Source organism: Molossus molossus, unplaced genomic scaffold, assembly GCF_014108415.1.
Source record: "Molossus molossus isolate mMolMol1 unplaced genomic scaffold, mMolMol1.p scaffold_m16_p_11, whole genome shotgun sequence".
NCBI classification, from domain to species: Eukaryota; Metazoa; Chordata; class Mammalia; order Chiroptera; family Molossidae; genus Molossus; species Molossus molossus.
The window spans coordinates 99,923,445-100,161,404 of record NW_023425346.1 but is presented as its reverse complement, the minus strand read 5'-3'; the positions used below and the strand labels follow the sequence as shown (position 1 = coordinate 100,161,404).

The 237,960-nt window shown below is 42.1% G+C and overlaps 4 protein-coding genes and 1 pseudogene across 10 annotated transcripts; 1 reads left to right on the top strand and 4 right to left on the bottom strand.

Annotated features, from left to right (window-relative positions):
- Positions 1 to 25,337: 25,337 nt before the first annotated feature.
- On the bottom strand, positions 25,338 to 85,589 carry LOC118625329 (nuclear body protein SP140-like protein). Its single transcript, XM_036254212.1, has 17 exons — positions 85,404 to 85,589; positions 67,992 to 68,139; positions 66,773 to 66,941; positions 58,082 to 58,156; positions 56,790 to 56,852; positions 56,408 to 56,548; positions 55,783 to 55,845; positions 54,465 to 54,527; positions 52,213 to 52,266; positions 35,717 to 35,821; positions 33,739 to 33,881; positions 32,561 to 32,608; positions 28,065 to 28,177; positions 27,268 to 27,376; positions 26,889 to 26,966; positions 26,540 to 26,671; positions 25,338 to 25,765 (listed from the first exon to the last, which is right to left on the bottom strand). Exons 2-17 carry the CDS (start codon positions 68,136 to 68,138, stop codon positions 25,670 to 25,672), a joined length of 1,599 nt encoding a protein of 532 aa, XP_036110105.1. The 5' UTR covers position 68,139; positions 85,404 to 85,589; the 3' UTR covers positions 25,338 to 25,669.
- Positions 85,590 to 113,839: 28,250 nt separating this feature from the next.
- Positions 113,840 to 124,773, bottom strand: LOC118625331 (nuclear body protein SP140-like protein). Its single transcript, XM_036254214.1, has 9 exons — positions 124,625 to 124,773; positions 122,649 to 122,791; positions 121,496 to 121,543; positions 119,011 to 119,055; positions 116,586 to 116,701; positions 115,522 to 115,630; positions 115,173 to 115,250; positions 114,821 to 114,964; positions 113,840 to 114,067 (listed from the first exon to the last, which is right to left on the bottom strand). The coding sequence occupies exons 1-9, from the start codon at positions 124,749 to 124,751 to the stop codon at positions 113,852 to 113,854; spliced, it is 1,026 nt and encodes a 341-aa protein (XP_036110107.1). The 5' UTR covers positions 124,752 to 124,773; the 3' UTR covers positions 113,840 to 113,851.
- Positions 124,774 to 137,745: 12,972 nt separating this feature from the next.
- On the bottom strand, positions 137,746 to 162,344 carry LOC118625062 (annotated as a pseudogene).
- A 3,170-nt stretch (positions 162,345 to 165,514) lies between these two features.
- LOC118625332 (nuclear autoantigen Sp-100-like) lies at positions 165,515 to 184,102 on the bottom strand. Its single transcript, XM_036254215.1, has 6 exons — positions 183,917 to 184,102; positions 176,003 to 176,180; positions 174,907 to 175,075; positions 169,145 to 169,228; positions 166,370 to 166,519; positions 165,515 to 165,843 (listed from the first exon to the last, which is right to left on the bottom strand). Exons 1-6 carry the CDS (start codon positions 184,063 to 184,065, stop codon positions 165,740 to 165,742), a joined length of 834 nt encoding a protein of 277 aa, XP_036110108.1. The 5' UTR covers positions 184,066 to 184,102; the 3' UTR covers positions 165,515 to 165,739.
- Positions 184,103 to 188,410: 4,308 nt separating this feature from the next.
- Positions 188,411 to 233,976, top strand: SP110 (SP110 nuclear body protein). Of its 7 annotated transcripts, none has more exons than XM_036254205.1 (21): positions 188,411 to 188,550; positions 191,147 to 191,297; positions 199,348 to 199,516; positions 201,895 to 202,161; positions 203,410 to 203,493; positions 205,247 to 205,324; positions 207,795 to 207,863; positions 212,631 to 212,753; positions 214,308 to 214,388; positions 215,322 to 215,375; positions 217,529 to 217,594; positions 219,071 to 219,220; positions 221,143 to 221,211; positions 225,536 to 225,634; positions 226,045 to 226,187; positions 227,224 to 227,268; positions 230,290 to 230,405; positions 231,043 to 231,151; positions 231,416 to 231,487; positions 232,031 to 232,171; positions 233,144 to 233,975. In XM_036254205.1, the coding sequence occupies exons 2-21, from the start codon at positions 191,148 to 191,150 to the stop codon at positions 233,255 to 233,257; spliced, it is 2,199 nt and encodes a 732-aa protein (XP_036110098.1). In that variant the 5' UTR covers positions 188,411 to 188,550; position 191,147; the 3' UTR covers positions 233,258 to 233,975. The 7 variants fall into 7 exon arrangements, 6 of the variants coding, with proteins under 6 accessions (XP_036110098.1, XP_036110097.1, XP_036110099.1 ...); XM_036254204.1 differs by having other exon boundaries at positions 214,308 to 214,436; XM_036254206.1 differs by lacking the exon at positions 212,631 to 212,753 and having other exon boundaries at positions 214,308 to 214,436; positions 233,144 to 233,976.
- The last annotated feature ends 3,984 nt before the right edge of the window (positions 233,977 to 237,960 follow it).

Here is a 237,960-nt window from a genome sequence, read left to right as displayed (position 1 = left end):
CAATTGTAGATAGCACTGCTATGAACATAGAGGTACATATATTCTTTCTGATTGGTGTTTCAGGCTTCTTAGGGTATATTCCTAGAAGTGGGATCACTGGATCAAGTGGCAGTTCAATTTTTAACTTTTTGAAGTAACATGATAGTGTTTTCCATAGTGGCTGCACCAGTCTGCATTCCCACCAGCAGTGTCCTAGAGTCCCCTTTTCTCCACACCCTGGCCAGCACTTGTTGTTTGATGATTTGTTGATGGCAGCCATTCTGACAGGTGTGAGGTGATATCTCAAAGTCGTTTTAATTTTTATCTCTCTGATGATTAGTGACGTTGAGCATTTTTTCATATTTCTCTTGGCCATTTGTAAGTCCTGTTTGGAGAAGTGTCTCCTTAGTTCCTCTGCTCATTTTTAATTTGAGTTCGTCTTCCTTTTGTTGAGTTGTATGAGTACTCTATATATTTCGAAAATTAACTCCTTATCTGATGTATTATTGACAATTATGGTCTCCCATATAAAGGCTTCTCTTTCCATTTTGATGGTTGTTTCTTCTGCTGTGCAGAAGCCTTTTCGTTTGATGTAGTCCATGTGTTCATTTTTTTTTCCCTTGGTTTCTCTTGCCTTAAGTGTTGTATCAATGAAAATTCTGCTGTGTGTGATGTCTGAAATTTTGTTGCTTACATTTTCTTCTAGGATATTTATGGATTCTCTAGTCACATTTAAGTCTTTTATCCATTTTGAGTTTATTCTTGTGTGTGGTGTAAGTTGGTGATCTAGCTTCATTTAAAAAAAAATTTTTGTTTTCCTTTATTGATTTTAGAGGGAGGAAGGGAGAGGGAGTGATAGAAACATCGATGAGAGAGAACATCAATTGGCAACCTCCTGCATGTCCCCCACTGGAGATTAGGCTCACTACCTGGGCATGTGTCCTGACTAGGAATCAAAGCAGTAACCTCTTGTTGCATGGGTCAACACTCAACCACTGAGCCATACTGGCTGGACTAGCTGCATTTTTTTTGCATGTAACTGTCCAATTTTCCCAACACCATTTATTGAAGAGTCTGTCTTGACTCCACTGTATGCTCTTGCCACCTTTGTCAAATATTAATTGAGCATATTGTCTTGGGCCAATTTCTGGGTTCTCTGTTCTGTTCCCTTGATCTATGTGCCTATTCTTGTGCCAGTACCAGGCTGTTTTGATTACAGTGGCTTTGTAGTATACCCTGATATCTGGTATTGTGATCCCTCCTACTTTGTTCTTTTTTGTCAAGATTGCTGTGACTATTTAGGGTCTTTTTTGGTTCCATATAAACTTTTGGAGTATTATACTTCTGTGAAGTATATCGTTCGTATTTTGATGGTGATTGCATTGAATCTTTAGATTGCTTAGGGTAGTATGGACATTTTAATGATGTTAATTCTTCCAATCCATGAACATGGTATATGCTTCCACTTTTTTTATATCTTCCTTTAATTCTTTTTCAATGACCTGCAGTTTCCTGTGAAGAGGTCTTTTACTTCTTTGGTTAAGCTTATTCCTAGGTATCTTAATATTTTTTCCATGATGGTAAATGGGAATGTTTTTTTACTTTCTTTTTCTGTGAGTTCATCATTAGTGTATAAGAACACTGTCGATTTCTTGACTTTAAATTTGTATCCTGCTACTTTGCCAAATTCATTTATTAAGTGTAGTAGGTTTTTGATGGAGTCTTCAGGGTTTTCTATGTACAATATTATGTCATCTGCAAATAATGACAGTTTCACTTCTTTCTTTCCAATTTGGATCACTTTTGTTTTTTCTTCAGGTCTAATTGCTGTGGCTAAGACTTCCAGTACTATGTTAAATAAGAGTGGCGAAAGTGGGCATCCCTGTCTTATTCCTATTTTAAGGGAAATGCTTTCAATTTTTGCCCATTGAGTATGATGTTGGCTATAGGTTTTTCATATATGACCTTTATTATGTTGATTTCTCTATTCCCAGATTGCTGAGCATTTTTATCAGATATGGGTGCTGGATTTTGTTGAATGCTTTTTCACCATCTATTGATATTATCATATGCTTTTTATCTTTCATTTTATTTATGTGGTGTACCACATTTATTGATTTGCAAATATTGTACCAGCCTTGCATCTCTTGGATGAATCTCACTTGGTCATAAGGAATAATTTTTTTAATGTATTGCTGGATCTGATTTGCTAGTATTTTGTTCAGGATTTTGGCATCTATATTCATCAGAAATGTTGGGCTGTAGTTTTCTTTTTTGTAGTGTCTTTATGTGGTTTTGGAATTAGAGTTATGCTGTCCTCATAAAATGAGTTTTGTAGTCTTTCTTCTTCTTGATTTTTTTGGAATAGTTTGAGGAGAATGGGTATTAGTTCTTCTTTGAGTGTTCGATTAAACTCCATCATGAAGCTGTCCAGGCCTGGGCTTTTGTTTGCTGGAAGAGTCTTCATTACATCTTCAATTTCCTTTCTTGTTACTGGTCTGTTCAAGTTTTCTATCTTTTCCTGATTCAGTTTTAGGAGACCATGTGTTTCGATAAATTTGTCCATTTCTTTTAGATTGTCCAGTTTGTTGGCGTATAATTGTTCATCGTATGTTTCGATGATCCTTTGTATTTCTGTAGTGTCAGTTGTTACTTCTCCTTTTTTGTTTCTGATTTTGTTTATTTGGGTTCTCTCATTTTGTTTCTTGGTGAGTCTCGCTAAAGGTTCATCAATTTTGTTTATTTTTTTTTAAAGAATCAGCTTTTTGTTTTATTTATCTTTGTATTTTTTTTTAGTCTTTATGTTATTTATTTCTTCTTTGACCTTTACTATTTCTTTCCTTCTACTTGCTCTGGGATTTTCTTTTTGTTTACTTTTTAGTTCTTTACATTGTAGGGTTAGAAAGTCAATTAGGAATTTTTCTTGTTTCTTGAGGTAGGCTTGTAGTACTATTAACTTCCCTCTCAGGACTGTTTTCACTGCGTCCCATACATTTGTGTTGTTGTATGTTTGTTCTCATTTGTTTCCAGGAAGTTTTAAATTTTTTCCTTGATATCATTGCTAATCCATTCATTGTTTAATAACATGTTATTTAGCCTCCAAGTGTTTGAATGTTTTTGTGTGTTTTTATTGTAATTGAGTTCTAGTTTCATGCCATTATGATCTGAGAGGATGCTTGAAATGATTTTAATCTTCTCAAATTCATAGAGACTTACTGCCCCATGTGCACTTGAGAAGAATGTATATTCTGCAGCTTTGGGGTGAAATGTTCTGTAAATATCAACTAAGTTCAACTGATTTAGTTTGTCATTTAAAGACTCTGTGTCCTTGTTTATTTTTTGTCTAGAAAATCTATCCAGTGTGGTCTGTGAGGTGTTAAAGTCACCTACTATGATAGTATTGCTATTGATCTCTCCCTTGAAGTCCTCCAGGAGTTTTTTTTTTTTTTTTTTTAAATGATACGTGCCCCAGCAGGAACTGAACCCTGGACTCTCTGGTCCACAGGCCAATACTCCAATCACTGAGCCAAACTGACCAGGGCTCTCTAAAATTTTTTTAAAATATATTTTGGTGCTCTTGTGTTTGGTGCATATATGTTTAACAGGGTTATATCCTTTTGTTGGATTGATCCATTTAATATTATGTATTGACCTTCTTTGCCTTTTATTATGGCCCTTATTTTGAAGTCTATCTTATCAGATACGAGTATTGCTGCACCAGCTTTTTTTTTTTTTTTTTTCATTTCCATTTGCTTGGAAAAAATTTTTCCATCCTTCGCTTTCATCCTGTTTGAGTCTTTTGTTGTGAGGTGCATCTTTTGTAGACAGCATATACATAGGTCGTGTTTTCTTATCCAATCAGTTACCCTATGTCTTTTGATTGGAGCATTTAAGCGATTTACATTTAAGGTTAATATTGATAGACAGTTGTTAATTGTCATTTTTATTTTGTGCCTGTGTTCCTCTCTTTCTCTCTCTGTCTGTTTCTTCTTCTTTTTACAACAGTCCCTTCAGCATTTCTTGCAGTACTGATTCGGTGGTGGTAAATTCCTTTAGCTTTTAAAAAAAAAATCTGCGAAGCTCTTTATTTCTCTTTCAATTTTGAATGATAGCCTTGCTGGGTAAAGTAGTCTTGAATTCAGACCCTTGCCTTGCATTACTCTGTATGCTTCATGCCACTCCCTTCTTTCCTGCAGTGTTTTTATTGAGAAATCAGCTCTCAGTCTAATGGGAGCTCCCTTTTAGGTAACTTTCCATCTCTTTCTTGCTTCCTTTAAGATTCTTTCTTTATCTTTGATGTTTGTCATTTTATTTTTTATCCTCACCTGAGGACATTTTTCCATTTTTTGTTCAGACAGAGTGGGAGGGAGAGAGAGGAGAGAGAGAGAGAGAGAGAGCGAGAGAGAGAAACAGAGAGAGAGAGAAACATCGACATGAAAAGGACACATCAAGTGGCTGCCACCCACACAACCAATGAGGGCCAGGGACAAACTGTAACCGAGGTATGTGCCCTTAGTGGGAACTGAACCCGGGTCTCTCTGGACCTCAGGCCAACACTTCAACAGCTGAGTCAAAATGGCCAGGGCTGATGTTTGCCATTTTTACTATGATATGTCTAGTGTGAGTCTTTTGGGCTTCATCTTGCTTGGGACTCTCTGTGTTTCATGGACTTGGGGGACTTTTTCCTTCACCAGTTTAGTGAAGTTTTCTGTCATTATTTCTTTCTTTCTTTCTTTCTTTCTTTCTTTAATTAATTTATTTTTGTTACAGATGTTTCCCCTTTTTCTCCCACTGATTCCCCCTCACCCTTCCTCCCCACCCTGTCCCCAGGCTTGTTGTCCATGTCCATTGTTCATGCATACATGTATATAAATTCTGTGGTTTATCTCTCCCCCAATATCCCCTCTTCTGGGGATTGTTAGTCTGTACCCCACTTCCACGACTCTGAAACTGCCACATTCCTCAGACTGTTATGTTCATTATATTCCATAAATAAGTGAGGTCATATGATATTTGTCTTTCTCTGTTTGACTTGTTTTGCTTAGAATAATACTTTTCAAGTCCCTCCATGTCGTCTCAAAGGATAAGAGATCTTTCGTTCTTACAGTTACATAGTACTCCATTGTGTATATGTACCACTGCTTTTTTATCCATTCATCTACTGATGAACATTTGGGCTGTTTCCAGATCTTAGCTATTGTAAACAGTGCTGCTATAAACATGGGGGTACATATATTCTTCCTGATTGGTGTTTCAGGCTTCTTAGGGTATATTCCTAGAAGTGGGATCACTGGGTCAAATGGAAGTTCAATTTTTAATTTTTTGAGGTAACACCATATTATTTTCCATAGTGGCTACACCAGTCTGCATTCCCACCAGCAGTGTACCAGAGTCCCCTTTTCTCCACACCCTCACCAACACTTGTTGTTTGATGATTTGTTGATGGCGGCCATTCTGACAGGTGTCAGGTGATACCTCATTGTTGTTTTAATGTGCATCTCTCTGATGATTAGATATGAACATTTGTTCATATGTGTCTTGGCCATTTGTATGTTTTCTTTGGAGAGGTGCCTATTCAGCTCTTCTGACCATTTTTTAATTGGGTTCTTTGTCTTCCCTATGTTGAGTTGTATGAGCACTCTATATATACTGGAAATTAACCCCTTATCTAACATATCATTGGCAACTATCCTGTCCCATACAGTGCATTGCCTTTCCATTTTGATTATTGTATTTTTTGCTGTACAGAAGCTTTTTAGTTTGATGTAGCTCCATGTGTTTATTTTCTCCTGTGTTTCTGTTGCCTTAGGTGATGTATCAGTAAAAATTCTGCTGCATATGATGTCTGAAATTTGTTGCCTACATTTTCTTCTAGGATTTTGATGGATTAATGAGTCACATTTAAGTCTTTTATCCATTTTGAGTTTATTCTTGGGTATGGTGTAAGTTGAGGGTCTAGTTTCATTTTTTTGCATGTAATTATCCAATTTTTCCAATACCATTTATTAAAGAGGTTGTCTTTACTCCACTGTATGCTCTAGCCACCTTTGCCAAATATTAATTGAGTTTATTGTCTTCGGTCCATTTCTGGGTTCTCTATTCTGTTCCATTAATCTATCTACCTGTTCTTGAGCCAGTACCAGGCTGTTTTGATTACAGTGGCTTTGTAGTATAACATGAAATTCGGTATTGTGATCCCTCCTACTTTGGCCTTCTTTTTCAAAATTGCTGTGGCTATTGTGGTCTTTTTTGGTTCCATATGAACTTTTGAAGTATTTGTTCTAGTTCTGTGAAGTATATCATTGGTATTTTGATGTGGATTGCACTGAATCTATATATTGCTTTTGGTAGTATGGAAATTTCAATCATGTTGATTCTTCCAATCCATGAACAAGGAATGTGCTTCCACTTTTTTTATATCTCCCTCGATTTCTTTTTTCAATGACCTGTAGTTTTCTGCAAATAGGTCCTTTATTTCTTTGGTTAAGTTTATTTTTAGGTATCTTAATTTTTTTGCCGGGATGGTAAATGGGATTGTTTTTTTAGTTTCTCTTTCTGTGAGTTCATCATTGGTGTATAAGAATGCCATAATGATAAACATATATGCACCCAATATAGGAGCACCAAAATATATTAAAAATCTTCTGGAGGACTTCCAAGGAGAAATTAACAGCAATACAATTGTAGCAGGAGACTTCAACAACCCTTTTACACCACTGGATAGATCCTCTAGACAAAAAAAAATTAACAAGGAAACACAGACTCTAAATGAAGCACTAGACTAAATGAATTTAATGAATATCTACAAAGAATTACACCACAAAACTAAAGAATTCACATTTTTCTCAAGTGCACATGGGACATTCTCAAAGATAGACCACATGATAGGACACAAATTAAATCTCTACAAGTTCAAGAAGATTGAAATCATATCAAGCATCTTCTCAGATCACAATAGCATAAAACTAGAAATCAATTGCAAAAAGAACATGCAAAGACATTTGAACACATGAAGGCTAAATAGCATGTTATTAAATAATGAATGGGTTACTGAGGAAACCAAGGAAGAAATTAAAAAATTCCTGGAAACCAATGAAAATGAACACACAACAACACAAAATCTATGGGATGGAGAAAAGGCAGTTCTGAGAGGGAACTTCATAGCACTACAGGCCTACCTCAAGAAACAAGAAAAATTTCTAATTGAGTGTCTAACCTCACAAATTAAAAAATTAGAAAGCAAAGAAAAAGAAAACCCCAGAGCAAGTAGAAGGAAAAAATAGTAAAGATAAGAGCAGAAATGACATAGAGACCAAAAAAAAAACAACAACAACAACAACAAAAATTCAAAGGATCAATGAAACAAAGAACTGGTTTTTCGAAAAGATAAACAAAATTGATGGACCCTTAGCTAGACTCACCAAGAATCAAAGAGAGAGAACCCAAATACACAAAATCAGAAATGCAAGAGGAGAACTAACAACCGACACCACACAAATGCGAAAAATCGTTAACAGCTACTATGAACAACTATATGGCAATAAATTTGACAATCTAAGCAAAATGGACAAATTTCTAGAAACACACAGTCTCCCAAAACTGGACTAGAAAGAGATAAAAAACTTGAACAGACCAATAACAACTAAGGAAATTGAAGAGGTAATCAAGACTCTCCCAGCAAACAAAAGCCCAGGCCCAGATGGCTTCACGGGGGAGTTTTACCGAACATTCAAAAAAGAACTAACACCCATTCTCCTCAAACTATTTCAAAAAACTCAAGAAGAAGGAAGACTTCCAAACGTATCCTATGAGGCCAGCATAATTCTAATTCCAAAACCAGAAAAAGACACTACAAAGAAAGAAAACTACAGGCCAAATCCCTGATGAACATAGACACCAAAATCCTGAACAAAATACTAGCAAATCGGATCCAGCAATACAAAAAAATAATAATAATCACCATGACCAAGTGAGGTTCATTCCAGGGATGCAAGGCTGGTACAATATACCCAAATCAATAAATGTGATACACCACATAAATAAAATGAAGAATAAAAACCATATTATCATATCAATAGATGCTAAAAAAGCATTTGACAAAATCCAGCATCCATTTCTGATAAAAATGCTCAGCAATCTGGGAATAGAGGGATCATATCTCGACATAATGAAGGCCATATATGAAAGACCTACAGCCAACATCATACTCAAGGGGCAGAAACTAAAAACATTTCCCTTAAGAACAGGAACAAGTCAGGGATGTCCACTTTCATCACTCTTATTTAACATAGTACTGGTAGTCTTAGCCACAGCAATCAGACAGGAAGAAAAAATAAAAGGGATCCAAATTGGAAAGGAGGAAGTGAAACTGTCATTATTTGCAGATGACATGATATTATACATAGAAAATCCTAAAGACTCCATCAAAAATTTACTAGACTTAATAAATGAATTAGGCAAAGTAGCAGGATACAAAATTAATGTCAAGAAATCAATGGCATTCGTATACACCAAAGATGAACTCACAGAAAGAGAAACTGAAAAAACAATCTCATTTACCATCGCGGAAAAAAAATTAAGATACCTAGAAATAAACTTAACCAAAGAAGTAAAGGACCTATTTGCAGAAAACTACAGGACATTGAAAAAAGAAATTAAGGAAGATATAAAAAAGTGGAAGCACATTCCTTGTTCATGGATTGGAAGAATTAACATCATTAAAATGTCCATACTACCCAAAGCAATCTATAGATTCAATGAAATCCACATCAAAATACCAACGACATATTTCACAGAACTAGAACAAATACTTCAAAAGTTCATATGGAACCAAAAAAGTCCCTGAATAGCCACAGCAATCTTGCAAAAGGAGGACAAAGTAGGTGGGATCACAATACCAGATATCAGGTTATACTACAAAGCCACTGTAATCAAAACAGCCTGGTACTGGCACAAGAACAGGATATAGACCAGTGGAACAGAATAGAGAACCCAGAAATAGACCCAAGACAATATGCTCAATTAATACTTGACAAAGGTGGCAAGACCATACAGTGGAGTAAAGACAGCCTCTTTAATAAATGGTGTTGGGAAAATTGGACAGCTACATGCAAAAAATGAAACTAGACCATCAACTTACACCATACACAAGAATAAACTCAAAATGGATAAAAGACTTAAATATGACCCGTGAATCCATAAAAATTCTAGAAAAAATGTAGGCATCAAAATTTTGGATATCATACGCAGCAGAATTTTCACTGACACATCACCTAAGGCAACAGAAACAAAGGAAAAAATGAACACATGGGACTACATCAAACTAAAAAGCTTCTTCACAGCAAAAGAAATAATTATCAAAATGGAAAGACAACCCACTGTATGTGAGAACATCATTGCCAATGATACATCAGATACGGGGTTATTTCCAGTATATATAGAGTACTCATACAACTCAACAAAGGGAAGACAATGAACCCAATTAAAAAATGGGTAGAGGAGCTAAATAGACACCACTCCAAAGAAAACATACAAATGGCCAAGACACATATGAAGAAATGCTCAACATCACTAATCATCATTAAAACAACAATGAGGTATCACCTGACACCTGTCAGAATGGCCGCCATCAACAAATCATCAAACAACAAGTGTTGGTGAGGGTGTGGAGAAAAGGGGACTCTGGTACACTGCTGGTGGGAATGCAGACTGGTGTAGCCACTATGGAAAACAATATGGTGTTACCTCAAAAAATTAAAAATTGAACTTCCATTTGACCCAGTGATCCCACTTCTAGGAATATACCCTAAGAAGCCTGAAACACCAATCAGGAAGAATATATGTACCCCCATGTTCATAGCAGCACTGTTTACAATAGCTAAGATCTGGAAACAGCCTACGTGTCCATCAGTAGACAAATGGATAAAAAAGCAGTGGTACATATACACAATGGAGTACTATGCAGCTGTAAGAACGAAAGATCTCTTATCCTTTGAGACGACATGGAGGGACCTGGAAAGTATCATCCTAAGTGAAACAAGCCAAGCAGAAAAAGACAAATACCACATGATCTCGCTTACATACGGAATATAATGAACATAACAGTCTGAGGAATACGGGAGACCCAGAAACATGAAAGTAGGGTACAGACTGACAACCCTCAGAAGAGGGGGTGGTGGGGGTGGGAAGAGATAAACCACAGAACTTATATGCGTGTATGCATAACCAATGGACATGGACAACAAAGCCGGGGACAGGGCAGGGGAGATGGGGAGGGGGGTGCCAATGGGGTAAAAAAGGAGAAACATCTGTAACAAGATAAAATAAAAGAATGCCATAAATTTCTTGATGTTAATTTTTTATCCTGCTACTTTGCCAAATTCATTTAAGTCTAGTAAATTTTTGATGAAGTCTTTGGGGTTTTCTACATATAGTATCATGTCATCTGCGAATAATGACAGTTTCACTTCTTCCTTTCCAATTTTGATCCCTTTTATTTTTTCTTCCTGTATGATTGCTGTGGCTAAGACTTCCAGTACTATATTAAATAAGAGTGGCAAAAATGGGCATCCTAGCCTTGTTCCTTTAAGGGAAATGCTTTTAGTTTTTGCCCATTGAGTATGATGTTGGCTGTAAGTCTTTCATATATGGCCTTTATTATTTCGAGATATGACCCCTCTATTCCCAGATTGCTGAGCGTTTTTATCAGAAATGGATGCTGGATTTTGTCGAATCCTTTTTCAGCATCTATTGATATGATCATATGCTTTTTATCTTTCATTTTACTTATGTAGTGTATCATATTTATTGATTTGCAAATATTGTACCAGCCTTGCATCCCTGGAATGAATCCCTCTTGGTCATGGTGAATACTTTTTTTGATGTATTACTGGATTCAATTTGCTAGTATTTTGTTCAGGATTTTGGCATCTATGTTTATCAGGGACATTGGCCTGTAGTTTTCTTTCTTTGTAGTGTCTTTTTCTGGTTTTGGAATTAGAATTATGCTGGCCTCATAAAACATGTTTGGAAATCTTAAATTTTTTGAAATAGTTTGAGGAGAATGGGTATTAGTTCTTCTTTGAATGTTCAGTAAAATTTCCCCATGAAGCCGTCTGGGCCTGCGTTTTTGTTTGCTGGGATAGTCTTGATTACCTCTTCAATTTCTTTTGTTGTTATTGATCTGTTCAATTTTTCTATCTCTTCCCAGTCCAGTTTTGGGAGACAATGTGTTTCTAGAAATTTGTCAATCTCGCTTATATTGTCAAATGTTTTGCTGTATAATTGTTCATATTATTTGTTAACAATCCTTTGCATTTCTGTGGTGTCAGTTATTATTTCTTTGCTTTAATTTCTGATTTTGTGTATTTGGGTTCTCTCTTTTTGTTTCTTGGTAAATCTAGCTAAGTGTCCATCAATCTTGTTTATCTTTTCAAAGAACCAGTTCGTTGTTTCATTGATCCTTCGAATTCCCCCCCACCCCCTTGGTTTCCATGTCATTTATTTTTGCTCTGATCTCTACTATTTCCTTCCTTCTACTTGCTCTGGGTTTTCTTTTTGTTGCTTTCTAGTTTTTTAGGTTGTGAGGTTAGATAGTCTATTAGAAATTTTTTTTGTTTCTTGAGGTAGGCCTGTAGTGCTATGAAGTTCCCTCTCAGAACTGCTTTCGCTGCATCCCATAGACTTTGTGGTGTTGTGTGTTCATTTTCATTGGTTTCCAGGAAGTTTCCAATTTCTTCCTTGATCTCCATGGTAACCCACTCATTGTTCAATAACATGCTATTTAGCCTCCATGTTTTCAAATGTCTTTGCATATTCTTGTTGCAATTGATTTCTAGTTTCATGCCATTGTGATCTGAGAAGATACTTGATATGATTTCAGTCTTCTTTTGTAAGGACTTACTTTGTGTCATAACATGTGGTCTATCTTTGATAATGTTTCATGAGCACTGGAGAAGAATGTGAATTTTGCGATTTTGGGGTGTAATTCTCTTTAGATATTTATGAAATCCATTTGATCTAGTGCTTCATTTAGAATCTGTGTTTTGTTATTTTTTGTCTAGAGGATCTATCCAGTGGTGTCAATGGGGTGTTGAAGTCCCCTGATTTTATTGCTGTCGATTTCTCCTTGGAAGTCCTCCAGAAGATTTTTAATATATGTCGATGCTCCTAAATTGGGTGCAAATATGTTTACCAAGGTTATATGTTCCTGTTGTATAGATCCTTTCAATATTATATATATAGTGGCCTTCTTTGTCTCTAGTTATGGTCGTTATTTTGCAATCTAATTAATCAGATATGCGTACTGTTACTTCACCTTTTTTTTTTTTTCTTTCCATTTGCTTGGAAGATTTTTTTCCATCCCTTCACTTTCAAACTATGTGTGTCTTTTGTTGTGAGATGGGTCTCTTGTAAACAACATATATGTGAATCATGCTTTCTTATCCAGTCAGCTACTCTGTGTCTTTTTATCAGAGTAGTCAAACCATTCACATTTAAGGTGATAATTAATATGTACTTACTTATTGCCATTAGGTTTAGTGTGGTTATATTTTTCTTCCTATTTCTTCTACTAATTACAGCAATCCTTTTAGTATATCTTGCAGTGTTGGTTTGGTGCTAATGTATTTCCTTAGTCTTTTTGTCTGGGAAGATCTTCATTTGACCTTTTATTTTGAATGATAACCTTGCTGGATAGAGTCATCTTGAATTCAGATCCTTGTTTTACATGACCTTGATTACTCCATGCCACTTCTTTCTGGCTTGTAGTGTTTCTGTTGAGACGTCAGCTGAGAGTCTTATGGGGGTTCCTTTGTAGGTAACCTGTTGCTTATCTCTTGCTGCTTTTAGGATTCTCTCTTTTCTTTAATTTTTGGCATTTTAATTACTATGTGTCTTGATGTGGGCCTGTTTGGGTTCTTCTTACTTGGGGCTCTCTGTGCTTCTTGAATGTGAATGCCTTCTTTCCTCACCAAGTTAGGAAAGTTTTCTGTCACTATTTCTTCAAATATATTCTCTAACCCTTGCCCATTTTCTTCCTCTCCAGGGACTCCTATGATGCAAATGTTATTACATTTTTAGTTGTCCCACAGTTCTCTTAAGCTATCTTCTCATTTTTTAATTTTTTTTTTCCTTTTGATTTTCTGATTGGTTGATTTTTTCTTCCCTGTCTTCTAATTCACTGATCCCGTCCTCAGCTTCCTATACTCTGCTGGTTAGTCCTTCCAATGTGTTCTTTTTTTTTTTTTTTCCTCACCCGAGGATATTTTTTCATTTTTTGTACAGATAGAGCGGGAGGGAGAGAGAGGAACAGAGAGAGAGAGAAACATCGATGTGAAGGGACACATCGAGTGGCTGCCACCCGCACGACCAACCAGGGCCGGGGACAAACTGCAACCGAAGTACGTGCCCTTAGCGGGAACCGAACCCGGGTCTCTCCGGACCGCAGGCCGACGCTCTAACCGCTGAGCCAAACCGGCCAGGGCCTTCCAATGTGTTCTTTATTTCTACTATGTAATTCTTCATTTCCACTTGGTTGGTTTTCAGTGTTTCTATATCTTTACTCATGGTAATGATGTCCTTACTCATGCTGTTGACTTTCCTCAAGATCATGGCTCTGAAGTCTACCTCTGATAATTTGCTTAGCTGCATTTTATTGATCTCATCTTTGATAGAATTCTCTTGTTTTTTCATTTGGGATTTGTCTCTTTGTTTCACCATTTTAGCTATCTCAGTGGGCTTTCGAGCCTGCCAAATTTTTCTGTGGGTGTTGGTGTTCTGCTGTTGGTGGCTCCCTCCACTGGGTTTGGATGAGCCTGGGTGGGCTCACGTTAAACACCACTGTCAAGTCTTACTTTTCTGAGTAGGTTTACAAGCCCAGGAAAGGTTAAGTTTTCCTCTAGTTTTTTCCTGGAGGCTAGTATTCTCAGTTACTCATTGCCTTGGAATGTAGCCCTGGTGTTCTGCATAAGAGGATTTCCAGAGGGTGGAATAGATACTGGCTTTAATGATCGTCTATTTGTGTTTCTTTGCCTCACCTGGAAAAGGCTGAATCTTTGAGGGGCGGGGGGCTGCTGCTTTTCCACACAGCTATGGAAAGGAGCACACTGACCACCATCCTCTGTGGCTGCAACTCAGCAAAAACTCTGAGTGCCCTCCAAATCCTGGGTGTCCCTACAGAGTTCTAGCCCAGTCTACCCTCCATCTGCCAGAGCCCCCAGGTGAGTGGTTATGGCTGTTTTAGCGCTCTGTCCTGGCTCTCTGCACTATGGAGTGGGCTTGGTCTTTATTTCTCAAGGGCATTGCTCACAGCTAAGACTGCTGCTGTCAGTGGCTTCCAGCCCACCACCCTCTCACGCCTCCGCAGATCCTACCAGTGTCCCTGGTTATATGGTCCTGTCTTGATGCTTTACTGTTGATTTTTCATGAGGATTTGTCTTTATTTTAGTTGTAATTCCCATTTGGTCCTGGGAAATTGTCTGTGTAGCTTCCATTCACTCCGCCTTCATTTTCACGTCCTCTACGCCTATCTTGTGTTCAGCTGGGTCACACAGGCCTCCCTGGTTCCCCTGCACCCTGTAGGTCCTACAGGTAACTGGATTACACAGTCCCTTTGGGGACCTGGCTCTATGCCTATGTTATGGGCTGCTGGGTCACACAGGCTTCTCTGGTGCCCCTGCACCCCGCAGGACACACGGGCAGCTGGATCGCACCAGTCCCTCTCGGGCTCTGGCTTCCCACTGCTCTTGTGAGCTGCTGGACTGCACAGGCCTCTGTGGAGCCTCAGGTCCCGCCGCTGGTGGCTGGGGAGTGCTGCTGCCCCGTGGGGCTCAACTCCTGCTCAGCTTTTGCTGTAGTTTTTGGGGATGGGTCTCAGCTGCTGATCTGTGCTTCTGTTGCCTGGGGATGTATGTCTGCTCCCCAGCCTCTGTTGCTAGGGGTATATCTCGACTCTGATCAGGCTGCTACTATGGGGGATGGTGCTGGGCTTTGGGGTTTCCGCAGTTTCCATGACCGGCACCTTGGGAGGTTTGCTACTGTGCACTGGTCTGTGTTGAGAGTGTCCACTGGTCCCATGGTGCCAGGTGCACCGGTGGGCACAGGTTGCTGGGCCCTAGCCGCTCCCACTGCCTCCTCCCAGGGAAGACCCGGGATCTTCCAAAATGGTGGGACCTCCCCATGGCGCAGGGAGAAGTTCCCTGAAGAGCCACTTACTGTGGTAGCCGGCTGCTCCCGTCCACAGCACAGGAACCTTCTGTTTTGCTTCTCTGCACTGCAGGAGTTTGGTCGTCCACCTTCATGTCCACTCACACTGTCTCACGCACTAGCTAACACACGCACCCTCCCTCCGGTCCTGCCCGTTGCCATTATTCTCAGGCTGTCCCTTTCTCATTATTTCTTTAAACGGGTTCTCTATTCCTTTCTCTGATTCTTCTCCTTCTGGTATCCCTATAATGCGAATGTTATGTTTTGTATTGTCCCATAGCTCCCTTAAACTCTCCTGCTTTTTAAATTTTTTTTCTCATTTGCTGCCCTATTTGGGTGTTTTTTCTACCTTGTCTTTTAAGTCACTGATTTGATCTTCAGCTTCTTCTAATGAACACTTCTAAGGTATTTTTTTGTAACAACTATGTCATTCTTTATTTCCTCTTGATTTTTATGCATAGCTTCTACCTCGTTTTTTAAGCTGAAGTAGTTCCCACTGAGCTCTTCATAATTCTTATTAAGTTACTTGTAGTTCCCATTAAATTGTTTAAGCACCCTTAAAATCCTTGCTTTGAATTATTTATCTGACAAATTGCTCTCTTTCATTTTGTGTAATTCCTTTTCTGGTGATTCCTCTTTTACTTTCATTTGGGTGTTGTCTCTTTGTCTCACTATTTTAGCAATCTGGTAGTTCTAGGCCTGGTAAGAAATGTTGGCGTGTGTAGGCAGGTTGGTGTGTATCAAATAAGGCTGCTGTGCTTCCCAGACTGTTTTGGTGGATGGCGCCTCTCGCCCGCTCTGTATCCTGGAAGATTGACAACTGGCAGCTGGTATTGGTCTGTCATGCAGGTCTTGACTCCCTGAGTCTTGCTGCTGCTTGGACTGGGGCACCACTCCTGATCAGCCTCTGCTGATGCTGCTGGAGATGGGTCTCAGCTGCCAATGTATGCTGCTGCTGCCTGGGGTGCATGGGTCCCGCTGGTGTCCTGCTGGGTGCGTGGGTCCCACTGGTATGCTGCTGGGGTGTGTGGGGGTCCCACTGGTAGGCTTCTGGGGTGCATGGGTTCCACTGGTGCACTTCTGGGGTTGTGGGTCCTGCTGGTGTACTGCTGGGGTACACTGTTGCCTGGTGGGGCTCAGCTCCTGATCAGTCACTGGTGGGGGTGAGTGTCAGGTCCCAGTTCACACTGCTACTGCTGCTGCTGTTGCCAGGGGGTGCTCTCAGGTTCCAATACTTTGCTGCTGTTGGAGGCTGAGGATGCTCCATTCTTGAGACTTTGCTGCTTTCAGGGGGAGGGGCTCCACTCCAAATCCACTGCTGCAGTTGTCAGGGGCAGGTGTTGGCTGCCCGAGCCCTGGTGCTTGGGCTGGGGAACTGCTCCTGATCAGCCTCTGCTGATGCCACTGGGAGTGGGTCTCAGCTGCTGATCTGAGCTGCTATTGCCTGTTGGGGATCCACTCCTCCCCAGTCACTGCTGCTGTAGGGGATGGTGCTGGGCTCTGATCAGGCTTCTGCTATAGGGGATGGTGCTCGACTCTTGGCTGGTTTTCGGCTACTGCCGGCACCTTGAGAGCACTGCTACCATGTGCTGGTCCACTGGAACAATGGTGCAAGGCACTCTAGTGGATTCAGGTTGCCTGGCCCTAGCCACTCACTGCTTCCTCATCCCAGGGAAGACCAGAAATCTTCCAAAATGACAGGGCCTCTGGCCACACAGGGAGAAGCTTGATGATGCACTTCTTACCACGGTAGCTGGTAGCCGGTTGCTTTCGGTCCCCAGCACAGGAACCTTCTGCCCCAAGTCTCTGCACTGCTCGAGGTTGGTCATCCACACTTGTATTGACTCACACTCTCTCTCACACTCACTCACTCTCTCACACACTCGCCCTTGCTCCAGTCCTGCCCGCTGTCATCTTTCGAGGTTTGTTCTGGATATTTTTAATATATTGTTTTTTAACTTTTAAATTGTAGTAGTAATAGAATATGTAGCACCATTATAATATTGTAGAATCTTACTTCAACTGTATATTTACAATAACAGGGAGTTTTATTCATTCATATATTTTTATGATGCTAATTAACAACTTCCTTTTTAGCTTGAAGAAGGCCCTTTAATATTTCTTATAAGGCAGGTCTACTGGTGATGAACTCGCTAAGCTTTTGTTTGTTTGAGAAAGTCTATTTCGCCTTCATTTCCAAAGGACAGCTTTACTGGATCCTAATCTTGGTTGAGTTTTTTAAAAAATATATTTTGAATATATCATCCTTCTTTTTCCTACCTGAAAATTTCTGTTGAGAAATCCACTGATAGTCTAATGGGGACTTTCTTGCATGTGATAAGTCACCTTTTTCTTGCTGCTTTAAAAATCCTCTCTTTGTCTTTGACTTGTGAGAGTTTAATTATAAAATTTGTCTGTGTAGCCCTTTTCAGTTTCTATCAGTTGGGTCCATTGGGCTTTGTGAAGCCGAAACACTATTTTGCTTCCCAAACATGGGAAGTTTTAAACCATTGTTGTTTTAAATAGATGTTCTGTCCATTTCTTTTACTTTTCTCTTTGTGGAAATCCCATTATGCATATGTGATTTTCTTAATGTCTCACAAATACCGTAGACATTCTTCACTCTTGTTTGGCTCCTCTGACTAAATAATTTTAAATAACCTATCTTCTAGTTCACTGATTTTTTTCTTCCACTTGACTGGGTCTGCTGTTAAAGCTCTCTATTAAATTCTTCAGTTCAGTTATGGTATTCTCAGGTCTAAGTTTTTTTTTTTTTATAGTTTGTTTTTTGGTGAACTGCTCAGTTTGTTATTTTTTTCTTTCCATTTTATTTACTTGTCTGTCCAGGGGTTCTTGTGGTTCACTGAACTTTTTTAGGAGATTTATTCTACATTCTTTGCCAGACAATTTATAGATCCCCATTTCTTTAGGGGTAGTTCTTAGAGTTTATTAGGTTTTTGTTTTTGTTATTGTAGTGCAATGTTTACCTGAACCTTCATGATCTTTGATTTCTTGTGTTGAAATCAGTGCATATAAATAAGCAGTTTCTTTTCCCAGAATTTACAGGTTCACTGCATCAGGAAAATGCCTTCATCAGTCAGCTTATGTTGGAATACAGACAGAAGATCTGGTACCATCCATGGGAAGGCGGGACATGTTATCAGGGTCTCAACTGCAAAGGACACTGCTTGTGCTCTTAGGTTGGTGGTTGGATGCTGGCTGAGCTCTGTGGTTTGGTGGGCTTACTGGCTGGGTTCCCTGATCAGACAGGGCTGATGGCTGTGCTCTGGGGCTTGATGGGTCCACCTGCTGAGCTCTGCAATCACCTCTTGTTGGGTGAAATTTCAGGCTGTGTCTCATGATATGGTGGTGCCACTGGTTGGATTCTGCAACAGGTCAGTATTACAGGCTGGGCTCTGCAATACCTCCTGGTTGAGTGTAGATTCAGATAATGTTCTCTAGCCTGATGATATCTCTGGCTGGATTTCATGTTCAGTTGGGGCTACTGGAAGGTGTTCACAGTCAGACTGGGACTTAGATTGTGATCTGAGTTCCAGTAAGTCCACTGGTCGTTCCCTGAAGTTGGCAGGGCTACTATGAGGTGGGCTTCATAATAAGTTAAATTGTGCTCTGCTGTTGGACATTGTTATTGGCCAGATTCTCTGATTGGGATGATCTGTCCAGTTGCATACTGCAATTGGGTGGGGATAGAAATTATTCCACAGGTAGGGTCACTGTCCCAACTCCCTTATTGGGTGGGGATACAGGCTATGCTTTATGTTTGTGTGGGATCACTGGTTAGGCTCCCTAAATGGGTGAGGTCACAGACTGTGTAAGTCAATTTGACAGGACCATAGGCTGGGCTGTACTCTTAGACAGAATTATACACTGGATCCTTGGATTAGCTGAACAGTAGGCTTGTCACCATGGCTGCCTGAGTTATCTGGCCAAAACTTCTAAATGGCCAGGACTGGAGCTACACTCATCAGTTTCTTCTCTGACTATGCAGGGTAGTAGAACAGGCTCCTTGGTTGGTGTAGTCTGACTGGAAATCCAAATCAGGTAAAACTGCCAACTGAGCTCTCTAGGCAGATGGAACCTCTGGCTTGGTCCTCAGAAGACCAGACCTACTAGTTGGGATCTCTACTTAGGGACTGCTACAAGCAAGAATGCAGTCTACCAAGGTCTGAGTGTTGGAGGGTATAAGTGTTACCTTTGCTCAAGTTTCTAGTAGTCATCCAGTAGGCAGACATCACCTAAATTTTGCCTAAGCCAGGCTGTTGAATCATTTGGAGATGTAAAGGAGATTATAAGCCTTGCATCCTTACAACTTTGCAGGTGGCAACAACCTCTGTCATTCCCTCCTTCCCCAGAAACACAATATTGCTTTTAACTTATTGATTTCACCATGGAAAACTTCAATTTTAGAGCCTTCCATTTGACCTTTCCTAGGACAGTCATTGTTATTTTAAAGGTTAAGGAATTACAGGTCAAAAAATTAGTTTGGCCCTGGCCGGTTTGGCTCAGCGGTTCGAGCGTTGGCCTGTGGTCCAGAGAGACCCGGGTTCAGTTCCCACTAAGGGCATGTATCTCGGTTGCAATTTGTCCCCGGCCCTGGTTGGGTTGTGAGGGTGGCAACCACTCGATGTGTCCCTTTTACGTCAATGTCTCTCTCTCTCTCTCCCACTCTATCTGAACAAAATATATATATATATAAAAAATTAGTTTGACCCACTGTTATGTGTGTCCTGATTATACATTTAGGAACTTGGGAAATGACTGGCTGGTGGCTCCATGGATTGAATGGACTCATCTTTAGATGGATGTCAACTCACCTCCATACAGTCTATTTCAACAGGGGCCATTATGGTGATATTGGTACCCAGGTGTCAACTCAGATTCTGTATCACTAACCCTTAAAATTTCCGTGTATTTTTCTTTGTCTTATCTGAATTTCAAAATGGCAACAGAGTGAATGATAGCTACACAAACCATCTCCCAGGACCAAACTGGAATTATAACTAAAATAAAAATAAATTGTCGGGGAAAAGAAACAAAAGCAGCTTGTGAGGAACATATAACCAGGGACACTGACTCAGTCCTGGTAGGATTTCAGAGGCACGAGAGGGGGCCTGGGAGCCCAAGGACAGCAGTGGTCTTAGCTGTGAGCAGTGCCCTTGGGCTTAAACTCCCAAGACCACTCCACAGCGCAGAGAGCCAGGACAGAGTGCTAAAATAGACACAGTCACTCAACTTGGGCTCCAGCACCGAGAGGGCAGTTTGAACTGGAACTGTGTGGGAACCCTCTGGATTTGGAGGGCTCTCAGAGCTTTTGATGAGTTGCGGCCACGCAGGTCAGTGGCCAACTTACTCTTTCCCAGGGCTCTGGGGAGAGGTGGTGCCCCTCCCTCAGAGATTCAGCCCCACCCAGGTGGGCCATTTAAATGCAAATTGAGGCTCCTTAACAACCTGCATCTGCCACATCCTCGGGAAATCCCCTTACCCTGAACACCTCAGGTAGTTTTTCATTCAACTGAAACTCAAGCTCTTCAAGTAACTATGACTAATAGCCTCCAGGCAAAAAGCTGGAGAATAACTGAACCATTCCTGGGCTTGCAACGCTATCCAAGAAATTAAGACTTGACAGTGGTGTTTAACATGAGTCCTCACATGCTCATTCAAACCCAGTAGAGGGAGCCAAAACAGCAGAACACCAACACCCACAGGGAAAATTTGGCAGGCTCCAAAGCCCATTGAGATAGCCAAACCGATGAAACAAAGAAACAAATGCCAAATGAAAGAACAAGAGACCTCTACCGAAGATGAGATAAATGAGGTGCAGTTAAGCAAGTTAACAGAGCTAGAATTCAGAGCCATGATCTTGAGGAAGCTCAACAGCATGAGTAAGGACATCAACACCATGAGTAAAGACATAGAAACATTGAAGATGAAAAACTACCAAGAAGAAATGAAGAATGACATAGCAGAAGTAAAGAACACATTGGAAGGTCTAAGCATCAGAGTAGAGGAAGCTGAAGATCGGATCAGTGAATTAGAAGACAGGGTAGAAAAAATCAACCAATCAGAAAATCAAAAGGAAAAAACAATAAAAAAACCAGGAAGATAACATAAGAGAACTGTGGGACAACTGGAACTGTAATAATATTCACATCATAAGAGTCCCCGAAGAAGAAAAAAATGAGCAAGGGTTAGAGAATATATTTGAAGAAATAGTGACAGAAAACTTCCCTAATTTGGTGAAGGAAGAAGGCATTCAAGTTCAAGAAGCACAGAGAGCCCCAAGTAAGAAGAACCCAAACAGGCCCACACCAAGACACATAGTAATTAAAATGCCAAAAATTAAAGAGAAAGAGAAAATCCCAAAGGCAGCAAGAGATAAGCAACAGGTTACCTACAAAGGAACCCCCATAAGACTCTCAGCTGATGTCTCAACAGAAACACTACAGGCCAGAAGGGAATGGCATGAAGTAATCAAGGTCATGAAAAACAAGGATCTGAATTCAAGACTACTCTATCCAGAAAGACTATCATTCAAAATAAAAGGTCAAATAAAGATCTTCCCAGAGAAAAAAAAGGTTAAGGGAATATATTAGCACCAAACCAGCACTGCAAGAAATGTTAAAAGGACTGCTCTAATTAGTAGAAGAAATAGGAAGAAAAATATAACCACACTAAACCAAAATGGCAATAAATAAGTACATATCAATTATCATTTGAAATGTAAATGAATTGAATGCTCCAATAAAAAGACACAGAGTAGCTGATTGGATAAGAAATCATGACTCATATATATGTTGTTTACAAGCGACCCACCTCACAACAAAAGACACACATAGGTTGAAAGTGAAGGGATGGAAAACAATCTTCCAAGCAAACAGAAAGGAAAAAAAGCTTGAGTAGCAATACTCATATCTGATCAAGTAGATTTCAAAATGAAGGCCATAACTAGAGACAAAGAGGGCCATTACATAATGTTGAAAGGATCTATTCAACAGGAAGATTTAACCTTGATAAACATATATGCACCCAATATAGTAGCACCAAAATATATTTTAAATCTTCTGGAGGACTTCAAAGGAGAAATCGACAGCAATACAATCATAGCAGGGGACCTCAACACCCGCTGACATCACTGGATAGATCCTCTAGACCAAAAATTAGCAAGGAAACAGAGACTCTAAATGAAGCACTAGACCAAATGGATTTAATAGATATTTTTCTTTGTCTTGCATGTGGTTACTTGAATAAACGGTCATAGGTCCGTTTGGTGAAGAACTCAGGGAATTACTTCCGTGTACTTTTGAACAGTCCGTTCTTATAAGAACCACCCACTTTTCCATCAACAACTTCTGGGTCAAGAGTTGGCAGAGTTCTTAAAAGTGGGCAAGGAACGTTGAGTGTTCATTGAAGTAGCACTTCAATCATCTGATCATGTATTAGTAATCTTTTTTGATGACATATATGAAGCAATATCCTTGTTAGCTGTTTGTTGTCTGTCTGTAAGAACACCATCTTCTGATAGCTATTTTCTTAGACATATGTGGGCCAGGGTCCCTGGTTGTCATTCTAAGCTTGCTGCTCATTATAAAAATGATTCATCTTGCTGTGATAGTTAATGCTGCCCTTTAGCTTCAATTATTCTGGAGTCCTATCATTTCATTTGCTGCTAGGGAATCCAGCTCTGCAAATCATACCTGTATTACTCCAACCTACAGAGGACAGTCTCACTGAGCATCTCAAGGGAGCAGCTGTCCTCTTAACAGTGCATTTCTTATTGTCTTGTTAAGGTGGTGTCTCTGAGGCCTCCTGAAGACACAGTCACCTGATGGGTGGGTTTTCCAGTTGTAGAGAGTAGAGCCATGCCATCTTCCTTAGGCTTTTAGATCCCTCCCAACCTTTTCTTATTGTCAGCCCTGACAAGTCTGGTATTTCTTTTTTTTCCTTTTATTTATTAATTTGTTTTTGTTACAGATGTTTCTCATTTTTCCCCTATTGACACTCTCTTTCTTTTCCCCTTCCCCTATGCCTCATCCCCAGCTTTATTGTCTATGTTCATTGGTCATGCATACATGCATGTAAGTTCTGTGGTTTGTCTCTTTCCTCACAAAGCCCCCTCCTCTGAAGCTTGTCAGTCTGTACCCCACCTCTATGTCTCTGGGTTTATTTTGTTCAGCAGTTTGGTTAGTTCATTATATTCCACAAATGAGTGAGATCATGTGTTATTTGTCTTTCTCTGCTTGGCTTGTTTCACTTAGGATAATACTCTCCAGGTCTTTCCATGCCGTCTCAAAAGATAAGAGATCTTCCTTTCTTACAGCTGCATAGTATTCCATTGTGTACATGCACCACAGCTTTTTAATCCACTTATCTACTGATGGACACTTGGGCTTTTTCCAGATCTAAGCTATTGTAAGTAGTACTGCTATGAACATAGGGATACATATATTCTTTCTGATTGGTGTTTCAGGTTTCTTAGGGTATATTCCTAGAAGTGGGATTACTGGGTTAAATGGCAGTTCAATTTTTAACTTTGTGAGGTAACACCATAGCATTTTCCACAGTAGCTGCACCAGTCTGCATTTCCACCAGCAGTGTACTAGAGTCCCCTTTTCTCCACACCCTCGCCAACACTTGTTGTTTGATGATTTGTTGATGGCGGCCATTCTGACAGGTGTGAGGTAATACCTCATAGTTGTTTTAATTTGCATCTCTCTGATTATTAGCGATGTTGAACATTTCTTCATATGTCTCTTGGCCATTTGTATATCCTTTTTGGAAAGGTGTCTATTTAGTTCCTCTGCCCATTTTTTATTTATTTATTTATTTTTTTAATCCTCACCCGAGGACATTTTTCCATTTTTTGTTCAGATAGAGCAGGAGGGAGAGAGAGGAAGAGAGAGAGAGAGAAACATCAATGTGAAGGGACACATCGAGTGGCTGCCACCCGCACGACCAACCAGGGCCGGGGACAAACTGCAACCGAAGTACGTGCCCTTAGCGGGAACCGAACCCGGGTCTCTCAGGACCGCAGGCCGACGCTCCAATCGCTGAGCCAAACCGGCCAGGGCACTCTGCCCATTTTTTAATTGGGTTCTTTGTTTTTCTTGTGTTGAGTTGCATGAGCACTCTATACATTTCGGAAATTAACCCTTTATCTGATGCATCATTGGAAGTCTGGTATTTCTTCTTCTACTTCATCTAGTGTGCACTGTACTTTATATAGTAGGCCTCTAAGAGCCGCCCAGGAGCATATTAGAATCACTGCCTTTGGACCTTGCCAGGCTGATTCAACCCTGTGGCCCAGGAGGGTGTGCCTGTATCAGCATCCCCACCCCCAAGTTTTGCATTCTAACCTTGTTTTTCCAGGATCCACTCCCACACACAATCTCGTAGCACCTGCTGGTATATGTTGTTCAGTCCTGCACCTCTACTGGGGTAAACCATCTCTTCTCGTTCATCTAGCACATTTCTAGTTTGGTTGTGCTGAGAGAACTCTGCATAATCTTAATTCAGGCAAGCTGGGGTGTAGGGCAGGGGTCTGTCTACCAACAGGGCAGGGATTTGCAGGCCAATGGGTTCAGGAGAATCTAGGTTCAGAGTTCTCGGTGCATCTACTTAGAAATCCCCATTCTGAGTTTCAGGGCTTCATGCTTTCTTTATCAGGCCCTTGACTTTGAAATCAGAGGCTTCCCTCAGCTTAGAATTCAGTCTTCCCTGAAATTCTGTCATTCTTAAAATTAGGGCCTGTGCCAGGCCTTTCTTATTGTCTACCTTCCAGCTGCAGTTGATAATTAATTAAGGTATTTAAGCCTGCCATGTACTCCTTTGACCATTGGTGGAGTGGAGAAATAGCTACCTAATTAGAGAATTCTTAGTTACTATTTTTTTCTTTGTAAATGCTAGACAATTGCATCAAGAGAGTCTACCTCCTCCCCCATATGTCATTCAGTTTCCTTCAGGTGAATGTTTTTGCAACTGCACTGTTTCAGTACCCCAGGAACTATCAATATGCTGCTTGCAACCATCTGGCTAGACAGTGATCCAACTCAGAAGTCCATGCTTAGGACTGGCTTGCTAAGACCATTATATTAAGTTGGGTTCCCTAAAAGCAAAGTCTGAGATAAAGTCTCTTAAGTAAGTGATTTATTGTGAGAATTCTCTCAGGAGGAGGAGGAATAAGGGAAGCAGGGATGCATGGTGGGAAAAGCCAAGCAAGGGTGTGGTTATAGCTGCAGACTAGCTCTGGCCTGATTCCTTGGGGAGCACAGGAACGTGAATCACTCCGCATGGTTGGTTCAACCTTGGTGCTGGGAACCAACACTCAAGCCGAAGAGATGTAACTTCCGGTGAGTCAGGCTCTATTATGTTCAAAGCAATACACTGGGGAGAGGTGGCAGCGGCAACTGAGCTGCGGGATGAGAAATCGGCCTGAAAGCGGGATTTTCTGGGGTCCCAACAGCGTCCACTACAGCAGTGAACTGTTCAGCTTTGGTTTCTGAATAGCGAAGACTGCTTTAAAATGCTCCTTAAATTCCACCTCGGATAGGTCTGAGTCATTGCACTGGAAAAGAGAAACAGGCGAAAATAATGACACTCATCTGTGGCATTAGACTACGTGCAATTGAAAATGATCAGGACTTTTGTTTTAAACACCTACGTTACATTAACCAGGTTAAGTTTAAAAACTCATGCAGTTGAGAGTAACTTTTGCTTCCTAAGAGCTCGATTACATCTTGTTGTCTAGTCAGAAGTGGGAAATCATTACTACACTGAGGACTCTTCATTCGCTTTGTGTTGTTTCTTTTAGTGACAATTAGGAAGTAATATAAAGTCTTAGTAACAGTCAGATATTACAGACGTCTAAATCCAACCAGTGATCTTCCTTTCACATTGTTTCTCCTATTTTCCTCTGGTGACATATTCTGTGGTTCATTTACATGCAAATGAATCTGCACTTGGGGACTTCTGAGAGGTCTGATCGAATATATTTGGAGACAGATAAGAGGAACAACATGGCTTGGGACGGAATCTTCTCCTAAGGTTTGGAGCAGGGAGGACACAACTGTTCTCCACCGGCACCTGTCGCCTTTGAAGGGAGGAAGGAGCTCTCAGGGGCCTGGCGTCTGGTTGCAGGGACACCTCCTGACTCACTCTTACTCTGTCTGGTGAACTTAAATCCTCAACTTAATAACCCACTTACACGAACCCTTCCTGAACCCTTGCTTACACAGGCTTGTCATCGGATGAGGGAAACTACAATTTCGCAGGAGCAGGAAATGAGGGTAGAGTGACTCAATGGACAGAGAAGGAAATGGCAGCAGGGAGAGCCACTTACCCTGGGGTCCTGAAAAATGTGGTTCATGTCCCGCACAAACGCCTCCACTTGGTGGTACTGTCCCTCAATGAGATTCTTCTTGATCTCGTCCAACTTCCTAAGTTTCTTTAGGCATCGAGAAGCCTGTTCAACCTGGTGAAAAATACGTCAATAGAGCATTACTGACTCTATTGACACATCAATGTCTGCCGCCCGTGGATTCCCATGGAACCCAGGGAAGCAGAGGGCGCATATAATGCAGCTCGGGCTCTGCCTCCCATGGGCTCCAGCTCCCAGGTCCCACAAGAGCCCGTGTCAGGTCAGGTAACATCATGGTGGCCTGTAATCATGGTTTGTTGTCATTACTTACATAATTTTCATGAGGAATATTCGGAAAAACATTGCTCTCTAAATGGTGATAGACCTTTAAGAGGACGAAGTCACATTTCTGCAAAAGAAGGAGGCTGTGAATAAAAACAGCTTGAAGAGAATGGGCCCATATGCATGTGCGGACATGACCACACCAGTCTTCTGGAAGTTTCCCCAAACAGGTATTGCTCTTGGACACTAACATGTAATAACAGTTTTCTTCTGCAAACACATTCTGGTGTTTTCAGTGTGGTTGAGGCATGGTCAGAAGAGCAGGCACCATTGGACAGCCCCCACCCCACACACCCCATGATTGTTTGACTTCCCACACATGAGCAGAAACACAAAGGAGAGAGGTCTTGGGCTCAAATCCAACTCACCAACATCTCCTCACTCCCCATCGGCCTCCCAAGGATCTCAGATTCCTTGCAACACTTCTGACTTTTTGGACCCATTTGTATTGTGCAGAAGGTACATCTCCAAGGGTTCCTGAGATGTCAGATGTAAGTGAGCAAAGCAAAGCCCCAGAAAAGCCACCATTCCTATGGCTGCCACTGTTTTCCTTTCAGGAATGGCCGATGGGCACAGCTGGAGTTGAAGAGGACACCCCACAGATTCTCTAGGACTCTCATGTGATCACCCTCCTCCCACCAATGGTAGCAGCAGGGGTTCTGTGGGTGGAAGGTGGTGTCAGCGTGAGTGGTGGGCTCTTCTTTCCCCACCTGAGCTGCTGGGAGCACAAGGGGCCCTGCCCTCCGGGATAGAGTGTCGGAGACTGGGCCTTAACTCCTGGGGACCTCGGGCCTCCATTAGTCTGTTGAGAACATGGTAAAATGAGGGAACCTGTCCATGTTTCCTGCCTTTTCTGAATAAGCATAGAACACAAACATCTGGCATGTCCATTCCTGTGAACAGGAGTCTACGGGTAAGTCCTGGAAAGGACAGTAGCGGTATGTAGGCGAAGGACCCAGCCACCAGCCTCAGCCTCCCAGAGGAGAGAGCAGAACATTGCCCTCCAGCTGACAGTGTCTTTAAACAGCTCCCGGGATCAGACTACTGGACCCCATACCGCCAACCCTGCTCTTTCCCCATCAGGACATGAGGAGGGTTCTGCAGGGGGAGTGTGCAGGGCAGGAGAGGGTCCCTAGAAGGAGAGAAAGGACGGCATCCCACAAACCTCTCCGACTCCACAGGCGGAAGGTGACAGTTCCCATGAAAGAAGCCCAAACAATTGACGCAGCAGTAGAGCTTCCCTTCATCCTGGCAGATCCGGCATTTTTCTGAGATTTCCTGCCAGAAGGTAAAACAATGTCTGTATCCCCGGTGAGACCCTGAAGATCAGCGTGGTGGGAATCTAGAACTCCTTGCCTTTGTGCGAACCTGTAAGGACACTCGGTGCCCCACCCTGAGCTATGGACAAAGGCATGGAGTGGAGGTTTCGGATAAAGAATTCTTGGTTTGCAGTCAAGTTCAAGAGGAGTGGCCTGTGTGACCAGAAAGGATTTCCCTATGAAACCCGAGATTCTATGGCTGACAGGGAACTAAACCCGACATTCAAGGGTGGGCTGGGTTACACATGGTCCCCTGACAAGGAGCATTGTTCAGCTGTGGGACCTTATCCAGGGGAGCTTGCTACGTAACCCTGCCCATTCTGGAATATCAGGTTAAGGTTAGTTAAACAAGCCAGCCACAACCTCCCACAGAATCCAAGGGGCCATCTCACCCTCCACAGCCCTGGTTGTTCTCTCTGTTCCTGGCAACCTTGGTGAGGCCTGCACGGCTAGCACTGCCCTCCTTCCTTGGTCTGGGAGTATATGTGACTAATAACCACCTGTCCATCCATCTGCCCCGTGACAGGAGCCATTATTTGGCATCTCCCAAACTGTCCAGAGGACATCTTCCCTCATCAGTGGGGTGAAGAGGAGGTGATTAAAACAGAAAACTGGGTGGCCAGTGTGGCTCAGTGGATTGAGCACTGTCCTATGGATTGAGAGGTCCTGGTTCAATTCCCTATCAGGGCACATGCCCAAGTCGTGGGCTCAATCTCCATAGGGGGCATGCTGGAGGCAGCTGATCAGTGTTTTTCTTTCTTTTTTTTTTTTTTTTTAATAATTTTTTCTTCATTGATTTTAGAGAGAGAGGAAGGGGAGGGAGAGATAGATAGAATCATCAGTGAGAGAGAACATCAACTGGCCACCTCCTACATGCCCCCTACTGGGGATTTAGTCCAAAACCTGGGCATGTGCCTTGACCAGGAATTGAACCAGCGACCCTTTGTTGCATCGGTCAATGCTCAAGCACTGAGCCACACTGGCTAGGCCAATGTTTCTCGCTCAAAATGATGTTTCTATCTCTCTCTTTCTAAAAAATTAATAAAAACATACTTAAACAAAACAAAATAAAAGACACAGAAAACCACTTTTTTTTTTTTAAATGAAAATCAGCATCTACCTATGAATCAGAAATATATTTGCCTCTGGTTCTGTCTTCTTGGAGAATTGAGACAGTTTGAGAACACCATGGGGGTCGTTCTATCCCAGATAGAAACATGCAGTCTATCCCATAGTCTACTGAAGAAAACTCTACCGCCTTGTGACCATCTGAAGTGACACAAATGAGATTGACTTGGGGACTGGCCCACCCATTGATGAGTACTGGGTGGAGGGAAAGTGGTCCACTGAGGAGCAGGAGGAGGCAGGGATGACAACGTCCACCTTTCTCTGCCATGACCATTTCTGCTCTCTCCAAACATGTGAGGTCTGCACCATCCTCTCCTGGGTTTACTCCATCAGCCTCACTGCTGTGTCTCTTTCCTTTGTCCTCCTTCTCTTCCTCTAACGTTCAGACAGACTCTCTCATGGTTCCATTAAATCATTCTCAAAGCTGCAGTTACATCACTATGTCCCAGCTCCCAGATGTCCAGCCTGTCCTGTGCATTCATGCACACCCTACGCTCACCCAGCATCTCCCCCTGGGCCTTTAAAGCACACCCCAGCCCTGGCCGGTTTGGCTCAGCGGTTAGAGCGTCGGCCTGCGGTCCTGAGAGACCCGGGTTCGGTTCCCGCTAAGGGCGCGTACCTTGGTTGCAGTTTGTCCCCGGCCCTGGTTGGTTGTGCGGGTGGCAGCCACTTGATGTGTTCCTTTCACATCGATGTTTCTCTCTCTCTCTCTGTTCCTCTCTCTCTCTCTGTTCCTCTCTCCCCCTCCCACTCTACCTGAACAAAAAATGAAAAAATGTCCTCGGGTGAGGATAAAAAAAATAAATAAATAAAAATAAAAAAAAAATAAAGCACACCCCAAACTCATCCGGTCAAAACGTAGCATGTTCTCCTGTCCTCACACCCACTACATGTTTGTTCTTGGTGCTTCCATTTCATTAAACGTACACCGTTGAACACAAACCTGAGAATTCATCCTGGTTCTATACTCTCCCTCGTATCCCCGATCCTATCTATCTCCACTCCTTCTCACAGTAATTTTTAAACTTCTTGTGTTAGTTCCATTGTTCCTGCAGGGTCCACTGTGCACAGGGTTGCTAAGACCCTAACGAATGGTTCCACCCTAATACATAGAGAAAAGTTCTCTGTTTCTCAAAGTCTGTATTATATCTCGGCTAACAACACACAAAGGTTAGAAATGTCCTTCCTGAAGCCATTGGGCAGAGTGATTTGAAACATAGTTATGTTATATCTTTTCATATAGAAAGTAATAAAAGATGAAAAGTTAGCAATTAACAATTATTTTCAATCTTACTCTGGACTTTTAGGTAAAAATTCTTGTGTGGGGCTAATTTAGGTTCTGGTCATTTCTTTTGCTTTTAAAAATGGTCATATGTGAGAAAGATCAAAACTGAGAAACTTCTTGCCAAAAGCTTCCACTCAGTGTTCTGGAAGAATCCTGAATCCCATCCCCAATGTGGACTGAGACTGCACTAACTTGGAGGTCTAAGGCCATTTTCCTTCTTCTCACTGTAGGGACCCACACATTCCCTTAATTGTTCTTCAGAAATTGGTGACCCACTTCTCAGAAGAACAAGGAAATAACATATGTAACCAATACGAAATAATTTTGCGGCCCTAATCATTTAATCAAGACTAGGTTCTTATGTCTTTGTTTCTTCGCCAGCTGCACATTTGAATTGTCCGAGAAAGTGTATAAAATTATAATGTCCTGGTCCCAATGTCAGAGATTCCGAATCAATTTGTCTGGGTAGGGCATGGGTATTGGTATGCTCCTTAAGTCATAGAATGAGTAAGTTAGTGTAAAAATAATTTGGTGACATTTTAACAATTCTAATGTCCAAGTCATCTCAGAATAATTTAATCAACATTTTGTCTAGGATGGGTTTTAGACTATGTTATTTTTCAAAGGTCTTCTGGTGATTACAGTGTACAGCCTGAGTTGAGATTTAGCCTGAACAAGTGTGGTTATTAATGCATGAGGATATTGTAAGTCAAGGATGAATTGGCTTGTAATATCTATCCTATGAAAGATTACTATCAGGAGTGAGGACACCCTTGCTGGGACAGTTGTCTTCTCCTCTCCATGGACTCTTGATCATGAGTAGTATGACATGACCCTCTCGGTCTCCTCTATTATTCAGAGTCCTGGGAACCATACAGTATCCCAGAGATAACTCTACCACCTCCTATAGCTCTTCTGGGGCACCACCCCAAAGTTGAAACAAATCTAAGGTCCTTAGGCCTACAGTTCTTTTTCCAGAGATGGCATCTAGCTGACTTTTCACAGGAAACTGTAAGATACATCCATCGCCCAAGAGCCCCCTCCCCAACAGCACCATCCTCATGAAGAATAGGCCAATTGTTTCTGCTTGAGAAAGCATTTTGCACGTCTGTGTGTATGTTTTATTAAAGAGGATGTGAAAATCAGAAAAAATATGCTTTTACTGTCTTATGACAAAGTATATGGTTTGTTATATGTTTCAAGATAGACTTTGTACTAGACCTGGTTCATCTGGATGATGGTGAGCAAATTTTTGCTCCATCAGATTTCATTAAAGTTAGAAAATAGTAACCTTTTTGAAAAAAAAAAATCTGGGATTGAGTTGAAGGTAACTCTGTGACCTTATTAAGAAATGCTTTTATGGCCCTGGCTGGTTTGGCTCAGCGGTTAGAGCGTCAGCCTGCGGTCCAGAGAGACCCGGGTTCAGTTCCCGCTAAGGGCATGTTCCTCGGTTGCAGTTTGTCCCCGGCCCTGGTTGGTCGTGCGGTGGCAGCCACTCGATGTGTCCCTTTCACATCGATGTTCCTCTCTCTCTCTCTCCCTCCTGCTCTACCTGAACAAAGAATGAAAAAGTGTCCTCGGGTGAGGATAAAAAAAAAAGAAGAAATGCTTTTATGTACTCTGTAATTATGTTTGCTCTTACAACTTGGACATCTGCATCTATAACGAAAACTCAGGTATGGGATTACTTTTGATGGCTCCTTATTATCTTCATCTCAAATGATTTACCACTCAAAGATGACCTTGCATGCAACCTAATGTTCAATGGAGAAAATCTGAAGGCACATGCAAAATATATTAATTAATTAAATAGTATGAAGGCAGTGGAGAGGAGAACAAATAATGTTAATTATACTGAGAATACATAAAAGACATGCTGTACATATAAAACCAGTTATGTAATCAGAACTTGTATAAAGTAATAATCACCAGTCTTCTTCTACCATAGACTCTTGGAGGTGTAGGTAGTATTCCTTCCTGAAAAATAAAAAGATCCAAGTGTATGGTTGGTTGACCTGATTTCATGTTTTGTGAGTCTGGCATTTCTAACCTCCTCATAAATATTTCTTCTTGGATGTCCCACTATCAACTCAAACCAAACTGAGGTCTCCCTCTTCTCACCTGTACTTATTTGAGAATTCATCACTACTACCCAGAAAACCACCTTTAGAACACGTTTCCTTGCTCTTCTGCTTTTCCCCTATGTTTTAAGAGGTTTTCCTTCACAATCTCTTTGACACCTCTCACCTCCTTTCTATTCCCACAAGTGCCACTCAAGGTTATGTCCTCACGCTAGGGCAATTCAACCAACACTTGTATCCCACACCGACAGGGTGTCAGACACTCTGGACAGTGTTGGGCACACACACATGTGCAAACTCTAGAGGCAGAAAAAGAACAAGAAATTGTGTGAAGGGATAAGTATAAACCAGTGTGAGAAGGGACTTAATAGTGGGGCCCAGGGAAGGGATGACGGGGCAGGTCAGTCAGGGAATATTCAGAGAGGGTGACATTGGAGCTGAACATGGGGTTTGACTAAAGGCTTCTTGGGCAGAAAGACAGTGAAGTCATTTCCAGGCCTCATGCCTGAGATGCTGTTTTAAGTATGTCATTTCACACCTCAGGAGACTCCCTGGTTCTGCTTTATCTATGCTATGAGTTTGAACTCATTAGCCTGGCATTAAATCCTTTCACAAACAACCTCAAGTGATGGATTATGCCATCCTATCAGATGCAATCCATCTACTTTAACCCATGGAGCCACGTTAGTCGTGGTTCACACTATTCTTTCTCGGGAGTGCCTTCAGCCCACATGTGTGACTGTAGACCATCTTCTCTCTTTTAGTGCACAAAGTTGTCCGCAAGCACCTGAGTCAGCATGACCCTTCCCTCATCCAAGCTCCTGCATCTCCCTGGAAGGAGCCTCTTTGAGAAATTGTTGATCTGCTTTGTACTGAGACAGAAGGGATGGGCAACTCTGCCTTAGAAAAGGATAAGTTCAAGGACCTCAGGGCTCTAGCTATAACTTAACGTATATTTGGTGATAAAATAGCAATATTTGACTACAACAACAAAAAGGCCTCTCCCCTGTCCCAACACTGGAATACCATTATCAGCTTTCGGAGCGATTTCCCACCGCAGCGCAGACTGTTCTTCCAATTACTTGCACTTTCGTAGCCTCCTCTGATTTCCAGTTCCCTGAGGCTGAACCAGTTTCCATCATCGCTTCTTATGCACTTCATTGTGACTCCTGTAAGACGGGGTAAGTTGATACTGAGACCTCTTTGTCCTCAGAGCTCAGACGTTGACCTCCTACCACATCGTGCCTGAAGCCACCCAATTTGGGTTCAAGATCAATAGCAGGAAAGTCTGGCCTAGTCTTTATACTTGAGAATCCTCAAACCCAACATGTAAGTCCCCTCCAAGGAGATTTCTTGCTTTGCATTGAAATCTCAAGTGGGGACCGTGTTGCTCACAATGGCACCAAAGCCACATCCTATGCCCTGTATCACAACAATTTTCTTGCATTTCAGTGGCATTATTAAGCAGACATTTTTCTGTCCCTGAAATCATGGAGAGCTGGCTTTAAAGTCATTGTGAAATAGGTTTCAGTGGAAAGTGTAACTTAAACATAAAAGATAGTTATGTACTTAACAACATTAGTCATTAGAGAAAAGGAAATCAAAACTTTGTTGAGATAACTCATCTTGCCCAGTAAGATGGCTGTAATGAAAAAGACATAATAGCAAGTGATGGTGAGAATGCAGAGAAGTTGGACACCTCAGAATTCCTGGTGGGGATGTAACCTGGAGAAATACTTTGGAAAATAGTTTGTTTTTTCCTCAATAAATTAAAAGTAGGATTACCATATAATCCTGCAATTCCACTGCAGAGTATGTAGCAAAAAGAATAAAAAAAAAAAAAGAACCAGAAAACTACACAAAATAGCATTATCCATAATAGCTAAAGAGTGAGAAAACCTAAACTTATAAATGCAATATTGTATATCCATACCATGGACTATTATATTATTTGACAATAAAAAAGAATAATGTATAATACATGGTGCTATATATGTGAACCTTGAAAATATCATGCTGAGCAAAAGAATCAGTCACAGAAAGGCACATGTTATATCAGTCAATTGATATGAAATGCTTACAATAGGCCAGTTTATAGATCACAACATTGATTAGTGGTTGCTTAGGGCTGGGTGGTGGGTGGGCACTGACTGCTGAAAAACCTAGGGTTTCCATAGTGGGGGACAAAAGTGTTCTAAAATTAGATTGTGATGAATGTTTTATAATTTTGTGAATAAACAAAATAAACAAACAATAAAACTCAACAGTGAATTCTACTCTCTAAGCAGTAAATTGTATGATATGAGAGTTATAACTCAGTAAAGTGGTTTAAAAACAGTTATGATCCAAACATTTATTTATATTAATTGGTGTCCACAGAGGCATATTATAAACAACCTGATATGAAGTTCATCATAATAGACAATTATTGGAAAGCTTTATGATGTTAAAATCACAAAATATTCTATGTTCATTGTGTAAATTAACTCTCAAAGTACACCACAAAGCAGGTTTTTAATTATTATCCATTTCTTAGATGAGAAGTTTCAGGCCCAGAAAGGTCCCGTTCTGTGCTTGGTCACTCTTGGCAGAGCTCAGGCTGGGACTCGGGTTTTCTGATTCAAAATTCTCTGATCTTCTCGCTACATCAAACACCCTGTCCTGGCGATGACTTTCAGCAGGGGTATAGAATATGAGGTGAACTCTGAAGGCTTCTTCCCTGTTATATCTGATTCGTAGTAAAATATGCCATCTTTTTCACCCATACACTGACATTCTCTGTGGTTCCTTGGGCATCCTCATGGACACTTCCATGTGGGAGGAGCACTTACTATGCACCATTTCTTAATATATAAAAACATCATCTTTAGGGATCCCTACCTCCTCTCAAGCCAATCTGGGGCCACAATTTCTTGAATGATGGGTAATTCACATGGGTAATACCAATCACATGGGTGATTTCTTCATATAACTATTGCAAATTAAAGTAGACCTTGGAACCTACCTCGTTCCAATTTTCTCTTAATTAACATCCCTGATGATTCCCCACAGGTCACAGGAAGTAATTCATCATGAAAATTCACACTCATATTGGTGCGATGTATTGTCCCTGAAAGAGAAGATTCTTCATTCTATCTCATTTTACAGTTGTCCATGTACATCTTCCTCCCATGTTGAGGTAGTTTCTATAAAGACATAGGGGTACTTAGGAAACTTTATTCCACATATCTCCAGAGTGCCAAAGTCTTTTTTCAGTGGCATTGTTGATGCATAACCAAAGTGTCTACCTTGATTTTACCTCTCAAATCTCACAGCAAACAGAATGCTTTACCAGAGACACCAGGCATCAATAAAATTGTCTTAACTCCCAGTCCAGTCACCCCCTCCCCCAGATTCTTACATGACAAGGAAACACAGGGCTGCTGTCATGTGCTGCAGGAAGCTCCCCAGCTCTGCTATTTCCCTGCAGTCAGGTAGCTGGAGACAAAGTCGGAGACTGTGCCTGTGGCTCCCTGTTTGAGCTCCGACGCAGTGAGCAAGAGGATAATGGTGGGGTAACCTAACGAAGATGGTGTCTGCCTGCTACTTGTGTTCTCTGCTTTGCTCCATTTCCCCCCACATCAGCTCTCTCCAGAGATGAAAGAGGAGCTCAGGAAACTCTAGAACCATCTGCAAATTGCATGGCTGGCTGGACCATCTGAGTCTGACAATGGTGTGTCCTTTATTAAAAGCTATTTCCAATACACTGATCATCTAACTCTATGACCTCATCTCCTCTGTCCACACTCTTTTCTGTTATAGCACTTCGGTCACTAAAGTTAGCTGTGCCCAGTAAAGGTAGAAAGGGATCATGCGATAAGGGATCCTTATTGCATTGTGATCAGGACAGAAAAAGTGATGGGGGATTAATGGTGTTATATAGACCAATTCTGAAAATCTGGATTCTGTTCTGACCATTGCTGATAACAATGCCTTGTTCTGTCCCACTCTTTGGAGTGCCTAGAATTTTCAGTTTAATTTTGGTTATGTTTTTGGAAATGCCTTTGCCCTGCTTGTGTCTGACCCTTCTGGATGAGATGTCTGAGTGACAATAGGAGATTATTGGAAAGACAGATGAAGTGACAGCCAGCGGAATGTACACGCAGATTTTTGTGAAGGCAGTGAAGGAAGAGCAGAGATCCAGACACCTGAGGAGGAAACACCTAGGAGGCATGAAAATGGAGAGGCATTAATGATTTCTATCTTTCAGAACTGCCCCGAGTCCTCCTTCCAGAAGGACACCGCCTTGGTCCAGCTCCTCCACCACATAGATGCTGAGTGTGTTGCTCTGCATCAGATACAAGGACATAGGGGCTCGTGTCAGCGTCTGCTCATCATGTGCAGAGTGTCTCTGGACATTGTCCCCACACTAATCCTTAGTTATTGGTGGAGGATTGTGGGAGGACAAATATCATCTGGTTGGTGTCATGGACACAGAGGGCAGATTGGATGGACTGGCCCCAGGCTGTGTCCCTCTCCTATCCTGCCCCATGAAGGACTAGACACAAAGAACAGAACCAAAACTCTGAGGTTTAGAGGTGGTCAGTGGCCCACCTTACCCACAGCTGATATATTCTTCTTAGGAAACTCAACAACTCAAATGCCTGTTTCTGGGTCACCACGTGTGTCCTTGGATTATGCCTCTTGTGTGAAGGCCAGGCATCCATTGGCCTCTCATGTAGACATGATGACTTGCCCCATAGGAGTGATCACCGGAGACATAAAAACGTTACTGTGTAGGAAGTTTGTTAAATGAAGAAGGAAAGAATTGGAATGAATTTGTTCCTAGCTTCCAGGAGTCAGATTAATCATCGAGGCTGGTGGAGTGGTGTCCTCGTGGGGAGACTTCCAGAATATGCTGTGAGGTGGATCTGTTGGGAGGCGATTCTCCATGGATCCACATGCCTCAGAGCATCTTTTCAAGGATGTGTAAATAGCAAACATTTTTCAAAGCTAAAGTTAATGTAGCCTTCCAGATCAGAGGGCATATTTGTTTCCTGACCACATCTCCCTCCTTAGAAATATCCCAGGATAGTAAAGTCTCCCTCCTCGTCCCAGGGGAGACCTGCTTAGGTTCCAGGGTGACAGTTATGTTCTGTCTTTTGATAAAGATCTGGATTTCACAGGAAAATATTTTACCCAGAACTCATAGAATGATATATTTAATATCTGTATATTTCATTGTAAATATTATCTCAGAGCAAAAAGAAACGAAATAAAAATATTGAAGTCTAGTTAATAATATGCATGCTAAAGTGTTTGGAGGGTGGTGTACTGATTTGTGCAACTTTCAACTGTTTCAAAGTTGAGGATGGTTAGTGGATGGATAGGAAGATGGATCGATGGAGAGAAATGAGATAAAGCAAGAACAGGACATGTTAGTTGTGAATCTAAGTTTACTGTAAAATTTTCCAAGTTTTCTGTATCTGTAAAGTTTTTATAATTCAATGGTGGGAAACAGAGATTTGAGGGAGCAAGTAAAGCTTATTAACAGCAACAACAACAAAAAATTACAGTTACAATAAAGGAAGAATTTCCATTAACGATACAAGAGATCCTAGGAGACAATGCAATGATCAATATATTATATTGAGGAGACATAAATGTTCACTTAGAATTTTTAAACGTTCTAAAAAAATTATATCAAAATAGAGACAAATTTGCACATGTATATTTTTATATAATTACTGCTTTTTTACACTCTCACTAAAAGAACCCAAGGCTTTATTCAGGCAGATCAAAGGTGAAACCAAAGAAAGAAACAATGATGAGAAGTGATGAAAAAAATTGTTTAAGTAAATAAATTTTAGAAATGCTTGTGACTACAAAATAATAATAGTTTCAAAATTTATAATTAAAATTTTAAAAACTAATGAAAAAATGTTAATCACAATAACTTAATGATGGAGATGAGATGTTCAATTTGTGGGAATCCATGCTAAGGTTCTTGTCATCTGTTGAGATTAGGGCATGATTAAAGAGATTACGAAAGTTTATCTCCAATTTCCAAACCAGCAGTGAAAAAAGGTGGAATGTAGAATTTTCTCCCAATCAGAAAGTAGGGAAGAGACACAAAACACACAATACTATAGGATAGAAATACTATAGAATATATAAGCCCTCATATAGCAGGAATCATAAAAGTAACAAATAAAACTTAATTATTTCTAAATTGATTTTTTTTTTATTAGAGAGAGATAGAAACATCTATGTGAGAGAGAAACATCAACCAGCTGTTTCTTGCACACACCCCACTAGGGATCGAGCCCACAACCTGGGCATGTGTCCTGACTGGTATTCGAACCCAGACCTCTCAATCCATGGGATGACACTCAATCCACTGAGCCACACTGGCCAGGCAAAACTTAATTATTAAAAATTAGGATTATCAGAGAAGATCACAAGAAGCTAAGTATCGTTACAAGAGACAAAACAAAGGTGCATAGGAGGGCTTATGAAAAGGGGTGAAAAACATAAAACATAAAAGTTAATGTAACAGTATCAGCACCCTGAAAGTGAGATTTAAAGGCAAAAAATATTCATAAAGATATATATAGAAAAAATAAAAGATATAGAGGAACACTCTATAACTAAAAGGAAACTAAGTTATAACAATGAATAGTGTCAATGTTTTTAAAATAAAACAACAGAACATGGAGGATTTGGCAAATATTCAATCATTTGGGAAATTTAACACATCTCTATACAAACCTGGTAGAACAAATACAACTTAATTTACCATGGATCCAGCAGATTTAAACAGCTGTGCTTGATAAAGAGGATGTATATGGGGAAAAGCCAGAGCCCAACAAATAGTTCAAATGTACATATTTTAAAGTGACATGGAACATTTACAAATATTGATCACATACTAGGTTCTAAAGAGACTTTCAACACATTTTTAAAGAATTGATACTGTGCTCTAGACATCCATTTTCCATTCCTAATTTACTAACAGAATATCTGCATTTGTGGAGATGTCATAGTCCAGACAAAATACCATAGGTCATAACTTCCTTAATAGCTTCTAGGACCACAAATTTAAGATTTGATGAGTAAGATGAGAGCAGAATATTGTTGTGGGAGCAGGAGAACTCTAAGAAAGCTTCACACAAAAGGGGAAGATATATTTTGCTCTTCTCCATTTCTCTTTTGGATAACCTAGAACATGGCCACATGGTTGGAGCTCAGCAGGCACCTGGGAAAGTGACATGATCTTAAAAGTAGTTAAACTGAAAGATAGAAGCATCTTCAAAATGCACATAGCCTAACATAGCTAAAACCATTTTGAAAAGGAAAAAAAAATTGTCTTTCTACCTGAAAGTTAGTAATTTCAGGAGTAATTATAATGCTATAATAATCAAGATTGTGTGGTGTTGACACAAGGGTAGACACATAGATAAAGAGAACAGAAAAAAATTCCAGAAATACACTCAAACTTCAATGACCAATTGACTTTGAAAAAGGATGAGAAAGCAGTTAATTCAATGTAGAAAGGATAGTCTTTTCAACAAATGGTGCAGGGACAATTAGATAATACTATGCTAAAAAAGGAAATTCTTACCTAACATTGTATACAAAAATTAACTGAAACTGGATCACAGATCTAAATGTAAGCTCTAAACTATAAAACTCCTTGAAGGAAACCTAGGATCTTGAGTTAAGCAAATATTTCTTAAGTGGAACATATAAATAACTCTTTCGCCTAAAAAAATAGATACCCAAATTAAATAAGGGTAACAGGTCTTAATAGACACTTCACCAAATGAGATCTGTGGATGATGGCAAGAAAATGATGCTCAGCATCGTTTAAGAAAATGCAAATTAAAACTACAAGAAAAACCATTACATATACCTGAAGAATGGCTAAAATGAAAGACTAACAATACCAAGTACTAATGAGTATGTGGAGCAATGGAACTTTCATACATTGTTAGTAAGAATGTAAAATGGTACAACCGCTTTGAAAAACTTTGGCAGATGCAGTGTCAAACACGCACTTATTTTCATATCACCCAGTAGCACTGCTCCTAGGTATTTATCCAAGAAAAATAGAAAACATGTCCACCTAAATATTTGTATGAACATGTGCTTAGTAGTATTTTTGTAACAGCTTCAAACTGAAAGTAGCTCAATACCTATGAACAGGTGAATAGATAAATAATATTCCTGTATATTTATATAATAGAATTCTTCTCAACAATAGAAATGGAGTAGTTACTGATACACACAGCAATATGGATGTGTCTCAAAAGCATTATAGAAAATGAAATAAAACAGACATAAAGAAATTATAGGGAGGAAAAAAATGGCAGCAGAGTGAATGGAAGCTAACAAACCATCTCCCAGGACCAAACTGAATTACAACTAAAATAAAGACAAATCATTGGGGAAAACCAAATGAAAAGCAGCTAGAGAGAAACCTTATAACCAGAGACAAAAAGAGGACACCAAATCAAGCCTGGTAGGAACTGTGGAGGCACAAGAGGGTGGGCTGAGAGCCCACAGACAGCAGCTCAGGGTTGTTTTAGCTGTGAGCAGTTCCCTCTGAGAAGCTGGGGGTTAAAATCTCAAGCTGGGCCCCCAGCACAGAGTGGTGGGACAGGGAAAGGAGCCTGCATAACACCTGGTTGAGATGACCAGAGCTGAGGCTTTGTCTAGCAGGGAAAGGCACAGGAAAAAAATGGCACTTCCCTGAAGGGTCAAAGCATTAAATCAGCTACAGCCACCACTCAACTTCGGCTCTGGCAGAGGGAGGGTAGACTGGGCTGAAATTGTGTGAAGAGAGTTGGTGGTTCATGGCTCAGAAGAGAGAGCTGGGAAGAAAGACACCAAGAGTTTTATGCTGAATCACTCTCTAATAGGATAGTAGCCTTCTTACTCAAAAAGCCCCTTCCCAAAGCCTCAGGCAGAAGCAATGGCCCGTCACTCAAGAATTAAACACCACCAGACTGAGCCAGAAAAATGCAACTTAAGGCTCATTAACAGCTAGAGACTACCATCAAGCAAGGAGAGGGGGAAAAATACCATTGCCCACCAGCTGGAAATCCTCTTTGCCTATAAACCTGGGGGAATATTTATTGAGCAGAGGGCTACAACCCAAGGTTCATGAAGTAACTGAGACTAATAGCCTACAGGAAAAAGCTAGAGGATAACTGAACCCTTGCTTGGCCTGCAAATCTACCCAGGAAATAAGACTTGACGGTGATGTTTAAGGTGGGTCCTCCCACACTCATCCAAATCCAGTAGAAGAAGCCACAATCAGCAGAACACCATCAACCACAGGGAAAATTTGGCATGTTCCAAAACCGACAGCCAAAATGGTGAAACAAACAAATCCCAAATAAAAGAACAAGAGAATTCTACAAAAGAAGAGATAAATGAAATGGAATTAAGTAAGATATCAGAGGCAGAAGTCAGAGTAATAATTATGAGGAAGCTCAACAGCATGAGAAAGAAGCTCAACACCATGAGTAAAGATATAAAAACATTAAAAATCAACCAATTAGAGCCCTGGCCAGATTTGTTCAGTGGTTAGAGCATCGGCCTGTGGTCCAGAGAGACCTGGGTTCAGTTCCCACTAAGGGCGCTTGCCTCAGTTGCCGTTTGTCCCTGGCCCTGGTTGGGTTGTGTGGGTGGCAGCCACTCGAAGTGTCCCTTTCACGTCAATATTTCTCTCTCTCTCTCTCTCTCTCTCTCTCTCTCTCTCTCTCCTTTCCACTCTATCTAAACAAAAAATGGAAAAATGTACTCGAGTGAGGATTAAAAAAAAAAAAATCAACCAATTAGAAATGAAAAACCACCAAGCAGAAACGAGGAATGACTTAGCACAAATAAAGAACACATTGGAAGAAATAACCAGCAGAGAGGATCAGTGAATAAGAAGACAGGGTAGAAAAAAATAACCCAAAGAGAGAACCAAAAAGAAAAGAAAAACAATTAAAAAATAGGAAGACAGCTTAAGAGAACTGTGGGACAACATACAACGTAACAACATCCACATCATAGGAGTTCCAGAAAAAGAAGAAAAGGAGCAAGGGTTAGAGAATATATTTGAAGAAATAGTGACATAAAATGTCCCTAACTTGGTAAAGGAAACAGGCTTACAAGTACAAGAAGCACAGAGAGCTCCAAGTAAGAACCCCAAAAGGCCCACACAAAGACACATAATAATTAAATTGCCAAAAATTAAAGACTAAGAGAGAATCCTAAAGGCAGGAGGAGATAAGCAACAGGTTACCCACAAAGAAACCTCTATAAGGCTATCAGCTAACTTCTCAACAGAAACACTACAGGCCAGAAGGAAATGGTGTGAAGTAATCAAGGTCATGAAAAACAAGGATCTGAATCCAAGACTACTCTATCTGGCAAGGCTATCATTCAAAATAGAAGGCCAAATAAAGAACTTCCCAGACAAAAAAAGGCTGAGGAAATATATTAGCACAAAATCAGTACTGAAAGAAATGTTAATAGGACTGATGTAATTGGTGGAAGAAATGAGAAGAAAAATATAATTACAATAAACAAAAATGGCAATAAATAAGTGCATATCAATAATAACCTTAAATGTAAATGGATTAAACACTCAGATCAAAAGGCAGAGTAGCTGATTGGATAAGAAAGCACTACTCATATATATGTTGTTTACAGAAGACCCACCTCACAACAAAAGACATACATAGGTTGAAAGCAATGCGATAGAAAAAAGTCTTCCAAGCAAACGGGAAGGAAAAAAGAGCTGGGGTAGCAATACTGATGGATCCTTAAGAACTGAAGGACAATCAAGGATGAGTTTCTTGTGTGATCTTGCAAGTGACACATGCAGATTAAGGAACTGCAAGCAGTTCCTGAAACAAATTCTTGAAACTGTCTCAAAGGTTCATGAGGCCCACTGTGTTTACACTATAGAGTAAACAAACCATTAAACTTAAAAGTTAAATAATAACAGCATTGGAACTAGTCACTGCTTGATTAGCATTATTTGTGCACATAGAGTTAAAGGTTAGATATTAACATAAAGATAATTTCTGTTTGTTATGCATTGTTTGTGCTAATGTAGTTACTCACATACTTTGCAAATGTAATTGTTAAACATTATAATAAAATCCAGGGTGAGCTTGAGGTCAATGCTACATGCCTGAGTGAGCTGTAGCCCTTCGTTCATCTTGAATACATCTTGCCTGCTGATGCTTTCTTCATGTCTCTGATCGTTTTGAATGCAACATCTGGTGCCCAACGTGGGGCTCGAAAGTAAGCACTGAGAACAGGTAAGACCAAAAGGGTTTTTGGTTGCGTGGCAGTATGCAAAACTTTTGGGATATTTTGATCGGAGTCATGGGGAATTCTCCGTCATTAATGGATGAATATGTGACAGTGCTTAGATCTATATTAAAAAGTACTGGATTGTCAGTTAAGGAGCTGGTACTCTGTCCTCTCTTCACCTTAATAATGAAACCCTGTTATTGGTTTTCACCAGATAAAAGAACTTAATTAAACCTGAAGGTTTGAAAACAAGTGGGAAAAGCTTTAAGAAGGTTTCACCAAAATGGGGAGCTGATTAATGCTGAACTATGGTCTGCTTTTAACTCAGTCACTTTAGCTTTACAGCCTGTTCAGTCAGATTCAGAAAAAATGTCTGATAAAGAAATCAAGGAACCTTCTCGTGTCTATGACACTCCAGAAGGCATTCCCAAGGTGGTAAATAAAGATACAGTTCAAAAGGAGTGTGGTAGTGACTCTTAATCGTCTAGCCCAGCCAGTGAGGAGGATGAATTTCCCAAACTACTATATCCAGATCTGGGCAAATACAGAAAAGAGAAGAAAAGGGATGGTAAGAAGGTCGAGCGGTCTACTTTGCTCTCTTGATTCCCTCACCTTAGTATACAAGGCACAAAAGGGGCTGAGAGGGCTTATCCAATAATTAACCGGCCTACTGACCCACCAGAAGAACCTCGATATGCTATTGCTAATAGAGGAAAAGGACATATGTTTCAATTCCCATACGCATCTGAAGTTGGGAAAACACTTTTAGAGGAACATGATAGTGCGATGCAACCTAGTGTTTATATTGGGGATGATTCTTATGATTTATTTCCAGTAATCAGATGGCAAATGCCTGCTAATGCTCAATACCCACAGGGTTATATTCAAGGTAATTATAATGCAGTTGAGTTTCAATATCTTAAACTACTTAGGAATGCTACTAGTACATATGGTCCAAATTCTCCATATGTTCAAGGAATTGTGGGAGCCTAAGCAAATAATTTACTTATACCTTTAGACTGGGAAGCTATTACTAAAACTACTTTAGAACCAGGACAATACTTACAATTTAAGTCATGGTAGAGGGAAGAAGCGGAACAGGTAGCCAGGTTCAATGCCCAACAGAATCCTCCGGGAGCTAATTTTGAGCAATTAACCAGTACAGGACAATGAGTTCACTACTAAACCAGTGCCGGCTTTCTGATGCAGCACTAGCTCGACTAAAGAATGTATGTTTAACAACGTGGCAGAAAATAGAGTCTATAGAAAAAGTAGGGAAATCATTTGTAAAAGTATTGCAAGGCCCTACTGAACCATATTCTGAATTTTTATCTAGATTACATGAGGCTATAAAACGCTCTGTTACAGGAGAAGCAAAGTATTCTTTTGCATACTTTAGGATTTGAAAATGCCAATGCTGATTGTAAGAAGGCCTTGATTTCCGTAAAACGACAAGGAGACACTATTGAGGGCTATATAAAGGCTTGCCGAGATGGGGAGTCTGGCACTTTTACAGCTAATTTATTAGCCGCTGCATTAAAAGGGGGACTGGCTCAGAATAAAAAGTGTTCTCTGGGGCCACGGCATGAGCCCCTGAAAAGGCAGGTACTGTCATAACTCATTTATTAGAGGCATCTTCTGTATTAGGGAAACCAAAAACAATAAAAACAGACAACGGTCCTGCATATTTATCTAAAAAATGTCAGGCTTTTTTTTGTTACTTACAATATTCATCATATTACAGGAATACCTTATAACAGCACAGGCCAAGCCATAATAGAAAGAAAAAAAATCAAACTTTAAAAAACATGCTTTTAAAACAAAAAGGGGGAGATTATATGGATACCCCAAGGAAAAGATTGATGAATGCTCTGTTCACTTTAAATTTTCTGACAACCCAAGAGGAGGAGTTACCTGCAGCACAAAAACACTGGAAAACGGAACCGAAACCACCATTAATGCAACCAGCTTTATATCTAGATGTCCTCACTAACTCTTGGCTCCCAGAGGAAGTAATTTGTTGGGGTCAAGGATATGATTATATTTCCACAGGTGGTTAGAAGTTATGGGTTCCTGATACCCATATTAAAAAATTGAGGAAACAAGAGATGGAAAAAATGAAGATTACTGACAGGGGCACTGCTTCTCGTTTTCCTCCACCAGCCAACGTCAGAGCGAATCCGCCAACATGGGCTCAACTTAAGAAGCTGACTCAAGAGGGAGAAAAACTGGTAAAGCGTCAAGGAGCTCCGCTTACCCCATCCTCATTATTCTTGCCTAGGCTTGCAATTGTGTCGAGGCAGGTAAGCTCTAGTAAAGGAGAAAATTTTACCTATTGGTCATATATCTCGAACCCACCTTTAATGCGAGGCATATCTTGGTTTGATACTACCATAACTGTATATACTAATGAAACTTCATGAATGCCAGGACCTTTTGATGTCCGAGGACCTTTAAAACCAGAAGAGGAAGGATGATTATGCCTAACTATACTACAGGAGTCACAGGTCCGCCTATATGTATAGGGAAGGACAGCCATTGTTTAACTCCTCGTTTACAAGCATGGCTGTCAATTCAAAGAAACTCTACAAAAAGAGAATCAGTAGAAAATTGTTCTTATTAGCAGTGCAAAGTTTTAATGGCACCAAAACTCTAGGGGACCTCCAGATCTACTTCCATGTAATACTCCTGCCTTTTCTCTAATGTCTGAATGGGTACATTGGACATTGTATAGAGGAGAATTTAGGCAAGTTTTAGTTAATACTTCCTATGGAAGTGTCATTGATTGGAGTCCTATTGGCTCCACTTGCTCTAAAGGCTCAGGAGATCTGAGGTGGCATAGAAATCTATTGCTGCATGAGATTTTTACTTTAGTGAATAGTCCCATTCATTGGCATGGAGGAGGATTTCCTAGTGCTAGTCCTCACATTAGTGGGTTTGCTACTCAACACCATATATGGAAAATTAGTGCTGCTCTGCATTCTTTAATGGACAGGAATGATGTCTAACATAACTGACCATAACTATACTCTGACTTTTACCAGGAATCTGACGCATTATATTCAAGCTTGCATCAAAATACCCTATCTGAGTCTTAAAGGAAAGATTATCCGGAACCAAAGTACTGGAGAAATAAGTTGTTGTCGGAACCAAAGTACTGGAGAAATAAGTTGTTATAATTGTTCCTTGTATTCATGTATTAACTCTACCGTACAGTTACAGGCGAATGAAAGTTTTTACTTCCTAAGAGCATGGACAGGGTTGTGGATTCCTGTCTCCCTTGATAGACGGTGGCAAGATAGCCCCACGACGGGAAAGCTTTGGCATGTTGCCAGGAGACTCTTGAGAAGAAGTAGATTTGTTGGACTTCTGACTGCTGCCATACTAGGACGTATAGCCATCACAGCTACCACAGCAATGGCATGGATTGCATTACATAATAAAATTCAGACGGCTGACTATGTGCGAGAATGGCATAACTCTTCAGAACAACTTTGGGTGACTCAAAAACAAATTGATACTGAAATGCAATCTGAAATAGCTGACTTAAATCAAGCTGTAATTTTGCTAGGTGATCAACTACAGAGTTTTAAAAAATCATGTAACTTTAAAATGTGATTGGAGTCAATCTTCTTTTTGTATTACTTCTGTACCTTATAATGCAACTGAGTTTCCATGGGAATGTGTTAAAAAACATTTGTTAAATCATGATAATTTAACTAAACACATAATGGCCTTACAAACCAAAATTCATAGCACTTTTAAAAAACAGAAACTTATCATAATGAAGATGTGTTGCAGGGTATAATGGAAGGTTTATTAAATTTAAATCCTGTTGGACATATTAAGGGATTATTTGGATCAATACTTGGGATGTTTTTATTAATCATTATTATATGTTTTGTTTTGTACTTAGTCTGCCAAAGGCACCAGCAACAACAACAAGTAATGTTGGCCAAGAGAGAGAACCCAAATAAACAAAATCAGAACTGAAAGAGGAGAAATAACAACTGACACCAAAGAAATATAACGGATTGTCAACAAATACTATGAACAATTATACTCCAACAAATTGGATAATTTAAGTAAAATGGACAAATTTCTAGCAACACATAGTCTCTCAAAACTGAACCAGGAAGAGATAGAAAACTTGAACAGACCAATAACAACTATGAAAATTAAAGATGTAATCAAGAATCTCCCAGCAAACAAGAGCCCAGGTCCAGAAGCCTTCATGGAAGAGTTTTACCAAACATTCAAAAAAGAATTAACATCATTCTTGTCAAACTATTCCAAAAAAATTCAAGAAGAAAGACTTCCAAACTCGTTTTATGAGGCCAGCATAATTTGAATTCCAAAACCAGATAAAGACATTACAAAGAAAGAAAACTACAGGCCAATATTTGTGATGAACATAGATGCCAAAATCCTTAACAAAATATTAGCAAATTGGATCCAACAATACATTAAAAAAATTATTCATCATGACAAAGTAGGATTCAACCCAGGGATGCAAGGCTGGTACAATATTTTCAAATCAATAAAGTGATACACCACATAAACAAAATGAAAGATAAAAACCACATGATCATATCAATAGATGTTGACAAAGCAATTCGACAAAATCTAGCACCCATTTCTGATAAAAATGCTCAGTAATGTAACAATAGAGGGATCATATCTCAACATAATAAAGGCCATATATGAAAGACCTACAGCCAACATCATACTCAATGAGCAAAAAATAAAAGCATTTCTCTTAAGAACAGGAACAAGACAGGGATGCCCACTTTCACCACTCTTATTTAAAATAATACAGAAAGTCTTAGCCACAGCAATCAGACATTAAGAAAAAATAAAAGGGATCCATATCAGAAAGGAGGAAGTAAAACTGTCATTATTTGCAGATGACATGATATTATACATAGAAAACCCTAAAGACTCCATCAAAAATCTACTAGATTTAATAAACAAATTTGGCAAAGTAGCAGGATACAAAATTAATGTCAAAAAATTGATGACATTCTTATACACCAATAATGAGCTCACAGAAAAAGAGAAACTAAAAAAAAAAATCCCATTTACCATTACAGCAAAAAAACTATCAAGATACCTAGAAATAAACTTAACCAAAGAAGTAAAGGACCTATTTGCAGAAAACTACAGGACACTGAAAGAAGAAATAAAAGAAGATATAAAAAAGTAGAGGCATATACCTTGTTCAGGGATTGGAAGAATTAACATAATTAAAATGTCCATACTACCCAAAGCAATCTATAGATTCAATGCAATATTAAAATATCAACAACATATTTCACAGAACAAGAACAAGTACTCCAAAAGTGTATATGGAACCAAAAACGACCCCAAATAGCCACAGCAAACTTGAAAAAGAACAAAGTAGGAGGGATCACAATACCAGATATCATTATACTACAAAGCCATTGTAATCAAACAGCTGGTGCTGGTACAAGAACTGGCATATAGATCAATGGAACAAAACAAAGAACCTGAAAATTGACCCAAGACAATATACTCAATTAATATTTGAAAAGGTGACAATAGCATACAATGGAGTAAAGACAACCTCTTTAATAAATGGTGTCAAAAAAATTGGACAGTTACATGCAGAAAATTGAAGCTAGACCACCAACTTATACCATATACAAGTATAAACTCAAAATGGATAAAAGACTTCAATGTTTTGATTACAGTGGCTTTGTAGTATAACTTGATATCTGGTAATGTGATCCCTCCTACTTTGTTCTTCTTTTTCAAGATTGCTGTGGCTATTGGGGTCTTTTTTGGTTCCATATAAACTTATAGGGGTTTCTTTGTAGGTAACCGGTTGCTTATCGCTTCCTGCCTTTAGGATTCTCTCTTTAATTTTTGGCATTTTAATTACTGTGTGTCTTGGTGTGGGCCTGTTTGGGTTCTTCTTACTTGAGGCTCTCTGTGCTTCTTGAACTTAAATGCCTTCTTCCTTTACCAACTTATGGAAGTTTTCTGTCACTATTTCTTCAAATATATTCTCTAACTCTTGCTCTTTCCTTCTTCTTCTGGAACTCCTATGATGCAAATGTTGTTATGTTTCCAATTGTCCCATACTTCTCTTTAGTTGTCTTCCTGTTTTTTAATTGTTTTTTTCTTTTGGTTTTCTGATTAGTTTTCTTTTTGGTTTCCTGTCTTCTAATTCACTGATCCGGTCCTCAGCTTCCTCTACTCTGCTGGTTAGTCCTTCCAATGTGTTCTTAATTTCTGCTATGTCGTTCTTCATTTCCACTTGATTGGTTTTCAATGTTTCTATATCTTTTTTTTAATCCTCACCCAAGTACATGTTTCCATTTTTTGTTCAGACAGAGTGGGAGGGAGAGAGAAGAAGAAAGAGAGAGAAACATCGATGTGAAAGGGACACATCGAGTGGCTGCCACCTGCATGACCCAACCAGTGCCAGGGACAAACTGCAACCGAAGTATGTGCCCTTAGCGGGAACCAAATCCAGATCTCTCTGGACTGCAGGCCGATGCTCTAACTGCTGAGAGAGCATAGATATAGTTCTATATCTTTACTCATGGTGTTGATGTTTTTACTCATGCTGTTTAGCTTCCTCAGGATCATGGCTCTGAACTCTACCTCTAATACATTGCTTAACTGAAATTTAGTTATCTCGTATTTGGTAGAGTTCTCATGTTCTTTTATTTGGAATTTGTTTCTTCGTTTCACCATTTTGGCTATCTCAGTGGGTTTTGGAGTCTTCTGAATTTTCCCTGTGGGTGTTGGTGTTCTGCTGTTTGTGGCTCCCTCTGCTGGGTTTGGATGAGTGTGGGAGGACCCATGCTAAACACCACTGTCAAGTCATACTTTTCTGGGTAGATTTGCAAGCCCAGGAAAGGTTCAGTTATCCTTTAGCTTTTTGCCTGGAGGCTATTAGTATTAGTTACTTCATGAGCCTTGGGTTGCAGCCCTCAGTTGAATCAAAAACTCCCTCAGGTGTTCAGTGTAAGAGGATTTCCAGAGAGTGGGGCAGATGCTGGTTGTTAATGAGCCTCAATTTGCATTTCTCTGGCTCAGCTGGGTAGGGTTAAATCTCTGTGGAAGGGGCTGCTGCTTCTCCCCAGAGCTCCAGGAAGAAGCAAGATGGGCACCGTTCTGTGTGGCCCTTACTCATCAAAAACTCTCCAAATCCTGAGTGTCCCCACAGAGTTCAAGTCCAGTGTGCCCTCCCTCTGCTGGAGCCCAAGGTGAGTGGTTGTAGCTAATTTAGTGCTCTCCCATCCCTCTGCACTCTGAAGCTGGCTTGGGATTTTAACCTTGAAGGAGCTGCTCACAGCTAAAACAGCTGTTGTCCGTGGGCTCCCAGCCCACCCTCTCACACCTCAGCAGACCTACCAGGCTCGATTCAGTGTCCTCTTTTCCTGTCCATGGTTATATGGGTCTTCTCCAGCTGCTTTTCTGTTGATTTTCCTGATGATTTGTATTTATTTTAGTTGTAATTCCAGTTTGGTCCTGGGAGATGGTCTGTGTAGCTTCCATTCACTCTGCCACCATTTTGGAATCCTCAAATTAATCTTAAATTCATTGTATATTTAAATTCCCAAAGGAAGAGGGGATGTTTTAGGAGAAAATCTTGATTAGATTCTAAACCTATATAAGTTCAGCATTACTGAATTTCTGAAATCTTTGTCTTTGTTTCTCCTCAATGTATTTTTTCTTGTTTTGCAACAGAAAATATGGGTCAGAAATGAAAATTTTACTTCAAACTTTTGTAATCTCATATCATACTCAAAGAGGTGACTGCTGTGTGAATTAGAGATTCTTAAGGTCACTCATGTTCCCTGCTCCCTTCCTCCACCTTCACAATCAACACTGTTGCTTCTCTCTGACCATTCTTCCATAGTCACTGCTCCCTCTCTTCACAGCCAAGAGAGGCTCTGCACTGTTCAAGGGCTATGGGAGTATATTGGGTCACCCAGGCAATCCAGGATAATCTCCCCCATTTTAAGGTTCCTAGTTGAATTAAATCTGAAAAATGCACTTGCCGTGTAAAATAGCAGATTATAGGTTCCAGGGATTAGGACACAAACTTTTTTGAGAAATGATCCAAATTATAAATGATATTATCAATAATAATGATGAAACTCTGGCATTTAAAAACTCATTTCTCACATCAAAAGCAAGTAAAATCTTATTCACTCTTACTTCTTTTTCTCTTGATCTTTGCTAAAGTAAAACTGTTTCCAAGATCCACAGTACCTAGAAAACAAAAAACAAAAAACAGGTGGTGATAAGAAAACAGAAATGAATAAATAAAAGTTGCATATCTTAGGATGATTTATATTGCAGAAGGCTCACTTTATAAGGGTGTTAGATTTATTGTTTCTTCTAAAGCGGCGGTTCTCAACCTGTGGGTCGTTACCCCTTTGGGGGTCGAACAACCCTTTCACAGGGGTCACAGGATTCATAACAGTAGCAAAATCACAGTTATGAAGTACCAACGAAAGTAATTTTATGGTTGGGGGTCACCACAACATAAGGAACTGTATTAAAGGGTTGCGGCATTAGAATCTAAAGGAACTGAAAACTCTACTAAATTGAGAAGGAGGACTTCATTATTGGCCCTGGGTCTTCCTTTACTTCATAACAGCACTTTAAAAAATACTCTCAAATACCTTTGTCCTCAGAGGTAGGAATAGGTATCAGATCTTACAATTTTTATGAGGAAGTTTATATAAAAGTTTTATGACACCACATCGACCTGTGACATGCTGGAGGACAGACATCCGTCAACAGTTTGTGTCAGGTTAAGAATAGCCGACTTGCCATTTTCCTCCTATCAGTTTAGTGGCAGAATCAGTTGTCTTTTGAAGCCTCGCTAAGATTGTGACAAAAGGACACTATTACCTAGGAGCAAATGAACCCTTGGCTCTCGTGGGTTCCACAGAACATGGCAGTGATAGAGATGGAAATGGCTGTATAAAAACAAGGCTTTATTAAATGTTTCTATTACAGTGGCTATTATTAATGATTCATTCAATGATGTAGTAAGCTAGATACTTCCAGTTTAGGAGTGTATTTCTACTACATTTTCCATGATAAACAACAGGGCTCATTCTGTGAAGTACAACTTTATAATAATCTCTTGCCTCCCTGCTGTTCCCCAAAGAGTCAGACCAAACAAAGAGAATGGGACCTGCCATGAACTGGACCCAATTTTGGTCAAAATGTGATCAGAGTCAAGTGCAGCAGAAAACAGGAACTCTTCTCTCTCTTCCTCCTCCTACCCCTTCTATTGTCACTTCACACTTCCTCCATGTGCCATTCCTCCTGTCTGAAGGCTGAGAAATGATCTCGTGTCTGAGCCAGAGACCTATTTCAAGACCGTTGGTTAGAGCCCTTTGCCTACACTGAGACACAAGTCAGAATGTGCACTCTCTAAACACTGGAGCAAACTTACATTTTACATGGATAGATGTAGTGAGGCATTACAACAAATACGTTTTTACAATACTATACTTTTTTAACGTCAAGATGAAGTAACATTTTCACTTGTTTGTAGGTCTTTTCTTAGTGTACTTTCCCAAATAGGCATGTTTCCAATAGCCTCTGAGAAAGTAGGCAGGGAAAACCCATCGGCACTCTGTACACTAAAGAGCTGCAGAGCTTAGGACCACTCATGCTGCCCAGGGGACCGAGGAAACAACATTCTGATAACCATTTTGAGCTCTTGTTTTACAAAGGAAATAACCCAGAATCCAGGAAGCTAGTCTTGTCTTTCCCTTTGTCTCCGTGAGACTTTGTGGAAGACCTTGAAATGTTTATGTGATTGTGTTTTCTCATCCAGAAACAAGGACAACAATATCCATCCTGCGTACTCCTCAGGGTTGTTGTAAAGGAAAAAGTAAGACATTAATTTGCAAAGGTCCCTTGAAAAGTCACTCTGTATGTCATGACTTGCTGGAGAACTCTGTCAAAAACAACACACTGGGTTTCAGAAACCTATTCTACGGCTTTATTTCTGCTAACACTAGAGAGTTGGATGAATTGTCTTCAGACGTGATTCAAAGTCTATAATCAGATGACAATATGACCTTCCAATAAACATTAGGTTTCTATTCTTTAAATAAATTACTGTATAAATCCAATACTTCATAGTCAAGCATTGATTTTAAAACAAATTCATTACTTTGCTAGTGTATTTCTACCATATAATCACTAGATGGGTGCAAGGGTTGATTAATAGGACCTATGAATTAATAGGTCCTCTTCAAAAAATATAATGATTTCTAATTTCCTTGCACATCTCAGAAAATCAAATAAAATAAATGCAGAGAACAGGATTCCAGGGTAAACTGGATCCATGGTACAGAACAAACTCAGAATTGATGACTCAGGAGGCAGTACCTCTTAATTCAGCTCTCTGCAGCCCAAGCCCTGTGCCCCCACCTCCTTACCAGGATTCATTCTTTGTTCCCCAGTGGAAGCTTTGGCAGGCTCATCTTCATCACTGCTGATCACTGCAGAGAAGCCAAAAACCACTTAGTGTCTCAGGGTGGGCCCAAGGACCCCATGGATAGCTAACCCCATAATAAGAGCACTTGGAAGACCTAGAAACTAAGTTAACTCAGTCCCCCTGGTCTGTGCCTGATGTGTGTGACCTGCAGGTTGCTCCAGGTCCTACCCAGAGGTGGTGGATTTCATGCACAGCGGGCAGCTTGCCCATCCTGCAGCACCCTTCTTACCCACACGCACCCCACCTCCTACCTCCATCCTCGGTCCGCCTCCGATCCCCACCCTCGTTCTACCTCTTCTTTCATTCTCATTTTACTTCCTCCCTTTTCTATTGGCTTGAGGAATTTTCACTAATATGCCTGGTGATGGTATCACTTTGTAAGTCTCCTTGTCTGTATTGTTATTTTGCTCTCTTCTAATGAATATCTGGGCTCTTCATTCTTCTTCTCATTCTTTAACTCCTACGCCTGTCTCTTCCCTCTCTTGCATAGAAATAGTCTCACTGACATCGATACTTCAACCAACCATTTCTGCTTTTGTGTATTTTTCCAATTACTGGAAACAGTTTGCTGCTGAACTCTCTGCATAAGGTGCTGGTTCCGACCCTTCCTACCTCTAATCAAGGCCACCAGGACTGTGCCCATGGGCCCTAATGGTATGGCCCAGACCCTAGCCTGGGTCCAGGATTCATATCACACATTCTCTCAGTCAGCTTGCCTATTGTGGCAGATGCCTGGTCACCATCAGTCTTTGCGTGGGCCTGCTATTCAGCCCCTGAACTTGAAGGTGGCTTTTTTTTCTTTAGATCCACCCGCTGTACAGAGCAAGAATTGATTTGGTTTTCATGGTGGAGTAGTTCTGCTCCTGGACAAAACTGTAATGAATGAAGTATTTCATTTGTCTCCCCTAAGGGAGTGAGCACCCCCACTACAATCAATAAGCCATTCTCCCTGTAATTCCACTGTGGGGGAAGCTCCCCTACCCCTACCCTTCCCTGCTTTCAACCCTGTCCTTCCTTCACGCCTCCCTTAACTCTAGCTTTTGGTTTTACTTTCCTGAGGAGAGGCCTGTTTTCATTTTGTGGACACCTTACCTGCTCAACGGTATTAGGAACCCCCCTTTATGCCTTCTTTGTAGTGACTGCCTCCGCCAATCAGACAATCAGACCATGATCTGTCTTCTCTCTCTCTACCTGTTCACTCTCTACCAGTTCTTCATTCAGGTCCCTGCAGCCCAAGCCTTGTGCTCCCACCTCCTTACCAGGATTACTTCTTTGTTCCCCGGTGGAAGATTCGGTGAGCTCATCTTCATCAATGCTGAGCACTGCAGAGAAGAAAAAACTCCTTACTGTTCACTCTCTACCAGCTCTTCATTCATTGTCCTTGACTCATTCTCAACATAGTTCTCCTTGTGTCTCCCCCCACTGTTTCTATTAATTGGTATTCATTTCCCTCTGCATTTATCTCTTTTCATACTTGTTTTCTCTACATTTTCTTTTATCAGTGTTTTCAGGGCCCAGCATGGTGTAGGGTGAAGCAAAGTAGGCGCCCAGGACACAAGAAGGCACCGAGAGGGAGCTCCTCCTTGCATGTGTCCCAGGGTCTCCCTGCCTCCCCATGGACCTGGCCCTGCAGCCTCTCCTGATTTTTCAGTTTATCCATTCTCTGTTATGGTACCTACTTTATTTTATTCTCTTTCTGTTTCTTAATTATTTTTGTGACCTGTGAATGCCTCTCCGATATCAGTCTTGTTTTTCTTTATATTTTCTTCATTGTTATCATTCCAGTCTTCACCACAGTCTGCCCTGCGACTCCACCCACAACACTGAGCACCTCCGCCTGCCAGTTCCCCTTCACACTCATCAAGCCCAGGCACTCAGTCTTACCTGCGGGCTTAGACTCTTGGAAAAATTGTTCATTTGCTTGTTGGGTTTTTAGTGCACTGGTTGTAGGTAGTGTTTCATTCTCATGTTTCAGTTGTGTTTCACGGAGAGGTTCGGCAAGTTCATTTTCAGGTGGGGCTGTACCTAAATCACATTTTGATTCATAGATATTTTATCTGCCCCCTGCATCCATCAGGGTCCAACAGTAAAATTCAAAGCTCTCTAAGCTTTGGGAGCAGAGGGAATTTAACTCAGGGGATTAGTTACATAGAGAACCGACAATTCTGGGCAGTCCGTACTGAAGGGAAGCAGCCCGCCCACCACAGCACATGACAGAATGGGATGCAAATAACAAACAATCACAGAACAGTCAACAGCAACACACCGTTGTAATCTGAGGGATCTTGGTAGAGCCAGGTCAGGCTTGACAACGGTTTTTTAACTGTTCCTGGGGGAAGAAATCAGAACTTTATTTCAGATATTGTAGTATAGGGTGTGACATTCTCCCCAATCCTTTTTTAATCATTATAATGTAGGACTTGAGGACACCCTCCCCCCAGGTATCAACACAGAGCTGCACTCCTGGCTTGAGTCAGGCCCTCTCGCTGAGATCATTCATGAGCCACTTGGAACCGACAACGGCTTTCCTTGTCACCACAGCCATCAGGAACCTGTGTTTGTCCCCAGTGCTACCCTTGACTGTTACCTGGCTTCTCCCCTCCCTGCACCACACCTCCCTCTGCAGGTCTGTTTCTCTGCCTCGCTGGCCTTTTCATCAGGATTCCGTTTCTGATCCTCCTGCACTTCCTCCAGCTCTTGGTAATCCTCTTTCTGGGATCTTTCTCTGCATATGTTTCCCTACATTTGTCTCAAGTTTCTGTCTTTTCCATGAGATCATCTGGGCATGTAGAGGGTTAAGAACACAGGCTTTGGGTTCAGAATGCCAAGGTTCATCCTGCTTATATGTCCCCAGTCTCTGTTGCCTTCAGTCTCCTGTTCTGCAAATGGGTAGATAGTGATACTTGCCGCCAAGGACAGCTGTGAGCCCTGAGCCCACACCTGCCAGAGTAAATGTCAAGTAAGTGAGCTCTTAATAATATGGCTGTTGTTCTTGTGTCCTTTACCCCTTTCTGGCGTCTTTCATTTCCCTCCTTCTTCCTCTCTCTCTCAAAATACCCACGTCCCATCCACACATCTTACCACTTCCTCTCTTCTCTCCCCATGTGACCTACATGACTGCCGTCTCCCTGAATACTCCTGCTCTTGAACAGCACCCCCACACTTAAATCAGTCCTTCTACCGTTATCATCCAGGATCTCCTCTGTGATGTTGACCTTGAGCCCTTAGTTCCCAGCTCTGCACAGCTTCACGCTGATCTTCTCCTACAGGGTCTCTCCAAACCACAATGACCTCAGGTCAGCATTCTGCTTAAATCTGGTTTCAGACACATTGGGTTCCTGTTCCTCTGTCTTGGTTATCGGGCCAAGGGTTTCTTGTCACAGCTCCTCCTCCAGTACCAGTCCCTGGTCAGACATCACACACACCCCTCCCTGGCTCCTCCATGCTCCTCAACAGTTCTTCCCTGATTCCCAAACTCCACTCGGGACTCGGGGCCCCACCTCCCTTTCTCCCTTCCTCTTAGCGGATGAGAATCTGTTTTTATCTGGTCACAATCACCTTGTTCAAGGCTCAGTTGGACATCAGGCCTCCGCTCCATTTCACATTCTGGGGATAATTCTAGGTCTGGTATCGCTGAAGAAAAAAGAAGACAACTAGAGACCTCCACTGAGAATAACAACATCATCTCAAGTTACATGTTTAGGAATCTCCATCCCTGGGGCCACTCATTGCGCAGTGGGTCCCAGTCCTGATGGGCAAGTTCTCCCTTCATTCCTGGGACAGAAAAGAGGATGCCCAACAATGGAGCCCGTGTGCTTCCCCCATAGGAATCCCCTCGAATGTCAGGATTAAGGGGTTGTGGCAACATAATGTTACTCATGTAAAAAATTCAGCTGGCAAGGGAAGCAATTATCAACATAAATAATGTATTATTTATTTTGGAATGTGTTTGCTGAAATGTTCAAACTATAAGGAAAAACAGATGGATTTTCTTGGAAGAAAAACAGAGATCCAATAGAAGTTTCCATGCAATAAGAGGAAGACATCTCAAAGCTCTAAACTTGTGGTTGGACAAGAGAAGGTATTTGCCTACTTGTGGCCAGGGGGATGTGTGCTTCCCAAAGAGACAAACCAGAGGACATGGGAGCAACTACACAGATGTCCCAGGGGGATCCAGATCCCAGGAGAGAGGAAGGACACTCCCTGTAGCTGCAAGCAGGGAGTGAACGTCCTGGCACTGGAGGACATCCCAAGAGGCCTGGACCAGGGCCCTGGGAGGCTCCAAAGAGAGAATATGGCACCAGCCCAAAGACCCTGCATGTGGTAACCCAGTAAACATATGGAGTATGGAGGAAGGAAATAAACCGAAATCCTTGGGGTAGGTCTCTTCAGGGAGTCTAGGGAGGAGAGGGAGGAGAGCAGTGAGCCCTTATACCTCAGGGCTGATGGCAGGGTACTTCCTGGGGCAATAAACCTGTACTTATAAACCTCATAGACCTATACTATCTTCTTACTGTGTGGTAAATAATATCAAATCTTTAGCTTCAGAAGCCAGACCTTCCAAAAAAATTTTTTTTCCATATGTATCCCTTTTGAATCAAATCTGCATGGTCTGCTTCTCACTGTGAGATTAATCTAATTTGTCCTTATTGTACAGACACACAAACTCTTTAATGGTCTATGCTTGTTCCTCTATAATCTGCCATCCTCAGTTCATATAGTCGTTTTCCTTGTGAATTCTCTGTTACTTGGAGATCTTTTTGAGACCAAAAGTATATAGAATACAACATTTTCTAGGCAAGTCAAACAAAAATTATTGGAGGACATCTTCTTTACTGAGAATCAATAAAAAGGTGTAAAATTGCCCTGCTGTTGAGACTCAGTGGTTGAGCATCAACCCATGCACCAAGAGGGTGCCAGTTCAATTCCCATTTAGGGTACATGCCCAGCTTATGGGCCCAATCCCTAGTGGGGGGCATGCAGGAAGTGGCTAATTGATGTTTCCTCTCATTGATGTTTCTCTCTATCTCTTTCCATTTTTCTTCCTCTCTCTCTAAAATCAACAAAGAAGATTCCAAAATGGTTTTGGAGTGAATGGAAGCTACACAGACCATCTCACAGGACCAAACTGAAATTACAACTAAAATAAAGATAAATCATCAGGAAAAAGCAACAGAAAAGCAGCTTGCGAGTACCATATAACCAGGGACACTGAATTGATCCTGGTAGGATTGTGGATGTGTGAGAGGGGGACTGGGATCCCATGGACAGCAGCGGTCTTAACTCTGAGTAGCGTCCTCAGGGTTGAAATCCCAAGCTTGCTACACAGCAGAGAGGGCCGGGACAGATTGCTAAAATAGCCACAGCCATTCACCTTGGCCCTGTCAGAAGGAGGGTGGACAGGACTGGAACTGTGTGTGGACACTCAGAATTTGGAGGCGCTCAGAGCTTTTGCTGAGTTGCGGCCACACAGGAAGATGGCCATCTTACTCTTTCCCAGGGTTCTGGGGAGAGGCAGCAACCCCTCCCTCGGATATTCAACCCCACACAGGTGGGCCATTGAAATGAAAATTGAAGTTCATTAACAACCAGCGTCTGCCCCACCCTCTGGAAATCCTCATACACAGAACACCTGAGGGAATTTTTGATTCAGCTATGTGCTACAACCCAAGGCTCATGAAGTAACTGATACTAATAGCCTCCAGGCAAAAAGCTAGAGGATAACTGAACCTTTCCTGGGCTTGCAAGTCTACCCAGGAAGGTAAGACTTGACAATCGTGTTTAACGTAGATTCTCCCATGCTCATTCAAACCCAGTAGAGGGAGCCACAAACAGCAGAAAACCAACACCCACAGGGAGAATTCAAAAAGCTCCAAAATCCACTGAGAACCAAAATGGTGAAGCAAAAAAATATATCCCAAATGAAAGAACAGGAGACCTCTACCAAAGATGAGATAAACGAAATGCAGTTAAGCAAGTTATCTAAGTTAGAGTTCAGAGCCATAATCTTGAGGAAGCAAAACAGCATGAGCAAGAACATCAACACCATGAATAAAGATATAGAAACACTGAAAACCAACCAACTGGAAATTAAAAACCACCAAGAAGAAATAAAAAATGACATAGCAGAAATAAAGAACACATTGGAAGGACTAAACAGCAGAGTAGAGGAAGCTGAGGACTGAATCAGTGAATTAGAAGACAGGGTAGAAAAAAATCAACCAAAAGGAAAAAGCAATTAAAAAAAAAACAAAAAAAAAAAACACAGAGAAACAGCTGAAGAGAACCGTGGGACAACTGAAAATTAACAATATTCGCATCATAGAAGTCTCCAAAGAAGAAGAAAATGAGCAAGGGTTAGAGAATATATTTGAAGAAATAGTGACAGAAAATTCCCTAATATGGTGAAGAAAGAAGGCATTCAAATTCAAGAAGCACAGAGAGCCACAAGTAAGAAGAACCCAAACAGGTCGACACCAAGACATATAGTAATTAAAATGCCAAAAATTAAAGACAAAGAGAGAATCCTAAAGGCAGCAAGAGATAAGCAACAGGTTACCTACCAAGGAACCCCCATAAGGCTCTCAGCTGACTTCTCAACAAAAACACTACAGGCCAGAAGAAAATGGCATGAAATAATCAAGGTCATGAAAACAAGAATCTGAATTCAAGACTGCTCTATCCAGCAAGGCTATCATTCAAAATAAAAGGTCAAGTAAAGAGCTTCCCAGACAAAAACATATGAGGGAATACATTAGCACCAAACCAGCACTGCAAGAAATGTTAAAAAGTCTGCTATAGTTAGTAGAAGAAATAGGAAGAAAAATGTAACCACACTAACAAAAATGGCAATAAATAAGTGCATATCAATAATCACCGTATATGTAAACAGATTGAATGCTCTTATAAAAAGACACAGAGGCCCTGGCCAGTTTCACTCAGTGGTTAAAGCGTTGGCCTGTGGTCCAGAGAGACTTGGATTTGCTTCCTGCTAAGGGCACGTACCTCGGTTGCAGTTTGTCCCCAGCACTGGTTGGGTTGTGCGGGTGACAACCAGTCAATGTGTGTCTCTTGCATAGATGTTTCTCTCTCTCTCTCTTCCTCCCTCTCTCCTTCCTGCTCTATCTGAAATGCAAAAATATCCTCGGGCGAGGATTAAAAATAAATAAATAAATAAATAAATAAATAAATAAATAAATAAATAGATAGATAGATAGATAGATACGGAGTAGCTGATTGGATAAGAAAGCATGACTCATATATATGTTGTTTACCAGAGACCCACCTCACAACAAAAGAGGCACATAGGTTGAAAGTGAAGGGATGGAAAAAAAATCTTCTAAGCAAATAGAAAGAAAAAATAAGCTGGGGCAGTAATACTCATATGTGATAAAAATAGATTTCAAAATGAAGGCCAAAACTAGAGACAAAGAAGGCCACTACATAATATTGAAATTTTTCAACAGGAAGATATAACCTTGGTAAACATATATGCACCCAATATAGGAGCACCAAAATATATTAAAAATCTTCTGTAGGACTTCAAAGAAGAAATTGACAGCAATACAATCATAGCAGGGGACTTCAACCCCATGCTGACATCATGGGATAGATCCTCTAGACAAAGAATTAACCAGGAAACAGAGACTCTAAATGAAGCACTAGCCCTGGCTGGTTTGGCTCAGCAGTTGGAGCATTGGCCTGCAGACCAGAGATTCCTGGGTTCAGTTCCTGCTAGGGACACTTACATAAATAAATAAATAAATAAATAAATAAATAAATAAATAAAGCACTAGACCAAATGGACTTAATAGATATCTACAAAAAATTACACCCCAAATTACAGGATTCACATTCTTCTCAAGTGCACATGGGACATTCTCAAAGATAGACCACATGTTAGGGTATAAACTAAGTATCTACAAGTTCAAAAAGATTGAAATCATATCAAGCATCTTCTCAAATCACAATAGAATGAAACTAGAAATCAATTGCAACAAGAACATGCAAAGACATTTGAACACATGAAGGCTAAATAGCATGTTATTAAACAATAAATGGGTTAATGAGGAGATCAAGGAAGAGATTAAGAAATTCTTGGAAACCAATAAAAATGAACACAAAACAACACAAAATCTGTGGGATGCCGCAAAAGCAGTTCTGAGAGGGAAGTTTATAGCACTATAGGCCTACCTCAAGGAACAAGAAAAATTTCTAATAGACTATCTAACCTCACAACTTAAAGACTACAAAGCAAACAAAAAGAAAACCCCAGAGCAATTAGAAGAAAGAAAAGAGTAAAGATAAGAGCATAAAAAAATGACATGAAATAAAAAAAAACAATTCAAAGGATCAATGAAACAAAGAGCTGGTTTTTTGAAAAGATAAACAGGATTGATGAACCCTTAGCTAGACTCACCAAGAAAAAGAGAGAGAGAACCCAAATACACAAAATCAGATATGAAAGAGGAGAAGTAACAACTGACACCACAGAAATACAAAGGATCATTAACAAATACAAAAACAATTATATGGCAACAAATTCGACAATCTACGTGAAATGAACAAATTACTACAAACACATAGTCGCCCAAAACTGAACCGAAGAGAGATAGAAAACTTGAACAGACCAATAATAACTAAGGAAATTGAAGAGCTAATCAAGACTCTCCCAGCAAACAAAAGCCCAGGCCCAGACGGCTTCATGAGGGAGTTTTACCAAACATTCAAAGAAGAACTAACACCCATTCTCCTCAAGGCATTCCAAAGAATTCAAGAAGAAAGACTTCCAGCCCTGGCCAGTTTGGCTCAACGGTTAGAGCGTCGGCCTGCGGTACAGAGAAAGAAGAAAGACTTTCAAACATGTTTCATGAGGCCAGCATAGATCTAATTCCAAAACCAGAAAAAAAAATAAATAAATAAAACTATAGGTCAATATCCCCGATGAGCATAGATGCCAAAATCCTTAACAAAATACTAGCAAATAAGATCCAGCAATACATCAAAAAAATTATTCCCCATGACCAAGTGGAATTCATCCCAGGGTTGCAAGGATGGTAAAATATTTGCAAATCAATAAATGTGATACACCACATAAACTAAAGATAAAACCACATGATCATATCAATAGACACTGAAAAAGCATTTGACAAAATCCATCACCCATTTCTGATAAAGACCCTCAGCAATCTGGGAATAAAGGAATCATATCTCAACATAATAAAGGCCATATATGAAAGACCTACAGCCAGCATCATATTCAATGGGCAAAAACTAAAAGGATTTCCCTTGAAAACAGAAACAAGTCAGGGGTGCCCACTTTCACAACTCTTATTTAATATAGTACTGGAATTCTTAGCCACACCAATCAGACATGAAGAAAAAATAAAAGGAATCCAAATTGGAAAGGAGGAAGTGAAACTGTCATTATTCGCAGATGACATGATGTAATTCATAGAAACCCCAAAAGACTCCATCATAATCTACTAGACATAAGCGAATTAGGCAAAGTAGCAGGATACAAAATTAATGTCAAAAATAGATGGCATTCTTTAACACCAACAATGAACTCACAGAAACAGAAAGTAAAAATAAAATCCCATTTACCATCTTGGCAAAAAAATTAAGATACCTAGGAATAAACTTAACCAAAGAAGTAAAGGACCTATTTGCAGAAAACTACAGGACATTGAATAAAGAAATAGAGGAAGATGTAAAAAAGTGGAAGCACATACCTTGTTTATGGATTTGAAAAATTAACATCATTAAAATGTCCATATTAACCAAAGCAATCTATAGATTCAATGCAATCCACATCAAAATACCAACAACATACTTCACAGAACTAGAACAAATAATTCAAAAGTTCATATGGAACCAAAAAGACCCTGAATAGCCACAGCAATCTTGAAAAAGAAGGACAAAATAGGTGGGATCACAATACCAGATAATAGAGTTATACTACAAAGCTACTATAATCCAAACCGCCTGGTACTAGCACAAGAACAGGCATACAGTCCAGTGGAACAGAACAGAGAACCCAGAAATTGACCAAAGACATTATGCTCAATTAATATTTGACAAAGGTGGCAAGAGCATACAATGACGTCAAGACATCCTCTTTAATAAATGGTGTTGGGAAAATTGAACAGCTACATGCAAAAAAAAAAATGAAACTAGACCATCAACTAACACCATACATAAGAATGAACTCAAAATGGATAAAAGGTTTAAATGTGACTCATGAATCCATAAAAATCCTTGAAGAAAATGGAGGCAACAAAATTTCAGACATCATACACAGCAGAATTTTTACTGATACATCACCTAAGGTAACAGAAACATAGGAGAAAATGAATACATGAGACTATATCAAACTAAAAAGCTTCTGCACAGCAAAAGAAACAACCATCAAAATGGGAACCCACTGTATGGGACAGCATAATTGCCAATGATACATCAGATAAAGGGTTAATTTCCAAAATATATAGAGTGCTCATACAACTCAACAAAAGGAAGACAAACAACCCAATTAAAAAATGGGCAGAGGAACTAAATAGACACCTCTCCAAACAGGACATACAAATGGCTAAGAGACATATGAAGAAATTCTCAGCATCACTAATCATCAGAGAGATGCAAATTAAAACAGCAATGAGGTATCACCTCACACCTGTCAGAATGGCTGCCATCAACAAATCATCAAACAACAAGTACTGGTGAGGGTGTGGAGAAAAGGGGACTCTAGTACACTGCTCTGGGAATGCAGAGTGGTGCAGCCACAATGGAAAACAATATGGTGTTACCTCAAAAAATTAAAAATTGATCTGCCATTTGACCCAGTGATCCCACTTCTAGGAATATACCCTAAGAAGCCTGAAACACCAATCAGAAAGAATATATGTACCCCCATGTTTGTAGCAGCACTATTTACAATAGCTAAGATCTGGAAACAGCCCAAGTGTCCATCAGTAGACAAATGGATAAGAAAGCTGTGGTACATGTACACAATGGAGTACTATGCAGCTATAAGAAAGAAAGATCTCTTATCCTTTCATACAACATGGAGGGACCTTGAGAGTATTATCCTAAGCGAAACAAGCCAAGCAGAGAAAGAGAAATATTATATAATCTCACTTATTTGTGGAATACAATGAACATAATAGTCTGAGGAACAGAGTAAACCCAGAGACATGGAAGTAGAGTACAGACTGACAACCCTCCGAAGGAAGGGGGCGAGAGAAGAGATAAACCACAAATATTATATGCATGTACCCATAACTGGACATGGACAACAAAGCTGGGAACGGGGTGGGGAGGATGAGGAGGAAGGAGTCAATGGGAAAAAAAGGGGAAACATCTGTAACAAAAATAAGTTAAGAAAAATTATAATAATAATATAATAAAATCAATAAAGAAAAAAGGGACCAAAATCATGCTTTCTCAGAAAATTAAACAATCAAACCTGTAGTTCTGTAAAGTATCAACAATCATCTCTGGTAGAACAATTGGTTTGGTGAGTATGTGATTGTCGATCACACCTGTTGTGGAGAATCAGTTAAAACTATTTCTCCTTCAAGAGCAAATTTGACCTTGACTTATATATTTTGCTTATTACTCTGGAAACCTGGTGAAGGTGGCCTCTCTTCTGTGTTAGTAGGCGGACACTGAAATCAGAGTTAAAAATCACCAGTGACTGTAGGTGGTAAATTGCGTGTGGCCTGGGAGAAACAACAAGCTGTTTTTGTTTCCTCCAAGGTGGTGACTCTTGTCACTCAGGGGGTCCCTGAAACTGATGACTTCTGAGTTATTACATGATATATTGACTCCCCTAGGCATTGTGTGGCTAAATCAGGGTGCATCCTGCACCCACAGCTAAGCTGTCACTTGAGGCACATAGTAGTCAACTTGGTGGCCTGCTGTGAAGACCCCTGCAAAGGGTCCCACAGAAAAGGAGCACCTAACACTGCCCTGTTGGAATGCTGTTTGCTGTCATTTGTCCTTCTGAGTAAAGCTCATGCCACTGTGGCTCTGTTCGTCCTGTGACTCTAAATGCCCAGATAAGCAAACCTACATGTGGGAGTGGTATTGCCATTATGTCATAAGCTTTGGGAGACTCGCGATATCTGATTTGTTAACTGCTACATCCCCACTGCCCAGCATGGTGTGTAAACATGGGAGGAACTCAGTGTATACCTGTGGGAAAAAACCGGCCCCAGACATCAAAAAGTAGCCAATAAATCCAATTACCTGTTTTGAAGATTTTATAAATGTTATATAAATCTGGGTATTTCTTCATGATGACCTTGCTGAACAATGCTTCCAGGATGGATAGGTCAAATGTCTTCTCCAGTTCAGTGAGAACATCATATATGACTTCTTGTACACCATGGCGTTTCGTAAGAGACTGATGAGAGTGCTGAAAAATAGTGAATAGGGAAAATATAAGTAAAGACTTTCAAGTTACAAAAGAGACACAGAAAGTGATTTTATTGTTAATGTAGTATGATTTCCTGACATTGGTACATTCTCATGTAAAGTTTTAGAGTTTCTCTATATTTGTATGGCTACCAAGTGGAACAACTAATACCCACTAGTGAATCTGATCTCCTCACCCTTGTTTACATGAATGGAAGAGGGAGCAATTATGAAGAACAAAAATGAGTCCAAGTTAAGTGATGTAGTCCATTCAGAGCCTGGCCAAATGTTTCAGGAATAGACTTTGTGGGTGATGAGCAGCTGTTCTATTCACTAGACAACCCTTGGCCCTTCCCCAGGACAGGCTTGGCCTGGCATTTTCTGTGAACTTTGCCATAAAGAAGCCTGGGCACAGGGAAAGAGACAACCTGCATCTCTGTATCTCCACCTATATCTTTTGTTAAAATTAACCTAAATCCCCAAACTCCAGAAATACCAAAAGAAAAGGAAACTGAAAACTGTTGGAGAAAGAATAGCAAGCATCTACTTTCAAATTTGTCCTAACAAGACATTAATTTTCTGTGGATTTTAATGTTCTCAGATCTAAGTATTTAAATTGATGTTCATTGGTATCAAATGTTGTGTCAATTGTTATTTCATTAAACAATATCATTAAAATTATTCATATATTCATTAAAATTACTTTTAACACCTGGTTTATGCTATATTGAACATGTAATTTCCACCAGGCATGTTCTATGTAGCACACCCACTTCAGATTCAGCCTATCTCCAGGGCTATTCACCTGACTCCAGGGGACACCCCACAGTACTGTTCCTGCAGTTAGGATCTGGACTATGTCCAGTAATGCCTGCTTCTCCTTTCCCTTCGGACCTCATAAGAACATTTAACAGCAGTACTTGAGAGGGTCCCCACCCGTAGGAGACTCTCAGTTGCCTAGTTGTGCTCTGATGTTTGGTTCCAGGATATCAGAGCATAACTTAGTTGGGGGGCTTCTTTACCAGACTGAGACATAGTAAACCTCACTTACTTTGTACATTTCACTGGTGATGAATTCATGATCACGGAGATATTCAAGGAAAGGAAATGTTGTGTTTATAGCATCGGAAATTTCCACCTTATATTTTTTGAAGAGGCTGAGTGCAATGTCACAGATTCTCTTGTTTTCTGTAGACATCCTAGGGAGAAAGGACACCGTGATAAAATGGTCATCAAGATTTTGATATGCTGTAACATTTTATATATGAAGGATAGGCTGTGAAGGACCAACACATATAAAATAAGTGGTCCTGAGTAGAGATTACAGCACAGCATTGAAGCAATAGACAATAAAACAAAACATGGCAGATTAGAAAGACGTACCTAATATTGAAAAATTCCAGTCTGTCACGATCAAAGCCACTGTAAAGTTATTTTGTCTCAAACATAGCTGGAATTTCTTATGCAAAAATTTTAATTTGTATAAAAGTGAGTTGGAGCAAACAGGTCATCCAGAGATGAATAAGAAACAATGGACTAACAAAGACTCTAAGCTTAAAAATGCATCTTAATTAACAATTAAGAGAAAATAAATCTCAAAAAGAAAAATATGAGGTATTTCCTCTTTGATCTACAGCAGTTAAGAGAAATACCATACTGAATTATAAACCTAGTTCAGAAATGATAAGATGCGGTTTAATAATGCTATGATGAAGCACAAACTGAAATTTAAAAGAATATCAATAATTGTTCTTAGGATTTCTGCTTTGTGTTAATATATATCTGTCTGTGCTATTGTTGTATTTAATGAATGATTTTAGGCATCAGAATTTCAGATGGCTGGCATTTCCTGTGAAAGCAGTTGTAGACTTGAGTCTGTAATTCTGCTCTTAGTGGATTATTCTATTGTTCTGATAATAATGTTTTAATAGATATTTTGCATTCCTAGAAGGCATGAAGACTCATAAGCTTCCTTTTTGAAATGCTCTCAGCAGTCAGGAAAGCAACCACTGTGCCCCGTGGAATCTTGAAGGCAGTGAAGATCTAAAGGAAGACATGGTGCTGAAAACAAACATGTTATTTGAAAAACAAAGAGCAGGACAATGTACCCTTTACCCCTCGACTTGCATCCTGGCCATCTGGAGCCAGACAACCTCTCTGTGGCAAACATTGATGTCCTTCCTATCACCATATGTTACTGTAGCCAGTTACTGGGTTTCATCTATGGAATGATTCATCATCTGTGCTTATGTGTCTGACTTCTTTTGCTCATCCATATTGTTGGGTGATTAGAAGATTGTTCCTCTTATTGTTCAGTGGAATTCCATTATGTGTGTCTACTACCATTTTCCCAATGATGGACATTTGCGTGGATTTCAGTTCAGAACTAATGTGAAAAAAGTTGCTGTTCTTGCATCTATCTTTTTGTAGTGTGTTTTTGTTTCTCTTGGGTGAATAACTAGGAGTGAAATTGCTGGGTCATTGTACAGGGGTATGTTTAACTGTTTTTGAAACTGCTAACCTGTTTTTCAAAGTCTAGAAATAACCTTTCTAACTTAGTCATTCCAGTGTGTGATGTGGTATCTCATATAGATTTAATTTGTATGTATTTAATGACTAATGATGTTGGGCACAATTTCATATGCTTATTGAAAACTTACATTTTTTCTTTTATGAAATGTTTGTTCAGGTCCATGGCCTATTTATTTTATTGTATTGACTTTTACTTATAGATGTGTAGGAGTTGTTTCATATTATAGTTATAAGATTTTTTAAAAAATAAGCGTGGTGAAGATTTTTTTCCTCATCTGTGGTTTGTATTTCATTTTTGTAACTCTGTCTTTTGATGAGGAGAAATTTTAATTTTATGAAGTCCGATATATTCATTCTTTATTTTTTGTGATTTTAGTATGCTATCTAAGAAATCTTTGCCTAATTTGTAAATCCCAGTTTGTAAAAACAAAGTTTGTAAAAATATTTCAAATCCAACATATTTAAATTTGGATTTTCCCTTCTGTGCCATTAAGATTGCCTTGACTTTTCTAGATCTTTTGGTTTTCCACACATCTTTAGAAGCAATTTGTCCATTTATACAAGAAAAGTCTTCTGGATATTAATTGTGTTTGCATCGAGTTTATAGATAAGTTTGCTGAGAATTTATATCATAACATTATTGAGCTCCAATCTGTTAACATTGTATGATTCAACATTTATGTGGTTTAAAAAAATTTAGCTGAGAGGGATTATAGTTTTCAGTCTAGATGTCATGCATGTCTTTTCTTAGACTTATTCTTTTTGATGCTACTTTAAATAACATTTTTAATTGCTTGTTACTATTGTGTAGAGAGAGCATTGATTTAAAAAATGTTAACCATGTTTGTATTCAAAAACAACAACAAACAACCTATTGACTTTTTGCTTTCCAACACTTATTTCTTTTTCATGTCTTATTGCAGAGGTTAGGAGTTTAATGTCCATAGCGGCTGCACCAGTCTGCATTCCCACCAGCAGTGTATTAGAGTCCCCTTTTCTCCACACCCTCGCCAACACTTGTTGTTTGATGATTTGTTGATGGCGGCCATTCTGACAGGTGTGAGGTGATACCTCATTGTTGTTTTAATTTGCATCTCTCTGATGATTAGTGATGTTGAGCATTTCTTCATATGTCTTTTGGCCATTTGAATGTCCTGTTTGGAGAGGTGTCTATTCAGCTCCTCTGCCCTTTTTTTAATTGGGTTCTTTGTCTTCCTTTTGTGGAGTTGTATGAGCACTCTATATATATTGGAAATTAACCCCTTATCTGATACATCATTGGCAATGATGTTCTCCCATACAGTGGGTTGCCTTTCCATTTTGATGATTGTTTCCTTTGCTGTGCAGAAGCTTTTTAGTTTGTAGTCCCATGTGTTCATTTTCTCCTTTATTTCTGTTGCCTTAGGTGATGTATCAGAAAATTCTGCTCCGTATGATGTCCGAAATTTTGTTGCCTACATTTTCTTCTAGAATTTTTATGGATTCACGGGTCACATTTAAGTCTTTTATCCATTTCGAGTTTATTTTTGTGTATGGTGTAAGTTGATGGTCTAGTTTCATTTTTTTGCATGTAGCTGTCCAATTTTAGGAGTTTAATGTCAATGTTGAAAAGAAGTAGTGAAAGTTGACTTCTTTGCCTTGTTTCCAGTCTTAGAGATAAAGCATTCATTATCACCATCAGGTATAAGTTTTGTTCTACATTTGTGTGTGTGTGTGTGTGTGTGTGTGTGTGTGTGTGTAACTGAGGAAGTTTCTGGCTATTGCTAGTTTGTTATAACTTTTAGCACAAATAGATATGGAATTTTATAAAATGTATCCACTGAGCTGTTAATATAATTTCATTCTTTATTCTTTAATAGTGACTCTCATTGATTGATTTCTGCAGCCTATTAATTTTAAACAAGAACCTATAACCATAAGTTCACATTTGAGGAAATTCTCCAATATTGAAATGAAAGAAAAGAAAGTAATTTTTTTTTAATTTACCTTGTGAAAAAACAGAGGTGATGTAGAAAACAGTAGAAGACTTTCCCAAAGTAATACTTTTAGAGAGATTTGAGAATCCATATTGCACTCCATGATGTTAAGAAAATAGAACTACCATAGAAAGAGATAGTGGTCGTAGATATTTTTTAATGATTTCAGAAATAAAAAAAATTATTTAAATAGTTGTAAAATAAAACTGAAAAAAATATCTCACAAAATTAGATAAAGAAATTAAAATGAAAAAAAAAATAGTCAACTTGAGAGAAAATTGGCTAAGCCATAATATAGATAATCTAATAGCCATATAATTGGAGTCAAGATAGCTGGATAGGGAAAACAGAGAGGAGAAACATATCAAGGAAATTATTTAAGGAGATACCATAGAGTAAAAGGACATGATTTTTTTGAAAAGGCACAGTTGGATATTTTACACAAATGAATTTTAAAAGAACCTCCAAGGCAAATCATTATGAAATAGCAACTCCTGAAACCAAAGAGAACAGCTTAAAGCATCCAGGGAGAATTAAGAAACAAGACACCCATGGAGGAATGATGGTCTCAAAACTCAGAGTAAATCAGGTCAACTTCAAAAATGAAGGACTAAGAAATTCTACGTTATGAAAAACCATTTTTTTATGTTTTTCCTAAATTGTTATTATTTCCTAGATAGATAGATAGATAGATAGATAGATAGATAGATAGATGATAGATAGATGATAGGCAGAGTTTTAAAATTAAAATTTACAAATACTCTTACATTTTTATGCAATCACTATTTTACTGTTCTGGCTTGTTTTCTACCTAGCACATTTCACCCTCCTTTACACCCATATCACTGTCCCCACCCCTGACACATAATCCATTTACGTTATTTTGCATGTATTCTTCCCTAAATTCTTCATAAGCATGTCATTTTATCCACCTATATCTATATTCTACCCATATCTTCTAGAATGTTTTGTCATCATACAATGATATTATATGATTTCTTTTTTCTGCATCATTTATTTTCCTGCATTATATACCCTTTGCTGAATCACATTTGTTTTATACATTAATTTTCTAAGTCATCTAGTATGGTTTTAGTTTTGTTTGTTTGTTTGTTTGTTTGTTTAATGAATGTGTAATATCCAGCAGAAACCTTATAATCTTATGAAAATTCATTAGGATGAATTCCAGATAAACAGAAAAGTAAACCAGTATTGAGGAAGATATAAAAATCAAAATCCAGTGTATCTAACCCAGAAGATAGTAAAAAGAAGTAAGGATAGTAGCCTTGCAGTAGACCAAACAGCTCAGATTGGAGCAAGTAATCATTACAGGATACAGTAAGAGCAATGAATAACAGCAATGTCATAAGAGACGAGAGGGAGGAATTGGGAATACTCTGTTAAAGGTACCTGTGCTATACGTAAAGTGGTATAAAATGCATATTGCAATATCTAGGCAAACACTAAAAACATTTAAAAGAAGTAAAATTGATATGTTAATAAAAAAAATAAGATGAAGTCATATAACATGCTAAATTAAAACCAGAGAAGGCAACAGAAAAACAGCTGGAGAGGACCCATACAATCATGGTCAGAAAGAGGACATAAAATTGAGCCTGGTGGGAACTGAGGAGGTGTGAGAGGTGGGAGGGCAGGCTGGGAGCCCATGGACAGCAGCTATTTTAGCTGTGAGCAGCTCCCTCAGGGTAAAAATCCCAAGCCAGCTCCACAGTGCAGAGGGCTGGCACAGAGCACTAAATTAGCTAGAGCCACTCACCTTGGGCCTGGCAGAGGGAGGAAAGATTGGTTTGGAACTGTGTGGAGAGACTTGGGAGCTTGGAGAGCTGGGAGAGCTGGGGAATCAGTGGGAGGTTTTTTTTGCTGAATCACTCCCTCATGGAACAGTAGCTATCTTGCTCAAAGAGCCCCTTCGAGAGCCCTGGGAAGAAACAACAGCCCCTACCTCAGGAATTTAACACCACCCAGCCAGGCAAAAGAAATGCAAATTGAGGCTCATTAGTAGACAGGAAACACTTTCCCACACTCTGGAAAGCCTCTTACCCTGAACACCTGAGGGATTTGTTTTCATTCAGCTGAGGGCTACAACCCAAGGTTCATCAAGTAACTGAGACTAACAGTATCTACCAATCCTGGGTTTGCAAATCTACTCAGAAAAGTAAGATTTGACAGTGGTGTTTAACATGCATCCTGCCACACTCATCCAAACCCAGTAGAGGGAATCACAACCAGTGGAACACCAACACCCCCAGAGAAAATTCAGAAGGCTCCAAAGCCCACTGAGACAACCCAAATGGTGAAACAAAAAAATCCCAAATAAGAAAACAAGATAATTGGACAGAAGATGAAGTGAATGAAAGGGAATTGAGCAAGATATCAGAGGGTGAGTTCAGAGTATTAATCATGAGGAAGTTCAACAGCATGAGTAAAGATATAAAAGCATTGAAAACTAGCCAATTGGAAATGAAAAATGATATAGCAGAAATAAAGAACACACTGGAAGGAATAACCAGCAGAGTAGAGGAGGCCAAGGATTGGATCAGAGAATTAGAAGAAAGAGTAGAAAAAATGACCCAATCAGAGAATCAAAAAGAAAAAAAAACAATTAAAAACGGGAAGACATCCCAAATGAACTCTTGGACAATATGAAACGTTACAACATCCACGTTATAAGATTTCCAGAAGAAGAAGAAAATGAGCAAGGGTTAGAGAATATATTTGAAGAAATGGTGACAAAAAAATGTCCCTAACTTGGGGAAGAAAAAAGGCATATAAGTACAAGAAGCACAGAGAGTTCCAAGTAAGAAGAATCCAAAGAGCCCCACACCAAGGCACATGATAATTAAAATGCCAAATATTGAAGACAAAAAGAGAATCCTAAAGGCAGCAAGAGATAGACAACAGGTTATCTACAAAGGAATCCCCATAAGGTTATCAGCTGACTTCTCAACAGAAACACTACAGGCCAAAAGAGAATGGCATGAAGTAATCAAGGTAATGAAAAACAAGGATCTGAAATCATGACTACACTATCTGGCAAGGCTATCATTCAAAATAGAAGGTCAAATAAAGATCTTCCCAGACCAAAAAAAAAGGCTGAGAGAATATATTAGCATCAAACTGGCACAGAAAAAAAAATATTAAAAGGACTACCGTAATTAGTAAAAGAAATAGGAAGAAAAATATAACCACAATAAAAAAATGGCAATACATAAGTACATATCAATAATAATCTTAAATGTAAATGGATTGAATATTCCAAAAAAAAGACAGAGTATCTGATTGGATAAAAGAGCATGACTCATATATATGTTGTTTACAAGAGACCCAAGTCACAACAAAAGACTCATGTAGATTGAAAGTGAAGGGGTGGAAAAAAATTTTCCAAGAAAATGAAAAAGAAAAAAGAGGTGGGGTAGTAATACTCATATCCGATAAAACAGACTTCAAAATGAAGACCACAACTAGAGACAAACAAGGCTACTACATAATATTGAAAGGATCTATCCAACAGGAAACTATAACCTTGGTAAACATATATGTACCCAACATAGCAGCACCAAAATATATTAAAGACTTCTGGAGGACTTCAAAGGAGAAATTGACAGCAATACAATCATAGCAGGGGATTTTAACACCCCACTGACATTACTGGATAGATCTTCTAGACAAAAATTAACAAGGATACAGAGACTCTAACTAATGCATTAGATCAAATGGACGTAATAGATATCTACAGAGAATTATATCCCAAGACTACAGAATTCACACTCTTCTCAAGTGCACAGAGAACATTTTCAAAGCTAGACCACATGTTGGGACTCAAACTAAGTCTCCACAAGTTCAAGAAGATTGAAATCATATCAAGCATTGTCTCAGATCACAGTGGCAAGAAACTAGAAATCAATTATAACAAAAACATGCAAAAATATTTAAACACATGGAGGCTAAATAACATGTTATTAAACAATGAATGGGTTAACATGGAGATCAAGGAAGAAATTAAAAACTTACTGGAAACCAATGAAAATGAACCCAAAACAACACGAAATCTATGGGTCGCAGCAAAAGCCATCCTGAGGGGGAAGCTCATAGCACTAGTGGCCTACTTTAGGAAACAGGAAAAATTTCTGGTAGACTATCTAACCTCACAACTTAAAAAACTAGAAAGCAAATAAAAAGAAAACCCAGAGCAAATAGAAAGAAAGAAATAGTAAAGATCAGAGCAGAAATAAACAACATAGAGACTAAAAAACAATTCAAAAGATCAATGAAACAAAGAGCTGGTTTTTTGAAAAGATAAACAAGATTGATGGACCCTCAGCTAGACTCACCAAGAAACAAAGAGAAAGAACCCAAATACACATTATTAGAAATAAAAGAGGAGAAGTAACAACTGACACCACAGAAACACAAAGGATTGTTAACAAATACAATGAACAATTGTATGCAACAAATTGGACCATCTATGCGAAATGGGGAAATTTCTAGAAACACTTTGTTTCCCAAAACTGAACCAGGAAGAGATAGAAAACTTGAACAGACCAATAACAACTAAGAAAATTGAAGATGTAATCAGGACACTTCCAGTAAACAAAAGCCCAGGCCTGGATGGCTTCATGGGGGAGTTTTACCCAACATTCAAAGAAGAACTAACACCAATTCTCCTCAAAGCATTCCAAGGAATTCAAGAAGAAGAAAGACTTCTAAACTCATTTTATCAGGCCAGCATAATTTTAATTTCAAAACCAGATAAAGACACTACAAAGAAAGAAAACTATAGGCCAATATCCCTGATGAACACAGATGCCAAAATCCTTAACAAAATATTGGCAAATCGAATCCAGCAATACATTAAAAAAATTATTCACCATGACCAAGTGTGATTCAACCCAGGGATGCAAGGTTGGTACAATATTTGCAAATCAATAAATATGACAAACCACACAAACAAAATAAAATATAAAAATTATACAGTTATGTTAATAAATGCTGAAAAAGCATTCTACAAAATCTAGCACCCATTTCTGATAAAAACGCTCAGCAATATGGGACTAGAGGGATCGTATCTCGACACAATAAAGGCCATATGTGAAAAACCTACAGTCAACATCATACTCAATGGGCAAAAACTAAAAGCGTTTTTCTTAAGAACAGACACAAGACAGGGATGCCCACTTTTGCCACTCTTATTTAACATAGTTCTGGAAGTGTTAGCCACAGCAATTAGACATGAAAAAATAAATAAATAGAAGGGATCCAAAATAGAAAAGAGGAAGTGAAACTGCCATTATTTACAGATGACATGATATTATACATAGAAAACCCTAAAGACTCTATTAAAAATCTACTAGATTTAATAAACAAATTTGGCAAGGTAGCAGGATACAAAATTAACATCAAGAAATTGACAGCAGCCCTGGCTGGTTTGGCTCAGTGGTTGGAGTGTTGGCCTGCAGACCAGGGAGTCCTGGGTTTGGTTCCTGCTTGGGGCACGTACCAAAAGAAGAAGAAGAAGAAGAAGAAGAAGAAGAAGAAGAAGAAGAAGAAGAAGAAGAAGAAGAAGAAGGAGGAGGAGGAGGAGGAGGAGGAGGAGGAGGAGGAGGAGGAGGAGAGGAAGAAGAAGGAGGAGAAGGAGGAGAAGGAGGAGAAGGAGGAGAAGAAGTCAACAGCATTCTTATACACCAATAATGAACTCACAGAAAGAGAAACTAAAAATACAATCCAATTTACCATTGTAGCAAAATATTAAGATACCTAGGCATAAACTTAACCAAAGAAATCAAGGACATATTTGCAGAAAAGCACAGGACATTGAAAAAAGAAATAAAGGAAGATATAAAAAAGTGGAAGCATATACCTTGTTCATGGATTAGAAGAATTAATATCATTTAAATGTCCACATTACCAAAAGCAATCTATATATTCAGTGCAATCCCCATCAAAATACCAATGACACATTTCACAGAACTAGAACAAATACTTCAAAAGTTCATATGGAACCAAAAAAGACCTTGAATAGCCATAGCAATCTTGAAAAAGAACAAAGTAGGAAGAATCACAATACCAAATAACAGGTCAAAACAGTCTGGTACCAGCACAAGAACAAGCATATAGATTATTGGAACAGAGTAGAGAATCTGGAAATAAACCCAAGATATTAAGCTCCATTAACATATGACAAAGGTGGCAAGAAAATACAGTGGAATAAAGACAGCCTCTTTAATAAATGGTGTTGGGAAAATTGGACAGCTACATGCAAAAAAATAAAACTAGACCATCAACTTACATCACACACAAGAATAAACTAAAAATGGATAAAAGACTTAAATGTGACTCATCAATCCATAAAAATCCTAGAAAAAACTGTAGGCAACAAAATTTCAGACATCACATGCAGCAGAATTTTCACTGATACATCACCGAAGGCAACAGAAACAAAGGAGAAAATGAACACATGGGACTACATCAAACTCAAAAGCTTCTGCACAAAAAAAGATGCAATCATCAAAATGGAAAGGCAACCCACTGTATGGGAGAGCATAATTGCCAATGATACACCAGATAAGGGTTTAATTTCCAATGTATATAGAGTGCTCATACAACTCAACAAAAGGAAGACAAACAACCCAATTAAAAAATGGGCAGAGGAACTAAATAGACACCTCTCCAAACAGGACATACAAATGGCTAAGAGACATATGAAGAAATGCTCAACATCACTAATCATCAGAGATGCAAATTAAAACAACAATGAGATATCACCTCACACCTGTCAGAATGGCTGCCAACAATAAATCATCAAACAACAAGTACTGGTGAGGGTGTGGAAAAAAGGGGACTCTAGGACACTGCTGGTGGAAATGCAGAGTAGTGCAGCCACTATGGAAAACAGTATGATGTCATGTCTAAAAGTTAAAAATTGAACTGCAACTTGATCCAGTGATCCCACTTCTAGGAATATACCCTAAGAAGCCTGAAACACCAATCAGAAAGAATCTATGTACCTTCATGTTCATAGCAGCACTATTTACAATAGCTAAGATCTGGAAACAGCCCAAGTGTCCATCAGTAGACGAATGGATAAAAAAGCTGTGGTACATATACACAACGAAATACTATGCAGCTGTAAGAAAGAAAGATCTTTTATCCTTTGTGACAATGTGGTGGGTCCTTGAGAGTATTATGCTAAGCGAAATAAGCCAATCAGAGAAAGACAAATATCACACGATCTCACTTATTTGTGGAATATAATGAACAAAACAAAGTGATGAACACAATAGACACACAGACATAGAAGTAGGGTATAGACTGACAAATCTCAGAAGAGGGCGTGTGGGTGGGGAAAGGAAGAGATAAACCAAAGAACTTATATGCATGTATGGGTAACAAATGGACATAGACAGCAACGCTGCAGACGGGGCAGGTGTGGGGGGATCAGGAGGAGGGTGTCAATGGGGGAGAAAGGAAAAACATCTATAACAAAAATAAATTAATAAAAATAATTTTTAAAAGTATATGCTGGAATTGTTGGTAAAGAATAATAAATATGTACTCATATTTTTTACTTAAAAAAAAAAAAGAATCAAAAACTGTACCAAGTTTATTGGAATTCTGATGAGAACTGCAATTTCTTCCTTCGAGAGCTAACATGGTACTATCTAGAAACATTCACTTAAAAATTTACTTCATGCAGGTTAATAATTCGGAAAGTGCTGTGTGTGTGCTGGTATTGAACAAATAAGTAAAAGGAAGGCAGATGGTGAGAACCAGGTTTCTCTCTATTGGAAGGGTAATTAGGGATAATTAAAGGAGAAGGGTGTATGAAAGGCAGACACATCAGTATGAACTCATGTGTAGATTCATGTACAGACGGGTAGATAAACAATTATAAATGTTTGTATACATGGGTTAGTGTACATACTGTCAAATTCAGAAGTAGCAAAATGTAAATCACCAAATCAATAAAGTAGTATTTAGTAAGAGTTATTATATATGTGAGAAAAGTTCGTAACCAGGAGTTCTCAAACCAACAGTAAAATTATGCTGAGTGATATTGTTATAAGACGACTTATATGAGAATGCAGCGGTTGCTTATTCTTTGCAGTGATTGGTTATAACATTTGTTTACCTAATGATAAGGAACTGGTTAATAGTGGTTACCTCATGCCAATATTGGGAGACAGTTGAAGCTTCATTTCTGATTCTCAGAGCCATTTATAAGAAGTGGCTCAAATTAAGTTTTGTCTGTTTTGCAGAATAAACTAAATTAAGTTAAAAAAATCATACTACATGTAAATGAAGCGATGGCGATATTGGAAGACACAGGATCACCAATGAAATTCAAAGGAGACACGAGAAGACAAAGTGCCACAAAAGTGGTTAAAATAAAAAATAGGTAAGTTATGGTAAACAACGTCAGCAACAACAAAAATGATGCTCATACCCATGTAATAGAAAATTTCAAAAATAAGATAATGGAACAAATATTTTATGGATATTGAAAAACATCCCCCTCTAGTGTTTAACTTTTCATTTAAGCAAAACTTATCATACAGACTCTGGAAAAATTAGTAAGAAAGCCATATAACTTAATTTTACTTCCTTAAAACAGGGAACACACAATTTTTTCCAGTACTTTCCAAATGTATATCAATGCATCATAATATTGGTCACAAAAAAAATCTCAGAAAGTGATCATTGGTAGAAGGTAAACAGGATGCACGTGAAAAAACAACAGAAAAACAAAAAACGCCCAAGTATTTTATGAAACAAAACAGAAAGCACTCTGTTGGGTAAAAGAAATAGCCCTTGCCGTTAGGGGCTGTTTTGTAAAAGTGGAAGAATAGAAGGAAAATAGTGCAATGGGGCTGAGTAACGATGGTCAAACACTAGGAAACCTCTTCCTGAAATTTATTGAAACAATAAATAAAAACAGTAAAAGGATTTAATTATATCCATAAATTAATTTAAAAAGAACTTTGGGTACACCTAGCAGCTATTTTTAGAAGAACTATATAAAATAAATGGAAGCTGGCACAATATAAAGTCTCCCCAAATAGCAAATACTACAGTAAACATTGAAATGACGAAGCCTTTCAAAGAATACAACAGTGATGCCTACCGTTACCATGAGAACATGCATTCATTGGTGTAAATACTAAAATTAGATGCATTATATGATATATGATTGTATATGGAGAAACGATAGAGACCTAAATAAACTCCCTAAGTACTAGAGAAATAATTTGCTAATGAGCATAAATAAAAAAAGGTACATAAAACTAACAGATTTTATTGCAATAACATATATTGAAAAGAAATACAATACTTCAAACACAATAAGTAAATATATAAACATCTAAAAGTTATGAACCTATATGAAAGACACTAGAATGTCTTATTGAAGAAAATTAAACAAGAACTAAATAAACGGAGATATAGAAGGTGACTCCAATTAGGAAAACAGCAATTTTTAAATGTCAATCGTTCTGAAGTTGTTGTGAAAGTGTGGCACTTACAGTTTGTAATCCCACAGAAACTGGATAAGGCAATTTATAAATTTATATGACAGAACAAATGTCTGAATCAAGAAAATAAAAATATTTTAAAAAGTAAGTAGAGGAAGCCTGGCCCATGTGGCTCAGTGGACTGAGCATCGTCCCATAGACTGAGAGGTCCCAGTTCAATTTCTAGTCAGGGCACATGCCCGGGTTTTGGGTTTGGTCCTCGGTGGGGGCGTGCAATAGGCAGCTGATTTATGTATCTCTCTCACATCAATGTTTCTATCTCTCTCTCCCTTCCTTTCTCTCAAAAAATCAATAAAAACATATTTTTAAAAAGTAAATGGAGGAAAACTTAATAGGTTTAAATGTTAAAATTCAGTAAGATTAAAAGAATGTAGAAAAATATTTTCAGCACACATGTCTAAGGGTTAATGTATCTAATATACAAAGACAGCCTATTTACAAAGTATGACATATAATTCCAAAGAAAGGGGACCTGAGCAGTGACTTAGAGAAGAGAAAATTAAAATGTCTAATAAGCATATGAATATACAAACAAAAACATCAATGAGAAACCATTTCTCACCCATTAGATTGGCAAAAATGATTTCATAAGTGACAATGCAGTGAGGGGGAAGATTCAGAGAAGCAGACATTCATTGCCGGTGTGAGCAAGAATTGCAATTGCTGGTCCGATGTAAAAGTGAAAATAACATTAAAATATATATCTATCCTAAGAAGTCTGAAACACCAATCGGAAAGAATTTATGCACCCCTATGTTCATAGGAGCTAAGATCTGGAAACAGCCCAAGTGTCCATCAGTAGATGAATGAATAAAAAAGATGCGGTACATTTATACAATGGAGTACTATGCAGCTGTAAGAAAGAAAGACTGCTTACCTTACATTTTGAGGGGACATGGAAGGACCTGGAGAATATTATCCTAAGCAAAATAAGCCAGTCAGAGAAAGACAAGTACTACATAATCTCACTTATTTGTGGAATATAATGAACAAAATAAACTAACGAACAAAATAGATCCAGAGACACGGAAGTAGGGAACAGACTGAACCTCGGAGCGAAGAGGGATTGGGGGGGCTAACATGTATTTATGCATAAACAATGGACACCGACGATAGTGTGGGGAAGGCAGGAGGAAGGTAGGACCTGAGTGGAGGGGTCAATGGGGTCAAACAGGGGAACATCTGTAATACTTTCAACAATAAAGATAAATATATACATATTTATATATATCTTTGTGAAAATATATATATATATATATCTTTAAGAAAATAATTGTGACTTTGGATTAGACAAAAGGTACTATACCACTGAAAGTTTGATCCATAAAAGAGAGCGAAAGAGAAAAAAACCCAGATATATTAGAACAAAGAATATTTAATCTTTTGTGCTTCAAAAGACACCATGAAGAAAATGAAAAAAACGAGTCACGGAGTACAGAATGAGAATCTGGCCTTGGTCAAGGACAAGTTTTGTTTTGTTTTGTTTTTGGTACATGCCCCTTCTGGGAACCGAACCCGGGACTCTGGTCCACAGGCCGACACTCCAACTGCTGAGCCAAACCAGCCAGGGCAAGGACAAGGAGTTCTGCGGGGAGCAAGGAAGATAGATAAACTTGTGAGGGTCATGCAGGGCTGGAGCGAGGCACCTCAACACAGTCAGTTGCCCCTCAGGATCCACAGTCAAGTTTTCAGGCCTAGAAGCTAAAGAAACTATGTCAAAAGCGTCTGAAAAGCAGAGTAGAATGAAGGTCACCGTTCAGAAATGGCAGTGACAGCTGCGGTGAGGTAGAGAGAAGAGAGAGTTGAAAGCGGTGAAGTCAGTCACACGTGCTGTGAAAGCAGGTGTCAGTTCCAGACACAGCCAGAGACTGGTGACCCGGACGTGATACAGGCAGAGGGTTTTGTCTGGGGATGAAGAAACTAACAGAATCAACATTAAAAAAAATAAGTGATAACAAGAAACCGTAAGAACTAATAAAAATTAAATCATTGTCTAGAAGAAAGGTTTGAGACAGCCCTTATGAGAGGAAAGGGAAAAGCTGAAGAGATGGTTTATTAGGGACGGATAAAGCTGTGAAGGCTAAAGGTGCACCTGTGGAAGAATAGTTTTGTTCCACAATTAAAGAAGAACACGTTTGACAGCAGAGGAGAAAGTTTCCCTGAAGCCCAGGGAGAAGGAATCCGCCACCTGAGGAACATGGGAACTGTGGTTAAAGACGGTGCAGGTGGAGTTCCCGAGCAGCTTCTGCATCACTTATGTATTTGGAATAACAAGGGTGCGTTTATCTTATCAAATCAATACGATAAGTTTTTACTCTACGTGTGAAAGCTTCAATACGATGGAAGTCACCATAAAACAGTAAAAAGACAAGGAAGTACATTTATGAAGTTCAGACTAGGTAGCAAACTCTCATTTATCATTAAAGAAAGGACAATCACCTCAATTGATTACATTGGCCAAAATAAACCAGCATTCAACAGATGAGGCCATTTAAATGGCCAATAAACACAAAAACCCATTCAACCTCCCATGCTATCAGAGAAAGAAAATGAACAGGATGTATCCCTCCACCCCGCACCCTGGTGAAGTCCAGGTGTGGAGAGTGGTCGGAGAAGACAGTGGTTCAGCAGTAGGAAGGCAATCTGGTAGGCTATATAAAAAATTAAATGTTAGTACCCTTTGCCTCAATAATTTCACCTCTTGATTTTTGACACAAGAGACATACTTGTATATGTGAAAAACATAAATAAAATATAACCGTTATTATGGCAGTTTGTTGGTAACAGTGAACAACTGAAACAACACGAATGTTTTATATGGAACATAATTTAAAAATTTTGGCCTATCAATTCCATGGAGTAATAAGAATGAGGTGGATCTATATGTTTATTTACGTGAAAAGACCTCTAATAATTCACACATTCCGTTTTTTTTTCAATGTAAAAACCAAAATAGCATATACAATATAATCTCACTCATTAAAAAACAAGACATAAAGTACTATTCAGGAAAATAAGTTATATGTGTAAATGCAGAGAAAGAGACATAAAACACTATGCCCACAACACTCAACCAGGACTGGGACTGGAAGCTGCCAAGGGTGGGTGGGTGGGGAATAAGACTTCTTCTTCTACATACATCTATGTCATTGGAAATTTTATGGTCAAGAATGTCTAATGTATTTTTTTTTTTTTTGTATTAAAAACAAAAAAACATGGGGGGATGGGTGAAAAAATGAAGGAATTAAGAAGTACAAATTGGTTGTTAGACTGATGAACCTCAAAGGGAAGGGGGGAGGGAGGGCGGGATGATTCAAACCAAAGACCTTCTATGCATTTGTGCATAACCAATGGACACAGACAGTAGTGTGGGGAAGGCAGGAGGGGGTGGGATTGGGAAGAAGGGGGTCCATGGGAAAAAAAGAGGGAACATCTGTAATATATTCAACAATAAACATGAGTTGAAAAAAAAAATTTTTTTTTAAAGTCTAACAACCATACTAAGTAATGTTATTTCTGACCCATTACTAGAGAGAAAGGTAGGATTTTTGGCCTTTTCCTCATCAGAGGTATAACCCCCTACAGAGCAGAAAATCAGTACAGATGAAAACACTCAGCCTGCACTAGCCTTTGTGTTTTTATTTTGTTTTGTTTTGTTTTTAATTATTTTTATTACTTTATTTTTGTTACAGATGTTTCTCCTTTTTTCCCCCATTGACAAGTTCCTCCCAATTCCCCCTACCTCGGCCCCATCCCCAGCTTTGTTGTCTAAGTCCATTGTTGTCTGTGGTTTATCTCCCCCACTTCTGAGGTTTGTCAGTCTGTGCCCTACTTCTATGTCTCTGGGGGCACTAGCCTTTGGCATCTCGGTCCTTCCTCTTCCTTTCACTCCCTTAGGTCCCAGATCCCTGGAGAAAGACCCCAGACCCTCAGCCACAGATGGAAATAAGCCCAGTGCTGACCCATCCCCAGGTCAGCTGTGAGACCAAGGCACCCAGATTTGAAAGTCAGATGTTCACCCTAAATTGTATATTTTCTAAAGTACCCTCTTTGAAACCATCCAGGTGAAGGTAGAGGGTTCTGAGGGAAAGAGAGGGTTCAGAGGTCATGAGAAAACAACAGATCGCTGTCTCGGAGCGTCAGGAAGGACAGCCCAGCCAGACGGGCTGCCAGAGGAGCAGTGGCTGTCAGTCCTGGGCTGTGGCAGCTGCACTCACACCAGCACCTGCCCCCCTGCAGTTTAAAGGTCCGGTTTCCTCACTGTGCATTCCTGCATTTCCTTATGGTGCCCGAGAGAGTTCTTACAGAGCAGGACGAAGGTCAAGGTTGAGAGAGCTGTGTAATGACAGACCCTGGAGCAGCAGCTCATCCAGAGAGGAAGTTAAAGGAGGGGAGACAGAAACTGACCTGGTGCTGAGGTCGCTGCCCCCAGCGGCTATCGTCCTGTCCTGGGCACTGCCTGGACTTCTGATCCCTCCAGTGTGTGTCCGCAGCCTGGGACCAGTGTGGCTGCCCAGTGCTGAGCAGGAAGTCTGTGAATCCACTCGGCCCGGGAGGCTCCACCCAAATGGAGAAACAGAAGTGAAAGTACCTTCTCCAGTGTTGTCAGACACTGTCTCCCTCCTCCCCAGGCTGTGTCCTCTCCTGTCCTGCCCATGAAGGACTAGACACGATGAACAGAACAGAAACGCTAAGGTTTAGAGGTGGTCGGGGCACCTTACGCACGGCTGGTATACTCCCCTTAGGAATCTCAGCCACTGTAAATGCCTCACTTTCTTCTTTTTATTTATTTTTTATTTTTAACTTTTTGATTACTTTATTTTTGTTACAGATGTTTCTCCTTTTTCCCCCCTGACACCCTCCTCCTGATCTACTCTGTCCCAGCCTGTCCCCAGCTTTGTTGTCTATATCCATGGTTACCGTATATGCATATAAATTCTGTGGTTTATCTCTTCCCTCCCCCCGGATCCCCCTCTTCTGAGATTTGTCAGTCTGTACCCGACTTCTATGACTCTGAGTCTATTTTATTCATCAGCTTGTTTTGTTCATTATATTCCACAAATAAGTGAGATCATGTGAAATTTGTCTTTCTCTGATGGGCTTGTTTCGCTTAGGATAATATTCTCCAGGTCCCTCCATGCCATCTCAAAGGATAAGAGATCTTTTTTTCTTACAGCTGCATAATGTTCCATTGTGTATATGTTCCACAGCTTTTTTATCCAATCATCTAGTGATGGACATTTGGGCTGTTTCCAGATCTTAGCTATTGTAAATAGTGCTGCTATGAACATGAAGGTACATATATTCTTTCTGATTGGTGTTTCAGGCTTCTTAGGGTATATTCCTAAAAGTGGAATCACTGAGTCAAATGGGAGTTCAATTTTTAATTTTTTTGGGTAATACCGTAATGTTTCCCATAGTGGCTGCACCAGTCTGCATTCCCACCAGCAGTGTGCTAGAGTCCCCCTTTTCTCCACACCCTCGCCAGCACTTGTTGTTTGATGATTTGTTGATGGCGGCCATTCTGACAGGTGTGAGGTGATACCTCATAGTTGTTTTATTTGCATCTCTCTGATGATTAGTGATGTTGAGCATTTTTTTCATATATCTCTCAGCCATTTGTAGGTCCTGTTTAGAGAGGTGTCTCTTTAAGTCCTCTGCCCATTCTTTAATTGGATTCCTTGCCTTACTTTTGTTGAGTTGTATGAGTCCTCCATATATTTTGGAAATTAACCCCTTATCTGATGTATTGTTGGCAATTATGCTCTCCCATACAATGGGTTCCCTTTCCATTTTAATAGTTGTTTCTTTTGCTGTGCAGTCTTTTTTGTTTAATGTAGTCCCATCTGTTTATTTTTTCCTTTATTTTTCTTGCCTTAGGTGTTGCTATCAATGAAATTTGTGGTGCACGTGATGTCTGAAATTTTGTTGCCTACATTTTCTTCTAAAATTTTTATGGATTGATGAGTCACATTGAAGTTTTTTGTCCATTTTGAGTTTATTCTTGTGTATGGTGTAAGTTGGTGGTCTAGCTTCATTTTTTTTTTTTTTTTGCATGTAGGTGTCCAATTTTCCCAGCACCATTTATTGAAAAGGTTGTCCTTACTCCACTGTATGCTCTTGCCACCTTTAATAGACATCACTAGTGAGCTAACTCTCCAGCCTGGGGGACAGAGGTTTGTCGCTGAGACAGGCAGAGTCCCAGAGCTGAGCATTCACGGCAGGAGGAAGCAGCGGCAGCAGCAGCCACTGGGCCAGAGGATGAAGACCCGGCACCTCTGTGGCTGCAGAAACGGACAGGGGGCACCTGGGAACTAGGTGGGAACACTCAGGCCCCACGCCAATGCCCCCTTCTAGGAGGTGGCCCATCAGTCAGCAGGACTCTGGTCCCCCTGCCCTCCCTTCTCCCTGGAGAGACTCACTCAGGCTGTGAGTTCTGTGAAAGGTGAGTCTGCTCCCTGGTGGGTCTCCCTGGGCTCACCCTGCTGGAGAGCCAGGGCTCTGTGCTCCTGGGAGCTCAAGTGCACAGGGACAGCGGCCTGGGGCGTGTGGGCTGGGGTTGGCTGGAACAGCCTGGGGCCTTGAGGCCAAGTCCAATTCCAGGATTTAGATTTAAAAATCCTTTTTGGCACACATCTAAGCCACATGCCCTGATCCAGCTCTTTTCATGAAGGAAGATGGTATTTTCATCCCCATCTCCATTTTATCTTTTTGCCTATCTGTTCATTTGGAACTCAGGTCGGGAGACTTGGGGAGAGTTTAGACACAAAATTTCAGGTTCCTTACTATGTCCTTCTCCTTTTTAGGATTTTCTCTTGCTTTCCCAGAAAGCCTTGTTCCTCTCTCTGCTGAGCAGGGAGAACGTGGGCTTTCTATCAGAGTTTTGACCACCCTACAAGCCAGTGGCAGCTCTCAGAGCTAGGTGTTTGGCAACTGGAAACATTTTGTGTTGGCTGCTTCTGAGATTTGACTTTCCTGCAAAGATTGTCTTGTCTTTGTTCACTTTCCAGACTCTCAAGCATTGTTCTCTGAATATTGTCCTGAGTTACTAGCTGTTTTGTTTTTTTTTTTCAAGAGGATGGCTTCTTAGGAACTCACTCTTGCAGATAAGAAGGAGAACTCTCCATCTTCACTTGTAAGGATTAGACCAGCCCGCCCTCTCCCAGGACCAGCCCTGCCTCTGGCTTCTCAGACCCCAGTGATTCCAGTGCCCCTGAGCTCCTGCCCACCAAGGAAGAGACACTGTGTGTCAGAGACACCTCGTTGTTAGGAGATACACAAACCAGACTGTCACAAACACACACTTACTTAGAGAGGGCTAATTAATAAACAAAATATCACAGCAAATAATATGCCTGGAGAAAAGACATGGATTAATGGATAACTATAGAATTTCAGTTGGAATTAATACTTAAAAAACATCCACAATGATGAGATAGATATAAGTTGTTGCCAAAAAGCTTAATTTTTTTTCTAAAGGAGAAGATTGAATTATGGTTGTTGAATCTGGTTTTTGTTTCAAGGACTTATTTATGGAGCATCTCTTTGCAAGGGCTTTGGGCCATGGCCTCCCCCTGCCTCCTTCCTGCTCTAAATTCCCTGTGCCTGTAGCCAAGGAAGAAAGAGCACCCAACTGTATTTAGCTGAGAGTTCAGGCCATGTTTTTACAATGTCACTTACATTTATTTTAGCTTGAAGAATGCACTTTAGCAATTTAAATAACACAGTTTTAATGGTGATGAACTCCCTCAGCTTTTGTTTGTTTGGGAAAGTCTATTTTTCCTCTATTTCTGAAAGACTACTTTGCTGGATACTATTCTTTCTTTTAAAATCCTCACCCGAGGATATGGTTTTTATTGATTATTTTTTAGAGAGAGAGAGAATGTGAGAAACATCCATTGGTTGCTTTCTGTATGTGTCCCAACCAGGGATTAAACTTGAAATCTAGGCATGTGCCCTGATCAGGAATCAAACCCGCAACCTTTCTGTTTACAGAATGAAACTCCAACCACCTGAGCAACCTGGCTAGGGTCCAAATATTATTCTTGGTTAAGAGTTCTTTTATTTCAATATTTTGAATATATAAACCCATTTTTTCTTGACCTTTAAAGTGTCTGTTGAGAAATTCACTGATAGTCTTATGGGGGCTCGAGTATATGTAACAAGTCATTTTTCCCTTGCTGCTTTCAAAATTGTCTCTTTATTTTTGGTTTTTGATAATTTAGTTATAATATATGTCAATGTAGCTCTATTCAAGTTTAACCAATTGGGTCTTTTGGGCTTTACAAATATGGGTGTTCATTTCTCTCCCCAAATTTGAAAATTTTCAATCATTATTGCTTTAAATAGACTTTCTGTCCCTTTCTTTTTCTTTTCCTTCCTAGGAATTCCATATTGTATTTATTTTTTCCTTGATGATATCTCTGAAGTATTGTAGGCATTTTTTACTCTCTCGTTTTCCTTTTAATTCTCACCTGAGGACATTTTCCCATTGATTTTTTAGATGGAGTTGGCTGCCTCTTGCATGACCCCAACCAGGGCTGGGGCTCAAACTTGCAACCAAGGTACATGCCCTTGACTGGGAATTGAACCCATGACTCTTCAATCTGTGGGCCAACACTCTAACCACTGAGCCAAACTGGCCAGGGCAATTCTTCACTGTTTTTAGTTCTTCCTTTACTCCTCTGATAAATTCAAATAACCTATCTTCTAGTTCACTGATTCCTTCTTCTACTTGATCTGTTATGGAAGCTTTCTATTGAATTATTCAGTGTAGTCATTGTCCTCTTAGCTCTAGAATGTCTGTTTGACTTTTTGATAGTTACTTTTACTTTGTTGAACTTCTAATTTTGTTCCTGTAAGATTTTCCTTATTTATTTGTCTGTGTGTGTTTTCTTATAGTTCACTTAAATTCTCTAAGAGGATAATCCTGAATTTTTTCTTAGACAGTTTAGAGATCTAAATATCTTTAGGGGCAGTTATTAGCATTTATTCATTTCCTTAGGTGGTTTCATGTTTACCTGAATTGTAATGATTCTTGATTTCATGTATTGGTATCAGCACATATGAGTAAGCAATCTCCTCTTCCAGAATTTACAGGTTCACTTTAGCAGTCAGCTCAGGTTGGGGTACCTGATGGAATAGCTGGTGGCATTTATGAGCAGGTGGAGCATCTTATGAGGGTCTCAGTTGGGCAAGCCACCTTCCATGATCTGAGGTTGAGGGGTTGATGCTGGCTGAGATTGGTGGTTGGTTGGACCCTCTGATTGTGTAGGGCTGTTCACTGCATTCAGAGGGGCTCACTTGCTTGGCTCTACAATCACTTCTGGACTGGTAAGGCTGCTAGGGTGGTGCTACTGGTTGGACTTTGTAATTGGACAATGTTACAGGGTGGACCCTGCCATAGCTTCTTTTTTGGTGAAGTTTCAGGTTATGCTTCCCAGCCTGGTTGTAACATAGGCTGGACTCCATGTTTAGGAGGGTCCACAGGCAGAACTTCACTGTCAGATCTTACCTTGTGTTGTCATCTGTTATTAGGCAGAGCAGAAGCCTATTTCCCGAATTAGGTAGGGCCACAGGTTGGCTTCACAATCAGGCCACTGGCTATGCTCTGCTGTTCAGCATGTTTCTTGGCCACACTCTTGTTGGGATGGGTCTCCAGCTATATCCTGCAATTGGTGGGGCTAGAGACTGCTCCAGTGTTGGGCAAGATTATCATCTAGGCTCCCTCATTAGGTGGAGATTAAGCTAGGCTTTGTGATTGGGTGAGCTCACTGGCTAGGCTACTGCATAGATGAGGCCACAGGCTGTGTTTTGGCAATTGGACAGGGATATAGGCTGGTCTCTGCTGTTGAGCAAGAATGTAGACTTGGCTACGTGGCTCATCGGTACCGTAGACTTGTCCCTGGGGCTTCCGTGTTCCCTGGTGAGACTTTCTGAAAGCCCAGGACTGGGATCTACTTTCAGTACTTGGGCAGAGTTGCAAAGTTGCTTTACCACCTGGACAGGGTAGTAGAATGGGCTCCATAGCTTGTGTAACCTGACTAGGGACCCAAATCAAGTAGAAATGTCAACCAAGCTTTCCAGCCATATGGGCACTAGCTTGGCGTTGCAGAAAGACAAGCCACTAGCTGGGATCTCTCTGTAGGCACCGCTACAAGCAAGAATGTGGTGCACAAGGTCTGAGTGCTAGTTGCTGTATGCCCCGCCCTTGCTTAAGTTTCTAGTAGTCATCTAATAGCCATGAATTACCTCGCTTTTCCAGGAGCCAGACTGATGAATCAAATGGAAGTGTAATGGGGATTACTACCCCTACAAATTTAAATATTTTCAGAAGGCACCAATCTCTGTCATTCCCTCCTTCACCAAGAATATGATATTGCTTTCAAATTACTATTTTTACTATAGAAAATTTCATTTTCAGGACCTCTGCCTGGCCTTTCCTAAAATAGGCATTTCTATTTCATAGGTTAAGAAATTATAGATTAAAGAACCAGTTTGGTCATCTACAATGTGTCCTGATTACACATTTAAGATTTTGGAAAGTGACTGTTGAGTGGCTCTACAGATTGAGTAGATTCACTGTTAGATTAATATTACCTTACCTCCATACACTCTACTCTAACAGGGGTCATGATGGTGCTTTGGGTCTATAAGTATTAGCATCAGCTTAGATGCTGTATCAACAGATCTTAATAGTTGGGAGTATTCTTTTTTTTTTTCTGTCTAGGTTACCTGCATAAAAGTCCATAGGTCTTGTCAGTGAAGAACTCAGGAAATCACTACTATGTACATTTGCAAGGTTTCTTATGAGACTTGCACTCACTTCTGTCATCAGGTTCTAGGTCAAAAAATTTGCTCAGGTCTGGAAACTGAGCATAGGATCTTGACTTTTTATTAGTATAGCTGACCTCAGCCAGCTGATCATTTATTTTTAATTAATGTTGAGGATAAATATATATCATCTATGGGTTGGGCCTCCTGACTGTCATTCTACCCTTGCTGCGCATTACAGAAACATTTGTCTGCTTTCACAGTAAATGCTGCCACTTGCTTTTGTTATTCTAGAATCCTATCATCTCATTTGTTACTAGGGAATCCCATTCTGTAAAACATTCCTACATTATTCACACCCACAGAGAACAGCTCCTGCTGAGAATCTCAGTGATGCTGGTGCCCCTCAGCAGTGTGTTCTTCATCACTGTGTTGAGTTAGTGTTCTGAGGCCTCCCGAGGAACAAAGTCACCTGAAGGGTGGGTTTTCCAGTTGTTGAGAGTAGACCCATGCCGTCTTCTCTGGGACTTTGAATCCCCCTTTTCTGTGGACTGCCTTGGCAAGTCTGTATCTCTATTTTCACTTTATCTGGTGTGTACCTTGCTTTGTAGCAAGGCTCTGAGGAGCCACCCAGGAGCATAATAGAATCATCACCTGGGTCCTTTCGGTGCTAATTAAACTCTGTGGAACAGGAGAGTGCCCCTGTATCAGCAATGTTTCCTTTTCAGTTCCACATTTCCCTTTCTTCTCACAGAATCCGCTCCCACATTCAATCTTCTGGAGCCTGCTGGTAAATGTTGGTCAGCCTGGAGTCCTATTGAAATAGAAACCATCTCCTCACCTGCTTGCCCCACCCAGGACTTGCCTATTAGGTCATGCTGAGGGGACTTTGCATATTTTTTATTCAAGCAGGAAGCGAGGCTGCATGGGGGCCTGTCTTCCAACAAGGGACAGGGGACTCTTCTGTAGGCCAGTGGGTGTTGGGGACCTGGAAGAAAAAGTTCTAATGCACATCTACCTAGAAAATCCCATTCTGAGCTTCAGGGTTTTAATCCTTCTATATCTTTGGCATAAGAGGCCCAACTGAGCTTAGAAGTCAGTCTTCTCTGAAATTCTAACATTCTTAAAATTAGGACCTGAACCAGGCCTTTCTACTATTGCCTTCCAGATGCAGGTATGAGAGTATCTTTACTTTAGGTGGTAACTAATAGATTTAAGCCTATCATATACTCTTTTCAACACATCAGTAGAGCTTAGAAATAGACACCAAAATCACAGTTCTTATAGTTGCTGTTTCTCCCTTTGTAAATGCCAGAGAATTATACCAGCTTCTATGCCTCTTCCCCTCTCTCATCCAGTTTCCTACTGGTGAATTTTTGTCAATGGCACTGTTACAGCACCCCAGGGACTACCAGTATTCCACCTGTGTCCACTGGCTAGACAGTGACCAACATCCAGAACCCCGTCCTTAGGGCCAGCTTACTAGGACCATTATCTTAAGTTGAGTTGCCTAGCAATAGAGCCTGAGACGAAGTCTCCTTAGTAAGTGATTCACCGTGAGAGTCCCACTAAGAGAACTGGGGAGAGGGAAGCAGAATAGCATGGTGGGAAAGCTGAGCAAGAATGTGGTCACAGTTAGAGATTAGCTCCAGCCTGATCCCCTGAGGAGCTCAAAAGCGTGAATCACTCCACACATTGCTTCCAGCTCCCAACTGTAAACTCCAGGTGAAGCTAACTTTATTTGGCCAAAGTCCAAACTTTGGGGAGTGTGGCATTAGCAGCCAACTCTCACAGCAGCTGTGAGATGAGACGTCTGCCCCCCAAGGGGATTTTTCGGGTTACCAGTAGCATCCACTACACCAATAAACTGTTGTTGTTGTTTTTCTTTGTTTGTTTGTTTGGTTGGTTGTCTCCTGAACAGCAAACATTTTCTTGAAATTCTTCTCTAATTCAGCCTCTGTTAGGGCAAAGTCACTGCACGGGGGTGGGGGGGGGAGGCAAAAATAATGACACACATTATTATTGTCTAGACACACTGCAATTGAGAATGATCAGAGAATTATTGTCTTAAACACCCTAATTAGATCAAACCAGATTACACCTGAAGACTCACATGGCTAAGAGTAACGTCTCTTTTTTAAGTGCACAGTTATTTCTTAAAAACTAGACAGAAATGGGAAATCATTACCACACATGGGGACACTTACTCATTTAGTTTGGGTTGTTTAGTGAGAGTCAGAAAAGTAACCAATGTTCTTAGTAACAATAAAATATTACAGGTGTCTAAGTACCACCAGCGGTCTTCCTTTCACATGATTACTTCTATTCCCCTCTGGTGACCCCTGTTAACTATATGTCCCATTCACATGTAAAGGATGCTGGGGTTTGGGATTCCTGAGAAGTCTGATTGAGTATATTCTGGGAGAGAAAAGAAACACAATATGACTGTAGGATGCAATTCTCTTCTCCTTTTGTTTGGAGGAAGAAAGACATGACTGTTCTCCGTGGGCACCTGTCGCCTTTTCTGAGGGAAATGAGCTCTCAGGGGCCTGGGGTTCTGGTTGCAGTGACACCTTTTGACTCACTGTTATTCTCCCTGGTGAGCTTAAATCCTGAATTTTAAAGTCACTCATTCCTGAACCTTGCTTGTATAGACTCATCATAAAAGGTGAAGGAAACTCAAAAATTTCCCAACACCAGGAAATGAGGGCAAAGTGACTCAATGGAAAGAAAAGGAAATGAGAGCAGGGAGATCTCTTACCTTGTAAGATGCCCTGTGGTTCTGCAAGATGAGGTCCATGTCCCACACACACCCTTCCCCTTGGGTGTAGCCCTGCTTATTTAACCTCTTATTGGTTTTTTCAACTATATCGGCTCCCTGCCTTACACATCTCTATCTCCAATGCATTAATTTCTTGATTTCTGTCTCATATGTTGCTTTCTCTCTTTTCATCATTGATGCTCTTGATAATCATTCCTCTTTATTTATCTGTTTCTATTCTTTCAGGTATTGTGTGTACCACAGAGCTGGCTCCATTCTACCCTTTGTCATTTTTAATTTTGTATATTCATCAGCATATATACTTATACTAGAGTGTGTATACACACATATGGTTGTTTTCAAATAAGTTTTCTTGCATTAAGAACTGATGTACAGAGAAAACATGGCAGCAGAGTGAACAGTAGCTATGCAGGCAATTTCCCAGAACCAAACGGGAATTACAACTGAAATAAAGACAAATCCTTGGAAAAAAGCAACAGAAAAGCAGCAGGACAGGACCATATAACCAGGGACACTGGTAGCATCTGAGAAGGTGCGAGAAGTGGAGGGCTGGGAGCCCACACACAGCAGTGGTCTTAGCTGTGAGCAGTGCCCTCGGGGATAAAATACTAAGCTTGCTCCATAGCGCAGAGGGCTGGAACAGAGCACTGGTTTGGCTACAGCCACCCACCTGGGGCTCCAACAGAGGGAGGGCAGACTGGATTAGAACTCTGTGGGGACACCCGGGATTTGGAGCACACTCAGAGTTTTTGCTGAGTTGCGGCCACAAAAGATGGTGGCCAGTATGCTCCATCCCAGAGCTGTGGGGAAAAGCAGCACCCTCTCCCTTGGAGATTCAGCCTTTTCCAGGTAAGGCAAAGAAATGCAAATTGAGGCTCATTGACAACCAGCATCTGTCCCATCCTCTGGAAATCCTCTTACTTATAACACCAGGGCTACAAACAAGGCCCTGAGTAACTGAGAATACTAGCCTCAAGGCAAAAAGCTAGAGGATAACTGAACCATTCCTGCGCTTGCAAATCTACCCAGGAAAGTAGGGCTTGACAGTGGTGTTTAACGTGGGCCCACCCAGACTCCTTCAAACCCAGTAGAGGGAGCCACAAACAGCAGGACATCAACACCCAGAGGGAAAATTTGGCAGGCTCCAAAACCCACTGAGATAGCCAAAATGGTGAAACAAAGAGACAAATCCCAAATGAAAGAACAAGAGAACTCTATCAACAATGAGATAAATGAAATGCAGTTAAGCAAATTATCGGAGGTAGAGTTCAGAGCCATGATCTTGAGGAAGCTCAACAGCATGAGTAAGGACATCGGCACCATAAGTAAAGATATAAAAACATTGAAAACCAACCAAGTGGAAATGAAGAATGACATAGCAGAAATTAAAAACACATTGGAAGGACTAACCAGCAGAGTAGAAGAAGCTGAGGACCAGAAGAGTGAATTAGAAGACAGGGTAGAAAAAAAATCAACCAATCAGAAAATTAAAAGGAAAAAACAATTAAAAAACAGGAAGACAGCTTAAGAGATCTGTGGGACAACTGGAAACAAAATAACACTTGCATTATAGGAGTCCCCGAAAAAGAAGAAAATGAGCAAGGGTTAGAGTATATTTGAAAAATTAGAAACAGAAAACTTTCCTAACTTGGTGAAGAGAGAAGGCATTCAAGTTTGAGAAGCACAGAGAGCCCCAAGTAAGAAGAACCCAAACAGGTCCACAACAAGACACATAATAATTAAAATGACAAAAATTAAAGACAAAGGAGAATCCTAAATGCAGCAAGAGATAAGCAACAGGTTACCTACAAAGGAACCCCATAAGGCTCTCAGCTGACTTCTCAACAGAAACACTACAGGCCAGAAGAAAATGGCATGAAGTAATCAAGGTCATAAAAAACAAGGATCTGAATCCAAGACTACTCTATCCAGCAAGGCAATCATTCAAAATAGAAGGTCAAAAAAAGAGCTTCCCAGACAATATATATATATATTAACACCAAACCAGCACTGAAAGAAACGTTAGAAGAACTGTAATTAGTAGAAGAAACAGGAAGAAAAATATAACCACACTAAAAAAATAGCAATATATAAGTACATATCAATAATCATCTTAAATGTAAGTGATTTGAATGCTCTTATAAAAAGACACAGAGTAGCTGATTGGATAAGAAAGCATGACTCACATATATGTTGTTTACCAGAGACCCACCTCACAACAAAAAACACATATAGGTTGAAAATAAAGGGATGGAAAAAATCTTCTAAGCAAACAGAAAGGAAAAAAAAAAAAGCTGGGGTAGCAATACTCATAGCTGATAAATTAGATTTGAAAATGAAGGCCATAACTAAAGATAAAGAAGACTACTACATAATATTGAAAGGATCTATCCAACAGGAAGACATAACCTTGGTAAACATATATGCACCAAATATAGGAGCACCAAAATACATTAAAAATCTTCTGGAGGACTTCAAAGGAGAAATCGACAGCAATACAATCATAGCAGGGGACTTCAACACCTCGCTCACATCACTGGATAGATCATCCAGACAAATAATTAACAAGGAAACACGGACTCTAAATGAAGTGCTAGATCAAATGGATTTAATAGATATCTACAGAGAATTACACCCCAAAACTGCATAATTCACATTCTTCTCAAGTACACATAGGACATTCTCAAAGATAGACCACATGTTAGGGCACAAAGTAAGTCTCTACAAGTTCAAGAAGACTGAAATCATATCAAGCATCTTCTCAGATCACAATGGCATGTAACTAGAAATCAATTGCAACAAGAACATGCAAAGACATTTGAAAACATGAAGGCTAAATAGCATGTTATTGAACAATAAATGGGTTACCGAGGAGATCAAGGAAGAAATTAGAAACTTCCTGGTCACCAATGAAAATGAACACACAACAACACAAAATCTATGGGATGCAGCGAAAGCAGTTCTGAGAGGGAAGTTCATAGCACTACAGGCCAACCTCCAGAAACAAGAAAATTTTCTAATAGACTACCTAACCTCACAACTTAAAGAACTAGAAAGCAAACAAACAAAGAAACAAAAAACCCCAGACCAAGTAGAAGGAAGAAAATAGTAAAGATCAGAGCAGAAATAAATGACATGGAGAACCTCCCCCCCCCAAAAAAAAAACAATTCAAAGGATCAATAAAACAAAAACAAAGAGCTGGTTATTTGAAAAGATAAACAAGATTGATGGCCCTTTAGCTAGACACACCAAGAACGAAAGAAAGAGAACCCAAATACACAAATTCAGAAATAAAAGAGGAGAAATAATAACTGACACCAGAGAAATACAAAGGATCGTTAACAAATATTATGAATAATTATAACTGAGCAACAAATTGGACAATCTAAGCAAAATAGACAAATTCCTACAAACACATAGTCTTCCAAAACTGAACCAAAAAGAGATAGAAAACTTGAACAGACCAATAACAACGAAGGAAATTGAGGATGTAATCACGTCTCTCCCAGCAAACCCGGATATCTTCACGGGGGAGTTTTACCGAGCATTCAAAGAAGAACTAGCACCCATTCTCCTCAAACTATTGCAAAAAATTTAAGAAGAAAGACTTTCACACTCATTTTATGAAGCCAGGATAATTCTAATTCCAAAACCAGATAAAGACACTACAAAGAAAGAAACCTACAGGCAGATATCCCTGATGAACATAGATGCCAAAATCCTGAACAAAATACTAGCAAATCAGATCCAGCAATACATCAAAAAAATTATTCCCCATGACCAAGTGGAATTCATCCCAGGGATGCAAGGCTGGTACAATATTTGCAGATCAATAAATGTGTACACCACATCAACAAAATGAAAGATAAAAATCATATAATCATATAAATAGATGCTGAAAAAGCATTCGACGAAATCCAGCACCCATTTCTGATAAAAACGCTCAGCATTTTGAGAATAGAGGGATCATATTTTAACATAATAATGGCCATATGTGAAGGACCTACAGCCAAAATCATACTCAATGGGCAAAAACTAAAAGCATTGCCCTTAAGAACAGGAACAAGTCAGGGATGCCCACTTTCACCACTCTTATTTAACATAGTACTGGAAGTCTTAGCCTAAGCAGTCAGACAGGAAGAAAAATTAAAAGGCATCCAAATTGGAAAGGAGGAAGTGAAACTGTCATTATTCGCAGATGACATATTATACATAGCAAACCCTAAAGACTCCGTTAAAAATCTACTAGACTTAATAAATGAATTTGGCAAAGTAGCAGGATACAAAATTAATGTCAAGAAATTGACGGCATTCTTATACACTAATGATGAACTCACAGAAAGAGGATCTAAAAAAACAATCCCATTTACCATCGCAGCAAAAAATTGAGATACCTAGGAATAAACTTAACTAAAGAAGTAAAGGACCTATTCACAGAAACTACAGGAGATTGAAAAAAAATAGAGGAAGATATGAAAAAGTGGAAGCACATACCTTGTTCATGGATTTGAAGAATTAACATCATTAAAATGTCCATACTACCCAAAGCAATCTATAGATTCAATGCAATCCCCATCAAAATACCAACAACATACTTCACGGAATTAGAACAAATGACTCAAAAGTTCATGTGGAACCAAAAAGACGCTGAATAGCCACAGCAATCTTGAAAAGAAGAACAAAGTAGGCAGAATCACAATACTGGATATCAGGTTATATTAAAAAGCTACTGTAATCAAAACAGCCTGGTACTGGCACAAGAACAGGCACATAGATCAATGGAATAGAACAGAGAACCCAGAAATAAACCCAAAACATTATGCTCAATTAATATTCGACAAAGGTGGCAAGAGCATACAATGAAGTCAAGACAGCCTTTTTAATAAATGGTGTTGGGAAAATTGGACAGCTACATGCAAAAAAATAAAACTAGATCATTAACTTACACCACACACAATAAAAAATAAAAATGGATAAAAGACTTAAATGTGACTCATGAATCCATAAAAGTTTTACAAGAAACTGTAGTCAACAAAATTTCAGACATCATACGCAGCAGAATTTTCACTGATACATCACCTAAGGCAACAGAAACAAAGGAGAAAATGAACACATAGGACTACATCAAACTCAAAAGCTTCTGCACAACAAAAGTAACAACCACTAAAATGGAAATGCAACCCACTATATGGGAGAGCATAATTGCCAATGATACATCAGATAAGGGTTAGTTTCCAATATATATAACGTGCTCATACAATTCAACAAAAGGAAGACAAAGAATCCTAGTTAAAAAAAAAATGGGCAGAGGAGCTGAATAGACACCTCTCCAAACAAGACATACATATGGCTAAGAGACATATGAAGAAATGCTCAACATCACTAATCATCAGAGATGCAAATTAAAACAATAATGAGGTATCACCTGACACCTGTCAGAATGGCTGCCACCAACAAATCATCAAACTACAAGTGCTGGCGAGGGTGTGGAGAAAAGGGGACTCTACTACACTGCTGGTGGGAATGCAGACTGGTGCAGCCACTATGGAAAACAGTATGGTGTTACCACAAAAAATTAAATGAATTGCCATTTGACCCAGAAGGTATTTAAAAAGATATTAACATTTTACTATTTATTTCTTCTAAAACAGCAGTGTATAATTATACACATTTAGTCAATAGGATTCATCCTATTAAACATGAGTTTATAATACTTTCCTTCCTCCTCCCATTTTCTAAAATGCTGAAAGGAGTTACCAGGAGTAACTGGGTGTAAGGTCGTCAAGGTGCTCAGAATAAAATGCATCTGGAAACAGTAGCTTTCAATTCAGATTCCTGACATTCGCAGGCCAAGGCTTGGCATCTTAATCTTCTTTACCTGACCCATTTCTTAGGGCTGAACTCAATGTTTCCTGAGGCTCTTCTCCGTTACTCAGTTCTTAAGAGTCACCACTTTAGCTCCCTGCAGAAAGACAAAATTCCATAACCGTCTCAGTCTGCATCCTAGGAACCAATCCATCATGAAATCATCAATGGAAAGTTGGAAAAGGGAAGTTCGTGTAGTAGGGGTAGGAGCATTCCTACTGCCTGGCCACCCAGTGTCTCCATCTGACCTGTTGGTAATGGTGGCTCCAGGAACCATCCCCAAGGACAGAGACAACTTTGACAACCATGGAAGCCACTCCCTTTTGTCACCATTTCTTATGCTTCTTAACCTTCTCACTTGTCTCTGTTTCTTAGTCAGGGGAACTGTGGAAGCAACATTTTCAAGATGTCAGAGCCCTCATCAGCTAAGTCCTCAATGGTCCTGGGGAACAGAGCGCTTCCTCCACCCTGGAATTACTTCATCCTTTTGGGAGTGAAGAACAAACTCGTATTGCTTTTGCGTTATTGAACTTTTTTATACCAATTAGCCCAGCCCATCCAAAGCAAAATGTATAATGCCTATCATCTGAAATCTCAACAAGTTAACTTCATAGTTTTAAAGAAAAAAACAAAACTATTTGAATGAAGCTTGTGTAGCAAAGAAAGCTATTTGTTACAGCAAGAGTTTTAATTTCTGTTAGATGTTTTCTGAATGCCTATCCCCTAAAAAGATTTGTTTTCAATGTCCACAGGATTTGGTAGTAAAGGAAAACACAGCCAGTAATCTACAACTGAAAGACTAGTGAATCTTATGACTCCTCACATTGTAGAAGGATTTGGAATATAAAAATGTGGTAAAGATCATTTCTGTCTCTTCCCATCTACAGGAAAGTGATCCCTACCCAATGGAGCAAAGACCCATAATCTTTTAGCCTGTATGCAAAATCAAAGAAGTTTTGAAAACCAACATTTTTCATAGGTTGGCAGCTAACTAATTTGGCAGTAAATCTGGATTTAGTTGTCATGAATCCAGGGAATATCTTCATCACACTTGCGAAATCACACAATGTTTTGCAGAAACATTAATCTATTTGAGAAAGGGATTCTGCCCCAGACGCTGTTGTGGTCTTTTATAACATATTGGATATAAAGCACAGTGTCTTTCTAAAATAATAAAACAATATTATTTTGCATGTTGCTCAGAGATTTTGAATAAAGGATTATGGATGTTTGCTTGGAGTCTAGCTGTTAGACTGCCTCTCCCCATAACTGTCTGTGTGATGTGTAAAGATAGTTAAAAATTAATAGATACAGAAAACAAGCTGATGTTTGCCAGGTGGAAGAGGGGTTGTTACAAAATAGTCATGGGGCCCAGCCAGCGTGGCTCGGTGGATTGAGTGTCGAGCCAGGACTGAGAGGTCCCAGTTCAATTCTCAGTTGGGGCACATGCCCGGGTTGTGGTCATATCTCCAGCAGGGGTCGTGCAGGAGGCAGCCAATAGATGTTTCTCTCTCATATCAATGTTTCTATCTCTCCCTTCCTCTCTCTCTAAAAAGTCAATAAAAAACATACTTTAAAATGACAAAAACAAAAAATAAATAAAACAAAATAGTCATGGGAATGTAAAGTACAGCATAGGAAATAGGTCAATAATATTGTAATAACTATGTATGGCATCAGATCGGTATTAGACTTATTGGGGGGATCATTTCATAAGTTATATAAATGTCTAACCACTATGCTGTATACCTGAAAATAATATAATATTGAATGTCAACTGTAACTGAAACATTTTCTTTTTTTATTTAAAAAAAAAAAAACCCACACTTTCAGTATAGGAGCTTTCCCCTCTGTGGAATGAGGGGAAACAAAGTTATCGGGCCTAACTTTTAGGTTGTTGTAACCATACAAGGATATTTTTTTGATAAAGATATTTTCAAATATCACTATATAGGCCAATGTCATGTTGGGGGTCATCTGACAAAAGTTATAAATGGGATTTGATGGTAACAACCAGACGCTTTTCCTTCTGTCAATAAATAGAGCGTATGACCAGAGTCAGTTGAGGTTTGAACAAGTTTGTGACAAAACTGAGCCAGAGCTGACCGTCCCTCTGTCCCTGCTCTGCACAGAATGGGTGGGGAGTGGGGACAGCACTGTGTGGCCCACCACTCTGAGGGAGGACACGTCTGCGAACATGGAGTGAGACGCGCTGCCCTCCGACTGGAGCTTCCTGTGGAGCCCGAACTGTCTCCTTTCTTCACAGGTTGGAAAGTGACCACAGAGATGGAGGCGGGAATGGGCTGCAGGGCCGTGGTGTGTGCTCAGAGCAACAGGAGCGACTCAGACCCTGCGGTCCTGGAGCCTGGCGATGGCAGTCCTCACCCTCCTCGTCAGGACTTCTCTCTGCAGACCTCCAGAGCACTGGGGGCGTCTCGTCTGCGCTGGACTCCGAAGACCCTTCCCACTTCTCCCTGCAGAGGAGCAAACGGCCCTTGGAGGTCTGTGTGTGAGCAGGACCCGGGGAGGGAGAGTTGGGAAGCTCTGAAAACCCAGGGCTAGAATGTCCCTCCCTCAGACCTCCGCCACCTGCCTTTCGTGTTCACCTGACCTGTAGGTCGGTGCTATCCCTCCTGTCCCCTGAGCCTGGGCTAAGGTACTTCACCCCCGGGGGCCTCTCTGCTTTCTCTGGGACCTCTGTTTCCTTACCCCAGATTCTCTTTCTCCTGTTACTTGTCTCTTTATGGATTTGTTGTTGTTGGATCTGTATTCACACTTATTTTTGGCTCTGCTCCTCTCCCGGGGCTGTGGGAGGAGGCGGATCTCCACTTGGCTCTTTCCCAGTAGGACTGCGAATGGAGCCCCACCCTCCCCGTCCAATGCTCTTAGGGCTGTTTATTAGAGAAAAGAATTCCGATTCTGTTGTGTTTGAGTCTTTGACTCCTTTGCGTTTATATGTTCCACCCACTAGCCTACCTTACATGAACGTTAAAAGGCATGTTGGATTTTTTATATACTTAAATATTAACTTTTTGACTCAACGTGATTTGCTAAAAGTATCATGGTACTTTCAAAAGTCACTCTGCAAGTTTGTCGTTTATAAAAATGTGTTGCTAATCTGGCTCCTCCTTTCTTACGTATCACGTCCCGCTGGAAGCTGCCCTGTAACGCGTCCGTGTGCGGGAAGTTCCGGTCTCTTCCACGTCACCATCTCCAGAGGAGGGTCATGTGACAGACAGGGGGCTCATAGCCTAGTGTGCTGCAGGGTGGGCATCCTCAGGTCCTCTATTTATTTTCCTGGGTCCTAGGTTGGCATCACTCTTATCACTGCTTTTGCAAATAGCCCAAAGTTCACCGTAGTGGTGAAAAGCTTAGACTCTGGCACCAGATACAAGTAGTAATGACACAAATTCAGCACAGGAATATTAACAAATGCGTGGCACACTGCCGAAGTACCAGGCATGACTGTGAAGGCTTTACAGGACGACACTCGTTTAAAATCCATCCCCTGTGAAGCAGGTGCTATTAGCACCTCCATTTTGTAGATCCTGGAAGTGAGAGAAAAGAGGGGGAGTCACTCCCCCAAAGTCACAGGACAGAGTTTGAAGCCAGCCGTGGTCACCAGACCTCCTGCTCTGACGCCACCCTGTGGCAGGGTTCATTCCCAGTCTCAGTGGCTGCACTTGCACCAGCAGCCCAAGTCTCCAAGCTGATTCTCTGTGCTCTGAGATACGTGCATGATACACCATCACTTTAGATGTTTGAGAAGATTTAAGAAAATATTGCCTGTATCACTGTAAGGGATAAGGTAGCTGATCAGGAAAGTCAATCCTTACAACTGTCTAAAATGTATAATATTTACATACTTTAAAACATAAAAAATGTGAGGTGGATGAAGGGAGCTCGGGAGCTGTAAACCGTGGTTACTGGTTGCTGAAGCACCGAAGCGTGAGGCTCGTCCAGTGCGTGGTGGGCAGCTCCAGAAACGCTGCCCAGCAAGGAGGAGAGGGTGTGCACGGGAGGCACACGGTGTCCACCGTCCTGTGGGAGGGGCCCAGTGGGTAAGGTCCCACCAGGAACATGCTCTTCACACTCCCCCCACCCCTCTCACTACAGTGCTGGCTGACACTGGAATGACCTCAAAGCACCACAGATTCAGGTCAGACAGGGGCAGAAAACTGTGAAGCCAGGAGCACAGGCAAAGCACCCTGGTCAGGCTGTCAAAACATAGCAGAGAGTGCCTTTAACAGTATGAAGGAGCCCCCTCCCAGGAGGGCCATGGTGCCAAGACTCTGTCATCTAAGTCCTTGGAGAAATTACTAGATACAGACAATAGTGTGGTGAAGGCCTGGGGTGGGGCAGGGGCTGGGAGGAGGGGAGAAAAGAAGGAGAAAACTGAGGACATCTGTAATACTGTCAACAATAGAAAAAAAAGAAAAAAAAAGACTGGCTCTTCTGGGCCATTAGTGGTAAAAAGAAACAGCACCTCCCCCAGCACATTCCAGAATGGGACAAGGGTCACAGAACAGTCAGCAGGAACAGACCAAGGCAGAACTGACCAAACCAGTTCCTGGGGGATGGAATCAGAAGTTTATTTTAGATATTGAAGTGTGGGTGGTGCCACTCTCCTCTAATCCCATTTTAATCTTTACAAAGTGGGACTTGAGGGTCCCCTCCATCCAGGTGTCAACACAGAGCCCATCTGGACCTGGAGGGTCCCACCGACTCTTGCTATCAGCTGTCCGCTGGCCTCAGGCAGGCCATCTCACGGAGAGCATCCAGAGCCACTGGTAACTGGTGGTGGCTTTTCTTGTCACCCATGACCACAGGGAACTTCTTTCTGTCCTTAAAGCTACCTGACTGGTGGACTTACCTTACTTCCTACAAAGTCATGTCTCCTTGTCCCCACCACCCTTCACCCCACACCCTCCCTCCGCCTGTCTGGTCACTGTCTCATTAACATTTCCAGGAGGATTAAGTGCACGTGGTTAAGAACACAGGCTCTGAGTTCAGAATGCCTGGGTTTATTTTGAACATGTGACCCCAGGCCAACTACACACATGGTCTCTTTAGACATCAGTCTCCTCAATAGACAGATAGTGATACTTCTCCTCAAGGGCAGCTATGAGCATTAAGCTCTCAACTGCCAGAGTAAATGCTCAAAAATGAGCTCTTAATGATACGGTTGTTGTCATTGTGTCCTTTACCCTTTTGCCCAGTCTTTCATTTTTCCTCAGTTTATGAGAGGTTCTCTGACATCTGATTCCAGGATATCAATGCATAATCTGCTTGGGGCCCATTTACCAGATTATGACATAATAAACCTCACTTCATACATTTTATTGGTGATGAGTTCATGGTCACTAAGGAATTCAAAGAAAGAAAATGCTTCTTTTATTGCATTGGAAATCCGGACCTTATGTCTTTTGAAGTGCCCGGGCGCAGAGTTCTAGATCAGCCTGTTCTGGTCTCTGCAGACATCCTAGGGAGAAGGGACACCGTGATGAAATGGTCATCGACATTCTGAGATGATTGTTGAGGCTAACACTTTCATAAATGAACGATAGGCTGTGAAGAACCCATGTAGATAAAATAAGTGGTCCTAATAATAAAATAAATAAATAATTAAGTGGTCTTGAGTAGAGACCAGAGTAAACAGAATGGAAGCAGTAGACGAGGGTGTAATTGAAGGAAGCAGGGAGGGTCAGAAAGACAGACCAGGGCTGCAAAAGTTCGTTCCAGCCTGTCCTTGTCAAAGCCATTATTAAAGGGATCTTACCATATCTGAAATAATTTCATTAAAAACGTAAATACATACAAAATCAAAATAAACAGAAGAATGGAAAACAATGGACTGAAAAATCTAACCTTGAAAATGCTTCTTAATGGACAACTAAGAGAAAATAAATCTCAGAAAGATAAAAAGTGGGTGTCTCCTCTCTGACCTAAAGCTAGTCAGGGAAATACCATCCTGCATTGTAAAACTAGTTCATTAAACATATAATGTGGCTTAATAATGTGTAAATTGAGGATTTCACAAGACTATCAATCATTTCTCTTGGGACTTTTACTTTGTGTTAATATAAACCTGTCTCTGCTGTTATTGTTTATAGTAAATTTTAGAGATCTGAATTTCATTATTGATTTGTATTTTTTAATTACTAATGATGTTTTCACATTTTCATGTGCTTGGCAATTCATTGGCAATATATCTTATTTTATAAAGTTTCATTGACCCATTGAACATATATATATATATATATATATATATACACACATATATATATATATTTGTGTGTGTGTGTACATATATGTATTATATATAATTTTATATATACATATAATTAGGTTATCTTTTACTTATTGATGTGTAAGAGTTTGTTATATATTATTAATAGAAGTGTTTTGACTGATGTATATATTGTGAATATTTTCTTCCAGCCAGTGGCCTTTGTTTAATTTCCCTGACCATATCTTTTGGTGAGGAGAAAATTTTAATTTTCATGAAGTATAATCCATCAGGTATTTTTCTTTTGTGGTTAATGAATTTAGTGTACTATCCTAAGAAATCTTTGCCTACCCCAAGTTAATGAAAATATTTCAAAAGCAATTTATAATGTAACCATGAATGTATTTGTGGATATTCTATTCTATACCAGTGGCCTCTTTGTCTATTCCTATGCTGATGGTATATTGGCTTGAACGCTGTAGTTTATAAAGTCTTAACATCAGTTATGGAAATATTGTCTTGGCTTTTCTAGGTCCTTTGGTTTTCCATATATCTTTTGTAATCAGTTTGTCAATTTCTACATGAAAAGGTTTTGGATTTTTGTTGGGTTTACATTGAGCATATAGATAAATTTATGAGAACTGATATGTTAGCACCCCTCTATTCACTGTATCATTATTTAAAGTAGCAAGATATGGAAACAAACCAAGTGCTCACTGATGGGTGAATGGGTAAAGAAAATCTGATAGCCCTGGCCGGTGTGGCTCAGTTGGTTGGAGTATTGTCCCATGCACCAAAACGTTATCAGTTCAATTCCCAGTCAGAGTACATATCTAAGTTGTGGTTTCGATCCCCAGGCAGGAGGCAACCAATTGATGTTTCTCTCATACATCGATGTTTCTCTCTCTCTCCCTCTCTCTCCCTCTCTCTCTCTCTCTCTCTCTCTCTTTCTCCCCCTTCCCTTCTCTCTAAAGTCCTGGAAAGCAAGGAGGCAGCCACCAGAGAGGACAGGGTGTGGAGGAGGCTCCAAGGGGACGGCTTCCTTAGCTTCACCAGGAGCAGCTTCCAATCACACGTCACTAGTGGGCTGAGTCTCCAGCCTGGGAGACCCCGTGGGGACAGAGGTTTGTTGCTGAGACAGGCAGAGTCCCAGAGCTGAGCATTCACGGCAGGAGGAAGCAGCAGCAGCCACTGGGCCAGAGGATGAAGACCCGGCACCTCTGTGGCTGCAGAAACGGACAGGGGGCGCCTGGGAACTAGGTGGGAACACTCAGGCCCCACGCCAATGCCCCCTTCTAGGAGGTGGCCCATCAGTCAGCAGGACTCTGGTCCCCCTGCCCTCCCTTCTCCCTGGAGAGACTTTCACTCAGGCTGTGAGTTCTGTGAACAGTGAGTCTGCTCCCTGGTGGGTCCCCCTGGGCTCACCCTGCTGGAGAGCCAGGGCTCTGTGCTCCTGGGAGCTCAAGTGCACAGGGACAGCGGCCTGGGGCGTGTGGGCTGGGGTTGGCTGGAGCAGCCTGGGGCCTTGAGGCCAAGCCCAATTCCAGGATTTAGGAATACTTCTTGGGCGCACATCTAAGCCACGTGCCCTGATCCAGCTCTTATCGCGAAGAAAGCTGGTGTTTTTAACCCCATCTCTGTCTCACTCTTTGCCTGTCAGTTGGTTTGGAACTCGGTGGGGGGCGGGGGGACTTGGAGAGGGTTCATACACAGAATTTGGGCGTCTTTTCATGATTTTCTTTTTTCTGGAATTTCCCCTCCCTCCCCAGAAAGCCTGGGGTTCCCCGGCTTCTTCCCTGGCTCAGCTGACCAGGAGCCAGGAGGAAGAAAGTTTTATCAGACCGTAACCCCCTCATGCAAGCCTGCGGCTGCGCACTCAGCCAGGTGACAATGAACAGGACGAGCCCCGTGCCGGCTGCTTCTGAGTGGGACTTCCCTCCAGAGGGCGCTGCCTTTGTTCACTTTCCAGAAGCTTCAGTCGGCTGTTCTCTGTACACTGTCCTCAAGGAGACTTGTCCGCACCAGTGTACACCGAGAAAGTGGGAGAATCCCTGTCCCCTCCTCCCAGACAGAAGGCGCTTCTCTCCAGCAAAGCGGAGCAGGGTGCGTGCTGACGCCCAGAGGAGCCACTCTGGGAGGTTCGGGCCAAGGGGTGGTCACCAGGAGCCTCAGGACAGCTCCAGGGCCTCCCGCAGCCACACTCCCCCAGGTGGGGCCACAGCTGGGCTCCCCAGCATCATAGGAAACAGCTGGTACTGAGTCCAGGTAGATGGACCGAGGGGACGACTGGCGTAGTGGCCTCCCTTGCCCTAGGCTGTCCAGTGGGGTGGGGTGGAAACCCTTCCTCCTGTCACGGTGACCAGCTCAGCCTTATCTCCACAGCACAGGGCATGCGAACACTGTTCCCTTAAGGGTCCCCAGGTTCTGGCGCCCCTCTGCCTGGCCTGGGACCGCCCCTTTCTTCCCATTAGGCACCCGGACTCACTCTGGGGGTCCTCCGGGTGGGTTCCTTCGGTCAGTCTGTTTCCCCTGGCCATCCAGCCCCCTCCCCTTCCCTAACAGCCCCCGCTTTGCTTTCAGCGCTTGACTTCTTCCCTCGGTGGGCGTGAGTGGAGGGATACTGAGCAAGGCGGTGGCCCTCGAGCCAGCCAGGCCAGTCGGACTCTGCGGAGACGGACTCCGAGGAAGTTCGTTAAGGAATTAGAATAGTTGCAAAACATTCATGCTGCAGCCGTCCTTAGAAGGTGGCCCGTTATTCCTGGTGCCCTGGTTCCCGGGCTGCTTCAGGCCCAGCACCCATCCTTCCTGCCCTTTCTGTGACGCACTGTGCCTCTCATCAGTGAAGTCCTTTCTGTCTCACCTAGACAGTGCTGCTGTCGCTGGCCAAGAGCCCTGTTTACACAAGGTGTTTGTGCACTCTCTGTGTGTTTACTTAGTGCTTTTAGGGCGGGGCCCTTTCTGAGTGCATAACAAGTGTTAACTCATGATCCTCCCAGTGACCCAGTGAGCTATGCACTGCCAGTAAGTCCATTTGCAGGTGACACTGGTGCGTGGGGAGGGTAGGACACACAGCCAGCCCACGGAGAGGCTGGGTCTCCACCCTCACGGGCTAACTGCAGAGTGTGCACTTACACACTCGGCTCTGCTGACCCTTCATACAAATTAGCATTGTTCACAACACCAACCTTAACCAATAATAGCCAACTGCAATTGAGGCTTGATGAAAAATACAAGCTCTGATAGAGACGATATAGCACTATAATATTTATTGACATGTAACAATGCTCATTATATACCATGAAGTGGGAAACATTGGTGAGAACACACTTTATTATTATTAACATGGTAAAACACCCCCCCCCCCCAATGCCCGACACACACATTACAAAGCCTAAAATAATTGTCACCAAATTGTCAACCATGGTTATTCTTTCTACCTGGTGAAGCCCACTAAGCTTTGTGCTTCTTAGTGGTAGTATACGAAGGTACAATAGCTTGGAGAGGGTTTCTTGATGTGCTCCAGAACATGGAACCCCTAACAACTTACCTGTACGGCATGCCTTCGAGTCTATGTGGGGTTTATCTATTGAAATCCGGAGTACACGTGACTCAACCAGAACACTCAGCCCTGTGTGTTCATCGGGTCCAATTAACACACTGTCATTGCAATGATTAGTTTTACATGTCATCTTGACTGGGCCATGGGGTGCCCAGGTTAAACATTATTTCTGGATGTGTCTTTGAGGACGGTTCTGGATGAGATCAGCATTTGAATCAGTGGACTCAGCGAAGCAGATTGCACTCCCCGCAGTGGGTGGGCACCATCCATCTGTAAGAGCCCGAGCAGAATGCAAAGTGGAAAAAGGAAGATGTATTCTCTTCCTGCCTAGTTGGGCTGTGACATGGGTTTCCTCCTGATCTTGGGATTTATACTATCTCGCTTTGGGGCCTTCAGATTTGAACTAAAGTTACACCTCAACTTCATTGTGTCACTGTTTTGCAGATGGTATATCATAGGAATTCTCAGCCTCCATAATCACAGAAGCCAATTCCAAATAAGTTCATTTGTGTGTGTGTGTGTATACACATGTGTGTGTGTGTGTGTGTGTGTGTGTGTGTATGAACTGCTTCTCACTCTAATTCCTACTGGATATTTTTAAAGTACATTTTCCATATTAATAGTTGCATAGCACAGCCCTGGCTGGTTTGCTAAGTGGTTAGAGCTTGGCCTGTGGATGGAAAGGGACCCGCTGTGAGGGTCTCCATATTATTGGACCTGCATATACTCTACTCTACTAGGAACCATGAAGGTGGTTTTGGTCCCCAGAGTAGAATCAAATCAGATGCTATATTCAACAACTTTTGAAAAATCTGTGTATTTTCCATTCTCTGAAATAAGGTTACTTGCATAAATAGACACTGGTCCTTTGGGTGAAGAACTGAGGGGATCTCTACATGTACACTTTCCTATGATACCTGCCCTCATGCCCAACAGCAGGTTCTAGGTTAAAAACAAGACAAAACAATGGTTCAGGGCGAGGGATCTTCACCTTTCATTTGGGTAGCTGGACCCAGACATCTGCTCTTCTATTTCTAATTTCTTCTGATGGTACACATGAAGCAATATCCCGTTGGCTGCCCATCTGTCCTGCCAATAAGACCATCATGTCCTCTTAGCTATCTGCACAGACGTCTATGGGCTGGGCCCCCTGACTGTCATTCTACCCTTGCTGCCCATTACAGAAACATTTGTCTGCTTTCACAGTAAATGCTGCCACTTGCTTTTCTTATTCTGAAATCCTATCATCTCATTTGTTACGGGGGAATCCCATTCTGTAAAACATTCCTACATTATTCACACCCACAGAGAACAGCTCCTGCTGAGAATCTCAGTGATGCTGGTGCCCCTCAGCAGTGTGTTCTTCATCACTGTGTTGAGTTAGTGTTCTGAGGCCTCCTGAGGTACAAAGTCACCTGAAGGGTGGGTTTTCCAGTTGTTGAGAGTAGACCCATGCCATCTTCCCTGGGACTTTGAATCCCCCTTTTCTGTGGACTGCCTTGGCAAGTCTGGTGTCTCTACTTCCACTTCATCTGGTGTGCACCTTGCTTTGTAGCAAGGCTCTGAGGAGCCACCCAGGAGCATCATAGAATCATCACCTGGGTCCTTTCGGCGCTAATTAAACTCTGTGGAACAGGAGAGTGCCCCTGTATCAGCAATGTTTCCTTTTCAGTTCCACATTTCCCTTTCTTCTCGCAGAATCCGCTCCCACACTCAATCCCCTGGAGCCTGCTGGTACATGTTGGTCAGCCTGGAAACCATCCCCTCACCCACTGCCCCACCAAGGGCTTGCTGAGAGAACTCTGCATATTCCGTCTTCCAACAAGGGGCAGGACACTCTTGCATGCGAGTGGGTTCAGAGGCACCTGAAATTCAGAGTTTTCGTGTACAAGTACCTAGAAAGCCCCATTCTGAGCTTCAGGGCTTCACTCCTTCTATATCAGGGCCCTGACTTTGGAACAAGAGGCCCAACTGAGCTTAGAATTCTGTCTTCTCTGAAGTTCTGCCATTCTTCACACTGGGGCCTGTGTCAGGCGTTTCGTACTGTCCACCTTCCCGCTGAGAGCATGAGGGTCTCTTTGCTGTAGGTGCTGACTAATGGGTTTAAGCCCGTCATGTACTCTTTTCAATTCATTCATCACACTTAGCAATGTCCACCCAAATCCACAGTTCTTATAGTCACTACTTCTCTTTATAAAATGCCGGAGAATTGTGTCAGCTTGGATACCTCTTCCCCTCTATCTATAGTTTTCTACAGATAAAAGTTTTGTCAACAGCACTGTTAGAGCCCCCAGAAACTATCAATATTCTGCCTGTCACCTCTGGCTGGACACTGATTCAACTCACAAACCCCATTCTTAGGGCCCGCTTGCTAGGACTATTATTTTAGGTTGTGTTCCCTTGAAGCAAAGCCTGAGATGAAGTCCTTAACGTGGACGATTTGTTGTGATAAATGTCTCAGGTGGAGGAGTGGTAGGGAAGCAGGATGCCTGGTGGGAAAGATCAGCAAGTATGTGGCCACAGCTCGGACTAGCTCCAGCCTGACCCCAGTGGGGAGCATGAATCATGCCACTCATTGGCTCCATTTTGAAGCTATACCCAATGCCAAGGAGATGTAACTATTATAGTTGTAGTTAGCTAGTTTATTACATTAACAATAGGAGGAGAGCAAAGGAGAAGCCTGAGATTAATAAGCATGGTCATCCGGGCAGCTTCACCAGGAAGCTACAGTTTCACGCGCCCAAAAAAACCACCAGTCCATTCCCTGCAGATCACTGGGGGAAGGGAATGAACAAAGGGGGAGATGGACACATGTGCAGTGAAGTCAGGATAACTAGGGAAGGTGCTTGCCTGTCAGTTTAGCCTGGAAAAAAGATCATTGAATAGAAGGGTGGAGTCAATGAAGGGTACAAACTCCAGGAAGGGTAAAATCCCCAAAGAGTTCCCTCTCTCTTGTTTACTCTGGCTCTCTCTCTCTCTCTCGCTCCGTGACCCTCACTTGCCCACATGCTCACCTGTTCTCTCTCCGTAGCATTCGGCTTTAAGCAGCCATGGGCCATGCAGACCTCGCATGCAGTGGACTGCAGCTGGGAATACAAACTAAGTAAGCCAGATGCTGGACTGAACTGTACCTTAATATGGAACAGAAATTATGGACAGTGACCTTGATTCTGGCCCTGCTGAAGACAAGATTGGATTTCTTCAATGGTGACATGGACAAGATGGAAACTTGGAGTGGAATGCCCTTATTTAAATTAATTAATTAACTAATTTTATTTTTATTGTTGAGAGTATTACAGATACCCCCCTCTCCTTTCCCCCATCACTCTGCACTGGGTTCCCAGGCCTTCACCACCCTATAGTCTGTGTCCACAGGCAATGCATATATGCATATAAATTCTTTGGTTAATCTCTTCCTGCCTCCCATCCCCCATTCCCTCTGAGATTTGTCAGTCTGTTCCATATTTGTAATGCTCTGGTTCTATTTTATTCATCAGTTTATTTTGTTCATTAGATTCCACAGAGTAACACCCTTCATTTTACATCATTCTCCCAGGAGGACCTCAGGAAATTCTTTACCTCAGGGCACCCCAAGAACCCCACTTCCACAGATAACACAGCCACCTCCATGCATAACTGGCTCCGTTTATTGGGTCAACGCAATACCGCTCTGGGAGTCAAGCCTCACGGCACCTACAGGGGGAGCTGTTGGCGCCAACAGAGGGTTTTCCAGGGTCCCAGCAGCTTTCACTGCGTCAGTGAACTGCTCACTCTCATTTGCTTCCCGAATCGCGAACACTTCCTTGAAATTCTTCTCAAATTCCGCCTCCAGTCTAAGTCCCATTTGGCCAAAGCTATTGTACTGGAAAAAGGTAAATAACAAGAGCAGTGCCACTCATTATCAGTGTTTAGAAACATTTCATTCCTTAATAACTTCTGTAAACACCTGTCACATTAGCCAGTGTGAGATAAAACACTCACGTGGCTAAGAGTAGCTTCTGCTTCCTAGTGCTCAGTTCATGCTTGGGAATTGGACAGAAATGGGACGTCATGACCGCATGTGGGGACTCTCACTTACTGGTTTAGATTGTTTATTTCAGTGACAAATTATTTAGTGACAATTGTTCTTTGTAACAATCAAATATCACAGACGTCTAAGTACAATCAGCGATCTTCCTTTCATGTCGTGTCTCCTATTCTTCCTGGTGAGCCCTGTGGACCGTGTGGTTCGTTCACATGTAAAGGACTCTGGGGCTTGAGCTTTCTGAGAGGTCTGATGGAGTATATTTGGGGAGAGAGAAGAGGGACAGTCTGGCTTTAGGACACAACTTTCTCCTTGGGTTTGGAGCAAGGAGGATGTGAGTGTTCTCAATGGGCCTTTTCTGAGGGGGGGGGGGGCTCTCAGGGGCCTCCCATTGCAGGGACACCTCCCGATCCTGTTACTCTCCCTGGTGAGCCTAAATTCTCAACTTAAACACCCACTCGCTTCCTGAACCCTTGTTTGTACAGGCTTATCACAGGATGAAGGAGACACTAAAATGTCCCAACACCAGGAAACAAGGGCAGAGCGTCTCAAAGGGAAGGAAAGGAAGTGGAAACAGGGACAGCCACCTACCTTGTAAGATGCCCTGTGGTTCTGAAAGATGAGGCGCATGTCCTGCACAAACCCCTCCACTTGGGGATAGCTCTGCTCAGTCAGTCTCTTCTTGATCTTGTCCAACCACATGGATTCTTTTAGGTTTTGAGAAGCCTCTTTCATCTGGTGGGGGAAATATCATTGAGAGAATTACTGACACAGTTCAACGTCTGATTTTATTCCCATAAAATCCAAGGAAATACGAGGTAAAGATCATGGCAGCGCGGGCTCTCCCTCCCATGGGCTTCAGATCACAGGTCCCACAAGAGCCTGTATTAAGGTCAGGTAACGTCGTGGCAGCCGGAAATCATGGTTTGTCGTCGCTACTCACATAATAATAATACGGAATCTTCGCAAAAAACGAACTCTCTGAATCACAATAGACTTTCAAGAGGAGGAACTCGCATTTCTGAAAAAGAAGGAAGATGTGAATGAAAACAGCTTAGAGAGAATGAGCCCATGTGCATGTGTGGGCATGACCACACCAGTCTTCTGGAAGTTTCTCCAAACAGATATTGTTCTAGGAAGGAGTCACATAAGAGCTGAATCATTTTGTCTGCAAACAGGTTCTGATGAGAGGTGCAGTCAGAAGAGCAGGCACCCTTTGGCACCCTACCCCTCAACTGTTGGCTTCTCACATGTGAGCAGAAAGGAGACCCTGGGGTTGGAATCGGACTCACCAGCTGTTCCTCAGGCCCCATCTGCCTCGCCAGGACCTCGGGTTCCCTGAGACACTGCTGGCTTCCTGAGGTCTCCTTCATCCTGCAGAAGGTGCAACTCCACGGGCTCCTGAGAGGGGGCGTGAGTGAGCAGGGCAAAGCCCAGAAACAGCCACCCTTCGAGGGCTGCCTGTTCTCCTTCCAGGAATGACCAGTGGGCACAGCCGGGGGGTGAAGGGGACACTCCCCAGTCTCCAAGCCCCCCTGGGGTGTGACCTGATGACCCTCCTCCCACTGAGGCTGGCAGCAGGGGGTAAATGGATGGAAAGTGGTGTTGGGGTGAATGGTGGGCTCTCCTTTCCTCTGAGCTGCCTGGAGCTCAAGGAGCCCAGGCCTGAGTGTTGGAGACGGTGCCTTAACCTATGAGGACCTCAGGCCTTCCTTCATCAGCCAGTAGAAAAGGGGGCAAAATAAGGGAACATGCCCATGTTTCCTGTCTTTTCTAAATAAGCACAGAACACAAACAGCTGGCATTTCCTATCCCATGAATAGGAATCCATGCTGGGAAAGTTCTGGAAAGGACAGTAGCGGTATGTAGGCAAAGGACCCAGCCACCAGTCTCAGACTCCCAGAGGAGAGAGCAGAACATTACCCTCCTGCTGACAGTGTCTTTATTTATTTATTTATTTTGGGTTAATCCTCAGTTGAGGATATTTTTTCATCGATTTTTAGATGGAGTAGAAGAGAGGGAGAGAGAGAAACATTGATGTGAGAGAGACACATCAATTGGTTGCCGTCCACACAACCCTGACCAGGGCCAGGGATTGAATCTGCAACCCAGGTACATGCCCTTGACCAGGAATCAAACCCGTGACCCTTTGGTCCACAAGGCAACACTCTAACCACTGAGCCAAACCAGCCAGAGCCTGACAGTGTCTTCAAACCACTCCCAGGACTATACTGCTGGACCTCATACCACCAAGCCTGCTCTTTTCCCACCAGGGCACAAGGGGGGATTGTGCAGGGGGAATGGGCAGGGAGGAGGGCGGTCCCTCGTAGGAGAGAGGGGGAAGCGTCTCACAAACCTCTCAGTTTCCACAGGTGGGAGGTGACAGTCCTCATGAAAGGATCTCGGACAAGTATCACAGCAGAAGAGCTTTCCTCCATTTTGGCAGATGTCACAAAAGTTTGAATTCTCCGGCTGCAAAGTAGAACAATGTTCATATCCCCAGTGAGACCCTGAAGGTAAGTGCTGTGGGAACCTAGAACCCATTGCCTTTGTGTGAACCTGCAGGGACACTTATGTGCTTCTACCTGAGCTATGAACAGAAGAAACTGTGGTCTGCAGTTCAGGGGGAAAGATCTGTGTTTCTAACACAGAAACGCAGGCAACAGAACAGAGGATAATTTCATGGGAATCTGGATCATTTTATCCAGATCAAACGAGCTCCTGAAGTAGTGTTACGTCCATTTGCCTACACCTCAGACACACTACATTGGTTGGACAGTAGAAAAGGGTAATGTATTGAGAATTTGATAAAATGAAAAAAAAGTTTGGTGTGGAAAATAATAAAAGATTAAAAGATACTAATTCACAATTGTTTTTGAGTGTTTTCCTGGGCTTTTGGGTGACAATACTGTGTTGGCTGAATTGGGATACTGGACATTTCTTCTCTTATTAAAAATGACCATATATAAGGGAGTGCTAGCCCCAAGGAATATGTTGCCAAGAGCTCCCACTCAGTATTCTGCGGGGTCCTGATGCACATCCCCAGTGGGCACTGCGACACTAGCAGTGAGGCCTGGGCCATTTTTCTTCTTATCAGTGCAGATACTCACAGATTACCAGCATCATTCTTCAAAAGTGATGACCCCTTTCTCCAAAAGAACAAGGAAATGGCAAACATAACCAATCTTTAAGAATCTTGCATATATAATCTTTACAGATGTATCTCTCTGGGTCTCTGTCCGGCTATACAATAGAATCTTTCAAGGAGAGTGTATAAGATGCCCTGGTTCCAACACCAGAGATTATGAATCAGTTGGTCTGAGTGGCGCACAGGCATTGGCATTCTTCTTTGCATCATAACATGGGCAATCTTGTGTTTCAGAATCATCTGGGGACTTTTAAATAATCCTAATGTCCAGGTCATGCCACAGATTGACTAAATAAGATTTCCTTTAGGGGAAAATCCAGGTCTTTAGATGACTCCAGTGTTGCAACCTGAGATTTAGCCTGAGCAGAGTCTGGATACTAAGGCAGGGGATATTATAAAGCAATGTCGAATTGGCCTGTAATGTCTATCCCAGGAAAGATATTAACAGCGGTGAGGGTACTCTTGCCCTCTCTTCTTTTGGCTGTGGGCAGTGTGACCTGGTCCTCTGTGTCTACATCCATCCCAAACAAACCATACAAACACTGGATTCCAGGGCTGTTGACAAGATTGAATATTCCCTCAGTTGGCTGAGGGTCAAAATTGATATAGATAAGATCTAAATCTTGTTGGGGAATTGCTTTGGAGATAAAGTGTATGTAAAACGATGTGACTGTCCCTCCTCTGTTAGATGTCAGGTATCAATATTATTAATATATTGTATCCTTTGGAGTACTGCCCCCTGGAGTTGTACAAAGGTGACTCTGCTTAGAGTGCTCACCTTGTCCCAGTGAAAGAAATCAATGTATGATTTAGCTTAGAGAGTAGAATCTTCCATAACGTTGGCAGACCTTAAAGCAGACAGCCATATAGTATCAGTGTGAGTAAAAATGCTCTGATTTGCTAAATGATGATGGTGTTATTCTTCTTTTTTTTTTTTTTTTGTGGTACGTGCCCCTAGTGGGAACTGAACCCGGGACTGTCTGGTCCGAGGGCCAATGCTCAACCCCTGAGCCAAACTGGCCAGGGCGATAGTTTTATTCTTAGCTACCAGCTCAGCACCTTGATGGCTCCCTTTAGGTTGGATGTTTTTGTAAAGAAACCATTTGCCCTGAGTACATTTCTTTGCAGGACTCATAGGACGGTGCACATCTTAAATTCACCAGCTTGGCCTGGCCTGTTCCTTCTGGCTGTTATATAAAACCATCTTAGCTCTGCCTACACCATGGAGTGAATATTTGGGATTTACTTTCCCTTCCCTTCTGCCTCCTTTAAAATGCTGCCACCCTCTTAAATTTGCTCCTTACCCCTAATCTGCTGGCAAGCCCTGCCCATTTCCATGTCAACCCCTTTTCTAGAGACCCCAGTGGTCGAGACCTCTGCCTCCCATATTAATAGGGAAACAGGAAGATTTCTAACAAACAAGTGGAAAGGATGCTTTCACACTGAGACACCCGACTCCAGAACCATCTACCTAGAGTGGGTGATGCATCTATTGTTCTCTGCTAATCACACATAGTGACATGTTCCAACCGAGTGTGAGCATGCTTCAGGGAAAGGCAGCAATGACACAGATAATGTACCAAGGGAAAAGACCAGGATTATTATGGGGTTACAGGTGGGAGTTGGCACTTACATAAGGGTCAACCAAGGTCTTGGCATGTGACTTCAAGATTCTCCACTGAAAAGAAAGATTGAGTGACAATACTGAATGTGATGTATTCACCCATCACTTATTTAAACAGCCATCTTTTGAGGGATTCAATCCAAGGTCTATCTATTATTTTATACATATTTTTATGGAATACATATCTATAAGAAGAATTTAAAGTGCCAAAGTACTACTGTTTGGTCCAATCTAGTTGTATTCCCTGTTTCTCGGATCTAAGGTGAGCCTTTGTGAAGTCATGTAGGGAGTCTGGCCCTGGTTTCCACAGGTGGAATTGTGGGGACTCCTCTGGTTCCCCTACTTTGAGAGGCCCTCAGGCACTCTTCTGTATGCACACATTAGCACACAATGAACTGTTGTTCTTGAGGAGCATGTTATTAGGAAGTGTCATCTCAGCAGAATGGCTGCTCTGGAAGAATCAAGCTGAGGACTCATCACCAACAGCCTCCTGCAACCACAGAGGCCAGAGAAGAATTCCACCACCCTCTGAACTCTTCTAGGGTGTAGCTTCCAAGATAACATGTGCTCAAGGATCCCAGTGTTGCAGCTCTTCTTCCAGAAGGTCACCCTCCTCTCCTCTCCATTCAAATCCCAAGAGGTCAACGAGGTGACATTTCAGAGGTAACTGGCTACTACACACTAGACTTATGTTGCTTGTGCATATTCAGTGGGATGACTTGATGTTCTTCCCTTCTGTATTCAGGCAGCCTCAGCCTTTATCTCCGGCCCAGGGTAGAGAGGTTACAGACAAATGCGACCTACAGGACAATCACCTGAGAGGTGGCCATTCACTCCCACCTCTTTGTGTGGCCTAGATTCCTCCAGCCCTACCCATTAGTTATCCTTCCATATTGGACAATGAAGTTGAAACAGTCCTTGAGGTCAAGGATATTGTTTGAATCTTCTTTAATGGACATTGAGCATTTAGTACACATTTGACAATTTTATGTTGAGCGAGTGAATGAATGAGTGTTTCACTTAGGAAAAGAGATTACACGCTAACTCCTAGGCAAACAGTAGCATGCAATAAATGATTGTTCTTGAGGAGTATATTATTTCACAAAATACTGTCATCAAAAGATATTAGTGGCCCTCTTCAGGAGCCAGTAAGCTGTATGTGGTGCTGAGAGTGACGCTGATGTTTCCAGAAGCTCCATTAGCAAGAGAGGTTCTGAGAGACAAGAGAATCTCAGAGGTAGTTATGGGTCCTGAGATTTGTTCTGTTCTTCATCAAGGAGACACAGAATAAAGAGGCAGCTGCAGCTTGTTGCTGAAAAGTGTTTGACTCATAAATGAGGGTAGACCCTAGTGTTTGGAAGTTGCCAGGTATTCTAATTGAGTAGATCTCGACACTTGAGGAATGGTACAGATGCTGGTCTTTAAAGTACTCACTAAACAAGTCTAATACTAGTTTCCAATTAGAAAACTCAGTGAATAAAAAGACGGACAATTTAAGCCATTCAGACAATCAGATAATTGGACCTCACGTCCCCAGTGAAAGATGGGAGTCTCATTGGCCAGCTACGTGTGATCTATCTTAGGATTCCGACAATGTCGTGAATGGCCACTTCTACCTGATGTATGTAAAAAATGGCATTTCTTTCCTCCCCTTCTACTTTAAGTTCTCATTCACACTCAGTCTTGGAAAAGCCATCACTTTGTCCTGAATCTACACTGCATACTTTGTATTTGTTTGTAGCTTCCATTGCATTCATTCTATCATAGAGGGAGAAATCGGTTTCACAGACAGAAATGAGGTCTGCCCAGCTCTTCTGCTGGAGCCAAGGGAAAGCATCAAAGTAAACAAATTTCCATGTCAGACCCTACTATACACATGTACCTCCCAAAAGCTTTCTCTCCAAAAGCACTATCTCCATGAAGAGCAAATAATTCCCTCTTGAAAAAGAATTCTGTGTATCTCAGTGCACATTTTGTTGGAAGGTGGAAGAGGATGTAAAGGATCAGAAAAGAAACATGCTTTTGGTTGCTTATCTCCTGAAATGGTGCATGGTTTCATGAATGTCTCAAGATAGACATGGATGATGGTGAGCAAACTTTTGTTCCATCAGAGTTCAATACATTTGAAAAATAGTAATCCAATTTTTAAAAATCTAGGCTTGAGATGAAGATGACCCTGTGATTTTATGAAGTGCTTTTATGTATTCCATAATCATGATTGCTTTTACAACTTTGACAGCCTTAAAATATCTGCACCTATAGATAAAATTTATCTATGAGATCTATTTTGATACCACCTTATCTTCTCTATCTCAAGTGGTTGCTATTCAAAGATCTTGCATAAAACATAATGTTCAAAGTAGCAACTCTGAAGGCACATGCAAAAAAATGATACTTAATTATAATTATCCAACTGAGAAACCATCAAAGAACATACTACATATGTAAAATCAGTTATGCGGTGAAAACTTGTAGAAAGTTATATAATCATTACCTTTTTTCTCCTTCCATATATTCTTGGAGGATTACATAGATATCCATTCTGAAAAATAAGAAGATCCATGTATATGGTTAGCCTGCACTTCTGGTTTGTGAGTCTGGCATTCCAACCTCCTTCCAAATATTTCTACTTGATGTCCCACTGTCAGCTCAAATCACGGTGAGGTCGCCCTCCCCTCACCTGTACTTACTCGAGAATTCATCAGTGCTGCCCAGAAAATCACCTTTAGAACCTTTTTCCTTGTTCTGCTTTCCCCCCCTAAGTTTTAAGAGGTTTTCCTTCACAATCTCTTTGACACCTCCCACCTCCTTTCTGTTCCCACAAGTGCCACTCAAACTTATGTCCTTACACCAGGACTACTGAAACAACACATGTATCCCACACCTACAGGGGGTCAGACACTCTGGACAATGTGGGGCACAGAAAGATGTGCAAACCTTAGAGCGGTCTAGAGAACACAAGGGGTCACATGGAAGGATAAGTATAAACCACTGTGAGAAGGGACTTAATAATGAGGTCCGGGGGCCCAGGGAAAAGATGACGAGGCAGGTCAGTCAGGGAATATTCAGAGAGGGTGACACTGGAGCTGAACATGGGGGTTGACTAAAGGCTTATTGAGCAGAAAGACAGCAAAGTCATTTCCAGGCCCCATGTTGCCTGAAATGCTGTTTTAAGTATGTCATTTCACACCTCAGGAGACTCTTGGTTCTGCTTTATCTATGCTATGAGTTTAAACTCATTAGCCTGGCACTAAATCCTTCCACAAACAACCCCAATTGATGGATTATGCCATCCTATCCCATGCAATCCGTCCATTTCAACCCATGGAGCCACGTCAGTCATGGCCATGGTGTTCACACTGTTCTTTCTCTGGGGTGCCTTCTGCCCTCTGCCCGCTTGTCTGACTGTAAACTGTCTTCTTTCTTTCAGGCACCTGAGTCAGAATGACCTCTTCCTCCTCCAGGCCCCTCCGCCTACCCCACAGAGCTCTTTGACAACATCAGTGTGCTGTCTTGTACTGCGTTGTAAGGGTGGGGTACTTTTCTCTGGGAAAAGGATAGTCAGAGGCCTTGGGACTTTAGCCATAACTCAACATATACTTGAGGAACAAAAAGTGACCTATCTTAGAGCGCAACCAGGAAAATACCTCCATCAGCCATCTCAGGGTTCTCCCACCGCAACGCAGGCTCATCTTCCAGCTCTTCCAGCAGCCACGGCCGCCTTGGACTTCAAACTCCCTGGGGGTGAGCCAGTCTCCAGCCTCACTCCGTATGCACTTCCTGATGGACCCTGTGAGACGGGGTAGGTTGATCCTCGGCCTTCCCACCACACTAGGAGTCACCCAAACTGGGCTCAGGGTCACTAGCTGGAGAGTCTGGCCTCCCCTCTCAGACTTCAGAATCCCCAAACCCAGCCTATAAGTCCCCTTCAAGATTGCCTGCTGTATGCACACATTTATTCGACCTCTGTACCATCAAACTCCACATTATAAAGGTATTCCAAAATCACCTACAAGGAATCCTCCAAGAACCCTTTCATTCTGAACAGCGAGAGGATTTCAGTTGGCTATTGAATTCTGGGGAGAGAGAACAGGCCAGACCCTCCGGGGGCCTGGGGCGATGTGGAGGCAGAAACTCAAGTGGGACTGAGCTCTCAGGTGAGGCTCTGCTGCTCAGAATGGCACCACAGAAACATCTGTGCCCTTTGTCATGACATGTTTCATGCAGCTGAACGGCATTGTGGAGCGGTGATTTTTCTTCATCCCTGAGTTCATGGATATCCGATAATAAAAACTGTGAAATGTATCCAGTGGAAAATTTAAGTTATATAAAAATGATAATCATATGTTAAATATTCTTAGTCATCAGAGAAACACAAATCAAAACCATAATGAGATATCACTTCACACCCACTAGTAGGGCCATAATTTAATGCATCAGAAATTACAAGTTTGGCAAGGAGAGAGAGAAATTGGAGCCCTCGTACCTTGTTGGTAGGAATATAAAATAGTGCAGCCACTGTGGAAAATATTTTGATGTTTTCTCAATAGGTTAAACATAAAATTACCATATGAACCAGCGATCTCTCTCCTGGGTATATATCCAAAAGAATTAACATGTGTTCATATGAAAACTCGCACACAAATTTTCAAAACAGCAGCATTCATAGTCCCCAAAAGTGGAAATAACAAAAACTGATGAAGGGATAAAAAAAAAAAAGATGTAATCATATCATGAAATATTATATTATTTGACAATAAAAAGGAATAAAGTACTAATATATGCGACTACATGGATGAACCTTGAAGACATCATGCTGAGTGAAAGAATCAGTCATAAAAGGACTCATATTGTATGACTCCGTTTATATGGAATACCTAGAATAGCCCTTTACAGAAAATAGGTTAGTGGTTGCTTAGGCCTAGCCAGTGAGGTGAGGTGGGAATAGTCATTGATTACTGAGAGACATGGGCTTGCCTTTAGTGGAGGACAAAATATGTTCTAAAATTAGATTGTAAATTCACAATCCTGTGAATATACCAAAAAAACTCAACGATGAATGATATACTCTAAGTGGTGAGTTGTATGATTTGCGAATTTTATCAGGAAAGCTGTTTAAATAGTACACGTTATGTGAATTAATTCCTTACAGCTACACCATGAGACAGATCATCGCTTTTTTAGACGAGGCATTTCAGGGCCAAGCAGTTCCTCTTCTGTACTCAGACGAATCGGGCACCCTTGGCACAGCCGAGGCCAGAGCTGAGGTTTTCTGATGCTCAATTCTGTGATCTTCTCACCACATGAAACACCCTGTCCTGGTTATGATGACCCAGACGGAGAAAGGCTATGAAGATGGAGGCCGGGGGCCTCTTCCCTTTTATTTCTAATTCACTTCTCTTTGGTTCTTTGGGTATGTCCATGGTCACTGCCATGTGGGAGTGAGCATCTAATATGTACAGTTTCTTAACGTGTGAAAATGCCATCTTTGGGATCCTTTTCTTCTTCTCTCAAGCCACAGTGGGGCCTCAATTACCCGATTGATGGGCAATTCCCATGGGTGATTTTATGACTTCTCATCATTCCTTCCCGTAAGAGATGCAAATTAGACCATGAAACCCACCTTGTTTCAATTTCTTCTTATACAGCATCCCTTTCATTTCCCTACAGGTCACAGGGAGTATGTCAGAGTAAAAATCCACATTTTCACCTCTGTGCTTTCTTCGCCCTGAAACAGAAGATTTCTTCATTCTGCATCATTTCACAATTGTACATGTACCCCTCTTCCCATGTTGGGTTTGTTCCTATAAAGACATAGGGGTACTTGGGAAACTTGACAAATCTCTGGAGTCAAAGTCTGTCTTCCAAGTGGCATTTCTGATACATAACCACAGATTGTCCACCTCTACCCTCAAACCCCACACCATCAGAAAAATCAGGCTTCAGTAAAAATGTCTTAACTTCCAATCCAGTCACCCCCTCCCCCAGCTTCTTACATGACAAGGAAACACAGGGCTGCTGTCATGTGCTGCAGGAAGCTCCCCAGCTCTGCTATTTCCCTGCAGTCAGGTAGCTGGAGACAAAGTTAGAGACTGTGCATGTGGCTCCCAGTTTGAGCTCCAACGCAGTGAGCAAGAGGATAATGGTGGGGTAACCTAACGGAGATGGTGTCTGCCTGCTACTTGTGTTCTCTGCTTCGCCTCATCCCCCCTCCCCATCAGCTCTCCCCAGAGATAAAAGAGGAGCTCAGGAAACTCTTGAACCATCTGCAAATTGTATGGGGGTGGGAGTGGGGGCTCTAGAGAGCTGATTCCACAGAAGAACGAAAGGTCTTCCAATGAACTAACTCAAGAAGGATGTGCAGCTGATCTTGCCTTTTCAGTCAACATTGTAGAGCCTTGATGGGAGGGGGTAGCTGTCCATGTCCCAATTTGGATATAGGTAGATTATTAGAACTCTCACAGACTCAAGAATGGTTGCCTAATTCACTCTCTTGCTTTACAGATGAGGAAACGGAGGCAAAGTGTCAAGTAACTAGCACAAGTTTAGACAGTCAAAAGAAAGAAGACACAGACTTCTGACCACCCCTCTGGGCCACCTGTGGTATGCAACCTGTGACTCTCTGTATAACAGGAGAGTCAGCTAACTAATTTGTGGGTTAGATATACCCTTTATATGGCAACAGACTATGTCCAGCTTGTAAGTTATCAGTGGAGACAGCAGCACTACAGTGGACCCGGGGCCCCTGGGGTCTGGTTTAGGTCTGTCACCAGGTAACTGGTGTGTGGAATTTTCTTTTTGTCCCTGGACCACATCATATAAATTTTTCAACAGCTGGTAAAGCTATATGGCACAATTAGGTAAATGGCTTTATTACTAAAAACACAAACTAGAGCACAAGCAACCAGATGTTTAGCTATTGAAAATACGTTACCTTTTCTTCCGCTGCCTCTTGTCTGGACTCTCTTCCTTAGGACTCTGCCATTACAACTTGAGTACATTCTAGGTCTGCCTCTCTTTTTCCCTGACATAAAAGGAAAGCTATAAGCACAGTTTCAGACATGCAGTTTCTTTGCAGATATTAGTGCTTTTCAAAATTTCCATTTAACTCTAACTTCCCCAAACAAAGCGTAAAGAAAAATATATAACCCCTAGGCTTTAAACTACCCAGAATTAAGTGGTTAACCTTAGGCTCATCTTCTGCTTTATTTCTCATAACCCATATCAGTCAAACAAACAACTGAAATCAGCATGTCACTTATATCTCTAGCAGCCACGTGTTAGGTGTTTAATAGATGCCAATTGGACATCTACTAATTTTTTTAGTCTTTCCAACAAATATATTCTGAGAAAATTGAGGCAAAAAGTGCGAAATTAAGGGAAGATATTTAGGAATTTTTTTGGTAGAGAGATAGAAAAAAAAAAAAAATAGAAATTCTGTGCCTTAAGGAAAACCCTATGGTGGGCTTACAGGGAAAAGCACAGGATGTAAATGACCTTGAACAGAGTTATTTGTGCAGAAAGTGATGTAAAAGTGAAGTAAATGTGACCAAGGGCTTTGTCCACCTTGGTTTGAACAAAGATAATATAACCTAAGAAACTATCAGAACTATCAATAGAAGTGGGTAGAACAGAGTCTTCCAAAGCCTTAGTTTCAAATAGTAACTAAAGATTAGCTTGATCGATGTTGCAGCAGAGAATGCTCCTCTATCTGTAAGTTAGTTGGCGATGAATGTGCACTCACTGTCTGCTGTCTTTCAAATGTGCTTTATTTTTTAGGGCAGGAAGACAAATTCATTTCTTTCTCTCTGTGTTCAATGTCCACCATGCAACAACCACCATCTGGTGGTGCTGGGTGAAGTTACGTGGACTCCAAGAAGAAATAGATCCAGGATACCCTGTCCTAAGTAGAGTAAACTCTAAGCACATTGAGAATATTAGACCAGCAAAGTCTAAGGGATATTTCCTTCAATCAACACCCAAATGGACCTAGTGCTTGGTAAAATAACCCCACTTTCTAGTCTTTATATTAAACAGTTATTGAGGGTTTTTATCTCCTCAAGATCAAAATGGTCCCATGGGACAAATATTAATAATTAGACTTTATTACAAGATCAAATAAGCTGCAGACTGGCTAACTGTCACCTTATTATTACATAACCAAGATAATAGCAACTCAAATAAGATGTCTATGCATAGTGATAAGCTTGTGGAAGAAAGTGGAAGACTTGGATGTTGATAGCCACGGGCAAAGGAGAACTGCTAAAAAGGAGGAAATGTGGTTTTTGAAGAGGCATTTTCTCTCTCTCTTCGTCCTTCTGAAAGGTGGGCCATCAGGCAATAGAAGGTCATCCACCCACGCATGGCTCTCTGAGAGGCTCTCCTTAGCTCCTCTTTCACCCAAGATGCCAAGTGGTGAGGGACTCTGGGAGGCCAGGACATGTCTGGCTCTCCCTCCTCTTCTGAAAGGCCATGTTTACAGCCCAGTGGGAGGAAATCCGGACATGTTATCCTTGCCTCCCCTATTTCAGTCAGGCTCGGCATTAAGCTCCAATCACAACCTCGGACAATCCAACAAATGCAGAGTTCTTTCTGTGTGTCTCTGGTTACGTCTTTCCTAAGACTGGTGGATGTGCTGGATTTAGCTTTCGTCAAACCTGTCAGGCCTAACATTTTTAGGGAAAAATAGCCCGGCCAGTGTGGCTCAGAGGTTGAGCATTGACCCATGCACCAAGAGGTGCCGGTTTGATTCCTGGTCAGGGCACATGTCCATGTTGTGGGCCCGATCCCCAGTGGGGGGCATGCAGGAGGCGGCTAATTGATGTTCTCTCTCATCAATGTTTCTATCTCTCTCTCTCTCCTTCTCCCTCTAAAATCAATAAAGAAAAATATTTTTAAAAAATAAATAAAAGAAACTACATTGAAGTCCACTCTAGCCCATGGAACTTGTGGTATAAGGAGATGTGGAGCCCCGGCCAGTTTTGCTCAGCGGTTAGAGCATTGGCCTGAGGTCCAGAGGAGATGTGGAGTTTAAAACCAGCTAATTCATAACCTAGCACTATTATGTTTTTGTTTTGTTTTTAATTTCTATTTTTTCTTCTAATTTTTATTAATTTATTTTTGTTACAGATATTTCTCTTACACTATTATGTTTTATTCTCACAATAGTTTGGCTACGGAAGGCAGGATTTAACTATTTTTGTACCCCCCAGGTTTAATACCCATTTAATAACACTGAAACATCATCACAATCCTAATAAATATGGTGGCCATCAGAATATAACAAGATTATTTTCTAAAACTTGTCATGGTTGGTATTAACTAACCTCTAAAAGTATGAGTGACAGAATTTTAAACTTCTTGGTTTCTCAGATTTTTTTTTTTTTTTGATCCTCATCCGAGGACATTTTTCCATTTTTTGTACAGATAGAGTGGGAAGGAGAGAGAGGAAGAGAGAGGGAAACACCGATGTGAAAGGGACACATCGAGTGGCTGCCACCCGCACGACCAACCAGGGCCGGGGACAAACTGCAACCGAGGTACATGCCCTTAGCGGGAACCAAACCCGGGTCTCTCCGGACCGCAGGCGGATGCTCTAACCGCTGAGCCAAACCAGCCAGGGCGGTTTCTCAGATTTTTAATAGACATCTCAACAATTGGGAACAATTCACTAAGTGCCAAAAAGGGTGACCAACTGCTCAGAACTATGGGGAAACCAGGATGCAGAATATTCAGTGGCAAAACTGGGAAAGTCCCAGGCAAACTACTTCCTCTTTCCCCAAAAGAAATTGTACAAATTCATTAACAGGGAAGCCATATAAATTGGCAAAAACATAAGATATGCAGATTGGTAAAAACTGAAAATTTTTAATTAGATTCTGAAATCTTATTATATAGATTTACTGATTCAGAATTTTCACTAATATAGAAAATGAGGTCACACCCTCATTATTTCAGAGAAAAGAATTCCTTAAATCGCTACTAAACAAAATAAATGTCAGGAGTCTGATTAGAAGTGATATATATGTCTGCGTGTGTGTGTGTGTGTGTGTGTATAAATTGCCACAATTAACTTGTTCAAAAAACCTTCTAAGCTTTTCTCTTTAAATAATACTTTTTAATTACAAAAGTTGGAAGTGTTTATTATTTTTAATATGTACATTTACATTTATTAAACACAAATAAAAATAGAAACATCACCAATGACCAAATATACCCACTGCATATATTTTTATGAATGAACTGCCATTGATTTGTCTATATATCTGTATCTAAGTTTCTCTATATACATATATAAAAACATATTTGCACAAATACATGTTTATATGTATTTTTTACCACATGCACACACACACACATGCAGTCTGTTGTCTCCATTTAGCCTTCTTTGGAACATCTTTCTATGTTAATAACAATTTTTGACCCAGTAAAGAAGCCACGTCGTGAGGATGGCAGTGTCTCCCTATTAGCCCCGGATCAATTAGCTTTGGGTGATGATGTGTATGAGAAAGAAGCCACTTTGTTGCAGCCAGTGCATTTTCAGGTGTCTTTGTTAGAGCATCTTAGCCTGTATCCTACCTGACATGGTAGCTGCAAAACTCCCACAGCCCTCAGGAGACTGTGGCCGGCAGGGATACAGCAGCAGGGCCTTAATAAACTCTGAAGGTGTGACTACTCACTTTGCCTGCTTACCTTTTTGCTGTATGTTTCTCGGCCATTTCCTTTTATTTCTTGCCCAGGAATGCCCTTGCTTTTTTCCTTCAACAAAAGAAGAGAATAAAGGTGTTCAGAGATATAAATATAATTCTCAAAGTCTGATAGGTCAATATTGTTCAAGTATTTTTTTCATACTTTGATCCACAAAAAGAGGGGAAAATTCTTAACTACCAGTGTAGCAGCGTGAGGTTGATTATAGAGTTATATTTTACTGTGTGTGGATTTGGGAGACTGTAGAAAGTTACCTTTCTTTGAAAATTTAAAATAAATCACAGAGAAGCATGGATTTATTTCTGAAATCTCTATGCTGTTCCACTGATCTATGTGTCTGTTTTTTGTACTAGTACCATACTGTTTTTATTACTATAGCTTTGTAGTATAGTTTGAAATCAGAGAGCATTAGACCTCCAACTTTGTTTTCTTCTTTCTCAAGATTGCTTTGGCTATTCAAGGTCTTTTGTGGTTTCATATACATTTTAGAATTATTTGTTCTAGCTCTGTGATATATGCTATTGGTAACTGCACTGAATCTGTAAATTACTTGGATAGAAATAAACCCACACTTATATGGTCAATTGATCTATGACAAAGAAGGTAAGAATATACAGTGGGGAAAAGACAGTCACCTCAATAAATAATGTTGAGAAAACTGAACAGATTCATGCAAAGGCAATTCTCTGTGGCATTTCCACTGGCCTCAGAGTATCTTTTAAAAGATGTTTCAATAGCAAACTGCCTTGGAAACTAGAGGTAGCCCTCCAGGTCACAGGGCAGATTGTTTCCTGGCCAGTAGAAAACCAGAGAACATGTCCCTCCTTAGAAGTATTCTAGAATAGTAAAGTCTCCTTCCTCTCTTCAGAAGAAATTTGCTTAAGTTCCAGCTAATAAGACAAGTCTCCTTCAGGGGTACGGTTTGAGCAGGTTTACTAACTAGTGTATTAAACCCCCTCTAGGACTGGGGGTTTCTGACACACAAGAATAGTTTCTGAGCCATTGTATTCCTCAGTTCAGTACAGCCTCTATGTGCCACATTGCCCCTACATGGGTTTGCAAGACAAGAAGAACTAATGCATCTCTCCCATATCCTAGTAATTTCATTTCTAGGAATTTATACAAGACATATGAAGGCATGGAGCCACAGAAAGTCTTCTACTCGAATGCTCATTGCAGCCTTTTCATATTAGCCAAAAACTGGCACATGTGTGGTGTCCATCAATAGGAGAGTATATACACAAATGTTGGTATATTCGTACGATGTGCACTTCATTGCAATAAACAAGAAAAAAACTACTGATACATTCAACAAAGTGGATAAAATTCAAAAACATTACACTGAGTAAAGAAACTTTTCAATAAAATCGTTTTAAAACAAGCCAAGTTATCATGGGGAAAAAAAAGAAAAAAGAATAGTAATTGTTTCTGATGAATGAGGGGTAAGGACATACCAGAAAGAGCATAAGAGTCCTTTCCAAGGTGACGTTCATGTTCTGTATCTTGTATTATTTGGATTATACAGGATAATGCATCACATGATACACTGAATATTTATGTATTTCATTGTAAATTTTATCTTGCAAGAAAATGTTTTACAGTTACGTTGGCAAATATTAAATATTTATAATGTATTGTACATCATATACTGATTTAAAGTGAGAAAAATGTAACAGTATGAATAGGCTTATTTAGATTTATGATATAATTCTAAACGTATTGTTACATGCACAGAAAAAAACTGAAAATATATATTTATAAAGATTATATATTATAATAAAAAGCAATATAAACATGTGATCATTTTAAATATATATAAATTGCTATTTTAAAAAATGCAATTTAACCATATAAATGTAAATTATTTTCTCTCTCTCTTTTTTTGTTTTTGGTTTATGGAAGGTACTGTGTATTGGTGCCATAGTCAGGAATTGACACAAGTCTCACTGGGCTAAATCAAGGTGCCCACAGGCTGTGTTCCTTTCTGGAGACTGTAGGGGAGAACCCATTTCTGAATATCTTTTCTAGCTTCTGAAGCTGCTCACATTTCTTGATTCTATGTCTGCATCTTTAAAGCCAGCCTCACTGCATCTCTCTGGTTATTTCATGGGTCCATATCCCTCTCTCCACATCTGGAAAAGTTTTCTGATTTTAAAAAGGGCTGTGACTTTATTGGGGCCACCTAGATAATCCAGGGTAGCCTCCCCATCTCAAGATCCCTAACCTCAAACTGTCTCCGTGTAAAGAAACAGATGTCAGGTTCCAGGGATTAGACACAGACAGTTCTGTTTCTATTGGTATAACACTGTCCGGAATCATATGGACCCCTCATGCATGTCATGGGGATGTACTCCATTTAAAAGAGGTTCCTCCACAGATCCTTCCTATATAATCATGTATCTGTGTTTTACCTCTGCTGAGATGGCTTGACAGGACCTATGAGTCATACACTTCATCTCTTCAAAGAAACTTTATTGTGACTGAATACTCTGATATTTTGCTACTTCCGAAGCATCAGCAAAAAGTCATTAGGCCAGATTCTTATTCATTCTATAGAGCACACTTTCCTGACAGTGGACCTCCTAATTTTAGCATCTTTTGCAACCTGAATGGGCTGAGAATATTCCAAATTATAAAATCCTGACTTATTTTATATTTCTCTTTCCACATTTTACTCTCAGCTGTAGAATGAGACCGGTTTCACCTTCATCATTTGGTTTAGCAATTTCCTCACCTCGCACATAACGCAGAAAGGTCTGTTTCCACGTGTCTACAAAACTAAGATTCCTTCGCTAAGCTTTCTGTCTTCAGCATCCACATGTCCACTACCGAACTGCTCTAGGCCACGTAGGTATTTTCTGTCAGTCCACTTAAATTTTTCCCAGTGCCCAATTCCTAAGCCAACTCCACCTCTTAAGGAATGCTTTACAGCTGCGCTCCACTTCAGTAATCACAAGCTAGATTGCTTGTCTATAGCTGCCTTAACGAATGAACAAAGTTAGTGGTTTAAAACACTGCAAACGAAATATCTCCTGAATTGAGAAGTAGGAGTCCAGGATGGGCCCTGGGTCTTGCTTTTTTTTACTCAATGGAACTTTGAAAAATCTCTTCGATACCTACATACTTCAATTCACTCACAAATATGAACAGGTGTCCCATCCTGTCTAGGTCTTAAGATTTTTGTGAGAATTAAAGAACATCTTTTGTGGAAACGTTTATAGGAAAATACTATATAAATTAGTGACATGTAGAAAACAACCATCAGAAATATGTGCTGGGTTAAGAGAAATTGATCTGAAGTCTTTCCTCCTGACACTTAAGTGGAGGTCTTTCTCATGTTGTGAAAAAATGACACTATTATCTACTACCAGAACAACACCTTGTTTTGGGGGGTTCCATAGAATACTGGGTGTGACAGCAATATAGAAATAACTGCACAAATTCAAGGTGTTATTACTAATATACCAATGTAGCAAACTAGATATTGCCATTTTAAGAGTGTAATTCTATTACATCATTCATATATAATCAATAGGACCCATCCTGTTAAGTGGCATTATAACGATCTCTTGCTTCCCTGCTGTTCCCCAAAGGGTCAGGTTGAGAAAATGCAGAGAACAGGGTAGTGGGATGGACTGGACCACCTGTCCTGGGTAACTATTGATACACCCTCATGCCATGACCCTTGTTCAGCACCTTACTTTGCCTACTTATAGTCCTTGTTTTTGGACCGCCTGGCCCATCTTCTGAGGAACACATAACACAGGAACACTTCTCATTTCCGCGTGCTGGGAGCTCTGATTCTGGGCCCAAAGTATAACTTGTGGAGCACATGACACAGGAACACCTCTTGTTTCCACACGTTGGTAGCTCTGCTCCTGGAACACAATTGTAGTTTATGAAGACCCTTGTCATATGCCCCAGTGATCCGAGTTTTGGTCCCCTTGTGGATTTCTGTGTTGCTGCTTCTCCCTCTGAAATATGTTAATCCTCAGAACACGCAGACAAATGCATAAAGCAGACTGTTTCCTCTCAAGATCAGAATAAGGTTTTCCTGGATGCCTACATTGCCATACTTGTCATGTTCTCCGTGTACCTCCATCCTTTATCTTTATAAATTTAGCTTTTCTATTTACTCATTTAATGTATGAAAACTCTGACTTCCCCAAAATGTACTCTTTATTACTGATAACAAATGTCCTAGACTACCGTTAGAGCAATGGTTTTCAACCGGTATTCTGCAAGAATTTTTAAAACATGCAATACCTGCCCTGGCCAGTTTGCTCAGTGGTTAGAGCATCGGCCTGTGGACCAAAGGGTCGCAGGTTCAATTCCGGTTGAGGGCATGTACCTTGCTTGCCGTTCGGTCCCTGGTCCTTGTGGGAGGCAACCAGTTGATGTCTCTCTCTCTCTCTCGCTCCCACTCTATCCGAAGATAAATGGAAAAATATCCTCCTCAGTGAGAATTAAACAAACAAACAAACAAACGTGCAGTACCTGACTATCTAGTCAGGGGCACTGACCTCTTTTCCTTTAGATTGTCAAATTTAAAAATGACAACAGCCAACACAATAGCTGTCTGGTGTGAATGAATCAAAATTATACCTATTTTTTGTCAGATAGGCAAAAAATATATTTTTTGGTGTGCCGCAGAATTTTAGTAATTGGTTTATGTGTGCCATAAAATGAATAAGGTTGAAAATCACTGATTTAAGTGATAACCACCTGAACTTTATAATTCATCTCTTCTAAAATATTTCTAGTGTAGTATTTTCAAATAAGTCATCACAAGCTCATTCCTGAAGAAAAGTTGAAGTATTTTCAAATAAGAGTAAACTTATCCGTTAGAGTAAACTTATGTTGAAGTATTTTCGAATAAGTCATCACAAGCTAATTCCTGAAAAAAAAGGTCTTACTTACAATTATAAAATGAATTTTAATCAAGGATAAATAGCCTTAATAAATATTAGTCTGATATCTACCGATGAGCATTCAGGACAAGCTGTTACAATCTCCTTATATAAAGACCACGACTCAACCTAATCATAAGAATCCGCTTAAACCCAACAGTAGTTCATCTTTGAGAGTTCTCCACAAAGTAGGAAACAAATCAAATGCCCAAACGATGTAAATTTTGTAGCCATGAGTCATTCCTATAAGATAAAAAATTCAAAACATTTAGGCAAAGAAAAAAGTGATGGTTAGAGATAAACCACAGAACTTATATGCATGTATGCGTAACCATGGACATAGACAACAATACTGGGGACAAGGGGGGGCGGTTGGGAGGAGGGTGTCAATGGGGGAAAAAAGAAGAAACATCTGTAACAAAAATAAATTAATAAAAAAATTAGAAATAAAAAAAAAAAGTAATGGTTATATAAAGCACCATCAAAACACCAACATAATGGATAAGTTTACTCTAATATTGGGTGGGGCAAAAGTAGGTTTACAATTGTTCGTATGGAAAATAATGCAACAATTAATTAATTAATAATTAATTACAAGAATAAACTGTTTCACATATTCGCACTATAAACCTACTTTTGCTCCCCCTACCCAGTGTAAATGAAAGACGATGATTCTCTGCCGCAGAAGTGAATATAAATATTTTGGGGAGACAACAATAAATAGCTAGAGATCACATACTAACTGTTCCAGGAAAGTTAATCACATTTCGGTGCAGATCTTTTGTTCTCTTCCCAATGTGGAATTCGGTTTACTACAACCAACCAAAAGAACGTCTGGTAGAACTGGGTTCTCCAAAAACCTTACTTTCAAATAATACTTAGGAACTGACTTAGTGGATATGCAGCAGAGACTGTTCCTCTGTTTTCTAAGTTAATTGACTGTGAATACGTCTCAATGTCTGCTATCATTCAAATGTGTCTTGTTTCCTAGGCAGGAAGATAAACTCATTTCCTTCGTTCTGTGTTCAATGCCCACCATCTGGTGGAGCTGGGTGGGGTCATATTATAGACTCCACGGAGAAATATTTTCCAGACTATTCAGTTCTAAGTGCTATAAACAGTTCAAGTCCAGCCACTTCAATAAAGCAATGACGTAAGGTAAAGGAATTTCCATGACAAGCAGCTCAAACTCAGGGGAAAACATGTGTAGGCTCTGGGCAGAGAAGAGCTGTGATATAAACACAAACAATTTACATCACTGGTTTGCTTTCCAGGGTTCATCTCTCTCAAATTGACCGGTAAGCTCGACCGGTAAAAACTGAAGGGGAATCTATGTTCCTCAGAAGCTTAGCAAATAATGTGCTGACTCATATGCAGCGCAAAGTGGAAAGTACAAAACTGATCTTTTGCCTAATCTTGGCAGAATCCTGCAGATTCATTTTCAGCTTCTTTCTACTCAGGACCGACAGGCCGACAGCTTGGTTGTTGCCTAGGGATAGGCAGGGAAAATAACAGGGATAGGCAGGGAAAATAGGGATAGGTAGAATTGGACAAAACAGCAGCGGCCGTGAGGCCAAAAGCAAGTGGAGGAACATTGGATTCAATCCTGAACCCTTCATTCTACACTCAGACAGGAAAGCAAACTAATGGTAGGGGGGAGGGGGGGGTCCCAGCTTTCCAGAATATTCTCTCCTTTTCAGGAGAGACAACTTGAATTACACACAAGATTTCATTGTACTTTGGAAGGAAGGGGTTTAAAATGTATTTATTGACACATAGCTTTAAATGGTTATAATGACTAAATCCCAAAATTTGGTATTTGGAATATAACTCATCTTAAAATGGATGCAACTGCCCGGTCGGTGTGGCTCAGAGTGATTGAGTGTCAACCTATGTACCAAGAAGTCACAGGTTTGATTCCCGGTCAGGGCACATGCCCAGGTTGTGGGCCAAATCCCCAGGGGTGTGTGTGCCAATCAATGTTCTCTCATCAATGTTTCTATCTCTCTCTCCTCCCTTTCTTTCTCTCTAAAATCAATAAAGGAAAAACTATATATATTTTTTAAAAATGGATCCAACCACTTTTTCTCTCTTTCCAGACAAAACTGTACACATTCACCAATAGGCATCCATGTAAATTGATAAGAACATAAGATATGAGGGTTGGTGAAAATTGATACATTTTAATTGGACTTTAAAATCTTATATTGAGAATTCAAAATTGTCAATCATGTAGAAAATGAGGTCTCACCCTTATTGTCTGGAAGGAGTTCCTTAAATAACTAATAAGATAAATAAGATTTTAGGGATCTGATCAGGAGTAATACATATGTATTATTGAAAAACTAGAAAATTAAAATTGTATTAAACATCGCCATCTGGAAATAACCATAATTAACTTGTTTCAAAACATCCTCTTGGACTTTTTCTTTGCATATGTAATTATTTAAATAATATTTGTCACTATACATAATTGAACATGTTTACTATTGTGAATATACACATACAGTTTATTTATTTTACTTTTCTTTAAAATATGTTTTTATTGATTTTAGAGAGAGAGGAAGAAAGAGAAACATCGATCATCTGCCTCCCGTACGCATGCATCTTGACCTGGGACCAAACCTGAAACTTGGTGCTTAGACCAGGACTTGAACCTGTGACTCTGGTTCACAGGATGGCACTCAACCAACGAGGCCACACTGGCCAGGCCACCACAGTATTTAAGTCTTGTTTGAACCAAGAATTTGCATAGAACTATCTCTTTATTTGAAAAATATATAAACCAAGAGTTTCCAACTTCTTGTACATGTTGAAATCTTTCAATAAAGATCTCATGGCTATAAAATGTGGTCCAAGTGCCTCAACATTAATTCTATTACATATGTATTCTAAAGTCACTTATTTTGAAAGTCTGAAGTTTTTTTTTTTCCTGGTAAAAAAACATATCAAGTTGAATTTTTTTATTTTGCTAATGTACAAATAGAATACGGCAATCCACTTTTTATGGTTTCTGCACACAACTGATGATTTCCGTAAGATGTTGTTGACCTTCACAGACCAGTGCCGAATCTTCTGGAAAAGCCCAGCCTGCCTGCCTTTCTACCCACTGGATTAATTTCTCCTTTCAGAAGTCTTGTCGGATGTTTTCTTTGTTGGCCTCTCCGGGTTGCTGCTTCATTTGAAAGACTTCATTTTCTTTTCTTTTCTTTTCTTTTTTTTTATCCTCACCTGAGGACATTTTTCCATTTTTCGTCCAGATAGAGCAGGAGGAGAGAGAGAGAAACATCGACCTGAAAGGGAGACATCGAGTGGCTGCCACCCGCACAACCCAACCAGGGCCGGGGACAAACTGCAACCGAGGTACATGCCCTTAGCGGGAACTGAACCCGGGTCTCTCAGGACCGCAGGCCGACACTCTAACTGCTGAACCAAATCGGCCAGGGCAAAAGACTTTAGTTTCTAATTGCACAATAGTCCTTTCAATCTCATAATTCCTCCTGACCAGGGATACCCAATTTGACTCCATTTCTCTTCATGTAGATCCAGGTGCGGGGTGCATGTCCCTTCACTGCCGGTTTAAATCTTGAAGACATTTCCTTCCGGAGCTCTTTCTGTGCGTGTGCAATCAGACGGACGAGATTTTCTTTACATGCTTCCCAGGCATTGCGTCCATGCTGGGACATTAGTTCCAGATTCGCACTCTGAACTGCCTGATGCTCTAACTGGGCCACAGAGTGGCTGAGACATTCTTGCCACGCGGTGACGTCATTTTTCTGACCTGGGGATGGGGCTAGAAGTCGTAATGTTTCATCCTGAGCAATTCAGTTGGTTGTCGAGCAGCCAGCCTTTCAAATTCATGTCTCATTGCGTCAGTCTCAAAAGCAGAATAAGCCGGAGCTGTCGGGTAGCTCAGGTAGCGCTTAGCAGGTGGGCACCTGCGAGTTTCCTCGCCACCAGCGCAGCGGCCGCTTCCCGCACACCGCGCGCGTCAGAACCTTGGTCAAACCGGGCAGCGCGTCCACCACCCCTCCAGCCACCAAACCCGTGCCCGCCGTTCTTAAGTTCGCCTGAGTTTTCTCTACGCATACAGTTTAAAAACACAAATAAAGATATAAACATCATCTATATTTCAATGAGCAAATATAACCACTGCATATATTTTTGTGGATGAACTGCCACTGATTCTTCGACACGCCTACATCCACGTTTCTCTCTATATATATGTTTATATGAGTATTTTTACCACATGCACACACACACACACACACACACACGCAGTCTGTGGTCTCCATTTAGCCTTCTTTGGAACATCTTTCTATGTTAATAACAATTTTTGACCCAGAAAAAGAAGCCACGTCGTGAGGATGACAGTGTCTCCCTATTAGCCCCAAATCAATTCGCTCTGGGTGATGATGTGTATGAGAAAGAAGCCACTTGGTTGCAGCCAGTGCATTTTCAGGCCTCTTTGTGGCCCCGTCTTAGCCTGTATCCTACCTGACAGGTAGCTGGGAAACTCCCACGCCCTCAGGAGACAGCAGCCCGCAGGGATACAGTGGCAGGACCTTGATAAACTCGAAGGTGTGACTACTCACTTTGCCTGCTTACCTGTTTGCTGTATGTTTCTCGGCCTTTTCCTCCTATTTCTGGTCCAGGCATGCCCTTTCTTCTTTTCTTCAAATAAGGAAGAGAATAGAGTTAATTATTCAGAACTGTGAATCTAAGTCTCAAAGCCTCACAGTATTTTTTTCAGACTTTGATCCACAAGAAGGGGGGCACAAGCAGTGTAGCAGTGTGAGGTTGATCATAGAGTTATATTTGATGCTACACGGACCTCGGAGACAATAAGAGATGGCCTTCATTGAAAATTTCTTTCTAAAGTTAGAAAATAAACTCCTGCCCTGGCCGGTTTGGCTCAGCGGTTGGAGCGTCAGCCTGCGGTACAGAGAGACCCGGGTTCGGTTTCCGCTAGGGGCACATACCTCGGTTGCAGTTTGTCCCCGGCCCTGGTTGGTCGTGCGGGTAGCAGCCACTCGATGTGTCCCTTCACATCGATGTTTCTCTCTCTCTCTCTTCCTCTCTCTCCCTCCCGCTCTATCTGAACAAAAAATGGAAAAATGTCCTCGAGTGAGGATAAAAAAAAAAAAAGAAAATAAACTCCTGCTGGTGCCTTAGGCTGAATGGCCTGTGTGGTGACATAGCAATCTGTTCCCTTTACAAGTTGTTGAGACACATGTGCCATGAGGAAGTATACTCCTTATTATATTTCTAAATAATGTCAGGAATAATATAATGAGCTACAAGTCAAGGGAACCGTCTCAACTTCGATGTGGAGCATTTTCATGAAATAATCTCAGAGATCTTGCAGCTAGCTGTATAGCAGATCCTCTCACTTCTATTTAATCCAGTGCCGAGGTTTCCTGGAGAACTTAAGGACCCGCAGTAGGCTTGTGTGTAGTTGTGTCTTTGCTTTCTCACCAACGACATGAAAACACGTGAGTGTCAGAAGACCATTGGCGCTGGGTAAATAGCGATCGTGTCTCATCATATTATTATGAATATCACAACAGGCAGCTATTAGATTTGTGCTGCTGTAAGGACGTATAAAGCAGGAAGGGCCTGGAAGCCTTGCTCTTCAAGTGGAAATGGAATGTTCAAGAAGCCGGAAACACCAATCAGGAAGAATATATGCACCCCTACGTTCACAGCAGCACTATCTACAATAACTAAGATCTGGAAACAGCCCAAGTGCCCATCAGTAGATGAGTGGATAAAAAAGCTGTGGTACATATACACAATGGAGTACTACACAGCTGTAAAAAAAAAGAAAGATCTCTTACCCTTTGAGACGACATGGAGGAACCTGGAGACTACTACGCTAAGTGAAATAAACCAGTCAGAGACAGACAAGCACCACATGATCTCACTTATTTATGGAACATAATGAACAAAATAAGCTGTCAACCAAAAGAGATCCAGAGTCATGGAAGTAGGGAACAGACTGACAAACCTCAGAGGGATGGTGTGGGAGGGGAAGGAAGAGATAAACCAGAGAACTTATATGTATATATGAACAACCAATTGACATGGACACTAGGCTAGGGTAGGTAGGAGGGGTGTGAGAACGGGAAGGAGGGGGTTCAATGGGAAAAAAGGAGAACATCTGTAATACTTTCAACAATTAAAAAGAATGCAGGGTCACTGCTCAGTGGTACCCAGGCTTTCTATTCTCCTTCGCAGTCTGAAGCAAAGGTCCTCAATTCAGCAAGATCCCCCTGGTGCCCTGATGCCTGGCTAAGCTGACAGCCGGTGTCCACTGGACTGCTGGGGCTGCCTGGCCTCAGAGCCAGCTTTGCAGAACCAAAGCGAATGGGGTCACTCCTCCGCCTGGCAGCACTCAGACAACTGAGCCTCTGCACATGGCCTGGGTGCCTTGTCAGCCAAGTTGCAAAGCACAGGCTGGAAAAGTTAAAATACCTCTCTCTCGGGCCATGACTGCAGAGTGAACCTGTGGTGCTGACTGACCAGGCTGGACCCCTCCTGGAAATGCCCACGTACCTGGTCTGTGCTGACCGAGGCTGACACCATGATTCTGGTGCTGCAGGGGCTACGGCAACGTGCCAGGCTCATGGCTCCTGCTGCGGTCGACCTGTTTATCCCATGATCAGGGAGCCATGTCACAAGGGGCGCTGCTCTGCCTGCTCCTGACACACTGATCAGGCCTCAGACCTCTCCTGGGCCTATCGGTGCTGCAGCAACACAGTTCACACTTTGACTTACAGACCAACTGACTGGCCACCACTGTGACCCGAGGATCTCACAGGTGTCACGAGACGGGCTGGCTGGACATCGGAGTCTGACAGTGGTGTGCCCTTTATCAAAAGCTACTCCCAACACACTGATTGTTTGTTTCAACATCCCTCATCTCCCCCTGTCCACACACCTCTGTAAGGCTTTTTGGTCAGTGAAGACCGTTGTTCCCAAAAAGGATCAACTCCTTCCTGCATCAGGATCAGACCCAATGCAGTGAGAGAGAAACGGGGTTATGTAGACCAATTCCAAAAATCCAGGATTCTGCTCTGACCATCCTGGGGATGATGCCTCCTTCTTCCCCCAGCCAGCCTTGGCGTGCCTAGGGGAAATCAGATTTCTTTTTGGTTATACTTTATGGAAATGCCTTTTCCTGACTGTATCTGATCCTTCTGCACAAAAGGTCTGAGTGACCATTAAAAATGATTGAGAAAGAAAGATGAAGCCATGGCTACTGAAATAGACACACAGATTTTGTGGCAGTGATGAAAGAGCAAAGATCTGGGCATCTGAGGAAGGAGCCATCGTATGCACCTTGAGACATACGAGGAAGAGAGCAGCGCTAATAATATCTGTTCTTCAGAACTGTCCTGAACCCTTCTTCCAGGACGGTGTGCATGGTCCAGCTCTCCCACCATGGAGATGCTGAGTCTACTATTCTGCACCAGACACACAAAAAACAGGGGCTGGCTTCTGCATCTGTACATCCATGCAGAGCCCCTCTGAACATCAAGGACTAGACACAGTGAGTGACACTGGGAACTACAAGGCCAACAGCCAGGGCCCACAGTGGGGGTACTAGCCATCTTCCCCCTGGTGGTGTACGTCACATTAGGGGACCTCAGTAACTGTAAATGCTTCCCTTCCAGGGTCACTGTGTGTGCCCTTGAGATGATACTTCTTAAGTGAAAGCCAGGCACTCACTTGAACCTCCCATGCAAACATGGTGAACTGCAGATCAGGGGTGATCATTAGAGACCTACAGCATTTATGGTTTATGAAATATGTTAAACGCTACAAGAAACAAATCAAAAGCATTTGGTCCAATCCTCACTGATCAGAATAACTGAAATGGCTTGGGGAGTGGTGTCTTCATGGGGAAATTTGCCAGAGTCTGCTGGGTGAAATGGATTTGTATGGAGGCAATTCTTTGTGGCATTTCCCCATTCTGCAGAGTGCCTAAAGGAGCCACCCGGATCAGAGAGCAGATTGTTTTCCTGACCAGTAGAAAATAGAGAACATCTCCCTCCTTAGAAATATCCCAGGATAGTCACACCTTCCTCCTCTCCTCAGTGGAGATTTGCTTATAAATAATGTTACCCTCAGAAATAAGATTTGATCAGGTTTACTAACAGCCCTCTTCTAAGACGGGGGGCTTCTAGCAGATAGGAACAGTTTCTGGAGCATTCTATTCCTCAGTTTGGCACAGCCTTTGTGTGCTGCATTACACCTACATGGGTTTTGGGGACAAAGGACTGATGCATCTATACCACATCCCAGAAAATTCATTTGTAGGAATTTATATGAGATACAAAGGCATGGAGCCACAGAAAGACTTCTACAAGAATATTCATTGCAGCTTTTTCATATTAGCCCAAAACTGGCACACTTGCGGTGTCCATCAATAGGAAAATATGAACTCAATATTTGGCACATTCATACAATGTGCATTAACTTCAATCAAAACAAAGAAGTTACTAGAACAGGTAATGGTGGCAGAGTGAATGGAAGCTACATAGACAATCTCCCAGGACCAAATGGGAATTACAACTAAAATAAATACAAATCTTCAGAAAAAAGCAACAGAAAAGCAGCAGGACAGGACCATATAACCAGGGACACTGGTAGCATCTGCAAAGATGTGAGAGGGTGAAGGGCTGGGAGCCCACGCACAGCAGTGATCTTAGCTGTGAGCAGTGCCCTCGGGGATAAAATACTAAGCTTGCTCCACAGCACAGAAGGCTGGAACAGAGGACTGGTTTGGCTACAGCCACCCACCTGGGGCTCCAACAGAGGGAGGGCAGACTGAGCTTGAACTCTGTGGGGACACCAGGGATTTGGAGGGCACTCAGAGTTTTTGCTGAGTTGCGGCCACAAAGGATGGTGGCCAGTTTGTTCCTTCCCAGAGCTGTGGGGAAAAGCAGCAGCCCCTCGCTCAGAGATTCAGCCTTTTCCAGGTAAGGCAAAGAAATGCAAATTGAGGCTCATTGACAACCAGCATCTGTCCCATCCTCTGGAAATCCTCTTACTCAGAACACCAGGGCTCCATTCCAAGGCCCTCAGTAACAGAGACTACCAGCCTCAAGGCAAAAAGCTAGAGGATAACTGAACCTTTTCTGGGCTTGCAAATCTACCCAGGACAGTAAGACTTGACAGTGGTGTTTAACATGGGCCCACCCAGGCTCCTCCAAACCCAGTACCGGGAGTCACAAACAGCAGGACACCAACACCCACAGGGAAAATTTAGCAGGCTCCAAATCCATTGAGACAGCCAAAATGGTAAAACAAAGAAACAAATCCCAAATGAAAGAATAAGAGAACTCTATTGAAGATGAGATAAATGAAATGCAGTTAAGCAAATTATTGGAGGTAGAGTTCAGAGCCATGATCTTGAGGAAGTTCAACAACATCAGTAAGGACATCAGCACCATGAGTAAAGATATAGAAATATTGAAAACCAACCAAGTGGAAATGAATAATGACATAGCAGAAATAAAGAATACATTGGAAGGACTAACCAAAAGAGTGGAGGAAGCTGAGGACCAGAACAGTGAATTAGAAGACAGTGTGGAAAAAAATCAACCAATCAAAAAACCAATAGGAAAAAAACAATTAAAAAACGGGAAGATAGCTTAAGAGAACTGTGGGACAACTGGAAATGTAATAACATTCGCATCATAGGAGTCCCCAAAGAGGAAGAAAATGGGGAAGGGTTAGAGAATATATTTGAAGAAATTGTGACAGAAAACTTTCCTAACTAGGTAAAGAAAGAAGGCATTCAAGTTCAAGAAGCACAGAGAGCCCCAAGTAAGAAGAATCCAAACAGGCCCACACCAAGACACATAATAATTAAAATGCCAAAAACTAAAAACAAAGAGAGAATCCTAAAGGCAGCAAGAGATAAGCAACAGGTTACCTACAAAGGAACCCCATAAGGCTCTCAGCTGACTTCTCAACAGAAACACTATAGGCCAGAAGGGAATGGCATGAAGTAATCAAGGTCATGAAAAACCAGGATCTGAATTCAAGACTACTCTGTCCAGCAAGGCTATCATTCAAAATAGAAGGTCAAATAAAGAGCTTCCCAGACAAATAAAAAAATTTTAAAAAAGGCTAAGGTAATATATTAGCACCAAACCAGCACTGTAAGATATATGCTAAAAGGACTTCTATAATTAGTAGAAGAAATAGGAAGAAAATTATAACCACACTAAACAAAAGCAGCAATAAATAAGTATATATCAATAATCATCTTAAATGTAAATGGTTTGAATGCTCTTATAAAAAGACACAGAGTAGCTGACTGGATAAGAAAGCATGACTCACATATATGTGGTTTACAAGAGACCCACCTCACAACCAAAAACACACATAAGTTGAAAGTCAAAGGATGGAAAAAAATCTTTCAAGCAAATGGAAAGGAAAAGAAAGCTGGGGTAGCAATACTCATATATGATAAATTAGATTTCAAAATGAAGGCCATAACTAGAGACAAAGAAGGCCACTACATAATATTGAAAGGATCTAGACAACAGGAAGATATAACGTTGGTAAACATATGTGCACCCAATGTAGGAGCACCAACATATATTTAAAATCTTCTGGAGGACTTCAAAGGAAAAATCAACAGCAATATAATCATAGCAGGGGACTTCAACACCCCGCTGACATCACTGGAGAGATCATCTAGACAAATAATTAACAAGGAAACACAGACTCTAAATGAAGTGCTAGATCAAATGGATTTAATAGATACCTGCAGAGAATTACACCCCAAAAATGCAGAATTCACATTCTTCTAAAGTGCACATGAGACATTCTCAAAGATAGACCACATGTTAAGGCACAAACTAAGACTCTACAAGTTCAAGAAGATTGAAATCATATCAAGCATCTTCTCAGATCACAATGGCATGCAACTAGAAATCAAAAGCAACAAGAACATGCAAAGACATTTGAACACATGAAGGCTAAATAGCATGTTATTGAACAATGAATGGGTCACCATGGAGATCAAGGAAGAAATTAAAAACTTCCTGGAAACCAATGAAAATGAACACACAACAACACAAAATCTATAGGATGCATCGAAAGCAGTTCTGAGAGGGAAGTTCATAGCACTACCTCAAAAAGCAAGAAAAATTTCTAATAGACTATTAACCTCACAACTTAAATAACTAGAAAGCAAATAAAAAGAAACCCCAAAGCAAGTAGGAGGAAGAAAATAGCAAAGATCAGCACAGAAATAAATGACATGGAGGCCAAAAAAACAATTCAAATGATCAAAAAAGAGTTGGTTATTTGAAAAGATAAACAAGATGGATGGACCTTTAGCTAGACTCACCAAGAAACAAAGTAGAGAGAACCCAAATACACAAAATCAGAAATGAAAGAGGAGAAATAATAACTGACACCACAGAAATACAAAGGAATGTTAACAAATATTATGAACAATTATAGGGCAACAAATTAGACAATCTAAGCGAAATGGACAAATTTCTAGAAACCCATAGTCTCCCAAAACTAAACTGGAAAGAGATAGAAAACTTGAACAGGCCAATAACAACAAAAGAAATTGAAGAGGTAATCAAGACTCTCCCAGCAAACTAATGCCCAGGCCTGGATGGCTTCACGGGGGAGTTTCACTGAACATTAAAAGAAGAAATAATACCCATTTTCCTCAAACTATTTCAAAATATTCAAGAAGAAGAAAGACTTCAACTCGTTTTATGAGGCCAGCATAATTCTAATTCCAAAACCAGAAAAAACACTACAAAGAAAGAAAACTACAGGCCAATATCCCTGATGAACATAGATGCCAAAATCTTGAACAAAATACTAGCAAATTGAATCCAGCAATACATCAAATAAAGTATTCACCATGACCAAGTGGGATTCATCCCAGGGATGCAAGGCTGGTACAATATTCGCAAATCAATACATGTGATACATCACATAAGCAAACTGAAAGAAAAATCATATAACCATATCAATAGATGCTGAAAAAGCATTCGACAAAATCCAGCACACATTTCTGATAAAAACTCTCAGCAATTTGGGAATAGAGGGATAATATCTTGATATAATAAAGGCCATATATGAAAAACCTATGGCCAACATCATTCTCAATGGACAAAGACTAAAAGCATTCCCCTTAAGACAGGAGCAAGACAAGCATGTCCACTTTTGCCACTCTTATTTAACAGAGTACTGGAAGTCTTAACCACAGCAATCAGACATGAAGAAAAAATAATAGAGATCCAAATTGGAAAGGAGAAAGTGAAACTGTCATTATTCGCAGATGGCATGATATTATAGGTAGAAAACCTCAAAGACTCCATCAAAAATCTACTGGACTTAATAAATAAATTTTGCAAAGTAGCAGGATACAAAATTAATGTCAAGAAATCAATGGCATTCTTATACACCAATAATGAACTCACAGAAAGAGAAACTTAAAAAAATCCCATTTACCATTGCAGCAAAAAAATTAAGATACCTAGGAATAAACTTAACCAAAGAAGTAAAGGACCTATTCACAGAAACTACAGGACATTGAAAAAAGAAGTAGAGGAAGATATAAAAAAGTGGAAGCACATACCTTGTTCATGGATTGGAAGTATTAACATCATTAAAATGTCCATAATATCCAAAGCAATCTATAGATTCAATGCAATCCTCATCAAAATACCAACGACATATTTCATAGAACTAAAACAAATACTTCAGAAGTTCATATGGAACCAAAAAAAAGACCCCAAATAGCCACAGCAATCTTGAAAAGGAAGGACAAAATAGGCGGGATCACAATACTGGATATCAGGTTATACTACAAAGCCACTGTAATCAAAACAGCCTGGTACTGGCACAAGAACAGGCACATAGACCAGTGGAACAGAAAGAGAACCCAGAAATGGAACCAAGACAATATGCTCAATTAATATTTGACAAAGGTGGCAAGAGCATAACATGGAGTCAAGACAGCCTCTTTAATAAATGGTGTTGTGAAAATTGGACAGCTACATGCAAAAAAATGAAACTAGACCATTAACTTACACCATACACAAGAATAAACTCAAAATAGATAAAAGACTTAAATGTGACACATGAATCCATAAAAATCCTAGAAGAAAATGTAGGCAACAAAATTTCAGACATCACACGCAGCAGAATTTTCACTGATACATCACCTAAGGCAACAGAAACAAAGGAGAAAATGAACACATGGGACTACAGCAAACTAAAAAGCTTCTGCACAGCAAAAGAAACAACCACCAAAATACAAAGGCAACCCACTGTATGGGAGAGCATAATTGCCAATGATATATCAGATAAAGTGTTAATTTCCAAAATATATAGAGTGCTCATATAGCTCAACAAATGGAAGACAAAGAACCCAATTAAAAAATGGGCAGAGGAACTAAATAGACACCTCTCCAAACAAGACATACATATGGCTAAGAGACATATGAAGAAATGCTCAACATCGCTAATCATCAGAGAGATGCAAATTAAAACAATAATGAGGTATCACCTCACACCTGTCAGAATGGCTGCCATCAACAAATCATCAAACAACAAGTGTTGGCGAGGGTGTGGAGAAAAGGGGACTCTAGTAAACTGCTGTTGGGAATGCAGAGTGGTGCTGCCACTATGAAAAACAATATGGTGTTACCTCAAAATATTAAAAATTGAACTGCCATTTGACCCAGTGATCCCACTTCTAGTAATATACCATAAGCAGCCTGAAACACCAATCAGAAAGAATATATGTACCCCCATGTTCATAGAAGCACTATTTACAATAGCTAAGATCTGGAAACAGCCCAAATTTCCATCAGTAGATGAGTGGATAAAAAAGCTGTAGTACATATACACAATGGAGTACTATGTAGCTGTAAGAAAGATAGAGCTCTTATCCTTTTAGACGACATGGAGGGACCTGGAAAGTGTCATCCTAAGTAAAACAAGCCAAACAGAGAAAGACAAGTATCATATGATCTCACTTATTTGTGGAATATAATGAACATAACAGTCTGAATAACAGGGTAGTCCCAGAGACGTGAAAGTAGAGTACAGAGTGACAATCCCAAGAAGAGGGGGTGGGGTGGGGGAGAAAAACCATAGAACTTATATGCATGTATGCATGACCAATGGACATGGACAGCAAAGCTGAGGACAGGGCGGGGAGGAGGGTGTCAATGAGGGGAAAAGGAGAAACATCTGTAACAAAAATAAATAAATAAAATTTTTAAAAAAGAAAGAAGTTACTGATACATTCAACAATGTGGGTTAAACTCAAAGAACATTATGCTGAGTGAAACATTGCACCAAAAGAGAATATGCTCTAAAATCTTATTTATTTAAAGGTTGAAAACAGCCAGATTTAGTTATCATAAACAAATAAGAATAATAATTGCATTTAATGAGTGAGGTTAAGAATATACCAGAAGGGCCCTGGCCGGTTTGGCTCAGCGGTTAGAGCGTCGGCCTGCGGTACAGAGAGACCCGGGTTCGGTTCCCACTAAGGGCATGTACCTCGGTTGCAGTTTGTCCCCGGCCCTGGTTGGTCGTGCGGGTGGCAGCCACTCGATGTGTCCCTTTCACGTCGATGTTTCTCTCTCTCTCTCTTCCTCTCTCTCCCTCCCACTCTATCTGAACAAGAAATGGAAAAAAAAAAAAAAAAGAATATACCAGAAGGATAAAAGGGTCATTTCCAGGGTGATGGTCATGTTCTGTATCTTGAAAGGATTTGGATTATACAGGGCAATGCATCTTTCAGAATGCATCAAATGATATTCTCAAGTTTATTATATTTCATTATAAATTTCATTTCAAAAAAACTTTTTAAAGGTAAGTTGAAAATATGCTAAATGTTTATAATGTCTTGTGCCTGTTATACTAAAGTAAAAGAAATGTAATAATATGAATAGATTTTTTAGATATGACATAATTTTAAATGTTAATACATGCATAGAAACAAATCTAGAAATAAATACACCACATTTACAAAGTTCATATGTTTTATTAGCACCACGCTCTAACCAACTGAGCTAACCGGCCACTGGCCAAAGTTCATATGTTTTAAAAGTGAAAAGTCACACAAAGATGTGAGCATTTAAAAATATAAATTGTGCCCTGGCTGGTTTGGCTCAGCGATTAGAGCATCAGCCCTCGGACCAAAGAGTCGGGGTTCAATTTCAGCCAAGAGCACGTATGTTGGTTGCAGTTCACCCCTGGTCTTGGTGTGGGAGGCAGCCAGTCAATATGTCCCTCTCACATAGATGTTTCTCTCTCTCTCCCTCTCTCTTTCTTCCTCCCACTCTATATAAAGATGAGTGGAAAAATGCCCTTGGGTGAGGATTCTTTAAGAAAGGTATTAGGCCCTGGCCAGTTTGGCTCAGCGGTTAGAGCATCGGCCTGCAGTCCTGAGAGACCCGGGTTTGGTTCCCGCTAAGGGCATGTACTTCAGTTGCAGTTTGTCCCCGGCCCTGGTTGGTCGTGCGGGTGGCAGCCACTCGATGTGTCCCTTCACATCAATGTTTCTCTCTCTCTCTCCCTTCCTCTCTCTCCCTCCCACTCTATCTGTACAAAAAATGGAAAAATATCCTCGGGTGAGGATAAAAAAAAAAAAAAAAAGAAAGGTATTAGTTGTTATGGCTGCTGTAATAAATTATTATAAACTTTGTGGCTTAAAACAACACAAATTTATTATTTTATAGATCTGAAGGTCAGAAATATGACATGAGTCTCACTGGGCTAAAATCTAGGTATCCGCATGGCTTTGTTTCTTTCTAGAGACTATAGATTATAATCCATTTTTAAAAATCTTTTTCAGCTTTCAATTTCTTGGGTCATTGTCCCCTACCTGCCTCATCAAAGCCGGCATCATTGCATCTCTCAGATGATTATTCCATAGGCACATATCCCTCTCTGCACAGCAGGGAAGGTTTTCTGATTTTAAGGACCCATGTGATTTGATTGGGGCAATTCAGATAATCCAAGATAACTTCCCCATCTCTAGATCTTTACTCATACCCTCAAAGTCTTTTTTACCATATGAAGTAAGAAATTGTAGGTTTCAGGGATTAAACATGGACGTTTCTGTTTCTATCGGTATACAATTCTCGAGAACCTTATAGATCTCCAATGTATATCATGGAGAATTACTCTACAGACAAGAGCTCTTCCACAGACCTTTCCTACATAATTATGTATACCTTTTTTAATCTGTTGAGATGGCTTGAGGGTATCTATGAGCCATGTACTTAATCTCTTCAAAGAACCTTCTATGTGACTGAAGACTCTGATCTTATGCTACTTCTGAGGCATCAGCAAAAAGTTATTAAGCCACATTCTTGGTCCCTTCTACAGAGCACAATTTCCTGACACTGGAATATACTAATTTTAGCATTTTTTGCAATCTGAATAGGTGGAGAGTTTTTCAGATGATGAAGTCCCATTTTTTGTTGTTGTTGTTGAGCAGTTCTTCCCTTGATTTATCTCTTTCTTCTCACATTTTACTCCAAACAACAACAACAAAAGCAAAAAATAGTTCAATCTTTATCAGTTGCTTAGAAATCTCCTTAGTTATATACCCAGAAACTTTTGTTTTCTACATATTTTCAGGTAAGAATTTTACCAAGCTTTCTGTCTTTAACAAGAATCCTCTTCCTCCAGTTTACAAAAACACATTCCTTGTTTCCTTCTTAGCCCACACCAGATGTACCTTTAATGTCCATATTTCTACTAACATCTATTGGTTCAGCATGATTTATGTATTCTCTAAACCAAACTAGATTTTCTCCCCTATGTTCTTCACCTCCTTCTGAGTCCTCACTAGTAGTCTTTGTACATTTCTACTAACAAACTGTTCCAGGTCATGTGGACATTTTCTATCAGTCTACTTAAAATTATTCTCATTGCTCCATTTGCCTCTGTCTATTGCCCAATTCTTTAGCCACTCCCACCTTTCTAGGAATGTGTTTTAGTTGCACAATAACCACAATCTGCATTGCTCTTCTATTGCTGCCATAACAAAGGATCAAAAATTTAGTGGCTCAAAATATTTCAAATTTATAATCTTACATACATGCTGATTAGAAGTCTGATAAGGGTCAACATGTCTGACAAGGGCTAAAACAAAGGTTTCAATAGTCCTTCATTCCTTTCTGGAGGCTGTGGAGAAGACTCTTCCAACTTCTAAACGTAACACATGTTCCTTGTTCCTTTTCTCTTTCTTCAAAAAGATTGCATCTCTCCATATCTATCTTTTAGAGTCACTTCCTCGCCCTGACCAGTTTGGCTCAGCGGTTAGAGCGTCGGCCTGCAGTCCAGAGAGACCCGGGTTCAGTTCCCGCTAAGGGCACGTACCTCGGTTGCAGTTTGTCCCCGGCCCTGGTTGGTCGTGCGGGTGGCGGCCACTCGATGTGTCCCTTCACATCGATGTTTCTCTCTCTCTCTCCCTCCCACTCTATCTGTACAAAAAATGGAAAAATATCCTCGGGTGAGGATAAAAAAACAAAAAATTAAAAAAATAAATAAATAGAGTCACTTCCTCTCTATATATCTGTGAACAGTTCTTCGCCCTAAAGCTCACTAATTATATCAGTGGCACCCAAATATCCAGGATAATCTCCCCTTTCTAGAACCCTACCTTTATTATATCTGTATTATATCTGTATCCCTTTTGCCATGAAAGAAAACACATTATAGGTTCCAGAGATTACGATAGAAACATATTTGAGGGACCATCATATTATTATCATTTTTTTTATTATCACGTATTATTGCAAATAGTAATATAAAACTCTGACATTAAAAAACTCATTGTAACATCAAATCAAAATCAAGTAAAATCTTCCCTGGCCAGTTTGGCGCAGCAATCAGCATCATCTCACATCCCAAAGGGTCATAGGTTCAATTCCCAGTCAAGGGCATATACCTGGGTTGCAAGTTGATCTCGGCCCCGACCAGGGCTGAGAGGAAGGCAAAAAATTGATGTGTGTCTCTCACATCAATGTTTCTCTCTCCCATCCTTCCACTCTATCTAAAAATCAATAGAAAAATAACCTTGGTTGAGGATTAATAAAAACAAAGAACAAAAAAGCAAATAAAAAAGAAAGTAAAATCGATTGCACTCTTACTTCTTTTCCTCTTGAGTTTTCCCAAAGTAGAGTTGTTCTCAAGATCCACATTATCTAGAAAATAATAGGTTAATGTAAGAAAACAAATTAATAATTAAAAGTTGACAATCCTAGGCTAATTCATACTACAAAAGGCTTGAGTTTTTAAAGGTGTTTGGATTATCATTTTTTCCTTCCTTCTAAAGGAACTAAAAAATCTTCTGAACTGAGAAGTAGGATTTTAGGATGGGCCCTGGTTCTTTCTTTATTTTTCAGTGGGACCTTGAAACATACTCTTAAATACCTATGTACTCCAATTAATTCAGGGATAGAAACAGTTATTCTATTCTGTCTAGGTCTTAAGGTTTTTGTGAGAATCAGATAACATCTTATATGCAGAAGTCTATAGGAAAACACTATATAAATTAGTGACATGATGGAGGAAATCCATCAAAAATATGTGCTGGGTTAAGAGCAGTTGATCTGAAGTCTCCTCTACTGAAAATTAAATGGCAGAATCAGTTGTCTTTGAAGTCTTTCAAAGGTTGTGAAAAAAATTACACTATTACCTACTAATAGAAGTACACTCTCATTTTTTTGGATTCCATAGAATTTTGGATGGGACAGGGATGGAAATCACTGAATATATACAAAGTTTATTACTAACATACTAATGTAGTAAACTAGATACTGTCATCTTAAGAGTAAGTTTCTACAACATTATCCGTGTATAATCAACAGGGCCCAACCAGTTAAATATCTCATTATAATGAATAATCTCTTGTCTCCTTGTTGTTCCCAAAAGGATCAGGTAGAGAAAATGTAGAGACCAGGATAGTGGGATGGACTAGATCACCTGTCACACTCTACCTGCGGTCTGTAGTACCTGTAGATCCAACCTCATGACATGACCTTTGGACAGCCTTACCTTTTTTGTCACATGCTTGGCTACTTTCAGTCCTTGCTTCCAGACCTTCTGGCATGTCGTTTGAGAAACAGGTTACACAGGAATACTTCTCATTTCCACCTACTTGTAGCTCTGCTTGGAACAAAATTGGGATCCTCTTTTGTGTAAATTTGTTGATCTCTATTTTCTACTTCTTCCTCCCAAATCTTCCATTGATCCACCCTATATCTGACTATTCCTTTAACTATCCCATTTTCTGCTCTTGTTTTTTTTCTCTTTATCAGAACATTGTTTCTATTTTTATTATGATTTTTTAAATCATGCTTACCTTGTGCATCACAGGGTAGTAGGCTAGAGGTAAGCTCTTCTGATTCTCCTACTCTACCCATTTGGGGAGCTTCTAGTTCACCAGATACTAAAGAGAAACAAGAAAGTTACTATTTATGGATCCCGAGACAGTGATTAGGGAAGAGTTCCTGGTGCTCTCATGCGGCACACCGATATTCTGAGCCATAATATGAGCTGCTTCCTCAGAAAAAGTATACGTGCTCCAATAATCACACCTGAGCTCTGACAGAGCCATGCTTTCCCCATCTTTTGCACCTCATTCTGGTTCCTCTGCTTTTATTTTTCTACTTGTAGCCCTAAGAAGAAAATTAAAAGATTGTATTCTTCCAGGAAAAAAACTGGTCTTTGAAAATTGTAAAAGTAAATACCAGAAACACTTTTACACTCATCCCAGTTGGCCAATGACTACTTACATCACCAACCACATTTAAAGTCGGCTAATCAGTAGCAGCTTTACATTTTGAAAATCAGCCAATCAGCAACAATCACCCTCCAGAAAGTCTAAGTCTATGGCTAAATGCCAGTCTGTGTATAATCACTTCTTTTTCTGAAAGTCTTCAATGCTTGCCAAAACTCCATATAAAATCAATAGTCTCTATTTTTAAAGAAACAGTGCCCAATAGGTACACTGCCTCCTCCTACCATGTGCCTTGTTAAGCAAGAAATAAATCCCTCTTTTAGCTTCAGAGACTGTGTGATAGACAATCCCTCCCAAATGGAGTTCCCACCAAGGTCACCTTAAAGACTTTTGCTTAGAAAGGTCCTATGGAACCCTTGAACCAACAGGTATAAATCCTCAGTCTTAACAACTACTTGAGCTCTGACTAGTTTCATGAGTGCTTATTCCTGAATTTATCTTATTATTTGATGATGTGTACGCAATTAGATGCAAAGCTGTTAGATATTTGGCTTGGAGATGCAGCATTTAGCAAATATTCTGTGCTTATTCTTGACTCTTTCATTCACTCTTACTCTCTAGTATAAAAAGTCTTATTTCATGTGTGTTTGTTTCTGATTTTCCTGTGCTTCTTGAATGTTAGAAGAAAGTGATCCAAAGCAAATGGATAGAAGCCTAGACTTAATATGTCCCCTATCAAGCCAGCCCCAAAGACTAATTAATGGGTGTAGGTCCAACTTATGCAAAGATATTTGGTCACACGTTGTCTTGAATGCCTCATCAAAACTTTCATGAAGGCACTTGACATCCTGTCAAATTGTAAAGAAAATAATCTTGTTTTGCACATAATCTAAGATCAATTATTACCATGTAATTGAGCATGTCCCCTTATTAGTCTCTGTTTGGTGGATGAACCCCATACTCTCTTCAGATGCGGGATGCCATTCACACTTATGAATGAATGTTGTGGCCTCTCTGCTGTTTGTCAAGAGCTTGACTTTGCCAAAGCTACTGCCCTCCCCCACCGGCAGAACTCAACTTCCTGTTGGTCCTCTCACTGGGATTCTAACTGTTGTACATATCCCAATAAATGACAAAACTCCACAGATGATGACTTTGGGCTTCAGCAGGGAACATTTGACACATCAAAAGTAAACAGTGCATTTGATAAAATTTCTATAAAAAAGAGAAAAAAATGTCCCAAACTTCCTATGCCCCAACCACTAAATGTGCTTTCAGACCATCATCTAACAGACACCTTGTTTCTTTTTGTTTTAAAAATCCTTATATATTTGATGAATAGGAATCTATTCCACAAATGAAGTTAGCAGATTAAATATCCTAAAGAAGGGCTAACTTTAGAATTTCTGAAATTCTTTTACACATGATCACTTTATAGGTAATGTGCACGTTAGCACACCTGCATTACCCATGATCCAAGATCCACAGGCACTAAACAAAACGGCTTAGGTATCTCCTAGAGGGAACGGCCCTGCTCACAGACCCTCCTGCTTTTGCATTCACCTGACCCGGAGGTTAACATGGTTCGTGTCATATCACCAGAGGCTAGAACAGCCCACCTGTCTCACTCCCTTCCCCATATGTAATGCTCTCGATCTTCTTGATTCTTTCCACTCAGCTCTACACCTTTCTTCTGTCTGGGTATGTGAAGGGGAGCAGGTAGGGGGGGGGGGAGAAGAGAGGGGGAGACTGTCCTCCTTGTAGGTAGAAATACACAGATTCGATTTGTTCAATGGAAAGTGAAATCCCCATTACCTTCTCCATCACACAGCAGGTGGCACATCACCTCCTCCGGTTTCCCTTGGGTCATCTGGGAAGCTTCGGGATCATAGGACACTGAAGAGAAGCAAGGAAGTGAGCTGAGCAGGCGGTGCAGAGCTTAGGCAAGCTGCCCTCTGGGAGATGGGACAGCTGCTCCAAGGACCCCACCTGAGATCCAGCCACGCCCTGGTCTGCCTCTGTCTCCATCTCACCCACCTCGCTCCCCTGCTCTCTGCTTCTGTTACCTATAGACTTGCCTCTGGACATTTCCCCTTTTGCACCGGGAGGATATTTGTGCGTCTTTGGTTTGGGGGGCTTTGCTCCCCTGACTTCTCCTATCTTATTACTTTTATATCTTTTTTTCCTCAGTGGTGATCTTGATCTCTTCTTTTCTGCTTATTCTCTCTGGCTCTGTTCTCCCAGGTCTCGCCAATCCCTACACCAGGATCTGGTCCCTCTCTCACTATCTCTGGATTTCTTCCCTCCCTACTGACATGCTTTATTTGTGAAGTGCAAGTGTCTCTGCATCGAGCCTTGTTCTCCTTCCCCTGGGAGCCTACATGTCTCCCACTGGACTCTGACCGTGTCCCCACGTTGACTCCGCTAGCCTCACACCGCCATCACCTGTAGTGAGATACTCTGGACACAGGTCTCTGCTCTTCCTCCTACTTGGATCTCAGGGAAAACAAGTCTCCCTTTCCTGTGCTTCCATTTCCTTATCGGAAGGAGAGACCATTTCCTTGGCTAAGTCCTAAAGTGTGAGAAAATCACACTTGCCAAGGCACTTTGAAGGAAAGAATCACTGTGTAATCCAATAACCTGGTAAAGAGTATGTGGGGGGCAGGACTATTATTTTGACTTGAAAATCATTGTTCTTTTTATTGACAAGTAGATCTCAGAACCATGTTTCTGTTGAAGCCTACTCAAGGTTATGACAATATAATAGTATTATTATTATTATGCACTAAATAAATACTAAGTTTTTATACTTTATATAGAAAATAAAGGTGAGCAGGGTTAAAATCACAACACTGAGTCTTTAGTGTAAATAAGTATAAAAAAGGTGAAAGATGCTATTTTTCCTTGGTATTTACCTACCACAAAATGAAGCGGGAACATACCCATTCCAACACTAAATGTCCTGCTATTCAGCTCTGGATTCAGCCTCCTGACACTCAGGGCTGGCAACCCCCCCCCTTTACCTGGCTCCCCTCTGGGTGGGGAACCCAAGTCTTCCTGGAGCTCTTCTCGATCGCAGGGCTCCCAGAAGGCATTGCTGTCCTCTGCAGAAAGCATCGAAATCCCTCAGCGGTCTCAGTGTGCAGCCAGGGGGACTCATGGCAAGAAAACGCACAGTGCAGATGTGGGAAGCTCAAGTATCCCCTAGGTGGGAGTGTTCCTGTCCCAGACCATCCGGGTCTGCCCTTTGCATTCACCCGGCCGGAAAGCTGACTCTCTTCTGTCACCATCACTGGGGGCTGAGAGTCATCCACCGTCCTCCTCCGTTCCATACTAATCCTCTCTCTGCTTGCCTCTGTCTGTCTCCTGCTTCCTGCTGCCAGTGCCCCCAGAGGCTTCTGGTTGTTCTCATGTGTTTCTGTTCCCCCTGCTCCTGCCTCTTTTTCTCTGGAGCTCCTGAACCTCTCTTTCTTGACTGTCCCTATCTCACTTGTCAACACCTCGCTCCCTTTCAGGAAGGGCATCTGGAAACAGCAGACTATAACTGCTGGGGGGGGGGGGGGTAGGGAGCAGAGGAGGCCCGGGCAACACCGCCAACATGAGAAAAAGTTGTTCAAAGGCCCACCAATAAAAGAAAGATCAGAGCAGCGCAATCACTGCAACTATTTATACTTTCATTAGAGATGAGGCAGAAGAAATAGGTTGGGCCCCCCTGATGAAGGCCAAAAGAGCCCCAGGAAGAAGAATAATTAATTCAAGGGCAACAAAGGTCACCAGATTTACATGGGGAAAGAAGATGATCTGATTTACATCTTGCAAACAACATTGTACTAAAGTGAAGAAAATGGGTGGGATGGAGAGAAGGGGACATCCATGTTCCCTTTACGGAGGAAGCCAAACATGGAGACGGGGGAATTTCTGTTGCACAAAAGAAAATGCTGGTTTCAATCCTGGAAGTGTAGTTCCTGAACGACATACGAATGGACTAAGGCCTTGGGATAAATGCCATCAGTTTATAGACTGATGACTTTAGGAGCCAGGTCATCCTAGCAGACATGCCCTTCAGACTCATTGTTTCCTGAGAGAAACTGAGGGTGCCAAGGAGAAGAGCGTTGTCCTGACTATGATGGGCACCACCCTCTCCCTGGGGAGACCTTAACCTGCAATCTCACCACTGAGATGCCCCCTTTTGCCGGGAGATGTTTCTGCCTAGTGACTTGTACCTGAGCCTTACAGGATCCTGACTTCTCTCTTCCTTATACAGCAGTTTTCACTCTTCATTGATTTTACAACTATTTTGATAGAACTCTTTCTCTACTACTTTCTTTGTGCTTCCTTCTGTGTTTATTTTCTTTTTGTGTGATTCTTTTTTTTTTTTTTTTTTTTTGGTATTTACTAGCCTCTCTATGTAATTTCTCTAATTTTTTACCTATCTCATTTCTTATCGAGGTCACACCCTTTCTGCCTTGTCTCTCACTTTCTTCTTTTCTATCTGCTTCTCTGAGTCTTCACCTCAGGACGCCGCAACATGTTCTGTTATTTTACAGATCTCCCTCATTCTCACGGGTTCCTTCTCCCAAACTGACAAAAATTCTTCCATTCACACGGACTACCGTGCCAGAGAGCCTGCCCTAGGCAGCTCTATCTTGACAGTCTCCCCCGGGCCCTTTCCAAATTGCAAACCTACCATCATTCACAAGACTTATTTCCGTGTTCCTGATACTCGCAGGAGTGGGCTGGAAATGATCTCCTTGCCTATTCTGCCATAACCTGCTGATATCCGGATTCTGCATGCATTTACTAAAATCAGGCAGGCACTGCCACCTTGGTGCCCCAGCCTGCCTTTGGCATCCTCTGTTCTCCAAGCAGGATGCCCTCTCCTCCCAGGAGCCGAGGGCGCCTTTATTCTTCGTCTCTCTCACAGTTTGGAAAAAACAAAGGAATCCTATCTGTATGGATGTGACCAGGAGGAACAAAATGGGAGGATAGGGAAACAGGGAGATTTTTTTTCCCCTGCTGACCAGAAAACTAAGATGGATTGAAGAAGCTGGAAATTTAAATAATAATTACCTTCTCCCTCAGCAGGTTGTAGGCTGAGTGTCTTCTCTACTTCTTCATTCGTTATTTCTGGAGCTGTGAGATCACAAGTCACTGCAGAGAAACGAGAAGATGCTGGACCATGGAGGGCGATCAGAAATGGACCTCGGTGTGTCTGTGCCAACCGTGATGGGAATGCAGTGCCTGCCCCACTGGTCCTGAGCGCCATGCCGTCTTGTTCTGCTCTCTTGCTATCATGGGGTACTTTCTCCTCCTCCTGTCTGATTCTGTGTCCTTCCCACAGCTCTGCATGTCAGCATCTGTTTCCTCGCTGTCATGACTTCAACTGTCAGGTGTTTCTCCCCATCTCTTCTTCTTAGGTCTCCTTTCGGCTATCATATTTTTCAGGAATAACGTATTGTTTCTCCAATTATGCCTTCTAGGTCTATAATTCTAGATCTCTCCTAGCCCAGGTGGTTGGGGCATTCCTATGCTCATTCTCGGTGGGTTCCCCCCCCACCACCAATGTTATTTTCCCCTTTAAGGTCTTACATTGGAATCGGGGTGCACTCCCTGGGCACCTGCAGAATTCTTTGACTTCTTGTTTCTCTTCTGACCACATGACCCCACCCTGACCACCTGCTGGCTTCCCCAAACTGTCACCCTCAGTGACACACCCCAGATTCTCGTGCCCCTCTCTTCCTTTCCTACTTTGCCCCTGAAAACTGATTGGCATGCTTCCCTGTGCTTTGTTGCCTTGTCCACACATCGAATTACAACAGTTTCCGTGTCTGTGTCTTAGGTTTTGTGAAAGGTCTCGCACAACCCAGTAATCTGATGGAGACTGTCGGAAACCTTGCACCCTTGTCATCCACACCTTGTTCTGTCTCATTGTCACCCTTTCCACATATCTCTGCTTCTTCTGTTTCCACCTCGGTGTCTTGTTGATGGAATCTCTTGGTCCTTCTCTTGGTCCCAATTTGTTTATTTTCCCATGTCTGTTCCCATCTCTCTCTTTTCCCTCTTGCTTCCCTGAGGCTGTGCATTTTATGTCTTCTCCCCATCTCTCATTCTGCTTTCCAGAACTAGCAGTCAGAAGAGGCATCTCGGAGATAGAATGTAATTTCCACATATCACCAAATTAGTGAGCACCATGGAGCATGGAGTGGGCCAAAAAAAATGGTTCCAGGCACAGAGCTAAGCACGTGCAAAGGCTCAGATGAGAGAGAGGGTAGTCAAATAAATAAAAATTCCTGCAGTTTTACATAAAGTTTTGAAGTGATTGCAGGAGAGGCAGGTAGGAGACTGAAGCCATGGGAAGGAAAATGGATCTAATTCTTATGACAACAAGAAGTTATTGATTTGAAGTAGAAAAGTAACATAAACCAGCTTGCATTTTCAGACAGTCATCTAGTTGGGTTGGAGAGAATGGAGGTGCTGGGAGCATGATCGGAGGCAGACATGAGACTAGAGGCGGCGGCTGCAGTTCCAGAGAGAAGAGCAATCTGACTTTGCTGCTTGTATCTCTCGAGGAAAGCAACCAGAAGCTGGGCATAGTCTATGTGTGTATGTGAGTGTGGATGGATGGATGGATGGATGGATGGATGGATGGATGGATGGATGGACAGGCGAATAGGGGGGTGGATAGATAGATAGGTGGGTAGATAGGGGAATAGGAAAGAAGATGAAAGAACTGGTCTTCGTGTTGTCAGGAAAGTAAAGCTTTAATTACATATGAGTCATTTAAGCCCTAATTACCTTCTCCATCATATGGCAGTAACGTGGGCATTTCTTCGAATTCTCCTCTTTCATCCATTTGTAAATCTACGAGTTCCAAGGACACTGAAGAGAAAAACAGAACCATGATGAGCCATTGAGAGTGACCTGAACTCTACCTGGACGCGCTCATGTTCAGAGTGCACCAGAGCTCTGATGTCCAGAATTGCTCCTTGGGAATAAAAGTATGTTGCACCAAACAAGCTTTGCTCCACACCACCGAGCACCTTGTTAGGCCCTTTTTCCCTTTCTCCTTCTCTCTCCTTCCCCCGTTTATCCCTCTGACCCTGTTTCTTCCCATCGCTGCATCTGCACCATGAAGCTATTTGAGGATCTCTTTGGCTTCAACTTTCTATCCCTGACTTCTACCATCTCTGCACTTCTTTCTCCCTCCAAGAGGTTCTTCACGTTTTTGCTCCATTGTCTTTTTATTTATTCTTTAACCCACTTCCTCTTTGTCTTACCTATACATAGTATTTCATTATTCCCATGCAACTCCTGGAGAGTACGTTTAAAATTATCTCTTTCTTCCCAAACTCCAAACTGGTAGTATTTAGATTCCATATACATTTAGGTCAAATTGGGCCTAATTAGGCAACTCAATTTGGTGCCCCCAATTTATATTTTTACTATTTTGTGACCTTCAGTTCTCCTCCCAGAAGACCCTTCATTAAGGTGTGTAGGCTTCCTTCCACCTGCCTCCACGTAGCCAGAGAGAAAGAGAGAAAGTGTGTGTGGATTTATGTTTGAGAGAAGGAAGGGAAGCTTTTCTTACATATAGACAGGCAAACAAATTTAGTGAGGTCTTTAGTGATTGAAATATTGAATACCTCCTCCATCGACTGATAGTAGTTCAGGTATCTCTTCGGAATCGCCTTCACTAGTACTTTGGAGAGCTTCGTGCTCATGGGAAACTGAAGAGAAACACAGAAATGACCAACCAGTCACAGTGACCAGGGAACAGACTCGGAGCTGATGCTGAATTCTGCTGTTCAGTGGCTCAGGTGAGCTTCTCCTTGGGCAAGAGGTACAGTTGCTCCCAGGACCTCACCTAAGACCCCCATAGCTTTGCTCCAGCTCTTCTCCTTTGTGTTTCCCCTGAGTCGCCTCATTTTCTGTCACCATACACTTTGCTTCTGCGCCATGGAGGTTGTCCATCACCTGGACTTTCTGGCTTCCCTCTCGGTGCGTTACTTCTTCATGACTCTTTTTCACTTTTCCTGCTGGTGGCTCCCTTTTTCTCTCTTGTTCTATCTAGATCTCTTGCATTCCACATGGTAATTCCCTTCCTGCCATCTCCCTCGGCTTTTCCCTGGTCTCGTCAACAACGTATACTTGTTGAATGAGAATCTCCTTGCACCAGTTCCTGTTCTACTCCCCTGGTGCCTGCAGACCTTCTGGGCTCTCCTGAATGAACTCAGCCTAGGTGACCCTGGTCCCCTTAACCCTTTGTCAGCCCACATGACCATAACCGCACTGACTCATCGAGGATTCTGGTCCACCAACCTGCTTGACTGATTTGAACTGGTAAAAGACCCTTATACGCTTCAGATAAAAATGACATCGTGTTTGCCAAAATTCTTTGAAAAATCACAGAACATAATGTAAAACAGTTGACAAAAGTTATAATTTAGATTTGAGGGCAGTTGATCTGAAGGACCATGTTGCTTTTGAGGGCTTTCCAAGGTTATGCACACAGTAACATTATAAACAAAGATACTAAAACTTTGTTTTTATTCTGTAGGGAAGAGACAGGGTGGGTAGGTAATAAATTCAAGTCTTTGGACTTAATAGATGTAAAAGACATCCCCTTTCTTTCCATAGTTGCACTAGAATGTGCATTTAGAAACATTTACACGACTCATGAGATTTTAGGACACATTAAATCTTTTGACAGTGGAGTGTGTTTATAATTTAACATATCAGGAAACACAAATTCTGAATTCAGCCACCTAACACCCTGTTGCCCAGGGCTGCCAATCCCCCCTTTCTTACCTGGCTCATAGTTTGGTGGGCAGTGCAAGGCTTCCTGGGGTTCTTCTTCATTAGAGGTTACACAACAGGGCTTGATATCCTCTTCAGAAAGGAATGAAATCCCACTGACATCTCAATTTATGACCAAGAAGAAATTACCACAAGAAAACCAAGAAAGTCTGAGAATCTGGACTGTCCCATTTTACAAAACAACCTGACCTGAAGGTTAACTTTGCTTCAGTAGGTTTCCCTACAGACAGATGATTCACTCATCATGAAAAATTTTCCTATTCTTTTTTATTATTATTATTATTATTATTATCCTCATCCGAGGACATTTTTCCATTTTTTGCACAGATAGAGTGGGAGGGAGAGAGAAGAAGAGAGAGAGAGAGAGAAACATCGACGTGAAAGAGACACATCGAGTGGCTGCCACCCGCACAACCAACCAGGGCCGGGGACAAACTGCAACCGAAGTACGTGCCCTTAGCGGGAACCGAACCCGGGACTCTCTGGACTGCAGGCCGATGCTCTAACCACTGAGCCAAACTGGCCAGGGCAATTTTCCTATTCTTACACCTCATTATCTTTCTATACCTTCCCTTCTCATTTCATTCTGTATATTTTATCAGTCTCTGCCTCTGTTTCTTTCTTCTGGTGTCTCTTAGAGCTTCTCTTTCTCTTGTTGTGTTTTTCTCTTCTCCTCTGTTCCTACGACTGTCTCTTGCTTTCTGTGATATTGCTCTTTCTCTCCTGCCCTTTGTCTCTCAGTTGGTTTTTCTAGCTGTCTCTCTCTTTTTGTAAAAACGCCCTCTCTGAGTCTATTTTAAGCAGGATTTAACCAGAGTGGAAAGAGTAGTGGACCAGGAAGGGTACTAGAACAGGAAGATTTTCTAAAAAGGCATATGAGAAGGCTCAGAAATAAAAGAAAAACGTAACAATTAAAATTATTGGGAAAGACGGTTTATTCTATCTTGAATCATGTAGGAGGCTAATGATGAGGCTGGGGAAATAGGCAGGAGGCTCAGTGTGGATGACGTTGGATGTCACTGAAAGAAACATATATCTGATCTTCATCTATTAATCAGGTAAGTCGAAAAATAATACAATTTGATTTTTATTTTCAAATGTTTCATCTAGTTGAAATGCAAATAACTGACTTCATAGGGGCAAGATTAGAAAGAGGAGATAGACAGATGACTGTTGCTCTGAGAACCATGACCAAGATCTAGATTAGAAACCTGGGCTTGGGGATGTGATAGAAAGACAGGTAGGAGATATTCTGAAAGACAAATGACTGTGTGAAGTGGGACACGGGCATGCTTTGGAGGACAAGAGCAGCCATGGATAACTCCTGGGTTTCCAACTTGAAAAACACTGGGGCAGTAGTGATCCCTCACTGAGAGAAGAATTCTGAGCAAGTGTTAGATCCAGCATGAACAATGAAGATGCTGACTTCAGGTGTGCTATTGCCTAGTTTAAGATTCTTGAAAGGATTCAAGTGTAGATCTCTCTTAGACCCCTGGTCCTCGGATCCATGGGTAAATGGAATCTGAGATAACCTGGGTGGAGATTTGATCTTGGGAATCATGGGAATATTCAGGGAGAGCCTGTTGCAATCTGAGCATTTTGTAAGAACCACTTTGATCATTAAGAACAGTTCCATGTGAAACTTCACAGCTGATGTTGTCAACTTTGTACCCAGAGATGCCGGTACACAACTCTTATCTCATTATCCTCTTTTACTCTCAACCTATTTTGTGTCCATTCTCCTTTAATTCTTTCTCCACATGGTTGCCTTTGTACCTCTCCCCAACTTCCCCCGTTTCTTAATATTTCTTTTCTTCTCCAGCTTTCCCTTTCCAGACATTTTTCTCTCACTGTTTATCTCTGATTATTGACTTTTTAGTGGATTTGTTCTATGATGTATCTTATACTTTCTCCCTTTCCATCTCTGTATCTCCGACTTTATCTTGACCTTTTTATCTGCCAATATCATTTTAACTTTTGTTTCTCTGTGTGATTTAATCCCCCAGGTTCCCCTTTCTCATCATTTCAAAAAGTTCCCTCTTGAACTTTGACTACAGGACCAGGGACCTCCAACTGGCCAGCTGTGTATGTAATGAGGGTTTCCCATGTGAAACTGACATGTCACATTATTTCAAATGTACTCTAAATTGTCCTGGGAAACTAACTGAAAATGATCCCCATCCCAACCTGGGATATAGGATTGTTATGTTCCCTTTAAAAAACTGGATCCATTCATGTAATTTGTCATATATCACCTACTGTCTACCTTTTCCAATTTCTGCTTTTGTGTTTTTCATCAATAGATACTCTGTCTATGCAGGAGCTCAGATTCCTGTTCTCATGGTCGCTCTCCCATCTGTGGGCAGGAAAGGACATGTAGGGAAAGTGGGACCAGCACAGGCCTAAGATAAGGAGATACAATGTCATCTTTGCTTCCACGAGGTCAAGTAAACCAAGATTTAATACTGAATTTTGTAAGAACCACTTTGATCATTAAGGAGAGTTCCACGTGAAACTTCACAGCTGATGTTGTCAGCTAAGTTAAATGACAGTTACCTTGTCCATCATGTGGCAGTATTCTGGGTCTATCTTCTAACCCTCTTACATTATTCATTTGGACAGGTGACCCTTCACAGCACACTGAAGAGGGTGACAAGAAAATGAAATAAAGCAGTGACCAAAGAAAAGACCTCTCTGCGCTCAAGCACCAAATTCTTCCGCAAGCCCAACAGAGCCTTGTTCCCTTTTTCACTGAGATACATATTACTTCATGAAAAAACAGTTCTGTAACCAACATCACAGTCAAGATTTGGAACATTTCACTCCTGTCACGTTGTGTTTTTACCTCTGTCTTCCCCAAGGAGGCTTCCAACTCTTTCTCCTTTGTCTCTAACTTTTCCCTTCCATTTATCCTTATGCTATTTGAGAATCCTACCCTCTCTGTCTCTTTGTGGGTTTTTTTCCCTCTCTCCTTTGCCTTAAACCAGGGACCCAGTAAATATACGTCTCCTTACCTTAGACTCTGGTCTATGCTTCTGCCCTATTTCAGGCTCCTTGGAACCTCCCTTCTGAATTATGACCTCACAACACAGCACTTAACCCCTCCCCATCTGTGCAAGAGTCACTCAGAGTCATTCAGGTGAATGCTGGACTAAGTCAAACTTACCTGCTTGTTGATGTTCTTGGGCAGATTTATTTGTCAATTCCTGGGTCTGTATTGAACTATTTGGGTCATGAGATGAATCTTCTTCTCTTGTACTCATCTGCTGTCCATCCCTGAGATACTCTGGGATTCTAACTTCAGGGAGGGTGTCAACTGGATCACACGAAGAAGGTTGAAGAATTTATTTTCTCTTTCCTTCTTGATAAACCTCTTTTACTCTTTACTAGTATCTACCACTAATCCCTCCACCACCACACTCTCATTTCCCCTACCCTAGTAGTAGACAAATCTCCAAGCATATTCTTTATATATTTTGCACTTTTTTATATATACTTGATACTTTTAGCAATTTGACTATTCAGAAGAATAAGTATAATTATTAAAATAGATCCAAATTTTAATACAGTTAAAATGTATAATACCTGCCCTGGCCAGTTTGGCTCAGTGGTTGGAGCACTGGCCTGAGGACCAAGGGGTCATCAGTTAGATTCCTGGTCAACGGCACATACCTGGGTTGCAGGTTTGATCCCCAGCCCAGGTGGGGGTCGTGTGGGAGGCAACCAATCGATGTGTCTCTCTCACATCAATGTTTGTCTCTCTCTCCCTCCCTCCCTCCCTCCACTCTATCCAGAAATCAATGAAAAAATATCCTCAGGTGAGGATTAACAACAACAACAAAAGTATAATACCTGAGGTGTCTATCCAAATTAAAGGATACATATTCATGGCATTTTACAAAGCTGATTATATTCTTATGGCTTCTCTTACATTGACTATTATCAAGGGGAAAATATCAACATTTAACAAATAAATAAATTTATTATAGGCTATTTGGCCTAAGAATGACCTTTTCTTGGGCTTAAAGGCTGTTTCACTCACTGCTACTCTAGTCTGAAAAATAATTTTTTTTTCAGTGGGTGTCTGAGAAAAACCATCTCCAATTGTAGAGCATTGACTAAACATCTAGTTGTTGTGGTCAAATATACATTATAATAACAGCAGTAAACATATAGCGATTACTTTGTGCCACAAGTTACTAAGGGCTTGGCACAAATGAAGTTATTTAATTATCACAACAATATTACTTTAGATATAGATACAGATCTACAGATGAGGCTATCTGAACACAAAAATTAAATAACTTGCCCAAGTAAGCAAATGGTAGAGCTGAGATTTGAGCCTGTCAATGGGGTCTCAGAGCCTTGCTCTGGGGAGAAGAAGGGTTAAGTCCTTGATAGGCCAATTCCTAGTTGTGTGACCTCCGCACATCACTAACTATCCTCCCTCACACCTCAGTTTCTTCTCCTGAAAAATGGGAATAACAAACTCGCTCTGACAGAATTGTTACGAGGATGAAGTGAGATGCTAAAGGGATATCTGGGTGCTGGTATCTTTGCGAGAGATCACAATTTTCAGTATTAATGTCTTACAACATAATGATTAATTATTGGTAATAACATAAAGGAAAGGGTGATTGAAAAGTTAGAATTGGTGGTTATTGGTTACAATTGTACATAGTTCATATGTGAGTATTAAAGGAGTTAATTGACGTGGAGTGCTGACCTTACGCCTAGTGGTCCATAATACGTAGGTGTTACTGCTGTCGTCATTGTTCAAGTTATCACTGCCCTTTATTCTCGTCTGCCCTTTTTACTGCTTTTCTTTTTCCTCTCTTCTCTACACAGAACCACTCCTCCTATATTCTCTTCTGCACACAATTATTATTCACTCTTTTCTTCTCTTTCCCGATATTATGAGTAATAAGTTCCCTCTTTTGACATACCAAAGGCTTCCTCTCTGGACATGTGACAAAGGAGCAAACCTTTACTCCTTCCCAGATTCACAGAATTCCTAACTCTCAAACACTGTCGTCAGTTTTTCCCTTAATTCTATCTTTTGGTCGCGGTAAGGTTTTCTCTCTCAGGTGTATGTTTCAACTTCTTAGTTGTTACATCTGTTTGAAGATATTCTTAGATTCCCCATCTGGTTGATTAATTGGGAACCCATACAACACACCACTGCTCTGGCTCCCATCTTCTTCGGCATCTCTTATTTATTTTCATTACAGATGTTTCACCTTTTTCCCCCGTTGACACTCTCCTCCCGATCCCCACCCCCCCCCCACTCATTGGTTATGCTTATATGCACACAAGTTCTTTGGTTTATCTCTTCCCTCTCCCCCACTCCCTTTTCTGAGGTTTGTCAGTCTGAACTCTACTTCTATGTCTCTGGGTCTATTTTGCTTATCAGCTTATTTTGTTCATTATATTCCACAAATCAATGAGATCATGTGATACTTGTCTTTCTCTGACTGGCTTATTTTGCTTAACATAATACTCTCCAAGTCCCTCCATGTTGTCTCAAAGGATAAGAGATCTTTCTTTCTTACAGCTGCATAGTACTCCATTGTGTATATGTATCACAGCTTTTCTATCCACTCATCTATTGATGGACACTTGGTTTGTTTCCAGATCTTAGCAGCTATAAATAGTGGGTGGGAATGCAGACTGGTGCAGCCACTATGGAAAACAATATGGTGTTTCCTCAAAAAAGTAAAAATGGAACTGCCATTTGACCCAGTGATCCCACTTCTAGGAATATACCCTAAGAAGCCTGAAACACCAGCCAGAAAGAATATATGTACCCCTATGTTCTTCTGCATTCTTACTAAGTGTACACTCTCCACTCAGGAGCCCAGTCCCCTTATCTGTGATCTCCTTTCTTCTTAGTAGATGAGAAAAAAAAACAAAAAAACATTTCTAATAAAGTCATAATTACCTTGTTCACAGCTTTGTTGGCAATTGAGCATCTCCTTTGTCTCTTCACCATCAATAGCATGGTTACAGAATTTGTCACAAAGCACTGCGGAGAGGAAGGAAAGGGCAATTCAAGGTCTCGACAGTGATCAGGCTACACAGCTCACAACTGTACATACAGCTGCATTCTAGATGCCAGTGATTAGAGGGAACCTCCCAGCCCTGGCGTCTCACATGACCTGTGACTTGATGTTGCTCCTGGACGCCTATAGCTGTTGCACACAGAGATGTGCCTCTCAAGGTTTAACAATGATGGACAGTGGACAAGTTATAAATCAGGTCAAACCCCTTCAAAATGATCAGAAAGCCTGTTTAAAATAAACAATATGTATGGAATGTGTATTGTAAATTCTACATGCAACAAGAATAGAGAAGAAGCGTGAAGATTTTTTTCAGGAGAGAGGTAATGTTTATAGAAAAATAGACCTCCATTAAAAAAAAAAAAAAAAAAGTCCCAACATCTTTAAGGATGGAGAATTTAGGAAGGAAGGAGGGAAGGAAGGAAGGAAGGAAGGAAGGAAGGAAGGAAGGAAGGAAGGAAGGAAGGAAGGAAGGAAGGAAGGAAGGAAGGGGATCTTGGGATCTTGGGTCAGGGACAGACATAAAGCTAACAAGTAACTAGAACTCCCTGGAATGTTTGGGCGGGGTCCAGAAAACAAAGGAAAGACTTTCTCTAAGGCACAGACAGGAATGAATATTATATTTTATTTTTTTAATCCTCACCTGAGGATATGTTTTTGAGAAAGAGGATATTGATTTTCAGAGAGAGAGAGAAACATCAGTGTGAGAGAGAAACATCGATGGGTTTTCTCTCATACTTGCCCTAACGGGGGATCAAATCCACAACCTAGGCATGTGCCCTGACCAGGAATCAAACCCACAACCTTTTTGGTATATGGGACAACCAACTGAGCTACCCAGCCAGGGCAGGAATGAATATTTTCTGAGAGGCAGGAACAGGAAATGAATATACCACAGCTGTACCAGTGACCCAGGAAGTGGTAACAAGAAGTTCAAGAAACCAGCCCAGGGCGCTGCACTTCAGAGCTGCATGTTAAGGTGACTCAGAAAACTTTGAAAAAGCAAGACTCCCAAGAAATACAGAAAGATGCCAGCCTAGAGGGACAGGTAGCTTGGTGCACATCTCACTGTGAGGGCTGAAGGTGGAAGGGACCTGTCGGAACAACAGATGCATTTGCTACACTGAGGACAGGTTGACTTCATGTCCCGGAAAAGTGTGGAGGAGGAGAGGGCACATAAATGTCTTATGGGTTAGTGGTCTAGAGAACCTTAGGGGAGACCCCAAGCACAGGCATTTAAAAAATGAGGGGGTCTTTTCCACACCTGCATGCCACCCTTCTAAAGGCTCGGGCTTTGGGCTCCCGACCCACAGCTCCCATAATAGCAGGCTCTGGGAGGTACCAGAAGCAACCTTCTCTGCGGGAGGAGGGCAGCTGCTCTGGGCCAGGCAGTGAGCAGTGCAGCCACACCCCCTCCCTGGTGGTAGCAGTGAGCTAAAGGGTAGATCATCCCTGCTGGTGAGCCCAGAAACTTACATGTGTGATGTGAGTGCTGGGGCCGAGGTAGGAGTTTCCCCACAGTCCTTGGAGAGAATTAGAGTCCCTAAGACGTAAGTAGTAAAGGAAACTGCCATTCCATTCGTACCCATGGCCCAGGGACATCCTTGAAATTTGTGACACAGTATTTGATTTCTTTATTCCTTTTTCTAACTTAAATACATCATAGTGTGGAAATGAGATGGCTCTTTTTTGTAATCAAGTTATGGCTTTCACAAATCAACACATCCATTCTCTGTACAGACTTCTTTTGCTTTTCCCCTTTTTAAAAATCTTTATTGAGCGTCGTCCCATGGACTGGGAGGTCCCGGTTTGGTTCCTGGTCAGGGCACATGCCCTGGGTTGTGAGCTTGATCCCCAGTAGGGGGCGTGCAGGAGGCAGTCAATCAATGTCTCTCTCTCTCTCTTTCCCCCTTACTCTCTCTCTCTCTCTCTTTCCCCCTTACTCTCTCTCTCTCTTTAAAACTCAATAAAAACATACTTAAAAAAATAAAATAAAAATCTTTATTGCTTCTTTATTTCCCAAATAATAAACTTCAAATTCCTTGGCTCAGAGTGGTAGGCCCTCAAAAATTCCTTCCAACTTCCCTCTTCAGAATTAGCTTCCTAGCACTCTCTCCCACACTCTGTTTCTTTAGCCACAGTACATTTTAAGTCAATTTCTTTCGCATTTTGTAGCTTTCACATACAGCCCCTCCCTAGTGTAAGGGTATGTGCTGATGGTCTCTTGTCATTTCTCCATTCTTTGTTTGGAGAACTAAGTTAGCACAGGACTGAACTTAATGACAAATTTCCTAATGCAAAGGAAATCTTTTCGTTTTTGAACATTTCTGTAAATATCAGAGAGGGCTCTCTTCTTTCTTACAAATGAACATAATTCATGTCTTCCCTCCAACCAAAAAATATAGGGACTCAAATACCATGGTTCTGAGCACCAAATTCAGATCCTGGCTGAGGAATCATTTGTGGGATTGCTTGGTTAACCTCTGTCACACACATTATGTGGCAGCTCCATGAGGACACAGGTCATGTGTGTTTTCTTCAACACTGTATTAGCTCATGCCTATCATGTAGTAGTCACTCAAAATAATTGTCAAATATATATTTGGTGGGGGGTGGGGTGGGGAGAGAGACTTCAATTTGTTGTTCCACTTACTGTATTCATTGGTTGATTTTTGTATGTGCCCTGGTCAAGAATTGAACCTGCAACCTTGGTGTATTGAGACAATGTCTAACCCCCCTAGTTACCCAGACAGGGCAATTGTCAAATATTAATGAAGAGTAAACGAAAGACTGCATCAGTGAATAAATTGGACTTGAATCCCCAAATGTCATTGAAAGTTATAATTACTAGTTTGAAACACATAGTCTCCCAAAACTAGATCAGGAAGAGATAGAAAACTTGAACAGACCAATAACAACAGAAGAAATTGAAGATGTAATCAAGACTCTCCCAGCAAACAAAAGCCCAGGCCCAGATGGCTTCACGGGGGAGTTTTACCGAACATTCAAAGAAGAACTAATACCCATTCTCCTCAAACTATTTCAAGAAATTCAAGAAGAAGGAAGACTTCCAAACACATTCTATGAGGTCAGCATAATTCTAATTCCAAAACCAGAAAAAGACACAACAAAGAAAGAAAACTACAGGCCAATATCCCTGATGAACATAGACGCCAAAATCCTAAACAAAATACTAGCAAATCGGATCCAGAAATACACCAAAAAAATTATCCACCATGACCAAGTGGGATTTATCCCAAGGATGCAAGGCTGGTACAATATTCGCAAATCCATAAACATGATACACCACGTAAATAAAATGAAGAATAAAAACCACATGATAATATCAATAGATGCTGAAAAAGCCTTCGACAAAATCCAGCATCCATTTCTCATAAAAACGCTCAGCAGTGTGGGAATAGAGGGATCATATCTAGACATAATAAAGGCCATATATGAAAGACCTACAGCCAACATCATACTCAATGGGCAAAAACTAAAAGCATTTCCCTTAAGAACAGGAACAAGGCAAGGATGCCCACTTTCGCCACTCCTATTTAACATAGTTCTAGAAGTCTTAGCCACAGCAATCAGACAGGAAGAAAAAATAAAAGGGATCCAAATCGGAAAGGAGGAAGTGAAATTGTCATTATTTGCAGATGACATGATACTGTACATAGAAGACCCCAAAGACTCCATCAAAAGTTTACTAGATTTAATAAATGAATTTGGCAAAGTAGCAGGATACAAAATTAACGTCAAGAAATTGATGGCGTTCTTATACACCAATAATGAACTCACAGAAAGAGAAACTAAGCAAAAAATCCCATTTACCATTGTGGCAAAAAAAATTAAGATACCTAGGAATAAACTTAACCAAAGAAATAAATGACCTATTTGCAGAAAACTACAGGTCATTGAAAAAAGAAATAGAAGAAGATATAAAAAAGTGGGAGCACATACCTTGTTCATGGATTGGGAGAATTAACATCATTAAAATGTCCATATTACCCAAAGCAATCTATAGATTCAACGCAATCCCCATCAAAATACCAACGGCATACTTCACAGAACTAGAACAAATACTTCAAAAATTCATATGGAACCAAAAAAGGCCTCGAATAGCCACAGCAATATTGAAAAGGAAGAACAAAGTTGGAGGGATCACAATACCAGATTTCAGGTTATACTACAAAGCCACTGTAATCAAAACAGCCTGGTACTGTCACAAGAACAGGCATATAGACCAGTGGAACAGAACAGAGAACCCAGAGATGGACCCAAGGCAATATGCTCAATTAATATTTGACAAAGGTGGCAAGAGCATACAGTGGAGTAAGGACAGCCTTTTTAATAAATGGTGCTGGGAAAATTGGACAGCTACTTGCAAAAAAATGAAACTAGACCATCAACTTACACCCTACACGAGAATAAACTCAAAATGGATAAAGGACTTAAATGTAACTCATGAATCCATCAAAATCCTAGAAGAGACTGTAGGCAACAAAATTTCAGACATCATACGCAGCAGAATTTTTACTGACATAACCTAAGGCAATAGAAACAAAGGAGAAAATGAACACATGGGACTACATCAAACTCAAAAGCTTCTGCACAGCGAAAGATACAATCATTAAAATGGAAAGGCTACCCACTGTATGGGAGAGCATAATTGCCAATGATATATCAGATAATAGGTTAATTTCCAATACATATAGAGTGCTCATACAACTCCACAAAAGGAAGACAAAGAATCCAATTAAAAAATGGGCAGAGGAACTGAACAGACACCTCTCTAAACAGGACATACAAATGGCTAAGAAACATATGAAGAAATGCTCATCATCACTAATCATCAGAGAGATGCAAATTAAAACAACAATGAGGTATCACCTCACACCTGTCAGAATGGCCACCATCAATAAATCATCAAACAACAAGTGTTGGCGAGGGTGTGGAGAAAAGGGGACTCTAGTGTACTGCTGGTGGGAATGCAGACTGGTGCAGCCACTATGGAAAACAATATGGTGTTACCTCAAAAAATTAAAAATGGAACTTCCATTTGACCCAGTGATCTCACTTCTAGGAATATATCCTAAGAAGCCTGAAACACCAACCAGAAAGAATACATGTACCACCATGTTTGTAGCAGCACTATTTACAATAGCTAAGATCTGGAAACAGCCCAAGTTTCCATCAGTAGACGAATGGATAAAAAAGCTGTGGTACATATACACAATGGAGTACAACGCAGCTGTAAGAAAGAAAGACCTCTTATCATTTGAGACTACATGGAGGGACCTGGAAAGCATCATCCTAAGTGAAACAAGCCAAACAGAGAAAGACAAGTTTCATATGATCTCACTTATTTGTGGAATATAATGAACATAACAGTCTGAGGAAGGGGGTAGTCCCAGAGATGCGGAAGTGGGGTACAGACTGACAATCCCCTAAATAGGGGGGTGGTGGGGAAGAGATAAACCACAGAACTTATATGCATGTATGCATGAACAGTGGACATGGACAACAAACTGGGGAAAGGGCAGGGAGGGAGGGGGAGGGGGGGATCAGTGGGGGTGAAAAGGAGAAACATCTGTAACAAAAATTAATTAATAAAGAAAAAAACAACGAAAGTTATAATTACTAGTTTGGAAGTTTCTACCAATCTCATGTAAATCGGGATAGGCCCTCAGGTTGGACGTGCTGAATAATGCCTCCAGAACTGTCCTGTCAAACACTTTCTCCAGTTCACTGAGAACATTATACGCCACTGTGTCCATGGGTACCAGATTTATACAAGCTTCTTGATAATTCTGAAAAACAATGAATAGAAATTGTATAGATATGCATTGATGAGTTACAGAATATTCAGGTTGTAAATAGACTATTTGTTCTCTTGTAAAGTGTTAAAATAGTACATATATTTAGATGACTCCTTAAATATTCACCACCAGAAAAATAGTCTTATTTTATGAACCTAACTCTGACATTGACGTACACTTAGAGAACTATTTTGAAGAATAAAAGTGGGTCCAAGTTGAATATTGCGTGGGGGCTCTAAGCGTCTGGCCAGGACGCTTCAGGAGTCCCTGACTGGTATGAGTGACATTTTGGTGACTAGACAACACCCCACTGTCCTCCAATGGCCTGAAGTCTCCAGGAAACCAGACAACCAGTCTCCCTGCTCTGGACCTGGCCAAAGGGCAAAGAAAATTCACAAATAGAGAGAAAGCTTGTCTTCAGTATCCTTAGGAAGACCCACCATTAAGCTTTAGCTGCAATTATAAGGCTCCAGAGACGTCTAAAGAACAAGAAACGATTTGGATAGAGAGCAGCAAGCATCTACTTTCCAATTTATCCTAATGAGACACGACTTCTTTGTGAGTTTCAATTATCTCAGGTTCAAGTGTGTCAAATAAGAGGGCTTTGTAATGAAATGTTACCGAAGTCATTTATTTACGTTATAGTTATCAGTGTTCTATTGTATAAATATACCTAAAATGTTCTGTACCTAAGGAGCATTCCCATTTTCAATCCTGCCACATTTCCATTCCATGTCCCTCCAGCAACACTTACTACAGAAGAAGGAATGCTTTCTGGGATGCTGCTTCTCCTGCCACCTCCTAAAGTATAGGACGGTGAAGAGCCCACAGGAGGTCTCTTAGCCTGTCCACTGCATCCTGAAGTTTGCAATAATACAGCGAGAGGGTGTTTATCAGAAGAGAAGTCTCCTCACTTACTAAATACATCTGCTCGGGGATGAAGCCGTGGTCTCGGAGGCCCATAAGAAAAGGAAATGGCTTTGTTATTGCACTTGCAATCTCCACCTTATTTTTTTTGAAGAACCTGAAGATGAACTCAAATAAATCCTGTTCCTCTGGACTCTCATCCTCTGGGCTCTGGTCCCCAGTGTACATCCTAAGAAACAAAGACACAATGTGAAAATAAACATTGGGTTTCTAAGAGGCTTATGGTGGCTGGAAGATTTGAGACATGAAAGACAGTCAATGAAGAGCCAACACATGTAAAACAGTGTTCCTGGGGAGATATCAGAATAAATGGAACTTATTTATTTAGAGAATAATCAAGGGTGCAATAGAAGAAAACACTGAGTTTAGGAAAGACTTGTACATAGAAGTGAAAGAGTTCACCCTGTGCTAATCAGAACTACTGTAAAAAGACTTTCACCTGAACCTTGTAGGGAAGATGAAGAATTTTTAAATGTTAACATTTTTACAAGAATGAATATGATATTGTGATGGTTAATTTTATGTGTCAACTAGGATGGTGTTTTGGACAAGATTGAAATTTAAATCGTTAAACTTTGAGTAAGCAGTTTGCCCTCCATAATGTGGGTGGGCCTCACCCAATCAGTTGAAAGCATGGAAAAAAAAACAAAACAAAACAAAACCCAGCATCCCCGAGTAAGAAGAAATCCTCCAGCAAACTGCTTTCAGACTGGAAATGCACTGTGAGCTGTTTAGGTCTCCAGCCTATTGACCCACACTGCAGATTTTGGATTTGCCAACCTCCATTGCGTGTGAGCCAATTCCTTGTAACATATATCAAAAATCTCTCTCTCTTTCTCCCTTCCTCCCTCCCTCCCTTATGTTCTGTTTATTTGGAAAAGTGTTACTAATACAGATGTAAAACAAAAAAGATTACAAAAATTAAAAAACTGTGGATAAAGAATAGGGTTCTATGGACAGCAACCTCACAGGGTGATCAGACCATAAATTCCTAACTGGGCAAGTTATGGTGGGTAGTCACACCCAAGATATATAACTTCTTTGCTAAAAAGCTTATCTTTGCCTTAAGCAAGCCATGTCCATTGTTTCTCTGCATCTAGGTTAACACACATTCGAAATGCCAGAGCAATCCTCTTCTCAGACGCCTCGGAGGCATGACCACCCTCATAAGAGCAAATGACCTTGTTGCCTATGTACCATCTTTATTCACTGTAAATATTAAATGTTAACGATCTTATAGCCACCAAAGTAAAAGAAGCATGTCTCTCTATTTTACTTGTTATCCAATCATAGGGATTTCCCACTTTTCTTTCTCTGTCTTCTTGATCTACCACCAATGGAAATCATGTAATCTTCCTTCCACTTTTAATTTCAAATGTACCAAGAAAAAAAAAAAAAAGACTGCAAAATTGCCATTCTTTGGAGCAGTTTCTCAATTCATTAAGAGCTTGCTTCTGGGCAAGTCCTCAGTTTGCTTAAATGAACTCTAATTGGTGCTGTATAGGCTTGGATATTCTTACGTTGACAGTCCCCCGCGATTGTGCAAGACCTGTTCAGGTGTCACCAAAGTGAAAACTGTTTTCATCATAATACAAAGATATACTGTATTTACCCTTCTTGTCTCTCATCCTCTGACAAATGTATAGTGAAATTTTCCAGAGGATACATAGCCTATGGTATCACAATAGATTGAATTCAGAATCAGATGGCAAAATCTACCCGTCTTCCACTGAACCAACTACTAAGGGGATTTGCAAAGTGTCAAGTATTACTATCTTCTCAGTAAAATTTATTTTAGTTTGAAACACATAATTATTTGTCATAAAATATGTTATTTATGCTAGCAGGTAATGAGTTCATTATTATTTTTCTAATTAATAAATAAATATGTTTAAGTATTCAAAGTTTTAATTCCTATGTGGTAAATATCAATAGATACAACCCACATGAACAAAACTGAGCTCTTTGGGGCTCTCAGTGATATGGAAGTATACACAGGGGTCCTGAAGGCAAAGAATTTGAGAAAATTGTTTTAGAAAGAGAGATATAATAGGAAAATTATAATAATTTAAATGTAAAACATCAGATTATATTAACATTTTTAATTGAATGAGGGGCAATTAAAAAACTCAGTTAAATTAGTGATTTCAAAGATAGTAAACTCAAATAACATGGTTTCACATTTGATGCTATCATTTAGAGAATATACATCAGAAAGTTAATTAGAAAACCTAAGGGTAACAAATAGAGCCAAAATGAGACTATAATTCTTACCAAAAAAAAAAAGTAAAGAAATTAGAAAATATACTGTTATGTTTTAAAAATTTGTTTTTCCTTTATTGATTTTAGAGAGAGGGGAAGTGAGAGGGAGAGAGAGAGAGAGAAACATCAATGAGAGAAAACATCAATTGGCTGCCTCCTGCATGCCCCCCCACTGGGGATTTGGCCCACAACCTGGGCATGTGCCCTTACGGGGAATTGAACTGGCAACTTCTTGGTGCATGGGTTGATGCTCAACCAGTGAACCACACTGGCTGGACTACTCTTTTATTTTTAATCAGAGAAAACAAAGAGGCATAAGATATAAAAAGTGCAAAAAATGTATAAGCAAGGAGATATATGTCATTTAAAACAGATTGAACTAGCCTGATTGGTGTGGCTCAGTGGATGAATTATCACCTTATGGACTGAGAAGTCTGGGTTTGATTCCCGGTCAGGGCACATGCCTGGGTTTGGGGCTCAATCCCCAGTTGGGGGCATGCAGGAAGCAGCTGATCAATGTTTCTCTTACATTGATGTTTCTATCTCTCCCTCCCTTTCTCTCTAAAAGAATCAATGAAAACCTATTTATAAAATAAATAAAACAGCCCTGGCCGGTTTGGCTCAGCGGTTGGAGCGTCAGCCTGCGGTACAGAGAGACCCGGGTTCGGTTCCTGCTAAGGGCACGTACCTCGGTTGCAGTTTGTCCCCGGCCCTGGTTGGTCGTGCGGGTGGCAGCCACTCGATGTGTCCCTTCACGTCGATGTTTCTCTCTCTCTCTCCCTCCCACTCTATCTGAGCAAAAAATGGAAAAATGCCCTCGGGTGAGGATAAAAAAAAATAAATAAATAAAACAGATTAAACTATCATCTTAAAGTATTAATGGTCAAAATAGAATCTAACTACAAAAGATGCAACAAAAACAAAGTGACATTAAAAGTGCTAAATTTAAAAGATGGGCAGGTTTTATTAGACAAATGCGCGATAGAAAACAAAAGTCATGATATTTGTATTTTCAAAGTAAAACTCAAGACTATGAATAGATACATTTTCATGGTGATTAAAAGCCACTTTACATCGTATCCTTAATTCCTAAAGTATTATTTAAACACACACACACACACACACGATATAAATTTCACAAATTAGCAAAATACATTTACTAATAACTCTTGGTCTTAAACACACAAGAACATATCAAGTATTTGACCTTAAAATGATCTAAATAAATAATGAGGAAAAAAAAATAGTTACATGTTCTGGCTTTAAGATCATGTTACAAGATCAAATTTTAAAACAAAAAGAAAAGTTTTTAAAGAAAAAAATCTAAACTTAGGGAGATTTTAAAAGTTGACTAGACTTTGGTTTCAGCACTGACATGCAAATATCTTGGAAGTGATGACACTTTCGTCCTTACAGAAAGTAAAACTGAACAAACTAAAAATCAGTGACTTGTCATATCTAGCAGAAAATTGAGGTCACAGGGAACACTGCCACCCTAAAAGTTGTATGGATAAGTAAATTTGGAGAATCACAGATAAAATCAGCCACCTGAAGCAGAAGTCACTAGATCCATAAACCAGTAGAAACACTTAAATGGTAAGTTTGATGAACTGCTGGAGGCTGTTGACTTGCATAACAATGAGAACCGTTTGTTGGTTTTTCCTCCAGAAACCTCACCAGGTATTCATGGTGAAAAGCCAAGAAAAACCCCTTGTACTTCCAGCAGGAGTATGGGGAAACAAAACCTTTTGAAACAATCAAAGTATTCTCCATAACAAGGGCCTACTCTCCAAGGAAAACACTTTACCCGGAGACTTATCTGACCTAGGGAAAGGGGAGTTACCAAAATCAAGTCCTTTCTAGCCTTTCAGCCTCATCCAAATGTGGCATGGAAGGGATACAGCTATAAAACCATTCTAAAAGGTACAGTCCAGGGACACAGTTCCACTAAAAGATTAAGATTTAATCATAAGGCCCTGGCCGGTTTGGCTCAGCGGTTAGAGCGTCGGCCTGCGGTCCGGAGAGACCCGGGTTCGGTTTCCGCTAAGGGCATATACCTCGGTTGCAGTTTGTCCCCGGCCCTGGTTGGTCGTGCAGGTGGCAGCCACTCGATGTGTCCCTTTCACGTCGATGTTTCTCTCTCTCTGTTCCTCTCTCTCTCTCTCTCTGTTCCTCTCTCTCCCTCCCACTCTACCTGAACAAAAAATGGAAAAATGTCCTCGGGTGAGGATAAAAAAAAAAAAAAAAAAAGATTTAATCATAAGATTATAGAATACTCTCCCTTCCAAACACAAGTAACAGATCACTTTGTAGCTATGCCAGATGGCCCCAGGCAGAACACAGGCAGCAGCTGATCTTGGTCTGCACTTCCTGGGAGGCCCCAGAGCCAGTGCACCCGGTGGACAGCTTCAGACCACGTCAAAGCACCACCCACAAGTGACATACTCAAGGAGTGGACTCAGTAGGCACCAGAGCCCCACTGAAGTAAGTCCTCTCTGGTGGGGTGGCCCCTGTACAGTTGATTCTCCACAATGGCTGCAGCCAGTCTTTGAAACCAATTGACCTGGGGGTAAATCTCTCTCATTGATGTGCCAACAGCAATCAAGTTTCAACTACAGCAGGAATATGTACATAGCCCACATTGGGGGGCACATCAGGAGTGCCCAGCTCAGGTGAACCAGTAGGCTGTGTCACTGGTCCCTATAGGACACCTACTAAAAAGTCATTCTACCAGCTTGACCTAATACATAGAAACACACACAGGGAGGCTGCCAAAATGAGACAAAGAAACATTTCCAAAATAAAATAACAGAACAAAACTCCAGAAAAAGTACTAAAATAAATAGAGACAAGCAACCTACTAGATAGAGTTCAAAACACTGGTTAAAAGGATGCTCCATGAACTTAGGGGAAGAGTAAATGAACTTAGACTTTCAACAGCATTAAAAAAGGACACAGAAACTATAAAAACAATCAATCAGAAACGAAGGCTATGCTAACAGAACTGAAGAATAATTTACAGGGAATCAACAGTAGAGTAGATGAAGCCAAGAATCAAAATATCCATTTAAAATATAAGGAAGCAAAAAACACCTAATCAGTATAGCAAAAAGAAAAAAGAATTATAAAAAATTAGAATAGTGTAAGGAGCCTCTGGGATAACTTAAAGTATACCAACATTTGCATCATGGGAGTGCCAGAAGGAGAAGAGAGAGCAAGACATTAAAAACTATTTGAAAAAATAATAATGAAAGAATTTCCTATCCTGGATATAAAAGTCCAGAAAGCTCATGGAGTTCCATACAAGACGAGCCCAAAGAGGCCCACACTGAGACACATCATAATTAAAACACAAAAGGTTAAACATAGAGAGAATCTTAAAAGCAGTAAGAGAAACCAGTTAGTTACCTACGAGGGAGCTCCCATGAGACTGTCAGCTGATTTCACAGCTATCATTTAGAATCAAAGGACAGATAAAGAGCTTCCCAGACAAGAACAAGCTAAAAGAATTCATCACCACCAAACCAGTATTATATGAAAGGTTAAAGGGTCTTTTTTAAGAAAAAGAAATAAATGATTAAAATTATAAACAATAAAATGGCAAAAGATACATATCTATTGACAATTGAATCTAAAACACAAAATAAATTCACAAATAGAATAGAAACAGACTCATAGATACAGAGAATATTCTGACAGCTGCCAGATGGGAGGGAGGCTGGAGGAATGGGTGAAAAAGGTGGAAGGATTAACAAGTACAAATTGGTAGTTACAGAATGGTCATGGGATGTAAAGTACAGCATAGGGAATATAGTCAATAATGTCCTAATAACTCTATATGGTGTCAGATGGAGATAAGATGTATTGGGATGATCATTTAGTAAGTTATGTAATGTCTAAACACTGGGATGTATACCTAAAACTAATATAATATTGTATGTCAACTGTAATTGAAAAATAAAAAACAATTTAAATTTAAAAATATTTAAGTGTATCAAAGTACATGATACAAAAGTTGATAAATTAAAAGGAAAAAATAGGCAAATACACTACTACTATTGAAGAATTTGCAGAGAGTAAAGATAGGACATACACAAAATGGAAGAAAGACTCCATATTTGTTTTATCAGCCTGGGTACTTAAATTTTTTTGAACTTTCCAGTCTTATGTCAACGCTAAGATATGCATCAAGACTTTCACATAACCCTCTTATTACCCTCTTACGTGTTCACATATACATACACCCAACATCCATTATCCAGACCACCAGACATGACTGGACCTCCTGGTGCCCATCTTCTGGACATCCTAGCAGCCATCATCCATTCTGACATCTGACTGATAACTGTCCTAAACCAATCTGAAAACTAAGAATGCAGGACTGATAATTCTCAAGCAGGTACTTTTTACTATAAGAACTTTAAACTTTTTTCTTCTCTGGAACACTTGGGTTTTTACCTGTCTTTCCAGTTTGCAAACTCCAAGACTCTTGAATAAATCTTTATCATGTATTTCTAGTCAAAGCCTCTATATTCTTTTTGAGATTGTTTGACAACTTCAATACGCTCTTTTAGTAGTTGATAGATCAAGCAGGCAGAAAGTCAGTAAGAATATAGTTGACCTGAACAGCACCATCAATCAATTTTATCTAATTGACATTTATAATATACTCCTTTCAACAATAACAAAGTACATATATCCTTGAGGTCACATGGAATATTGTCAAAATAGACCACATTCTGGCCTATCAAACAGACCCCAACAAATTTAAAAGGAGAGAAATCATAAAATAAAATAAAAATATGTTCTCAGATGATAATAGAATTAAAGTAGAAATAACAGAAAGATAGTTGTAAAATCCCCAAACACTCGGAGATTAAACAACACACTTCTAAAACCAAAAAGGAAGTCTCAAGAGAAACTTAAACATATTTTGAACTAAATGAGAATGAAAACACAGCTTATCAAAATTTACGGGATGTAGCAAAAGCAGTGCTTAGGGGAAAATGTATAGCATTAAAATGCACATATCAGAAAAGAAGCAAGAGCTACATCAATAATCTAAGCTACCATCTAAAGAAACTAGAGAAAAAAGAAAAAAGAAATATAAAGCTTAATGCAAGCAGAAGAGGAATCAAAAGAGTTAGAGTAGAACTCAATGAAATAGAAAACGGAAAAACATTACAGAAAATCAATAAAACCAAAAGCTGATTTAAAAATAATAATAATAAAATGAACAGGATAACAAAAAAAGAGAGAGAGAAGACAAATTACTAATATCAGAAACAAACAAAAAACCATTACTGTTCATCCCACAGATGTTAAAGAACAGTAAAAAAATAATATGGACAACTCTATGCCTACAAATTTGATAAAAAATGAGATAGACAAATTCCTTTAAAGATACAAACTACCAAAACTCAACAAAGAAAAATAGATAATCTGAATAGACCTATCTCTGTTAAAGGAATTGGATCAATAATTAATAGCCCCTCTCCAAAAGAAAGCACCAACCCCGATGGTATCACTAGTGACTTCTACCAAACCATTTCAACTACAATCCCTTCTGAAAAATGGAGGCAGAGCATCACCTTCTAACTCATTTTATGAAGTCAGCATTATCCCACCTTCACTTCACAGTACCTTTCTTTTCCTGCTTGTAAGCTGAAGGCTGACTGGACGTCTAGCTCTACTCTCTCATCTCCCATGTCACAGAAGCAGGTAGAGGAGTGGTGGTCAGGCCCACCTTCTGCCACCAGGAGACACGGTGCTGGTTGCTGAGAACCCACCATATTGTGCCACTGCTGTAACGATGCTGCCCCAGCTCAGAGTTCAGGGTCAGGGGACTTTCCATGCAATTATACATTGTTTTAATTTTTACCAACAAGAATATATTGACATACTTCTCTTACATTTTTTTCAAATTGTTATTTTTTTTAATCTTGCATTTTAAAAGACAATTTACATCCTTCTCTAACCAGATAGGTATTACATCCCCAAATTAGAAAAACAGCACTGCTCAATCCCTACTAGGCCCCGCCTATTTTCACTTCCTCCTATCAAGTCTTCAGCAGAAAGAACTGACCTTTTAGCTCCGAATAAAAGTAGTTTCCCACCACCTGGACACTGGGAAAAGTTTGACAATTGGGATGCTAGTTTTTTGAAAAAAAGAACCTTCTGACAGAGTTGTCTTTGGGTTGTCTTTGGGTGGGGACAGAGGAGGGAGGCATGGGGGAACAGAGAGGGTTCAGGGAAGTAGGAACCCATTGAGCCCTGCAGCAACGCCCAGCTCTGTGGCCCTGGGGAGGAAATACGGTGATATGAGTCAGGTGGCCTCAAATATCCCCACTTTAATTTTAAACACCTCACATGCTCATTCTGCCGTCATTTGTAATCTCATTCCATTGCAGACCTGTAGAAGGAGGCTGGGCAGACAGAAATAACCAGAGCAGATGCCGACCTTACCCGAGAAGGACAGGAGAGGACACCAGGACTGACCTGCAGCCGAGGTCACTGCCTCTGCCCACCATGCGCTGGCCCCAGCGGGCCGGGGAGCTGGCCTAGGATCAGCCCGCTCGGACCTGCTCAGCCTGCCCGCCCGCCCCCAGCTGCCCCGTGAAGTCCTTCGGGTGCGGCACCCAAAGGGTAAAAGAAAAGTGAAATGGCTTCTCAGTGTGACGTGTCTGTCCCTCCGCTCGAACCTCTCAGTTCCGGGAGGAGGAGCATGGGCAGATGGAGGGGGAAGATGGGTGGCCCTCTTCCAGGAAGATGGGTTCACACAAGGGAAGATGAGGGAAGTCAACTCAAAGGGTCAGAGTTGAATTGAGGGGAGGCGCACAGTCCTTCGGGGCGCAGTGCGCTGCGCATCTGCCCCTTCCCTTGCCCAGGGCATGTTTGGACATGGGGCTGGGGACCGGCCAAACGCCCAGCGTTGTGCAGTGACGTTCTTCACATTTCTGGAAAGCAGCCAGAGTAGAGAGAACTGTCCCACTCTTGCAACCAGAGGGATGTGCCAAGTTTGGGCAGAGAGTGTGGAATTCTGAGGATGTGGGCACTTTGCAAATGAAGCCGAGTTACTAAGAAAACAGAGGCCCTGGCCGGTTTGGCTCAGCGGTTAGAGCGTCAGCCTGCGGTCCAGAGAGACCCGGCTAAGGGCATGTACCTCGGTTGCAGATTGTTCCCGGCCCTGGTTGGTCGTGTGGGTGGCAGCCACTCGATGTGCCCCTTTCACGTCGATGTTTCTCTCTCTCGCTCGCTGTTCCTCTCTCTCCCCCTCCCACTCTACCTGAACGAAAAAATGGAAAAATGTCCTCGGGTGAGGATAAAAAACAAACAAAAACAAAAAACCCCACTGAGCTGCAGCTAGTCACTGAGATCTTGAGCAGAGCAACAGGCTTCTCATCAGATGGGGAAAGGCTTAGAGTTCTAAGCCACTGCCTTGGCCCGAAAGGACACGGAGGTGGTAACTAACCAGTGTGTGGCATCTCTGTGCACGACTCTCCGCTTACTCCCAGCCCTCCTTCGTGAAGCATTTGAAGCAGTTTATAGAAACACACGGTATCAGCATAAAGTCGAAAGATAAATAAATGGGAGCAATGCGATAATTAAATAAAGACACAAAACCAGAGGATTAAAATCCAGGCAGGACGGGGGGAGGGGGGGGTCTAAGACAGAAGTGCATGGGAACGAGGGTGTGTGGGAACCCAGGGCCTCAGTCACAGAGGGAGCCCAAGGGCAGGAAGCACAGCAGTCTTTTCCCAAAGTGTGTTCCTCCGAATCCCACTTCATCTGGCTCATCATAGGTGGGCTCAGAATTTTGCATAAATATTTTTTGCAAAATATAGAAGGCAGGGATTTCTATTCCTCTGCCAACTTTTGCTTTTTCTTTCTCCTCAAAAGATTCCAGGACAGTGGGCAGTCTGTATGCCTGCCAGATGCTACACACATGAGTCTCTTTCTCTTTCTCTCTCTTGCTCTTCCTTCCTTCCTTCCTCTTTCCTTCCCTCCCTCACCGTCTCCTTCTCTATCTCCTGACTTTGTCAGGCGGAGGAGCTGGTAAGCCGAGCCTCTGGTAGGCACCACTGTCCACTGTTCTCATCCTCTATAGGCCACGATGGCCCTGACAACGCCTGGCACAGACTACACCAGCCACTCTGGTGTCCCTCTCTCTCCTCTCTCTTCACCCTAGGCAGCAGGCTGATCCAGGCCACCACTGAGCTGGGCAGTGACAACAATGTTCCAATTTCTTTTGCTGATAAGCACAAGGTCTTTGGTGTTCCTCAGCTGACTGCTGGTGAGCCTGGGATTGAAGGATTATTCCTTTCAAATGTATAAGAAAGCCCTACTTTGCAATATCATGCATTAGCCCAAATACTAATGAGCTGGAATTTTAGGTTCTATTCTCCACTGTGACTTTTCTCTACATTGACTGGAGATTCAGTCTCTCTGGGATAAAGGATTCCTGGGCCATGACTATCAGAAGGTCCCTGGTTTCTAACACAACTGTAGAGTTGTCTTCTTTTCCTTCCATGGGACCCATGGGGTAAGAAATTCCAGCCTGCCTCATTCCTCTGCTCCCATCAAGATTTAGGCTACTAGGTGATAATCTCTGAAGGCAAGTTGATGCTTTCTTTCTATCTGAAAGATTTCTCTCCATTGTGCTAAATGTGCCAATATCTGACACTTGGAATTGGGAGTGGTTATCGGGTCCTGCTCACAATCCAGTGCCACGAGTTAATTTGCTCGCCTGCCCCGCTTGCTCAAGTCTAGCAAACTCCCACCTTGGAACAGTCATGGGATGGTCACTATTTCTATGTCCAATTAGGTCACATAACAGTCCCAGACTAACCACATTTCTGTGAAGATCTGTTGCCTACATTTCATTCTCTGGTGCCAATTTTTTAATCAGGGGTACAAGTAACCAAATGGACTCTGGCTAACTCCGCAGAAGATCAGTTTCTTGGAAGTATATTCAGTCGCTCAGAGAATTTAAGAGAAGGCTGGAGAACAGGGATAAGAACATAGGCAATCGAGGCAGTAAGATCCCCAGCCTGGGTCAGCCCACCGGTCTCAGGTACGAGGTATGTGTCCATTGATTTGGCATATGTGTTCTCTCTATTCTGATTAGAGAGGAGAATCAGTTTCATTCTCACATGACAAATAAGAGTGTTCATTTACAGTTTTGTCTTGGGATAGCATTGTCATAATCTAGTTCAAAGATATCTGGGTTGCCTGCACATCCCATAGACCATTACACTGATGGATTACATTGGTGACATCATAGTGACCAGACAGAATGAGCAAGAGGTGGCCGGCACACCTGCTACAGAGAAATAAATTACTTATTTGCCACAACTGAAATGAATCTCAGAAGCATTATAATGAGCAAAGGAAGCCACACATCAGAAATCACATACTACTGTTTCCGTTGGCGGAGAACTTGAATATAGGCTAAATGGATCTGTAGTGATAGAAAGCAGATCAGGGGTTGCCTGAAGCTGGGGTGGCAGAGGAGATACCTGCAAAGGGCACATGGGAACTTTCAGGGGCGATGGAAGGGTCTGTTTTCATTGTGGTTCCACACTCTCTCCACTTCCAGCTGCCTGCCTGGCTCCCAGATACTTTCCAGCCTGGAGGTCTGCCTACCTCTGCATAATTTCAGTTTATATTTAAGTTCCCTCTGTTTCCATTTTCCTGGGTCATCGCTTGATCCTGACAAACTATAAACATTTCTGAGCTGCCTTGCTGCCCCTTTAATTCCTTGTTGTTGTTGTTTTTAAACTTTGATGGTTTCTGGTCAAAGTACTCAGTTGTGTAACTGTCACCATTATCACAATCCGGTAGAACATTTTCATCACCCCTGAAATGTACAGAAGGACAAGTCCTGGGAAATAGAGGTGGGTAGGGAAGCAGACCCACGGTGGCTTCTCAGATCCCCTGGACCCTGGTGCTGGACCCCCACCCTCTTCCTCTCCCAGGATGGTCCGGATGGGGAGCACCCGCCCCCACCAGCACCAACCCAGGTGCCTTAACAATCTCACAAGTTTCCAGGGGGTGGAGCGAGGCTGCAGGCACAGCCTTCAGCTTCCGGCACAAACTGCTCAAAATACTTTCACTTTTCTTTCCTGGGAAGCCAGGCCCTCTCCACCGCGAGTGCCAGGCAGACTTCCTGCCTCACCCTCGGCGGCTCCCTGCAGGTCTCCCGTCTTCCAGGAGCGACCCCTGGCTGGCCCTGCACCTGGGAAGGGGAAGGAGCAGGTGGAAAACTCTGCATCCAGGTGAGTTTTCAATTTGGGTGCTTTATTTGTTTTTGGTGATTGGACTTTTATGATTCATCCCCTGGCAGCAGCAGTGTGGAACGCAACTGTTTAAACTGCGAGGTTCACTCTGTAAAATTGTGTTTTCCAAGGAGAGAGGGTGGGTGGGATTTAACAGGAGTCTGCCGAACAGAGGGCACCGACGGAGGGTTAGGGCACACACAGCTGGACTCTTATTTCCCTAAATTCTAGCCTGTTGTTGTGGGTGGGTAAGACTTGCTCCCCACCCTCCTGTGATCCGGCACTCGGCCCCAGATGGCCACTCATTCACTCTCCACTGTGTGAACGACTCAAAGCAGTGGGAAGCTGGTGAAAAAAGAAAATAAGGAGAGTACATTTAATTTCCTCTGTGTTGTAAACATTTTATATTTTTTCTTTAAGCATATCCATAATTATTTCCCTGAAATAAATTCCTAGAAGTGGAATCTGGGACTCAAGCAAACACATTTTTTAGGACATTTGACCATGATTACTAAGTTAGCATTCCAACCAGGAGAGTCCATGATTATTTATTATTTTCTATCGTGGTTGATTTGATAGGCAAACATGTTATTAAGCTGTCTTCATCTGCACTGTTCCGACCATGTTTTTATTCTATTTATTACACGTTTGACCTAATGGCCTCTTTATGTCTTTTGCTTTTTTCTTACATGGATGTTTGTCTTTTGCTTTTTCATATATATTTTTTTTCAGGTTCAAGACCATTGCTATTTTTATTTTATTTAATTAATTTATTTTTGTTAGAGATGTTTCTCCTTTTTCCCCAATTGACACCCTCCTCCTGATCCTACTGACTATTCATTTTTAAGACTTCTCTACATAATAAAAATGTGAGCACTCATATATGAAACGTGGTGTCAGGTGTTAGTAAGAAACTGGGCTTTGTTCAGATGAGCTCTCCTTTGCCACTGAATACCTTCAACAGGTTGCTTAACCTCTCTGTGCTTCATCCCTGAGAATCATAACAGACACGGAATGAGGAACATCTATCAGGGGGATCACTTCATAAGTTATATAAATGTCTAACACTATGCGGTACACCAGACACTAATGTAATATTGAATGTCAACTGCAATGGAAAAATAACCCCCCAAAAAATGTCTTAAGAGTGAGGGACTAGACCGATGTTCTGTTCTGAGTGCTGTTGATAAATAGTCTTCCTAAACGTAACCCTAAGGCCCCTTCCTCTTCTTCGCTTGTGTTCACTCGGACGTCTGCTCTGTGTTCTTTGCAATGCCCTTCCCTCGCGTACGTCACGGGTGGTAGATTTCTCTCCCTCCTGTTCTCCGTCCTCCAGGTTTCTTCAAAATTATAGACCCCTGTGGCATTTTTTTTCTTGTTTTCTAGTACTGCTCTGGATTTTTCTTTTTTTATAATTTTTTTTTTTTTGGTCTAATTTAAAGGATATGGAGTGAGGAAAAAGAGAGAGACAGGGGTGCTCAATCTGCCACTGGGATTAAATTCCTGGAAATAGTCATTAATTACAGTTTCATTTTTCTCTGGACAGAAAATAAAGTTGGAAAAATGGGATCTCTGTCTGGGTTTTTAACTCTCACTAGATGAATGAATATTCTGTTAATGCCTCCCTTTTCTTGACAATTTGTCAAGAATGTCATCTGTAAAAAGGAGAAACATCTGTAACAAAATAAATTAATTAAAAATAAAAAATAAAAAAATTTTAAAAAGAACTAGTTTTGGAAACTTAAAAAAAAAAAGAATGTCATCTGTACATTTTCTGCCTATTACACCTATTAATATTTTGTCATGGCCCATGAACGGTGAATTTTATAAATGTGGCATAGGCACGGGAAAAGGCATATGTCTGTTCTGAGATTTGAAATAGACACATAAATCAAGTCACCTTTGCTAATCACGTTTTTTCAATTCTTTGTGTTTTTATTTATGTTTTCCCTATTTCTGTGTTGAAGATTGTAGGTTGTTTATTAAAGTTTCTAAGCATTGTCAAGTTTCCATGTTTCTGCCTGTTTGGGGCCATCCCTTTTACATAAGCATTGCTAGTGTGTGCTCTGAGCTGCAGTCCAGGAAATCCTAACTCAGCTCAATGTAGCCACAGGTCATAGTGCTGATGACTTGAGCCAGGAACCAGCACGTCGGGATTTATTCACCTGTATGTACCCCCTGCGGGTTGCACAACTTAGGGCGAGTTATTAAACCTCTCTATGTCTCAGTGTCCTCAACCATAAAAATGGGCGCGATCATAGTAACCATCTTACAAGGTTTTTGTGAAGATCAAATAAGTCCCTGCATGTGAAACCCTTAGAACCAAGTCTGATACCCTTGAGTAATATTAGCTATTTTTAATACCTGCCTGACGTTGAACCGGCAGCCCCTTTGGGATTTCAGAGTCACTTTGCTGATCACTTTTGGCCTCCACTGTTGCTGGGTGTTGGGTTGCTCAGGAGTCTTTGAGGCAGACATCGCTTGGCGGACTGCTGCAGGGATGCTTTGGGGCCTGCGTGCCCACTGAATAGAAAGGGCAGCTTCCCAAGCTCCACAGCATCTTTGCTTCTCTGTTTGTCTCATGCCCCTTCCATAGGATGTTCAACGTGACCCAAGACTTAAAACAGACTCGTCTTCACCAGCACTTTATGCATCGGAAGCTGGAAATCGCCTATGCCATAGCCAAGCCATTTCCCTTCTTCGAAGGCCTTCGTGACAAATCCTTCATCACAGAGAAAATGTACCTGGTGAGTCATGTTGACCACTTGCCCAGGACAGCCCAATCCTCACCAAGAATGCCTGATTATTGAGGTCTCAAACCAACACCCTTCAGGGCTTCTAGAGTTTAGGAGACCTGGACCCAAATGTTTATTGTCAGGGAGAGAGGGTGTCATAGGATGACCTCAAACCAGGTAACTTAAAAGGAAAAAAAATGGCTGAGCTCAGTTAGTTAGAGCATCGTCCAGATATACCAAGGTTGCAAGTTCAATACCGGGTCAGGGCAAATGCAAGAATCAACCAATGAATGCATAAAATAAGTGGAACAACAAGTCAATGTTTTTCTCTGTCTCTCAAAAAAATCATTAATTTTTTTTTTTTTTTTAATGTATTCCCTCACTGTTCTGGAGGTCAGAAGTCTGAAATTAAGGTGTTGGCAAGGTTGATTTTTTTCTAGAGATTCTGACGGAGAATCTGTTCCCTGGCTTTCTTCTGATGGTACCAGCGGTGTTTGGTATTCTTGACTCATAAAAACATCTATTCCCTGCTTCCTTCTCTACATCACCTTATTTGTTTGGGTTTCCGTTTTCCCCTCTAAGGACACTTGCCATTGTGATCTAGGGCCCACCGTAATCCAAAATGATCTCATTTAAAAATTCTTAACTTTCTGTCAGCAAAGACCTTTTTATCCTAACAAAATCGCATTCACAGGTTTCCAGTGGGCATATCTTTGGAGCGAGGGGACACTATTTATCCCACTAATGGCACCATTCTAATTCCTAAGAGCAAGTCACCCACAGTCCATTCTGATGGGAAGAAAGGCAGGCAATGGGAGATGACTATATGTATAAAAATGGCACTTTTTAAATATAATTTGGGGTGTTTAAAGCATTTGCTGAGCCTAGGAAAATGTTACTGGTACAACCATTTTCCCCGCGTCTTAGCCTGGTTGGCTCAGGTTCTCTGAAGATCATAACCCAGATGTCACTCCTCAGAGAGGCCTTCTTGACCTATCGATCTAATTAAGACACCCCCCCCCCCCCATGATTCTCTCTCATAGAAATCTATGATTTTCCTTAAAAAAACTTCTCTCAATAATGATTGTTTTTTATTTATTTTAATATTTTTATTACAGATGTCCCTCCTTTTCTCCCTTTGACACACTTGTCACCATCTCGCTCCCGCCACCCCCTGTTTTCGCTGTACTGGTCTCTGTGTCTATTGGTTATACAGACATGCATATAAATGCTTTCATTTATTCTTCCTGCCCCCCCTACCCCCTTTCCTCTGAGGTTTGTCAGTCTGTTCCCTACTTCCATGTCTCTGGATCTATTTTGTTCATCAGCTTTTGTTCATTATACTCCACAAATAAGTGAGATTATATGATTGTCTTTCTCTGATTGGCTTATTTCACTTAGCATAATACTCTCCAGGTCCCTCCATGTTGTCTCAAGAGGTAAAGGATCTCTTTCTTATAGCTTCATAGTACTCCATTGTTTAAACGTACCACTGCTTTTTTATGCACTCATTTACTGATGAGCACTTGGGCTGTTTCCAGATCTTAGCTATTTTAAGTAGAGCTGCTCTGAACATAGAGGTACATATATTCTTTCTGATTGGTGTTTCAGGCTTCTTAGGATATATTCCTAAAAATGCAATCACTGGGTCAAATGGAAATTTCATTTTTAACTTTTTGAAGAAACACCATGTTTTCCATAGTGGCTGCCCCAGTCTGCATTCCCACCAGCAGTGTACTAGAGTCCCCTTTTCTCCACATCCTTGTTACCTCTTGTTGTTTGATGATTTGTTGATGGCAGCCATTCTGGCAGGTGTACGGTGATACCTCATTGTTGTTTTAATGTGCATCTCTCTGATAATTAGTGATGTTGAACATTTTTTCATGTCTCTTGACCATTTGTATGTCCTATTTGGAGAAGTATCTATTCAGGTCCTCTGACAATTTTTTAATTGGATTGTTTGTCTTCCTTTTGTTGAGTTGTATGAGTACTCTACATATTTTGGATAGTAACCCCTTATCCAGTGTATCATTGGCAAATATGTTCTCCCATACAGTGGGTTCCCTTTTCATTTTGTTGCTTGTTTCTTCTGCCGTGCAGAAGCTTTTTAGTTTGATGTAGTACCATTTATTAATTTTTTTCCTTTGTTTCTCTTGCCTTAGGTGATGTATCTGTGAAAATTCCCCTACTATGATGTCTGAGATTTTTCTGCCTACATTTTCTTCTAGGATTTTTATGGTTTCATGGGTTACATTTAAGTCTTTTATCCATTTTGAGTTTATTCTTTTCTGTGGTGTAAGTTGGTGGTCTGGTTTAATCTTTTTGCATGTAGCTGTTCAATTTTCCCAGCACCATTTATTGAAGAGACTGTCCTTACTCCATTGTATGCTTTTGCCACCTTTGTCAAATATTAATTGAGCATAATATCTTGGGTCTATTTTGGAGTTCTCTGTTCTGTTCCATTGATCTATATGCCTATTTTTGTGCCAGCAACAGGCTGTTTTGATTACAGTGGCTTTGTAGTATAACCTGAAATCTGGAATTGTGATCCCTCCAACTTTGTTCTTCTTTTTCAAGATTGCTGTGGCTATTCGGGGTCTTTATTTGGTTCCATATAAACTTCTGAAGTATTTGTTCTAGATCTATGAAGTATGCCATTGGTATTTTAATAGGGATTGCATAACATCTATAGATTGCTTTGGGCAGTATGGACATTTTAATGATGTTGATTCTTCCAACCCATGAACATGGTATATGCTTCCACTTTTTAATATTTTTCTCTCTCTCTTTTTTCAATGTCCTGTAGTTTTCTGTGAACCAGTCTTTTACCTCCTTGGTTAAATTTATTCCTAGGTATCTTAATTTTTTTTGTTGCAATGGTAAGTGGCATTATTTTTTTAAATTTCTCTTTCTGGCCCTGGCCGGTTTGGCTCAGCGGTTAGAGCATTGGCCTGCGGTCCAGAGAGATCCGGGTTCAGTTCCCGCTAAGGGCACGTACCTCAGTTGCAGTTTGTCCCCAGCCCTGGTTGGTTGTGTGAGTGGCAACCACTTGATGTGTCCCTTTCACATCGATGTTTCTCTCTTTCTCTCTTCCTCTCTCTCTCCCTCCCACTCTACCTGAACAAAAAGTGGAAAAAAGGTCCTCGGGTGAGGATGATAAAAAAAAAATAATAAAAAATAAATAAATAAATAATAATTTCTCTTTCTGTGTGTTCGTTATTGATGTGTAAAAATTTCAATGACTTCTGGGTGTTTATTTTGTATCCTGCTACTTTGCCAAATTCATTTATTAAATCTAGTAGTGTTTTGGTGGAGTCTTTAGGGTTTTCTGTACAATGTCATGTCATCTGCAAATAATGACAGTTTTTCTTACTCCTTTCCAATTTGGATGTTTTTTACTTTTCTTCTTGTCTGATTGATGTGGCGAAGACTTCCAGTACTATGTTGAATAAGAATGGTGGAAGCAGACATCCTGTCTTGTTCCTGTTCTTAAGGAAAATGCTTTTAGTTTTTGTCCATTGAGTATGATGTTGGCTGTAGGTTTGTCATATATGCCCTTTATTATGTTGAGGTATAATCCTTCTAGTTGCACTTTGCTTAGAGGTTTTATAAAAAAAATGGGTGCTGGATTTTGTCAAATGCTTTTTCAGCATTTATTGATATGATCATATGATTTTTATCTTTCTTTTTTTTCATTTAGTGTATCACATTTATTGATTTGTGAATATTGTACCAGACTTGTATCCCTGGGATAAATCTCACTCAGTTGTGCTATATAATTTTTAAAAATATATTACTGAAAAGCAGCTCTACCTAATACATAGAAACAAACACAGGGAGGCAGCCAAAATGAGGAGACAAAGAAACATGTCCCAAATGAAAGAACAGAACAAAACTCCAGGAAAAGAACTAAATGAATGGAGATAAACAATCTGACAGATGTAGAATTCAAAACACTGCTTATAAGGACACTCAGTGAACTTGGTGAGTATTTCAAGGAACTTCATGAGGACCTCAAGAGCATAATAAAGTACCAGTCAGAAATGAAGGATGTAATAACTGAAATAAAGAATAACTTACAGAGAATCAATAGGAGAGTAGGTAAAGCCAAGAAGCAAACCATCGATTTGGAATATAAGGAAGCAAAAAACACCCAATCAGAAGAGCAGAAAGAAAAAATAATCCAAAAAATGAGGTCAGTATAAGGAGCCTGTGGGACAACTTCAGGTGTACCAACATTTGCATCATGGGCGTGCCAGAAGGAGAGAGTGTGGGCAAGAAATTGATAACCTATTTGAAACAATAGTCACAGAAAACTTTCCTAACTTGGTGAAGGAAACAAACATACAAGTCCAGGAAGCACAGAGAGTCCCATTTAGAATCGATGGCCATATAAAGAGTTTCCCAGACAAGAAAAAGCTAAAGAAGTTCATCACCACCAAACCAGTATGATATGAAATGTTGGTGGGTCTTCTTGAAGAAGAAGAAGAAGAAGAAGAAGAAGAAGAAGAAGAAGAAGAAGAGATATGAACAGTAAAATGGTAATACATACATACTATCAACAATTTTATTTACAAACAAAATGAGCAAGCAAAACAGAAACAGACTCATAAATACAAAGGACTTTTTATTGGTTACCAGATGAGAGGGAGTGTGGGTGAAAAAGATAAAGGGATTAAGAAATACCAATTGGTTGTTAGACTGACGAACCTCAAAGGGAAGTGGAAAGGTGGGACAGGAAGAGAGAAACCAAAGAACTTCTGTGTATATATGCATAACCAATAGACACAGACAATAGTGTGGGGAACACAGGAGGGGGGGTGAAAGTGGGGACGGGGGTTCAAGGGGAAGGTGAAAGAAGGGACATCTGTAATACACTCAACAATAAAGATAAGTTTAAAAAATCAAAATAAAAAGTTTTTACAGTTAAATATATATATTGCTGGGTCTGATTTGCTAAGATTTTGTTGAGGTTTTTGGTGTCTATTGTTCATCAGGGATACTGGCCTGCAATTTCTTTCTTTGTAGTATCTTTATATGGTTTTGGGATTAGAATAATGCTGGCTTCATAAAGAGCTTGAAAGTCTTCTTTTCTCCTGAATTTTTGGAATAGTTTAAAAATAGGCTTTAGTTTTTCTTTGAATGCTTGGTAAAACTCCCCTTTGAAGTAGTCTGGACCAGGGCTTTTGTTTGCTAAGAGTTTATTGATTACTAATTCTATAGCCTCAGTTGTTGGTCTGTTCAGGTTTTCTGACTCTTTCCAATTGAGTTTTGGAAGACTGCAATTCTAGGAATTTGTCAATTTTGCCTAGGTTGTTGAATTTATTAGCATATAATTGTTCGTAGTACTTTCTTTTTTTTTTTCTTTTTGTTCAGGTAGAGTGGGAGGGGGAGAGAGGAACAGAGAGAGAGAAACATTGATGTGAAAGGAACACATCAAGTGGCTGCCACCCGCACAACCAACCAGGGCCGGGGACAAACTGCAACCGAGGTACGCGCCCTTAGCGGGAACCGAACCCGGGTCTCTCAGGACCGCAGGTCGACGCTCTAACCGCTGAGCCAAACCGGCCAGGGCTGTTCGTAGTACTTTCTTACAATCCTTTGTATTTCTCTGGTATCAGTTTTTACTTCACCAATTTTATTTCTGATTTTATTAATTTGGGTCCTCACTCTTTGTTTCTTAGTGAGTCTGGCTAAAGGTTGATCAATCTTGTTTATCTTTCAAAGAACCATCTCTTGGTTTCTTTAGTCTTTTGAATTTTTTTTTTTTTTTTTTAGTTTTTATGTCATGTATTTCCACTCTGATCTTTATTATTTTCTTCCTTCTACTAACTAGGTTTTTCTTTTTGTTCTCCTTCTAAATCTTTAAGTTGTGGGATTAGTTTGTTAGAAACTTTTCTTTTCTTGAGGTAGACCTGTATTGTTATGAACTTCCCTCTTAGGACTGCTTTCGCTGTGTCCCATAGATTTTATGGTGTTGTATGTTCATTTTCATTGATTTCCAGAACTTTTTTTATTTCTTCCTTGATCTCCTTTATAACCCATTCATTATTTAATAATATGCTATTTATCTTCCATGTGTTTGAATCTTTTTTTTGTAATTGATTTCTAGTTTCATGCCACTGTGATCTGAGAAGATGTTTGATATGATTTCAATCTTCTTGAACTTGTAGAGACTTAGTTTGTGTCCTAATATGCAGTCTATCTTTGAGAATGTCTCATGTGCATTTGAGAAGAATGTGTATTCTGCAGCTTGGTGGTGAAATGTTCAGTAAACATAATTAAATCCAGCTGATCTAGTGTATCATTTAGGGTCTCTCTGTTTTCTTGTTAAATTTTTGTCTAGATCTATCCAGTGATGTCAATAGAGTGTTAAAGTCCCCTACTATGATTGTATTGCTGTCGATCTCTTCTTTAAAGTCCCCCAGACATTTTAAAATATATTTCGGTGCTCCTATATTTGTAGGTGCTGCTGGAGTGTATGGGTCCCTGGGTACTGCTGCTGCCTGGTGGAACTTGGCTCCCAATCCACATTGCTGCTGCTGCCGCTGCTGCTGCTCTGCTGCTGCCGCTGCCGCTGCCAGGGGGTGGATCTTGGCTCCCGTGTCTGTGCTGCTTCTGGGGCTGGGGCTCTGCAAGCGATCAGCCACTCCTTCTGCTGCTGGGGGTGGGTCTCAGCTCCTGATTCTTCACTGCTGCTGGGGGCAGGGCTCAGCTCCTAATCTGCACTGCTACTGCTGTTGCCAGGGGAGGGTTTTGCCTCCCAAAAGCCTATGCTGCTGATGGGGGTGGGGCTCCACTTCCAAACAGCTGGTGCTGCTGCTGCTGGGGGCTGTGCTCAGCTCCTGAGCCCCGTCACTGCTACTGGGAGCAGGTGCCTTTACAGGGTGGTTACTGTGTATTGGCCTGCATTCACACAGCAGGGGCCTCTGGTCTGATGGTGTAAGGCATTCTGGTGCCACAGGTCATTGGGCTCTAGCTGCTCCCCACTGCCTCCTCCCAGGGAGGACCCAGAGGATCTTCCAAAGTGGCTGGGCCTTCCAGCCCTGAGCAGGGAGAAGCACCCTGCCAAGCAGTGCACAGCAATGCCAACTGCTCCCCCATCCACAACACCAGAATCATCTGCCCTAAATTTCCGTACTGCTGCGCAGTTGCTCATCCACACTTACATTCACTCACACTCTTTCTCACACACAACTCACACCCTCACACACCCACCCTCGCTCTGGTCTTGCCCACTGCTATGTTTGATCGCCTTTTTCAATAATTGGGTATTTCTTTCATTTGTGTTTATTATTTAACTTCCATCTTCTTTGCCTGACAGTGTTCCTCTCTCCATAAGAACAACACCATGTTGATCTTTTCCATTGCTTTGTACCCAAGGACTAGCCAGATAGGTGCTCCATAAGCATTTTGCAATCAATTCTCTCCCACCATGTTTGTTATTTTAGCCATCTTCTCATCAAGAAGAGTCTGTGGGTCATTTCCCTATTGTTGGAACCCATTTGGGCCATCTCAAGTCCAACAGTGAAAGAGAGAATACAGGCTAACAAAAATCAACAGAATTGCCACTAGTGACCAACCATTGGATCAACTGTTGAAATGTCCCAGAGCTTTGGAGAATTAATTATACCATAACAGCCTTTGACTCCACGTTCCTTTCTTAAATTTTCTCTGTTCCCTTAAATGTACCTAAAATAAGGTTCACAAAACAAACTTTTTTTTTTGGTGTGTGCCCCTAGCGGGAACCAAACCCAGGACTCTGGTCCGCAGGCCAACGCTCCAACTGCTGAGCCAAACTGGCCAGGGCAACAAACTTATTTTAAAGGAGGCTAAATTGTTTATTCATGTGACTACATATCAAATTATATGTGAATTTCCCAAAGTAAACATGTGGAACTGTTATTTCTCTACATTACAGAATTTGACTGTACATTTTGCATTAAATAGTCTCTCCAAAGAGCAAAATAGCATTCTTATAACTTAGAAAACCACAAATGTCTAATACACCTCCATGTCACTTTATAATCATGTATCATAATCCTTCACCCCATTTCTTAAGGAATCTCTAGAAGCCTGCAGAAATGCGGTCCCTGTACCCAGAGTGGTGTACAACATTCTCAGCAAACTGGAGGAGAAATTTAATCTGTCCCTTCTGGAGATGCTGTTCAGTGAAATCAACCTGCGCGAATACCCCAGACTGAAGGCGGTCCTCTGGAGCTTCAGAAACGGTGTGGGGCTTCTCGGTCACCTCTGGGGCTTCCGCAGTGTGGGGGCGGTGGCGCTGCTGAAAGCTCGGGTTGTGTTCCAGCCCCGGGGAAAAGATGCTTGAATTGCCCACTTTCTCTCTGGGAAGGTGTGGGCCCCACTCTCTCGTGGGTGTGGCAGCAAGAGGAGCCTCTAGCCCTGGTCCTCTGGGATGACTCTCTAGAGGACATAAATGTTTTGTCTGACCGGTTCTATGAATTGGGGGCAAACTGAGCAGTTGAGCATACTCGACAGTCTCTAGAGAAGGCACAATATGACAAAAATGCGAAGTTCCAGAGGCCCTTTCTGATGGAAGGACAAGGAAAGCCAGAGAGGAAGAGTAATGGGTAGGAATGGATAATAACTGCTCTTTGTTTTTGGTTTTTTCTTTTTTCTGAGTGCTTGGTATGTGCCAGGCATTATCCCAGGCACTTCCCATGATTATCTCATAGCGTATTTAAAACAATCCTATGGCCCTGCTGGTTTGGCTCAGCGGTGAGCATGTTGGCCCGTGGACCGAAGAGTCCAGGGTTCATTTCCCACTAAGGGCATGTACCTTGGTTGCAGTTTGTCCCCTGCCCCGGTTGGGATCGTGTGGGTGGCAGCCAGTCAGTGTGTCTCTCTCACATCAGTATTTCTCTGTCTCTCTCCCTCCCTCTCTCCCTCCCGCTCTATCTGAAGATAAATGCAAAAATATCCGTGGGTGAGAAATAAATAAACAAACAAACAAACAAACAATCCTATGAAATCACAGTTATCCTCATGTGACACATAAGGAAATTAAAGCTCAACGTAACTTTCCTAAAGTCCTTTGTCTGTTAAGAGTAGAGCCAGAAGTCCTACTTGGATCTCCTGATACCAGGGCCTGGATATTTGTCACTGTTCTGAACAGGATGGTTGGAGGCAGAGTGTGACATTGGCAGAGGGAAGAAAGGCAGCTGATGAGGAAGGGAGGGGACGGGGGACACCGGCAGAGGAGAGGTACGAGAACACTGTGGAGCATGCAGCACACCGAGAGGGGCAAGAAACTGAATAAATGAAGGAGTAGAAGACAGCAGTGATGGAGCTCAGGGAAAAAAAAGTAAGAGGCCCTGGCCGGTTTGGCTCTGCGGTTAGAGCGTCGGCCTGCCGTCCGGAGAGACCCGGGTTCGGTTTCCGCTAAGGGCACGTATCTCAGTTGCAGTTTGTCCCCGGCCCTGGTTGGGTCATGCGGGTGGCAGCCACTCGATGTGTCCCTTTCACGTCGATATTTCTCACTCTCTCTCCCTCTCACTCTATCTGAACAAAAAATGGAAAAATGTCCTTAGGTGAGGATAAAAAAAAATAAACAAAGTAAGAGGAGTGGGTGGTAAACCATTTGAGGTTTGAGGAGAAACACAAGGTTCCCTTATCTGAGACTGTGAAGGGAGAGAAGCACAGAACTCCGCTGTTGACAGCTCTGCGTCTGCCCTCTGACACCTTTCGGTCCAGAGGCTCCTCCCTCGAGGGAGAAGTGGATGCTTACAGGAAAGGAGCAGCGGAGAGGAAAGGCCCCTCCAGGCGGGCATCGCTCACGTGGCCCGTGCTCCTGGCAGCATCCGGGCGGTGCCGGACAGAAGTGCCCACAGAGGCCACGCCGAACAAGTCTGACAGCCAGAGGGACCGCTCGCTCCCGTGTCCCCTGACCTGGCTGAGCTCAGACCTTTCTCTCCACGTGTAACTATGATTTTTTTCTGGGCCTCTCTCCAAAATCTCACCTTTTCTGCTCTGGTTAAGAAAGCTTTACTTCTGAAATAAGTGATGGAGAAGAATCATCAGAGAAACCCACCACTGGCCAAGCAGCCGGGGCAAAGCTGAGGGCCAGAGGTATTGGAGAATGGGAAGGATGCTGGGTGTGGACAGGTCACGGGGTGCAAGGTCAGGAGGTACCGAGTATGCAGACACCAGAAACACTAGGAAAAGAAATTTACATTTTATCTTATTTGCCACAGGGAACTGTGATATGTTCATGTATTAAAACAAGGGCATCTGTTTCCATAAAACATTGTTCATAATTGTCTAAATTCTGAAGCCAAAATTAAGGAAAAGCTAAAAAAAACTATTAAATCCCTGGGGACAAAGTGAAACCCAACTTTATGCGTGAAACAACTTTGGTATTAGATCAGGGCTGGATACAGTTCCTATCACGCTGAATGCCCACATCAAGTTAACACATTAGAAAGAGGCTATAAGTGGATGACGATGACGATGAATTTATTCTACGAACCTGGGGGAGAATGAATAACTCCATGGCCCCAACCTGCTGAAAATCGTGTAAAGCAATCCCTTCCCCACGTGATCCCAAGGCTGCGTGGTGCTGATGTGTGCTCCTTTATCCATCCAGTTGTCTTTTCCCGCGGAGGATGGGACAGAGCCACACTGACCCTCCTTGACGCCCCAGCCAACACGGCAGGAAGAAGCTCCCACCAGACCCTTCTGCCATTGCCAGCGCCCCAGCGTCCTCCACCGAGGCGCCCTGCTCCTGAGCCCGCGGCCGGCCAGCCCAGAGCCATCCCTCTGTGCAGCACGAAGGTCCTGGATAGGCCACCCGGCCCTGCTGGTGCTGCCAAGGCTCTTCCCAGCGTCCTCCAAAAAGGAAGGACCACTCCAGGTGAGAAAGAGGCTGTCCAACACCTGAGCATTGCCAGCCTGGGGTCCCTGTGGCCACGTCTAGAACCCCAGGGTCATCTGTGTGCCCCTTCCATATACCCACCTCCCATACACAGCTCTTTCTAAGAAAGCTGTGGACACCGTGAGGGACCTGGGTGGGGGTGGTTCCCAGAGCACCTGCTTCCTTCCCCCCGGAACAGCCTCCGTCTCTGCACTTGGATCTGGGTGCTCCATCTGCCCCGGGCATTTTTACCCTTCACTCGCTCTCCTCCCCCACACCCTGTCCCTGTAAGCTGCAATGATTTTTCTTCCTCTCTTTAATGGCCAACTTTATATTCTACATAGACGATGAAGAAGACACGCAACAGATGCCCAGCCGTCCCCCTGCCGCTGTGCCAGGCAGTGTGCTTGGGGCTGGCTGACTTTAGCTCAGGGTCGCGGTGCAGGGAGAGCACACACCTGCTGAGCAGGAGGCTGGCGGCAGGAACCCGAGAGAAAGAACTGGGTTAGACAAAGAAAAAGGCAGAAGGGAGCTGGTGCATGTGTTTGGCACAGACTGCTGGCAGGGATGCTGCCACAGCCAGTCTGATGCTGTGATGACCAGCAGCCCTGTCCACCAACATTCCAACACACTGTTCTGACGTGGCCTGTCAGCAACGGGCAACACACACATCCCCCACCGTCACCCGATTGACTGATTACCGGCCGTGTTCAGTGTCAGCCGTATTCGTGTTCACAAGGTTTGAATTCTAAGAGTGATGTTATTGAAATTATTAGAAAAGACGATCCCATGTTTAAAGGCCTGCTGGGCCTGATCTAGTTTCTAAGACTGCAACCCATCGTTATAAAGGAGTTTGCGTGTATTACACATACCACGGTGTATTACCAGGTGCTGCCAGAAACAGTGTCATGAGTTCTGAGAATTAGGGTCCTCTTGGGTCCAAATAATGTTTTGTTCACGCCTCTAATACACACCATCCAAATAAGGTTAACATAATCACAAGGCGCGTAACACTGTAAGATTCCATCTCCTAGCGTTTGCGAAGAAAAAGTAGGTGCCGTCATTAAGCTGGTAGGTAGCCAACTGAAGGGAAATGATGGCTCGCTCTCCCACTGTCTCACCCTCACCAGACCTTGGTGTTCGGTCCGGCCCATCCTGCTCCCCTGCTAGAATAGGTTGTTCTCCTTCCTCCTTCCCTGGTCCCTGCTTGCTGGGCCTGGTACCTGAAGCTCCTTTTCTTCCACGCAGGGTCCAGCGGCAACCTGACCCCTCAAGCAGAAGAGAGAGAGGACGTTCAAGAAATGCCCTGTCCTCTCTCAGCTCTTGTGCCAGGTAACATTTTTTAAAATATGTTTTATTGATTTGAGAGAGAGAGGAAGGGAGTGGGAGAGAGATAGAAACATCAGTGAGAGAGAATCATCAGTTGTCTGGCTCTTGCACGCCTCCTACTGAGGATCAAGCCCACAACCTGGGCATGTGCTCTGACTGGGAATTGAACCATTGACCTCTTGCTGCATGGGCCTATGCTCAACCAACTGAGCCACACCAGCCGGTCCAGGTAACTTTGATTTAAATGACTTAAGTCCACCTTAGTTTTTGTGTCTACAAAGAGGAGAACCCATTTAAGTGTTCCAGGGAGAGGGCTCTCCTCACCGCTCCTGATCACCATCATGGTGCAGCTCCTGGCTCACCAGCCCTCAGGGGCTTGGACAGGCAGGAGACCCAAGCTCCTGGAGAGAGACAGTCCCTGGGGAGGGCAAGGTAGACTGGGAGGGGGTACCAATAACAAGGGATAGGAGCCCCACTAATACCCACCGGACCTGGACTCAGGCACCACTAAGGGGTCTGCAAAGGGACAACATTCATCTTCCAGAAGGGGTTGTGGCAGTAACTTGGGAAAAGCACAAAGGACTGAGCCAGGGCAGGACTGTTTGACTCAGCCAATCTTTGAGGCCCCTTCAATAAGGTAAAGCTCAAGCCCAGCCGGTGTGGCTCAGTGGTTGAGCATCAGCCCATGCTCCAAGAGGTCGCCGGTTTGATTCCCAGTGAGGGCACACGCCCAGGTTGTGGGCCCGATCCCCAGTGGGGGGCACGCAGGAGGTAGCCAATCAATGTTCTCTCTCATCAATGTTTCTACCTCTCTTTCTCCTTCCCTCTCTCTAAAATCAATAAAGAAAAAATATTTAAAATGAATAAATAAATAAATAAGGTAAAGCTCAAACTGCTCCATCAAACTACAAAAAAAACAAAATACTGTGTGGCCCTAACACTGAACTGGTGCCCCAGACATGGCTGGTTCTCCTTCTCGGGCCCCACCTTGATTGTGGGGATCTTTTACTGTCAACCCTCAAAATTTCCATATGTTTGGATTTTTAAAAATTGATATTATTGAAAACTTTTGAAATGCAACAAGTTGTTTAGAGGGTGTAGCGCCGGCATGCTACCTGCTCCTAAACAGGCCAGAATGGGAGGCGAAGCCAGGGCAAACGGGGGGCCGCCTTTCCTGAGCCGGGCTTTCGCTTTCACGGCTGTGAGCCCTTCCGTCCTTAGTGCCGCAGAGATGAAGGACTGTGTCTAGTTGCAGTTAACAAGGACTAGCAAGTACCAGATGGCTTCTGCCGTCCTCAACTGAAGCATACGGAGCACTTAGCCCCTCACTGTTTCTCAAGGTGGAATGATCACGGGTAGAGCAGGTTAAAAACCCATTCACAGACGTCTCCTCAATAACGTGTATTATTTACACGGCAGATACTCCCCTGCACTGTGGCTGTCAGAATACAAGGTGACATTTACTCTGCTCTCAGCCTCATTCCCCGCGTGGGGGCACCGAGAGCCCTGTGCTCATCTTCCGGCCAGTAAGGGGGATCCATGCCAATGGGCCACACGGAGCCCTCCTCCGCGGGCACTTGCTCTCTGGCTCTGTGATGGTCGCTCGAATAGAGGCAGAGCCAGGGAACCCTGTGAACTGGCGTGTCCCCAGCCCTGGGCCACACACGTCCTCCACCCTCTTACTCTCCCATTGAGCTCCCTCGGCGCTTCCTCTTGAGCCCATCTGACTTCTGAAATACCTTGTTTCCTTTGTCAGAGACAAGGACTGACTCTCCTGAACCAAGGGAGCCAGGGGAGCCCCAGGAGGCAGCCAGCACACCTCCGGTCAGGAAAGGTAAGGGTTGGCTTCTCCTGCAGGCATCAGGAGGGGGCTGGGGAGCTGTGTCCTGTTTCCTGATCATAGCTTGTCACGAGCACTCTGACTGCCGGCTCGCGCTCGGTGCAATCTGTTTCTGCGATTCCCTTTCACTGCCTCTTCCTTTGAGGCCTCGTGAAACGATAGGACAGCAGAAAGCATCTAGGCCATTGAAGTCTGCACCCTTGAAGCTGCCTGTCTGAGGTGACCAAGCTCTTCTACAGCCACAGCTTCATGGAGGGTTAGTCGCACCTCCTTCGACCGAAAGGTGGCTTCCCAAGAGCACCCTGCTTTCTCCGAAGACGTGGCTCTTCAGAGAAGTAGCATGTTCTCTGCTATTGCTCACCTCAGTGTGGAAGGCAGGCTGGGTGTTCACACCTCTCTCCCCACTGTCCCCAGCCAGCCCCTTGCTCGCCCACCCCCTCGTCTGGGGCTTTACCATTCTTGCGAAATATTCACGACTTCATCAGCATTGCCCCTTGACTTCCCCGGCACTCCCCAGCAGAACTCAAGGCTGACTTAGTTACTCTGTTTCAAATCTTGCCATTATCCTGGACACCTTCAAGGTACATGTGATAAGAGGTCCATCCAAAACTGATCTCACCAGTCCTTCATCTGCTAATTTCCAGTGACTTTCCCTCCACCAGCTGTTGGCCTCCCACACCCAAAGAATCCACAGGCCCTTCGCCTCTCGAACCTGGCTCAACCTCCCAATAATTAAAGAATTCTCTTTTTTACACTAAACCCTTAAAGTGTGCTCTTTCTACAGCAATCATTCAACCTCTGATTTCCCCTCCTCAGCACAATCTTTAAAAATTAATTCAAAAATACCCTTACTTTGTTTCTTCCTACAGTGTGTTCCCTCTATAGCTGTCCTTCAGCCTCACTGAGATGTCCACTGGCCTTTCCCTTTCCGATCTATCATCTGCCTTTTTTCTTTTTAATTTATTTATTTTTGTTACAGATGTTTCTCGTTTTCCCCCCACTGATTTCCCCCTTCCCTTCCCTCCCCGCCCTGTCCCCAGTTTAGTTGTCCATGTCCATTGTCCATGCATACATGCATATAAGTTCTGTGGTTTATCTTCCCCTCTACCCCCTCTTCTGGGGATAGTGAGTAGTCAGTCTGTACCCCACTTCCACGTCTCTGGGACTACCCCATTCCTCAGACTGTTGGGTTCATTATATTCCACAAATAAGTGAGATCATATGATACTTGTCTTTCTCTGTTTGGCTTATTTTGCTTAGGATGACACTTTCCAGGTCCCTCCATGTAGTCTCAAAGGATAAGAGAGCTTTCTTTCTTACAGCTGCATAGTACTCCATTGTGTACATGTACCACAGTTTTTTTAATCCATTTGTCTGCTGATGGACATTTGGGCTGTTTCCAGATCTTAGCTATTGTAAATAGCACTGCTATGAACATGGGGCTACATATATTCTTTCTGATTGGTGTTTCAGGCTTCTTAGGGTATATTCCTAGAAGTGGGATCACTGGGTCAAATGGAAGTTCAATTTTTAATTTTTTGAGGTAACACCATATTGTTTTCCATAGTGGCTGCACCACTCTGCATTCCCACCAGCAGTGTACTAGAGTCCCCTTTTCTCCATACCCTCCCCAACACTTGTTTGTATCATCTGCCTTTCTTCACCCCCTTCATACCAGCTTAGAGTCCAAGAGCCATCATTTTAGTAACCAATACTTAACCTGCCTTGACTCTCTGTCTTTTTCTAGAACTCTCTGGAAATCCATGGAGGAGACTATTCCTGTTTTCTGCACACTGCATCTGAAAGCAGTCACTGCTGGGCAGACTGCACGGATGGTGTCTTCACAATTTTAGATAACCGATCCTTCCTCCCTGCGTGACCGTTCCACTTCCTGTGATGATCCTTTCAGACCCTGAGCTCCTTATGTCAAAAGTCTGACCCTTTCTGTGCTTCCCTTTTTTGTCAAGAGATGGATTTTCCTCCTACTTCGCAGAAAGACGCCCGATGGGACTCTCCGCACTTCAGGCTACCAATGTGCCTCCTCCTTGGTTCCCTCCTCCCCAAAGCAGTCCTTCCTCCTCACCTGACAGGAGACTCAGCATCAGCCTCTCAGAAGGGTCTGCCTCCAGCCAGTGCCCACACCTGTCCCAGCTCATAAAAGAACTTTCTCTTGACCCTCATCCCACTCCACGTGCCTCCATTGCCCTCCCCTCCAGGTCACAAAGCTTCTAGAAATGCGTTACCTGGGCTCATTGTCCCCTTTTCTTCCTGTCTCTCCCTCCTTTGCCACTTTGGAATTTCTTCTCCCCCATTCATTCCCGAACCAGCATTACCTGAGATCACCAGTCACCTCCTAGCCGCTGGGGTTTGAAGACCAAATGTAAAAGCTAAAAAACGTTGACCTAGAAGCTTGGCAGATTTATGCGTGTAGCTATAAAAGATGATCTGTGTTCTTTCTGTTTAGGAAAGAAAAGAAAAAGAAGTATCTGGGACACTCCAAGAAAGAGACACCAGAAAAAAAGCCTTCCAAGGGGTAAGATGGCAGAAGAGGGGGCCAGAGGATGGTGGTGGCTCACGCGTGTAGGTCAAGGTGTGGGCGGGTGACCTTTATTCTAAATGCAAGGAGGAGCCGTTGAAGAGATCGAGTCAGTGAATGACACTATCCAGTTTTAAACTTAACAAGACAATTTGGGTGCTGTGCAAACTGAGGATAAAAACACAGTGATCTCGAGGCTTGCTCTTCAATTTCTGGCTTGAGTGGCTGGGTGAATGGCAGTGCCCATTGTCGAGAGAAGGTGCAATATATTTGAAGGGACATTTTATAATTCAGTCTTTGACCTGTCCATTTTAAGATGTGTGCCCGCCATCTACACAGTCATACCTGACACATGCTTTGCCAAGAACTGTGAAAGGGGGAGATGTTACCCCACTTGCATAGTCATGTTCTTTATATATATGACTACTGCAGAAATGCAAGTCACCTGCGTCGGGGAAATAAATTCTTGATTGATATGCTCAACTAGCTCAACAGCCAGAGTAACAAAGCAGCGTCTGTCCCCCACATGCAGACCCACACGCAGCAAAAAGAGAGCTATGGAATTTTACTATGTGAGTGGCCGATTACAGTCTATAGACGAGGAACAGAGAAGGGTGGATTTGCTGTTTATATACAGGACAAGGACAGCATCCTGGGTCCTCACCCTACTCTTTTGAAATTTAAATGTGTCCTTCAGAGAGAGCTGTAGAAACCACAGGTGTTCTTATCTTTTACTTAGAGATGGCTCCAAGTCCTGTGCCTCATCCCTTCTGACCTGTAATTACCTAAGAAGAGGGTGCACCAGGATGCTTGGTACTTTGGGACTTACCCTAGGAACTTACCTCTAGCTGTAACCATTTGGCCATGTCGGGACATGAGAAGTTTTATTTTTCTTTTGAATCAGAACAGTTAAGTAGACAAATTAGCTGTAGATCTAATCTCATGGTATGTGAAAAGTAAAGTTTCCAGGGGAAACGAAAGCAAACATTTCTTGTGTGTATTTCTGTATTTCAAGAGAGTAGGGCTGCTTGCAGAAGTACTGAGCATTCAGGGAAGTTTAACTCCCCCGCAATATACCAATCTGGCACTCAATAAAAAATCTAGTCCAAAGGTAGAAACGTAAGAGTCATCGGCAAAATAAAGGTACCCAGGTCCATGGGAGAGAGGAAGAGAACCCAGGACTTAGCTCTGCCCTGAGAAATCCCAATAGAATAGAAAACCAGCAAAACAGACGGAGGGAAGAGACCCTTGAGGAGGGTGGAGCACCAGGAGAGATCACATCAGTAAGTCAAGAGGAAATGGTTGACTACAGAGAGGGATTCAGATACATTCAAAGAAGACCTTGGGTTTGGCCGCAGGTGTCACTGAAAAACAGTGTTCATGGTAATGGAGGCAGACGCTGGCTGCAGTGGTTGGATAGCGAACAGGGAAGAGAACATATGCAGACAGCTGTGGCTGTAAGGGGCTGGGGTGGGGCCTGGAGCAACAGGTAGCCAAGGGCCTGGAGTGCCTTTTCCCTGACTTAGGTTCCTCTTAGCATGTCTCCAGTGTCCCAAATCACAGGGCTGGGGCCCTTTTAAGACATTTCATAGAAGTAATTTCGTTCTGTGCCTTTTCCCCAAAGGTAAGTGGTCTTCCTGGGCCTGGAGAAAAGACAAACTGCTCTCTCCATCTCAGCCTGTTGTGTGTATTCCCTGTGGGCCTTCTCGATGTGATGTAAACTACTCAGGGTACTAACCCCCACTCCCTGAGCCCCGTCAATCACTCTCGCTTCAGTCCCCACCTCGATGCTGATGACTCCCAAATCCACGTTTTCAACACAACATAAAGCCGACTGCTCACTGGCCGTCCTGTCTGCAGGTCTCCCGCAGACACTCCAGTCTAAACGCTTCTGAAACGGAATTCTTCTTCTTCACCTAAACCCTAGTCTTCTAGGTATCATCAGACCTTTATCCAGCAAATAGGCCGTGAGCACGAATTCTGTGAATATCTGTTCTGAGAGCTGATGGTCTAGTTTCTTTAAAAGCAGGAAATTAAGCCAAGAGAAAGAAGGAAGAACGTTCCTGGGGCTTCCATCCTGGTTGGGGGAGAGAAAGAACATGAGCCAGAAAGCAGTAAACGAGATCATTTCCGACAGTGATGACAGCAAGGAAGCAAAGGAAGGACAGGGTCACACGTGATTTGCAGCTTGGGGTGGAGGTCACACACGCTGGACAGTCCAAGCAGAGAGACTCGCAGTGTGAAGGAGCTGAGGCTGAGAGGAAAGGTCGGTGTTGCTGGGTGATGAGGAAGAAGGGAGAAGGTGGCACAAGGTGAGAAGGTAGAGCAGAGCCAGAGCATGTGGCCCCCACAGGCCTTGGGAGGAATTTGGGGTTTGTTTAACTTGAAATGAGTTCCCCAGTTGCCAAGCCAAAACGTAAGTCATCCTTGACTACCTGATGATCTACCTCAGCATACTGACCAGTTCTGTGGATTCTATCTCCTCTTTCCTACACTGAACTCTGACGGTCGCATTCCCGTGCGTATGACTCATCCACGACCTCCCACTGCTCTCATCATCATGCTCACAGTTCTCCATGTGATGGTCAGTGCGCTCTCCAGTCCAGCTCTTCCCCTCCCCTCCACCTCCGTCTCGTCCCACTCAGACCAGCCAACCATGCTAACTCTCATTGCTCCCATTTCGTTTCCTTCCCCTTGGACCCTTGGCACATGCAGCTCACTTTGATGCTAAATTTCGACCCTACACTGCTTCCCATAAATGGCTGTCTGTGTCCTGTTCGCCACTGGTGTTGGCTTCAATGTCCACTCCAAGAAGGTGTCCTCTGACCCTAAATTAGTTCCATTGGCCCCATTGCATGTTCCTCTAGAGCCCAGCACTGGCCCTTTGGGAAGATCCCACATCTCTATTGTAATTACTTATGTAATGTATCTCATCTAAGCTAGATGAAAATCTCCAGGCACAAATAAGGCATTAATTATGGCTTAAATTTTTAAAAAATGAAAGAAACCATATTTCCTGTATCCCATAATTCGGAGAACAATCTGGCGAAGGATCATTTGTGAGTTTATTATTGCTCTACGCGGAGTCACAGATCCCATCAGCGGCATATGATTCTGATGTAAAGGAAGAGTTATTGGAGGGAAATCTCACAGCAGAGAAGCAGAACCTGCACGAGCCTTCTTGCTATTCCTTGTTCAGAGCAGGCATGGATGGTCGGCACGCCCCGGGTCCAGCATCCCGGCACGGAGGCATCCACTCCCTTAGTGCTCTAAAGGCACACAGGACTGGGGCAGGAACGCTTTGTGACTATGCAGCAGCTAAGGGTCCCCAGTCAGAGTGACCTTGTTAGAAACGGGAGCCTCTGGGGCTGGGGTCAGCCTGTTCTGTTTGGGTAACTCTGACCTGCTGAGACTTCCCTCTGCTCAGCTACCAAAAAAAGCAGGAGATGCCAGGCCCTCCCACATTTGTCTTTTCTCCTACTGCATTTAGATGAAAAAAATATTTTTTAAATTTTTTCTTTATTGTTTTTTTACAAAGAGGAAGGGAGAGGGAGAGAGATCTAGAAACATCGATGAGAGAGAACATTGATTGGCTGCCTCCTGCATGCCCCTACTGGGGATTTGGCCCACAACCTGGGCATGTGCCCTGACCCAGAATCAGACTGGCGACCTCTTGGTGCCTGGGTCGATGCTCACCCACTGAGCCACACCAGCCAGGCTAGATGAAAAATTTACAGGGATGTTTCTAAGAGTCACGTAATTTTACATTTAATTAGTCACCTTTATTGAAAATACTAAAAACACCTGAAAAGACATCCAAAATTTAGAGAAGTAAAGAACACAGACAGTCATACTGAAAATATACATCCCACATTCTTGTATGCAAAAAAAAAAAAAAGTAGTATTCTCTATTTGCGGTAACAGTTCTCATTTCTCTGAAACCCTCCCTTTGTGATAGAGGAAAAACACGCAGCTTGCCAGTTAAAGGCGACTTTCAGGCTCTTTCAGGTTGCCCGTATCTTGGGTAAATGCTCAGTAACTGCCATGCCTGAGCTCTCTGCAGGTCTGCCTGGGTACCTCCTCTCCAATTTTTAGCCTCTCCTGCTTTCTCCGTAAGGGTCACTTGGATCTTAAAAAAAAAGTTAATGCGTCCATCTGCCAGCAGAGGGCGAGGTTGTGCCACGAGTGCATTCCCTGGGGTTTCCATGGAGCTACCCTTGCTCCACTGGGCATGGTCATCCAACAGGAATGAGCTTCTCAAGTCCACAGCCAGTGAACATTGTGAGCTCTTCTCAACAATGAAGCCGACTGTCCCCGCACACAGATACCCCTTCCCCCACCCCATCTCTCCCTGGGGAACCTGGGGAGGTGGCCTTAGAGGCCCCTCCACTGCTGAAACAAATCACCAGGCCATGTTTTACTCATATGTGGCCACTTCTTGGGGGCAGCTGTAATTCATTCAGGCAGAGGAACCAGAAAATAAGTCCCACTGCTCTGGGAGTCCCCCAAATGTCTCTGGTTGATTTCAATAGTTTGTACAAAGAGTAAGGCCAGATTGTGAATTGGGGGCGGGGAGCTAAGGTGCACACAAGGAAAAAAAATACATAATTACAGAGAAGCAGCAGGAGAAAAGTGAGGCACAGGGGTGCAGAGATCTCAAAGTTTGGGGGCTGGAGGCATGAAAAGGAAGGTCACTAAGGGGGGGATGAGGAGGACCACTGGGGACCCTAATAGAAACTACTCATAAATCACTATTTGGTCCAGGACCCACCTTACCTGGGCACAGAATTCAAAAGAAGCTCCAAGTGGCGGATCAGGCAACTCAAAAGAAGGACAAAACCAGGAACACAACGGTGGTGACAGGGGCCCAAACGTCTGGACCCGAGGGTAAGGCTGGGGACAGAATCTGCCATGTGAGGCTCAGGGTGGGAGGGCCTCTCGTGCAGCAGGCTCGGGGTTGGTGGACATGAGAAGTGAGCGTGAGAAGGGGGAGCAGTGCAGGGAAGGGTGATGAGGTGCGCCCGGAGCAACGGAGAGGACACAAATACCTGTTACATCTGAGGAGTTTCTGTCACAGAAACAGCTGCGATCACAGGGTACAGCTGACCCCTGCTGGGACCTACGCAGCAGCTCTTGAACAGTTTGGTCTCAAGTCTCCATTACACTCTCAAAAATTATGTAGATTCTTTGTATCTCTTTATATGTACCTGATCAGAAATTAAAACTGATCATTTAAAAATACCTATATGTTCATTCCCTTAAAAGTAACAATAATAAACCAATTACTTGTTCACATACGCAAAGTAATTTTATGGAAAATAGATATATTTTCCAAAGGAAATTAGTGAGAATAATGGCAGGATTTTACTTATTTGCAAATCTCTTTTAAGTCTGGCTTATTCATAAACAGCTGGATTCTTTTATTGCATTTGATACGTTGCTTTGGTTGAAATGTAGGAAGAAAATGCAGCCTCACACAGACGTGTAGTTGCACAAGTGGGAGACATCTGTGGAGAGCCATCTTTGGCACTAACACTCAACAAGGGGTCGTTTCTTCAAGGTTCACTGAAATGTCGAATCTGAAACCCTATCAATGAACTTTTCATACTCTGTTGCAATAAAATACACAATGCGATCTTGCATTTTGAATGAATCTTTTCATGCAAGATTTATTAATATTATGCTCATTTGAAACATATTAATCACTGAATTTTACAGTGAGTTGCATCTCAAACAATCACACAAGTATTTTTCTTGGGATAACCATGGAAATTCAAGGCACAGCAAACAGCTTTAGACGTACTCTCCAGTGTTTTGCCAAGACTTCTAAAAGGCTGTGTACTCAAGGCCAGACATTTAATAAAGTTAATAATTTTTACTAGTTCATCAAGAAAACTCTTAAATAAAATTGGCTTTTGTTTTGTTTTATTTTATTTTATTTTATTTTATTTTATTTTATTTTATTTTATTTTATTTTATGGTGAGTGGCGGTGAAGAGTCCATAACCGCTCTCAAGGTCAGGGGACACTGCTTTGATCTGTGCTAAGGGACCAGCGGCTTTGTACCTCCATGTTTACAAAGGTCTACATAGTGATAAAGGCAAAGAACACCTTATTATGAAAACGGTTTTGACCTCAGAGTCTCCTGAAAAGTTTTCCAAGACCCCCCCGAGGGTCCCAAGCTCACTTTGCGCCTCTGGTCCAGGGGTTCAGATGCTGCTCTCCCACTGGACGTCTCCATTAGCGGAGGACTCACTACTGCCCCCAGTGGGAGAGGCCAGCGTGGGTGAGCCGGGGCACCATGGAGGCTCCAGCAAGACATGCAACCTCCAGCCTTCAGCTCCAGGCGTGCAAGGCCCTCCTGGGTCTCTGTGAGATTCACGAAACTTTCTAGGGTGCCTTTACTGAGAGCTGAAGGGAATGTCATTTCTTCCCTTTTCAGAGGTCAGTGATGACTCTTCAGAAGTGAGTGAAGCGAAGAGTCCCCGGGAGCCACCCAGCACACCACCAAGAATGACTCAAGGTACAGATGAGGGATTGCGAGTCTCAGAGGGACGTCCGAGGAGCCCAGGTTCAGTACTGTTTTGCTCTAAGCTGGATTTTCTCAGCCCTTTTTCCATTATCACTGCCCTAGGGAGCTCACTGGCTTTTTTTTATTTTTTATTTTATTTTTTTACTAATCATGAACAACCCCCATGATATTTTAATATCATAAAAATAGTATATGTTGATTTATGGACTATATATTTATTTGTATATATTTATTTGTGCCTTATGCATAAAAAGAGTAAGATTTCCCCCCAGGACTCAACATCACCACTGCTGAGAATTCATGCCCTAAGCATATTCTTGGTACCTTATTAGAAGTACCCAAGCCATAGATCAAGTTTTTTTCCTGGGGCCCCAATATCCATGTTTTTTACATGACTTTTCCGATAAAATTGGGAAGAGAACATCTCATCATAAACACAAACGTAATAGTGTAACTGGACAAACATTCTTCTATTTGTTGGTGATTTGGATCATTACGGCACCAGTCAGTACATCTCCCACATTGACTCTCAAACAACAGTTTTCTAATCACTGTTAGGAAGAATGTGTTAAATTGGATCACCTTTGAAATAAATGCTCATTTTAACAGTTTCTCCTCCATTGCACTGACTTCTATGGTAACATTTCTAATTTTCTTATGGATAAAATCTATTTATTTTCGCAGCCAGCCTTGGAGAGGTTGGAGTAGTTTGTTCTGTCTTGGCGGTGAGAACACTGTAAACGATGAATGGGTTTCGGATGAGTCTGTGGGTAAAGGTGAGCGGGTACAGGACTAGCACCTGGAGCCGCGATTCTCCATCCGAAAGGAAGGGACAGAAACAACCCTGTCAAAGCTTTGCCCACTCAGCACTGTCTGAAACACAAAGCTGATTTATTGAACAATCACTTTGTTGTTACTTTCTAGATGCCCTGGATCATGGAAGGAGACTGTCTCTGGGGAAATCTCCCCGAGAAAAGCGTAAGTGTGCAGAGCCCGGTGCTCTCTGTCAGGGTGGATTTCACGTCACTCTTACTGGTTGTTAGAACCTCAGGCTACAAAAGCAATCAAGCCAGAAAGATGTGTGCTTATTTATTTATTTTTTTTTTTTCAGCATAAAAAATGTTCTCTACTTCCCAGCAGCTACAAGGATTTGCTTGCTGTGACAACAAACCACCCCACCCCCAACCCCCCAGCCCCCACCCCCCAAAAAATAACGCTAAACTAAGAGAGCTTCTTCTGCTCTCTTGTGTGGAGGTAGGTGGCCAGCGAGCTTCATACACCATCAGAGCCCAGGCTCGCCCTCGCCTGTGGTCTCGCCGGACTCAGTGTGTGGCATCCCCTTCTTGGGGGTCCAGCCAATAGGTCTGCATTCCAGCCAAAGTGAAAGGGCGGGAGAACCTAGTCCTTCTGTTACCTGTTCATTACCTGTTCATTGCCAGGACTAGGTACCTGGCTACCCCTGGCTGCAAAGAAGGCTGGGAAATGTCCTTTTATTCGGAAGGACAGTATTCAGCTCAGCAACATCAGGGGCTTGAGAGTGAGAGGAAAAGGAGACCAGAGAGAGGAGCAAGCAGCACAGCTGCCGGCGCGCTGTGTGCAGGTGTTCCTTGCCTGGCCACTATTCCCGATTGTCTTCCCTGGCCCAGACAGCTGCCTTTCCCAGCCCCTGAGACAGAACACCCCCACACAGAGGGCAGCTGCCCCGGTGCCCAGGTCCTGCAGAGGACTCCGTGTGACCCAGAAATACACGGTCCAGCTAAGCCACTGAGATGTGGTTTTGTATGCACTATAGCATAGCCTGTCCTGCCCCATCTGATAAAATGTTCCTACTGAATTCTGCAAGCAGTACAGAAAGTTGTCAATCAGGAAGTGAAGTCGATTTAATCTGCTTCCCCCACCATATTTATATACCTTACAAACGTGCATACATTTATCATATATATTACATATATACTCATACTATATAGTTTATTCTATAAACACTTGTTTCATTGGGAATTTAATACACATACCTTCATGTCAGTGTTATCTGTTTTCCTTTCTGTTAGCTGCATAGCTCATTATTGTATGATTAACAATTTAAGTAATCATCTACTGATGAACAGTTAGGCTATTTCCAATTTCGTTGAAATTTCTAAATGTGAGATTACTTGGTTTGAGTCTTCTTATCTTAAATTTCGTATATGTCATCAAATTGTTCTGCAGAAAATGAAATTGCTTACATTCACTTTAACAATACATGAGTGTGTCTGGCCAGTGTGGCTCAGTGGTTGAGCATCGACCCATGCACCAAGAGGTCGCCGGTTCAATTCCTGGTCAGGGCACATGCCCAGGTTGTGGACCAAATCCCCAGTGGGGACCATGCAGGAGGCAGCCAGTTGCTGTTCTCTCTCATCAATGTGTCTATCTCTCTCTCCCTCTCACTTCCTCTCTCTAAAAAAAAAAAAAAAATACATGAGTGCTCATTAACTAGATCCCTACGTACCTGGATAAAATCTTTTAAAGGGTGGGGTATCCTTAAAACCAAGCAGTGTATTTTTTATTATTAGTGGTCTAAAGATAATTTTAAAATCAATTTATTATTTACATTTCTACTTTAAGAATTTCCAATTTATGGTCTTGGCCCATTTTGTGTGTGTGCTATTCATCTTTATTTTATTTATTAAGGCTATTAACCCTCTATATTTTACCAGATTGCTTTTTTTTTTCCTATTTTTTGTTTTAATACTATGGGGATGTTTTTTGAAGTGTGGACATTTTTAATTTTTCAAATGGTCAAATCTATCTATCTTTTACCTTTATGATTTCGGGCCTTGAATTTTGGCTAAGAAATCTTTTATATCTATAGCTTATCATAAACTCTCTATGTATTTTCTTCTTGAAAAACCTGGTTATAAATTATTTTAGAAAATGGTCTAACTTATATATTAAGAATCTATATCTTTGTTCCTTCTTTATTGAACCTTTTTCATTTTCAAGTAAAATAGAGTATTGTCTTCACATAGATCTCATAGTTTTCTGCTTCCCCAAGGTGATGGGACGACAGAAACAAATTGATTTATAAAATATTGCCATCTCAAGCTTGTAGATCAATATTTATAGCCATCGGAGATTTTTTTTTTCTATTTTAGAAAAAATGAGAAAAAAATGTAGCTGGTCAAGTTCAAAAACCAGACAGAAAACAAGGCTCTCGAAAGGTAAGTAAGAAGAGTGACGTCATCACTCACTGCTGTTCACGAGCGTCCTCGCTTGGATGGCAAGCGTGGCCCCCTCTCCAGCCACATGGCCACCTGGGTCTCACTGGGCCAGTCCCCTCCCCGTCTCCGAGGCCACCCCGTCAAGGGATTCCTCACAAAGTGAGAACCCAGACACCCTGTTGGTCCCAAAGCCTTCTTTTCTTACCATTGGGAAGGAATGGGATAGAGGTGGCCAAGAGGCGTCAGACACTTTGAGATGAGGACTGAGTTTAGGGTAAGCTCGGCGCCAGGGAGAATAGACAAGCAAATCCGAACGTGGGGGCAGGATCCGGACTGCCGCTATCAGGCAGGAGTTGGACTTGCAGCCACGAGCATTCCAACCACCCGGAGACTCTTCCCTCCTTATTGAGCGCCTAGCACGAAACTCGTGTTACTTTCGTAGAGGAGATAAAAAGTCATGAACCTGTTTTTCTGGCTCCTCTGTTCTCTCTCTTGTCTCCATCCCCCTATTCCCCTTCTCCCTGCATTCTCACCCCCTCTCGCTCCCTTGTCTCCTTCCCCTTTCCCTTTTCTGTAGCTCAAGGCGTGCCAGTGGGCGAGGAGTGTCTTGGATTCCCTACCTTATGGGGGCCTGGGAGCCCTGTGAGTGTATCTCATCTCAGCTCCCAAACATGCAGCATCCCGTGAGCTCCCCTGCTTTGGACACACCCCATTTTTCTGCTTGTTTCCAACACCCCTCAATCTTGGGGGTGAGGACATTCAGACCTCCTTGCATGCCCTCCTCCAACCCTTGTCTCTTCTCCAGCTCCCCACCCCAGTGCCTCCCCAGGCTGGAGGAAACGGACTCTGTCAAATGCCGGGGTATCTGTTACCAGTGACTTCTCTGAAAACTTGACACTCAGACCTCAGCTTTCTTCTTGGTACATAAAGATGGAACTTAGACATCCCCTTTGTTCTCATCAAAGTCTGTGTTTCAAAATGTGTAATGTCTCTAAAATGGTCTCAGCTGACTTCTCGGTTCTAGCCAGCATCTGCCCTCTCCCTGAAACTTATTGATTTAATAATTAGGGAACCCTGGGACATTGAGATTTATAGGGATGAAAAATACACAATTCTAGTATTTTCAAAAATATGCTGCCCTTGTATATTCAACAAAGATGAATTGAGTGGAGGCGGGTGCCAGGCATGTGTCCTAGGTCCTGGGAACTCATCAGGGAGCAAAGCGGATGTGGGTGTTGCATTCTTACTGATACGTATGCAATTAACAGGAAGAGGAGCGTAAGGGGCAGAGGACTGGAGGGCGTACTGTGAGAAAGGAGAGTATTTATAGAGAAATGGTGAGATAAAAGTGAGGCACAGGGATGCAGGATTTCCTGGCAGCGGAGACAGTATGAAAAGGAAGGTCACTAAGAGGGGAAAGAGGAAAACCACTGGGGACCCCAATGAAAACTACTCATAAATCACTGTTTGGCCCAGGAACTGCCTCATCTGGGCACAGAGCGCAAGAGAAGACCCAAGTGGTGGATCAGGCAACTCAAAAGAAGGACAACTCAACCAGGAACACAGTGGTGGTGACAAGGGCCCAAAAGGCAAGGATTGAATGTGCCCAAAAGTCTAGACCTAGAGGTAAGGCTGGTGACAGAATCTGCCATGTGAAGGCTCAGTGTGGGAGGGTCTCTCGTGCAGCAGGCTCAGAGTTGGGGGGACATGAGAAGTTAGTGTGAGAAGGAGAGAGAAGTCTAGACAAAAGGGACATGGAGACAGAGCACGGATCTGTTGGTCTGAGAGTGGCTGTTGGAAGAAGTGTGTCCGCAGGATGCAGCTGACCTCAGCTGTGGAGTCCCCACTGCTCCGCCGAGTCTGGGGCTCCTCTCACTCAAGCTGGCCCAGTGAGGAGCGTGTCACCAACCCCCAAAGAGAACACGTTCTCAGTAGTATTTCCTAATGATTAATTTCTAGAACGGAAGTCAATTGGATGATGAGTCTGCATATTTAAAATTAGCATATAGTGTTGACCAAACTCTAGCCACTTCAGGCTCCCATTAACATCAGATGGACGCCCTTTTGCCTATACCGTCATCAACACTGGAAATAAGGAGACTTTTCTGAGTTTGACAAATCAAAAGCATGGAATGATATTCCACCAATGTTTCCCTTTGAATCCTTTGCACCGTGCATGTGGTGAAATACACTGTGACAGGTTATATTACTGCTCACCAGTATCTCAGAACGTTATATACCCCTGCCCTGTGGACTCAGAAATGGCCATGTGACTTGACATGGACAAAGAAATGTGAGCAGAAATGAGAGGGTCACTTCCAAACCAAAGCTTTAAGAGCCCTTGTATTGTCATTTTCTCTGCCATGGGACCAAGGATGTCCTAGACAGAGGCATCTCTATCCCAGGCTCCCTTAGTGTCAATGACGTGGGACCTCATCTAACATGTGATCAATAAACAACAGGGGAAAGGAGTAAACCTGTGTTTTTCTACACCAGTTTTGGCAAAATTTTTCTAAAACGGGACAGATAGTAAACAGCTTAGGCTTTGCTGGTCTTCCAATCTCTATTATTGGTATTCCACGCTGTCACTGTAGCACGAAAGCTGCCAGAAACAAGTATGTAAACAAGTGGGCCTGGTTGTGTTTCAATAAAACTTTATTTACAAAAACAGTCATGGGGTTGGTTTGGCCCTCAGGCTGTAGTATGCTGAAACCTATAAATAAACAGCTAAGTTTGGGGAGGACCACAAATTACCAGAACTTGTTTTCTAATAAATATTTTATCAGAATTTTTTTCTTTTAAGGATCACCTGTTCACACACGCCCCTTTTGGTATACGAATATTCTTTGTTTTTGTTTAATCAAGGTTAACCCTTTGTTATGTTACTGCAATTATTCTTATTTTGATTTTGTCTTCTAACTTAAGAAATTTTCGGTGATAGAAACTTTTTTTAAAATTCCGGTTAGATCAGTTTATCAGTATGGTTTATGGTTTCCAGTTTTTAAAAGTCGGCCTTCTTGGTATATTGGGCCAGTTGGTTCTTTGCTGTGGGGGCTGCAGGTGCATCACGGGGTGCTTTGCAACAGCTCTGGCCTTTACCGAGCAGACGCCCGTAGCACCTGCCTCCCGTCACGACACAAGGAAAACTTGCCACGTGGCCAATAGGCCCTGGATGGCAAAATCACCCAGCACCGAGAGTCACTGCTTTATACCCTGTACTTTTACCTCCAAAAGCTTCTTCTGTATAATATTTATAAGGTCAATCCTTTACTAACTTCCAGTATTTGTATTAAATGTGTTTAAATACACATTATTATACATATTGCCATATATAATAATTTGAAATTTTGACTTCTGTAATATTCTGGCCTTCCTATCTATTAACATGAGGTTGCTGTTTTTACTTGACAATGCTATGAGTTTACCTGTCATAAGAATTTAAGTCTGTCTTTCTCCAAACTGGAAGGTGGGAAAAATTACTTCAGTGTAGTTGACATATAAAGCATGTGAATGTATGTTTCCTATTATAAGGGACTATCTTTTTTTAGAAAAGAAAAGGGGAAAAGATGTCCGTTCAAGTTCAACAAGAAGTTGTCAGAAAAATATTCCCCCAAAGGGTAAGTAAGCAAGAGGCACAGTCTGGCCCTCAGGGCCCCAGCCTGCTGCTGGCAGCTCCGTCCCCTCCCCCTCTGCCTTCCCTCCCCCGTCCCTGCCCCTCCTCCCCCAGGTCTCTTCTCCACAGGTGAGGCCTCTTAGTGAATGAGGGCACGTGAGGCATGCTGCCCGCTGCCCCCAATCTCCACACGTCTGCCCTGGCAAGCAGTCTTCCACACAGAACCTCTAAAGACCCCAAATGATGAGGGAACATGACCAAAGCCGTAGGTCAAGTTCTAATGCAAACATTGACTGTCTTCATTCCAGGAACTGGTGAAAACTCTAATCCAAGCAAAGCCCGAGTGTTCTCACTCCGGTGGGATGAGCTTTCTCTTCCTGAGCAGTTAGCGGTGCGGGTGGGTCTCCGTGGCCGGGCCCTGGGCTTGCTTCTGCCCCTCTCAGCTCTTTGCCTCCTGGTCACTGTCCTTCCTCCTCCTCATCCCCTCCTTCTCTTCCTGGTTCACTTTTCTCCTGCTTCTGTGACTTCCTCCCTCGGCAGTCTCTCCTGTCACTCTCCCCTTCCTCTTCGGCATGAGCCACACTGGCCTTTTTGCCCCACTTATTACTAAAGTATAGCAGGTGCTGTTCGAGTAGGGTATAGACCCGTGCCACCTACAGGCCAGTTTGCTGTAGGTCTGCAAAAATGCAGAGCTTGTAAGTCAGCTGTGACACAGAATACTCTGTGTTCAGGGCCAGACCTCCTCGGGGGAGACGGCAGTGCATCAATTTCATCCTGGTCAAGCCCCTGTCTCATCACGGACCACGTGCAGGGAGCACTGGTGTGACATGCTTAGGGACAGATGCGTGCACCATACAGTTGGAGGAGCTAACACAAAGCAAGACCCAGAGTGGACCCAGCACCCGATCAACAAACACAGCAGAACCCACTCCCATAACCCAGTCCCTACCCCCCACCAGGGCCGCCACCAGCCTGATTGCTCAATGCTGCCCCCCACAACACACACACACACACACACACACACACACACACACACGCTCCCTCATCCTCACCACTCTCTTTGCTCCACATCCTCAGGCCTCACCTTGAACAAAGCATTGTCTGCCCCGCAGGCCAGGGTAGGGCCTCCCGACATGCCCTCACAGAGCCCTGTATTTTCTCTCTGTGGCACTTACCACAACGGTCATTAACTGTCTGTGTGCATCCTGTTCACGGTGTGAAAGTCATATGAAGTCAGTGAGTGGGTCGGTCTTAACTCTGTCTCCTCTGTGCCTTTCACATTTTGTGCTTAAATATCTGTCAAGTCACCAAAACCTTATCATTCTTTTTAGTCAAGGGTCGATACCACCATCAGGCCTTCATTTACTCAGATGTGTGAGCTAAAAAAAAGATTTTCCTTCCCCATCACTTTCCCCAGATGGTGAGAATTGATTCCCGAAGCCACAGCCTTTTCTGCCCTCTGCTGGAAGGCTGTGGTAGGACGTGCACAGGATTCCGTCTCAGATGCAAATCAGAGCCCCCTCCAAGGGGGGATCTTTGCTCAGTGCACAACCCACACAACTGTATCCAGAGGCCCTGACAACAATATAAGTGTGTACGTCACTTTGACGACTGTCAAAGCACTTTGCTCTACACCTTATCATTTAACCCTCAAATAAATATGAGTCAGTTCATTTTTACACAGCCAGTTGGAACAGAAAAGCCATGTGTGAGCTAAAATCAACCTAGGTGTTCAATTATTTCAAGTTCTTTGTTCTTTGCACTGAAAAAAAAAAAAAAAACACCCCCCGTCTTTTTAGAAAACACTGGTGTCGGCAAGAATCCAGGCAAACGCGGACAGTTATCCACCAGCATCCGCGTGCCCTGCCTCCTTCACATTTCCACCCTGTGTGTTCCACAGAGACAACACAGTGCCTGTGCTGTTATCAGCTGTATGACGGGGAGTCTTGTTGAGGCCCTTCTGATGGCGTGGGAGGGGAACCAGACTAGGGATGCCATGAAATGTGGGGGTCACCAGGGTTCTCTCCAGATCTAAGCCTGCATCCCCATCTACAAAATAGGGGTCAGCATTGCCTGCCCTGTTTCACAGATTGTTGTGAGAATAAGCAGTACAATATGCGTGCTGATCATGGAGCTCCTAGATATTCCCCAGGTTGTATCTTCCCATGTCATTGTGACCTAGTGCCCTTGGCCTATGTTCTGTAAGAATTCCTGGAGTTAGCCCTCCTGATTACTAATTGGCTTTTTTCCCATTCTGCTCTTCTTGGTCTCTATTAGGCTTTTCTCTTCATTTCCTTCCTGTTTCCATGAACTCTCTCTGTTCTTTAATTGCTCACTTTCCTAGCTCGCTCCTCCTGTGGGCTCCCACTGAGTAATGGTGAGCTAGTCCGCGGTGGACAGCTCCAGGCAGGCCTCCCCACGGGGCTCCCCCCAAAAGGCCTGTTTGCTGAGATAAGTGGGGAAGGCTGAGACAAACACAGATTTGGGGGAACACATCAGAATGTTGTCTCCCTCCTTTAGGGACAGGGTGGTTGTTTCGGAAGTCCTGGGAACACAAGGTCCCGCACGACTCTGTAAGCTGCCTGCACCAGGTAGGATGCCGTGCAGCTTAGGTCATGGGCCTAAGGAAGACTAACTCCATGACCCTGGCCTCTGGCTTGCTGGCCAGAGCTCCCAAAGCCACACACTGTTCCCGATCTGCTTGTGGGCAGATCTGGGACACCTGTGTTCATGGGACCCAAAGGATTTAGAGAAGACAGTTATGTGAGACAGAGAACCATCAAAGGTCCCACTGCCATGCTAAGCCCCCTTGGGGTTTGCAATAGTGGTCCACAGTTACCTGTCATGTAGGCAAATCCCCACTCAGCCTCGATAACAGTAATACACACTTATGTGACCTTGCTCGTAAATTGTAAAGACAGAATTACAAGCCCATCCGGCCTGGCTTCCAAGGCCATGCTCCCAACCACTGGGCCGTGGTTAATGGGCAGGGTCTGGAGACAAGTGACCAAGCCGGCCACTTCATGCAAGAGAGCTGGCGGCTGTTAGAACTGAGGTCTTGCCGCCCCGTCATCCCTGCCTAGCCCTGCCATAGACCCTGCTCTTCCCCGGGGGGCTTCCTCTGGGGGGAACCACCCTCTCACTTTTCAGGGGTCTTTCCTTTCTCGTCTGATTCTACCTGGTTTGTATCTTTCCAAGGTAACTAATGGTTTCTTTGTCACTGATGCTGTTCTGTTCTTTTTTCAATAATGTTCTTGATTTTTTCATACACTTTCCTTTGGCTCTTTCAGTAAGTGTTTGAGACAAGGCAGAGAGTTGGGCTAGTGGGTCTCCTATCTTCATTCTAGACGTAACGATAACTCAACATTAACTGTGGATAGCCCTTCCCCCTGGCCCCCAAGGATCAGCTCCTGCGGTCTATCTTTAATGAATTCACCCACAATAAGGCTAGGGGAAAGGGGAGCAGGAATTGCCGATATTTCTTTTAAACACTTTTAAACTGCTTCTCCGGACTCAGAACCCCAGATCCAAGATCCCTACTCAGGGCTTTGAGTTGCCAAATCTCCCCATGTGCAATTGGTAGATTAGTCCAGAGCTCTCCAGGGTTTTCTTTGACTCATACAGGAAGAAGCCAGGAAGCAATAAAATGAAAAAAAAAAACAAAAAAAAAACAAAGAAGCTTTCATGATCCCCTCAGTGTGCTAACTGCCACACTTACCCCGCCAGGGTTTGAATCGGCCAGTAAGTTAACAGACAAAGATCTTTCTCCGACTACATGAACGCAAAGAAATATTCTGAGCAGGCAACTTCTGTCAGCACAGTGGGATGGCAGGATGCTTACGGAATAAAAGAATGTCAGGTGATGGCCAACTAGCTTGTGAATTCACCCAATGTGTTTTACTAAAATGTTTTGTTTGATGTCGTGTTGATGGTGGTGGTTTTGTTTACTAGGGACCACTCTGTACATTAATCAGAGAATGCTCCCCAGTGCCATTTACGTTGTTGTTGTTGTTGTTGTTGTTAGAAGTCATGGAGCCTGGACGATGTGGCTCAGTGGTTGAGCATTGACCCCTGCACCAAGAGGTCGCCGGTTCGATTCCTGGTCAGGGCACATGCCCAGGTTGTGGGCCCGATCCCCAGGGGGGGACATGCAGGAGGAAGCCAGTCAATGTTCTCTCTCATCGATGTTTTTCTCTCTCCCTGTCCCTTCCTTTCTCTCTAAAATCAATAAGAGGGGAAAAAATTTTTTAAAAAAAGGAAGTCATGGAATAGAAAATTCACGAGGGAGACAGAACAAAGACCAACAAACTGAGTTCTTCCACTTTCAGAAAAACCCAAAGATGAAACTGTGGATTTTCAGTCTCCGACACTTCCTGTGACCTGTGGCGACGAGAAGGGTATTTTACACAAGGATAAATTGAAAAAAGGTGAGTTTCTTGATATTCTGCTCTTTGGAGACTCTGTGAGCTAGGCTGCAGAAAATTCCTGTTAAGAAGGAATTTTCAAACTTTTCCACGTCATGGTACACCTGGTGGCCAGGCCACAGCGTTCCCCGTAGGAGTTATCCATCCACGGACCCTGTGACACTGGGCACCATGTCCTTGGCCCATGTAGGTGTCATATAAAATACAAATTCCCTCCCACTCCCTTACCACTCAGATAGGTTTGGGGGCTTCCTTCAATCTGAGAGGGGAGGAACCCAGACTCCTTGCTGCTGGTCCTTCTTCCCAGGGAGTCTCCCTGAACCCAGAAAGGTAGAACACCGCAATCGGGGGTTGGAGTCAGGATGAATCCGGGGGACGGGAGCGGATCCTGGACTGGGCTCTTGGTCCTGCAGGATCCTCGGAGCCAAGCATTCAGAATGAGGCCGGAGTGTGGTTCACGCCAAGAGAATTTGAAGTCAAAGGAAGAGGGATTCGTTCGAAGAACTGGAAGCGGAACGTGCGTTGCCGAGGAGAGACCCTCCAACGGCTGCTGGAGGTACGATCGGGATGAGGGGCAGATAAGTGGGCGGTTTAATTCCTTGAAAGATGAGGAAAATGTCAATCACAAGAAGTATACAGAATTCCCTTTAGGATTCCACAGCATGATGGAGAAAGAGCTAAACCTCTGTAGAAAAACGTGTGTGATAAACTTAAAAACAGATCGGTGCTGATGGGGGGGAACTTTAAGTGCAGGTGAAGGGTTTTGAGGTCAGACGAGATTTTAAAAATTTGCGTGGCCCGGCCGGTGTGGCTCAGTGGCTGCGCACCGACCCAGCACCAAGAGGTCGCCGGTTTGATTCCCAGTCAGGACACATGCCCAGGTTGTGGGCCCGATCCCCAGTGGGGGGCATGCAGGAGGTCACTCGATATTCTCTCTCCTCGATGTTTCTCTCTCTCTCTCTCCCCGCCCCGTCTTCTCTCTAAAAATCAATAAAGAAAAAAATTTTTTTTAAGTTCACCTGGTGCTATGAAGTAGGCTAGGCTAGAAGGAAACTCCGTGAAAACATAGACCTCGGCCATAGCTTCCCAGTGTCCTCCATCCGCCAAATGCCCCCTCGAGGCCCTGCTCCATCTGGACCCCTCAGTGAAAGGTTTACAGGCCATCCTGTCCGTGGTCAGTCTCTCCTCTGCCTTTCCCAGCCCACTACTCCATCCTGTGAGCAACGCACCGGGGCACTAGTGAGCCCAACGCAAAGCCTGTTGATCACACTCAAAACTGGTCACTGGGATGCAACCATAGGATCTTATCTAGAGAGGAAGAAACGCAAACTAAGAGGAGTGGGGGGGGGCAGGGACTGAGATAAAAGAACTGACAGGCCTGCGGTTTGAGTAGCAGGGGAACAAAATGATTTTGTCAAGCCCAGAAGAATAACTCATTGGAGCTTGAGCTGATTTTTCTCTGAGATGCGTTGGGTTTGAGACCCAGGAGGATATCCAGGTATAAAAAAAATCATTAGGAAGTGGGAACGTCGATAATTACAACAGAAAAGCCTCCCGAATAACCTAATTCATTGACCTCTTCTTTCTTTCAGAAAGGACTTTTGCTCTGTCCTCCAAGAATAAGTCTCAAGAGAGAGGTAAATAGCAAGTGAATTTCTACCACATTCTCAGTGGTCAGATTGACGAGTTTTCATGCCCCAAGGCTCACCTTCAAGTCCTCGAGCGCCCCAGCCCCACGCGACCTTCACGTTTAGACACTGCATCTTCACGCTGACTGTTTTAGCCCCCTGGTACCTGTACATGTTGCTATTATTTTCATAGCTGATTTGCGATAGGGGAGCAAATAACTCCTTAAAATAAAGACCAGGACCGAAGCTGCTGCTGTACATGTGCTGTAAACAAAGTTCTGGGTGTTTGGATGCTTGCAAACCCAGGGTGTCAGAAATGGGCTGCTCTAGTTTGAAAAGCAAATGTGTTGAAATAGAAAAGAACAGAAAGGGCAAGGTGGTCATCCTTGGCTGAACACCGGGTCATCCCAATTCAACATGCTCTGTATCAAGAGCACCTGAATGGAAGAATGTGTTTGAACTAAGCTTTGGCGTTTTCCAGACACAGGTCCCATTCATGGGCTTCCCATTAGACCTGGGCTCCAGAAGAGGCAATGATAGCGCTCCCTTCTTTCCCTGGAGGCTAGCCGGACCCTTGGCTGGTTCCGTTCAAAGTGTCTAAGACGATGGTTCCCCCATGCCATTTCTCGTGTAAAGTATCTTTACCACGCTGATTTTGGACACCTTGATACGTACAGGGATGCTCCTTGTAATGGCAAAAGATCAGGGAAGACTACAAATGTCCATCAGTATTGTAAAGTAACCTAAGACATCTGCAGAATGGTATTTGTTTGAACACACGGATTCGTAGGTCAAGACTCATCCTTCAGTCAATGGAAAACCACACGAGAGTGTTGAGGTCAGGAAGGCTTTGGGAAGCTCAAACCGGTAGTACTTTGTGTGGAAGGAGCCCAGTTTTGTTCATGTAAACACGTAGGTCTACCTGAAAAAACTTGCTCTTCTGGGATGGGATTACAGGGAAATTGGCCGTCCATATTATACATGTATGTGCATGTGGTTATAATGACCATTTATTACTTTTGTAACCAGGAGAGAAACAATAAAGATATTTAAAATCCAGATCATTCCTGAATGGCCCCAACATGATAGTTTCTTCTCACTCATGATGCCACATGTCAGCACATGACGGCCAGGGCACACTTGGCCCACCACCCTTGCAGTCTCCCCCAGCAGGAGCCACGTCTCGATCTGACGTCACGCGGACTAACGCAGGCCTGTCCCTGAGCCGCATCACCGCACACCTCGCTGGGGCTCTGCCGCGGGGCCACTGGTGTGTGACTGCGTGTGTACCACCGCGGCCCCCGATGCCGATGCCGCAAGCACGCGTTCTGTGGCTTCCCTTCCGGATGCTGCTCCGAAGACCCCATCCAAAACGGGTGACCGGTGCAGAGTCCCCGGCTGAGGGCTCTGAGCGCCTCCATCTCCAAGGGCCTAGCGTGCGGCGGTCGTTGCTACTCTGTGGGAGTGCAGTGGGCTGAGGGGGACGGGGGTAGGGTGAGGATTCTCTTGCTGGGGCAGAGCCTGTCTGGTTTGAACTTTCTGCCAGGGCTAGGTGAAGAAATCCATAGCTTTCTTATGGACTTGCCCAGATGGGGCGGGGGGGAGGGGGGGCTTGAAGCTGTCAGCAGTCATCACAAAAATAGAGTCAAACTCTTCATTAGAGAGTGTGATTGTGGAGTTGTACATCCATTCTCCATCATTTCTCTATCATAGCATGTGTGTTGGAAATAATTTTACTCTAGACCATGGGGGGAGGGGTATTGGTAGCTGGGTTTGGGTCGGGGACTTTGAGCCCAACCAGAGTCTCACCTGGGAAGAGTGGGTTGGTCTGGGCTACCTGGGGACTGTCATTCTGTACCCTGGGCTAGGGCAGGCCAGGTGTCCAGTCAGGGGGCAAGAATGGCCATAGCGTATCAACCCTAGAACAAAGGCAGGCTGGAGGGTTCAGGATGGGAAGACCGGAAAGATCTACCGAACTTCAGGGGGGAGGGTTCCCTCCCCATGGAGTCCGGGCCCAGTAGATGGAGGGAGCGGCTGAGCAGCCTCTCCAGTTAGGAGAGAGGAGCTCCATCCCCAAATCAAAGGGAATTTTCCCTCTGGCTGGGGGCTGGTGTGCAGAATGGAAAGCGTCCCTCTCCGTTGAGGACAGCGGCAGGATTGCTCTCCTGAGAAGCGCCTGCCCCAGCCCCTCGGGCCTTTGCTCCAGCACCTGAAGGTCTGTCTCCAGCCTTTCACACCACCATCCGTCTGGGACAAGCAGGCACAGGAGGAGGGCCGCTTCCTGGCCCCTGCCTTCAGCACAGAGAAAACGGCCTCTCGGGGGTGTGGCACCCACGCTCTTCGTCCGGGGGGGCCGGGAGCAGGGCCAGAGGCTCAGCCAGCCGTGAAGAAGGTGTTCGCCACCTACATCACTCGGAATTTACTGGGTCACATTTTAAGGCCACGAGAAAGACCCGTGTGAGATCTCAAGCCCACAGACAACCCATTTCACAGCAGCTCTGTCCTTGTGCATGTGTCCTTCTGTCTGTGAGCCGGAGCGTCGGGGCGGTGCTGCGTCATCCACACGCGTGCCTGGGATGGCACCCAGCAGGGAGGACAGTTCTGGCCCGGGGCAGCCTGAGAGCCAGCCTGGCTCGGGCACTAAGTGGCTCTGATTCTACAGGAAAACACTTCCTCTGCTTGTAGAGCGGAGAGGTCGCCCGCAGCCGGCCCTTCTCAGACTGCGCGCACAGACCACCTGGGTCCTAGCACGCATGTTCTCACCCAGTAGGTCTGTGTTGCTCACCTGTGTACAAAGGGCTTCTGTGACTTTCCTGGCCCTTCTGGTCCTGACAGTCTGCGGTTCAGGTGACAGGTGTGGCAGTTCGAGAAGAACTGGTGTCAAACCTGCTCTTCCGGGACCGGAAGGCCAGCTGGCTGTCCACCAGCGTTCCGCCTGCGCGCCGCGGGCAGTGGTGGAAAGCACCCACTCGGGGACAGGCCCAGCCGGTCTTGGCGATGCCAGGGTGCCCACGTTATCTCCTCTTCCAGCGGGAAAGCCCGGATGAATGTGAGGTGTGCTGCAGAGGGGGACAGCTGCTCAGCTGCGACACCTGCCCACGGGCCTTTCATGAGGACTGTCACATCCCGCTGGCGGAGGCCGAGAGGTTAGTGAGACGCAGCCGCCTCGTGCGCACCTAGTCCCGGCTCTGCCCGGCCGCTCAGCTCCAGACCCGCGGGCAGCCTGGGGGAGCACAGCCTCCCCCTGGTGTCGGTGACAGCCTGTGTCTGAGTCTGTGGCTGGGCCACCTTGGCCCTGGGCTGCCACTGCCCCCGGGTGATGTCTATCCGAGGTTTGCAGCGCCGACTGCTGTCCCAGAGGGATGGGGACGGGAGCTCCTGTTGTCTGGTTCTGTGCTTATTCAGAAAAGGCAAGAACATGGCCTGGTTTTCTCATTTTGCCCCATTCTCAATGGGCTGATGGGGGCCTGAGGCCCCCGGGGGTGAAGGCCCAGTCTCTGCAGCAGGCCAGGTGGGCAGGGGTCCTTGTGCTCCCAGCAGCTCAGAGGGGACGGGAGAGCCCACCACTCACCCTGACACCACCTTCCACCCACAGAACCCCTGCTGCTACCCTCAGTGGGAGGAGGGTCATCCAGTCAGACCCCAGCTGGGGGTCCTGGAGACTGGGGAGTGTCCCCTTCATCCCCCAGCTATGCCCACTGGTCATTCCTGGAAGGAGAACAGGCAGCCTAGGAAGGGTGGCTGTTTCTGGGCTTTGCCCTGCTCACTCACGCCCCCTCTCAGGAGCCCGTGGAGTTGCACCTTCTGCAGGATGAGGGAGACCTCCGGAAGCCGGCAGTGTCTCAGGGAACCCGAGGTCCTGGAGAGGCGGATGGGGCCTGAGGAGCAGCTGGTGAGTCGATTCCAGCTCCAGGGTCTCCTTTCTGCTCACACGTGAGAAGCCAACAGCCACGGGCTCAGGGGAAGGCACTTGAGGGTGTCTCACTTCAAAGCATGGTAACTCAGTGCCCAAGTAGGCGTCGGAACAGAACTGAACCCACCCAGGAACCTGGACCAGTGTGGCGGGGCGGAGGCCGGTGTGTCCAGGTGCGTCTGGACACGGGCCACTGTGCTGGCTGCCAGCTGCATCTCCCTGCAACCTCTTCACGTTTTACAGAAATGTGAGTTCCTCCTCTTGAAGGCCTACTGTCACCCACAAAGTGCCTTTTTTGCGAAGAGCCCACATAACGTAAGTCACATCGGATGCTTTCCATCCTCCAGTCCTCTCTCTGGTGTCAAACTCACTCTGGAAACGGAGTGAGTCCTGTGGTGCCGCCCTCTGCAGGGAGCGGAGGGGTTAGCCCGACTCTGGAGTGGGACCAACCCCACCCCACCCTGCCAGCTTCCCCTCCTCTGGGTCCTAGTTCTACCTTCTCTTAGGGGCAAGGGCTTCCTTAAGGATAGTTGATGGATTAAGAGCTCAATCTCAGGAGCCAAACTGTGGGTTCAAGTCCCAGCTCTGCCACATTTTGGCTGGGACATCTTGGGTATTAGTTAACCTCTCCATCGCTCGGTTTCCCGTCTACAAAATGGGAGTCACGATAGCCCGGTCTCATAGGGTTGCTGCGGAGATCATGTGTAGGTGTAGGGGCAGTGCTTAGAACAAACCTGGCATGTAGGTATCAGGTGGTATTATCATTATTACCCTGGAAATAAAGATTTGGATTTCAACTGGATCCATCCAGTGGTGATGGCTGTGCTAACATCGCCCCTTTGGTGGCTTTGTCCCTAGATTCAAGATTATGCTGAGCCCTTTAAGGAAGCCATGTGGCTGGACCTGGTGAAGGAAAGGCTGACTGAGAAGGTGTATACGGTGGCATGGTTCGTACGGGACATGCGCCTGATTTTTCACAACCACAAAACATTTTACAAGGTAAAGCACATGCCCTGCTTCCTTCTCACATCCTTTCTACTTTCCCCTAATCTCTGGGGCGGCAGAGCTTTGCACCGATTGTCCCCTGTCTCCTCCTGGAGAGGGCTCAGCAGAGGGGTGGATGCCCAAAAGAGCCACAGGCAGGACAGGGAAGGATCCTCGCAGCCGGTGCCTGGAGAGAATTCTCCCTCTTTCCCAGGTTGGCAGGCTGCTCCCACTGAGACAGCCGACTCCTCCAGCCTCCTTGTTAGAACTGAGAAGGGCAACCTATACTTCCATTGTCCTTCCTGTCCCGGGAATACAGAAATAAATGAATTAACTAAACAAAATGACATGCGTTAAACTTCCAGGATGCTCATACTTAGACTTTGTGACACCCAAATTTCCCGGTGGACTCAAACATCATCTGAAATTGTCCTTGGATCTTGCTGTCTTCCTTCCTTAATAGGGACAATGAGTTGAGCTATTTTGCAATCCAAGACATTCTTAACTTTAGTTTCTTGGGTTTCTCCTGATTTTTACTCTAACTAGCACAGACACTTTGGGGGAGGTAGCCAAGGGAGATTCTCATCTTCACCCAGCCTCCCTCCTCCACGCCACAAGTCGGCATGTTCACAAGCCACAAATTGTGTTCACGTGTGGAGCTGGAGGTAGTGAAGTTGACCCAGGGAGCCCCCCGCCCCCCCGACATCTGGCACAGTCTGCGCCTGAGAGAACAGGAGGGTCATCCTTCCTTCGAAGAGTGGGCTTTCAAGAAATGTTTTTACTTTACGCCGGTGACACCAGTTTCCGGCTTCGCAGTGACCAGAATCAGTTCTGCAGTGCAGAGCACCTGTCAGTGTGGCAGCAGCATTTCCCCACCCATCCTGAGTGCTGGAGACGGGAGGGAGGGGCTCCTAAGGCCTAGGAGTGATCTCATGTTCCTAATGCTATGTCTTTAGATAGCTGTGCATTTGTCTTTCTCTCTTCCAGGCTTCCGACTTTGGTCAGGTAGGCCTGGACTTACAGGCAAAATTTGAGAAGGATCTCAAAGAGGTGTTTATGTTTCATGAAGCCAATGAGAACTATTCCCACGCTCCTCCTTGACCCCATTCTGGAAGGACGAAGGCACCTCAACTTCAGGATAAAGATGATGCAACCCTGGTCATCCTTAGATTGCCAGTGAGTCTGGGATGTGATTGGCTGTCCCCTTGCCTCAAATCCAGGCCCTTACAGCATCATCACACCCTCTACCTCCTTTTAGCATTTCTTGTTGCAATTAAAAAAATTAGGCCTTGAATCTAAAGAACTGAATACTTCCTAAATAGCGTTAAATACCCATCATAGTTCACACTCTCCCCATTTCTTATAAATTGTTTTACAGCGGATTTGTTTGAATCTTGATTTGGCTACTCTGTCTCTTATGTCCCTTTAATTCTGTAAGTTTGCCAGCTATTCATGCCAGCTGGGGCCCTTGTCCTGTACAATGTTTCATAGTCTGGGCTTTTCTACACTCGCACCACGATGAAAATTGTATTAAGTTGAATTCTAGATTTGTGTGAAGTTTTTTGTTGTTGTTGTTGTTTGTTTCTGTTACATATTTAATATATCATTGCAAAGAGTATTTATTTTTAGGATTTTTGCATTTGTATTTACAAGTGAGATTGGTCTGTACATGTTTGTATTTTGCCATAGTCAGGCATAGGGTTATCCTTGCTTGGTGAAAGGCCTCATAAAACTTCCCACTGTTTTATATGTTCTGGAATAGCGGATAGTGTTTTAAATTCATAAAAGTGTATAGCCTAGAGATCTTTAGGGAGGCAGCATTGACTATTTTCTCTGCTTTTTCGTGGTGAATAGACTATTCAGATATTCTGTTGCTTTTTTTTTTTTATCCTCACCCGAGGACATTTTTTGTTCAGGTAGAGTGGGAGGGAGAGAGAGAGAGAGAGAGAGAGAAACATCGATGTGAAGGGACACATCGAGTGGCTGCCACCCGCACGACCAACCTGGGCCCGGGGACAAACTACAACCGAGGTTCGTGCCCTTAGCGGGAACTGAACCCGGGTCTCTCGAGACCGCAGGCCGACGCTCTAACTGCTGAGCCAAACCGGCCAGGGCTTCTGTTGCTTTTTTAAACTAGATTGAAGCAATCTTTATTTTTATGTTGTTGTTTTTTTAATTGATTTTAGAGAGAGAAAGAGAAACATTGATGTGAGAGCACAGCATTGATTGGTCATCTGCCTCCTGCGCGCCCCCTACTGGGGATCAAGCCCACTACCTGGGCATGTGCTCTGACCAGGAAATGAACCAGCGACCTTTTAGTGCATGGGTCAAAACCCAACCAACTGAGCCACGCTGGCCAGGGTTTTATTGCTTTTTAAATTAGTTCCACTTTCATATTTTTCTAAGAAATAATCAATTGCATTTGTTTTATATAGTTGGCCTTATTTCAGTCTTATTTTATTCTTCCCCTTTTGAATACTTTCATATTGTTTTTGCCTATATTTCTTTGTTATTTCTTTCCATTCTGGAGGCATTGCAACAGTTTTTAATTCTAATACTTACCTGAAAGTTTTCCAAGTGCATTTTAACTTATTTTCTAAACACCAGAGCCAAAAATAAAATATCTTTAAGGTGCCACATGTTTAAACCAATGTGCTTGTCACTTTTACACCCCTCAGCTCCCTAACCTGTCTATCTGCTGTGTTGGCCTAGGGATATGTGTTACCATTATTAACATTTTTATCTTTTACTCTACTTACTTTAATTTTATTTGATTATATTATATGTAATCATTGTGTTATTTTCATATTACATCAATTATTTGTTTGGTAGCATCATATAAGGTAACTAGAAAACAAAAATGAAAAATTTGTGTTATATGATAATCCATAATCATAAAAATAATATTGATGCATTTCTGTTTTTACTGTTCAAGTTTCCCCACTGGTCTTTCTTTGCATGACTTCTTCATACTTCTCTTTTGGTCCATCTCTCAGTCAACTGAACTATATCTTAAGTGATTTTTTAAAAAGCCCTGGCCGGTTTGGCTCAGCGGTTGGAGCATCAGCCTGCAGACCAGAGAGTCCTGGGTTCAGTTTCCGCTGGGCCCTAGCGGCTAGGGGCACATACCAAAAAATAAAAATAAAATAAAAAAAAGAATAATGGGTGGTATGCTTTCTGAGTCTTTGCGTATCTTAGAATGTCTTCTATTGTTTTCATCATTAACCACACACTGCGCTACAATATATATCTTATCACAACTTCTCACCTACACAATTGTTCCACTACCTGGGGGCATTTTGTTGCACAATTCTGAAGTTTGAGTTCAAAATTCTGTCCCTTTGTTAGTGTGAACACATACAGGACTTCTGCCTTTGTCTCTGTAGCTATGTATTTAGTTATTTTTAACGGGATAGGATTCAGTGTAATATTCTTGTCATTGAACTTGCCTGGCACACTAAGCCCTTTCAATGTACATACATGGTTCTGTTTTCAGTTCCATTATAAATCTCTCTGATCCATTTATTCTGGGCTCACTTTCAAGAACATCTAGTATCCATATGCTGACTGTTCTCTGTCCTCCCTGTATATCATTTAAAAAAAAAAAAAAAAGTTCCAGGAAGCACTCCTCCTCTTAGGTCATTAGTATGAGACTTTAAATATATCAACGTAAATGATTGTCATTCTATAATCAATATTTTAAACTGAATGATTTTTCAGCATGTTCATAATGGGAATTACTATCTATTAGCTAAGCCTCAAAGGACATAAACTTTTTATCACAATACTTTCCTTTCCTCAATATAAAAATAGAAGTCATTGCACTTGCAAAGTTGTCCTGATTTGTGTTTCTGATTTTCATTCTTATTTAGTGTCAATGGAAGATTGTTATGGACTGAATCATGTCCCCCCAAACTCATAGGTTGAAGCCATAATCCCCAAAGTAACTGTATGTGGAGAGAGGGCCTATAGGAAGACATTTAAAAGTTAAATGAGGTCAGAAAGGCAAGACCCTAGTCAGATAACATTAGTTATCTCCAGAAGAGAGAGACAGCAGAGATCTCTCTCCATACAGGCACAGGGGACAAGCCCTGTGAGGACGCAACAAGCGGGTGGCATCTGCAAGCCAGGGTGAGCTCTCACTAGTAACTGAACCAGCTGGCACCTTGGCCTGCTGTTGACGCCACCAGTGTGTGGGACGTGGTTAGGCAGCCCAAGCTGACTAATACGGAGCATGAGTGACACCATCAAGCCCATCCTCTCCCCAGAGCAAGGCAGAGACTGTCAAACAGGATCTCCCAGTTTCCCGTGAGGAATTGGGAGAAGGGTGTGTTAGAGTGTCCGTGTCGGTGCCTAGTGTCACAGACTGATAAACAGAAAATGTGTAGAATCTCCCTCGCTCTGTTTCCAAGCGCTTCCACCGTAATGCGCACTGCGAAATGGACCGACTTTGCCTACAGCCCAGAAAAGGACAGAGGCAGTTTGAGACTTTAAAAAGCATGTAATGGAGTAGAATTTCTTTACCGCATGGGAAGATGACAAGCATGGCCAGAAGGACTGCGCTCCTGGTGCCAGTCTGGGGGGAACGGTGGGGACCTGGGGATGATCGTTTCGTTGGGATAGTCTTCAAGATTTCCACATTCTTCTAAGGGAAGCACTAACGGTTTCTCTTCCTGGAGTACTAGGATAAAAGATCCCCGCCCTACTGTTCCCAGGGGGCAGAATTGCTGTGTTTTACATGATCTTACATCCATCTGTGACCCTTCCTTTTATTCTGGCACGAGTAAGCTGAATTAACTGTCTCTCTGTCTCTGTCTGTGTGTGTGTGTGTCTCTCTCTCTCCTATCATGGGTCTGGGTTGCTCTATTACTTTAAAAAAAAAAAAAGTAAAGAGTCATTTATTTCTTTCAAGTGGGAAGTTTTAACCACTAGTAGTCCGGTTACCATGACAACCAAGACCCCTCTCTCTCCCTCTGGCTCCCTTTTGTCGCTGTACCGCTCTCCTGGTTTTCAAACTGTTTCCACCCTCAAGAGCAGGGTTTGGTTCATTCCGCTTAGCTCAGCTGGCCTTCCCCCAAGCCCTATGAGCTGTAGGCCTGGGCCACCCTGTGTTTGGGCTCCTGCTGCCCAGGCCCACCCAGTTCTGGCACACACCTCCTTAGACATTACAGACTCCTAATGAAACCAGTGTCGGTGACAGCCCTGCAGACAAAGCCAACTGCCTCCCCCCAAGGGTCCCTTGTAGCCCTGCACCCAGGCTATTTCTCTCTTCCTGGTCCAGCTGGATTTCTGTCCTTCCCTCCCCCACTGGCCAGGGCTGCTGATTGCCCAGGTCAACTCAGGACTCCTCCACCCAAGTCGTAATACAGGAGGTTAAATGACTCTCAAATGGTTCCCAGAAGCTTGGCAATGCTAAAGCTGCAAACATGGAACAAAGAAAAGCTTTGCAGAAAAGTGACTGGAAGAATAATTCTACGTAAAAAGATATTCCCTATTCCAGCTGACACCAGAATTCAACCTTGGAAAACTCATTTTTAGGAGCTGGGAGGGCATGGTCTCCTGGTCAAGGACACCCGCCCTCAGGAGAGGTAGACTTTGGCAATCAGCATCTGGGCTGAGGACTACTTGTCTTGGGTGCTTCCCAAGCTGTGGCAGAGCCTCAGAGAAACACATGCAGGACTTCTACAGGTGACTGTGCAATGCTGTTCCACCACCAGAGGGCAGTGTGGAGCCTCTCCAGAGACCAAAAGGAAGTAAGCTAGTAGAACTGTGGGTACTAGGAACTGGAAGGTAAGTCGTGATGG

Excerpts from the sequence above, each read along its gene's own strand:
- LOC118625329 (XM_036254212.1), bottom strand. The coding sequence starts at position 68,138 with ATGTCTACAGAAAACAAGAGAATCTGTGACATTGCACTCAGCCTCTTC. Across the intron at positions 66,942-67,991 it reads TCACCAGTGAAATGTACAAA|CACTCTCATCAGTCTCTTAC; the intron begins GTAAGTGAGGTT and ends ACTATTTTTCAG. Across the intron at positions 26,672-26,888 it reads ATATTCCTCATGAAAATTAT|GTTGAACAGGCTTCTCGATG; the intron begins GTAAGTAATGAC and ends ATTTTTCACCAG.
- LOC118625331 (XM_036254214.1), bottom strand. The coding sequence starts at position 124,751 with ATGAAGAAATCTTCTGTTTCAGGGCGAAGAAAGCACAGAGGTGAAAAT. Across the intron at positions 121,544-122,648 it reads CCCTGAGATGGCTGATGGAG|AATGGATATCTATGTAATCC; the intron begins GTATTTTCCTGG and ends CTTATTTTTCAG. Across the intron at positions 116,702-119,010 it reads AGACCTTGGTTGACCCTTAT|CCGGAGAATTCAAACTTTTG; the intron begins GTAAGTGCCAAC and ends TCTACTTTGCAG.
- LOC118625332 (XM_036254215.1), bottom strand. The coding sequence starts at position 184,065 with ATGGTGGGTTCTCAGCAACCAGCACCGTGTCTCCTGGTGGCAGAAGGT. Across the intron at positions 175,076-176,002 it reads TCCCCGAGCAGATGTATTTA|AATTATCAAGAAGCTTGTAT; the intron begins GTAAGTGAGGAG and ends ATTGTTTTTCAG. Across the intron at positions 166,520-169,144 it reads CCAACAAAGCTGTGAACAAG|TTGACACCCTCCCTGAAGTT; the intron begins GTAATTATGACT and ends CGTGTGATCCAG.
- SP110 (XM_036254204.1), top strand. The coding sequence starts at position 191,148 with ATGTTCAACGTGACCCAAGACTTAAAACAGACTCGTCTTCACCAGCAC. Across the intron at positions 227,269-230,289 it reads GAATAAGTCTCAAGAGAGAG|CGGGAAAGCCCGGATGAATG; the intron begins GTAAATAGCAAG and ends CTCCTCTTCCAG. Across the intron at positions 231,152-231,415 it reads TGGGGCCTGAGGAGCAGCTG|AAATGTGAGTTCCTCCTCTT; the intron begins GTGAGTCGATTC and ends CACGTTTTACAG.